General features: G+C 39.2%; 2 protein-coding genes across 4 annotated transcripts; one reads left to right on the top strand and one right to left on the bottom strand.

Annotated features, from left to right (window-relative positions):
• Positions 1–151,274: 151,274 nt before the first annotated feature.
• On the top strand, positions 151,275–274,805 carry DIPK1A (divergent protein kinase domain 1A; the record flags this gene model as incomplete). 3 transcript variants are annotated; one of them, XM_079696631.1, is made up of 5 exons in its annotated part: positions 151,275–151,328; positions 238,786–238,920; positions 266,294–266,401; positions 272,748–272,924; positions 273,993–274,805. In XM_079696631.1, 5 exons carry the CDS (start codon positions 151,275–151,277, stop codon positions 274,803–274,805), a joined length of 1,287 nt encoding a protein of 428 aa, XP_079552757.1. The 3 variants fall into 3 exon arrangements, with proteins under 3 accessions (XP_079552757.1, XP_079552758.1, XP_079552759.1); XM_079696632.1 differs by lacking the exon at positions 238,786–238,920; XM_079696633.1 differs by lacking the exon at positions 272,748–272,924.
• Positions 274,806–276,471: 1,666 nt separating this feature from the next.
• RPL5 (ribosomal protein L5) lies at positions 276,472–285,469 on the bottom strand. Its single transcript, XM_079696427.1, has 8 exons — positions 285,452–285,469; positions 284,201–284,270; positions 284,000–284,115; positions 282,483–282,617; positions 280,748–280,950; positions 279,437–279,614; positions 277,041–277,129; positions 276,472–276,638 (listed from the first exon to the last, which is right to left on the bottom strand). Exons 1-8 carry the CDS (start codon positions 285,452–285,454, stop codon positions 276,539–276,541), a joined length of 894 nt encoding a protein of 297 aa, XP_079552553.1. The 5' UTR covers positions 285,455–285,469; the 3' UTR covers positions 276,472–276,538.
• Positions 285,470–288,358: the final 2,889 nt, after the last annotated feature.

The raw sequence follows: 288,358 nt of genomic DNA, 5'->3' as shown, positions 1-288,358 counted from the left end.
GAGCCTTCCAATTCTAGAGTGGAAGATTTACAAAACTCAAAACTGCAAACATTCCCAGATAGTTTCATATGCTCTGCTATTGCTTCAACAAATTCCCTCCCTTTTTCACCTTTGATGGCAAGGTCTGTCCCCATCTTACTCTCCATTACATTACTCCCACTACACAAGGACATGTATGACCTTAGATCTTAAGAAATGAACCATTAAAAATTTTTTTTCCATCTCCTAGTGTTTCCACCTTGCTTCTGCTAATATTTCTGGTGTATCGTGTATCAACGGTACCTAATCTAATAACAGTTGCCCTTGATTCCTTATGCCCCCCTCCCACTACCACCTCCTTATTTTTTCCCTTCCATTCACAGCCAAACTTCTGGGGAAAAGTTACTTGAGTGATTACTATGTGCTCAACCACACATTAAGCTTTCTGCATATTTATTCTTTCACAGATCATTTGTTAAGCCCCCATTATGAGCCATTTACTGTGCCAGAGGAACAGAGATAATACTCAGAACAATGTTATGGAGACATTTTTACAGATAACGATTTCACAGATCCCTTTTTACATATGAAAAAACTGTAACTCTAAGAAGACAGATTAAATAACTTGACCAAGGTTATAGAATTACAGACCAGAGCCAGCATTCAATAAATCTTTCTACTGGCACCTCCCAGTAGCATTCAACTATTCTTAAAAACTTGCAAGGATCGAGGCAGGAAAAGAGGAGAACTAAAATTCCCTTGATTCCTTCTGCCCCTCCAGCCACTTCCTATTATTTCTTCCCTCCCATTCACAGCCAAACCTTTGGGAGAAAATTATACATATTTAACTGTCTCTGCTCTTACAGTCATCCCCATTTAGTCTGAAACCCACTGCAACACACACCACCACTCTCCCACCCAAACATTCCACCAAAACCAGGGAATGTGTGTGTTACTCTTATTCACAGTTGTATCCTCAATGCTCTATATAGGGCAGCGTACATAAAAGTCAGAAAGGTTATATGGAATTTATAAAGTTCAAATTCAATTCAAAAACATCTACATTTAAAGTAACATTTTTTTCTAAAAATGAATCTATGCACAAATAATCTCAGTTTGCTCTGAGTAAACAAAAGAGTCTAATTCACATTCTAAGGCAAATGCACACCAATCTTTTGTCCATATAAACATGGAGAACATAAATCATGTATTATATAAAACTGCTTTAATAAACAGATATTCTGTAAAATTATTACCCTCTTTTAAAATTCCTCTGCCCCTAAATTTGACATTATGGTAATAATAAAGCTATTCCTTGTGTGGATTGTAAAAAAATAAAAGAAAAAAAGAAAATTCCTCTGCCCAAAGAAATTTTAGAGAAAACAAAGTAAGAAAGGGTAAATGACCCAATGACCCATAATACCACAACTCAAACATAACCAGGATAAACAATGTACATCTTCCCCTCTAAGGAACTTCCCCCCATTTTTTAACATATTTCTTGGAGTATAATTGCTTTACAGTGGTGTGTTAGTTTCTGCTGTATAACAAAGTGAATCAGCTATACATATACATATATCCTCGTATCTCCTCCCTTTTGCATCTCCCTCCCATACCCCCATCCCACCCCTCTAGGTGGTCACAAAGCACTGAGCTGATCTCCCTATGCTATCCCCCCCTTACTGTCACTGATTACTTCCCTCCTCTCTAGAATGTATCCTTTACTAGAAATTAAACTCATTTTTAGAATTTCAGAATTTATTATTTCCTTTCTGATTACAAAGGTAAACATGCAGCTGTTTAAATAAATAATATAGAAATCAAAACTGAAAATTCCCATGCTACTTCCTGAAAAGAAGTAATGATGAAAAGAAAACTGTTCGTCTCCTGATTTTTCTTACATATATAATCCATATGTAGATATAATTTACATATGTTTTAAAAGAAGTGGATTATTACATGTACTGCTCTACAAGCTTTCTCACATAACAATGTATCTTAGCTTATGTAATGTCCATCTGTATAATAAAAGTATGTAAGATAATCTTTCCATCAGCTGTTAAGCTACTTTCCAACTATTACCCAACTGAGGGACATTGAGGATTTTCTAGTGTTTTACTATTACAGGCAATAATACAAAGTTCATCCTTTTACATTTTATTTTTAAAGTATTCCAAATACTATATAAGATAAATTCATAAAGAATAATTACTATATCAAAGAATATACATTTTCCCTTTTATTGTAGAAAATTATAAATATATACAAAAGTAGACAAGTATAATGAACCATCATTCACCACCCAGTTTCAATTATCATCTCATGACGAGTACTGTTTCATTTAAACATCCCATTTCCTCCAAACCCATATTATGTATATATTTAATGTGATACATATTGTCAAATGAATCTCAAAAATGGTACCAATAACACTCTGACACTGGACTTCCCTGGTGGTGCAGTGGTTAAGAATCCGCCTGCCAATGCAAGGGACACAGATTTGAGCCCTGGTCAGGGAATATCCCACATGCTGTGGAGCAACTAAGCCCGGGCGCCACAACTACTGAGCCTGAGCTCTAGAGCCCACATGCCACAACTACTGAAACCCACACACCTAGAGCCCGTTTTCCGCAACAAGACAGGCCACCACAACGAGAAGTCTGAGCACCGCAATGAGAGTAGCCCTACTCGCTGCAACTAGAAAAAGCCTGGGCGCAGCAACAAAGACCCAACACAGCCAAAGATAAAATATAAACTAACTAATTAATTAATTAATTTTTAAAAACCAACACTCTGACACTATCAAAGTAGTACTTGATGGCCCACACCCCCACCAAAATGGAGTGACCATTATCCTTTCGCTATTTGACAACACACACAAGCACAAATTTCCATCTACATTTCTATTATTGAGAAGCTTTTTTTCCTCATAAATTTGTTAACAATTTGTATGTCTTCTGGGAACTTCAGTTGATGTTCTTTGCCTGTTTTTAAAACTGAAATGTTAATCCTTTCCATAATGATTTTCAAGAGCATCTTATATACTTTGAACTTCATTATTACACAAGTTGGAAATATTTTTCCCAGTTCACATACTGTAAAAGTTCCTTCATAAATAGACTTTTTGATTGGGAGAATAGTGCTTCTGGGTGCTCAGTTGACTCTGGTCTATGGCTACAAAGCTGTATCTCTCATCTTGCATCAAGGCTACGCTGCCTCTCATGTATAAGTCAAACCTGAGAAATTTACACAGAAAACCAAAACAAATAAAGGAGTTGAATGAACCACCTGCCCTTTCCTTAAGCTCTGTACTCCCTACCTTTGCTGTTGGGTTATGAATGCTCTTCTCAACACCCATTAGACCTCCAGTCCGTACCTTTTCTTTTTACAGGATGTTAAGAGTGTCTAGAATACTCCTGCTTCTCCCAAATGGAGTTGATGCAAGCTAAATTTCACAGTATTGGGCAGATAATCTTTAGCATATAAATTCAATGAAATTCCAACGAAAACCCCAGCAGAATTTTTTGAAGTCAAACACTTCAGAAAATTAATATGAAAAAGTAAAAGTCCTAGAATAACTAAGTCAACTTTTAAAAGGAAGAAAAAAGAGGTGAAGTCTTGCCCTACCAGATACTGTGACACATTCCAGAGAAAACTGTTCTGTACTGGTAAGAAACAATCTACAACACCAGTTGAACAAAACAGGTATTTCCAAAACAGATCTATTTATGGGAAATTGTTAATGATAAAAATGATAGTACAAGTCTGTACAGACAGGATGTACTATTTACTAAACAGTGTTGGAGAAAATGGCTCACTTAAAGGGAGAAACAGTTGTATCCCTAGTTCACAATACACAAAAAGGTGAACTCCAAATGGACCAAAGACATAAAGGTAAACTGTAAAACTTGAAATCTAACTGGAAAATGTAGAATATTGTTTTGATCTTGGAAGTGGAGCATACATTCAAAAACATGGAAAGATTCTGCAAAAGTGTTGATAAAAACAGAAACAGAACAAAATATATAGCACAATTATCATTTAAGCAAACTGAAAAAATGCATACATAACACCACCAAATATTTTATAAGGACACATACATATACAGGATGCATATTAAATATATTCAAGTGGGTATGTTAAGACAATTGGTAAATGAGAGCAGGGATGTGACTGAGGATTGGAGAAACTGGACAAATCCTGACCACAGACTTGGGATGACGTAGCACACTCATATGATACAGGTAACTGAGCAGCAGGAGTCGAATCATATTTCAACAATACTCACTACTACTACTACTATTTGCTTTTGAAATTTGATGACACACAAAGACTATTTCTATCTATAATGCTATTATTATTAGAGTAGCATTTTTTTTTCATCCCTACTACTGATATCCATCTTGAAGGAGACTTCCTGGACCAAAAAGTTTCTTCCCTTGAAATCAAGTGGAGACCAAGGGTTCAAGCCACTCCTTCCTTCTTGTTTTACTACTCATACAGTAAATAAGACCCTGACTCAAGAACTTGAGAACTGGATGTATAATTCAAATAGTGTGGCTTTTTTTCTCCCCCAGGCATTCCCCAACTTATTCCCCCAGCTAACTAGAAAACTTTCTGATTGTTACTTGTGAGACCACAGACAGTTTATTTCACCTGTCTGAGATAATCTGTGGAGACTACTACAAGACTAATATTAAAATACATGAGGGGGCCAGACAGCCCAGGTGCTGAGGGAGCAGAGACTGCCTTGTTCCCGGGTGCTGCATCTCTTGTCCAAGGGGGTCCTAGGGGCGCCAAGCAAGAGTGATCCAGGAGACACTGGGTGCCACCAGCGCATCCTTCCAGCCATGAGCACCCAGCAGGATAAACCGCCCAGCAAAGAAACATCCAAGACACCAGTCAGATTTTTCCCACAGTTCTCTACGGGTCTTGGTGCTCCAGCTGTGTGTCAGGCCTGAGCCTCTGAGGTGGGAGAGCCGAGTTCAGGACACTGAACCACCAGAGATCTCCTGGCCCCACATAATATCAATCGGCGACAGCTCTCCCAGAGATCTCCGTCTCAATGCTAAGACCCAGCTCCACTCAATGATCAACAAGCACCAGTGCTGCACACCCTGTGCCAAACAACTAGCAAAACAGGAACATAACCCCATTCACTATCAGAGAGGCTGCCTAAAATCATACTAAGTTCACAGACACCCAAAAACACACCCCCGGAAGCGGTCCTGCCCACCAGAAAGACAACATCCAGCCTCATCCACCAGAACACAGGCACCAGTCCCCTCCACCAGGAAGCCTACACAAGCCACTGAACCAACCTTACCCACTGGGGGCAGACACCAAAAACAATGGGAACTACAAACCTGTAGCCAGAGAAAAGGAGAACCCAAACACACTAAGTTAAGCAAAATAGGAAGACAGAGAAATACGCAGCAGATGAAGGAGCAAGGTAAAAACCCTCCAGACCAAACAAATGAAGAGGAAATAGGCAGTCTACCTGAAAAAGAATTCAGAGTAATGATAGTAAAGATGATCCAAAATCTTGCAAATAGAATAGGGAAAATACAAGAAACATTTAACAAGGACATTAAAGAATTAAAGAGCAAACAAACAAAGATGAACAACACAATAAATGAAATTAAAAATTCTCTAGAAGGAATCAACAGCAGAATAACTGAGGCAGAAGAACGGATAAGTGACCTGGAAGATAAAATAGTGAAAATAACTACTGCAGAGCAGAATAAAGAAGAAAGAATGAAAAAAATTGAGGACAGTCTCAGAGACCTCTGGGACAACATTAAATGCACCAACATTCGAATTATAGGGGTCCCAGAAGAAGAAGAGAAAAACAAAGAGACTGAGAAAATATTTGAAGAGATTATAGTTGCAAACTTCCCTAATATGGGAAAGGAATAAATTCAAGGAGAAACACATCAAGACACATATTAATCAAACTATCAAAAATTAAATACAAAGAAAAAAATATTAAAAGCAGAAAGGGAAAAGCAACAAATAACATACAAGGTAATCCCCATAAGGTTAACAGCTGATCTTTCAGCAGAAACTCTGCAAGCCAGAAGGGAGTGGCAGGACATATTTAAAGTGATGACACGGAAAAACCTACAACCAAGATTACTCTACCCAGCAAGGATCTCACTCAGATTCAACGGAGAAATTAAAAACTTTACAGACAAGCAAAAGCTAAGAGAATTCAGCACCACCAAACCATTTTTACAACAAACGCTAAAGGAACTTCTCTAGGCAGGAAACACAAGAGAAGGAAAAGACCAACAATAATAAACCCAAAACAATTAAGAAAATGGTCATAGGAACATACATCTAGATAATTACCTTAAATGTAAATGGATTAAATGTTCCAACTAAAAGACACAGACTGGCTGAATGGATACAAAAACAAGCCCTGTATATATGCTGTCTACAAGAGACCCACTTCAGACCTAGGGACACATAGACTGAAAGTGAGGGGATGGAAAAAGATATTCCATGCAAATGGGAATCAAAAGAAAGCTGGAGGGCTTCCCTGGTGGCGCGGTGGTTGGGAGTCCACCTGCCAATGCAGGGGACATAGGTTTGTGTCCCGGTCCGGGAAGATCCCACATCCTGCAGGGCGGCTGGGCTCGTGAGCCATGGCTGCTGAGCCTGCGCGTCCAGAGCCTGTGCTCCACAACAGGAGAGGCCACAACAGTGAGAGGCCCGCGTACCACAAAAAAAAAAAAAAAAAAAGAAAAAAAAGCTGGAGTAGCAATTCTCATATCAGACAAAATAGATTTTAAAATAAAGACTATTACAAGAGACAAAGAAAGACACTACATAATGATCAAGGGATCAATCCAAGAAGAAGATATAACAATTGTAAATATTTATGCACCCAACATAGGAGCACCACAATACATAAGGCAAATGTTAACAGCCATAAAAGGAGAAATCGACAGTAACACAATCATAGTAGGGGATTTAACACCCCACTTTCACCAATGGACAGATCATCCAAAATGAAAATAAATAAGGAAACACAAGCTTTAAATGATACATTAAACAAGATGGACTTAACTGATATTTTTAGGACATTCCATCCAAAACAACAGAATACACTTTCTTCTCAAGTGCTCATGGAACATTCTCCAGGATAGATCATATCTTGGGTCACAAATCAAGCCTTGGTAAATTTAAGAAAGCTGAAATCGTATCAAGTATCTTTTCCAACCACAGTACTATGAGACTAGATATCAATTACAGGAAAAAATCTGTAAAAAATACAAATACATGGAGGCTAAACACTACACTACTTAATAACCAAGAGATCACTGAAGAAATCGAAGAGAAAATCAAAAAATACTTAGAAACAAATGACAATGAAAACATGACTCAAAACCTATGGGATGTAGCAAAAGCAGTTCTAAGAGGGAAGTTCATAGCAATACATTCCTACCTCAAGAAACAAGAAACATCTAAAATAAACAATCTAACCTGACGCCTAAAGCAATTAGAGAAAGAAGAATAAAAAAACCCCAAAGTTAACAGAAAGAAACAAATCATAAAGATCAGATCAGAAGTAAATGAAAAAGAAATGAAGGAAACAATAGCAAAGATCAATAAAACTAGAAACTGGTTCTTTGAGAAGATAAAATTGATAAAGCATTAACCAGACTATAAAGAAAAAAAGAGAGAAGACTCAAATCAATAAGATTAGAAATGAAAAAGGAGAAGTAACAACTGACACTGCAGAAATACAAAGGATCATGAGAGATTACTACAAGCAACTACATGCCAAAATGAACCAGAAGAAACAGAAAATATAAACAGACCAATCACAAGCACTGAAATTGAGACTGTGATTTAAAATCTTCCATCAAACAAAAGCCCAGGACCAGATGGCTTCACAGGCAAATTCTATCAAACATTTAGAGAAAAGCTACCACCTATCCTTCTCAAACTCTTCCAAAATATAGCAGAGGGAGGAACACTCCCTAACTCATTCCATGAGGTCACCATCACCCTGATTCCAAAACCAGACAAAGATGTCACAAAGAAAGAAAACTACAGGCCAATATCACTGATGAACACAGATGCAAAAATCCTTAACAAAATACTAGCAAACAGAATCCAACAGCACATTAAAAGGATCATACACCATGATCAAGTGGGGTTTATTCCAGGAATGCAAGGATTCTTCAATATACGCAAATCAATCAATGTGATACACCATATTAACAAGTTGAAGGAGAAAAACCATATGATCATCTCAATAGATGCAGAAAAAGCTTTTGACAAAATTCAACACCCATTTATGATAAAAACCCTCCAGAAAGTAGGCATAGATGGAACTTACCTCAGCATAATAAAGGTCATATATGACAAACCCATATCCAACATCATTCTCAATGGTGAAAAACTGAAACCATTTCCACTAAGATCAGGAACAAGTCAAGGTTGCCCACTCTCACCACTATTATTCAACATAGTTTTGGAAGTTTTAGCCACAGCAATCAAAGAAAAAGAAATAAAAAGAATCCAAATCGTAAAACAAGAAGTAAAGCTGTCACTGTTTGCAGATGACATGATACTATACACAAAGAATCCTAAAGACACTACCAGAAAACTAGAGCTAATCATTGAATTTGGTAAAGTAGCAGGATACAAAATTAATGTACAGAAATCTCTTGCATTCCTATACACTAATGATGAAAAATCTGAAAGAGAAATTAAGGAAACACTCCCATTTACCATTGCAACAAAAAGAATAAAACACCTAAGAATAAACCTACCTAAGGAGACAAAAGACCTGTATGCAGAAAACTATAAGACACTGATAAAAGAAATTAAAGATGATACAAACAGATGGAGAGATATACCATGTTCTTGGATTGGAAGAATCAACATTGTGAAAATGACTATACTACCCAAAGCAATCTACAGATTCAATGCAATCCCTATCAAACTACCAATGACATTTTTCACAGAACTAGAACAAAAAAATTCACAATTTGTATGGAAACACAAATACCCTGAACAACCAGAGCAATCTTGAGGGAGAAAAACGGAGCTGGAGGAATCAGGCTCCCGGACTTCAGACTACACTACAAAGTTACAGTAATCAAGACACTATGGTACTGGCACAAAAGCAGAAATATAGATCAATGGAACAGGATAGAAAATCCAGAGATAAACCCATGCACATATGGTCACCTTATCTTTGATAAAGGAGGCAAGAATATACAATGGAGCAAAGACAGCCTTTTCAATAAGTGGTGCTGGGAAAACTGGACAGCTACATGTAAAAGGATGAAATTAGAACACTCCCTAACACCATACACAAAAATAAACTCAAAATGGATTAAAGACCTAAATGTAAGGCCAGACACTATTAAACTCTTAGAGGAGAACATAGGCAGAACACTCTGACATAAATCACAACAAGATCCTTTTTGACCCACCTCCTAGAGAAATGGAAATAAAAACAAAAATAAACACATGGGACCTAATGAAACGTAAAAGCTTTTGCACAGCAAAGGAGACCATAAACAAGACGAAAAGACAACCCTCATAAAATGGGAGAAAATATTTGCAAATGAAGCAACCATCAAAGGATTAATCTCCAAAATATACAAGCAGCTCATGCAGCTCAATATCCAAAAAACAAACAACCCAATCCAAAAATGGGCAGAAGGCCTAAAGAGACATTTCTCCAAAGAAAATATACAGAGTGCCAACAAACACATGAAAGGATGCTCAACATCACTAATTATTAGAGAAATGCAAATCAAAACTACAATGAGGTATCACTCCACACCAGTCAGAAAGGCCATCATCAAAAAATCTACAAACAGTAAATGCTGGAGAGGGTGTGGAGAAAAGGGAACCCTCTTGCACTGTTGGTGGGAATGTAAATGGATACAGCCAATATGGAGACCAGTATGAAGCTTCCTTAAAAAAACTAAAAATACAACTACCATATGACCCAGCAATCCCACTACTGGGCATATACCCTGAGAAAACCATAATTCAAAAAGAGTCACGTGCCACAATGTTCACTGCAGCACTATTTACAACAGCCAGGACATGGAAGCAACCTAAGTGTCCATGGACAGATGAACGGAGAAAGAAGATGTGGCACATATATACAATGAAATATTACTCAGCCATAAAAATAAACGAAGTTGAGTTATTTGTAGTGAGGTGGATGGACCTAGAGTCTGTCATACAGAGTGAGGTAATCAGAAAGAGAAAGACGAACACCGTATGCTAACACATATATATGGAATCTAAAAAAAACAACAATGGTTCTGAAGAACCTAGGGGCAGGACAGAAATAAAGATGTAGACATAGAGAATGGACTTGAGGACATGGGGAGGGGGAACGGGAAGCTGAGACAAAGTGAGAGACTGGCACTGACATATATATACTACCCACGCCCACTGCATTGCAAGCACGGAGTCTCAACCACTGGACCACCAGGGAAGTCCCAGAATACAGCCTTATTATAAACAACTAACTCATACACTTTCATCTCCTAAGCTGCTAATAACTGAAAATTGGTATCTCAGAACAAATATACTTTTTAATTAACCAGATCATTTAAGCAACCAAAACAGGCCATTCCCCAAAAACCATTTTGAAGAAAAGGCCAAATGAAAGTTAAGGAAAACGTAATGGTTTTATTTAAACTGTACAGCTGTGGACGTTCAACAAATATTTACTGAATACCTGCTATGTGCCAAGTACTATGCTAGGTGGTAAGAGAAACAAATATGAAAGAATATGTGACATAAAACCAAGGAACCACAGCCTAAGTGGGGAAACAAAAGGGCACACAAAAACTATGTAACATAATTCCTATAATGAATACACTCAAAAAGAATTTCTAATCTATCCAGAAGCAAGAGAAAAGGTCAGTCAAGGCTTCATCAGCACTCAACTAATTAACCTGAAAGATGAGTAGTAGTTTCCCAGATGAACTTTATAGAGGGCTTTGTAAGCCTAGGGAGCATATGCAACGGCACATCCCAAGAAAACACACACTTTTCTAGGAACAAAACTTCAGAATAGTTACAGCTAAAATTATAACAGAGAGAAAGTGGCAAAAATAACATTGGCCAAATGAAAAAGACCCAAGCTAAATTAAATATCTTGCCTCTCTACTTCACTGCTATATATCCCCTGTACCTAGCACATAAATAGGTTCTCAATACTGGCTGAATGAATGAACATACAAATAAATGAATGCTATTAAAGGAGAGAAAAGATGGGAACCATAATAAATCTGTGATAATCTATGAACAAGAAAAGAATAACATGAATTAGGACCATGAAGAAATTGGAGTGAGGAAAAAAAAAAGCGCTGTGTAGTAGGGCTTTGAGTAACTTAGTTTATATACTTTAGGCTTTCCAAGGTTCTTATTTTAATAATCATAGCATGACTCATATTAAGAAATAATTTAAAAAGTGGACTGGACAGGTACTAAGAATTATCTTGTTGTGGTATTAAAAGCAAAGGAGAAATTTAGAATAACTCCCAGGTTTTCAACTTGGGGAACTGGGAGGACAGTATGAGGGAAATTAGGAGGAAAACAATAGCAACATTAAATTATCTACGTTTCATCAAAGAAGGGATGTCTATTAGACAAAATATTTATAAACACTGACCATATACTGACACAAAACAAGCCTCAATAAATTTCAAGCTATAAAATTGTATGGGGACTTCCCTGGTGGCAACCTGGTTAAGAATCCACCCATCAATACAGGGGACATGGATTCGAGCCCTAGTCCAGGAAGATCCCACATGTTGCGGAGCAACTAAGCCTGTGTGCCACAACTATTGAGCCTGCGCTCTAGAGCCCATGTGCCACAACTACTGAAGCCTGCACGCCTAGAGTCTGTGCTCCGCAACAAGAGAAGCCACCGCAATGAGAAACCCATGCACCACAAGGAAGAGTAGCCCCTGCTCGCCGCAACTAGAGAAAGCCCGCCCACAGCAACAAAGACCCAATGCAGCTAAAAATAAAAACAAAAAAATTAAATCTTTAAAAAAAAGAAAAATCACATGGCCTATGTTCTCTGACTGCAACGGTATAAAGCTAAAAAGCAATAAGAAATATAAATTAAGAGTTTAAATATCTAGACGTATACTTCTAAAATAACCCATGGGCCAAAGAAGCAATCATAATGGAAATTACCAAGCATTTTTAATTGAACAATTACAGTAACACCATATATTACAACTTTTAGGATGCAGCTAATGCAGTACTTAGATAAGTCTTAAAATATCTGTCTTAGAAAAGAATAAATTAAGTCTTCTTTTGTGGCTTAACATATAATGTATCTTGAAGAATGTTCCATGTACACTTGAAACACATGATGGAACAGAAGAAGGTATATTCTGTTCCTTTTGGATGGAATGTTCTGTATATATCTGTGAAAGTCCACTTGGATCATGTAAGGCCAATGTTTCCTTTTTGATTTTCTGTCTGGACGATCTATCCACTGATGAAAATGGAGTATTAAAGTCCCTATTATTATGGTACTGCTGTGTATTTCTCCTTTTAGGTTTGTTAACATTTGCTTGAAATATTCAGGTGCTCCTATCTGGGAGCATAAATATTTACAAATATTAAAACCTCCTGTTTTATTGACCCCTTTTTACCATTATGTAATGCCCTTCTGCGTCTCTTTATTACAGTCTTTTCCCACTGTGATGGTATGAAACTAGAAATGAATTACAAGAAAAAAAACTGGAAAATTCACAAATATGTGGAGATTAAACAACATACTACTGAACAACCAATAATAATTCAAAGAAAAATCAAAAGATAACAAAAAATATCTTGAGACAAATGAAAGTGAAAATACAACATACCAAAACTTATGAGATGCAGTAAAAGCAGTTCTAAGAGGGAAGTTCACAGTAATATAGGCCTATGTCAGGAAACCAGAAAAATCTCTAATAAACAACCTAACTTTACAACTCAAGGAACTAGAAAAAGAAGAACAAAGGCCAGAGTTAGCAGAAAGAAGAAAATAACAAAGATCAGAGCAGAAATAAATGAAATATAGACTAAAAAGACAATAAATAAGATCAATGAAACTAAGAGCTCATTCTTTGAAAAGATAAGCAAAATGGACAAACCTTTAGCTAGAGTCACCAAGAAAAAGAGAGAACTCAAATCAGTAAAATAAGAAGTGAAAAGATGTTACAACTGATACCACAGAAATACAAAGAATCATAAGACACTACTATGAACAACTGTACATCAACAAGATGGACAACCTAGAAGAAATGAGTGAATTCCTAGAAACACACAATCTACCAAGACTGAATCATGAAGAAACAGAAAATCTGAACAGACCGATTACCAGTAAGAAGATTGAATCAGTAATTTTAAAATAAACTCCTAACAAACAAAAAGTCCAGGACCAGATGGCTTCATTGGTAAATTCTACTGAACATTCAAAGAATTAATACCAATCCACCTCAAACTCTTTCAAAAAATAGAAGACGACGGAACACTTCCAAATTCATTTTATGAGACAAGCATTACCCTGATACCAAAACCAGTCAAAGATGTCACAAGAAAATTACAGACCAATATCGCTGATTAACACAGATGCAAAAAATCCTCAACAAAGTATTAGCAAGCTGAATTCAACAATATATTTAAAAGATCACACACAACAATATATTAAAATGATCAGGTGGGATCACCCAGAGATGCAAGGATGGTGTAACATCCACAAATCAATTTGATACACAACATTAACAAAATGAAGAATAAAAACCATATGATCACCTCAATAGATGCAGAAAAAGCATTTGACAAAATTCAAAATCCATTTATGATAAAAACTCTCAACAAAGTGGATGTAGAGGGAATGTACCTCAACATATTAAAGGCCATATATGACAAGCACACAGCTAACATCACAATCAGTGCTGTTGCTCTAAGATAAAGAACAAGACAAGGATGCTCGCTCTTGCAACTTTTATTCAACACACTATTAGAAGTCCTAGCCTGAGCAATTAGTCAAGAAAAAGAAATAGAAAGAAGGCATACATGGTCAAAACACATGAAAAGATGCTCAACATCACTAATTATTAGAGAAATGCAAATCAAAACTACAATGAGGTATCACCTCACACCGATGAGAAGGGCCATCATCAAAAAATCTACAAACAATAAATGGTAGAGGGGTGTGGAGAAAAGGGAACCCTCCTACATCATTGGTGGGAATGTAAATTAGTACAGCCACTATGGAGAACAGCACAGAGGTTCCTCAAAAAAAAACTAAAAATAGAGTTACCATATGACCCAGCAATCCCACTCCTGGGCATATACCCGGAGAAAACCATAATCCGAAAAGATACATGCACCCCAATGTTCACTGCAGCACTATTTATTGGGTTGGCCAAAAAGTTCATTCAGTATTTTCTATAGGACGGCTATAGTACCACTTAGCTGTCTTTAACTTCATTTGAAACAATTTTGTTATATTGTATTGTGACAGCTGTCATATCAGCGTGCATTTAAAAAAAAAAAACTATCAAAATTGGTGAATTTTTGTGAAGCCATTTTAATATATTGAAGATGGAAGAAAGAAAGCAACATTTTCAGCATATTATGCTTTATTATTTCAAGAAAGGTAAAAATGCAACTGAAACTCAAAAAAAAGATTTGTACAGTGTATGGAGAAGGTGCTGTGGCTGATCGCATGTGTCAAAAGTAGTTTGCAGAGTTTCATGCTGGTGACTTCTCACTGCACACTCCACGGTCGGGTAGACCAGCTGAAGACGACAGAGATCAAATCGAGAAATTAACCGAGAACAATCAACGTTACACCATGCAGGAGATAGCCGACATACTCAAAATACCCAAATTGAACACTGAAAATCATCTGCACCAGCTTGGTTATGTGAATCACTTTGATGTCTGGGTTCCACATAAGTTCGGTGAAAACAACCTTCTTGACCATATTTCCACATGCAATTCTCTACTTAAACATAATGAAAATGTTCTGTTTTTAAAACAAATTGTGACAGGGGATGAAAACTGGATACTGTACAATAATATGTAATGGAAGAGATCGTGGGGCAAGTGAAATGAACCATCACCAACCACACCAAAGGCCGGTCTTCATCCAGAGAAGGTGATGTTGTATATATGATGGGATTGGAAGGGAGTCCTCCATTATGAGCTCCTTCCAGAAAACCAAATGATTAATTCCAACAAGCACTACTCTCGATTAGACCAACTGAAAGCAGCACTCGACGAAAAGCATCCGGAATTAGTCAACAGAAAACGCATAATCTTCCAACAGGATAATGCAAAACCGTATGTTTCTTTGATGACCAGGCAAAAATAGTTACAGCTTGACTGGGAAGTTCTTATTCATCTGCCATATTCACCAGACACTGCACCTTTGGATTTCCATTTATTTCGGTCTTTACAAAATTCTCTTAATGGAAAAAATTTTAATTCCCTGGAAGACTGTAAAAGGCACCTAGAACAGTTCTTTGCTCAAAAAGATAGAGTTCTGGGAAGACAGAATTATGAAGTTGCCTGAAAAATGGCAGAAGGTAGTGGAAAAAAACGTTGAATGCATTGTTCAATAAACTTGGTGAAAATGAAAAATCTTTTATTTTTACTTAAATACTGAAGGAACTTTTTGGCCAACCCAATACAACAGCCAAGACACGGAAGCAACCTAAATGTCCATCAATAGAAGAATGGATAAAGACGATATGGTACATATATACAATGGATTATTACTCAGCCATAAAAAAGGAACAAAATAGTGCCATTTGCAAAGATGTGGACAGACCTAGAGACTGTCATACAGAGTGAAGTAAGTCAGAAAGAGAAAAACAAATATGGTATACTATTGATTATATGTGGAATCAAGAAAAATGGTACAGATAAACTTATTTGCAAAGCAGAAATAGACACAGATGTAGAGAACTTATGGATACCAAGGAGGGAATGGAGGGGTGGGATAAATTGGGAAATTGGGATTGACATATATACACTACTATGTATAAAACAGATAACTAATGAGAACCTACTGTATAGCACAGGGAACTCTACTCAATGCTCTGTGGTGACCTAAATGGGAAGGAAATCTAAAAAAGAGGGGATATATGTATACGTATAACTGATTAACTTTGCTGTACAGCACAAACACAACATTGTACAGCAACTATACTCTAATAAAAATTAATTTAAAAATAAAATAAAATTGATTGCAAAAAAGAAATCCAAATTGGAAAAGAAGTAAAACTGTTTCTATTTGAATATGACATGACATTATATATTAAAAACTCTACCAAAAAACTGCTAGAACTAGTAAACAAATTCTGTAAAGTTATTACAGGATATAAAACCAACAAAAAAAACCTGAGTTTCTATATACTAATAACAAATTATCAGGAAGAGAAATTAAGAAAACAATCCCACTTACAATTGATTCAAAGAGAATAAAATACTTAGGAATAAATTTAACTACGGAAGGGAAAGACCTGTACTCGGAAAACTATAAGACAGTGAAGAAAGAAACTGAAGACACAAATAAATGGAAAAATATACCATGCTCATGGATTGGAAGAATGAGTACTGTGAAAATGTCCATACTACCCAAAGCCACCTAGAGAGTCAATGCAATCCCTATCAAATTTCCAATGGCATTTTTCACTGAAATAGAACAAAAAATTTTACAATTTGTATGGAACCACAAAAGAGTCCGAACAGCCAAAGCGATCTTGAGAAAGACAAACAAAGCTGGAGGGATCACACTTCCTGATTTCAAACTATACTACAATTATCTCATAAAGCTATAGTAAACAAAACAGTATGATAAAGGCATAAAAACAAACAGATCAATAGACCAAAACAGACAGCCCAGAAATAAACCAATGTATATATGGTCAAACAGTTTACAACAAAGAAGTCAAGAACATACAATGGGGAAAGGACAGTCTCTTCAATAAACAGTTTTGGGAAAACTGGACAGCCACATGCAAAAGAATGAAACTGGATCACTATCTTACACCATACACAAAAATTAACTTAAAATGGAATAAAGACTTGAATATAAGACCTGAAACCATAAAACTAGAAGAAAACACAGGATGTAAGCTCCTTTACAACAGTCTTGGCAATGATTTTTTGAATTTCACACTAAAAGCAAAGGCAACAGAAGTAAAAATAAACAAGTCAAACTACATCAAACTGAAAAGCTTCTGCAGAGCAAAGGAAACCATCATCAAAATGAAAAGGCAACCTACAGAATGGGAGAAAATATTTTCAAATTATATATTGTGTAATGGGTTAATATGCAACATATATAAGCAACTCATACAACTCAATAGCAAAACGACAAACAATCTGATTATGAAATGGCCAGAAAATCTGTATAGACACTTTTTCCAAAGAAGACATACAGATGACCAACAGGCACATGAAAAGGAACTCAACATCACTAATCAGCAGAGAATGTAAATTAAAACCACAATAAGTTAACACTTGTTTTTTGATAACAGAATGGCTATTATCAAAAGGACAACAAATAAGTGTCGGTGAGGATGTGGAGAAAAGGGAATGCTTGTGCACTATTGGTGGAAAATGTAAATTGGGGCAGCTACTATGGAGAACGGTATGGAGAGGCCACAAAAAATTAAAAATAGGACTACCACATGATCCAACAATTCCACTTCTGGGCATTCATCTGAAGAAAACAAAAACACTGACTCAAAAATATATATGCACCCCCATGTTCACTGCAGCATTATTTACAATACACAAGACATGGAACCTGAGTTTCCATTTATGTATGAATGGATAAAGAAAACACAGGGTGGGGGACTTCCCTGGAGGTCCAGTAGTTAAGACTCCCCACTCCCAATGCAGGGGGCATGGGTTCGATCCCTGGTCAGGGAACTAAGACCCCACATGCTACACAGTGTGACCAGTCAGAAGGAAGGAAGGGGCTTCCCTGGTGGCACAGTGGTTGAGAGTCCGCCTGCCGATGCAGGGGACACGGGTTCGTGCCCCGGTCCGGGAAGATCCCACATGCCGTGGAGCAGCTGGGCCCATGAGCCATGGCCGCTGAGCCTGCACGTCCGGAGCCTGTGCTCCACAACGGGAGAGGCCACAACAGTGAGAGGCCCACGTACCGCAAAAAAAAAAAAAAAAAAAAGGAAGGAAGGAAGGAAGGGAGGGAGGAAGGAAGAGGACTTCCCTGGTGGCACAGTGGTTGAGAATCCGCCTGCCAATGCAGGGGACAAGGGGTCAATCCCTGGTCCAGGAAGATCCCACATAATGCGGAGCAACTAGGCCCGTGCGCCACAACTACTTAGCCTGAGCTCTAGAGCCCATGTGCCACAACTACTGAAACCCATGTGCCTAGAGCCCGTGCTCTGCAACAAGAGAAGCCACCACAATGAGAAGCCCACGCACCGCAACAAGAGTAGCTCCCTGCTCGCGGCAACCAGAGAAAGATGGCACCCAGCAACAAAGACCCAACTCAGCCAAATAAATAAATAAACAAATAAATAAAATTTAATTAGAAAGAAAGAAAGAAAGGAAGGAAGGAAGAAAGAAAGAAAGGAAAAGAAAACGTAGGGTGTGTGTATGTGTAAAATAGAATACTGTTCACCACAGAAAAGAATGAAATCTTGCCATTTGCAACAACATGGATGGACCTGAAGGACATTAGTCTGAATGAAATAAATCAAAGACAAATACCATATGATCTCAATTACATATGGAATCTAAAACAACATCAACAATAACAACAAATTGAGCTCATAGATACAGAAAACAGATTGGTGGCTGCCAGCTGTGGGGAGTAGGAATAGGAAGGGTGAAGAGGGTCAAAAGGTACAAACTTCCAGTTATAAAACAAGTCATAGGCATGCAATGTACAGCATAGTGACTAAAATTAATAATACTATATTTCATACTTGAAAATTGCTAAAAGAGAAAAGCCTAAAAGTTCTCATTGTAAGAAAAGTTTTATAACCATGTACGATGACAGATGTTAACTAGATTATTGTGGTAATCATTTTGCAATATATACAAATATCAAATCATTATGTTGTATGCCTGAAATATAATATGTCAATCATACATCAAAAAACAAAGAAACAAAATCCCAGTAGTGGATGCAGGGTCACACCAGGGATTGAAATGAGAAAAGTTCTAGTTGTCGTTTTTACTTTGCCAGTTGGAGTAAGTTTTCAACTAATAAAACGTGGAGCAGATCCCAGAAAACAAAAAAGCAACGATAGAAGACAGAAAGTTAGTAAGTATCCATCTCATGTTGAAGTCGGGGGGAAATAACAACAAAAGCAAGGAAACCAAATGAAAAAAAAAGAACCAAAATTAATGAAAGGAAAAAAACCCCGTAAAACAGAACCAATGGCACCAAAAATCAGTCCTTTGAAAAGACTGATAAAACTGGCAAACATCTGCAGAAGATTAATTAGGAAATCTAGGAAGCAGCTGGATATAAAGATACATGAAATCAGAAGCTCAGAACAAAAATCAGGTTTGGAACTAAAGATCTGGAAGTCTTGAAAATACTGATGGCTGTTTGGAGCCCTGGATAGAAATGAGAAGAGAAATAGGATGAGGAGGATTTTACTGTATTAAGATGGCAGAGTAAAGATTTTTCTGTCCCTTCTCTCCCTAAAACGAGAAAAGAAAAAACTAAAACAGAGTCCGTCTTCATTCATATGAGAGTACTTGTGAAACTCCAAACCACAATACAGGAAAATGGAAAGCAGATGAAAGAATAATAAACACTGCTAAAATGAGGAAGATTAAACTTAAGTGCCCAGCAGAAAGAACAATGAGAAGCAAACCCATTTGTCCCACAGAACCCCAGAAGCCTGAAGAATTGGTGGCACCAGACGGAAAAGGCAGAGGTCAGGTGGGGCCCAAAGAATGGAATAATATGCAGAAGTCTGTATAAAAGGACAGTTGGATTCCCAAGTCACATCTCCAATCCTGCATTTCGCATCAGAAGATGGAAAGTTTATTCTTTCAAGGAACTGAATCAGGGAAACACAAGACACAAGGGAGGGAAATAGGTGAAGTGTCTACTGAAAATAGGGGTAAGTTTTCTTTATAAACATATCAAGCCAATAAATAAAAAAAGGAATAAATGAGTTTTTTAAATCACCATTTTGCATTACCTAATGAATGAATGGATCCTTGCACTGAGTATCAGTAGCTTCTAATCGTGCACAACGAACACCCAGACATTATATGCTTCTTGACAGGAGAAGACATCACACCTATGAAGTAGTCTTGCCCCCACCCCAAAAAACAAACCTCAATCTGGTAAGCTTCTAGATCTAGCCACCAATTTATAGGAAATGCAGAGAAATAAATGGTCAGCTACCCAACAGGGATATAATCAGCAAGATCCAGGCTGGGAAATCTGCATGTTAAATGACCTGGTTTCTTTATCAAATAACAGGAAGGGGAGGGAGGGAGGGAAGAAAAGAGGGAGAAAGGAAGAAAGCAAGGAAGGAAAGGCTGAGATGCAAGCTGGAACCTGTAAGTGAAAAAGATTTAAAACATTTATTTTTAATTTGGCAAAACTAAACTATAATCTTTAAGAGGCACGTCTGCATAATAAGACTAGAAAGAAAAATAAGTAATCACCACAAAAGTCAGGATGTGATTACCTTTGAGGGAACAGAAGACTTGAAATTTGGGCTTCTGGTTGGCTGGCAACATTCTATTTCTTGACCCGGGGTTGATTACAAAGACCTTCATGTTATAATAATTTATTAACCTATAAATTTATTTTATGCAGTCTACATATGTGCTTTGTCTTATACTTCTGAAAAGGGTTTTGTTTAAAAAAAAAAACCTATAATATCCTCAGAAATCTGAGAAAATACTGCATCCATGAAGTAAGATACTGTGAAAGGGAGAATAATAACAAGCTCTAAGAAATGAAATTACAGCCAAAATAAAAAACTCAATAGAATAAAAACCAAAACTAACTGAAAATAGCTAAGAAAATCAGAGTATCAATCTAAGAAATCTAACATGTGACTAGTAAAAGTACAATAAACAGTAAAAGAAATAGAAAATTATCAAAAGAAAAGTAGAAAACATTCTAGAACTGAAGGATAAGAGTCACCAGATTGAAAAGGTAAATCGAATGAAAAAGATTCAGGCCAAGAAAATCAAGGACAAAGATACTATGCTTAGAAAGGCAACTTACAAAGGACTGAGAATAGGAATGACATTATCATTACAGCAACATTAGAAGCTAAAAGACAATGAAACTACTCATTTAAAATTCTGAGCGAAAAATAAATTGGGTGAAAATCAACTTTATAACCAGCCAAATTATCGATCAAGAGTGAAGGCAGGGACTTCCCTGGCAGTCCAGTGGTTAAGACTCCACCCTTCCACTGCAGTGGGCGCGGGTTAGACCCCTGGTTGGGGAACTAAGATCCCACATGCCTCATGACCCCCCCCAAAAAAAGAATGAAGGTAAAATAAGAGTATTTTCAGGGCTATGAAGTCTGTAAGACTTGTCCCCAGACACACGTTCTTTGGCCCTGACAGAAGATACCAAAGAGAGGAACTAAACCAAATAACACACAGAAATAAGATGCAAGGGAGTCAACATAGCAGACAAGCAAAGGGATGACTGTGAAGGCAAGCCCCAAGACAACATCTTTTAGAGAGCTACGAGTCCAGATTAGAGCAGAACTCCAGAAGAGCTCCAGGAGAATATCTCTAAGAAAAATAAACGCAACTGATAAATAACAGATTGACTGTGGAAAAGAACTGCAAGACACCTTACAAACAGTGGAAAGATCTGTGAAGGTTTCAATGTTCAAAGAAAACTAAGCAAATTTTCATGAGACAATTTTTAAACCTAGCTGTATGAGAAAGAAATAGAATCCTAGAGATAAGAGCTAAAAACAGCTAATAAATGCCTGACATTGTTCTAAGATCTTTGCATATATTAACTCACTAAAGCCTCACCATTACTTTGCCGTATCATATTCTATGTGGTTCATATGTGAACTATTTTCATATAATCATACAAAGGTAAACAGGCTTTGAAATTTTTTATATAACCATATTGAAAGAATGGAGGAAGAGGCTATGAGAGAAATTCCTCATCCAACATCACAGGAAGAAAATGCCTAAAATTGGTGAGTCAAGACAAAGCAATGGGGACTTCCTGGTGGTGCACTGGTTAAGAATCCGCCTGCCAATGCAGGGGACATGGGTATTGATCCCTGGTCCAGGAAGATCCCACATGCCATGGAGCAACTAAGCCCATGCGCCACAACCACTGAACCTGCGCTCTAGATCCCGTGAGCCACAACTACTGAAGCCCACATGCCCTAGAGCCCGTATGTCGCAACTACTGAGCCCACGGGCTGCAACTACTGAAGCCCGCATACCTAGAGCCTGTGCTCCGCAAAGAGAAGCCAATGCAATGAGAAGCCTGTGCACTGCAACAAAGAGTAGCCCCCGCCCGCCGCAACTAGAGAAAGCTTGCGCACAGCAAGGAAGACCCAACACAGCCAAAACTAATTAATTAATTAATTAAGACACAGCAATGGGACTTCCCTGGTGGTCCAGTAGCTAAGACGCCCTGCTCCCAATGCAGGGGGCCTGAGTTCAATTCCTCGGCAGGGAACCAGATCTCACATGCCTCAACTAAAAGATTCCGCATGCCACAACGAAGATCCCGCATGCCGCAACTAAGACCTGGCGCAGCCAAATACATAAATAAATATATATTTTTAAAAAGACACAGCAATGTTTTATTTAGAAATATAAAGAAGAAATAGCTAAAAACAGTTGCCTAGGGCTTCCCTGGTGGCGCAGTGGTTGACAGTCCGCCTGCTGATGCAGGGGACATGGGTTCGTGCCCCAGTCCGGGGAGATCCCACATGCCGCGGAGCGGCTAGGCCCGTGAGCCATGGCCGCTGAGCCTGCGTGTCCAGAGTCTGTGCTCCGCAACGGGAAAGGCCACAACAGTGAGAGGCCCGCGTACTGCAAAAAATAAAAAATAAATAGTTGCCTCTAAGAAGGGTAGAGGGAACAGATAAAGCAACTGCATCTTTTTGGTTAAAAGTTTTTAAATTTTACAACTATTTGATGTTTTATACTCTTAGTAAGTAATACTTTGATGAATATTAGAAATTAACTTTAAAAATATAGAAAATGATAAAAGTGAAGAAAAACTTGGTAACATCAACATCCACAGCAGTGTTTCCCAAAGGGTATCCTCTGGAATAACAGTTCTACATGAAAAAAGTAGAACTAAATGTAGTTCTACTTTTTTCATGCAGTTGCTACATGAAAAAAACAATACCATGTAAAGTGGGGGGCTTTTTCACAAAGGATTCCTTTGAAGCCTTTAATATGTTATGACACACTTTTACAGTTTTTCCTTAACATTAGACCACAGAACTCCCACACTCCCCTCCCCTTGAACCAGCTCAAAAAACTACTGTTTTAAGTCAGAAGTTCTCAAATGTAATTAGGTCTATAGATCAGTGTCAATCTATAACAAAGAAAAGCAAGGACAATATATTGAGCTTTAATTGAGTTAAAATTAATCACCTTAACGACCATTCTGTATTTTGAGAGCATATCCTTCTTACATTCTTAGAGCTGAAATACCTCTTCTTTTATGAAATAATGGTGGTATGTGGTAGTTTTTTAAAATATTTTTACTTCCCAAAATAAAAAGCTGGCAACCCTACGTCAGTACACTACCTTCATCCCACCAAGAAAAGCTAAAGGTTTGTGCAAGTCAAATCTGGGAATCTTCAGAAAACTGTTTTATTCAAATGATGAACAAAAGAATCCTCTGAGGCAAGGAATCACCACAGAAATAGAAAGATAATACAGAGAGAGATATCATTAAAAAAAAAAAAGACAACTAAGAAAAAGGAAAAAGTAGCGTATCAGATGTACCTAATAGGTTAGGTAAAATAAGTAATAAAAACTGCTTGGGCTTCCCTGGTGGCGCAGTGGTTGAGAGTCCGCCTGCCGATGCAGGGGACACGGTTCGTGCCCCAGCCCGGGAGGAACCCACATGCCGCGGAGTGGCTGGGCCGGTGAGCCATGGCCGCTGAGCCATGGACACTGAACCTGCGCGTCCGGAGCCTGTGCTCCGCAACGGGAGAGGCCGCGGCAGTGAGAGGCCCGCGTACCGCAAAAACAAACAAACAAATAAATAAATAAATAAAAATAAAAACTGTTTATCGAAGTTAACAATTCCAGTCACATATGATCATTGAGCTTAAATGCCAGACAACGTGGGGTTTAGAAGCAAAGACTAACAGGTTAAGTTTAGCTTACTCTTTCTAAAAGCTTAGCTCCTCAAGGAGGTAAAAAGACGTTTTGGGGTGGGAAAAATCTGAGCATTAATACAAGCTACTGGTTGCAAGAATGAAGAGGCTGTTGAAACTAGATTATTTTTTAACCATAAATATTCATATTCTAACAAACCTATTCTCTTACTTTCATACACTGATGATTAAGTCTGAATCTTCTATGTAAAACATATATTAAAAGCAGACTCAAACAATTTTCTAGAAATTTATGACCTAATAACTTCAAACAAATGGAATTTGCATTTCAAATTACAAGTGAAAGAAAATATTTCTCTTTCTAAAACTTTACACAGTGTCTGGCACCAAGCAGGTACTTAATAATTATCTCTTGAATAAATTAATGAAAGCCTATACCTGCCAGTACACATACTAGTTAAAAAAAAAAAAATCCACCTATCAGGCAAATATCACTATCCTATGAATACACATATACTACACAAAAGGCCAAAAACTCTTAAAATTGCCCTTAATTTCACCTCACTTGAAGACAAACTAAAAGCAGAGGCAAATTCTCCACCCCAACCTCAGGTTCGGCCTGTGCCCTGTAGAGTTAAAAACAGCTTAGCCAGCTAACAGGTCAGGCAATGACAGAAGTGTTTACAATTTCAGTGAGTATGGCTTTGGCTCTCTTCATGAAATTATAGAAAATATACTTAAAACCCTTAAAATTTAGGATAAAATATCAGTTTTATAGAACACTTCTGTATGCTCAAGCTTTTGCAACAAGTATATAATATTTTGTGATCATAAAAAGATTTTTATAAACTATTAAAAGAGATGGTTAACTTTTTTAAGAATTGTAAATGACACTTACGTTAACATATCAAGTGTTTTCAGAATGGCAAAGAAATACCAAACATTTAGAGAGAGTATAAGATTTCAAGAATATACTGTATTTTTTAAAATGACAGTTGGTTAAGTCTTTTCATCACAACATCCATAGTCATCTAAACTATTCGTGCAAATAGAAAACAGAATGTCTCCACAATGACATTTTATTATTAGCTAGTAATATTAGTTTGCAGATCTCTGTTGAGTGAGATGATTAGTTATCTTGCATAGAAGTTAGTTATACTGCATACAATAGATAGTAGGTAACTACAGATTTAAAACACCAAAACCAACAATACTAATAATATACATAAAAACCATAGATAACTGTGAGTTAAATATATATTCACGTTCAAGTCCAAAACTGGTAAGGTTGATTGCAATACATAAATGAAACTCCACTAAAAATTCAGCCAAAAATGAACTGAATGGAAAGTTGAGAATTTTCATTGTAATCCTGCAGAATTTGGTCCTCATGCAGAATTTGGTTCTAAGACCAAAGAGAACTGTGGTATCCTTGCTGCAAGCCAACAATGCCCTAGAGTTTAAAAGTTCCAATTCCTAAAAGAAAAATATGAACTGGATCTTGGACAGTACAACAGAACAGACAGATTTTAAAGGGCCTGAAAACATCTTCACCTTATTATACTGTTTAACTTTCTCAGGATCATTCACATCTCATTTTTTCCTAATAACAATGCCATAAGATAGGAAGGGGAGACTACTCTTCCCTTCAACAAACAAGAAACCGGTAACTCAGAAATAAAAATCACTTCCTTGACTAACACAATATTTTAAGTCAACTATACTCCAATAAAAATTTTTAAAAACAATCACTTCCTTGAAGATCAAAAGAAAGTCACATCGTCTCTGAAACAGATGAAGTTATTCTAGATATTTGTCATTTTGGATCCCAAATATGAAATGAAGGCACAAAATATAGTGGGAAGGCCAAGAACATTTTCAGACTTAACAAGTGGTGAAATCAGGTCATTCATTACCACTAACAAGCCTTCTGTCCATAGTATATTTAACCACAAGGCTTCCACAAGCCTAATTTACCAATGATGAAATGTCCTTCTGGAGATGGTTCAACTTGGATGTTAAGTTTCCTGGGTAAGAACAGCTGGCTGTCCCTGATTCTGACACAACAGAAAGTTCAAAGACAACCAACTGTCTCTATTTTACTTTTTCAAACTTCTGCATGTAAGAGCCTCATACAGATAAATACAAAAGGACTTTTATAAATAGTTCCAACACTAACAAAATGGGGACATTAAGATATTTAGAGACTTCCCTGGTGACCCAGTGGTTAAGAATCTGCCTTCCAATGCAGGGTATGGGGAACCACATGCCGTGGGGCAACTAAGCCCGCACACTCTAGAGCCCATGTGCCACAACCAGAGAGCCTGAGCACCACAACTACTGAGCCCGCGCACTCTAGAGCCCGCGTGCCACAACTAGAGAGAAGCTCGCGCACCGCAACAAAAGACCCCGCATGCTGCAAATAAGACCCAATGCAGCCAAATAAATAAATAAATAAATATTTTTTTTAAAAAGATATTTATTAGGCTAGGGAACTATATCCAATCTCCTGGGATAAACCATAATGGAAAAGAATATTTTAAAAAAGAATGTATATATGTGTATAATTGAGTCACTCTGCTATACAGCAGAAATTAGCACAACATTGTAAATCAACTATACTTTAATAAATTTTTTAAAAGATATTTATTAGGCTAAAAATGTTATAAATAAAGTGTCACATGTTACTTTTCTCCTCTCATAGGAGTATTACATCCTTGCATCTCAATATCTAGCCATACATTCCACCTTTCAGTTCTTCAAAACCAAGATCTTTCCCACCGAAGACATTCATACATATTGTACCTACTCCCAAAACTGCCCACTGCCCACTACCCACCCCAACTCCTCCAGTCTTTGAATAGCTGATTCTTCTAAGTAATCATATCAAAATAGTTGCACTCTACAATACTATCAGAGAAGTCTTATTCTTTAAAGCACTTATAACATATTTACATTTCTTTTTTCTCAATTCTTTATTTTGAAAGTTGTCAAATATAGTCAAAACATAATAATCATCAGTATACTCTTCACCTAGATTCATCAATTAATGTTTCACATTTCTCTCCCTCTCTCTCCAACACACACACACACACACACACACACACACGCTTTTTTGTGGATCCATTTGAAAGCTGCAGACACCATGACACTTCACCAGCAAATATCAGCATGTACCCCCTTAAAACAATGATCTTTCTCCTATGTAGCCACAAGACCATTATCATTTGCAGCAAATTTAACATTAATATCATCACCTAATGTACAGTCCAAATTCTCCCATTTGACACACAAAAAAAATGTTCTTCAAAGCTTTTTTCAAAATCTAGGATCTTAGTCAAGGTTCACACATTGCATTTGTCATGTCTCTTTTGCCTCCTTTAATCTCAACTTTATCCCTGTCCTTGTTTTGTTGTTTTGTATCTTTAACACTCAACATTTTTCATTTCAGCTATCTTGGTAGCATGCTACACGTTCTGGATTTGCCTTATCCTTTCCTCATGATTAAAGTTAAACAGTTTTAGCAAAAACACTACATAGGTAATACTGTGTGTTTACTTGCTTCCTGTGTGTATGTGTCTGTGTGTGTCTCCCTCCCCACTCCCTCCTCCAAAATACTGCATACTCCACAAAAGCAGTGAAAATGTCTATGCTGTTCCACAGTATATCTCTAGCACGTAAAACTATATCCCACATTATAAGGTCCTCAATGATATTTGTTGAACAAATAAGAAAATAAATTCTCCATAGCATATAGCACTAAATTATAGTACTTTCTTCAAGATGAGCACCCAACAGATATCTGTTGATGTTAGTTCATGATTAAAAGGTAATGTAAAAGATACATGTACCCCAATGTTCACAGCAGCACTATTTACAATAGACAAGACATGGAAGCAACCTAAATGTCCAACGACAGATGGATAAAGAAGGTATGTGGGGGCTTCCCTGGTGGTGCAGTGGTTAAGAATCCGCCTGCCAGTGCTGGGGACACAGGTTTGATCCCTGGCCCGGGAAGATCCCACATGCCACGGAGCAACTAAGCCCGTGTGCTACAACTACTGAGCCTGCACTCTAGAGCCCACGTGCCACAACTACTGAAGCCCGCACGCCTAGAGCCCGTGCTCCACAACAAGAGAAGCCACCACAATGAGAAGCCTGCGCACCGCAACGAAGACGCAACACAGCCAAATATAAAACAAATAAATTAATTAATTTTTTAAAAAAAGAAGATATGGGGTGTGTGTGTGTGTGTGTGTGTGTGATGGAATATTACTCAGCCGTAAAAAAGAAATAATGACATTTGCAGCAACATGGATGGACCTAGAGATTATCACGCTAAGTGAAGTAAGCAAGACAGAGAAAAACAAATATTGTATGATATCACTTGTATGTGGAATCTTTAAACAAAAAAATGATATAAATGAAGAAGAAAACAAACTTGTGGTTACCAAGGGGGAAAGGGGGGGGCTAAATTAGGAGTTTGGGATTAACATGTACACACTGCTATGTCCATAGATAACTAGCAAGGACCTAAAATAGGTAACTAGCAAGGACCTACTGTATAACACATGGAACTATACTCAATAGTTTGTAATAACCATAAGGTAAAAGAATCTGAAAAAGAAAATATATATATATATAACAATCACTTTACTGTATACCTGAAACTAATACAACATTGTAAATCAACTATACTTCAATAAAAATAAAAATTAAATTAAAAAACTCACAAATCCCTGTTTTAAAAAAAAAAGGTAATGTCATTAGGATCCAAAACTACGTTATGAGGAGAATATTTTGAAATTCAGTATAAATGTATTTTTAGTACTAGGTAAGTGTTCTTAACCAGAGCTGCATAAACTACTCTTCTGTCTAATAGAGAATTCATGAACTGCTATTAAAAAGTCCTCAATTGTCAATAGAGGGGTTCAAGTTTCCATAAAGAAACTTTAAACTGTGAGGAGGAAATGATGATCTCTCTTCTCATTGAAAACTGGTTTATTTTGTTTCTATATGTTTTAAAACATCTTAATATTATGAAACTATAATTCTTTAAAAAAACACAAAAAACTCACCTAGGAATAGTAAAGCAGTATTTGTGCCAGATAGTCCTCAAAGAGCTGAGTTCTTTTTTGGTGTGTATTAATAACTTAGCATATGTCTAGTTATAGCACCTAAGCTTTTTGAAAAATATGTGTTTACCATTTTTCTCCTATGTACACACTTTCAGAAAGAAGAACTTGGTGGAAGGTCTGCTGGGGCACTCAATTCCTTCACTCACAAGGTAGAGTCTAATCAGAGAAAACAGAAGCTACTAATATTAAATACCTCAACTTTCTCCCACCCTTTTCCCCCTAAACCTATCCACAAAAGCAAGTACCTAATAAGCTTCTCTAAGAAAGACAAGCCTCTTCTCTCCAGTATGAGAGCGAGATCTCACATTGAGAATCTCACTTTATCAATTATTGCCTTTCCTTTATTTTAAATCTCCAACTCTCCTTGGTGTAAATCTACCGTAACCAAAATCAAATTAAAAACAAACAAAAACAACAAAAGTCTTTACAAACTACATCTCCATTTTTCTCATTCTTTTCACCAATAAACTTTAAAAAGCACACTCCACTTAATCCATAGCAAATTGACAGTCCTAATTAACAGTTGCATCAAAGACCTCCAAATAACCCAATACCAGTCAATGTTCTAATTTCAGTTCTCACTGTACCCAAATCTTTACATAATAACTGATGATCATGACATACTGCTTGAAATTCACTTCTATTAGTTTCTAAAATACTCCTCACCCCTAGTGCACAACTCTTCTCCCATCTATCTGACATTTCCTGTTACTGATTCTTCCTCCTTTGCCAACCCTTTAAATGGTGGAGTTGCCTAGGGTTCCCTCCTCTTGTGCTACATGTTCTGCTTGTCCTAAGTAGTCATGTTCTCCTAACGCTTCACCTAATTTTTGTCTGTTGACAATTTCTAAATCTTTCATCTCCAGCCCCATCCTATCTCAAAAGCTTCTGACCCTCATTTGACACTGCCCACTAGACACCTCAACCTGGATTCTTCCAGCACCTTTAACTTAACAAAACTAACATTCTCTTCAAATTCCTCCCCTTTCTCCAGTATTCCCTATCTCAGCTAATACCATTACTATCTGACCATCTCTATCTAGAAATTTGTTATCCATGATTCCTCCCTAATCCTCTTTCCTAGTCCTCCAAATATTCACCAAATCCTGCTGATTCTCCCTTAAAGACCACCTCCCAAATATCGCCTATAACCACAGCCTTATTTCAGATCATTATCAGCTCTCACCTGCACTATTACCATCAACTCCTAACTGAACTTTCTGCCACCAACCCCACCACTTATTTAATGCACTTTCAATTTGCTGTAAGGAAAACCTGTTTTAGCCACTCACTCCTTTGCTTAAAGAGCTCCAATGGGCCCTATGCCTACAGAAGTCATTAACTAAAGGACATATAATTTTCACATTTTAACTCTATGAAATGCAAATCTGTCTTACAACTGCTGGTAACTCCTAATCACTAACTAGACAAGCAGCAGCAGCAAAGTACTCCTCACTGCCAGTGCATATGCGTACAATAAGAACACCAGAATCAAAACACAGAGAATGGGTATCAGAAGCCACTGGGGAGAAAATATTAGAGAAAATACTGAGGCACCTTTTATCCCTCCAGGAAGCAAATGATTATGGGTGAAGTCAGGGTACACATAGTAAATCAGACATGTTCAGCTGGTCTCCGAGAGTGAGAATCAAGAAAAGACCTGCTCTACTTCACTATAAACCTGCAATAGAGACCAGCACCAATCTTTATATAATTATTTTAATTCTTACATAGATTAGTTTAAGAAATACTATCACCAATATTCATGATGGCACCAAAATTGACACTGTGAGGGAAAGCTATGCTATAAAACTCAAGTAGTGATTCAGAATACACACACACACACACAAAAAAAAACTATCAGAACTAATAAATCAGTTCAGCAAGGCTGCAGAATACAAGATTAACATACAAAAATCAATAGTGTTTCTATATACTAGCAATGAACAATCAGAAAATGAAATTAAGAAAAAATTCCATTTGCAATAGTACCAAAAAGAACAAAATACTTAGGAATAAATTTAACAAAAAAGTGGAAGGCTTGTACAATGAAAACTACACAATAGAGAGAGGAATTAATAAATAAGACCTACATGAATGGAAAGTCATCCCATGTTCATAGATGTTAACATTGTTAAGATGGCAATATTTCCCAAATTGATGTAAACATTCAATGCAATATCTGTCAATATCCAGGTGCCTTTTTTGCAGAAACTGACAGACAGATCTTAAAATTCACATAAAGCAAGGAACACAGAATACCTAAATAACCTTGAAAAAGAATGACAAAACTAGTTTAAGCACACCCCAATTTCAGAACTGAAAGCAAAAGTAATCAAGATGTTATGATACAGGCATAAGTACACATAAGTGGAGGGAATGAAATTAAGAATCCAGAAACAAACCCTTATGTTTATGGTCAATTGAACTTTGAAAATATTGCCGAAACAATTCCATGGGGAAAGAAGAGTTTTGTAACAAATGATTCTAGGGAACTGGTATTCACATGTAAAAAGAATAAAGCTGGACACCTACCTCACACCATACACAAAAATTAACACAAAATAGATCACAGACTAAATGTAAGAGCTAAAACTATATAATTCTTAGAAAAAACGCATAGGAGTAAATCTTTGTGACCTTGTGTTAGGCAATAGTTTCTGAGATATGACATCAAAAAGCACAAGCAAAAAAAGAAAAAGGGATAAATTAAACTTCATCAAAATTATAAACTTCTGTGCTTCAAAGGACACCATCAAGTGAAAAGACAACTCACAGGAGAAAATAATTGCACATCATACATCTGATAAGGGACGTGTATCCAAAATATACAAAGAATGCTTACAACTCTCAGTAAAAAGAGAAATAATCCAATTTTTTTTTAAATAGGCAAAGGACCTGAATAGACAGTTCTTCAAAGAAGGTATACAACAGGCCAATAACTACAGGGTTTAAAACATGCTCAACAATATTAGCCATCAGGGTAATGCAATCAAAACCACAATGAGATACCACTGCACAACCACTAGGATGATTATTAATAAAAAAGACAGACAAGGGCTTCCCTGGTGGCGCAGTGGTTGAGAGTCCGCCTGCCGATGCAGGGGGCACGGGTTCGTGCCCCGGTCTGGGAGGATCCCGCGTGCCGCGGAGCGGCTGGGCCCGTGAGCCGTGGCTGCTGGGCCTGCGCGTCCGGAGCCTGTGCTCCGCAATGGGAGAGGCCACAACAGTGAGAGGCCCATGTACCGCAAAAAAAAAAAAAAAAAAAGACAGACAAGTACAAGCAAGGATATGGAGAAACTGCAACCCTTAGTTGCTGGTGAGGCTGTAAAAGGGTGCAGGGTCTTTGGAAAATGGTTTGGCAGTTCCTCAAAACGTTAAACACAGAGGTATCGTCTGACCCAGCAATTCCACTCCTAGCTACGTATCCAAGAGAAATGGAAGCATGTGTCCATACAAACCCTGTACATGTATGTTTATAGTAGCATTACTCATAACAGCTAAAAAGTGGGGGGAAAAAGCCCCAATGTCCATCAACTGATGAATAAACAAAATATATGTCCATATAATGAAATATATTTTAGCCATAAAAAGGAAATACTGATACATGCTACAACATGGATGTACTCTGAAAACATTATGCTAGGTGAAAGAAGCCAAACACAAAAGGCCACAAAATGTATGATTTTACTTATATGAAATGTCCAAGATAGGCAAAATATAAACCCACAAAGTAGATTCGTGGTTTTCAGGGGCTAGGTAGGGGGAGGCGGCGGAAATGAAGAATGAATGATAATTGGTATGGGGTTTCTTTTTGGGGTAATAAATGTTCTAAAATTAGATAATGGTGATGATTCTACACTCTATGAATTTTTTTTAAAAGACACTGAATTGTATACTTTAAAAGGATGAATTATAATGACATATGAAGTATCTCAATAAAAATGTTATTTTTTTAACTGTTTTTTTTTTTTTTTTTTTTGTGGTACGCGGGCCTCACACTGCTGTGGCCTCTCCCATTGCGGAGCACAGGCCCCGGACGCGCAGGCTCAGCGGCCATGGCTCACGGGCCCAGCTGCTCCGCGGCATGTGGGATCCTCCCGGACCGGGGCACGAACCCGTGTCCCCTGCATCGGCAGGTGGACTCTCAACCACTGCGCCACCAGGGAAGCCCCTGTTTTTTTTTAAGTAATTCAAAACAAGCAAATTTTTAACAGAAAGTCATAGAAATACCTGAACCCAATGTCCTTTATACTTTCCTTTTTATGTTTATACAAGAATGATAGGGGCTTCCCTGGTGGCACAGTGGTTAAGTGCCTGCCAATGCAGGGGACATGGGTTCAAGCTCCGGTCCGGGAAGATCCCACATGCCGCAGAACAACTAAGCTCGTGCACCACAACTACTGAGCCTGTGCTCTAGAGCCCACAAGCCACAACTACTGAGCCCACGTGCTACAACTACTGAAGCCCGTGCACCTAGAGCCCGTGCACCTAGAGCCCGTGCTCTGCAATGAGAAGCCTCCGCAATGAGAAGCCCACGCACCACAATGAAGAGTAGACCCCGCTCACCACAACTAGAGAAAGCCCACACACAACAACGAAAAACCAATGTTGCCAAAAATAAATAAATAAATAATAAACAAATTTTAAAAAAAAGAATGATAGATAATAAAAAGCTCTTTCAATTGGCATAAAATAAAAATTCTACATGATAAGCTCTGTGTTCCAGCTTAATTAATAGGGCCTTTTCTTTCTTAATGATACACCGAATAATAGCACATCCTGCAATTGTTGGCATCTCATAGTTGATGATATACAGCATTTTACAGAGTTGTAATGAGTATCTTGGCAGGAAAAAACATTTTTCATTTTGTGTAATTATTTTAGTGCGTATATATATTCATTCCTAAACTGATGGTTATTGCTTAGAATAAAGCTAAATGAGTTAAAGTTAATATAAAGAAAACCATTTATTAAATAATAATAGAGATACTCAGATATGGCAAGAAATCATTTTGGCAACAAAATTAAGTTTAAGAATCACATTGGTCAAAAGAATAAAGTTTAAATCCCTACAAAATATAAAATGCTTTCGTAAGTTAACCTCTCATACAATCCTTATTCCCACTCCCCAATATTCCAATCACAACAATAATTCATTATTTCTCATTATTCCTGTGAGACGACGTTGTCAACCAACATACCATAAAGGGCTTTATCTGTTACGTTTGGACCTTATAAACATTTACAGGCTCACTCAGTATTCACACGATACTGGTTCCAGGACCCCCACCCCCACCCCTTCTCCCCTGACCCCTCAGACACCAAAATCCAAGGATGCTCTAGTCCTTCATATAAAATGGTATAGTATTTGCATATAACCTATCTTCCCATATACTTTAAATCATCTCTTGGTTACTTATAATACCTAATACAATGTAAATGCTGTGTAAAGAGTTGCCAATGCAAGACAAATTCAATTTTTGCTTTTGGGAAATTTCTGGACTCTTTTTCCTGTATATTTTCCATCTAAGGTTGGTTGAATCCACGAATGCAGAACCCCACAGATATGAGGGCTGACTGTATTTCTCAATCTTTTTTTTTCCCACCTTGGCCCAATGTTCCTGAAAATCCCATTAATAACAGCAACTCACTACAGCAGGGGTCCCCAACCCCCCAGGGCCACGGACCGGTACCAGTCTGTGGCCTGTGAGGAACCAGGCCGCACAACAGGAGGTGAGAGGCAGGTGAGCAAGCGAAGCTTCATCTGTATTTACAGCCAGTCCCCATGGCTCACATTACCACCTGAGCTCTGCCCCTAGTCAGATCAGCTATAGGAGTACGAACCCTACTGTGAAATGCACATGCGAGGGATCTAGGTTGCGTGCTCCCTATGAGAATCTAATGCCTGATGATCTGAGGTGGAGCTGAGGTGGTGATGCTAGTGCTGGGGAGCAGCTGCAAATACAGATTTTATCATTAGCAGAGAGGTTTGACTGCACAGAGACCATAATAAATCAATTGCTTGCAGACTCATCAAAACCCTATCAGTGAGTGGCAAGTGACAATTAAGCTGCATCTGGTGGCAGGCTTTATAGTGAGTTGATGTACTTCAATTGTACAGCTGCACCTGGTGGCAGGCTTTAAGTCAGAATCCGACACTTATTTTAGTCCGCACATGGCCCGCCCATTGTTTTATTTACCACTTCCGTCCGCGCCTCTTTCCTGCACCGCGCACTTGTCTCAGTCACAGTTTTGGTAAGCCCACAGGCTAACCCTAGCCAAAATTAGTAAAAAACAAACGTTGCTGGAGAGTTTCTTTGAAAAGGGGGAAGACCCGATGATGAGGCAGCAAAAGACTTTAAGACTGCCAACAAAAAGAAAGCTGCATTTAAAAGAAAATACCAAGAACGCTACTAAAATTATGGGTTCATTGCAACAGGTGATTCACATTCTCCAAGCCCGCTTTGTATAACATGTAGCAACCAGCTATCCAACGAAGCCATGAAACCTTCAAAACTGCTTTGCCACATGCAGACCAAGCACCCTGCATTAAAAGACAAGCCTCTGGAGTTTTTCAAAAGAAAAAAACATGAACACGAAGAACAGAAGCAATTATTGAAGGCCACCACTTCATCAAATGTGTCTGCACTGTGAACATCATTCTTAGTGGCTAACCGCATTGCTAAAGCTAATGGTGAAGAGTTGATTCTGCCTGCTGCTAAGGACATTTGTTGTGAACTTTTAGGAGAGGCTGCAGTTCAAAAGGTGGCACGTGCTCCTCTTTCAGCTAGCACCATAACTAGATGAATTGACAAAACAGCAGAGAACACTGAGGCACAATTGTTAGAGGATTAACGAGTCACCATGGTACACAATCCAGGTTGATGAGTCTACCGATGTTGACAACAAGGCAATAAAGTGTGGTTTTGTTTGATATATTTTTCAGGAGGATGTGCATGAGGATACGTTAAGTACACTTTTGTTGCCAACCAACACCACAGTTGCAGAACTATTCAAGTCTTTGAACGATTACATATCAGGAAAACTGAATTGGTCATTTTGTGTCGGTATATGCACGGACAGAGCAGCTGCCACGACTGGACGGCTTTCTGGTTTCACTACTTGGGGCGAAGAGGTCACTTCTGAATGTGAGTCTACGCACTGTGTCACCCAGAGAAGTGCTGGCTAGCCGAAAAATGTCACCTGAATTTAATGTTTTACAGGATCTGATTAAAATTATCAACCACATTAAAGCACATGCCCTTAATTCAGTCTGTTCATGCAGCTCTGTGAGGAGATGGAAGCAGAGCACACACATCTTCTCTGATACACAGAAGTGAGATGGCTTTCTAAACATAGATCACTGGCCAGAGTTTCTGAGTTACGACAGCCGCTCCAGAGATTTCTTTTAGAAAAGCAGTCACCACTGGCAGCACATTTCAGTGACACACAATGGGCCACAAAATTACTTACTTGTGTGACATATTCAACCTGCTCAACGAACTCAATCTGTCATTTCAAGGCAAAAAGACAACTGTGTTCAGGTTGGCAAATAAAGTGGCTGCATTCAAAGCCAAACTGGAATTATGGGGGCAACAAGTGAACACTGGGATTTTTGACGTTTCGAGCATTAGCAGAGATTTTGAAAGAGACTGAACCAGAGCCTTCTTTCTCCCAGCTGGTGCACGATCACCTATCTCAGCTTTCAAAAGAGTCTGAGCATTACTTCCCAACCACAAAAGACCCCCAAACTGGGAAGGAATGGATCCGCGACCCATTTGTGAATAAGCCGGGTGAATCAACTTTGTCCGTGCTAAGAGGATCGACTGCTTGAGATAGCAAATGACAGTGGCCTTAAAAGTATGTTTGAGACAACTTCAAATCTCCATATGTTCAAGGCAGAATATCCTGAGACTGCCACAAAAACAATGAAAAGCCTGCTTCCATTTCCAATATCCTATCTTTGTGAAGCGGGGTTTTCTGCAGTGACAGCAACCAAAACAAGATTACAGAGTAGAATCGACAGAAGCAACACACTTCGGGTATCACTGTCTCCCATCACCCCCACAAGGGACCATCTAGTTGCAGGAAAACAAGCTCAGGGCTCCCACTCTGCATTATGGTGAGTTGTATAAATATTTCATTATATACTACAATGTAATAATAATAGAAATACAGTGCACGTTAAATGTAATGCACTTGAATCATCCCCAAACCATCCCCCCACCCACCCACCCACCCTGGTCCATGAAAAATTGTCTTCCACGAAACCGGTCCCTGGTGCCAAAAAGGTTCAAGACTGCTGCACTACAGCATTAGTTAGTTCTCTTTCATTTCTACTCCCCTTCCCCCTTTCACTGAGGGGAGGAAGGGACTATTTTTAAATATACCTCCCCATGTTCCTGAGATGTCACCATTCTTGAGCAGCATCTCAAGAATTGGCTGCCTCCTCTACATCTAACCATCACTGGTATGACCAGCTGCTGGCTTCGGGAGCAAAGGAAGGAAAAGAAAAAAAAAAGTGAGGGTTCAACTCACAAGGAGAGTGCCTGAAAAGAACTAAGAAGGGTGAATGAGTGCTGGTGTCCCAATGCCTTTCACATTCTGGAACATGGGAAGCAGAAGGGAGCTAGCTACCCACATTTCATCATGAATTAAACCCTACCGTGCCAGGTACCCAAACATGTATTGCCTCCTGATTTAATAATATTGAAAAACTACAATATAAAACACAAAGCCCAAGAAAACAGATTACAAAGGAAACAATCCAGGAACAGAGAACTTAAAAAATAAAGTCTATGGGAATTCCCTGGCAGTCCAGTAGTTAGGACTCAGCACTGTCACTGCCAGGGCCCTGGGTTCCATCCCTGGTCAGGGAACTAAGATACTATAAGCTGCAGCCAAAATAAACAAATAAAGTCTAATTAATATACATAGAAAAAAATTAAGGATATGTTGCATCCAAACATTGAAAACATGATGGTGTAAAAAAGGAACAATCAGAATCCAAGAATGAGCTCCTGAAATTAAAAATATGATTTAAAAAAATCTTTAATTGAACTGGAAAAATAAGTCAATGAAAATATCCCCAGATTATTGGGGGGCGGGGGAGGAGGGTAAATGATCAAGGAAATGGAGAAAATAAAAGAGGGCTTCCCTGGTGGCGCAGTGGTTGAGAGTCCGCCTGCCGATGCAGGGGACACGGGTTCGTGCCCTGGTCCAGGAAGATCCCACATGCCGCAGAGCAGCTAGGCCTGTGAGCCATGGCCGCTGAGCCTGCACATCCAGAGCCTGTGCTCCGCAATGGGAGAGGCCACAACAGTGAGAGGACCACGTACCACACACACACACAAAAAAAAGAGGCCTTCAATAAAGAGATAATGCACAGAACCAAAAAAAATTTTTTGATCCACATGTATATTTTCATCTCTAAAAATTAGGTCTACTTTGCATACTGCTCATAACATGCCCTTTTTTTTTTTTACAATTTCACAGTATATTTGAAACATCTTTCCATATCTAGAAATATATTTCCACAGCACCTTTTTATTTATTTTTACTAGTTAATATTTATTTTACATTGAGATACAATTGACATACACTATGTTAGTTTCCTGTATACAATATGATTTGATATTATATATATATTGTGAAATGACAACAAAAGTCTAGTTAACATCAGTTAGCAATAAGTCTAGTTAACACCAGTTACCAGTTACAATTTTTTCTCCTGTATGAGACTCTTAAGATCTACCCAACTTTCAAATACGCAACAGAGTATTACTAACTACAGTCACTATGCTGTACATCCCCATAACTTTATTTTATAACTGGAAATTTGTACCTGTTGACCCCCTTCACCCATTTTGTCCAACCCACACCCACAGCCCACAACTCTGGCAACCACCAATCTGTTCTCTGTATCTGAGCTTGGGTGTTTTGGTTGTTGTCCTTGTTTTAGATTCCACATATAAGTGAGATCATACAATATTTGTCTGTCTCTGTCTGACTTATTTTACTTAGCATAATGCCCTTAAGGTCCAGTCACCATGTTGTCACAAACTGCAAGATCTCATTCTTTTTTATGGCTGAATAATATTCCATGACACACACACATACACATCCCTACCTCATTTTCTTTATCCATTCATCCACCGATAGACACTGAGGTTGCTTCCAGGTCTTTGCTATTATAAATAATGCTGCAATGAACATGGGAGGTATATACAGTTGACCCTTGAACAAGTAGGAGGTTAGGGGCACCAACCAACCCCCCACCCCTACCCCAATGCACAGTCAAAATCTGAGTGCTGCTATCTCTGCCTCAAAAACAAAGGGACTGATAAATGACTCACCCAAGGTCAGGAAACTGAAATAGTCTTGGATAGAATCATAATCAAATCCTAGTTCTTCTGATTCCACATATTGTGATCTCTAATCAAACACAAACTTTCCCCCCACGCTTAGTTAATTTAAAGACCTGTAAAATGAAAATACAGGTACTATATTTGTGGAAAAAAATCCACATAAAGGTGAATCCGCACACTTCAAACCTGTGTCATTCTAGGTCAACTGGGTATCTTTTCAAGTTAGTGTTTCCGTTTTCTTGAAATAAATACCCAGAAATGGAACTGCTGGATCATATGGTAGTCCTATTTTTAATTTTTTGAGGAACCACCATACCGTTTTTCATAGTGGCTGCACCAATTTACATTCCTACCAACAGTGCCCAAGGACTCCTTTTCTCTACATCCTCACTAACACTTGTTATTTCTTGTCTTTTTGGTAACAGCCAATCTAACAGGTGTGAGGGAATATTATTTTTTAAATAATAATAAAAGAAAATTTCCCAAGGTTGAAAGGAGACAAAAATCTTCAAAATGATAGGACTTTCAAAGTACTGATTTTCAAAAACCCTAAATTTGCATGAGATTGCATAACACTGAAAACAGAAGACTCAATAGCTTCCGAAGAGAAAAATCAAGTTACCTACAAAAGAATGAGAATCAGAATTAGAGTTAAGATTCTAGAAGATAATGGACTGCCTCAAAATTGTGAAGAAAAATAAAGTTCAAACTAGAATCCCAATCAACCAAACTAAATTTGAAAAAAATGAAGGCATATAAAATAAATGTTAAGATCTTAAACCAAGATTTGAGGATTTGGCTCTAGTAAAGTGAGGAAATATCCCCCAAGAAAGAAAAAACATGGGATGCAGGAAACAGTGCACCCAACCGAAGAGAGCAACAGAGAGAATCCCCACAATGGCAGCCATGAAAAAAATCTAGAGCACAACCAGTCTGGACCAGAAAAAGAAAAAGAAAGAAAAAAAAAAAAAAGGTTCCAAAGAGTGGTGTTTGAGGAAAAAGGAGGATAAACAAACTAGACAGTTTAAGACACCAGAAAAATTTACAGATAAGACAAAGGCAGAGAAAACATGAAAAAGTGTTACAAGAAAGGAACTGTAATCATGGTTCTATCCAGCACAGCAGACGATAATATTTACTTGGTCAAGATCATATAAAAGCTGCTTATTGATCTTCAACCTTTAGAATCAACTATAAACAAGACAGATAATTATGGCTAAGAAGAGAATATTAAATGTTATCAAAATTTAAAACAGAAAAGCAATGTGAAAATGACAAAAATTGAGCAGTGTAAGGAGGAAGAGAAACCAAGGCAAAGGAAGGGAGTTTAATAATACTTGCCTTACGAGGTGCAGGAATAAAGTCCAAAACTGATGGGATATGAAAAAAGGTTTAAGTTTAAAGTTAAGGAACTAACCAGGAGAAAACCCAAAAATTGGAAGGGGGAAAAGAAAAGAAATGTAGGGCATAAGTGAACTGAATCTTTATCACAGCATAATCTTTATGTCTTTATACAGCAAAATGTCTAAAGTGAGTAAATCAAACAGTAGTATAAAAGTATCACTTAGGATTATGGAGACAATGAGCAGAACAAAGGAATATAACACTTAAAAATAAAATAATTCCCTCTCAAAGCAAGACTCAGGAGGCCTGAAGACTGTAGCTGTTCATTTAAATCCTTCTGTTTCTATACTCTGATATTTTTAGTCAACTACATGCATTACCCCACTAAAGGAAATTTTTAAGTGTTTAGCATAAGTGAAAAATGCTTAAAAAGAAGGCAATGAGACTAAAAAAGGCATTTTTGGTAGCTGAGTGATATAGATTACTTTTTAAAGTTTTTTAATATTTAAATTTTCTACAATGAGTGTATCATATATATATCTTTATTAATAAAAGTTTAAACGAGAGCTGAAGTTGAAACTATTTTTTCAGAGCTTGGCTACATAAAGGAGAGAGGGCTACAAACATCTGGATAAGGATACAAGGTTAAGGTGAATGGCTTTTTCTGTTTTTAAGTATGAAAAGTCTTGACCATGTTTCTAATATGAAAGGAGGATATCAAAAGATAACTGAAAACACAAGTCAGAGAAATTGAATCTTTAAGGGAAAGACTAGTCTTGAATCAAAGAAGGTACATTTCTTTTGATGTCAGTTTGGGTACATTTATAGTTAAGTTGGTAGATGTGAAGATAGGAAGTTGAAGCAGTTCATGATGGGTTTTTTTGTTGTTTTTTTTAACATCTTTATTGGAGTATAATTGCTTTACAATGTTGTGTTAGCTTCTGCTGCATAACAAAGTGCATCAGCTGTAGGTATACATACATCCCCATATCCCCTCCCTCTTGCGTCTCCCTCCCACCCTCACTATCTCACCCCTCTAGGTGGTCACAAAGCATGGAGCTGATCTCCCCGTGCTATGCAGCTGCTTCCACTAGCTATCTATTTTACACTTGGTAGTGTATACATGTCAATGCTACTCTCTCACTTTGTCCCAGCTTACCCTTCCCCCTCCCCGTGTCCTCAAGTCCATTCTCTACATCTGCGTCTTTATTCCTGTCCTGAAGCAGTTCATGTTTGAGAGCCTCAAATTTTTTCCAAAAAGAGACAAGAATCTGCTTAAGGAGAGAAGCCAGGAATGCTAAACACCCTGCAATGCATAGAACCACCCTAACTCCCTAAAGAAAGAGTAGACTGAAGAAGCAGGTCTCAAGGTATGGTACCTGGGGATCTATGAGCTCTACAAAGTCCTAGCTAGTTTCAAAATAATATTAAGACATTATGTGCCTTTTTCACTCATTCCCCCAGAACTGTAGAGTAGAATTTTCCAGGGACTAAATGATATGTGATGATTTCACTCTTAAGATTAATGGGGTGTACACATATGCATTCTCATTTTTTAATTTTCTTAGTTTTAATTTATAATCAGTAAATATTAATAGATAACCCATGTAAAAGTTCTTGGGGTCCTCAAGAATTAAGACTGTAAAGGGGTCCTAAGACCAAAAAATTTGAGAATCACTGCACTAGTGAATTCTGTAAGGATATTCTAAATTTTTAATCTTTGCAAATAACCACTTTTTGTTTGTTCCTCTCTAATGAACAGCAATAAAACTCTTGAAACAAAAAAACTGAAAAACATCATATTCTGCAGCCTGTTTTTGAAAAAGAAAAATCTAAGAGATGAATTTAGACATAAAATGGAAAAGACTGAAAAAATAGAAAAGAGGACATTCAGGAGAAACTTGACTTGGAGGATTCTATCCCCCTCGACAATTCTCATCAACCTAAAGGAAAGAGTGCCCATTGTTTACATTATAATCTAGAAACTTATTTTAGGTTTAGAAAGTTCCTAGAAGGTCATTTACTTCCTAGCTAATGAAAAAAAAAATCCCTCCTTATAATATCCCTAAATAAGATGATCATCTAGTCTCTGTTTAAATGCTTCCCTGAAAGGAGAATTCTCTATCTCACAACACCTAAATGCAATTTTATAAAACATTTAACAGGTTCACAAGGTTCCCAGACTACAAAGTTCCATTAACTACTTTATTAACCACTTATTTAAAAGATTTTAAATGAGTGTGATGGAAACACTACTAAAATATTTTTCTTTTTCATTTCAAGTATGAAAAACATGCCTATTATTAGTCTTTCCTTTGTATAGCTCTTAGTAATGTTTTAATAAGTGGTAAGTTTCTAAACTTGACCCTAGAACAAAATGTAGTACTTCTTAACCCTGGCTGCAAAACAAAATCAAGTGGGAAAAAATTTTAAACACAAACATATATAAAAGCCTGCACCAAATCTCTCAAATCAGAATCTCTAGGGTATGAGTTCTAAGAAATTGGTCTTGTTTGTTTTGGTTTGGTTTTTCGGTTTTTTATTGATAGCTCTACGGGTGCTTATCTTACATCAATTAGATCTATCAGCACTGGTCATCCCAAAACACCAAGGGCCAGTATTTTCAAATTCTAACAAAATATGGTTTTAAAAAATTCAACATCTGGTTCAGTAACACTTCTAAATATGTTATACTCAACAGTGTACATTGCAGTTTAGTTAACATGTCTCTAGTCATAATTATGAACAGGGCAAAATAATTTATTCATTATTAGACATACTCTTCATCTGGAGAGGAAAGTTGTAGAGGATGTTTTTAGTGCATAGGTTTCATTACAGGTATACCTGATTCTCTTGTTCGATACAACAACTCTTCTGGGAAAAGATTCTGGAAAATAATACTAACCAATTACACTGCTCCTAGAGTTTATAAAGTGCTTTCTCCTTTATTTTCCTTCTTGACCCTCCCAACAATCCTGTGAATAACACATGTGGGTAACGTCCCCATTTTACAGGTAAAGAAACTAAAACTGCTGCGGACCTAGCAGATTAAACAAAGACCCCAATCTTCTGAGTATACATTCAGTACTTTCCAGTAGACACCTGTGTCTTTCCACTCCACCCCCCACTACAACTCAAAAAAATTGTGGGAGCTTTTTCTGCAATGTAAACTTCACTAGTAGGGGTAGAGAAAAACAAACGCGCATCTTTAGTTTGTTTTTAGAACCTGACTGACCAAAACCAAACCAATCTGACCTGTTCTTGCTATGCCTGCTTTGGTCCACTTTTGTCCCCCCAATTTTTATTTTTTAATCAAACATTTTAGTTTGAGATAATTGTAGATATATATGCAGTTGTAAGAAATAATAAATTCCATGTAACTCTTACCAAGTGGAAGCATCTTTAATGTAGCATTTTATACTACAGAATAATACCACAATCAAAAATATTTGATACCAATATTTCCATCATCACAAGGATCCCTCACATTGTCCTGTGCCCTTAATTTTTAAATCCTCATCTTAGGCAACACTTGGAAGTAAATACTCATTACGTCCCTACTCAGTTTTATCCATTCAAAATAAGAGAACTGTCTTCATAAGCCATTAAAAAAAACCTTCATGTTACACAAAGTACTGGTTAGGATTGTCACCACATAATGTAAGATTCTTAAGCCACTACTACAATATCCTTTGCATAATGGGATTTTTCCAGCTAAGACTGCAGTTCTAGTTTCATGAAACAAAAATTTTAACAGATATGCATACTGAATGATTCCATTATATAAAGTTCTATTCAAAATTAAAGTGAACAGTAATTAGGGAGAGGGAAGACTGAGAAAGGCTACATGTGAGCTTCCTAGAGAGAAGTATTCTACACCATAATAGGCTTATGAGAAACACAGTTATATCCATTTGTCAAAACCGTACTGGAGGGCTTCCCTGGTGGCCCAGTGGTTGAGAGTCCGCCTGCCGATGAAGGGGACACTGGTTCGTGCCCCGGTCCGGGAGGATCCCACATGCGGCAGAGCGGCTGGGCCCGTGAGCCATGGCCGCTGAGCCTGTGCGTCCGGAGCCTGTGCTCCACAACGGGAGAGGCCACAACAGTGAGAGGCCCGTGTACCACAAAAAAAAAAAAAAAAAAAAAAAGTACTGGAATTAGGCAATGGTTTCTTAGATGTGACATCAAAAGCACAAGCAAAAAAAGAAAAAGGGATAAATTAAACTTCATCAAAATTAAAAACTTCTGTGCTTCAAAGGACACCACCATCAGGGCTTCCCTGGTGGCGCAGTGGTTGAGAGTCCGCCTGCCGATGCAGGGGACGCGGGTTCGTGCCCCGGTCCGGGAGGATCCCACGTGCTGCGAATTGGCTGGGCCCGTGAGCCATGGCCGCTGGGCCTGCACGTCCGGAGCCTGTGCTCCGCAACAGGAGGGGCCACAACAGTGAGAGGCCCGCGTACCGCAAAAAAAAAAAAAAAGGACACCATCAAGTGAAAAGACAACTCACAGGAGAAAATACTTGCACATCATACATCTGATAAGGGACTTGTATCCAAAATATATGAAGAATGCTTACAACTCTCAGTAAAAAGAGAAATAATCCAATTTTTTTTTAAATAGGCAAAGGACCTGAATAGATAGTTCTTCAAAGAAGGTATACAACAGGCCAATAACTACAGGGTTTAAAACATGCTCAACAACATTACCCATTGGGGTAATGCAAATCAAAACCATGATGAGATACCACTGGACACCCACTAGGATGATTATGATCAAAAAGACAGACAAGTACAAGCAAGGATGCGGAGAAACTGGAACCCTCATAGTTGCTGGTGAGGCTGTAAAAGGGTGCAGGGTCTTTGGAAAATGGCTTGGCATTTCCTCAAAACGTTAAACACAGAGGTATCACCTGACCCAGCAATTCCACTCCTAGATACATACCCAAGAGAAATGGAAGCACGTGTCCATACAAACCGTGTACATGTTATGTTTATAGTAGCATTATTCATAATAGCCAAAAAGTGGGGAAAAAACAATGTCAATCAACTGATGAATGAATAAACAAAATGTAGTATGTACATACAATGAAATATATTTTAGCCATAAAAAGGAAGTACTGATACGTGCTACAACATGGATGTACTCTGAAAACATTATGCTAGGTGAAAGAAGCCAAACACAAAAGGCCATAAAAATGTATGAGTCCATTCATACGAAATGTCCAAGACAGACAAAATAAAAACACAAAAAGTAGATTAGTGGTTGGCCCAGGTAGGGAGGAATGGAGAGTGACTACTAATGGATACAGACTTTCATTCTGGAGTAAAAAAATGCTCTGAAATTAGACAATAGTGATGGTTGCACAATTCTGAATATACTAAAAATCACTGAATTATAACTTAAAAGGGTATATACATGAGTTATGTATATATAAATATAATACATGCATTATATCTCAATTAAACTATTATTAAAAGTGTAGAGTTGGGCTTCCCTGGTGGCGCAGTGGTTGAGAGCCCGCCTGCCGATGCAGGGGACGCGGGTTCGTGCCCCAGTCCGGGAAGATCCCACATGCCGCGGAGCGGCTGGGCCCGTGAGCCATGGCCGCTGAGCCTGCGCGTCCAGAGCCTGTGCTCCGCAACGGGAGAGGCCACAACAGTGAGAGGCCCGCGTACCAAAAAAAAAAAAAAAAAGTGTAGAGTTAAGATCTTCAAGGTGTATAAATTTTCCCTCAAAAAACTTTTAAAAATAATAAAAACAAAGGAGTGGGGAGGGAGTAGAAGTACAGATGAAACAAGCATGGATACAAAACAGTTCATTATACTTCTGTTCACTTTGTATGTGTTTGAAATTTTATGTGTAAAAATAACAAAATAAATTTTTTTAAATAACAAGGTAAACTAATTTTCCTAAAATCCATTTTTGTTGTTTGACAAAGGAAAAAAAATCTTGCATCTTAAAAAGACCAGAGACATTGATACCTTCATTATTCTTTTGCAACGTTATATGAAAACAGAGAAATGACAGAAGACATGATGTGTGGAAAAAATGAAGATTACTTCATCTTAAAAATGTACAAAGAGAATCTGACTCTCCCTAGTTCAAAGATAGTTCTGAATCTCCTTAGTTCAAAGACAGTTCCTTAGTTCCTGTGGTTTCCATGGTTGATGGGTGTGACAATGCCTAATAAATGGATGCCGTACTGTGCTGTCCAATACAGCAGCCACATATGGCCATTTAAATTTTAGTTTTAATGAAATAAATTAAATTATAAATTCAATTATCAGCCTCACCAGTTACATTTCTAGTGTTCAACACCACATTGGCCTATGGCTATCATACTGGATACAGCAGATGTAGATATCTGCCATCATTGCAGAAAGTTCTATTGGACAACACTACTCGAATACATAAAAAACAGCCAAAGAGAAACTACCATATTCCAATTTAGGATTGTTATACTGTATTTTGCTCCAAGAAACAAATCTGGAAGAACAGGGGAAACAATGCATAAAAATATCAACCAAGGAGTATCATTCACTGAAGTTTCGACTAACTAAAGCTGCAGTTAAATTTTACTTTCAGAACCACCAAGCTACAGATGTTGGCCATGGCAACTGCTCAGAGGCACATTTCCCCATCTTTTAAAATAGATTATCACTATACTGCCAGTTTCCTAAAGTCTGATGTAAAGATTATGCTGAAATATAAATAAAGCAAATTATCCTTTCAGTCAAAGATCTAATGAAAAGGTATATTTATAATCCATGACATCAAAGAACTTAGGACCCACAGCAAAATACACAGGATAAAATTCCTTTCCTAACTGAGCTTTGAGGTAACAGGCATAATTAAAAGCATAATTAAATATATTTTGTTTCATCTAGAAAAAAAGTTTAACCAGATGATTTCTATACTTATAGTTCTAAAATTGTGTGTGCATTTCATGATAGGTATAGATTTCCGTTAATGACCAATGACATGAATATGCAGTTATCAGGAAACAGGTGCACTCTTAATTCAAATACTTTAGAATATTTTTAGCACTTAAAAAAAATGAAGGTGAGCAAATTTAAAATATGAATTCAAATATATTTTTATATTAGGAACCTAAAAAAACAAAAAGTTTCACCTTGTATTCCCTTTGCAAGCTATCACTACAAATGCTTGGAGTGTGAATAACATTCCAAATATCAAGAATAGAAAAGACATTTAAAATCAGCTCTTTCCTTGCCAGAATTACTGGGCACTTAAAGCTGTTTGTCAAAATGGCTCCATTTAAAGCATTTCAAACCTCTGAAAAGGTCACTCAATAATTTAAGTACATTTTATTTTACCCAAATTAAATACTTTTAAATTCACCGTCTTTGCAATCCACTGCTCAAAAAAGAAATTCTCAAGGGAGAATGAAAACATGGAAATTGAAACCAGCCTATAGGCAAAGTGTACAGAAGGGTCACCTGGAATCAATCTGAAGGAGAAAGTTACTACTACCGGAGCATCTGGAGTCAAATTAAATCAGGCACTATTTACATATTTCTAGTTCTATACTGACCTCGCCTGGTGCTTTCTTACGTTATACACAGGTCTACCTAGGTTTATATATTTGAATTAGTAAATGGGTTCTATCTTTAACCAAAGTTAAATGTTTTAAAGAATAGAATAGCATTCCATATCCCTTTACCCATTGTTCAGGAACCCTCACAGTTCGTCAAATCACCCCGATAAATCCATCTGTTCCCTCTAGCTGCTTCCAAAGAAAAATTCTAGCAACCAAGGACGCCAGACTGCAAAACACATAGTTAAGAGCTCTGGCACTACTAAAACATGTTAAGAAATCTTGGCCAATTAGTTAAAATCCCTTCAAACGTAAGTACCTCAGTTGTAAAAATGAATACAATAATACAAATCTACATCCAAGCAGGCATACGAGTTAGATTTAATTAAACAGAAAACTGTCTCAAATTTTTGGTGGGCTCCGAATATAAGGTACCTCTCCCCCATCTCACACTTTCCCTTCCACTTCTTCCCCTTAAGCTTTCAGGGTTTGCTCTCACGTTCTAGTTAGTGTTCCCCTTATCCTCCTACTCCATCCTGCCCTTCTACTCTACCCTCATACTCCAATTCCATACAATTCCACCACCCTCCCGTTTCGAGCTGCTACCTCCCTTTGCGACCCCTAAGGTCCCAGGCAACCCCTGAACTCTGGTCCCCCCCATCTCCCTCAGTCCCCATTTCCTCACGGCTCCTCCCCTCGATTCCCCACCCCCTCATCACCAGGTTCATCCTGCCCCTCCAACCGTCTCCCGCCCCCAGGTTCCTTCCTGCCCCTCCAAACACAGCTTCCCCGTCTCAACGTTTCATCTTGTTCCTCCAACCGACTTCCCCAACGCCCTGCTCGCTCCTTTAGTCCTTATTTTCTCCAACACCCAACTGACTACTCCTTTCCATCCATTCTTTTCAACATATACACATATGCAAGGCACCCCCATACGTACACTGGAGCCCCCACCCCCACGTCGAGCCTCCATCTTTCCCTTTTATACTTGCTTCCTTTCTTCCTCCTCCCCACCCCCTCCACCTCCTCCGGAAGAGCCTGGTTCCCAGGCCAAGGTCTCTCACCTCATTCGGTCACTTCAGTGGTGCCAACCGCTTCATACAGGAAAAAACAACCAATCACGACCCCGTGGGCGCTTCCCCTGCGAGTCCGAGCACTTACCGGGCACCCGCCCCACCGGGCACCCCGCACATACACACGCACAAACCGAGGTCCTGGGGACGAAGGTTGGGTGGGGGGAGAGTGAGCGTTCTTACACCGGCCTCAAACACAGCCCACTTCGCTACAACCCTTCGCCATTTTGGTTTCCCGCGGACTGCCGGTGCATTCTGGGAGCGCAGAGAGACTCCGGGGCCGAATGGCAGCTCTCCAGAGCCGCGAGGGGGCGGAGATTGAGTGGTGAGCGCGGAAGAACACCGCTCCCTGCGGCCGCAGCCGAGGCTGAACAAAGAAGGACTCTTTAACTTTGCGGCGGGGCTAAGTCCTTCCGCCGCCGGCGCTAACACAATAGTGAACGCTGAGCTTGGGAGCGTAGGCTGTCTTGCTGCTGTTTGTATTGCAGAGGGAGGATTGTGTCCAACTTTCACACTGCATGTTCTGTTCCTGAGAAATAGGACTGTGCTCGCTACGTCTTGCCTTGCCAGTATCCTTTCTGTGGAGAAAATCTCTTATCTTCACCCTGAGACCTGCTGTTCGAATTTCATTCAGCGGGGAAGAGACCCTGGATGTCAGAATTATATTTTGTTCGGCGATTATTGTCCAGCCCCAAATTCCTTCCTATCAGAAGCTGCTTATATGGAAGATTTTCGGACTTTTTTTCCCTGACGATGAAAGGTTTCTCTGTTTATTTGCCTTGCAAATCCTTACTAATTGTGATGAAATCTGAGAATAATTTCGTGCAAAGTGGTTTATTTTAGGAATACAGAACTTTTTCGTACTAGGGCAGACCCTTAGCCTGCCAGTATTCTGCTGCCGACAGAGGTTCCAAGTGACAGAGAGTGCATGCTTGTCTCTGTGACTTCTACTTAGATAAAACCCAACTCCTCTTCGTAGCCACATGAGGGACCTTTGTTTATAACTTTGTCAAAATATTTAAAAATCATTTTATATTTTGTGTCATATTACATCACAGGGATAATTAGTACCATGTTTTTCAATCTGTTTAAGAAGACAGCATCAGTCTATCTGCTACCTTTCAAGTTTCATTTTGAACTCTGTGATAACATAGTTTCTCAAAAATATATCTTCAATGCCCTTCACACTTTTTGGTTGAGTAGAGTTTAACTTTAAAAAAAGTAGATGCAGTCCAAAAATGGATAAAAATATTACACAAACAGGTGTATTTGCTGTGCATCTAAGCCTAGTCACAGAATATCAGTTTTAGAGAACATTTGGTCTAAAGTCTCCTCAACATTTCTCTCAAGTGGTCAGCAACCCTCAGCTTCAACATCTTCAGTGGTTCAGTACCTCAGAGGCAGTCATTTCAATTTCACAAACACTAATAACTAGAAAGTTATTCATTGTATAGATGTACAATCTGCCTTCCTATAATTTCCACTTACTGGTATAACTTGGCTTCTTTAGCCACACGAAAGTGTTCTAATTTCTTATACATTAGAGAAGTCAATGATGCCTGTCTTTTTGAAATTTAAAAAAAAAACTTGCTATTTCCCTATGTAAACATATAAGTACAAGAGGGCAATCATTTAATTTGAGGAAGCCAGGTGCTCAGGGAATCAAGGGCACTGAGGGAGGCACAGTAAAAAAAATTCCTGTAACTGTGGTCTTAGGAATTTCTGGGGACTTCCCTGGTGACCCAGTGGTTAAGAATCTGGCAGGCAGTTAAGAATCTGCCTGCCAGTGCAGGGGACACGGGTTCGAGCCCTAGTCAGGGAAGATCCCACATGCCGTGGAGCAACTAATCCACTGCGCCACAACTACTGAACCTGCGTTCTAGAGCCCGCGAGGCACAAGTACTGAAGCTCTTTGCCTAGAGCCCGAGCTCCGCAACAGGAGAAGCCACGGCAGTGAGGAGCCCGTGCTCCGCAACGAAGAGTAGTCCCGCTCACCACAACTAGAGAAAGCCCACACTCAGCAATGAAGACCCAAAGCACCCAAAAATAAATTTTAAAAATTTTTAATATATATTTTTTTACAGAGTGAAGTGAGTCAGAAAGAGAAAAACAAATACCGTATATTAACGCACATATGTGGAACCTAGAAAAATAGTGCAGATGAACCGGTTTGCAAGGCAGAAATAGAGACACAGATGTAGAGGCCAAACGTATGGACACCAAGGAGGGAAATTGGGGGTGGGGGGATTAATTGGGAGATGGGGATTGACATATATACACTAATATGTATAAACTAGATAACTAATAAGAACCTGCTGTATAAAAAATAAATAAATTTTTTTAAAAAAGAGAAAAACTATATATTATGATGACTATATTTTAAAAAAAGAAATTTCTGTTAACTAAGCAACATGCAGTGCACTAGAACCTTAAGAAAAAACAAATGTCAAACCCCTCAGAAGTACAAAGCAAAATAACTCCAGTCAGAGTAAACTGTACCCTTTATTGTTATGTATTTCTGTGATAGTCATAAGGGTTATTCACAAAAATTCTGGTTCTCCTTTGTTCCAAACACAGAGTAAAACTGCACTCTTTTGCACCCTTGAAGTTAGACATGGCCATGTAACTCACTTTTACCAATAGAATGGAAGAGGAAATGAATCACTTTTTGGAAAAATCTTTAAGAGGCAGTGGCACATTCCCCTCCCCCTTGCTGTGATGATCATGGAAGCGTGTGTTGAGATAGAACATCTGTCACTTTGGGTCCCTAAACGACAACAAGCAGAGACTAAAGTTGTGCAACCATCACCACAATCCAGTTTTAGGATGTTTCCATCACCCTAAAAGAATTCATTATGCCCGTTTGCAATCAATCCTTGTTCTGACTTCCAAATTCAGGCAATCTGTTATCTGTCTCTATAGAATTGCCTTTTCTGGCCATTTCATATACATGGACTCACACAGTATGTAATCTTTTGGTCTGACTTCTTTCACTCAGCACAATGTTTTTGAGGTTCATCAATGTTGTACCATGTGTTCTTTCCTTTAAAATAAAATAAAAAGTTCTTTCCTTTTTATTGCTGAATAGTACTCCATTGTATGAATGTGCCATATTTTGTTTATCCATTCACCAGTTGATGCACATTTGGATTGTTTCCAGTGTGGGGCTATTATGAATAATGATGCTATGAACATTTGTGTACAAGTCTTGTGTAGATACTTGTCTTTACTTTTCTTGGATAGATTCCTAGAAGTGGAATTGCTGCACTGTATGGTAAGTTTATGTTTAATCTTTTAAGATACTGCCAAAGTGTTTTCCAAAGTGTAAGCAATGAGAGAGGGTTCTGATTTCTCCACATCCTCACCAATACTTGTTATTGTCTATCTTTTTTATTTTACTGACTCCAGTGGGAGTGAGTGGTTTCTCTTCATGGTTTCAATCTGTATTTCCCTAATGACTAATGATGTTGAGCATCTTTTCATGTGCTTATTAGCCATTCTTATATCTTGTTTGGTGAAGCATATATTCAAATCTTTTAACCACTTTTTTTTAAACACCTTTATTGGAGTATAATTGCTTTACAATGGTGTGTTAATTTCTGCTTTATAACAGAGTGAATCAGCTATATGTATACATATATCCCCATATCTCCTTCCTCTTGATTCTCCCTCCCACCCTCCCTATCCCACCCCTCCAGGTGGTCACAAAGCACCGAGCTGATCTCCCTGTGCTATCCGGCTGCTTCCCACTAGCTATTTTACATTTGGTAGTGTATATATGTCCATGCCACTCTCTCACTTCGTCCCAGCTTACCCTTCCCTCTCCCTGTGTCCTCAAGTCCATTCTCTATGTCTGCGTCTTTATCTCTGTCCTGCCCCTAGGTTCTTCAGAACCATTTAAAAAAATTTTTTTAGATTCCATATATATGTGTTAGCATATAGTATTTGCTTTTCTCTTTCTGACATATTTCACTCTGTATGACAGACTCTAGGGACATCCACCTCACTACAGATAACTCGATTTCGTTTCTTTTTATGGCTGAGTAATATTCTAATGGTGTCTTTTGAAACACAAAAGTTTCTTAATTTTGATAAAATTTGATAAAAGTTTCTTAATTTTGATCCAATGGATCTTTTTTCAATGCCATATGCTTTTGATGTTATAGCTAAGAACTCTTTGCCTGACCCAAGATCACAAAGATTTTCTATTATGTTTTTTTATGGAAGTTTTATAGGTTTAGCTCTTACATTTAAGTCTATGATCCATTTGAGTTAATTTTTATGTATACTTTGAGGTATGGGCCTGTATTCATCTTTTTGCATGTAGATTTTTAATTAGAGAAACAAACTCTTGTTGTGTTAAGCCACTGCAATTTGGAGTTGTCTGCCACCCAGCACATTTTAATTTACTCTGACTGAAACAATCCAGATATGTTAATATGTAACAGAACTCAATAATAGCATTGAGCTCTCTACCATATTCAAAGCCAAAAATGAAAAACACAAAAATTTGAGCAGAATATTCAAAATATTAGGTAATTCTCAAAATTTATAAAAATTTATATAATTGAAAAATCACAGAGAATGTTATAAAATACTGTGTTTATAAACCTACAAGCTCAATTATTAGCTATTATTCTCTGTGGAGAAAGACTAAAAGATCTTTTACATTATTCATTGTGCAGAGATAGAAATACGAATAACTAGACAAGTCAGAGACGTCAAAGAAACACATTCTATTAAAAAAAAAAAAAAAAACCAATGGTTCTGACGAACCTAGGGGCAGGACAGGCATAAAGACGCAGACATAGAGAGTGGACTTGAGGACATGGGGAGGGGGAAGGGTAAGCTGGGACGAAGTGAGAGAGTGGCATGGACATATATACACTATCAAATGTAAAATAGATAGCTAGTGGGAAGCAGCCGATTAGCACAGGGAGATCAGCTCGTTGCTTTGTGAGCACCTAGAGGGGTGGGATAGGGAGAGTGGGAGGGAGAAGCAAGAGGGAGGAGGTATGGGTATGTATGTATATGTATAGCTGACTCACTTTGTTATACGGCAGAAACTAACACACCATTGTAAAGCAATTATACTCCAATAAAGATGTTAAAAAAAAAAAAGGAAACACATTCTGTGTCCTTATAGAGTTTGCTTTCATTGGTCTGAAAAGGGAAATGGATCTGAAATAAAAATAATAATAATAATGTTTTCATAATAATCAAATCAAAAGGATTTGTTAAAATTCCTTTCCTTTTTATCCAAAAGTGAAACGTCCGTATATAACATGAACATTGCTTGTAAACCCAGTTATTTGTTGTAAAAATATATATAGCAAATTTAGACCCCTCATATAATAGATCTTAAAATATAGCATGCCCATTATCAATTTATTACCTACCATTTCCAAATTCACCCTTCATTACTTGTTTTGTGAAAATGGATGTGTACCCTTTAAATATTTTTCCCTCACCAGCTGGCAGAATGTTAAGCTTTGTCAGAGGAGAGTGCTGGAGAGACCATGCCATGTAAAGTGGTCTTCCTACCACAGTAAAGTATCCCATCACACGGGTCAGAATGGCCATCATCAAAAAATCTACAAACAATAAATGGTGGAGAGGGTGTGGAGAAAAGGGGACCCCCTTGCACTGTTGGTGGGAATGTAAATTGATACAACCATTATGGAGAACAGTATGGAAGTTCCTTAAAAAACTGAAAATAGAACTACCATATGACCAAGCAGTCCCACTACTGGGCATATACCCTGAGAAAACCATAATTCAAAAAGACACATGGGGCTTCCCTGGTGGCGCAGTGGTTGAGAGTCCGCCTGCCGATGCAGGGGACACAGGTTCGTGCCCCGGTCTGGGAAGATCCCACATGCCGCGGAGCGGCTGGGCCCGTGAGCCATGGCCACTGGGCCTGTGCTCCGGAGCCTGTGCTCCGCAGGGGGAGAGGCCACAACAGTGAGAGGCCCGCCTACCGCAAAAAAAAAAAAAAAAAAAAAAAAGACACATGTACCACAATGTTCATTGCAGCACTATTTACAATAGCCAGGACATGGAAGCAACCTAAGTGTCCATTGACAGATGAATGGATAAAGTAGATGTGACACATATATACAATGGAATATTACTCAGCCATAAAAAATGAAATTGAGTTATTTGTAGTGAGGTGGATGGACGTAGAGTCTGTCATACAGAGTGAAGTAGGTCAGAAAGAGAAAAACAAATACTGTATGCTAACACATATATATGGAATCTAAAAACAAAAAGTGGTTCTGATGAACCTAGGGGCAGGACAGGAATAAAGATGCAGACATAGAGAATGGACTTGAGGACACGGGGAGGGGGAAGGGTAAGCTGGGACAAAGTGAGAGAGTGGCATGAACATATATACACTACCAAATGTAAAATAGATAGCTAGTGGGAAGCAGCTGCATAGCACAGGGAGATCAGCACAGGGAGATTAGCTCCATGCTTTGTGACCACCTAGAGGGGTGGGATAGTGAGGGTGGGAGGGAGACACAAGAGGGAAGAGATATGGGGATATATGTATATGTATAGCTGGTTCATTTTGTGATACAGCAGAAACACAACATTGTAAAGCAATTATGCTCCAATAAAGATATTTAAAAAATAAGAATAAAGTGGTTTTCCTTCCTGGTTCCAAAGTGTACTCCCAGCAGCCTCCCACAGTGTGCAAAGCTTCCCCAGAGCTGGGACCCTGTAGCACATGCACATTCCTCAGGCTTGTCAAATCATCTTTCCCCTACCCTAATCCCAGAAGAATTTACATGTGCTTCCATCGAATGATATTTGTGCTGTCTTGGCAGTCAAAAATTTAAGACAAGTGAAAACTGTGTGTGCAGTCAAAACAAATCACTCAGTTAAGAGTCATAAGGGAGTTCCCTGGCGGTCCAGTGGTTAAGACTCCACACCTCCATTGCAGGGGGCACAGGTTCGATCCCTGGTTGGGTAAAGTCCTGCATGTCGCACAGCATGGCCCAAAAAAAAGAGTCATAAGAACTAGGTTCCAATTCATGCTTGTGACATATCCTGCCTATGACAGAAGCTTTTGAAGATTAAATCAGCAAAAGCTAGGAGGAAGGGGATGAGAGAGAGAGAGAGAGAGAATTATCCAGTGGTAAGAAAAATAAAGCATCTTATCTGCTTTGCTCTGCTATTTTGTCCACTGAGTGTTCAAAGATGTAGACAAGATAAGACAGAAAGCATGATGTGAGAGACAGAATAACAGAAGCAGGAACGCTGGAAGACAAAGGACCTGAGTTACTGGCCAGCCTCTCTCACTTCATTAGCTGAGTGATCTTGGGCAATTTTCCTAAACTCTCACAGCCTGAGCTTCTTTGCTGAATTCAATGTGGAGAATAAGAATATCAACATTAAAGCTTCATCATTTGGATTAAACGAAATAATATGTGTAAAAGTATTTTTTTCTCTTACAGCAATTATTACATGTCCGACTCCCCTGATTCAACTGTGAGCTTCTTGAGAGTAGGAAGCCATTACTATTCTTTATATCCTATTCCTGGAAACACATCTGGACCACAGATCTGCCTTTATATAAATAAAATTTTAAATGAATATTTATTTAACAATAACAGAAAAACTGTGCTACACAGTGTTCAGGACAGGGTACAAGCACTGATAATATGTATCCACAAAGTGGGCTGGAGGGCTTAGATTGTGGAGATAGTGCCATTAATAAGTAATTGAGATACAATACAAATGTACAGAGGTGTGAAGGGTGTGATGTATGCTAGAAATAAGAAAAAATTTAGTGAAACCTAGTGTGAAAGATAGAAACAGTATTGAAAGATGGTTGGGTCTTATCGTGAGAGACCTCGTATGACAAGTGGTATCAGTCAAGACTTTTTTGATTGCTAGGGTCATGACTGTAACCAGAACAAGCTTTGGAAAGGTGAAAACCCTTGCCTTGGTGTTGCCTAGAAACAGAAACTAAAAAGATATGAGGATCCTCCGTCTCTCTCCCTCTCTCTCTCTCCCTCCCTCTCTCTCTCTCTCCCTCTCTCTCTCTCTCTCTCTCTCTCTCTCTCTCTCTCTCTCATTTCTTCTCCTCCCTGAATGGTGTTTCATCTCTTCCTCTGCAGGTGGCGTTCTCTGTTTAGTGGGAAACAGGGCTTTTAGGAAGGTTATATTTTCTAGAGGAACCAATTAAGAAAAGAGAATTTTCTACCTCTACCTCCTTCCCCCATCCCTACCCCCCACCTTTAGTGTACCAGCCAAAAAAAAAAAAAAAATCCCAGTGAAGTATTCTGCTGGGCTAGGCTCGGGTCACATGCCCATCCTGAACCAGATGTTATAGGCAAGAAGATGAGATAGTCAACAAAAATTGAACCAATGCCCATCCCTGTAGCCAAAAAAGTGGAGTCTTATTAGCTGTCACCGCAAGAGGCAGAGTACTGGCCTGGACTGGGAGATAAGATGTTTTCCCAAAGAAGGATTTGCTATTCTGGGCTATCAAAATATTTTAAATCTACTAACATGCAGTGAAGTTTGAGCTTCCATTATTATAATAATAGTAATAATAATAATATTTATTGAATGTTTACCCTCTGCTAAGATGTGTGAAAAAGTACTTTACATATGCTATTTTATTTAATATTCCCAACCACCCTATGAAGAAGATATTATCAATTCCTGTTTTATAGGTAAAGCATCTGAGGTACAGAGAAGATAAGCAAATTGTCCAGGGTCACAGAACAGTAAGTGCAGATCTGAATCCTTTTTTTTTTTTTTTTTTGGCAGCACTACGCAGCTTGCAGGATCTTAGTTGTCCGACCAGGGATTGAACCTGGGCCACCCCAGTGAAAGTGCCACGTCCTAACCATTGGACCATCAGGGAATTCCCTGAATCCAGTTTTGTTTGACTCTGGAGATGATTTTTTAATCACTATCCTATAGAGAAATAGGAGAATCATCAGAGGATTTTTAAATAAATCCATCCTTTAGAAATATCTCCCTGGTAGTAGTGTGGAAATTGGATTCAAGATGGGAAATACTGCAAATAAAGAGGCCGCTGCAACTGTCTAAGTGAGTAATGGCTGAAGGTCTGAACAGCGAGGAAAGAAGAGACATCAGAGACAGAAGGAGATGCCAACAAAACTTGGCAGTCACTGGAAGAGATAGGTGACAGAATGAATTGATTTGAGGATAATCTTTGAGGTCTGTGGTTTGAGTGAGATGAGAGATGATGACTGTATTTCTTCGTTTCTTCTTCCCTCTTTCCTTTCTTTCTTCCCTTCTTCATTTTTGCAAAGACTGGATAAGGTGGTTGTTATTAAAATTAACCAAGATAGATAATAAAAGGTATGGAACAATTTGAGGGAAAAGCTAATTAAGTTCTGAACAATTTGAGTTTAAGGTGCCCATGGGATATTAAAATAAGATGTCAAGTATGCAGCAGGAAGTTCATCTGGAGCTCGATAAAGGAGAGGGCTGGTATTAGACGGAAAGCTACACACCTAATCAAGCCTTGGTACTCCAGTCCAGTTTGCTTCACTAGTGTTCTTCCCTGTCTCTCCTATGCCAGGAACAAGGGTTTGGCAAAAATAGTAATTATAAATGAATCAGAATATATCTAATTACATAATCTTGGGTATTCAAATTTAATTTCACAAAATGTACAAATTAAACTGGAGTATTTGAAGGATTGCTGACAAAAGAAAACAGGAATGAATAAATAGGGTCAATTTGTGGATCTTGTTTCACCGCTGTCATTAATCATTATCTCTGTGGTAAGATTTTTTTTTCTTCTTTATGTTCCTCTCTATTTCCTAATTTTTCCACTCTTGTAATATTTAAAAGGATATTTAAAACTCATGCAGTACAGGGATATAGGTTTCTGGTCATGTAACCTGTGAGAAAATGTAAATGATGTCAGCTAGGAGCGTTTGAAAGCTCCCAGGCTGTCAAATCGTGGGGAGCTCTCCAGGGTACTGGACTGACTCTCTTGAAATTCTGACTGGTGAACCAGATCTTTATGTCTCTTCTGACTTATCTGTCCTTGGTCTACCCTGAATCCTGCCCTCTGATCAACTGGCTGTCTCAACTATGTCTTAACTGGCAACTTAGTTCTCTGGATGAGTTCCCAACAGGCTTTAACTGTTAATTTTATGCTGATGCCTTCCAAATCAGTAGAACCAGTAACTTTCTTCCCACCCAAACCCATCTGTTCCATTTCTGTTGACATTAACCTTCCTTAATTTATCTAACAAATACTACTGAGTATACAGATAAATGTAAAATGCAAAACTATAAAACTTCCAGAAGATAATATAGGAGAAAGTCTTTGTGATTTGGGTTTGGCCATTTGTTTTTAGATGCACCACCAAAACCATGCTCCATGAATTAAAAAATCAATAAGTTGAACTTTATGAAAATTAACTTCACTCTGCAAAAGACACCATTAAGGAAAGGAAATCAAGGATTGGGAGAAAATATTTGCAAAACACATCCAGTAAAGAACATATTCAAAAAATACAAAAAACTTTTAAAGCTCAACAATAAGAAAACAAAGAACCCAATTAAAAATGGGCAAAAAACCTGAACAGACAACTTACCAGAGAAGACATACAGATGGCAAATAAAGCATATGAAAAGATGCTCAACATCATATGTCATTAAGGAACCGCGAATTAAAACGATGAGATACTATTACACACCTATAGAATGGCTAAAATCCAAAATGCTGATAAAACCAAATGCTGGTGAAGATGTAGAGCCATAGGAACTCCTATCATTGCTGGAGAATGGTACAGACACTTTGGAAGACAGTTGGGCAGTTTCTTACACAACTAGGTACAGTCTTACCATATGATCTGGGAATCACAATCTTAGGTGTTTACTCAAATAAATATAAATATGTCCACACAAAAACTTGCACATGAATGTTTACATATGTTTGTAGCAAAACTAGAAACAACCAACATGTCCTTCAACAGTTGAATGGATAAACAAACTATGGTACATCCTTACAGTGGGATATCATTCAATGATAAAAAGAAATGAGCTATGAAGCAATGAAAGGACATGGAGGAAACAAATGCATATTGCTAAGTGAAAGATGCCAGTCTGAAAAGGCTACACACTGTATGAGTTCAACACTATGATATTCTGGAAAAGGCAAAAGTATAGAGACAGTAAAAAGATCAATAGTTGCCAGAGGTTAGGGAGGAGAGAGAGGGAGGAATAAATAGGAAGAATACAGGGGATTTTTAGTGTCATGAAACTATTATGTATTATACTATAATGGTGGATCATGACATTATGCAGTTGTCAAAACCCATAGAACTATACAACACAAAGAATGAACCTTAATGTAAACTATGGACTTCAGTTAATGTTTCAATATTGTCTCTTTAATTCTAACAAAAATACCACGCTAAAGACATAATATGGAAACCGGGGTGGGGGAGGGAACATTATATGGTAACTCTGTACTATCTGCTCAATTTTTCTGTAAACCTAAAATTTCTAAAAATTAAAATCTATTAATAAAAATATTATCTAATGTTTACTATATGTCAGCCATTGCACTAAAAACTGGGATTATTGGCCCTCTTGGCATTTCAATGTAGCATGTGGGTTGTAGGGGGGGACAGATACTAATGAAATATTGTCACAAGTGCATAATTACATGCTGCTGTGAATGAAAGTTTCACGGGACTATGAGTCCTTATACCTAGTGTGGAAGTCTAGGGAAGTCTTCCCTAAGGAAGAGATGTTAGAACTATGATCTCAAGGATGAATAAGAGTTAATTAGATGTGTGATTTTGTTTGTTTTTTGTTTGCTTATTTGTTTGTATGGGGATTCACCCCTTTTATTTATTTATTTTAATTTTTTTCAGGAAAATCCTGGTCTTAGAGCAGATCAATATACATAGTTATTTGGTCTTTTTACATATGCACTTTTTAAGGAGGATCAGGCTTCATTTTCTGTTGAAGAGTTTGTTACCATGGAGTCTGGCTTTTGAGTCGTTCTATCCAGTTCTTCCTGAACATTTGTCAACACAGTTTTTTGTCCTGACTTCTTAGCTGTGCTCTGCACCCCACCAGCACCAGGACTTCTAGGAGAGCCTGTTTTTTTACTCAACACACTATTGAAGAAGCTGGCCAACACCCCTTCACTTGCTGCATTATTTTTCATGTTTGTGTCTGGCTTCTTTACCGACGTGCCTGGGGAGGCACTAGGCAGGCTGGCTGGCCCTCCCTGGCCCTGTAACCCCTTTTATTTTTTTACTGAAAATGTCTCCCAAAAAGGAGCCACAAGGCACAGCCAAGTGTGACAATACAGACATCTCCCCTTGCTGCAAGCTGTTTTGACAATCATATTAAAGATACCAGGACCCCATCACCAAACAGGACTCAGAACATGAACCTCCCCACCAGCTGCATCATACAGCAGGTGCCACCCAGGCTCACTATAGCCAGGAGGATGCAGACAGCCACCAGCTCCACCAGCCTGGCTTCTCTCCTCTCCTGAGATAAAGTCCTCAACAACCAAGTTAAGGGTTATATTCTTCCTTTATAGGCAGCCAGGCTTATGGTTGGAAGGCCAGGTAATGTTAACAAAGATCCTGGGAGTCTCTGCTTCTGACGGGATCACTGTATTCCCATGTAGGGAGCACCAGAAGCCCGGGAGCCACCAGCACCTGAACTGCTCAGTGCACCTCTCAGGGCAGCAATGCCAGGCTCCCGCCTCACTGTTCCATTCAGCTGCACCCCTCACCACTCGGTCCCATCATGGCTTTTTAAAAAGAGTCTGTATAGGGGCTTCCCTGGTGGCGCAGTGGTTGAGAGTTTGCCTGCCGATGCAGGGGACACGAGTTCGTGCCCCGGTCTGGGAAGATCCCACATGCCACGGAGCGGCTGGGCCCGTGAAACATGGCTGCTGAGCCTGCGCATCTGGAGCCTGTGCTCCGCAAAGGGAGAGGCCACAACAGTGAGAGGCCCACGTACCGCAAAAAAAAAAAAAAAAAAAAAAAAAGACTCTGTATAATGAGGGGAGAGCAGACAGGTATATTTAGTGGCCTCACTCAGCACTCCAGAATCATCAATATGGAGCCTCTGGGTCTCTCCCAGCTGCCAGCTCCCCCCAACACCTGCACTCATTCTTCTGTTAGAGTTAGAATTAGGGTCAGCATGGGGGATGATAGAAGGGAGAGCAGCCTGACAGAGGGTGGGTAAGGTCCCATAGTGAGATGCAATATGTATAGGACTGAAGGAAGGCCCAAGTGGCTAGAGCACAGAAAGCAGAGGTGAGTGCACAAGCTGAGGCTAAAGAGCCTGGTGAGGGCTACCCTACAGAGGACCCTATGCGCCAGAACAAATGGGGTTCACATTCTTAACCTAAAATCAGTAGGAAGACCTTCAAAGATTTTTCAGCTGAGTGTTGACATGACTGCATTTGAAAAAGACCTCTGGCTACTTGGTGAAGAAAAGATTTCAGGGTTTCTCAAGCTCAGCAGTATTGACACTTTGAGATGGGTAATTCTTTGTTGTGGGACCCTGTCCTATACATTATAGGATGTTTAGCATCATCCTTGGCATCTCCATGCTAGATGTATCCACACATGGAGTTGAGACAACCAAAGTCTCCAGACATTGCCAGATGTCCCCAAGGGGCAAAATCATCCCTCATTGAGAATCACTGAATTAAGGAATAGCAAGAGAGAACGATGGAGACCATTGGTGATTTCACCATAGCCCAGGTAGCGATTATCGTAGCTTAGAATTGAGGAGGTGGAAAAGGAAGGAAGTGAACTGATTAGGGTTAGGATTAGGGATTAGGGAGATATTTAGGAAGTAAAGTCAATGATATAGGTTGCTTGCTTGAAATGGAAGGAGCAAGTGAGAGGAATTAAGGAGAATGAGTGATTCTGGCCCAAGCATACAGGCAGGTGCTTAGTACCATGAGCTAAGATTCCAGGTAGATCCTAGATTTTGAGCCAATGTAAAAGTGGAACAAGACTTTTGGAAGTATTGGGGTATGTGAATATAATTGTACATGTAGGAGGAACATAAATCATTAGAGGCCAAAAGGCAAACTGTAGTAGTCAATTACATTGGTAGCCCCCAGTGAACCATGCCTCCTGGCATTCATGCCCCCGTGTAATCCCGCCTCTTGAATCTAGGCTGGCTTTGTGACCTTTAACTAATGGAATATGGCAAGAAAAACATTCTGAGACTTCTGAGCCCAGCTATTAAGAAGGCCTGGCAGCTCCCACATTTGTGCCCTAGAGTGGCCATTTAAGAAGCTAGTGGCCATTTAAGAAATCTGAGTACAGTGAGGTCACCACGCTATGAGAGGCCCAACCTTGCTATTTGGAGAGGCCATGTGGAAGATAAGTGAAGTCCCTTGCCAGTGGTCCCAGCTAAGCTTCCAGTTTACAGCACCAACTTGCCAACCATATTTATGAGGCCACCTTGGAAGTGCATCCTTCAGCTCCAGTCAAGCCATCCATGTGAGCCGATGTGCTGGCCCCATCAAGACCTGACCATATTTCAGAAATACGAGCAAATAAGTTGTTGTTTTAGGTCGGTAACTTTGAGATGCTTTGTTACATAGCAACAGATAACTGAAAGCCTCTCTAAGGCTCAGTTTTGCCTACTGTAAGTTAGAAATAATAATAATACCTACCTCAGATTTGTTGTAAGGGTAAGTTAAATAATGCCTGGCACGAGAAGTACTCAAATATTGCTATTTTTATTCTTGTAGTCACCAAAAAAATGCTTAATAGTTGACAATTTTATTGCACAATATTGATTAATATTGTTAATGTTAACAGAGCATCTCTGGATGCCCTATATTGAACAGAAACTCTCAGTCACTCTGCTCCCTTCTTTGCTTCATAGCACTTATCACCACTTGAAAAATATATTTTTATTATCTGTCTTCAACACTAGAATATAAACTCCATGAGAGTTAAGACTTTGTTTTGTTCATTGTGATATCCCTAGTGACCTGTCACATATCTGGTCAGTAACCATTTGTTGAATGAGTAAATGAATGAATGTTGTTGCTCATACATGTCCATTTTTCACTAGGGAAATAATGGAAAATTTCCTGTATTTTACCTAAAGCTTAAAACTTATCAGTTATTCCTTCTCAACACAGCATGTTTGATTGGTTGATTAGATAGTAAAGCTACTTTTCTCTCCTATAGGGAAATCTTGGGGTGCAAACAATGTGAAAGCAGGCAGACTACAGTTGCAGACCAGCTTAAATTCAACCAGTTTAATTCATTAAGCTTTACAAGCTAATTCTTCAGCTTTTATTCCTTGGCTTAGTCACACCTGTGTCCCAGATGTATTCAGTTAGCTTTGAACTTCACCCTTTCTTTCAGCCTAAAGCTCTCTTAAACACAACCACTCAACCAACCATGGGAGCAGTGGTTTTTCTTCAGCTGAGATTTGGCCAGGACATTTATCAAGAACACTTCTTCCTGAGCACACATCACTTTATTGGGTTGGCCAAAAGGTTTGTTCGTTTTTTTCCATAAGATGGCTCTAGGAGCGCTTAGTTGTCTTTAACTTCATTCAAAACAATTTTGTTAGATTGTATTGTGACAGCTGTCATATCAGCATGCATTTTAAAAAAAGCTTATCAAAACTGGTGAATTTTTGTGTAGCCATTTTAATATTGAAGATGGAAGAAAAAAGCAACATTTTTGGCATATTATGCTTTATTATTTCAAGAAAGGTAAAAACACAACTGAAACGCAAAAAAAGTTTTGTGCAGTGTATGGAGAAGGTGCTGTGACTGATCAAATGTGTCAAAAGTGGTTTGCGAAGTTCATGCTGGAGATTTCTTGCTGGACAATGCTCCACGGTCAGGTAGACCAGTTGAAGTTGATAGAGATCAAATCCAGACATTAACTGAGAACAATCAACATTATACCATGCAGGAGATAGCCGACATACTCAAAATATCCAAATCAAGCACTGAAAATCATTTGCACCAGCTTGGTTATGTTAATCACTTTGATGTTTGGGTTCCACATAAGTTAAGTGAAGAAAACCTTCCTGACTGTATTTTCTCATTCAATTCCCTGCTGAAATGTAACAAAAACGTTCCGTTTTTAAAACAAATTGTGATGGGCGATGAAAAGTGGATACTGTACAATAATGTGGAACGGAAGAGATCATGGGGGAAGTGAAACAAACCACCACCAACCACACCAAAGGTCGGTGTTCACCCAAAGGTGATGCTGTGTATACAGTGGGATTAGAAGGGAGTCCTCTATTATGGGCTCCTTCCAGAAAACAAAATGATTAATTCCAACAAGTACTGCTCCCAATTAGACCAGCTGAAAGCAGTACTCGATGAAAAGCATCCAGAATGAGTCAACAGAAAATGCATAATCTTCCATCAGGATAATACAAGATCACATGTTGCTTTGATGACCAGGCAAAAACTGTTACAGCTTGGCTGGTAAGGTGTGATTCATCCGCCTTGTTCACCAGACATTGCACCTTCAGATTTCCATTTATTTCAGTCTTCACAAAATTCTCTTAGTGGAAAAAAATTCAATTCCCTGGAAGACTATAAGAGACACCTGTAACAGTTCTTGGCTCAAAAAGATAAAAAGTTTGGGGAAGAGGGAATTATGAAGTTGCCTGAAAAATGACAGAAGGTGATGGAACAAAAGGGTGAATACGTTGTTCAATAAAGTTCTTGGTGAAAATGAAAAATGTGTCTTCTATTTTTACTTAAAAACCGAAGGAACATTTTGGCCAACCCAATAGCTCTTAAAAATGTTGCTGCTTTCAAAACTTTCCAGAGGTTACCTCTAATATTTGATCAGCATAACCTGAAATCTAATCTAATTTCTTTAAAAGTTTTTGCATTGCTCTCCCCCACACCTGGTTTACCTGCACTGATTTATATGTCTACAGCCCTAGGGACAGGCTTGTCAGTCACCTGCCTATACCAACATTGGGGAATGGGCATCATCATCCCTTGAGCCTAAAAGACCTGTATTTGACATAGGCAGTTGCTGTAAGTCCTTATGTACTGGAAGGTGTTATACATGCAGGATCACCACAGGTCTCTGCAGACTGTATTCAGGATATTGAATGGGATGTGGCAACTTTGCTGAGAGCTTCAGTGTTTGTGTGCTGCTCTCGTACGCGGGCCTCTCATTGTTGTGGACTGTCCCGTTGCGGATCACAGGCTCCGGACGCGCAGGCTCAGCGGCCATGGCTCACGGGCCCAGCCGCTCCACGGCATGTGGGATCTTCCCGGACCGGGGCATGAACCCGTGTCCCCTGCATCGGCAGGCGGACTCTCAACCACTGCGCCACCAGGGAAGCCCTGCTCTTTCTTTTGAGTACACACAGCCAGGGGTTCTAATAGAGAATCTCTCTGTTTACTTTAAGCCTTCAGAGGATCTCACTGGATTGCTTTGTGTTTTGGTCAAGTGTTATAGTGTATAGGCTGTTGTCCATGGTGAATTGTTACTTGCACTTCAGGTACAAAAATTAGCTAAAAATTAAAGACTTTAAAAGCTAAAACTATAAAACTCTTAGAAGAAAACATACCTGTGACCTTGGATTAGATAATGGTTTCTTAGATATGATACCAATAGCACAAGCAAAGAAAAAATAGATAAATTGGACATCAAAATGAAAAAAAATGTATTTCAAAGGACACTAACAAGAAAGTAAATGGGGGGACTTCCCTGGTGGCACAGTGATTAAGAATCTGCCTGCCAATGCAGGGGACACAGGTTCAATTCCTGGTCCAGGAAGATCCCACATACCTCAGAGCAACTAAGTCCATGTGCCACAACTACTGAGCCTGCCTTCTAGAGCCCATGAGCCACAGCTACTGAGCCCACGCGCCTAGAGCCCACACTCCACAAGAGAAGCCACCGCAATGAGAAGCCCGCGCAACACAACAAAGAGTAGACCCCGCTCGCTGTAACCAGAGAAAGCCTGCACGCAGCAACAAAGACCCAACACAGCCAAAAATAAATAAATAAATTTATTAAAATAAATAAATAAATAAATTTATCTTAAAAAAAAGAAAGTAAATGTGAAAAAATATTTGGAAATCATATATCTGATAAGGACATTTAATCAGAATATATAAAGAACTCAAATCTCTTATGAAAAGACCAACAATTTAATTGAAAATGGGCAAAGGATATGAATAGAAATTTCTCCAGAAACACAGGCAGTATGCACTTTGACATTGGCTTTGGCAATATTTTTTTTGAATATGTCTCCTCAGGCAAGGGAAAAAAAGGCAAAAATAAACAAATAAAAAGCTTTTGCACAGTGAAGGAAACTATCAACAAAATGAAAAGGCTGCTTACTGAATGGGAGAAGATATTTGCAAATGATATATCCGATAAGGGGTTAATATCCAAAATATACAAAGAACTCATACAACTCAATATAAAAAATACAGCCAACTCAATTTAAGAATGGGCAGAAGACCTGAATAAACATTTTTCCGAAGAAGACATACAGGTGGCCAACAGGCACATGAAAAGATGTTCAACAACACTAATCATCAGGGAAATGCAAACAATCAAAACCACAATAAGATATCATCTGTCAGAATGGCTATTATCAAAAGGAAAACAAGTGTTGGTAAGGATGTGGAGAAAAGGGATCCCTTGTGCACTCTTGGGAATGTAAACTGGTGCAGCCACTATGGAAAATAGTATGGAGGATCCTCAAAAAATTAAAAATAGAACTACCATACAATCCAACAATTCCACACCTGGGTATATTTCTGAAGAAAACGAAAACACTATTTCAAAATGATACATGCATCCCTATGTTCATTGCAGCATTATTTGCAATAGCCGAGATATGAAGGCAACCTAAGTGGACATCAATAGATGAATGGATGAAGATGTGGTATATATACACAATGGAATATTACTGAGCCATAAAAAAGAATAAAATCTTGCCATTTGCAACTTTTGGTTCTAGAAGATATTATGTTAAGTGAAATAAATCAGACAGAGAAGACAAATACTGTATGATTTTACTTATATGTAAAATCTAAAAAACCAAACAAGTGAATAAACAAAATGAAACAGAAACCAAGTCATAGATACAAAGAACAAACAGGTAGTTGCCAGAGGGGAAGTGGGTAAGGGGGTAAAACAATTGATGAAAGAGATTAAGAGGTACAAACTTCCAGTTACAAAATGTCACGGGAATGAAATGTACAGTGTGCAGAATATAGTCATATTTTTGTATAGTATCAGATGGTAACTAGACTTATTGTGATGATCATTTAAAATGTATAGAAATATCAAATCACTGTGTTGTGTGCCAGGAACTAACATAGTGTTACACGTCAATTATACTTCAAAAACAAACAAACAAACTTATAGAAAAGAGATAAGACTTGTGGTCATCAGAGGCAGACAGTGGTGGGAGGAGGAATTGGATGAGGGTGGTCAAAGGCTACAAACTTCCAGTTATAAGGTAAATAAGTACTAGGGACACAATGTACAACATGATTAATATAAGTAACACTGCTCTATCTTATATATGGAAGTTGTTAAGAGAGTAAACCCTAAGAGTTCTCATCACAGGAGAAAAAACTGTTTTTTCTTTTATTTTGTATCTATATGAGATGATGGATGTTCACTAAACTTATTGTGGTCATCATTTCATGATGTATGTAAGTCAAATCATTATGCTGTTTACCTTAAACTTATACAGTGCTATATGTCATTATAGCTCAATAAAACTGGAAGGAAGAAATTAATTTTTTAAAGAGCCTAAAAAAACTACAATTTAGTTCTTTTAAAATTACTTATTTACTTTCTAGCATAAGGCAAATATTGTGGTAAACCAAGAAACATATTTAATCATGATAATCCCTTGTATTTCGTTTGTCATACATTATCTCATTTGATCCTTTAACAGCTTAATTTTGTTCTTTTGCTTAAAATTCACAAAGGTTGGGGACTTCCCTGGTGGCACGGTGGTTAAGAACCCACCTGCCAACGCAGGGGACACCGGTTCGAGCCCTGGTCTGGGAAGATCCCACATGCCGCGAAACAACTAAGCCGGTGTGCCTCAACTACTGAGCCCGCGTGCCTGGAGCCCGTGAGCCATAACAAGTGAAGCCACCACAATGAGAAGCCCGCACACCGCAACGGAGAGTAGCCCCCGCTCGCCACAACTAGAGAAAGCCTGCAACAAAGACCCAATGCACCCAAAAATAAATTTATTAAAAAAAAATTAATTGTGAAACCTAGTCATTTTGAGAAAGGACTCTTAAGAATCCCCTGAGAATAGTTTGCTTGAAAATATATATATGAGTTCATTTTTAATAGAATCAGACTTTTAAGTCCCTGCTTGACTTTTAAGTCTAATTCTTTAGACTCTGGAATGGATTATGCCAAGGCCTTGTGATGCTTGGTTGCGTTAATGGTCCAGGGTCATTCAAGAAAGAAGGTGGAAGGACTTCCCTGGTGGTCCAGTGGGTAGGACTCTGCGGTCCCAAGGCAGGGGGCCTGGGTTCGATCCCTGGTTGGGGAACTAGATCCTGCACGCCGCAACTAAGAAGCCCACATGCCACAACTAAGAACCTGTGCAGCCGAAATAAATATTTTTTTAAAAAGAAAGAAAGAAAGAAGGTGGGAATGAAATGCTGTGTGCCCTGCTCAGATTTTATTTGGGCAATCTTGTGAAAATAACTCTACGTTCCTTTATTTCCTCTTCTGTACAACAAATAGATTAAACAACATTACTGATTTAAAAAAGAGAGAAATTTCTCCAAAGATAATCCGCAAATGGCCAAAGAGCACAGCAAAAGATGTTCAACATTATTGGCCATCAGGCTCCTTTACTTCAGCAGGAGACAGCTCAAGGATCATCTTAACTTCAGACCTTCCCATGGAGTCAGCTAAGACCTTGTTGTGGCTACATTGCAGCCAAATTCTCCCTCTGCCCACTCTTTCTTTCTTCCCTTCCCCTATAAGTGTTGATTTTAAGAGATTCCTAAATAAACTTCCCATGTGCTACTTTCCATCTCAGGGTCTGCTTCCCAGAGAACTCAACCTGTAACAAACTGCTTTTAACAAAAGCTCATGTACCTAGTAGGGGCAGATGTATGAGAGGTATTCCGAGCCAGAAAAAATAGATTATGATAACTATATGGATAAAATGATGGCCAAACCAAGGACTTTGGCTCAGTGGATTTGTAATCTAAGCCAGTCAGAAAATGCATGGTGCTTGGGCTTTCACTCTTCTCCTGTGCCCAGTGCAGGGCTGACCTTGGGGAGGGAGGGGCCCAACCCTTTGGGATTTTCTGCTACCACTAGGCTAGCTCTAATCTCCACTTCAATTGTAGTTACTATATTTATGTCTTATTTCAAAGGTCCCTGTATTTCCCATTATGAACTTGTTAATATTAATGGAGTTTATATTCATTAAACTGACCATACTTTATCAAATAAATATTTTAGAAATTGTACTGTAGATTTATTGTCTTCATGTGCTGTCTTGTTTGTACTAAGACCTGATTAAAATATTTTACTCTACATAAATAACAAGGGCTAGGAACAATGATAGGTTTTGTCACTTTCATTTCTGCAAGGTTTTGAAGTTGACACGGGGACTTTGATCCTAGGGTTCAACACATATGAGACATCTTCCCCAATGAAGTCCAGGCCAGCTGAAGGGAGAAATTAGGACAACAAACTGTTTTTAAATATTTATTTATTTATTTGGTTGTGCCAGGTTAGTTGTGGTGGGCTGGCTCCTTAGTTGCGACATGCAAACTCTTATTTGCAGCATGCATGTGGGATCTATTTCCCTGGTCAGGGAGTGAGCCTGGGCCCACTGCATTGGGAGCACAGAGTCTTAACCACTGCCCCACCAGGGAAGTCCCTAAACTTTTTTAACTAGCCTTCCCCTAAAGGATGGGAGGATGATATAGGACCAGGGTTGGGGTAGGTCAGGGGTTGAGGAAAACCAATGCAACAGTATGGAATTGCTTTTCAGGCCCAAGGGGATAGGTAGAGCCTGGCACAGATCTGTGTTTATATCCCAGGTGACAGTAAAATGGCAGGGATGTCTAGACAGAAGGTGACTAAAAGATACCATTGTCGGGCTTCCCTGGTGGTGCAGTGGTTGAGAGTCTGCCTGCCGATGCAGGGGACACGGGTTCCTGCCCCGGTCTGGGAAGATCCCACATGCCGCGGAGAGGCTGGGCCCGTGAGCCATGGCTGCTGAGCCTGCGCGTCCGGAGCCTGTGCTCCACAACGGGAGAGGCCACAACAATGAGAGGCCTGCATTCCACAAAAAAAACAAACAAACAAACAAAAAAGATACCATTGTCATTTTGATTTCTAGCATCTGCACAGTATCTGATGTTTGTCACATGAGTTACTGGAAAAGAGACGAGTGAGCATGTTCATCCTTCTTACCATCATACTCCAGAGTCTAGACCAACATTTCACATAAAGTGCTCTGAGGATGGAAGAATCTATATATATATATATATTTTTTGTGGTACGCGGGCCTCTCACTGTTGTGGCCTCTCCCATTGCAGAGCACAGGCTCTGGACGCTCCGCGGCATGTGGGATCTTCCCGGACGGGGGTACGAACTCGTGTCCCCTGCATCGGCAGGCGGACTCTCAACCACTGCGCTACCAGGGAAGCCCAAGAATCTATATTTTTAACCTAAAAAACTTCGTTTCATTTTCTCTTAAATAAGTCAGTCAATTTCATCCAGGCCTTTTTTTATTCCATTATTTATTTCTAGAGATGAAGTAGGCAGAATAGAATAGAATGGATCCGGATATATTGTAGCAGAAGGGTAGACAGTGTTTTCAATTTAGTTTTACATTTAGTGTTTGGTGACACTCAATCCTTTATTGGTGTGTTGCCTATAACAGCTTGGATTAGTATCTTATTAACTACAGGAGTAGTTAATAATGACTTACCCTTATTCTCTGAATATATTTTAAAGAAATGTCACCTTGCATTTGTTCATGCTGAAACCTATCTGACATGTTTTTTTGCCCAGCCTCACTGTCTTACAACAGCTTCCTCTAATTTATCCTCATGCGTTTGGGTTTTCATCACAAAGAAGAACTAAGTGTCACCTACATATCATTTTCTCCCTTTGAGTCTTATTTTTCTTCATCTGTGAAGTAGGATAATACTACAATATATCACTCATAGGATTGTTGGAAATATTAAGTAAGTAACCCATGTAAAGTGCCTAGCATGATGTCTGATATATAGTGACATTCTAGGAATGTAAATTTCTCTTCCCTCTCTTATTGGGTTCCTTGACAGTTGAACACTCCCATTGATTCCTTTTTTGCTGTGGTTGTTAGAACAGGTCAAAATTCCTCAATGAATTACAAACATATTCAAAGGTTATTAGAGCCAACCATATGTGTATGAACTTTCAGAATTAGACAATTACAGTAATATTGACCTAATAGTTTCAGATTATATTAGTCAGGTCAGTATGCATTACAACTCAGGTTAGGAATTAATCAATACAGCAATCTCTCAGGATATTTTCTCTCTCCAACTTTAGACAAATTTTGATTAAATGACTCAACATAAAACTTCAATTATTCTGATCTTTAGAAATACATACTTGTAAATAAATAACATCAATTATGTCTAACAATAATCCTCTTGTCTAATCCATGTGCTTTCCCACCCTCCTTTTTTGAATTGGTGGAAAGTGTTATGGTTATGAGAAGCTGCTTATAAAACTTTTAAAATGAGTCTTAAAAAATCCTTTGTAGCTGGAATTTGATTGTTTGGTACCTATTATGCCTTGGCCACTATTAAAATGTCTAAAAGGCTATAAACTATAAAGATTTCCCATATCCTATGCTTCTATTTTTTAGATTGCATCTATAATCCCAAGAAGTTTTGCTTTCAAATTGTTTAGTTTTGTGTCTGAACCTTCAGTGCTTGAAAAACTTTTAGACAAGTTATACTGTACCATGATTAAAAAGAAACAGTAGAATACAAATGGAAAGGGAGGTGATAAATATCAGCCAACAGCCATACTTAATAAATTTTGGGAATTCTAGGTCTATGTAACTTTCTTAAATTGAACTCTGGGGTCTCAATTGATTTCATTTAGGATTTTTGTCAAGTAGGTGATGATAATGTCTACATAGATCTCATTCTTACTTTCCCAAACTTTGACTATGTAGTGAACTAAGTGTGGGTGATGAGTATATTAGATTTCACAATAATGTGGAAATTATTGGGCTGAATTTTGTTTTGGAGTACCAGCTGTTGTGGTATTTACTTCTGTTTAGATCAATTATAGTGTATAATGTCAAAACAATACTTTGGAACCAATAGTTCATAGGGTAAAAATTATCCATGTACAGATGGTAATGAGTGATCACTTAAACTCTAGATGTATAAATACCATAAGTACGTATTCAGAGTTGTGAATGGAATAAGGATTCCCACAGTTTTAACCCACCTTCAATAAGCCATGCAAGCTGTTTCACTCATAAAAAGCGTGAAACACAATCTGTTCTATACACTTTTCACAACCTCAATTGCTGTAACATGAGAAATCTTTTCTTAAGGGTAGAAACTCTCAACTGCTTTTAGACCACAAAAGTCCATCAGCTTACAGCTCGAGTCTTCTATCCATCCAGAATATTTGGTACTCTTATGGACAGAAGTCCCACTGTTTAAATTAATAGATTTTGTATCTTTGGGAGTAAAGCGCTCTTAAGTCATGACATGAATTTTGCTTTGGGCTTAATTTTCCTTTTATTTCTAGGGGTTTCTGTAAAAAAGGGTTCTTTTGTTAACATATAACATATTTTCATTGTAAAATAATATTAGATTTTTCCTCTGTATTTTCACAAAAGCAAAAAAAAAGTTTTTTATCTGTGTCAGATATCCTGCAAACCGATTGCCACAAACTTCTGTGGAACAAACTACCTCACATGCAACAACATGAATGAACCTTGAGGGCATTATGCTAAGTGAAATAAGTCAGTCACAGAAAGAAAAATATTGCATGATTACACATATGTGAGGTATCTAAAATACTCAAATTCATGGAATCAAAGAATAACAAGCATAAAGTTTCAATTAAACAATATGAATAAGCTCTAGAGATCTACTGTACAACATTGGACCTATGTCAACTATAATATATTATATACTTAAAAATTTCTTAAGAGGGTAGGTCTCATGTTAAGTGTTGTTACCACAATAAAATAAAAAACAAACAAAAAATTTTTTGTACAAACCAATAGTTGTCTCTAACACATATTTTTCCAATTATAAAGTATTGATGTTATTTCTGGAAAAATATAGAAAAAGTTTAAAGCATAAAATAAAAATTACTCATAATCTATATGGAAATAAACATTATTAACATTTGTTCTCCATAGTCCCATATAAAATATTTCTTTGAAAAGGAAGAAAAGAATTGTGACACCTATGGTTCATTTAAACTGGAAGTAGAAAATACTAGAAGTGTGATTACAAATATTTATGAATATTTCCTTTTCTGATACCTACTTTGGACTATGGATAAATAGCTCCATGAAACCAGAAGTAAAGACAGAGGAGATAGATCTGTAATTCCCATTCTCAAGAAAAGATCTATTAATTTTGAAAAAAACTTTAAAACATGACTAATTATAAAATACCATAAGGAAGAATAAGAGATGAATAAACTCATTATCAAGATGTATCTTTAAAGTGAAAAAGAACATTGAGAAGTACAATAAAAAAAAGCATAGACTAGTACAACACAAAGACTGAACCCTAATATAAACTATGGACTTTAGTAAATATTAATGTGTCAATATTGGTTCATCAATTTTAACCAATGTACTGCACCAATGCAAGATGCTAGTAACAGGAGAAACTGAAGGATTAGGGAAGGGAGTATATGGAAACTTTGTACTTTCTTCTCAACTTTTCTGTAAACCTAAAATTGCTCTAAAAAATAAAGTCCAGTAATTTTTTAATATTAAAAAAATAAGTAAAGGAAAATAATATGAATCTTCAAACCTCAATACTTTTCTGATGGATTTTCTACCTGCATGTTTGCTAATTCTTCTTCCTCTGCTTAGCCCTTAAATAATAACTACAACACCCCTTCCTCGGTCCTTTTCCTTTTTATTCTATAGTCTACTTTTCGTAAATTAGTTCATCCATTTCCATACCTTCAACTGTTACTTATCACCTAACATTTATTTCCTCCCTTCTTCCACTAAAAACACCCACTATCCCTGTGTTCCTATCTTGGCTATACACCTACCATTTTCTATCCCACTTCCCCCTGTGCTACGTTTTCCCTTACTTCTCTGCCTTTTTTCATGCTGTGCCCTCTGCCTGGAATGCTCTTGCCCTGCATCTCATCTTTCCATATCTTAATCGTCCTTTAATGTTACTAGTTTTGTGAAGCTACTCCTGACTCAACCCTTGTATTCATTTAGCAATTGCTTATAACCACAATTGGGGCTTTAAAAATGGGGAAAAACACCACACAGTCTGGTTTATATTGTCATTAGTTGTATGTTTTGCTTATTTCCTTCACTAATCTTTGACGTCCTGGGAGGTAGAAAATATGTATTACTCAACTTTGCATTACCCAAATATGGTACTATAAGCATAGAAGATAATAAATACTTCAATTCATGATAATCAGGCTTTGAACAAAACTCTAACGTACTATTCTACTTTCATAAGATAACTTTTTTTTTTTTTTTTTTGCAGTACGCGGGCCTCTCACTGTTGTGGCCTCTCCCGTTGCGGAGCACAGGCTCCAGGCGTGCAGGCTCAGTGGCCATGGCTCACGGGCCCAGCCGCTCCACGGCATGTGGGATCTTCCCAGACCGGGGCAGGAAGCCGTGTCCCCATCATCGGCAGGCGGACTCTCAACCACTGCGCCACCAGGGAAGCCCCATAAGATAACTTGTGAACCAAGTGGAAATTTTGATGGGGTTGGTTGTCTGCAAGAAACATTCCTGAAATATTAAATTCTACAGCTTAGAGTTAGTAGGCGTTTAGTGTTGAGAGTCATATATTTCTTGCTAAGTTATCAACAAACATTCAATTTAAAATATAATCAGGGGACTTCCCTGGTGGCACAGTGTTTGGGAATCTGCCTGTCAGTGCAGGGGACACGGGTTTGATCCCCGGTCCGGGAAGATCGCACACGCTGCGGAGCAACTAAGTCCATGAGCCACAACTACTGAGCCTGTGTGCTGCAACTACTGAAGCCCGCCTGCCTAGAGCCCGTGCACTGCAACAAGAGAAGCCACTGCAATGAGAAGCCTGTGCACCGCAACAAAGAGTAGACCCCGCTCACTGCAGGTAGAGAAGGCCCGTGCACAGCAACAAAGACCTAATGCAACCAAAAAATAAATGAATAAAATTAATTTTAAAAAATAAATAAAATAAAATATAATCAGCATAATTTATAGAATAATTATAAAAGCCTATTGAAGACTTTTATATTACTAGCCTTGAAGAAAGGCTGGTAATATAATTTTTAAAATACCACCAAAAGAAATTGAGTCTCAAATAATCCAGAAAAAGTAAAGTTGGTAACTATAATTTCATTAATATTTCTCTAGAACTTTTCAACTGAAGGATGTCTGTATAACTCAATATGAGTATTTTACTTGACATGAGAGCTATAGTCTTACATGAAACATCAAATATTCACAAAAAGCATGAAAGAGGGATATCATAGCATGGGTGTATTTTCTGTTTTTGTTGTTTCCAAGAGCAGGACTTTCATCATACTCTGAGTTTCTGGTCACTTACATACACACAAATAAGACTGAATATGCTGCAATGATTGTCAGCCAATTGTATTTATTAATTTAGACTAGAAGAAGATAATCATATGGTAAAACACATAATTGGACTCAATTCTCATACCATATACAAGGTATACCAGCTAAATTCTAAGGGGATTAGAGTTTTACTGTAAAAAGAGGAAAATAATGAATTTCTCTGTGGGAGTGGAGAAAACTTTCCTATCAAGAAACAATAAGGAGGGCTTCCCTGGTGGTGCAGTGGTTGAGAGTTCGCCTGCCGATGCAGGGGACACGGGTTCGTGCCCCGGTCCGGGAAAATCCCACATGCCGCGGAGCAGCTGGGCCCGTGAGCCATGGCTGCTGAGCCTGTGCGTCCGGAGCCTGTGCTCCGCAACGGGAGAGGCCACAGCAGTGAGAGGCCCGCATACCGCAAAAAAAAAAAAAAAAAAAAAAAGAAACAATAAGGAAAAGATTAATACATTTTATTTCATAAAATAATTTAAAATTATGTGATAAAAATCACAATGAGCAAAATAGAAAAATCTTAAATTGGGAAAAATTTTGCAATATTTATCATAGAAAAGGGATTAATATCTCTATCATATAAAAGGCTTCTAAAATATAAAAGACCAAAAATCCCATAGAAAAAGTGGATTAGAGATGTCACAAAAAAGAAATGCTAATGACTCCCAACCATATGAAAAGATGTTCAATCTCATTCATAAGAGAAACAATGCAAATCAATACTGCAGTGAGATATCATTTCTCACCTATAAGATTGGCAAAAATCCCAAAGTTTGACAACACTCTTTCAGTGAGGCTCTTTGGGGCATGGGCACTTTCCTATATGGCTTATGGGAATGCAAAACACTACAACCGCGAATGGCAGGGAATTTGGCAGTATCTTGCAAAAATTACATGTGTATTTGACCCATAAATCCTACTTCCAGGAATCTATCTTGAACATTTACTGGCACAAATGAGAACAAATTTTGCATGGGGCTGTTCATAACTACATTCTTTGTATTATGGAAAGACTGGAAACAACCCAATAGTCCATTAATATGGGAAAAGTTGAAAAAGTTGTGATACATTTACACACTGTAGAATTATAAAACTGTAAAAAGAAATGAGAAACATCTTTATATATTAAAATGACATGATCATCAGGATGTATTAAGTGCAAAAAGCAAGGTGGACAAAAGTGTTTTGATATGCTACCATTTATCCATGCATTAGTAGAGAAAAATGGATGTACACATACATTTGCCTATATATTTTTTTAAGTGAAATGATAAATCACACAATTTTTAAAATAGTTACCTGTGGGAGCAAGAAGGATAGGGCTGTGGGAACAGGGATAGAAGATAGATGTGTTTAATTATACCTTGCTTTTAGTTTAGACTCTGGAACAAGGTAAATATTTAATATAGTTATAAAACAAAATGAAATTTTAAAAAATCTTGAAAAATTTAAGGCAAAAAACCAATTCAACTTAACCACATATCCAGTTGGTGGCATAACCACACAGAGAGGAACTATTCCAAATGACTTTAAAACACAGTATCTGACTGTAGGTTCCTATTGGGATATACCTTAAGGAAAAAGAAAAAGAAAAAGAAAATTGCAAAAACAAAAGAAAACAAACAAACAAAACCCTTAAACTGTTTTCAATTTCAGTATTCATATAGTTGATGGAGGTGTTGGTATTATCATGGGATAATTGTGTTCTGTGGCATAAAGCAAATTAGCAATTATACTGGCATCACTGAGAACTGGGATTTTTGCCATGGGACAAATGAGATATAAATGTAAAAGAGAAGAGGAAAAAAACCCTGAATTTGAATTGAAAATATCAGTATGATCTCATAATGTCTTTTATCTTTAAATATATAGATATATACATTTCCTATCTCTGCCCACCAAAATGGTCTAGAAACAATGACAAACCAGAAGTAATGAGCAACCCCAGTGCCCAGTTTGAGGGCTGTATGTAGCATTTTGCACTAAAAGAAATCAAGGATCCTAGGAGAAATGGCTGATTCTGTCTAGGGCAGAAAATATAAAAGAAAAGCTTGGAATATTTTGTAATACCACAAAGCAAGAAGGCAAATCAAAGACCACTGGCAAATCAAAGAACTCAGAAGCCAACTGACCAAAGATGGGATAATTTAAGTATTAAGTTATTAAAAAAGAAAATAATTGCAGTGTATTGAAAAACATAAACTTTAAATCCATGAGTTCATAATGATTAGAAGAAACTAATTGGTCACATTTAGAAGGTTCTAGGGAACCAACACTGTATTTTGAAAACCAGTAAAAAAAAAAAAAAAAAAAGGAAAGAATCAAACCCTTATTCTACCTTTCCTATATGAACTCCACCAAATAGTTCATGAGGGAAAATTTCTCATTCATAGAAGTGTTCTACCTAAAAATGCAGAAGGACTTATAGAACTAGAATATCACCATTTTACAACTTCTAATGACTTAATAGATGTATTAATTACATCTGCTAACATTAAAAAAGAGAAATAACCAGACACTGTGTGCCTTTTGTAAGTGTCTGATACCACATATGAAGTAGTCCTGCCCAAAAAAAAAAAAAAATCCAAAATCTAGGCAAACCTAGCTTAGATCTAAACTATCAATTTACAGGAAATACAAGGGACAGAGGAATATACTAAACAATATCATTGGGGATAACTCAGCAAATCTGGACTATGGAAACACTATAGGACAAAAAACATGGTTTTTTCAACAAATAAATGTCAAGTTAAGGGGGGCAGAGTGCAGGGGAATCTATAGATTAAAAAAGGTAAAAGACATAGCAACCAGTTGCAATGTATGGACATTATTTGGGCCCTGATTGAAATAAATACTGTAAAAAACAAACTTTGTGAGACAATCAAGGATATTTGAACGCTGAATATTAGATGATATTAAGAAACTGTTCGTTTTTAGATGTGACAATAGTTTTGTGATTATGTTTTTTAAAGAGTCCATATCTTTTGGAAATATACACTGAAATATTTCTCTATGAAGCCATTTGAAGTCTGGGATTTGCTCATAAGAAATGATGAGGGCAATAGGGGGCTAACAGGTTGAACAAAATTGCCCATGAGTTGGTAATTATTTAATCTGGTGACAGGAATTCTTTATTCTGTTCTACTTTTGTAACTATTTTCAATTTTTCACAATAAAAGGTTAAAAATTGTCACCACCTGGCATCAAAACTCCTCTCTGTTTGGAAAAACCTTTGATCACTTTGGAAAGGTGAAACCCTGTGGGCTTGAAGAGGAGATAGGCAGGTCACCAGAGAAGTAAGAGAGAACATTATTAGTACTAGCGATATTTGAGCACAGTTATTGATTAGAGAAAGTTGCCATTTGAGAGAGAGAACTTGAAAATACTAGGAAGTGAGGATAGCTGACGGAGCAAGGCCTTATTTTATTGATTAGCTGAGCTCACCTATTTCTCAAAAAAGTTTTAAAAATAAGTTTTTTCCTAGCAAACGTTTGTTTCAATATTCTGTCCTTCAAAGATCTCAGGCAATATTGAAATATCAACGCTTTTAACAAATGTCTTCCAAGTCAGTACCTTCAACTCTGTTCCTTCTCTCCCTTTTGAGTATTTCCACTCGAATATCCTGTCATTTCCTCTAACTCAACATGAACACAAACTAACACCTGTAACTGGACACCCTTCTGACTGTCCTGCTTATGTCAATGGGGCTACAATTCCCAAAGTCACCAGCTGGTTAATCCTCTAAATCCTCTTAACTCCTTCCTTACCCTTGACACTCCAGTTCCAATCAACAAATTCTTTTTTTCTAGGCCTCTTTCTTGTCATTTTCTTTCCATTCCCATTCCCATATCCTTATAGCACAGTTTGCAGATTATCCATTCATTCCAACAGCTATTTATTGAGCCAACTATGCACCAAGCACTATTCTAGATTCTGGAGATACATTAATGAACAAAAACACCAGAGACACTGTCTTTATGGATTTTTGCATTCTCATGCAACTCACTGTCTAGAAATTCTATTGTCAAGGAGTGTAGGTCCTTAGCTGCAATAACCCAGAAACTGGAAGAGTCCTAAATCATTAATCTTTGGTGATTATCCCATCTTTATAGTTCAAGTAAAATGGAAGTTTGACTCTTGCCCAGATAAGAGAGAAAATTCTGTCTCTACCCTCCATCTGTGGTGGTTTCTTGCATGACACTGTAGAGGGGGCTATTGTCCAAGTCCCTTCCTCTGAAAACTCGATCCAATAGACAGCTGTCTGAATCTCACACTCAGGCAACAGAAAACAAAATTCAAATGGCCCTGGGAATTCCCTGGAGGTCCAGTGGTTAGGACTCAATGCTTTCACTGCTAGGACCCAGGTTCAATCCCTGGTCGGGGAACTAAGATCCCGTAAGCTGCATGGTGCAGCCAAAACAAACAAACACACAAATGGCCCTTAAACATATAAAAATATGTTATCATAAGATAATTGCAAAATAAAACTAGCTGAAGTAACATCTTGAATCATTCAGATTGTTAAAAAGCAAAAGTGTGACTACACACTCTGCTGACAAGACTATGGAAATAAATAAAATGCTGTTGGGAGTATAAAATCCATAGTCCCTTGGAGGACATTTGGAAGGCATTTCAATTGCATTTATTCTTTGACCCAGCAATCTCACTTCTGGCAATTTATCCTAAAAATATATTTGCATTTATATAAAACAACAAATTTACAAAGTTATGTGTTGAATAATTGTTTGTACTAGCCAAGACTGGAAAGAGCCAAAGTGCCCATCTATAGCATGGTTTCTCAATCTCAGTACTAATTGATATTTTGTACCAGATAAATTCTTTGTTGTGGGGTTGTCCTCTGCACTGTAGGATGGTTAGCAGCATCCCTGGCCTCTACTCACTAGATGACAGTAGCATTCTTCCCTCCAAACCAAAATGACTGCAGACATTCCCACATGTCTCCTGGGGTAAGGCTGGGGGACAAGATCTTTCCCAGTCCCCTGATGAAGACCACTGATCTATAGAGAACTGGTTAAATAAACAACGGTACATCCATAAATGGAATACTATGCAGCTGTAAAAATAATGAGGAGAGGGCTTCCCTGGTGGCGCAGTGGTTGGGAGTCCAACTGCCGATGCAGGGGACACGGGTTCGTGCCCAAGTCCGGGGGGATCCCACGTGCCGTGGAGCGGCTGGGCCTGTGGGCCATGGCCGCTGGGCCTGTGCGTCCAGAGCCTGTGCTCCACAGCGGGAGAGGCCACAGCAGTGAGAGGCCCACGTACTGCAATAAATAAATAAATAAATAAATAAATAAATAAATAAATAAATAAATAACGAGAAGAGCTCAATGTACTGATAGAGAAAATTGATTGGATAATAAAAAAATGGAAACAAGAGAAGAAAGGAGGTTGCTGTTCTGATTACTACAGGGTGCTGAGGAGAGACAGAGGGGAGCATGTATCTCCATTATCTATAATACTTTTTTAAAGTATATTTTAGATAACTTAAATTTTATTTCCATGAAAAGTAAGGCTATGATTTTAATCAAGACTATGTTCAAGTCAGTGAAGATACAGAGAGAGAAAAAGATCATTTTATAAGTTATAACAATATTTCTCATATAAAGTTATTTATAGAAAGTGTTTATTTTTTTAATAAATTTATTTATTTATTTATTTATTTATGTATTTTTGGCTGCGCTGGGTCTTCATTGCTGTGCATGGGCTTTCTCTTGTTGCCACGAGCAGGGGCTACTCTTCATTGCGGTGCACAGGCTTCTCATTGCAGTGGCTTCTCTTGTTACAGAGCATGGGCTCTAGGCATGCAGGCTTCAGTAGCTGTGGCACATGGGCTCAGTAGTTGTGGCTTGCAGGTTCTAGAGCGCAAGCTCAGTAGTTGTGGCACACGGGCTTAGATGCTCCGTGGCATGTGGGATCTTCCTGGGCTCAAACCCGTGTCCCCTGCATTGGCAGATGGATTCTTAACCACTGTGCTACCAGGGAAGTCCCTAGAAAGTGTTTTTAAAAAGATTTTAAAAGAAAGTGTTAGAAGGTTGATTGCACTTGCTTTTAACTTAGGATATTGTGCTACTATAAGGAATTGCTTCAAGATCTGTTCTAGAATCTATTAATAACTAGTGATGGAAGCAATCAAGTTATACCTTTCCGATGGATTTTAACTTCTTTTTTTAAAAATGTATTTATTTTTTAATTTATTTTGGCTGCGTTGGGTCTTCATTGCTGCGCGCAGGCTTTCTCTAGCTGCGGCACGCAGGCAAGCTGGGGCTACTCTTTGTTGTGGTGCACGGGCTTCTCTTGTTGCGGAGCATGGGCTCTAGGCACATGGGCTTCAGTAGTTGTGGCATGCGGGCTCAGGAGTTGTGGCACACGGGCTTAGTTTCTCCGCAGCATGTGGTATCTTCCCTGATCAGGGTTCAAACCTGTGTCCCCTGCACTGGCTGCGGATTCTTAACAACTGCACCCCCAGGTAAGTCCCTTAACTTCCTTTTAAAGATACTTCATTCTTTAAAGTCCTAAGCCAGAAAAGAAGCAAGCTGCTGCCTTTATGTTGCCAAGGATGTAAAACCATCCTCCAGTTGTGACTTGAATAAAAATAGCTATGGCATGGGAGAAAAAAACATACCCTGCTGATAAGCTGCATATCGGTGACATTGTCCCACAAAATCTATCCCTGATTAATCTTGCAGCTCCATGAAGATCTGTTTATTTCTCCACTCGTTGAACATCATGTCTGAGTGCCTACTGTGCACCAGGCATTACGTTAGGTACTGAGAATACAGTGACAGTCATAAATGATACATTTCTTGCTTTCAAGGAATGAGGGAATCAGACCCTAAAAACCCCATGTGTACAGAATGGGAATATGGAGAAGAAGCACAGAGGAACTCGTTTATGATTTTGCCTTGTTTTATTCTTTATAATGCTCATATCATTCCTCATGACTGTAGCAAATGCCTTGCTCTCTCATTGCTTATATAAAATCCACCCTTTCTATAGAATTCAGTTTAGGGTCTACAAAGTTTCACCTCCTTGGAGAAGTCTTCCTGGACCATCTCCGAGACATCACAAATATAATATTTATCATTTATTGATCATATACAATGTACTAGGCTCTATACAGGCAATACATTTTTTATCTTCACATCAACGCTTTGAGGGTGTGATTATTATGCCTACTTTACAAATGCGAAAATGAAGCTCAGAAAGATTAAATAACTTGCCCAAGTTCTCCCTGCTGCTAAGTGGTTGTATGGAAATTTGATAAAAGGCCTGATTCCAAAGCCTGTACTCATAAATATTGTGCCTAATGGTCTACTACTGTGCTCCTCTGCCTGTCATAGCATTTGTCAACTATACTACTTGCTCATTCATTCCAAATGACTCTTGTCGTTTGCCGCTTAAGCTATTGTTTGTTTGCTGGGTTGTGGATACGTGTGTGTGCGCTAGTGTCCATGTAATTGTCTTGCCTTCTCAACTTGATTGTAAACTTCTTATGGGTGAGGACTTATGGTCAGGCTCTACAATAGAGTTTTCAGCTTGAGTTTGACTTACATTCAGCTGATGCCTAAATCTTTTTGATTCTTCCTTGAAATGCCCCTCAGATCTTTCTTTCTTTTCCTTCCCATTGCTAGTGCCCTACCACACTCGCATCATTTCTTCCCTTTGTCTCCTAACCAGTCTCTGAGCCTCCATTTTCTTCTCCCTTCGAAGATTTTTCCTCTCTTGCAGCCCAGATTTGTCAGCCTAAAATATGTATCTTAGCATATCATTCCTGTTCTTAAAGTACCCCTGATTCCACAGGACAAAGGCAACATTCCCTAGCCCTTAGCCTGAGGTCAGAATCTGCATCTGCATCTCCCTGATACACACCCCACTCTCCAGCCCACTAGTACAGTCGCATTCCCCAGACAGAATATGCTCTCTCATAGCGCTGGGTCTTCTGCCATGCTGGAGTGAACTTCTTTTTTTACATAGTGAGCGCCTCGTCGTCCTTCAAAGACCGGTTCAGATGTTCTAGATATTAGTCCCATTACTGCCAGAATTGAAAGCTCCTTCTGTGTTCTCCTCTTTTCATATTTCTATGTTTCAGTTGTTCACAGTATAATTTACTTAGATATGGACTAGTTTCTTTTTTTTTAGTCTGGGCTCCTTGAAAAGAAAGAACCATGTATTTTCCCTATATATTCTACCATAGAGCAGGATCACAATATAAATAGGTGATGAATCAACAATTAAGTGAATAGCATTCCTTTTTTTTCCTCTTCCTTTTTTAACAGCATTTTTTTTTTTGCCTATGCTTTTTCATTAGAGTTAGTCTATGTATACCCATGAAAGAGTAAAAAAAAAAAAAAACCCATTGCGGATTGTTTTACATGTTTGCATTATGTGTCTCTTTCTCATAAGATTTTTTTTTTCCTTTCCCACTTCTGTAATGACAGGAAACCCAGGAATCTTATTCAGGGTGTCCTGGAGACCATCCTTCCTCAGTCCCCACCCACTTTTATCAATTCTGAAGTATTAAAGGCACCTTCAGTCTTGTCCTTACTCTTAAGTCATGGAGGTACTTTTTGATTCAGACTGATGTCCTAGCCTTCTTTTCATTTGAACTATTCACCAGTCAACTGAGATATATTTTAATGGCAAACATTAGTCACAACAGAAAGATGAAGTCAAATAAAGTTACTATACTGGCTTTTATCAAATATTAAATCTTTTCTCTCCTGTCTTCAATGGCAGAGACACCTGGCAGCTTCAGAGGCTGGGTTTCCCTCGTCCTTATCAGCATGTCTGCTTTTGCCTGCTTTATTTAGGGAAAAGGCTCTCTGTTTATCAGCCCTCAGAGAGTCAGTATTTTCATGAAATTGACCAATGCTGATCCCAGAAGTTGGAGCACACTTCCATAGAGAAGTCCCTGTCCAGGTCTAACTGTACTCTGTGTATTGAAGTGTTTTAGTGCTAAGTACATTTTTAAGTATTATAATTTATTTGAAAGTAATGATCCAAGTATGACATGGATTTGATTTATACTTGCTTACCACACTGTAGACCACTGAAAGGCAGCACTGTCAACTCTAATACCTTGGACGGAGTAGACACCTAACAAATACTTCTTAAATTAAATGAATCGGAACCAGGGATGGCTACATAATTTGCAGAGCCCAGAGAAAAAAAAATAAAATACAGGTCCCCTTGCTCAAAAAGGAGGGAAAAAGTGACATAAAAAGTACTAAAATGTAATGTTTATAACAGCATTATTCATTTTGCCAAAAAATGGAAACAACCCAAAAGATCATCAACTGATAAATGGATAAACAAAAGTGGTATATCCATACTATGCAATAGTATTTGGTTATAAAAAGGAATGATGTATTATACATGCTACAACATGAATAAACTTTGAAAGCAATATGCTAAGTAAAAGGAGCCAATCACAAAAAGACCACATATTGTATGATTCCACACATAATGAAATATCCAGAACAGAAAATTCTGTAGGGATGGAAAGTAAGTTATTCATTGCCTAGGGATAGGTGAGGGAGAGGGACCTGCAAGGGTAAGGAGAGGGGTTTTCTTTTTGAGGTGATGAAGATGTTCTAAAATTGACTGTGGTGATGGTTGCACCTGTCTGTGAATATTGAATTCTATACTTCTAAATTGTAATGTAAATTGTAGAGTATGTGAACTATATCATTTTTGTGTGTTCATCTTTTTTTATTGAAATAGTTGACATACGATATTATGTTAGTTTCAAGTATACTATGTAGTGATTTGACATTTTCATTCATTATGAAATGATCACCTTGATAAATGTAGTAACCATCTGTCCCCATACAAAGTTATTGTGATATTATTGACCATATTCCTTGTGCTGTGTATTACATCCCCGTGGCTTATTTATTCTACAACTAGAGGTTTGTATCTCCTTGTTCTGTTTTTTAGATTCCACATGTAAGTGAAATCATACAGTATTTATCTTTCTCTGTCTTACTTATTTCACTTAGCATAATACCCTTCAGATCCATCCATGTTGTCACAAATGGCAAGATTTCATTTTTGTGAACTGTATCTTAATAAAGCTGTTTTTTTTTTAAAAAGGTACTAAAATATAAAGTTTTTTTTCTTTCTTTTGAAGTCTTTTTCTGATTTGCAATGATTTTTTTATTTGATATTTTTGTCATTCTAAATAAAGAAAAAGTAAAATTTTTAATTATTAACATGAATTTTAATGTTCATCTTTGTATCGTGCAATGCCAGTTTTAAATGCAAATATAAGAGCATGTAATTCATGCAGAATTACCAAAATTACAGATTTCATATATTGTAGCTCATATATGCACATATATTTCATCCTTACCAGAACAGTGGAAACACAGCACAAAAATAACTCAACTGTTTTTATTTCACTTCTTGATATGCACACATCCTACAAGTACTATCTTCAGTTTACTGATGAGTAAAGAAGAACTGAAAGTAAAAGAACTATAGGTCGCTATCTTTCCCTTTCCTTCTATGTCATCTTCAGTGTAAATGGTTGGCTACTATAGGGGAGCAACACAAGTAAGAAAGGGTATGATAGTGTTTTTCAGTCATCTGTGTTTCTTAGGAAACCAGAAAGCAAGTTCTGCTTTGAACAGAAAGTACAAGCCTCTTGGGGCTGTCAAGGCCCCACTTAATTTTGGACATAACATGCTTACCTTGTACTTGTTTTGAATCTTCTGAACACTCAGGCATTGTGGATCTTCTCCAGAATTCTGCATTCATGGGGCAAATCTAGAAAGTTACATGAAAATTCAGCAGCAAAGAATGGAGAACACTTTTATCTCTTCTGTTCATGCACAGGCCACATTGTCCCATCAGACTTCACTTACAATATATAAGTTCAAAGTTTAAATTATTAAGAATTTCAAGATGAAGACAGTAGAGCATTAAGTCAAGTGTGGGGCACTTTTGAGTGTAGATCCTGTGTGAACTGCACAGGTTGCACGGCCATGAAACCAGCTCAATGGAAGTATTTGATTTCTAAATGATTTTAGATACAGCTTTGGATAAGCAATGCATCTGAGGGCATAACGTTTCCTTAGTTTAATTTTTTTTCTAACTGAGTGACTTTGAGCAAATGATGTTTTACTCTGAAGGCTCTTAAAATTTAATTGGTTGATTTCATCTCTCCCTTATACTGTCCTAACCTAAAAAAGCTAGAAGAGTGAATTACTGAGTCATTTTTCTTAACTCTTCTAGATTCAGTTGAAAGAAAAGTTGAGTGAAAATATATGCCGTGATCACCTGGATATCTAGGCATGAGTCTAAGTGGGGAACAGGTTGCCCTGCATAAAAGGTTTTAATCCCCAGGAGGGTCTGTGGTTGACTGAGGGAACAGGGAGGGGATGAGCAGTTGGATGATGAGGGGAGCATGGCTGTGGTTAGTTGGGGCATGCATCTGGTCTGGATGTGCATCAGATAAACCAGGAGAGGTATGAGAAAAAGCTCATCAGCCTCCCAACCCTCTCCAGAGCAAATGAGTAGAAAGGTAGTTTGTGAATTAAAATTGTAGATGCTCAATAATAACTTTTAGTAGCTTTTTATCTGTAGCTAATTTATGGCCTTAATAATTAAAGGGGGGCTTCCCTGGTGGCACAGTGGTTGAGAGTCTGCCTGCCGATGCAGGGGACATGGGGTCGTGCCCCGGTCCGGGAGGATCCCACATGTCGTGGAGCGGCTGGGCCCGTGAGCCATGGCCGCTGAGCCTGCGCGTCCAGAGCCTGTGCTCAGCAACGGGAGAGGCCACAGCAGTGAGAGGCCCGCATACTGCAAAAAAATAAAAATAAAAAAAAAAATAATTAAAGGTCATCTAAACAGATTGCTTAAGAGAAATATTCAATCAGGGTTCATGTAGCCAAAGCACAGAACCCTTCTAAATTATTTTATAATTATTACAACATTAGGAGCTCAAAAATGCTTACAGATTGTAGATTTAGATGAAAGAATATAGTTTTGAAGAAAAAATGTTTAAGCTGCGGTGATGGGCCACTAGATGCTATCGAATGCAGAAATTCTATTATCTTTTATTCTATTAGTGAGAAATGCCTGTTAGCTGACGCTTCCCTTGTTAACCCAGTACTACATAATGCTTATGGGGTTTCACGTATGACCCTGGAACTCATGTAGTAATTCAAAAATTTTAAATGATGGCATTACATTCAATTTTATTTTAATAACATCGTATTTCAGGTCTTTGAAGATTTAATTCCCAGAACATTACGTTTATAGTGTGCATGTGGTGTTTGATTATCAATATATCCTATCCTCTGACCAAATATACTCTACTTTACTTAAAGATTTTATTTACTTAGTTTTTAGACTAAGATTTACAATCCTCTCTCTATATCAACAAAAACATCTTTCTGCTTTTTTAAAAAATGTATTTTCATTATTGTCAAATAAATGTAATGAATTTATTTATTTTTCCAGACCCTTGCCCTTTAACGTTGTAAAATTCACTTTTGTTGCCTTCTTGTGTCATAGCCCTGCTATGAAAACAACATATTCTTTTAAAAACTGCATGATGTAAATTTTATCCCTGTGCAGATGGTTGATATGCTACCTTTTGGTAAATGGAGGTGGAGGCATGGTAAATACAATCCCAGACTAATTTTCGAAGGCTTGTTCAAGTATAGAACAATCAGAGAGACCACCTGGGATCTTCTTCTACATTAAGAATACTTAGTGCATGAAAAGATGTATCAACTTAACCTTTTAAAATGATGATGCATCTAGCTTTGTTATTTTTTAAAGAAAACTATTTAACTATATAACTAATGCCAGAAAGGGATTTTTAAAACTTCTCTCTCAATCGAACTTCCTTGGCATGAAATTATAGAAATCAAAGCTTTTCCTATGTCTACTCTCCCATTCCCTTTATTTAACTTATATGAATTCCCATGGTATTGAGCTCTGTATGGAGGGAACAGATTTATTGAAGAACCTGTAAATGATTATTGCCAGCATGTGAAGCTGCACTGGAAACAATGAAACCAAAGAGAAACAGGCTTTTTCTATCAACCAGACTGATAGATTGAGGTAATGCTGTGCCTGCAATGTTTCCAGATTAGAGCAAGGCAGTTAGCAAAAATTTTTGTGTCTCCTTTAAGATATTAAAGTGTAGGCAGGATGATGGCATTACAAGTGTCTTCATAGTTGAAGGGACATTGTATTCATGGGGTATTGTATACCAAAGGGTAATCCCTAGTAGTCTGGAGAGAATTTTCTAGTAAAGTGTCCTGGGTAAGTTGTAGGACTTGCCCAATTCAAGATTTATATCGGTGATTTAGATCATGGTTTCTAAGGGTATTCTAAAAGCAAAACTTCACTCAAGTAAATCTTCACAGAAGACATAAAATAGATAAAAGAGGAATGGCTTTGGTGAAGGTGGGGAGTAAACAAAGACATGTCCACACACCTCTCGGTCTTTCTAGAGCTCAGAGCACTATTGACCCAGGTTAATAAAACTAGCTAACTTTTATTAGGACTCATTATGTGCCAGACATTGTGTTAAGAACTCTATAATCTGTTATCTCATATAATCATCACCACACCTTTCTATGAGGAAGAATCCCTTATTGGCTCCATTTTACAGATAAAGAAACTAAAAGTCAGAGCTGTTAATTGTTGAGTTAATTACTGATTACACAGTGGTAAATAATGGAGCTGGGCCTTGACACCAGATTTCCTGACTTCAAAGCCCAGGCTCTTAATTGCCATGATATTTGGTCTTCTATGAAAGTGTACATGTTACAGGTGTCAAATGCTGGGCAGTGCAGGGAGGTGAGAGGAATGATTGTAGCACTGAGCTCACTCAAAGTACTCCAAACCCCAAAACACACCAAAGTACACTGGATTGAGCTACATCTGCTTTCCCATGTCTTATCTCCAGCTCTTTTCTCCTTCTGCCTCTTCCTTTCCCAGCTGCTCATCTGTGGCTTCTCTTTGGCAGTGGCAACCCCAATCAAATTTGGCATCTTGTGGTTAAACACAGCCTTCACCTATAATGTTCCCATTGCTTCTCTGATTCAATCTGACACGTACTTCTGCTTTCTAGGAGCCCACACATCTGTTTTCAGTTTTGTGATGACCCAGGTGTGGCCACCAGAATGCCAGATGGGGGGCAACTGTTGGTACTATGAAAATTAAGAGAGTAAACATCAAATGCATTCTGTCTCTTTTACACAAAAACCCAAGACACTTATATTCTGAGGTGAAATTAAGTGCTCTAGTTCCCACACTTATATGTGAACTTCTTCCTTCCTGATAATTCACTAGCTTGAGCAAAAGTATTTTAACATTGCTTTGAAAAGAAAAAGTTGCTTATTCCATATGGGCATGTAGTCATTAAAGAAATACTTGTAAGAAACGTGAGAATCTCAACTGCTTATTTTTTTCTCTCACATCATATATATATATATATATGAATATATAAAATAGCAAACACCTCAAGTGCAGTAGGAAATTAATATTTGTATAGAGTTGAATGTATAGAAAGACTCTGTAATGAACAACAAAAATGCATATAAAGAAAAACATTTAGTCTTTCAAAGAAAATAAGAAAAAGTATTTTCACTCTGATCCTTCCAAAGTTCTCTCCGTGATGTGGTCTAAATGAACTATGAGTTCAAAGAATTTGGGTTGCTGCAGGAGCCTGGTCTTGCCTCTCATCACAACAGCTTCCTAGAAAGGAGCCCTGCAGAGAGCCAAGGAGATGAAGCAACAAGACTGCACCTACCTCTGTGTCCTTCAGACCCCATTGTCACCTATAACTTTCTGTCAAGGGATAATGTTCTTTCGAGCTGCTTCAGCTCCTGGGTCCATCATGACTTCAAAAGTTCCTATAATTCCCTAGGCCCAGAGAAGTGCCTGCCTCTCTGGAGAAGTTTTAGAGTACGGAAGCACTGTCCTTTCTACTGGAGTTTCAGCTGCATAATCAGTAATATTTCCAGAGCTAGGAACTAATCCAGAGAAAGATGCAGGAGTCAGGCAGCTGGAGATCAAAGTATCACCTTAATTGCTGATAAAGGTTAGTTTGGAGGAGGCAGTTTAGCAGCAGAATTGGACAAATTGACCCACACACTCACAGGCAGCACTGGGCAATGCTAAGCCTATCTCTGTAAAATTCACAGCATAGAGGAGCAACCCAGGATGTGTGTTTTTTTTAGGAAGGAAGATTCCAAAGAGAAACAGGAAGGAGCATGTTCATCTTCAAAATTCACCAATCAGGGGGCTTCTCTGGTGGCACAGTGATTGAGAGTCCGCCTGCTGATGTGGGGGACACAGGTTCATGCCCCGGTCTGGGAAGATCCCACATGCCGCGGAGCGGCTAGGCCTGTGAGCCATGGCCGCTGAGCCTGCGCGTCCGGAGCCTGTGCTCCTCAACGGGAGAGGCCACAACAGTGAGAGGCCCGCATACCGCAAAAAAAAAAAAAAAAAAAAAATTCACCAATCAGGTAATTAACACTGCCTGCCATGGGATGGTGTGAAAGGAGAAATGGTCTGAGGAACGAATATGTAGAGACTCCTGACAGTGGCCAATGGCATGACCATCTGGTCAGGGGGTGGAAAGAAAAGGACTGGAAGATTGGAGATAAGGAGCACAGGCTTGTTGAAGGACACAGAGAGTAGGCACCAAGTATGAAGATTTTTGTATCAAGTATTAATGCCTGCCAGAAGCATCCACCACAGAAGTGCTGAACAAAGCAGACAAAATTTCTCAGCTAGTTGATGTCAGCCGGTCATTGCCATTGTCAAGTCTGGATCAGGCATGATGGGCACATGAACAGACTGACTATAGTGAAAGAGAGGGAGGCTATGTATTGGCCACAAAACATGAACTTCTACTTCCCAGGGCCAGTCTATTTATTGCTGCCTCTGAATGTCCAAACTGTCAGCAACATGGACGAACACTGGGGTCCTCCTATGGAACTATTCCTCAAAGAGACTGACTTAAATGTCCCTTCCATCCTGGAAGAGCCAGTGGTTCATCCTCACAGAGCTAAATACTTATTATTCCAGGTATGTGTTTTCCTTTCCTGCTCACAGATCCACAGCCAGCACCATTTTCTGGGATTTATGGTATGCTTGATCCACAGGCACGAAATCCCACTTAATGTAATCTCTGACCACAGGATCCATTTCATAGAGAAGATGTGGGAATGGGTCCACAACTCCATGTCTTGTTTGAATGCTGTGGTCAGAAAATAACTTAAAATTTTCATTTTTCATTTGGCATTACCTGAGTTGATATTGTAGAGTTTTTACATTTTGTTTTTATTATGTGCTGTTATGGGCTAAATTGTGTCACCTGCAAAATTCATGTGTTGAAGCCCTAACCCCCAGTAACTCAGAATGTGATTGCATTTGGAGATAGGGCCTTTAAAGAGGTAATTAAGGGACTTCCCTGCTGGCACAGTCGTTAAGAATCCGCCTGCCAATGCAGAGGGCACGGGTTCGAGCCCTGGTCCGGGAAGATCCCACATGCCGTGGAGCAACTAAGCCACTGCGCCACAACTACTGAGCCCACGTGCCACAACTACTGAAGCCCACGTGCCTAGAGCCCGTGCTCCGCAACAAGAGAAGCCACTTCAGTGAGAAGCCCGTGCACCACAACAAAGAGTAGCTCCCCTCGCTGCAACTAGAGAAAGCCTGCACGCAGCAATGAAGACCCAATGCAGCCAAAAAAAAAAAAAAAAAAGAGGTAATTAAGGTAAAATGCCAATTTAAAAAAAAGGTAAAATGTAAGATAAGGTAAAATGAGGTTATTAGGGTGGCCCTAACCCAGTGTGACTGGTGTCCTTATGCAAAGAGATTAGGACACAGACATGCACAGAGAAAAGACCACATGAAGGCACAGGGAGAAGATGGCCATCTACAAGCCAAGGAGAGAGGTCTCAGAATGAAATCAACCCTGCCAGCTCCTTGATCTGGGACTTCTAGCCTCCAAAACTGTGAGAAAATACATTTCTGTTTGTTTATTTTAACTTATTTTGGCTGCGCCAGATCTTAGTTGCGGCATGCAGGATCTTCCTTGCGGCATGCAGGCTCTTAGTTGCAGCATGTATGTGGGATCTAGTTCCCCGACCAGGGATCGAAACCAGGCCCCGTGCACTGGGAGTCTTATCCACTAGACCACCAGGGAAGTCCCATAAATTTCTGTTCTTTAAGCCACCCAGTCTGTGATATTTGTTATGGCAGACCTAGCAAACTAAAACATATGCGAAGTTAATAATAGGTTAACATTTATAGTGGCTAGCTTTTCAGTTTACAAAGCGCTTTCAGTTACATATCTTAATTGACTCTCATTAAGGGTTGGTAGGGTGTTATAATTTTCAGTTAGGAAACTGAAAACATGGGAATCCCTAAGGTCCAGTAGTGAGGGACAAAATTAGGTCCCGAATCCAAGTATTCTGACTTCAGCGCCTCTCTATCAAGTGGGACCTTCTCTATTTAAAAACCATCAGTGGCCAAATTCTTTACTTAGAATGGCATACAAGGTCCCTCTCATGCTGATGTGCCCCAGCTTTCCTTTTCCACCTACTATCACTCAACCCCTTTCAGCCTATACTTTATCAATATGGAATTACCCACCGCTCTTTATAACTCAAATATATGTTGCTCTCTCATGGCATTGTGTGAACTGTTTCTCTACTAGGGTGCTTTTGCTACTTTCTCAACTTGACAAATTATTACACATTCTTCAAAACCCAGCTCAAATATTACCTTCTCTGTGAACCCTACTGAGTTTCTCTCCTCTGTGCTCCCATATTTTGTATATATCTCTACAATTGCACTTATTTTATGAGATCAGGAAGCAGATTAACAGAGTGAAGAGGGGCCAGGGCTTTGGAGCTAAGCAGACATAGGGTCAAATCCTGACTCTGCCATGTTTCATTCAATCAAATAGCTTTTTACAGTATGAATTACATGAAACATGCTGAGCCATGTTCCAGGAATACAAAGATGACAAACCTGTGCTCACACTGAAAGAAACTAGTCCTAATGCAGTCTGGTTGCGGATTCAAAAAGTAAATTAAAATTTAGAGAGACAAGTGCACTGCTAGAGATACATACAGGGAGCATTAGGCAAGGCATTGACACTTTCCAGGGTCAAGGAAGGCTTTCTTGAAGGACAAACAGGAATTAAATGAAGGTGGGTAGTGGGAATTCCCTGGCGGTCCAGTGGTTAGGGCTCAGTGCTTGCACTGCTGGGGCCCGGGGTAGATTCCTGGCTGGGGAACTAAGTTCCCACAAGCCACGTGGTGAGGACAAAAAAAATAATATTAATAATAATTAATAATAATAAATAAATAAATAAAAATAATAAATAAATAAGGTGGGTAGAAAGTTTCAGGCAGAGGAATTAAATGTACAGAGGAGACTGAGAGAATGGCCAAGGTAACTCTCTATAAGCCTCAGTCTCCTCATCTGCAAATAGGGAGATGTACCCCTATCTCTTAGGGTTGGTGGTAGGATTAAACAACATATCATATGTAAATCATCTAATAAAGTGTCTGACATTGAGTGCTCAAAGTATTGAGGTATTATTACTCTGTTGTGGTTATATCTATGTTTCTATCTCTACTACTTCACCAGGGGAGTTCCTTGAGGGCCAGGAACAGCCTTATTCACTTTTGTATCATTAACTTCTGACACTGTGCCTGGCATTTAGAGACCACTCAATATGCATTTGTTGAATAAGCTCATGAATGCATGAAGTACTGAGCATGTGTTTCAGGATCTCATCCGTTCTAAGACAAAAGTAAGAAGGAACCAAAAAAACTACAGCAACACTAAAAGACCCTTCAAGCTTTTCAGAAGTTTCCCTTTTCCAATTTATAAAACAAGTATGGCTTCCTTCTGTGATTTATGTCTCCTGATTTATTAGAAATTACCAAACCTGCCACCTTAAAAAAACTCAGAGATCCACAGATCTAGGATGAGTTGATTTTGATGTGAAAAAGAGGAGTACTAAGTGCAGGTCAGACCAAGTATAAATTCAAATCCCATGACCTTTTTCCCTTCAACAATTATCAATACTTTATTACAGAGGATTTAAAACATACTTAATTGAGAAGTTGGTCAAGGATAGAAAGCTAGAAGACCAATGTCTCAGGAACTCCCTTTCCTTCCCTTTGGCAAGTCCTAAGGAAGGATCCTGGGATCATGGTGAGAACCATTGTTTCAATAAATTTTATAAATACCATGTGTGTAAATAGAAATATCTAGGTCTTCATTAGAACCATTCTTTTTAACACCAAAAAATGGTTATAAGACAAATAGACATCAGTCTTCAAGGTCAGATTCTCTTGAAACGATTCCAAGCTATTAACTATGAGAATAATTAAACTGTAATTTAAGCACATTTTAAAGAGCCTAACAGATCTTTGCCCAGGCAAGCATTCCTAGAGGAGATGCTGTACTTCCAGATTAATTTTAAAGCTACTCCAGCAATATATGTAATCTGAATTTATTCTCCAAATTACCAAATCCAGATTCTACTCTCCACTGTTCAATTTAGTTTCTTCAGTTTGTGTGCAGATTATGCCAAGCAGGAGGTCTGTCGCTTACAATTGACAACACTTACCAGCTGTTAATTTTACACATTGCTCTAATTTAAATGCTTAATTGCTCTCAGTGCACTCAATTTACAGCTCATAAACCCCTCCCAGTGGCCCCCAAATCTCTTTGCCTGTGATAGGTTCAAAGTTAAATGAACCATAGTGTCCCTTGGTAGAAAAAAATGAAATATCTGAATAATCCTATACTCTTTAAATGTTTATAATTATTTGTTAGAAAAAAATAACATCTGAGCATTTTCTCTAAATTAGTTTTGGAGAGAAGAGGTTAGGTTCAATGACTGCCAGGTCTCCTACTAGTTCCTTAACAATCTTGCTCTTTGAAACTGGAGCACAAGGATGATACCTGCCTTTTCATGTGTATAGTATCAAGGATGATCAGGGAGGATCAAAGAAATATTAAAAACATTGTGGAGAATGACTATAGAATTACAAACTGTTCCATGTCGATGGCATCCAACTAAGGTAAAGATAAGGTGCTGTAAGTATCATAGCCTGATGGGAGAGTTTGAAGGCTTTTCTGTCTACCCATCCCATTAGCTGGGAAATTGAATGCTGACTTTGAAAGAGCTCATCTCATTCAACATCATCATTTTATGGATGAGGACACAGAGCCCCAGAAAATTCAAGTGGTTTGCCCAGCGAAATGAGTGATGGAGAACAGGACCAGAATTTCAGGTTCTTGTCTCTTCGGGCAACATTTTGACCACTTGACCACCCAGCCTATCTTGCCCCCCAGTTTGTTGCGGTCAACTGCAGCAAGGGGAAAGGGAGTAAACCTTTATTAAACCTTGCACAAGATACAGAAATGGATTTTCTTCAACAATTATACTGAGGTACTCTCTATTTTAAGCCAAACCACGTATGAAAATAGAGATGTACACTAGGCATCACAGAGTGCTTCTTGACTTAATTTACAAGGATTCACTATTGGATTTTTGTAAACATTTAGCTCCCCTACTGAATTTTAAAGTTGGCTTATGCTAGCCTCAAGAACACATCTATTATGTAAATTAAGGTATTTATGCATTCAAACCAATTAGCAAGTGTTTATAAAGTACAGTCATCCCTTAGTATCCACTGAGAATACCAAAATCAAGTCCCTTATATAAAATGACGTAGTATTTGCATATAACCTATGCACATCCTCCTGTATACTTTAAATCATCTTTAGATTGCTTATAATACCTAATACAAAGTAAAAGCTATGTAAATAGTTGTACATACAATGTAAATGATATGTAAATATTTGCCTTTGCACGAATTCAAGTTTTGCTTTTTGGGACTTTTTGGAATTTTTTTCCAAATATTTTCAATTTGGTTGGTGGTTGGTTGATTCCCTGGATGTGGAACCCGAGGATATGGAGTGTCAACTGTACCTAACACTGAGTCAGGTGCTATGCAATTTTTTAAAATAATAAGTATAATATAAGCCATGTTCCCCATTGACAAGGAGCTTGCATCTTAATTGTGGGCACAAGACAAACAAATTGAACAACTTGAAAACAAAACAGTATATAATGAAGCATTAAATGGTACAGCAAGGAAAATTTGTAGGATATGGATGATAAAGAAGAAAAGACAAGTGAAAAACTTTGAGACTTAAACATCTCTGTACTAATTTTATTTGTGTGATTTTCTGTTTATTCATGGGCTAGCAAATTAAAACAGGTTAAAAACAATGCAAACAAGAGACCATGTCCTCTACTGCTCTCAAAATAATTTGGCAGGTTTGTAAGAGTTTTGACGCCCCCTAGTGGCCAGTTATAATAGCATTGTCTGCCTGCACTTACAGGTCTGAGGTAACTTGTTTTTTTGTTGTTTTTAAAATTTAATTTTATTTATTCATTTTTTATACAGCAGGTTCTTATTAGTTATCTATTATATATATATTTGTGTATATATGTCAATCCCTATCTCCCAATTCATCACACCACCACCGCCCCGCCCACTTTTCCCCCCCTTGGTGTCCATATGTTTGTTCTCTACATCTGTGTCTCTATTTCTGCCTTGCAAACTGGTTCATCTGTACCACTTTTCTAGATTCCACATATGTGTGTTAATATACAATTTTTTTTCTTTTTCTGACTTACTTCACTCCGTATGACAACTCTGGGTCCATCCATGTCTCTACAAATGACCCAATTTTGTTCCTTTCTATGGCTAATATTCCATTGTATATATGTACCACATCTTCTTTATCTATTCGTCTGTCGATGGGCATCTAGGTTGCTTCCATGACCTGGCTATTGTAAATAATGCTGCAATGAACACTGGGGTGCATTTGTCTTTTTGAATTATGGTTTTCTCTTTTGGCTTCTGTTTTGAAACCAAAAACCATGGGGAAGACTTTGATTTAAAACTATCAATACTTTTCAAAGTTTTCTTTGACTAATAGAGGCTGCGTAGTGTAGTGGTTAACACATAATCTACAGAGCTAGCCTGCCTCAGTCCAAACACCAACTTTGCCACTGACTAGCTGTTTGAGCCTGGGCAAATGTTGCTTAATCATTCCATGTCTCAGTTCCCTCTCTGTAAAATGGGAATAACAGTAGTACCCTCTTCATGATGTTTTTACAAGAATTAACTGAGTTAATATTTTTAAAGAACTTAGAACCGTGCCTATCACATAGTAAGCATAATATAAATATATGCTAAATAAATTAGAGCAAATCACAGTAAAGCTCATTCTTCTATTTACATTATACTGACAATAATTTATAATTTTTCTAAACTTGGGAAAATTAACTTCTCTGTGCTTAAGCTTCTTTAATAATAAATAATCATGGGTGAGGAAATTTTTAAAAATAGACTTTCATTTATTTATTTTATTAAGAATTCTCTTTTAGAGGAGTTCTAGGTTCACAGAAAAATTGAGAGGAAGGTACAGAGCTTTCCCATATACCTGCTGCCGCTACACATTCATAGCTTCTCCCATTATCAACATCCTCCACCAGATAGAACATTTGTTAAAACTGCTGAAACTATTGATACACCATTATCACCCAAAGTCCATAGTTTTCAATACGGTTCACTCTTGGTGTTGTATATTCTGTGAGTTTGGACGACTGGTAATGACACATATCCATCATTATGGTATCATAGAGAGTATTTTCACTGCCCTAAAAATCCTCTGTGGTCCACCTATTCATCTCTCCCTCCCCCCAAACCCCTGGCAACCCCTGACCTTTTTCTTGCCTCCCTAGTTTGCCTTGTCCAGAATGTCATATTTGGAGTTACACAGAACGTAGCCTCTTTAGATTGGCTTCTTTCGCTTAGTAATATGCATTTAAGGTTGTTGCATGTATTTTCATGGCTTGAAAGCTCATTTTTTTAGCACCGAATAATATCCATTGTCTGGATGTACCACTATTTATTCACCTACTGAAAGACATCTTGATTGCTTCCACATGAATTATGAATAAAGCAGCTATAAACATCCACGTGCATGCTTTTGTGTGGACATATGTTTTTAACTCCTCTAAGTAAATACCAAGGACTGTGATTGCTGGATCATATAAGAGTATGTTCAGTTTTGCAAGAAGCCACCAAACTGTTTTCCCTTTTGCATTCCCACCAGCAATGAAGGAGAGTTCCTGTTGTTCCGCATCCTTGCCAGCATTTGTTGTTGTCAGTGGTCTGACTTTTGGCCATTCTAATAGGCGTGTAGTGGTATCTATTGTTTTAATTTGCATTTCTCTGATGACATATAATGTGAAGCATCTTTTCATATGTTTATTTGCCATCTGTATATCTTCCTTGTTCAGGTATGACTTTATTTTTTAGAAAAGTTTTATATTTACAGAAAAATTGAGAAGATAGTATGCAGAATTCCCGTATACCCACACCCAGTTTTTCCTACTATTACCACCTTAAAGTAGTATGGTATATTTGTTACAATCTATAAACCAATATTGACACTTTATTATTAACTGAAGTTCACAGTTTATTCAGATTCCCTTAATATTTACCTAATGTTCTTTTACTATTCTAGGATCCCATCCAGGATACCACATTCCATTTAGTTTTCATAATCTCCTCAGGCTCCCCTTGACTATGACAGTTTTTCAGACTTTCCTTGTTTTTGATGACCTTGACAGTTTTGAGGAGTACTGGTCAAGTATTTCGTAGAATGTCCTTCAATTGGGATTTGATATTTTTCCCATGATTAGATTGGGGTTATGGGAGTTGGGGAGGAAGATCACAGAGGCAAAGAGCCATTTTCATCACGTCATATATACTATCATCATGATTTATGACTGTTGATGTTGACCTTGATCACTTGGCTGATGTAGTTTTTGTCCACAATAAGTTTTTGTAGGTCTCTCCAGAGTACAGTTACCCTATTTCCTCCCTTTCCATAGTCTTCAGAAGAAAGTCACTACATGCAGCCCACACTTAGGGAGTAGGGATTTATGCTCCCTCTCCTTGAGGACAGAGTATCCATATAAATTATTTGAAATTCTTCTGCATAGGCTATTTGTCTCTTCTCCTCCATTTATTTTTATTCAATGATTTATTTACACCAGTATTGGCTCAGATAATTATTTTATGCCAAATTTGGGTTACTATCCAATTTTACTTTTATTTATTTTTTCCAAATTTTTCCACCTTTGGCTATTGGGAACTCTTTCAGTTGTCTTCTCTGTCCCTTTGTCATATCCCTATCAATATGGTTTTTAAAGAAATCACCTCCTAAAAAAAAAAAGAATGAAATCTCATTCCTTACTTTCTGTCACTTCAACATGCTCCTAGCTTATCTTGTATATTTCCTGCCCTAGTCCTAGAATCAACCATTTCTCCCAAAAGCCCTAGTTCCTTTTACCGGAGAATAATGTTAGAAACCAAGATCTGAGTGTTATGTGTATTTGTGCTAGGGGATGTCATTTCTTTTATGATCCCTCTCAGTTAACAGATCAAATAAATATATGCATGTATACTAATCAGTGTATACATACATATCTATTAATATTTCTATTTGTAACCATATACGTCTATAGTAAGCTAAACATGAGTTCTTCCTGATATCTCCAACTCTAACCCATCACTACACAGATGGTTCTAGCCTCCTCCCTTTGCTTGTCTGTAAATTCTTACTCCAGCAATGAGCTACACCTGCCGCCCATTCACTCAGTTGTTCAGTTCCAGTATACACATGTAGCAGTATCAGAATTGTTAACACATACCCACAAGTGAAACAACTTTATCAACGAAAGTAGAATTCTATGCAATTTCTTTTGCCTTCAGTCTTCCAGATTCCATTCATTTCCAATTTTACTTAAGGTCAGCACCTTTCCCCACCCTGTCCTTCAGTGGCATTGTTTCATATATATACATATGTGTATATATATATATATATATATATATATATATATATATATATATATTTATTTATTTATTTTTGGCTGTGTTGGGTCTTTGTTGCTGCGTGTGGGCTTTCTCTAGTTGCGGCGACCGGGGGCCACTCTTCATTGCGGTGCACAGGCTTCTCATTGTGGTGGCTTCTCTTGTGGAGCATGGGCTCTAGGCGTAGGCTTCAGTAGTTGTTGTTTGCGGGTTCTAGAGCTCAGGCTCAGTAGTTGTGGTGCATGGGCTTAGTTGCTCCACGGCATGTGGGATCTTCCCGGACCAGGGCACAAACCTGTGTCTCCCGCATTGGCAGGCGGATTCTTAACCACTGCGCCACCAGGGAAGCCCTCATATATTTTTAATACAGTTAGATTCTCTTATCATGATCTGCTTTCCTTCCTGGAATTTTCTGACCTCCTAAATGATTTTATTTTAATTTTCATACATTAAAGTTCACTCTTTGTGTTTTACAGTTCTATAGCTTTTGATAATTGTAGAATGTCATGTATCCATGATTAAAGTGTTATACAGAATAATTTCACCTCCCCAAATGTCACCTGTGTTTCAGCTCCCCATCCCTCCACCCTGAAACTCTGGCAACCACTGTTTTTATTGTCTCTATAGTTTTGCCTTCTCCAGAATGTCATATAATTGGAGTCATACAGTATGTAATCATTTCAGGCTGTCTTAGTTCACTGAGCAATATGCATTTGCAATTCCTCCATGTCTTTTTGTGGCTTGATAGCTTGTTTCTTTTTATCTATGAATAATATCCCATTGAATGGATGTACAATTTATCCAGTCAGGCAATGATTTAATAATTGAAAATGCAGAGGTGAAAAAGTCATCCTTACCCTGGAGAAATTCCCTACCACTGGAGTTGGTGGCACATAAATAAACTACAGCATGATAAGAGCTATATTACATGTATAAGCAAGGCGTTGCGGGCACCCATAGGAGAAAGTGGACATCTACGTAAGAATGTGATGAAGCATAATACAGAGAAAAGCTGACATTTACCTTGGGCCTTGAAGAAAAACTAGGCATTTGAGGGTGAGAAGGGAGCAGTAAGATGACTGATGAAAATGAGCCTGCCAACAAGTATTGCAAGAAGGTGAGAGAGACTGCCTCAGGTCCCAGATAACAAGTGCACTTTTCTAAGGTTGGGAGGAAGGGGCTCTGCATTTCCCCTTCTGGTGTCACTTGGATAATAGCAATAACAATGACTCTCACTTGTCGAGCACCTACTACCTCGTGCCAGGCACAGTGCTGGGCATTGTATGCATATTTTTCCCTCACAGGACTGTCCTTGTGTGTGTGTAACACACACATATGCAAAGATATGGGAAAAACTCCATCATGCTTCCTGTTGGAAGTTGATACTACTGAAGGTGAGTGCTATTCAAGTGTGGGGGGTAACTGAAGAGACATTGTCTGATACATGTGTAGAAAGCCTGCCCTTTGCTGTTTGGCTGCAGCTGCCACTTTCAGGCCTTCCTTACCCCAGCTCCTCGTCTCTAGGCCCCAAAGCTTTAAAGTAATCACTGCATTACCAGTTGCTGCATTCCATGGGATTGGCCACCTCCTCTGTCTTATCCAGGGATCAGGTCTCGAGATCACCTCATTTTCTTCTACCTCTGAGATTCTATATTTACCTAAACAATTCCAGAAATGAAAGATGATAAGAACTTGGATCAGAATTAGAAGACACCAAGCTTTTCTTTTATGAAAATAGCAAAATGAGGTCAACCTTCTCTTGACTCTGACCCATGTAAGTTTCCTAAAGAAAGTCAAAGCAAATTTGTTGATCTATATTTAGGCTGCCTGCTTCCTACTCCAGAGCTAGAACTGAACTCTTCTCCCTCGTGTTGACTCTGTAATATGTGACAAGGCCTTGATATTGGCCCAGCACCCCATGGAGGCCATTAGAACAGCACTGTCCTGGAATAGAGTTCTCTAGGGGAAAGAGCTATAAACATGTGGAAACTGAGAGAGTAAGTAATATTCCCAGAATATTAAATAGCTCCAACTCTGATAATCTTGACTTTTGGCACTGGAAGATAACAGGCCAATTTGTACCAAGAGACAAATTACCAGTTTGTGATAGTCTTTAACAAAGACTTGGCACCCCTATTGATACTACAAATCATTTTCATATTTCAGCCAATGAGGTCCTCCAGGGAATGTGTACTGAGTGACACATCACATAGCTAAATATAAAGCAGCAGTTAATTTGACACCCACTACAAGATGACAGAAGTGGAACCTACCAAGTGGCTCATAATTATTATTTCCAACATTTAAAATACTGGTAATTAAGTTTCCTGTATTTACTTCCTAAGATGCAAGCTTTTCCAAAAATTAAACTCAAATTTGTTGTAGAATAAAATTTCAGGATCTAAGGAATTATAGAAAGTCACAGTTGCATAAATACAAACATGTGTTCTTATCCACATTTGGCTAATTAGTATTTAGCTTACAGTTCTTAAAATGTTATCAGTATTGTAATCATACCTTTCCCTTTAGGCAAAAAGTTATTTTAGTCAAGTTAGACTAGAGGTAATTGTGTAAACAACCAATTCTGCTACTAGACTGAAACATCCTTAGGGTATGTGTGTGTTTCAAATGTCCTTGTACCCTTCACACAGCAAAGGCTTCAGTTGTCCTTTAGTATTCATGGTACTACAGCCCCCAGTTTTTTAAGTGGGTTACATGGTCACTCAGAATAAAGACCACATTTCCTCAGGCTGACTTAACAGTAGGTGTGGCCTGGTAACTAAGTTCAGAAAATGATATGTAAGCGTAAGTGTCAACAGTCTCCAGGAGCCTTCCTTAATTTAGCTTTCTTTTCCATTTTTTCTTCTTCCTGCTGGCTGGATTGTGGATCTAATGGCTAGAGGTGAGCAACTATCCAAGAGGTGAGCAGCTTTGACCATGAAATGATCTTAGAAGAGAGGCCAGGCCTGGCAGAGCAACTTCATGGAACAAAACCACACACCACTCTGGCCTGCCTCCATCTGGACTTTTATGTGGGATAAACTCTTCTATCTTATTCAAGCTACTGTCACTAGCAACAGAGCATAATTCTAACTGTTAAACCTTAAAATCTCTAGCATATGTTAATGTTACCAGTGCAAAATATATAGTAATGAAAGTTTATTGAATAAATGTTGCAAATTTGGGGGTGTACATTATTTTTGTTGGTCCAGAAGTTCATTGGCTGAAACAGGAAAACAGTGAGGTCATCCTAAGATCAGAGGGAAATCAGATCAAGGAGCTTAAGCATTCAGGAGACCAGCAATTATCAGGCAAATAAGGAAGAAACAGTCAAAGGTAAGGCTCAGTGAAAGACATGGAGATAAGAGGAGTTTGCGATCATCTGTCTCTGGCCCGGAGGATAGGAAGCAAGTAGCTCAAGGTCTGTGTCAGAGGTTCTCGTCTGGGGGTAGTTTTGCTCCTGAGGGTACATTGGCAATACCTGGAGGCTTTTTTGGTTGTCACAACTGATTGGGGGAGGAGTGATGCTGTGGGTATCTAGTGCATAGAGGCCAGGGGTGTTGCTAAACATCCTACTATGCACAGGGCAGCCCCCATAACAAAGAATTATCTGGCCCAAAATGTCAATAGTGCTGAGGTGAAGAAACCTAGGTTTAGCTGACGATAGCTGTACAGATTGGACCCCGAACTCCAGCTGCTCTTGGAATTCAAGCCAGTGTTAAAATGGATCATTTAGCCAGCCTGGATAGCATCTTGGAAATAGACAATCCATACTTTCGTGTTCAGCATCGTTAAGCAGATTTCGTGACTAAGCTGAGTACCTGCAAATTGCTTCCAGAATATTAAATAGCTTATACCTCAGAGTTCCTCCCTCAGCACAAAGATAATTGTGCTTAAGTATAAGGCTGAGGCTGTGACATGCTCACAAGCCCTTAAGGAGAGTATGGGATATAAAACAGGCATATATTGGGGCCCTAAGATCTCAGGTAGAGAAGCCCCCTTCTGTTCTCTGAATGTAGGGAGAGGAATTAACTTGACAAGCAGCTTCTCCTTTGATGTGTGTCATCAGCTTCCTAAATGTGGGAATTGTCCACACATTCCCAGGGCCAGAGCTTGTGCAGAAGATCTATGCCAGAGCAGCTGAGAAGACAGACCTGTCCTTAATGCTGCAGTTGACTTGCTGTTTGAACTGAAGTAACCCTCTGACTTCCAGGTGCCAGTTTTCCTTACAGTGTGAAAGTCAAAATTATCATTAGCTGGAGGGGAGGCCTGAGGGAAAGAGAGAGGAAGAGCAAGTTGATTGAGCTGCTCTGGCTGTTAAGCACTGTGTGCATATATCAACTCACTTAAACCGCAGAATATCCCCCTTGGTTCTAGGATGACAGTACTGTGGAAATGAAGTCCTATTTATATTCTTATTATATTCCTGCAACATACATTTGTTTCACATATTAATTAGAATGGCAATAATTACTTTTGTTTCTCAAAAAATTATTGCCCAGCTGCCTTCAATATTAATTGAATACTTATACACAAAGCACTATGTTTGGACTTCCCTGGTGGCGCAGTGGTTAAGAATCCGCCTGCCAAAGCAGGGGACAGAGGTTCGAGCCCTGGTCCAGGAAGATCCCACATGCCGTGGAGCAACTAAGCCCGTGCACCACAACTACTGAGCCTGTGCTCTAGAGCCCACAAGCCACAACTACTGAGCCTGTGAGCCACAACTACTGAAGCCCGTGTGCCTAGAGCCTGTGCTCTGCAACAAGAGAAGCCACCGCAGTGAGAAGCCTGCACACCGCAACGAAGAGTAGGCCCTGCTCTCTGCAACTAGAGAAAGCCCACGCGCAGCAACAAAGACCCAACGCAGCCAAAAATAAAATAAATAAATTTATTTTTAAAAAAAGCACTATTCTTGGTGTTATGTGGTTCCTGCAGGAAAGCAGACATTCACACAAATAAATTGTAATACAAGGGAGAAAGTCATAATGTCACCCGAAAACTGGGTTTGCCTCTTGGCGACTGTTGAGCCAAAAAGACGCAACCAAGGCAAAGAGTTGGGGACGGAAGGACTTATTATCACTCTCAGCAAGTAAGAAGAGCACCAGGGATCTTTCCCAAAGCAGTGTCTCCTCAACTGCAAAACTGGGGAAATTTTAAGCTAGGGGTACATGCATAGTCATGAAGGGGCTTGGGTGGTCAACAGAGTGCAAGCTTTAGTGGATTGAAGTCATGAGGGTCAGAAAAGGTCAACATCATCAGCCCTTAGGTTCCAGTTGATCTGGTGGTTGAGCGCTCTAGGCAAATCTTTACCATTGGAACAGAACGGGAGTCTTCACAACAGATGTATTATCTTTGCTCTTGTTACTTCTCTGGCCTGTTAACAGTCACTTGTTTCTGCATTCTTTTGTTCCCTTAAGATCATCAATTACTGAGAACTGTTCAAGGGCAAGCACTGCAGCCAGGCTTAGGCTTAGACCACAAAATGGCTTAGGCCAAAAATGGCTTCTCTTATGTCAAGAAAGCCATCCCTGGTTCTCTTACTCCAGGGACTCCTACCTTATCTGCTTACCGTAATGCCATAGAAGAGACATAAAATGTTATGGGTCCATTGGGAATGGAATAATCAATTTTGTTGGAAGAAATAGGTTCAGTCATTAGTTATTTTGTTGAAAAAATATTTACTGCACTTTTGCTATATGCCAGGCAGTCTGTTAAATGATGGAGATTCAGAATGAATGAGACCAAAGAGCCCTAAGTTGAGTGGGTAAGAGATGTATATTGAGAAGTGGCATTTGAGCTATGAGAATGGGAGGAGGTGTGGGTTATTCCAGGCAAAGTGAAAACTTCAAATTAAGTTTCTCTTTTGTCTTGGTTTCTTTCTAATGCCTTCAAATAGTTGTTTAAGAATACACACACACACACACACACACACACACTGGAATATTATTCAGCCATAAAAAAGAATGAAATTTTGACATTTGCAACAACAGGGATGGACTTTGAGGATATTATGCTTAGTGAAATAAGTCAGACAGAAAGAGACAAATGCTTTTTTTTTTACTCATATGTGGAATCTAAAAAATAAGACAAACAAATGAATATAACAAAACAGAAACAAACAGAGAACAAACTAACGGTCACCAGTGGGGAGAGGGTTGGGTGAGCGACAAGATAAGGGAAGGGGATTAAGAGGTACAAACTACTAGGTTAAAATAAATAATATACAAGGATGTAATGTACAGCACAGGGAATGTAGCCAATATTTTATAACTTTAAATGGAGTATAATCTATAGAAATATCGAATCACTATGTTGTACACCTGAAACTAATACTGTATTTCAATTATACTTCAATTTTAAAAAAAAAGATTCAGGGCTTCCCTGGTGGCGCAGTGGTTGGGAGTCCGCCTGCCAATGCAGGGGACACAGGTTCGAGCCCTGGTCCAGGAAGATCCCACATGCCACGGAACAACTAAGCCCGTGAGCCACAACTACTGAGCCCATGTGCCACAACTACTGAAACCCACGCCCCTAGAGCCCTGCTCTGCAGGGAGAGAGGCTGCCACGATGAGAAGCCTGTGCACCACAGCAAGGAGTGGCCCCCGCTTGCCGCAGCTAGGGAGAGCCCGCACGCAGCGATGAAGACAAAAAATAAAAAATTTAAAAATTAAAAAAAAAAGATTCAATCTTAAGGCCAAGCCTCCAGGGAAGCTTTTTAAAAAATGACTTTATTTTTTTAGAGCAGTCTTAGGTTCGCAGTAAAATTCAGAAGGTATAGGTTTCTCATATATTCCCTGCTCCCACATAGGCATAGCTTCCCCCCATTATCAACATGGGAAAGCTTTTAAATTGTTCATGTCTCAGTGTGAATTTCTTCCAATACCCAATCAGATTACTTTAAATTGTCCATGTCTCAGTGTGAATTTCTTCCAATACCCAATCAGATTACTTTAAATTGTCCATGTCTCAGTGTGAATTTCTTCCAATACCCAATCAGATTACTTTCTCCTAGCACCTTGGAGAGGAATTTTATTTAGGAAGCAGAAGCTGGGATGAGCATAACTGTAGAATGCAGGGCAATTTGGGGGAAGACATTTATATTAGAACACTTCTTATCATAACAGAAATTGACCACAACTGGTCAGGCAAACGGGGGAATTTATTAGCAGCCTATCATGACTACAGACAAGACGTTGCCAGAATTCAAAGAAGTCTGGAACCAGGGGATCCAACACCACTATCTTTCTCATTTCTTTGCTTCTCTCAGCATGGGGCTTCATTCTCTCAGTATAGCTTCCTCCACAGCCGGGAGAGGACTGTTAGGTCCCTATCCTGGGCTCTCACAGCTTTGACTCTAGATGACTGACTTTTTTCCCCTGAGCTCCAAGCCAAAAAAATCCCGAGGATGGATGCTAACTAACTTGGCTTGTGATTTGACCTAGCTTTGACCAGGTTATGAAATACTCTGGTTGGCTCAGTTTGGGTCATGTTTGCACCCACAGACCCATCAACTGTGAACAAAGGGCAGGATTTGTAACAACTTGGCAGTTCCTTTTGAATCACATGATAGTAATAGGAATAATATACCCCAGAAGAAAAGGGGTGCCATTCTGAGGAAGGAAAGCATGTGGACCAACACGCATGCTAGGTGTCCACTAGATTGGCAAGACCTTGGGCAGAAGGTTCAGAAAGAGGTTTAAGTGTAACAACAGGGACTTCCCTGGTGGCGCAGTGGTTAAGACTCCACGCTCCCAATGCAGGGGACTGGGTTCAATCCCTGCTCCGGGAACTAGATCCCACAAGCATGCTGCAACTAAGAGTTCACATGCCACAACTAAGAAGACCATGTGCCGCAACTAAGGAGCCAGTGAACCACAGCTAAGGAGCCCACCAGCTGCAACTAAGGAGCCCGCCTGCCACAACTAAGACCCGGCGCAACCAAATAAATAAATAAATAAATATTGGGGGGAGAAAAAGCAAGAATGACTTGACTGTCATTAAAAAAAAAAAAGTGTAACAACAAATTCCTATTACTTGCAAATTTTTTCAAGGCCCTAGAAGTCCTAACAGTCCTACATAGCCCTCAAGTCATCTCTGGCTTATGCTTCTGATAATCTAACAAACCCAGTAATAATGAGCTGGATTCCTCAGAGACCTCTTATCTTCTGCTATTTAGGCAACTGGGGAAGGAAATGTACCCAGTTCTGTCCACTAGCATTTCTTCCCTTGAGGATTAGGTTGTAACATAAACCACAGGGTCCTAAAGTGACAAATCATATCAAATATCATATCACACTGATTTGCTCTGAATCCTTGATATTTTCTGGCTCCTTACCTCATTGTATTCACATCAAGGTCACCTCTTCAGAGAGACCTCCCTGACCCACCCACCCAGATATTTTCATTTCTATTCTCCTACCTGATTCTACTTTTCTAATCACATTTATCATTACCTGATGTCTGTTGGTCTCTTTGTTTACTGTGTACCTCTCAATAGAATTTAGTCTCCATGAGGGCAAGGATTTTGTTTACTGCTGAACCCCTGCACCTGGAGCAGCACCTGTCACATGATAAACATTTAATGAATAATTTTTGCACCGTGACAACCCTTTCATAGAGCAGTGATCTTCACATTTATTCAAGGTGAAATACTGGGAAATCATGATATAATGCTGGGAAAATAATGTATTTAATTTCATCTTATGGAATAGAAACAATTTTCTTACAGAAAAATGGCTGTATGCATATAATTTTGGTGAGACTTTCAGCTGGGCCTGAACTATAATTCATACATTGATCTAGGCATGTGCATTCTACAACCAACTCACCAGGATCCTAGATTGGCATTGGATAAGTGGCCTGAGGATCCATTTTATTGATAGATAGATAGATAGACAGATAGATAGATACATATTCATCAAATTCAAAATAGTGGTTACCTCTGGGAACCAAGAGGGATAACATTCAAAAGGGACTTTAGCATTAGTTTAATGCTCTAATATTTTAAGATATTTTGAATAGAGAGAGAGACAGAAAGAGAGAGATGGACAGAGAGACAGAGAGACAAAGACAGACACAGAGACAGGGACAGAGAGATAGAAAGAAACATTTTTTAAAAATACTATAGGGCTTCCCTGGTGGCGCAGTGGTTGAGAGTCCGCCTGCCGATGCAGGGGAAGCGGGTTTGTGCCCCGGTCTGGGAAGATCCCACATGCCGCGGAGCAGCTGGGCCCGTGAGCCATGGCCGCTGAGCCTGCGCGTCCGGAGCCTGTGCTCCGCAATGGGAGAGGCCACAACAGTGAGAGGCCCGCGTACCACAAAAAAAAAAAAAAAAAAAAATACTATATAAACAGGGCATCCCTGGTGGCGCAGTGGTTGAGAGTCCGCCTGCCGATGCAGAGGACGTGGGTTCGTGCCCTAGTCCAGGAAGATCCCACATGCCGCGGAGTGGCTGGGTCCGTGAGCCATGGCCGCTGAGCCTCCGCATCCGGAGCCTGTGCTCTGCAACAGCAGAGGCCACAACAGTGAGAGGCCTGAGTACCTCAAAAAAAAAAAAAAAAATACTATAAACATGGGCTTCCCTGGTGGCACAGTGGTTGAGAGTCTGCCTGCCGATTCAGGGGACACGTGTTCGTGCCCCAGTCTGGGAAGATCCCACATGCCGCGGAGCGGCTGGGCCCGTGAGCCATGGCCGCTGGGCCTGCGCATCCAGAGTCTGTGCTCCGCAACGGGAGAGGCCACAACAGTGAGAGGCCCACGTACCGCAAAAAAAAAAACACAAAAACTATAAACATGATAAAAGACTGGAAGCAAATATGCCAAAATATTAAGAGGAGTTGATTTTGAATGGTAGGAATATGGCTGATTGTTTTCCTCTTTATTCTCTTATTTATTTTTCAACTCACCCTCACTAAATAAAACATGATATAAAAACAGAATTAATCATAAAAATTGAAGAATTGAACTACTGCTACGAAGGTTTTTACTGAAATAAACTGATGGAGTAGCTTGGCCGTTTTTTTCTGCAAAGCCAAACTCATATTCTTGCACTTTCACTTCTTAGGCCTAGGATTTATCTTTATTTTTTCAATATAAATTTATTTATTTATTTGTTTATTTATTTATGGCTGCATTGGGCTTTCGTTGCAGTGTGAGGGCTTCTCATTGCAGTGGCTTCTCTTGTTGCAGAGCATGGGCTCTAGGCACACGGGCTTTAGTAGTTGTGGCACATGGGCTCAGTAGTTGTGGCTTGCGGGCTCTAGAGCACAGGCTCAGGAGTTGCAGCGCTCAGGCTTAGTTGCTCCAAGGCATGTGGGATTTTCCAGGACCAGAGCTCAAACCCATGTCACCTGCACTGGCAGGGGAATTCTTAACCACTGCGCCACCAGGGAAGCCCCGGATTTACCTCTTTTTAAAAACCATTTTCTTGGGCTTCCCTGGTGGCGCAGTGGTTGAGAGTCCACCTGCCGATGCAGGGGACGCGGGTTCGTGCCCCAGTCCGGGAAGATCCCACATGCCGCGGAGCGGCTGGGCCCGTGAGTCATGGCCGCTGAGCCTGTGTGTCCGGAGCCTGTGCTCCACAACGGGAGAGGCCACAACAGTGAGAGGGCCGCCAATGCAGAAAAAACAAAACAAAACCATTTTCTTTTTAATACTGTGGTGATGTTCTGAAAATATGTGGAGAGGGAAGATGTGAGTGTGACCTTGTGTTGAGTCTCTACTTCCCAGAAACATTTTAGATTCAGAACTGGTTACATATTAGCTCTAACCAGCAGAGTGATTCAGTTCTTTGAAAGAATAGATTTTTTTTTTTTTTTTTTTTTTGCAGTATGCGGGCCTCTCACTATTGTGGCCTCTCCCATTGCGGAGCACAGGCTCCGGACGCACAGGCTCAGCGGCCTTGGCTCACGGGCCCAGCCGCTCCGCGGCATGTGGGATCTTCCCGGACCGGGGCACGAACCCGTGTCCCCTGCATCGGCAAGTGGACTCTCAACCACTGCGCCACCAGGGAAGCCCAAGAGAACAGAATTTTAATGTCTCTTTCTACTGATATCTTGCATTTTTAATATGCTTTGTAGAGTAGTTTAGTTTTAGAATCCACAAAATCTATGGTAAAACTTATTTGATCATAAAGGTCTTTGCTGGATCCAGTAAATGCCCTACATCCCTTTTTAGCACTTGGAATTTTAGCAATTACATGGCCGATGTTGTCCGAGTTACAGCATTATCCAGGGCAGGGATTTATGTCTGCTTTGTTCATTGTTATATATTTCCCCAGTTCCTAGCACAATAGGTAAGTAGCATAGAAAGTGCTCAATGAATGTTTGTTGATAAATGGATTTGAAGCATTTGAGAAATTCCTACTTGTGTTTTGCTTAATTTAAGATTTGGTCTACTTACTTTTTAAAAAATATTTATTTATTTATTTGGTTGCGTCAGGTCTTAGTTGCAGCATGCGGGCTCTTCGTTGCAGGGGCTTCTCTCCAGCTGTGGTGCACAGGTTCCAGAGCACACGGGCTCAGTAGTTGTGGTGCAACGGCTCCAGAGTGCGTGGGCTCAGTAGTTGTGACACATGGGTTTTCTAGTTGTGGTGCATGGGCTCTACAGCATGCAGGCTTAGTTGCCCCACGGCATGTGGGATCTTAGTTCCCTGACCAGGGATTGGACCCATGCCCCCTGCATTGGAAGGTGGATTCTTAACCACTGGACCACCATGGAAGTCCCCAGATTTGGTCTACTTTCTCTCCAGGTGAGAGTCTCTAACAATTTACATAATAAATCACCAGGAAATGGGAGACTGGACTGATCAGACTAGGGTCCCACACAGCTGGGGGAGTGGAGGGACAGAATTAGGACTGGGGTGGGAGAGGTTCAGCAAAGGAAAGGAGGAGATAGGGTGTTGGGAAACAAAACCAATAGCTGTCCACATGGTAGCCCACGAACTCATCATAAACTATTCCATCACATTAGAAATTTCAGAAAGAAAACTTAAAATGAGAAAGAAGGAGAAAATGCTAGGTGTTATGGTGAGTGGCAGAAAAGGGTTGGAGGAAGAGAAGGGAGGCCAGAATGAGTGAGGCAGAGAGCGCTTGGACATGAAGACAGAGAGGGAGGCACAGCAGGCCAGGGTGCAAATCTAGGATTTTATTTTCAGTGTGTGGAAGTGACATGACCCATTTATGGATCATTCTGGTAACCATGTGGAGAATGAACATTGAGAGGAGGTAAGAGTAGAAGTTTAGAAACAAGCTAGGAGCTTCTTTCAGCCATTCAGGCAAGTGATGCTGATGGCCAGGACCAGGGTAGCAGTGGGCAAAGGTAGCAACCAGATATCAAGTGACTATTTAAACAAATAATTAATTATAATTGAGATATGTGCCACAAAAGAGGTGAATGAGGCAACTCAACTCGGTCTGGTCTGGTGGGTAGAAGAGCAGTCAGGTAAAGTTTCTTTGAGCAAATGGCATTCAAGCAGGGACTGGAAGGATGAGTGAAGTGGGAAAGGAGAAGAAAAATTTCTAGAACAGGGGTTGCAGGTGGGAAAGCTTTGGGGCCAGGAAGAGCACAGCTAAATCCGGGAGCTAAAAAGTGGTCTGTGTGGCTCAAGCAGAGAACAAGAGGAGCCACTGTGTGGCATGAAGCTGGTGGGGTCAGCAGGAGTCAGATATCATAAGGTCTTCGAAGCCTTAAATGCCTTATAAGACTGTTGAGTTTTAGCCTAAACGCACTAGGAAGCCACAGAGAGACTTTAAGCCTGAGGGGAATGTTACTTGTTTCCTCATTTAACATATATTTATTAAACATCATCTATTGTACATGACCGTCATCTATGTGATCAGATTCATAGTTTAGAAAGAGTACTCTGATTGTAATATAGGAAATGAATCAGAGGGAGCAAGAACAAGTGCAAAGGACTAGTGGGTGAGCTTCTGAAGTAGACAGTAGGAGACAGTGGTGGTTTGCCCTACAGAGGTGGCAGTGGGCATAGAAGGATATGGATGATGTAATGATTGGCAGCTTGGGGGAACAGGGGTATGGAAGAGGCTCGGAGACTGAGCACTGCACAATAGGCAGATGGGGTTTAGCAAAGAGTTGGGACATTGTATTAGATTCCAAGGAGCACCTAGTCAGTCTCCTGCTTCTTGTCCTAGAGTATCCTAGAATGTCCTTACAGGACTATGATAAACCTTGCAGAACGACTACCCAAAAATAGATGGTATACTTAGAAAACCTGTGAGTGAGCTTCTTTACAAAGGGTTGCTTATAAAGATGTGGGCAGGGTGTAAGGGAACCACATAGGATAACCCTAGGCCCCGACTAGATGTGACAAGGGGAGAGGGCAGTTACCGAACCCAGAAGGAGAAAGTCATATGGAGAAGGTCACTTTGACCTATACTCTTTGGTCAAGGAATTTACAGGGAAGAAGCCAGGGGAGTAGAAATTCTCCCTGACTCACTTTCCTCCCTTTCATCAGTCCACTGCCTGGGATCCCCATTGGTAAACCCCAACTAGAAGGACTTGGAGACTCTGTGGTATATTCAAGTCAGCCTCCAGGTGTGAATGCAGGTGAGGGTGGAGAGTAGACCCAGAGAGGCAAACAGAAGTCCATGCTGGAGCTCTGCCAATCAAGTGAACAATTCAAATTATCACCTCTTAGTCTGCATTGGAATAGGATTTCAGACATTTTAATTGAGAAACAAAAATGAAACAAGGAAAATTGTTCTCAACTGTTGGAGGAAGTCCCTCTATCTATTCTTACTTGTTACTCAGGTTATTTAGTTGTAAAATCTGATGAAAATAACCTTTGGGAATCTGCAGTTTTTGCCAATCTTGTAGCAAGATCTTCTAAAATACAGTTTGAGAAGTAAAGACTTTTACAGTGAAGTTCAAAGGAATTTGCATCCTGCACAAGTGTGGTTTGTTTCCTGCAACCTAGGCAACTCCTTGGAGCTTAAATGCATCAGAACCAGAAAACCTGGCCAGATAACAAAATTATTTCCCGCATCATGCATCTGAGCTACCTAGGCTTTCTGCCTTTGGTTTCCCTATTACCCAAGTTACAGCAAATTTGTTTTTCTAAGCACATTGTCTTTTTAAAATCCTTGACAAATCAAGGAAAAGTCATTATTCTTGCTTAAAATTCATCTGGTCAACACATTTTCCGTATATGACCTAGTAAAACAGGTTAGTCAGGTATCTTATTTCTTTGCTCTCTAAAATGTTATTATCCTGGAACAAGCTTTCAATATTTTTCTTAATGGCTCTGGTTTCCACTGCAAGTTAACAATGATTATTTGTGGTCTGACAGTTCCCTTGGCATTACACCAAAAACAGGAGCAAGATAGCACATTCTTAGGGAGGTTTAACATCTAAGCCAGACATTCAGCTGTGAATCCAAATTTTCTCTTCTGTACTCCTTCTCTCCCTCGAGTGAAAATGCCATCTGACAGTTTCTTTGGTTTCCTAGCTTCAGAAAGTTATTCAAGCCCATCAATTCCCAAAAATATCACAGCATTTTCAAGTCAGTATAAATGTCGATCTGTTTTCTTAAGCAGGATATTTGTCTCCAAGTTAAAAGAAATGAAGTATTTTTTTCTCTACGTTAGAAAGTTGTTTATCAAATACTGCCTTGGGGCAAAACTTCAGCCTGAGATTAGTAATGTAGACAAGTCAACGGCAGGTTGTGAGGTGCGTACAAAGAAAGTGGACAGCTCTCCTTTCTCTCCCTTCTCTTTCTGCTCTGTCCCTGCCACCCATGCCCCACCTAAAACAGTCCTCCCCTTGAGAAAGAAGAGAACAGTGAGAGGATGGGGCAGGGAAGGCTGTATGAAGAACCTGGGAAATTTCTTGGTTTCTGAACACTTTAACTATCAACGTTCAATAACAACAGAAAAGTTTCAATTAAAGACCTTAGGCACTAAAGGCAACTTAATTTTGCCTTTTTGTTTTGAAAGTGAAGACTAGAGAACTGAAAATTCTAGTTAATAAAAATAAAATTTGGATTTCAAGAGATGTAGCTTCGGCTCCAGGTCGTCAAAGGTGCTGAAGATGGGCAGGCCAGCATTGAGATAGACCAGTAAACCAGTTTATTTTGCAACTGATTTAGCAGCTATAGGAAGCAAACAGCCACAATCACTACTGTCAGCTACCCAGTCATAAGAAGAGGAGCTTAGGCTGAAGCCCATATGGGGAATGTCACAGAAGAGAGATGAGAATAATATGACATTACTCACTGATATCACTAAAGTACTCGATAAACCAACCCTGAAGGCAACCTTCCATCTCTGGACTTTATGCCTAATAAGCAAATACATTTTTACATGATGTTAACAGATTTGATTTAGGTTGTTTGTTCTTCACAGCTGAAAGCATCTTTAACTGATGCTGGGATCTGTCACATCTCCAGCATCCACATGACTGTGTACTCATCATTCACATTTTGCATGATGGTCGAGAGACCCCATAGAACCCTCAATCAACAAACAAAAGCCAGGCTTTGGATATGGCAAGTTTTGTGTGGTACCTTAAAGATGGAACAAATTTTTTGTCATTGGGCAGCCACTGAAAGATGAAGTCAGTTTTCCCTTCTGTTGAGTCTGGGCTGGCCATATGGCCTCTTCTGACTAACACAATGCAGTGAAAGTAACATTGGATGACTTCTGAGGCTGGGCCTTAAGAGACTTGCAACTTTCATCATGCCACTTGGAACTCTCCCTCTGAGAACCCAGCGACCCTGTAAAATATCCACCTATCCTGTGACCGTCTTGCCATGAAGAAGCCCAAGCTAGCCGTAAGAGAGAAAGAGACAGACAGGCAGACAGACCCTGTGGAGTAGCACTGAGGCACCAGACATGATAAAACCTTCTTGAATGCAGCCAAGTGAACCCCAGCAGACTCCATAGAGAGCTAAGAACCACTCAGCTGAGCCCTATCCAAATTCATGACTCACAAATAAAAGTAAATAAAGATTGTTATTTTAAGCCACGAAATAAATAAATAAATAAATAAAATTTAACTTAAAAAGTCCAGTTCTAAAGTATAATCAGAGAGATGATAGAGAAAAGCAGGAGAATGAAGAGGTGGAGGGAGAAATAGAGAAATGACCTCAGTGAGTGTCAGATTCCTGAGAAACACAGATTTAATGTGTTCATATTAGTGCTTATATATTAATACCATTCTTTTTTCCATTAAAAATTTTAATTTATAACTTGTTAAATATAACTTCATTTTTAACAACTTTGAGCATTTTTGAAATAATTTTGAGTTTTTTATTTTTAATAAAAATGCATGTATTTAAGGTATAACATGATGAGTTGCTCTATATTTATGCAGTGAAATGATAACTACAGTCAAGCTAGTTAACATGTAATCTCCTCACATAGTTACCAGTTTTTTGGTGCGATGAGTACCTGAAATCTATGCTCTTAGCCTATTTCTAGTGTTCAATAGAGCATTATTAAGAAGAGCCATCATGGAACTTCCCTGGTGGTCCAGTGGTTGAGAATCCACCTTCCAATGCAGGGGACATGGGTTCCATCCCTGGTTGGGGAACTAAGATCCTACATGCTGCGTGGCAACTAAACCCACACCACAACTAGAGAAGCCTGCACGCCACAGAGAAGAGCCCGTGCACCACACAAAAGATCCCACATGCAGCAACTAAGACCCAACACAGCCAAATAATAAAATTTCTTTTAAAAGTTGATTTAAAAAAATAGCCATCATGCCTGTACATAATATCTCTAGACTTATTCACGCTACACAACTGAACATTTGCATCCTTTCACCAGCATCTCTCCCTTCCACCTCCCTACTCCCTGGCCCCTGGTAACCACAACTCTATTCTCTGCTTCTGTGAGTTCAATTTTTTTTTCTTTTTTTTAGATTCCACATATAAGTGAGATAATACAGTATTTGTTTTTCTTTGTCTGGCTTATTTCACTTTGCATAATGTCTCCTGGTTTATCCTGATAGGACCTCATTCTCTCCTCACACACTCCTCTCTAGCCAAACCCATCTCCACGCTCCCAGAGCCTGCCCAGTCTCTAACCTGACCTCTGACATCTACATCTCCCTAACTTCTCTAAGCCTGGTTTATAATTTATAATTCCTTGCTTTGCACTGGCCTTTAATTTTTGTGGGCATCTGGATAAAACATTTATTGCTCACTCATTGCCTAGTTTATGAAGTGATCCTTGTCTTTTTCTGAGCAATGGGTCTAGTAGAATAACCCAGGCCTTAAAATTAAGTAGATCTGAGTTTGGATCCCACACTGCCAACTTACCAGATGTTTGATTTTGGTTAAGTTAACCAACTACTTTGAGCTTAAATTTTCGCGTTTGTCAAATATGGGCAATGAGGTCATTGTGAGGATTATTTGAGACTTCATATGTAAAACAAATAGCATAATAGGTGACAGATACTTTTCATTTTCTTTTCTTTCCAACCCATCCAGTGGGGTAAAAGTGAGGGAAGAAGCAATGGTTTATGGGTGTCTAAAGTTCTTTTTTTTTTTTTTAAATTGAAGTATAGTTGATTTACAATGTTGTGTTAATTACTGCTGTACAGAAAAGTGACTCAGTTATACATATATATACTTTTCATATTCTTTCATTTCCATTATGGTTTATCACAGAATATTGAATATAGATCCCTGTGCTATACAGTAGGACATTGTTGCTTAAAGTTCTTTTTATATCTCACCAAGAAGAGAAATGGGATTCTCTGGGCTTATGAGCAATATAGTTCTTAGTGACAGCTGAGTCTCCTAATGTCTCAATCTCAAGATTAAGAATCATAAGAAAAATGGTGTCTGTAGTATCAATGGCAGTATTCAACACCCTTGGAATATTTCAGTCAAATCTCAGTAGTGATGGTTTTTGCAGTAGACCTTTTTTAAATTTCCCTTGGCAAACTACCCTGGCCTAATTTTTAGAAAGGAACCTGGATAGGAAAAGGAAAACTCTGAATATTAATCACCTCCCATACCTATAAATAGTAAACAGAATTAAAACTTCCTGATGAAATCAATTCATTAAAAATCCTCTTTAATAACAGCAAAAAGAATTCTAAAAAGGCCAAAAGAAAAAGTTTGGCATAATGTGCCTCTAAAGAAATAATTTTTTTTTCAAGCAATAAAGGTGATGGCAGAAAAACCATGGCTAATTAACCAGAATAAATGTGGTTAAGAAAAGCTGTTTCATCAAGTAAAAACCAGGCAGTGTGAGAAATTCAGGCAAAGATTTAGTAATAAATAATAAAAATGATTAAGGGGAGCTTCCCTGGTGGCGCAGTGGTTGAGAGTCTGCTTGCCGATGCAGGGGATGCGTGTTCGTGCCCCGGTGCGGGAAGATCCCACATGCCGCGGAGCAGCTGGGCCCGTGAGCCATGGCCGCTGAGCCTGTGCGTCCGGAGCCTGTGCTCCGCAACAGGAGAGGCCACAAAAGAGAGAGGTCCGCGTACCGCAAAAAAAAAAAAAAAAGATGAAGGGACCAACAGTAAAGAAAATAAATGGCCACCATAAATGAGTCCTGACTCAGGAAAAACACTCAATGATTTAAACCATGGAGATAATCCCATGATATATAGGTAGATCTCCTGGATAATGGGCACCTGGGGAGAGCAGGGAAGTATGTGTTGTAAAGTAGGCACCTTGACAGCCTGCCATCCCTCTAGCTCTCCTATACAAAGATCTTACTCCAGGCACAGACTCTAAGAGTCACTGGGCTAAGCTTGCTAATATCCTTGTGCTCCTCCAGACCCTTCCAAAGTGTCTGGGACTTGGAATAACTAGGCCAAGATGTACCTCCCGCCTCCCACAGCAATCCTAGAGCTCTTCTTCACCCCCTACCCTGCCCCAGTTCTGGAACATATGAAGTGGCTGACCAAGTGAAAAACACAATAGTCTAGCCAGTTCCTGAAACAGCGGAGTCAAGAAATATGCAAGGTCTGTGTCTATCTATGGTCACGTCATACAGGGTCATGGATTTTGGTTTGCCTCAGGCTTCTATACTACCTGAACTGATTTTAGCCCGCAGTGTAATTCTCTAGGCAGCCAGGCTAACCTCCCTGTCTACCGCAAGGCTAAGGAAGAAGTAAGAACTGGTCTGTTCCACATGATGGCAGAGGACACAGACCTGCCCAGTTTGAGCCTGTGCCCTTAGGACTGGCCTAAAACCAAATCCTGGGTTTGGGCACCATCCACCAAAGTATTTGCTTTGTCATGATACTGAAGACCAAAGGCTGGGAAGATTACATTATCACGGCAGTAAAAATAAAGCTTACTTTCATGCCTGTTCTGTGATTTGTTTGCCTAGTAATCTTACTTCCTTATTGGGCAGTATTAATGGTGAGGCAGAGAGTGGAGGTATAGAGATTCTAAAGGGAGCAGCACAGCGGTAGGCAGTTGAGAAGAGAGATGCTATAACCATTAAGTCCCTTGCTGCTTACCTCTCTCCTCTAAAAACATCTCCATTCCTCCTGAAAAATTAAGGTCCTGTTTTCATGAATGTCTAGGTTTCATAGGTTGTGTCATTCTTTCTCAGGGAACCATCAAGTTTTAAAAAGAGCTTAGGTGTTTGCCCACTGAGAACAACCCTAAATGCTACAATGTTAATCTGAACATGAGCCCCCTGAAACCCCTGCTGAAAAGAAGCCAGATACCCTTCTGCATCTCTTCTTCCTGGGTCTTATGGCTTTTGCATCCTTATACTGTCACTGCAGGAGAGATCTATACTCTGAGCCCCAGTCAAAAACCAAAGTCCTGCTTTCCCACTTCATTTCTGCTATCCCATTTCCCAGGAGCTGGGTCCTGTTTAGTCCTCATTAGCTTTGAATAGATTACTTTGAATGACACTACTCTGCTTAGAATTTCTGAGGATGGGATAAATGCTAAGACAAGTGAATCCCATAATCACAGCCTTACTTTTTTTTTTTTTTTTTTTTTACTGTAAAATAAGTTCCTTGATCAGAAGCAGTGTTGTATAGTATACCATTCTGGTGAATGAGGCATTAAGTAAGTACATGGAAATATTACTGGAGGACATACAGTGGGCAAGAAAGATTATCCAGAATAAATTTCCATTACAATCAGGACAAATGACTAAATTACTATCCCTTAATAGTACTAATAAAAGGGGGGGCAATATAATCACTATGCCACCAGGTGGCAGTGTTTTCCTGCTGAGTATAGCACTGTATTGCGGGCTCAAGGTAGGTGGAATTGAGGGCTCAAGGTCAGGTTGACATTAAACAGTGGTAGTAGCCAGACCAGCTTTGCTGAAGAGAATCCCATATTATATCCATGAATAATCTCTATCCCTGACACCATTAGTCTTTCCATGAACCTATCGTGCAAGTGCTGAAGTGTTTGGGGAAAGAAGCTTGAGTCACAAAATGGGTAATTTTGTCCACCTGACTATGCAGAGCTCTTCTACTGCAAAGGCTGTTTGATGGGCATTCTCAAAGGACACAAATATTCTCACATTCGGGATCATTCCAAGATATTCATTAACATATATCTTCCCTAAACCTGCAGCAACTGATCCCCTGGTGTTCTGTTCTTCCTTCCAAGTTTCTGAACATGTGACCAAATCTTTAGCCCCTGTCCTTGAATTTATATAGATCTATACTTCAGTCCATCTCTCTTTCTTGGCAAATGGACCATAAAATATACTGGTCAAAGTTATGCCCACTGGGAGGATTTCCATTCCTCCACTGTCTTTTCAGGACATACCTAAGTTGAACTGCCATGGCAGTTCAGTTTTGGCTAATAACATCAGATCATGGAGTCATCTGTAATCCAGGCTTAAATTTATTTTTTCTCTGTCAATTGATCATAGTTAATTTCCCATAAGGATATAGGTGTGGAGTGAGTGTGAAAAGAGTAGTCATACTGTGAGTGAGACTACTGTGAGTAGTCATACTGTGAGTCATACTGTGAGTGAGACACTTGCTCATGCAACTTACTTGGGTCCTCAGAAGTTACTTAAATCTGATCTTATACATGCCATTCCCCCCGATGATAGAATGCTTAGCTCACCAAATTCATGGTTTTGTGGCTCAGACAACTGCCAGTTAAGAAGGGCAAGTCACTGCATATTGGGTGTTCTGTGGTCAGGTAGAGGTGGCTGGATACCTTGGTAAGACACATACATTCCAGAATTGGGAGAGAAACTCCATCAAGATTCAGAGACCAGCCAATTCAGTATGGTTTTTAGGAGCCCAGTGGTCAGAGGCTTGCCAGAATAATCTCTTCAAAGTAAAATACAAATTGTAACATCTTTCACCCTCACCATGAAGAGAGAAACAAAGAAACTGGAAGTGTCTTTGGGTTCTGGAGACAACATATTCCACACTTAAGAATATTGCTCCTGCTCTTATACTGGGTGACATGGAGGGATGTCAGCTTTGAGGGGGCTCAAAGCAGGAAAAGATACTCTAGCAGGTCCAAAATGTGGAGCAGTCAGCCCTGCCACTTGGGCCATATGATCCAGCAGGTCCTTTGGTGTTAGAGGTATCAGTGGTGGCAAAAAATACAGTAAGAGCCTATGGAGAACTCCATAAGGTTGGCCCCTGAGATTTTGGAGAAAGGTCATACCATCCACATCAGAGAATTACCTATTAGTATTATTATTTTTTTTTTTTTACATATGATTTGAAAAACAGGTCTTGGCAAGTTTCAGAGGGGTAAAGGCAGAATGCTTGATGATGGAACATCAAATGACCCATGCATTCAGAATTTCCTCTTATAAGCTGTGTTCTGTCAATTACACCAAGTCAAAAAGTTGGAGGGGCTCAGTAAAAATCCTTTATAAGATGGAAATAGGATATCCAGGATCAAGTTCAAACAGGGCCAGAGGGCACAAGTAAGCTGTATGAGCAAATATCTCAGACTCTCATGTCACCCATCATAGTTGTGCTAGTTCTCCTCCCATGGTTTGTACCCATGGCCTAGTGAAGGGCCCCATATGACCAGGTAAAGCAGTGAGAAAAGCTGAAGACTGGTTTATAGATGGGTCAGCTCTAAGTACCTACAGGATAAAAATGGATGACTGCCTCATAGCCACATTCAGAGTTGGTCTTGGAAGACAGTGGAGAGGGCAAATTTTCCCAAATGACAGAGTTAGCAGAGAACCTGTTCATCTGCTTTGGTGGAAGGAGAAATGGCCTGAGGTAAGAATACATATAGATTCCTGAGTTGTGGGCAATGGCTTGGCTGTTTGTTTGGAGGCCTGGAAAAAAAAATTGGAGGAGCACGGACAAAGGGGTCTGGGTAGAGGAATGTGTATGAAAATGTGAGAGGAGGTACAAGTGTGAAGATATTTGTATCACATGTTAACACCCACCAGGAAACATGCACCAGACACTAAACAACCAAGTAGACAAAATAGCTCAGCTAATTGATATTAACAAGACATCATCAGCAGCAGTCCCAGAGCTGACATGATTGACATATAAATGGCATGATCATGTGGCAGAGATGGAGGCTACATGTGGTCCCAACAGCATGGACTCATAGTTAACAATACTGCTGCCTCTGAATGTCTAACGTGTCAGCAACAGAGACCAACGTTAAGCTCCCAATATAACATTATTCCTCAAAGAAATCATCCTGGACATTGGAGCTCTCCTATTCTAAAAGAGCTAGTGACTCCCTCTTACAAAGATAATACTTATTCCAGGCATGAGTTTTCCTTTCCTACCCACAGAGCCTCAGCCAGGACTACTATCCAGGGGCTTTTGAAATGCTTGAGCCATGGGCATAGCATCCCACACAGTATAATATCTGATCAGGTGACCTGATTTAGAGCAAAGGTGCAGGTATGGACCTATATATCCTATGGTCCTATGTATGAACCTATGTATTCTATGGATCTATGTATTCTATGGTCCATTCCATGGACCTATGACCATGTAGTCTACTCATCATATCACATGCCACATCATCCAGATGCAGCCAGGCTCATAGAATGCCAAAATGACCTTCTAAAGGGCCAGTTGAAGTATAATCTGTCTGTCTGTCTGCTTTGTCTGTATTTATTTATTTGTTAGAGTAACACACCAAAAATGCTAACAGTGGTTTTTTCTATATGGTGATTTATATTTTCTTCTTTTTGCTTATCTATATTTTCTACAGATTCTGAATGTGATAGTGTTAAATTAAAAAGGGGGAAAGTAAAAGAAGCTCCTCTTTTTTCATTGCACCAGAAAATAGTTCTTTACCTTCTGAGCTCCAGAATCTTTGCCTTTTATCTCTTGAACTCTTTAAAATCTGTGTGGCTCTTTTTTCACTCTATAAAACCTCCAGCACTTTCCTAGAACCAGAGAATCACTTTCCACAGAAATCTGCATTGCTGATGCATTTGTCGCCCATTTCCCCTGGACCCTCTGAACCCATCATTGTTATTTTTCCATCAATGTTCTGAGAGCTCCTTACAGCATGCAGCAAAAAAATTTACCTTGGTACCTTCTGAGTTCTAGAAACCCACTATTATTTACCTCAAGTCTCAGAAACTATTTCACAGTGAATCTGTATTAGTTATCTATTGCTGCATGATAAATCGCCCCAAATTTGCAGTTAAAGCAACATTTATTATTTTACACAGTTTCCAAAGGTCAGAATCCAGGAACAGCTTAGCAGGGTGGATCTGGCTTAGCATCTCTTATGATGTTGTAGTAAAGATGTTGTTTGAAGCCTTATGGAGCTGAAGATCTGCTTCCAAGATGGCTCACTCACATGGCTGTTGGTTCAGTTTCTTGTAGAACAGTGCTTTCCACACAACATGGTAGCTGGTTTCCCCTAGAATGAGTGATCCAAGAGATACTAACTTAGAAGCTGCAATTGCATTGTCTTTTATGGTCTAGTCTTGGAATTGACACGTCAATTATGTCATATTCAATATGTTAAGAAGTAATTCATTAAGTCCAGGCAACACTTAAGAGAAAGAAAGACTCTTGTAGGGGAGAGTATCACAGAATCTGTGGACATATTTTAAAACCACCACAGAGTCAAACTTTAGAAAAACTTCCAGATGTAGCAAGATCCATCAATCCCATTAGTTTCCTCTGAATCCTAAGGCTGTCCATAGGGAATGTTGCCAACTTGCACAGTTCAGCCAAAACTGGGTATTCAGAACCCTAGATACCATCATTTATTATCTCACTGAACCATGGAAGTCATCACTTACTCCTCTTGAGCACACATGGATAAACCCTGGGGTATCATTAGATCCTTGAAATTTAAAAAAGCATAATTTATTCACTTAGACTGCCAAGCATGCTGTTATTTTCCTCAAACCCCAGAAATATGCTAACACCTAAGATCACAAAATACAAAGAAAGGCCATAGAACATAAAAAGGAGCACTTTTTCACTCAGAAAGAACCATTAATTCTAATTTTGTTCAGAGAAGCAAATGAAAAACAAATAAAAAAAAACCATTTATAGGAGTCTGATGCCTATTCAGCAGTACTGGTATCAAATGACAGATCTGGAATCAGTAGATCTAAAAAGTATATAGAAGGAAAATCTGGGTTCTATGATCAATAAATTTTGATGAAGAGCTAATTCCTATTAATTAACTCTAACTTCTGTTTCCAGGCATGATGGGATACAGGAACTAGATTTCTTATCCTGCCAGAAACAACAACAACAACAACAACAAAATAGACAAACTACCTTTTTTTTTTTGGCGGTACGCGGGCCTCTCAACACTGTGGCCCCTCCCCCTTTTTGGAGCACAGGCTCCGGACGCTCAGGCTCAGGGGCCATGGCTCACAGGCTCAGTTGCTCGGTGCCATGTGGGATCCTCCCGGACGGGGGCACGAACCCATGTCCCCAGCATCAGCAGGCAGACTCTCAACCACTGTGCCACCAGGGAAGCCCAGACAAACTACCTTTGAAATTTAAGAAACTGTCTTAAGAAGAGCAAATTATAACACAATATTGTAAATCAACTATACTCTAAAAAATATATAAAATAAAATAAATCCAATGATAGCACAGGAAAAAAAAAAGAACAAATTAAACCCAGAGTAAACAGAAAGGAAAAAATAGAGATAAAAATATGTTTAAATTAAATAGAAAAAAATAAAGAAAAAATCAATAAAACCAAAAGCTAATTGAGGAGATCAATAAAATTGATAAATTAATAAATCTATAGCCAGATTTGTCAGAGAAAAACAGAGAATATACAAATTACCAATATCAAGAATGAGAATGGTGACATCACTAAAGATGCTACAGCTATTAAAAAGATACTAAGATAATATTATCAATAACTTTGTACCTATAAATTCAACAGCATAGATAAACTATCAAATTCTTTGAAAGACACAAGCTATTAAAATTTACTCAAGAAGAAATAAGGAACTTGAATAGCTCTATATCAATTAAAGAATTAAATCTGTGGTTGAAAACCTTCCTACAAAGAAAACTCCACAAGTCCTCATGGTCCATTCATAGGAGGATATAAGCAGTTGAGTTTCTAAGATGCTAAACACATCCAAATAAGGTACTGAATGTGGCAGTCTGCCTTTCTTTTAAAATTTTTAAAAATGAATGAATGATTTTTTGGAAAAGGAAGAAAACTCCAGGCCCAGATTGTTTCACTGTTAAATTCTAAACAACATTGAAGGAAGAAACAATACCAATTCTGCACAAACTCTCTCAGAAAATTGAAAAGTAGGGGTTTCCCCCTAACTTAATCTATAAGACCCATATTATCCTGATACCAAAATCAGACACAGACATTACAAGGAAACTATATATAGACCAATATGCCACATGAACATAGTGCAAAAATTCTAAAAATATTTTAACAAGTCAAATTCAACAATATATAAAAGAAATAATACATCATAGCCAAATAGGGTTTATCCCAGGAATGCAAGGTCAGTTTAACATTTGAAAGTCAATCAGTGTAACACACCATATTAACAAACTGGAAAAAAAGTCACATGACCATCTCAATAGATGGAGAGAAAACACTCAACAAAATCCAGCATCCTTTGCCAATAAAAACTCTCAACGAACTAAGATTAGAAAGGAACTTCATCAGCTTGATAATGGCATACATCAAAAACCTATAGGTAGGGCTTCCCTGGTGGCACAGTGGTTGAGAGTCCGCCTGCCGATGCAGGGGATATGGGTTCGTGCCCCGGTCTGGGAAGATCCCACATGCCGCGGAGCGGCTGGGCCCGTGAGCCGTGGCCACTGGGCCTGCGCGTCCGGAGCCTGTGCTCCGCAACGGGAGAGGCCACAACAGTGAGAGGCCCGCGTACCGCAAAAAAAAAAACAAAAAACAAACCTATAGGTAACATCATACTTAATAGTGAAAGATAGGATTCTTTCCACCTAAGATTAGAAACAAGCCAATGATATTCATTCTCACCACTTCTATTCAGCTTCATCCTAGAGGGTCTAAGCAGAGAAGTAAGTCAAGGGGGAAAAACCCAGATCTGAAAGAAAGAGTAAAATTATCTTTATTCACAGATAAAATAATTATGTATGTACAAAATCTAGCAGACTCTCCAAAAATCTACTAGGACTAATAAATGAGTTTAGCAAGGTCTCAGGATACAAGATTAACATACAAAAATTGACTATATGCCTATATATTTGCAACAAACAATTAGACATTAAAAATTTTAAATATCATTTACAATTGAAAATATGTCAAAAAATATGAAATACTTAGGGATAAATCTGACATAAGATGTGAAAGACCTGTACACTGAAAACTATAAAACACTGTTGAGAGAAATGAAAAAATAACTAAATAAATGGAAAGCTATACCTTGTACATGGGTCAGAAGACAAAATATTGTTAAAATGTCAGTTCTTCCCAATTTTTTCTATAGATTCAATGCAATTCCAAACAAAATCTCAGTAGGCTTTTTCATAGGAATTGACAAGCTAACTCTGAAATTTATGTGGATTTGCAGAAGTCAAAAAAAAAAGTCAAAAGTAAAAAAAAAAAAGTAAAAAAGATAGGCAAAATATTTTGAAAGAGAAAAAAAGAACAAAGTTGGAAGGCAAACACTATCTGATTTCAAGACTTATTATAAAGCTATACTATTCAAGATAGTGTGGTATTAGTGTAAAGGTAGACATATAGATCAAAACAATAGATAGAGAGTGAGGAAAAGACTCAACAAATGTACAAAGTAGACTCAGTGGAACAGGAGTAGTTTTTTTCAACAAATGGAATTGGAACAATTGTATATTCTAATGCAAAACAATGAACTTCAATCCACAACTCATACCATCTGCAAAAATTAACTTAGATGGATCATAACTTAAGTGTAAAACCTAAAACTGTAACACTTCTGGAAAAAAAAGGATAACATCTTTGTGATCTTAGGTTAGGTAAAGATTTCTTAGACAAAACGCACAATCCATGAAAGAAAAATGATAAATTTGATTTCATCAAAATTTAAAACTTCCGCTTTTCAAAGGATATTGCTAAGAGAATGAAAAGGCAAGTCACTGACTAGGAGAAAACATTTTCAAAGCATGTATCTTATAAATGACTTTTATTCAGAATATATAAAGAACTTTTACAACTCAATAAGACAAACAATCCAATAAAATAAATAATGGGCAAAAAGTTTGTATTTCTTCACCAAAGAAGATATATAGATGGCAAATAAACACATGAAAAGATGCTCATCATTAGTCCCTAGGGAAATGCAAATTTAAACCACAATGAGACACCACCATGCAGGCACCATAATAAAAAAAGACAGACAATATAAAGTGTTGGCAAGGATATGGAAAAACTGAAACTTTGTACATTGCTGGTGGGAATTTAAAATTATACCAACGAGTTTGGAAGTCTTTTAAAATGTTAAATATACATCTATCCCATGATCCAACCAACTTCTAGTATTTACTCAGGAGGAAAGTAAGCATATGTTTATACAAATACCTGTACATGAACGTTCATAGCAGATTTAATTGTAATAGTCCCAAACTGGAAGCAACCCAAATGTCTATTGAGCGGGGAATGGATAAACAAATTGTCGTATAACCATGCAATGGCCTGCTACTCAGAATAAAAAACAATGAACTTTTTTTTTCTTTTTCTGTCTGCATAAGTACATCAAGCATTTGTGGAAATCTTTATTTCTTCAAGTCGTCAAATCTCAATTTTTGTAAATTACCCCAGCAGTAATTAACAAATAGTCCTGGGGTGGCTTAGAGTCATAGGTGACCTTTTTAATGTGCAAGCCACTGCATCCTTTGGGGGCAACTTGGAATCCAGAGAGGCTTCTTGCCAGGCTGGAGCATTCTGATCTGCTTCAGGAATGCTAAGTGCTGAGGGTGAGTATGATGGTATTTTTTTAAATTTCCTGTCCTATTCCTAAATTTCCTATTCCTATTCCTAAGAATAGTTGATGAACAATATTGTATGAGTTACGGGTGTACAATACAGTGATTCACAATTTTTAAAAGTTATGCTCCATTTATAATTATTATAAAATAATGGCTATATTCCCTGTGTTGTACAATATATCCTTATAGCTTATTTTATACATGATAATTTATACCTCTTAACCTCCTACCCCTACATTCCCTCTCCCCTTTTTCCTCTCCCCACTGGAAACCACTAATTTGTTCTTTATATCTGTGAGTCTGTTTCTTTTTAAACAATGAACTATCGATACACACAACAGCATGAATAAATCTCAACATAATTATGCTGAGTGGAAGAATTCAGATCCCCTAAAAAAAGTACATACTGTATTATTCCATTTATATAAAACTCTAGAAAATCAAACAAATCCATAGTGACAGAAAATAGATCAGGGTTTACCTGGGTAGGGAGTGCCTAGGGAGGGTGTACAGGTGTACATGAAAACTTGTGAGGGTGATAAATACATTCCCTACCTTGATCATGGTGATTGCTTCACAGGTGTATGTATAAATATATCAAAACTTACCAAATTGTACACTTCAAATATATGCAGTTTACTGTATACTATTATACTTGAATAAAAATGTTTAAAATTTTTAATAAAAGTGATAATTCAGCAAGGACTTGAGGGAAGTGAGGAAGTTAGCCTTGTGGATAACTAATGGGAGATTTAGAAAAACATATTAACCAAATATTTGCAGTAAACATTCTTTTTCCTTTTAACCCAGCAACTTTTCATTTTAGTATAATATTACCTTTTGCATCAGTTAATATTATTTTTGGCTGCAAGTGACAGCAAATTTTAAAAGCTAGGAGCTAAAAATTCTAGGGGTTTATTCTTCTCTTTCATAAATCTAGGCAGTTCAGGACTGGTATGACTCCATGATGATCAGGGACCCAGATTCCTTCTAATTTGTTGCTACAGTTTCCATTTTGTGATCCTGGCTACTCTGGGTCCAGCCAGAACATTTCCCTTCCAGGAAGCAGGAAGGAGAAAAGAAGTATGCCCCTCCTATTAGGATACTTAGAAATTGTGTATACACTCTTCTGCTTACATCCCGTTGGCTAGAACTTATGGCTAGTCATATGACCACACGCAGGCCACGAGAACTAGGAGACGCTCTTTCATTCTGAGCTGCCATGTGTACAGATGTAAGAGGAAAAGGGAGAATAAGGATATTAAGAGACATCTAATCAGTCTTTTCCATATCCTTTTCTTTTTTGAAGACAACTCCTTTTCTCTTACAAAGTGTGTGGTTCTAGTAAAGGCTGTAAATCATCTTAACAGCTCATTGGTCACAGAGATGGATGCATGACCTAAGCTGGACCAATGGGAGTGACAAAGATGGGAGATGGAAACTTGGGAGCGCTTGGAAGTCATGGGATCATCCTCAGGAAAGCCAATGTGCGGAAGGCAGCGAAGACTGAAAGAAGGGTCCTAAAGATTTTCAATCCCTGCTCCAGTTACACTTGAGGCTCGCTTGGCTACATTACTCACCACTCATTTATGTTACCTGAGACAATATACCTTCTAAGCTCAATTGTTAACCAAAGATAATGCTAAGGGACCAGTTTTGGCCCTTGGGCAGCCTCCAAAGGGGCCAGTTTCACTAAAGAATTAACACTACCTTTGAAGCAATTCACATAAGAAGAAATATAAATGGCTGGTAAACATATAAAACAATGCACAATATCACTTCTAATTAGGGAAATTATTATTAAAGCAAAAGGAGGATACATTTTTGTTTGCTTAGAAGATTGACAAAGTTTCAAAAACTGGATAATATTCAATTCCTCTTAATGAGGAAACAGACGTTTTAATATACTATTATGAGAATGTAAATTGGTACCACATTTGTGGAAAAAAATTTCCAATACTGTTCACAATTTAAAATGAATGTATCTTTTGACCAGCTATTTACTTTCAGGAAACTTCACTCCAGAAAACCATGCATAATGATATTCATCAGATCATTATTTAAACAAGTGAAAGTTGGAGACAAAGTAAAACATTTATTAATACAAACAGTTTCAATAAATTATGGTACATTCATATGATGGTACTTTTTTTTTTTCGGCTGCGTTGTGTCTTCGTTGCTGCGTGCGGTCTTTCTCTGGTTGCAGTGAGCAGGGGCTACTCTTCTTTGCAGTGCATGGGCTTCTCATTGTGGTGGCTTCTCTTGTTGCGAAGCATGGGCTCTAGGCACGCAGGCTTCAGTAGTTGTGGCACGAGGGCTCAGTAGTTGTGGCTCACGGGCTCTAGAGCGCAGGCTCAGTCGTTGTGGCGCATGGGCTTAGTTGCTCCGTGGCATGTGGGATCTTCCCAGACCAGGGCTCAAACCCATGTCCCCTGCCTTGGCAGGCGGGTTCTTAACCACTGCGCCACCAGGGAAGCCCTGATGGTAAATTTTAAAACAATTTTATAACAAGGTTTTTTATAACTATGGCCCTATGGTATATACATAAAACTATTGTAGAAAGTAGGATGAATTTAGGTGTTGGCGTGTAGGTGATATAGTTAAATGGAAAGAGCAAATTACACAACAGTATATAAAATATAATCTCATTTATTTTAAAAATACATGTATAGAGACCTTGTCAAAATTTGGGATTCCTTATCTCTCTAGGACCCTATTTTCATTTTTTTAAAGAATAGCAATGAGATAAAAATCAAAGAATAGCAAGAGAGAGAGAGTTGTAAAATAGGTTTGTTTTGTTTTATTGTGGGAGAGGGGGGTGTGTGTGTGTGTGTGTGTGTGTGTGTGTTGTTTTGCTGTCCGACCAGGCGTTGTCCTGATACCAATCATACTACCCCTGCGCTTCTGCCTGAAGGTGAGCTTGCTCAATGATCTGAGTGGGATTGGCTCTGCTCACTAGGCAATGAGCATCAACAGCAAGAGGGATGTCCTCTCTCTCTGCCAAACCTTTTCCAAACCAAGCGAGCAAATATTCCAAAGCAGGAAGATGTTCAGGTGCCTTCTACTAATTTCCTCAGAGCATAAATTGTGAGCCCATGGTTATGGCCAACCTTGACCCCTTTCTTGAGGCCCTGAGAGACAGACAGATTTCTCCTCAGTCTTTTGTAGAAACACAAAAAGCAAGCAATGCTTTCTGTACTAAGAAGTGTAAAGCAGGGTACTTATGGATGCTCCATAAATTCTCCTTTATTGCAGATATGAGTCTTATCTTCTTGGAAGGATCACACAGTCTTGGTGTACCTTGCTTAAGAATAATGGACAGTAGTTACAGCCTATTCATCTCATCTGCTCTCCATGAAAAAAAGAGAATCATAATATATAGTGTTAGGGGTATCAAGTCACCCCATCCTTCGGGATTTCCTTAACGTTGTGCATAGATAAATGTCTGGAAGGAGACACAAGAAACCATCCATAGTGGGTACACAGAGGCAGTGAGAACAGAGAGGATGGGGGTAGGAAGGCTTTCTGTGTGGTGTGAATATCTTACAAGTGTTTATTACTTTGTAATTAAACTCTTTTCTTTCCTGCTAAGAATTCATTCTGTACGCCTATTGTGTGTGTGAAAATGGATGCCCTAAGGGACTTCCCTCGTGGTCCAGGGGTTAAGACTCTGTGGCCAAAAAAAAAAGGACTCCCCAAAAGTATGATCTGAGGAAAAGTGTGGCCCTGCATTTTCCTGTCTACCTCCATGAAAAAGTTGAATCACTCTCCATTTAGGTATGCATACTTGTTAGTTGCTTTCCTTTCATAAAGGGTACCAATTCTAGGTTGGTTATGCTTAATTATACCATAGAACTTCTACACTTCAGGTTCTTATCAGAAAATACAACCTTGAATTTTCTGGTTTTGAATTATTAACAAAAGTTTAGTTGTAAAAATCATGTTCAGGGAGAACAGCCTGATGGGAACGGACCCATTCTCTAGCCAGTCTAAATGTTGTTAGGTCTGGGGACAGATCCTTGGAGAGATTTCTTGGGCCACATTGTCCCAACACCCCTCTCCCTCATGACATGGCCCTTTTCTGACCTACATTTGGCATTTTGCCTTGAGTCTACACTGAGAGGTATTTTAAGAAACAGTCAAATTATAGTCACCATGGTATAATACTGTAGAACTGTTATTAAGAACTTTTTCTGGACATCACAACAATATAGGAAAAGCAACCTTTTTTCCTGAGCATCTTGTCCTCTTTTATCTTATGGATACTGTGAATCTTGTAGTAGCTTTGCTTTCCCTTGGGCATTAGGAAACTCTGAGCCAAATTTGTGTTTTTCTCTGTATCTATGTAGAAGTTCATGGATGAATTTTTAGTGCCTGTGTATTCTATTCCATTCTATTCTATTCTATTCTATTCTACTCTATTCTATTTTCAACCCTAGGTGTTATATTTTTCTACCTTTTTACTTTCCCTTTGCTCCCTTTTCTCATTTATATTAGTAGATTTTTATTGTTATATTTTATGTATTTCTATAAATGACTCCAAATCCTTTTTTTTAAAAAATAAAGTGTACTAAGGGATTCACTTTACCTTCGGACCATATAATTTGCTAAACATTACATGATTCCCAAAGTCTTGTGCAATGGTTCTGATTATACCATATTAATACCAGTGTCCTTAATATTAACATCAAACCCTATTGTCACAACTCTAGAGTGACCATGAGAGTCACAGAACCTTATAAAGTCAATACTGTCTACAGCAAGCTATTGTGTTTTGGGTTAGTGAAAAATGTCATAAGACTTGAACTCTAGACCCAGTTAGTTTGTTCATTCATTTAAATATTTATCACTATTTTACTATGTACTGGGTACACAGGTTCTGTGGATACAATGGTAAACAAAAAACAGACATGGCCTGTGCCCTCATAGAGTTTATAATCTAGAAGTGAAGACAGGCACTAGTCAAATAATCCCACAAATGTAATTACAGGCCATAAGTAGGCTTTGGGAGCATATGATGTGCAATCAGAACTTGTCTTGGGAGGTAGGGAAGACTTCTTTGCACAGATCTGCAGGATATCTAGAAGTTTGGGGAGAGGATAGGAAGAAGCAAGAAGCATTTTGGGAAGGAGGAAAAGTGTGTGCAAAAGCCATGTGGCAGGAGGGAGCACAGTACAATGGGGGAACTGAAAGAGGAGCCGTGTGGTGAAATGCAGACATCTGAGGGACAGTGGTGCTAGCTGAGGCTATGCCAGCAGACAGGTGGAGTGCACTGAAGCATTTTAAATAATGACTATCTGTGAGCTATAGTAAATGATCCAACCTTTCTAACCCTGTTTTCTTGGGTGTAAAACTGATCCTTAAGTGCATGGTAAATGCTGAGCTACCAATCCAGCTACTGGTATTGGGGATTTAAGCTAAACTTTCTCTAGGGACCAGCACACTGGAAATTTCCATCTACTCAAGAGGAAAGCCATCTATAGAAAAAGAGCCCTTGGGGAGTTCTGTTGTTTTTTTTTTTTAATGAAATTATTCATTGTGAAAGAATAGTCTCAAATGTAAATAGGTCTGGATGGATAACCTACAGGGATCAGTGTCTGCCCCACCCCCTTCAGGTACAAAGGCTTTAACTTAGTGCTATGTTAATCTCCACAGAAAACTTGCAATATGCAAAACACTTTCAGATATATTATTTTGTTTAATTCACACAAATCTGTGACTTAAGTATCATTTTTTTATCTTTCAGTGATGATAAAACTAGGCACCAGAGAAATAATTTACCCAAGGTCATATCGCTAGAAAATAATAGAGCTGGGATTCAAACTCAGGTAGTCTGATCCAAATCCATATAAACAACAGTCATCACTGGGGTCTCTACGAGACTGAATGTGGCTGGAATTCCCTGTCAGACCTTGTAGTGACTGTGAAGATGAGGGGGAAAGGGAAAACTGGATCCATCAGTCCTCATTCCGTGAACCCAATGTAATGGCAATCTTATCTTCTAAGGAAATGCCCTCAACTTCTCCTATCAACCTAGTCAGGTAAGGCAGGAGCAGAGTCATTTATCAATGTATAGTAGACCTTGGTATCTGCCAGAGATTAGTTCCAGAACCCCTGAGGATACCAACATTCACAGATGCTCATGTCCCTAATATAAAATGGTGTAGTATTTGCATATAACCTACACACATCCTCCTATATACTTTAAATCATCTCTAGATTCCTTAAAATACATAATACAATGCAAGTGCTATGTAAATAGTTGTCTGCACAGTATAATTTCAAGGTTTGCTTTTTGGAACTTTCTGAAATTTTTTTCAAATATTTTTGATCTGCTGTTGGTTCAGTCTTTGGATGTGGAAACCACGGGTATGGAGGGCCAGCTGTATGTAACTACATGAGATGGTCCCCAGCTTAAAAGAAGGAAGTGAAACTGATAAACCCTCTGCCTACAGAGATAAGAGATTCTGTTTCCCCAGATGGCCTCGACAGGGTGTGGGTTCTGTGAGACTTATGCTTTATAAAGAGAAGGGAAACGTCACCAGACTCATATCTGTAGAACTTTATTAGCATTCTGTAAAGAGGGAGAAAATAACATGGTACTAGCTGTTAATACTTCTGTTTTAATAAGAAAACAACCTTTGGAACAAAATCAGACCCACACTGGGATAGAATAGGATGTCTTAGACACAAGTACTGACTTGGTGTGGGATTATTAAGAAGCAAGCTCTCCAGTCATGCTGAGTCTATGGGCAGGATCTATTTTCAGTTTTCAACTTGTCCTGAGACCTTGTAAGCCTCTTGCCAAGTTGAATTAGAACAGCATCTGTGGAAACCGATTAAGAATGTCACATTACCTAGGAAGAGAGCAACAGAGTGCTGTAAACTCTTATCTGGATTAAAGTATCCAAAAGTGGAAAAAAAAAAAAAAGGCTAGCTAGTTGTTGAGTCAAATCTTTTGTTAACAAGGAAAAGGAAAGACCTCCTCTGGATGGACCAACTCTGTATTCCCCGGGCAACTAGGTGTCCATTTTTCTACTTCTCCTGACAGTCCCAAGCTGGACACGGTTTGGCCTGAGCAAGTTTCCTTTGTAGACTTCTTTGCCTGGGTGCTTGACTTCTGCTCTCCAGGCCTCTTACAGAGGCAGTGCTCTTACCTCTTTTTTGCTCACTGGGTTCCTAACTGTCTGCCTGGCTTTGGGTATTGCTGGTCTCCTAAAGCATTCCTTTGGGATTTCTGGTCAACTTGGTTGCTGTCTACTTGTCTGGTCTCTGGCACACTCTGAATTTTGCCTGCCTTTGGCTTCTGGATCACTGATTTTTTTTTTTTTTTTTTTTGGTTCTTGTGTATTTCTAAACTGCTTTTTCATGCTTGCTGGCCCACTGCCTAGCAGGCATCCACTTCCAACTTTCCTTACCTGTTTGATTTGTTTTTTAACCTGTCTTTGCAAAGTGCTATCATTATTCACAACCCCAAAACTGACATTTTTAGAGCCTGAGATGGAGCAATCACAAGGAAATACCTTTTTGGAAAGAGGAAATGCAAGATTAGAGTGGAAGGTTGTTTAGCCTTCTTTAGATCTGAATCTCAAAAGGCAATAATAAAGACTATAAAGTTAAAAAAAATCTGAATTCTAAGAGAAAGCCATTTATTGTTGGTAATACTTATAATAGAACAATAATTATCTAAGAATAATTTAAAGAACCAGACAGAGCATTGATTCTTAATAATATTCTATTTTTCATATCAAGAAAATTTTGTTCCTTTGAACTATATGCTTTTAGCTTATTATGAAATTTTGAATATGTGAATTTATTTTAAATGGGTAAAATTGAATCGTGCTATTTTCATAGGGATACACTGGCTCCTTTTGAAAGATTTACTTTTAGATTGTAGGAATTTATGAGAGTTAATTTTTTTTTTTTTTTTTTGCGATACGCGGGCCTCTCACTGTTGTGGCTTCTCCCGTTGCGGAGCACAGGCTCTGGACGCGCAGGCTCAGCGGCCATGGCTCACGGGCCCAGCCTCTCCGCGGCATGTGGGATCTTCCCAGACCGGGGCAGGAACCCGTGTCCCCTGCATCGGCAGGTGGACTCTCAACCACTGCGCCACCAGGGAAGCCCTATGAAAGTTAATTTTTAAGGTACATATATAGAAAGCTATTCCTTACCAACAGTGTACTTTTCTTATGGACATATTTTTCTTGTCCCTTCAACATTTATAAATGATGTGACTCTAGAACTGTACAATTGTAGTTCTCCTTGGAATCAGAAAAACAAATCCAGTTATTTTTGTATTTTCCAGAGTAGTATAATCTTTATTTTATTTTAAAGTGAATAGAGCACCACAAAATAAATAAATAAACAAACAAACAAATAAATAAATAAATAAAAATAAAGTGAATAGAGCAAAACAGCAGAAATATGTAGGGAATCAGACAGCCTGTGCTAAAATTCCAGGTGTGCAGCCTCACAGTACAACCTGGGGGAAATTACTCAATGTCTCTTTACCTGAGAAAGATTTTTAACGAACTCCACCTCCACAGTCTGTGACATGGGGTCAAGTCATCCTTGCCACTGGTTTAATCTAGATAAGATTCTAAACTTTACCTCTCTCCGTGTGTCCCTATTCTAATAGTTAGACCTTTGCCTTGACCCCTATTCCAAAATTTGTGTTCCAGTTGCCTGTCCAGCACAGTTGATCACCTCTAGGTTTAGAAACCTGCTCTTCACACAGATGACAATTTTTAGACAGATCTTCCAGTTACCACTTCCAACCTGCTAGTCTGAATCCCAGAATACTATCTCCCCCCGAACTGCCTGATTTTCTGTCAACTTGACTCAGTGATCAACTGCTGCCTTGGACCTCTCATTGACAACCGCTTACTGAACTATGGCCTGATACCTAGAAATACTTTGAACACTTGCTGGCATGTCAGTATTCCCAAGTTCTAATCTTATCCCAGTGGATATGTTCAAGACTGGTTCTCTTCCCCTGTCTGGTATTAGAGGGCCATACTCAGCCTACTTCCAAGATGCCAGATGTGTGATTCTGTATTGTATGATCCTACAGCACTAAGAAATTGTTAAATTGTGTTCATTATAATCTGTTTAATAAGATAGGGACTTGGGTGATATAGTTCAAAATGATCTCTATTAATGTAACAGTGGTCTAAAGTTTTATGAGTTGGTACTTAAGGGACGAGTTTTGTTTTCTAAGAAAATTAATTTGTGTAGAAAAGCTCATTCCCCTAAAACTCAAAAATGGTTTTTTTTTTTTGTTTTTTTTTTTGCAGTACGCGGGCCTCTCACTGTTGTGGCCTCTCCCGTTGCGGAGCACAGGCTCCGGACGCGCAGGCTCAGCGGCCATGGCTCACGGGCCCAGCCGCTCCGCGGCACGTGGGATCCTCCCGGACCGGGGCACGAACCCGTGTCCCCTGCATCGACAGATGGACTCTCAACCACTGCGCCACCAGGGAAGCCCCTAAAAATGGGTTTTTACCTAAAGCTTTTTGGGAAAGTTTCTTGAAGATGCTGACTCTCCATGAAGTTGTTCAATAATAAATTTCAAGAATGGTCGTAAACAAACCTACTTATTCAGTATACCTTTGAACTTAAAAAAAAACTCCTTTTATTCTTTTCATCAAAAAAAGTAATCTTACATGGCCTTCCAGCATTTTATTTTATTTTATTTTATTATTTTATTGGCTGCACTGTGTGGCTTGCAGGGATCTGACCAGGGATTGAACCTGCAATGAAAATGCCAAGTCCTAACCACTGGACCGCCAGGGAATTCCTGGCAACATGGCATTTTAGACATCTCTGTGTGTAGTGCTTACTCTGTGCTAGGTATTATGCTAAGAGCTTTATAATATATAACCTCATTTAATCCTCACACAAGTTCATTAACCTATTACTAAAGATGAAACTGAAGCATAGAGATTTTAAGTAACTTGCCTGAGGTCACACAGCTAGAAAGTGGCAGAACCAGACAGTTTATCTGTCTCTAGATAGCTCCTAATCATTACATGGAAATAAGAAACACTGAAAAAAAGAAAAAAAAGAAAGGGGGTAAAAAAACCTCAGGAAAAGATAAAGAGTATATGCCACATGAAGTCTGGAATCCTTATGACATTTTCTGGATTGGTTGGTTATAACTGGATTTTACTCGGGGTAATCAGCAAGGAAACAGATGGGTCCTCTAAGAGCTCTGCTATCATCTGAGTGAATCGGCTGTTTCCTGGATTAGGGTGGTTATTCTTGTGTTCAAGAGAATTGGGAAATATTTAGGACTGGTCTTCAGAAGGAAAGAAACACTACAAATCACCCAATGAACTGTGTTCTGGCAGTGCTACCAGGTCATCTCTTGCTGCATTATGTCTCTATGCAATTTTCCCCTTTAGAGAGCATGGCATATCCCATAAACCAAATTAAGGGGGTAGTCAAACCATATTGTGGAATGCGTTTGAATACTATGACATTAATAGTTTGTCTGTATGAAACCCTGAGACTACTGCCAGATGCTGAAAATATTCTGTCTCAGGACAAGTTCATATCCTGCTGAAGACCATAATTCACCCTAATAAGGTAATCCCTTCAATAACTCCCATGTGACAGGTTTTATATAATCATTTTTGACACACTTGCTACAGTCATTGTAAATTCTCAATACAGGCCTTTTATTGCAACCTTTTCATTAGGGGGGATTTCGATTTCCAGAATTTTAGTATTATGTGTCAAGTAAGACAAAATCCTAGCACCAAATTATTATAGGCTATTCTTTTTTTTTAAGTCCATTCTACTCCCATCCTCCACTCATATCAGTTTCCTCTGCACTTTTTTAAAAAATTAATTAATTAATTATTTTTTGGATGCGTTGGGTCTTCGTTGCTGCATGCGGGCTTTCTCTAGTTGTGGCGAGTGGGGGCTACTTTTCCTTGCGGTGAGCAGGCTTCTCATTGCAGTGGCTTCTCTTGTTGTGGAGCACGGGCTCTAGGTGCGTGGGCTTCAGTATTTGTGGCACCTGAGCTCAATAGTTGTGGCTCACGGGCTCTAGAGCGCAGGCTCAGTAGTATGGCACACGGGCTTAGTTGCTCCGTGGCATGTGGGATCTTCCCAGACCAGGGTTCAAACCCGTGTTCCCTGCATTGGCAGGCAGATTCTTAACCAGTGAGCCACCAGGGAAGCCCTTATAGGCTATTCTTTTTCCTGAGGAACTATTCCCCCAAAATGTCTCAGTGAATGTACAGATAAGAATAAGGAATGGAATAAATGATTCTGTTTCAGATTCTGAATGTTGCTTTCAAGTTGAAAACTTCTTTAAAATCTATTCTATTCTTATACCTTATATTCTCCCATTTATTCATTCTTTCAACAAATATTTATGAATTACCTTCTATATGCCAGGTACTGTGCTAGGTATTAGAGACATAACAACGAACTAGAATTCTGCTTATTCCCTTTTTTCTTTTCTGAAGCATTCCATATAAAAACCAGATACACAAAATACTTGCTCTATTTTATCTTAAGCTTCTGTGTTCCAGAGCTTCCCTGGCAGTGCAGTGATTAAGAATCCACCTGCCAATGCAGGGGACACGGGTTTGAGCCCTGGTCTGAGAAGATTCCACATGCTGTGGAGCAACTAAGCCCATGCGCCACAACTACTGAGCCTGCACTCTACAGCCTGTGAGCCACAACTACTGAAGCCTGTGTGCCCTAGAGCCCGTGCTCCGCAACAAGAGAAGGCACTGCAATGAGAAGCCCGCGCGCCACAAGGAGGAGTAGCCCCTGCCCACCGCCACTAGAGAAACCTTGTGTGCAGCAACAAAGACCCAACGCAGCCAAAAATAAATTAAAAAAAAAAAAGTTTCTGCGTTCCATACTCTTAACATCATTTCATAACATTTTGGACATAAAAGGTTCATAATACTTGGTGGTGGTAGTGGAAAATAAGAGAACCATTGTATTTTTTTATTCCAATATCCAATTTGCCTTTTCATAGAAGGTAAAACAGAGCCCTGTCTCTCATTTTCGTCTATGTTCTCATGCCTAAAACACAACAGACTTAATTTTTCCTGGAGTACAAGTTCAGTCTCCACCTTTCCTAACCTCTACCCTAAGCCATCTAGTGGATACAGGCTAAACAGTGTGAGTAAGTAATTCATTTGTCTATTCTTTTCTCTAGGGAAGTTCCGGTGAAACATGTGTTCTTTTTTAATTGCATTATTAATCCAGAGCCTAATCTCTTATACTCTTCACTAGTTCCTCTCTTGTTTCCCATTTTGAAGCTTCAAAGATGCTCCTGATTGGGTCTACTTTCCCAAATCACTCTGTGGTTAACTCAGAGGTCATAAAGTCAAATGCCTACAGGGACGAGACTGGAAAAATAAATAAGTTCTGGGGGCTGGAAAATTGAGGAGTGAGGGGGACCGTGGCAAACTGCAGCACCTGGGCCCCCTCAAGGAGGAGGATGTGGTACTCAGTGCCAGCTCATTGTTGCTGAGTGAATGAAAGGCTTGGTTAGATGATCATGTGATTTTCAAAAGAGTCAAAAATCTGGAGCTTTATGTAAAATGTTCCTATCTGTAAATGTTGGACCAGGCAAACAAAATGTGTCTGCCCAGGGCTGCCATTTGCAACCTCTGCTCTCATTGGAGTTGAATTCAAAGAACTAAAAGCATCTAGGTTTCCAAAATGTCCTTGAAGAATGTAAGTTGAGTTCTGTGATCCAACCCCACTATCCAGATAGAAGGGAAAGAAAGACTTCTTATTAGAAGTGTGATTTGATATTGGTCTAATCAGTATATTTTCAGTAATACTAATTAGTAGAGGGACTTTCCCGGTGGTCCAGTGGTTGAGACTCCACGCTCCCAATGCAGGGGGCCCGGGTTCAATCCCTGGTCAGGGAACTAGATCCCGCATGCCACAACTAAAACTCCCGCATGCCAGAACTTAAAAAAACCTGGCACAGCCAAAATAAATAAATAAATAAATAAATAAATAGTAGATTGTCATTCTGCAGTTAAAAAAAATATAAAATAAAGTAATCCATCTTTTATATAATAAAAGGGGGATGAAATATATATTCAATTTTTAAAATACATTTAATTTTGCTTCTATTTATAAAGGAACACTGACACTGGAAGAATACAATAAAAATTAATAAAAGTGATTATCGGGCTTCCCTGGTGGCACAGTGGTTGAGAGTCCACCTGCCGATGCAGGGGACACGGGTTCGTGCCCCGGTCCGGAAAGATCTCACATGCCGCGGAGCGGCTGGGTCCGTGAGCCATGGCCACTGAGCCTGCGCGTCCGGAGCCTGTGCTCCGCAATGGGAGAGGCCACAACAGTGAGAGGCCCGCGTACTGCAAAAAAAAAAAAAAAAAAAGTGATTATCTATGTGGGTAGGGACAAGGTAGAAAGGCAAGAGTGTGGGAATAAGACTTCTCAATGTATGTTTTTGTTTAGGTTTTATTTTTGAACTAGGTGAAAGTATTACATGTTCAAAAATTAAAATAAATTAAAAAATGAAAGTAAAAGGCATTAAAATGTCTTTTTTATTGCAGAGAAATGTGGTCGGTTGAAAAATAGATTAGAATGAATAAAGTATATAATAGGAAAAATGCTATAAGGGAAGTGGAATTATTAAAGTTCAAGAAGAAGAAAAGGGAACAATTGTTACATTTCTGATAGCTAAAGAAACAATGTTTCATTTACTCTTCAAATGGGTGATACTCTTTCAATTATATTAAATCAAGATGGTATTTATATTCAACTGGACATACTTAAGAATTGTGTAACTAATTTATTTTTAAATGCCAATATTTAGAACATAATGCTGGAAATAACTTCCTTTACAATTGTTTAATTTTATGAGAAAAAATTCGTATGCTGACATAAAAATGAGGAAGATATGCATGTATTTTTCAAAATTCTTTTGGGAATATGTAAACGAAAAAGTCCAAAGACCATTGATCTTGATTTTTCCTATATTTGAAATCACTGGAGCTGCTCCTTTGTCTCTGTAAGACCAAAGTTATGTTATACATGAGGACTAAGAGGCCACAAATTAGCACCTCTGAACACAACCATATGGATCAGCTATACAACAATTAGTTTTAGATTAGCTAGCTTTTATTTAGAAAAACAAACTTTTAAGTTCCATAAGAATGGGTGCTAGGTAAACAGGTAAATTTAAATGTTTGTAAGGTAGGTCCAGCATAGGACATCAAGAATTCATAGGGCCACTGTAATGAGTGTGGGAAGGAGAGCAAGGTCAAGAGGTAGAAGGTTTCTTATCCAAATTTGCTACAGGTCAACCTGCTTGGACCCATCTTGGGACTTACATAGATGGATTTAAAGCCAAAAGTGCAAGTCCAGTGGTATGAGAGCCCATCAAACCCATCTACAAGTTTCCCAGGATGGACCCTGGGGTAGCTGCTCTTCTACATGGGATGACAAGATAAACTACCCAAGTGAGAAATGAAAATGATCTAAACTAATTTTCCCCTTTCAAATAAGAAAATGTTAACTACACTTAATCTTTGTTGACTCTATATGGAAAATGAACAATCATTTCATTTGGTTGAAACTTTGTCCTTGTTATCCGTGTTTATATCCTTTTCCATAAGTAATCCCAGACTCTTGGGTCACTCTTTGTCTCCCACCCCCTAACTCACTCAAAGCTCTTCACATCACCTATTTTGTGGTTTTTTTGTTTTTGTTTGTTTTTGTTTTTGTTTTTGTTTTTTTTCAGTACGCGGGCCTCTCACTGTTACGGCCTCTCCCGTTGTGGAGCACAGGCTCCAGACACGCAGGCTCAGCGGCCATGGCTCACGGGCCTAGCCGCTCCACAGTATGTGGGATCCTCCCGGACCGGGGAATGAACCCGTGTCCCCTGCATCGGCAGGTGGACTCTCAACCTGTGCCACCAGGGAAGCCCCACATCACCTATTTTGAATCCCTTTACCACACTCCCCAATTTCTGAGACTCTTCCACTGTGTCCTCTGGAATTCACAGTCCATCTTCATCAAAAACCTTTGTATCCTCAGTCTCTTCTCTGAATATTTCCTTCACCTTCCTGTTCTAAAGCAAACCTGGTTCACCCCTGGTGGATGCTGTTATCCCTGCAGCCTTCCCAGAGCCCTTGTACCACTGGACTTGGAGGTGGGAGAGGGATCCTCTTTGCTCTTCATTGCTTCTCTCAGGTTATTCTCCCCACCTCCTATTTAATTCCTCCCCCCACCCAGTATTTGTTTTTTTAACTCATGTCCTCTGATGTTATCACTCTCCTCATTGTGGTAGTCCCCTACTCGCTCATAGATCACTCTGCCTTATTTCTCAAGGACTTTAGCTTTTGACTATTGGCATCCTATCCAGCATCTCTCTTGTCCTAAATCTTGTTGTTTTCAATATATACATAGATAATCTTCATGATACTCTCCCTTTGACTCTCTTCTAGTGACACTGTATTCCACACTCCTCAGCTATTCACTGCCATTTTCAGATTCCACCCTAGACTTCATCACTTCTTCATAATCTTAATTTCATGCATCCCACTCTAACTACCACATTGTTGTGGTCACTCTGCAGAAGCGAGATAGATTCCTCCACTTAAATTTTGTTTTGGATGTCAAGATTGATGACGCTACACATGTACCAACTTTTTCAGAGTATGAAAAAGTTTGTTACATACATGAAGAAGCTTTCTGGGGAGAGCAGGGCAGGCTCCAAACTGGTCTGAATATGGCTTGAGGGAGCAGAGAAAGGAGACTTTCTTAGGGTTTATGGTGGTTGGGGGTGGATGGGGCCAGGGTGAATGGTCCCTCACATGGACTGGGTCTTGCATAGTTTGAACTTCCCACTGACACCAAAGGAGCAAGCATCTGGGCTTTCTTATCAGTTTTCCCAGATGTGGGGCACAGGGAAAAGAGAAGTGGTGGGGCTTGAAAGCTATCATTGAGTATCAAAAATGGAGCCAGACCCTTTATGTTATACCTATCTTTTCAGATCATTCCCCCTTGTTCTCTGACTCCTACAGTCCCTCAACCCCACGAGGACTGGCAATTCACTGATCCTACCACCTTTTTCTGTCCTTAATCTCTCCATATCTACTCTTCCCTCATTTTAAACTCCATGGTGAATCATAATCACTCCCTTACTTACATCCTTGACTTCCTTGGTCCTCTCTCCTTGCTCTTATTTCCTTGGTAAAACCTGATTACATAGAATTCTAAGCCTACTCTGAGCCTGCCTCCTGGCAGTCAATTATTGCTGGAGGAAGAAAAGCACAATCACACTGACTTATCCCACTTAAATTTATGACCATGAACTCAAGTGGGCCCTTAATGACACTCAGCAAGCATATGATATTTTTTTCCTAGTCTATTCATCTTTCCATTCTCCTGGATGACTATTTCACACCTTTGCTTCTCTCCTCACCTTCCCTTGCTCTTCTGAATGTCCTCCCCGCTGATGACCTGACTTCCTATGTCTCTGAGAAAACTGAAACAATCAGAAGAGAACTTCCACAGATTCCCACCGCCACTTCTACCACCTGCCTGCCAGTTTCCATAGATGAACAGACTGTGCTCCTGTCTATAGATAATGCTTTCATTTGTGTGCTAGATTCTAAACTCTTTCCTTCTCAAGGACACTGCTCCAGCAATTCTCTCTTCTTGCCCCTTCGTAAAATTTTCCTTCTCTTCTAGATCATTCTCATCAAAAACAAATATTTCTCCCAATTTTTTGGCCAACCCACATTTGGCTCCACTTCCACAACCAGTTACTGTGGTAATGGGCTCCCCACCACCACTTTGGGGCCCCCCTTTGCAGGAAAACTTCTCAAAAGAATTACCTATAATATTAGCTATCTCCAATTCCTCTCCTCCCATTTTTTTCTTAAACCCATTCCAATCAAGTTTTTCCCCTTTTGCTCCACTGAAATATTACCAGTGGCTCCATGGCACCAAATCCAAGAGTCAATTCTCAGTCCTCACTCACATATTGAGCACTCACACTTTCTTGATAACATTATATTCCCTTGGCTTCCAGGCACCTCCCTCTTGGCTCACCTACTTCACTGGCTGCTCCTTCTCAGCCTCCTTTGCTGGCTCATCCACTCTCCTGCCTTGAAGTTGCAAGGTTTCCTCCTTGCTTCTCTTCTATTTATACTCACTCCCTTGGTGATCTTGTCTAGTTTTGTGGCTTTAAATATCATTTAAATGCTGACACCTCTCTACTTTTTGACAAATATAAGTTTCTGATAACTTTTAGATCATACTACTGAACTGGCAAAAACTTCTATATATATGGGTTCCTCCCTTACCTCTTTGGTACAATTCCTCAGAGCTATCTGTCTCCTGGGCGGCAGTCCTCAGTAAGGGAACCGAATAAAACATAACTCTCATCTTTAAAAAAATGCTGCTATCTCTCATATATCCCTAGCTTGGACCACCCTTCTTAACCCTGGACTCATATGTACAACTGCTTACTCAAGATCTCCACTTGAATTTCTAATAGATATCTAAAATGTAACAAGGTCCAAAACTGAATTCCCGATCTTTCTCCCCAAAGCAACTCTACCTTTAGTCTCCCTCATCTCCATTGATTTGTTTTCTTTTTTACATATCCCCTATCAGCTTTATTATCCTATTTGATTTGTTTATTACATTTATTACTTATTATTTATTACTTATACTTATGTTAATATCCACAAGCCCTGGGGTTTTTGTATTTTGCTCAAGTATATAACCAATCAACTAGAACAATGTCTGGGTGCTCAATTAATATTTATTTATTGAATGAATGAAAGAACAAATTAAACCAGTACTTATCATACTTAGAAATTACCTTAGTCTCTTAACCCAAACTGAAAATCAATGAAAAACGGGTTTATTTGCCAGCAATAAAATACTACACAGGTTTTTATAAAATTTAATTTGTTATTTTTTATACAGCAGGTTCTTATTAGTTACTTATTTTATACACATCATTGTATACACGTCAATCCCAATCGCCCAATTCATCACACCACCAGCACGCCCCCTGCCGCTTTCCCCCCTTGGTGTCCATACGTTTGTTCTCTACATCTGTGTCTCTATATCTGCCTTGCAAACTGGTTCATCTGTACCATTTTTCTAGATTCCTCATATATGCACTAACAGATGATATTTGTTTTTCTCTTTCTGACTTACTTCACTCTGTATGAGTCTCTAGGTCCATCCACGTCTCTACAAATGACCCAATTTTGTTCCTTTTTATGGCTGTGTAATATTCCACTGTATATATGTACCACATCTTCTTTAACCATTCACCTGTCGATGGGCATTTAGGTTGCTTCCATGATTTGGCTATTTTAAATAGTGCTGCAATGAGCACTGGGGTGCATGTGACTTTCTGAATTATGGTTTTCTCTGGGTATATGCCCAGTAGTGGGATTGCTGGATCATATGGTAATTCTAGTTTTAGTTTTTTAAGGAACCTCCATACTGTTCTCCATAGTGGCTATATCAATTTACATTCCCACCAACAGTGCAGGAAGGCTCCCTTTTCTCCACACCCTCTCTAGCATTTGTTGTTTGTAGATTTTCTGATGATACCCATTCTAACTGGTGTGAGGTAATACCTCATTGTAGTTTTGATTTGCGTTTCTCTAATAATTAGTGATGCTGAGCAGCTTTTCATGTGCTTCTTGGCCATCTGTATGTCTTCTTTGGAGAAATGTCTGTTTAGGTCTTCTGCTCATTTTTGGATTGGGTTGTTTGTTTTTTGAATATTGAGCTGCATGAGCTGTTTATATATTTTGGAGATTAATCCTTTGTCCATTGATTCGTTTGCAAATATTTTCTCCCATTCTGAGGGTTGTCTTTTCATCTTCTTTATGGTTTCCTTTGCTGTGCAAAAGCTTTTAAGTTTCATTAAGTCCCATTTATTTTTGTTTTCATTTCCACTACTCTAGGAGGTGGATCAAAAAGATCTTGCTGTGATTTATGTCAGAGTGTTCTTCCTATGTTTTCCTCTGAGTTTTACACGTAGTAATAAAATACCACACAGGTTTTAAACCTGTGTCTGTGCTTGGACTGGGGGAGGGGCGGACAAGAAAGCATCTCTTCATAAACGGAAAGCACTAGAACAAAACTTAGGTAAAAACCACAGTAATAGTGAGTAAAGGTTTGCTTCTGGGGAAACCTCTTGTCAGAGCAACAGGCCCGAATGAGTTCTAAGTGGCCACCTAAACTTTGTTGGCGTCACGTGAAAAGGTGGTATACCGGGTAAAAAGAAGCAAAGACATATCTTCCTCCATTACAAGCTACTAGGATCAACAGCTGTTCTCCCGCTAGGGTGGCTGTTTTTTCCCTTATTTGGACTTCACTGTCAAAAGAAAGACACCACACCCTGTGTTATGTAGCCTTAACTGAGTAGCAATGCCACGTCCCAGGTCTCCTGTCTTCAGTACTGTATTTAATTCAGTAATATTTTCTTTTTTTCTTTTGACTCAGGGTTCCTGGGTGGGGCCAGGAAAACTCTGAAGCTGTCTGAAAACAATACAGACCCAAAAGGTCAGACTTTCTAAAAAGTACTCAGGAAAAAAGTTGAAGGCCGTTAGAGAACTGTGTTTGGAGGGCATGTTGACTTCAGCAGAGGGGGAGCGCCGTCTGCGTTCGTTCAGGGGATGCGCCTCCCGCGGCCAAACGGACCACCGTGCTCCAAGGAGAAAAAGCCGGTCCCCCGGGAAGGAGCCCCAAGCTTCCCTTGAATTTCCACGCAACCCGCCCAGACACGTCCGGCCTGAAGGAGCAGAGTCCAAAGGGAGCGTCAGACCCTCCGGGCGGGGTGGCGGGACGCGCAGCGCTGGGAGCGGGAAGCTGGCAGTAGGCACTTAGGTCGGCGCCGTCTGAGCGCTGGGTTCTCCTGTCCGCGGGGCGCAAGCCCTCACCCGCCCGACCAGTCCCTCCCGGCGCCGAGCGTGCGACACCCCCGCTTCCGCGGCGCCCCACCCCTCCTCCGCACGCCTCCCCTTTAAGCGCGAGGCGCAGTTGGATTTGTGTCGGCCGAGGCGAGGCGCGACTCCCCTTTATGCCGGAGACGGCGGCGGCTCTGACAGCCGCGGCAGCCCGGCGAGCAGAGCAGGAGGCCGGGCCTCGGGCCGCCGGCTGCAGTCACCGCAGCAGGGCCGGGGGAAGCGCGGCGCCCGCCGCCGCGGGGGCGGAGGAGTGGGCGGGCCCGGCCGAGCTTGGGGCGGGGGAAGGCGGGGAGCCGGGTCGCCAGCGCTCGGGTCCGCCTCTGACTGCGGCGCGGCGGGGCGATGTGTGATTACCATGGCGAGGAGTCTCTGTCCGGGGGCCTGGCTAAGGAAACCCTGTTACCTCCAGGTAGGCCGGCGGCGAGCCCGCCGCGCGCCCTCTCTCTGCGCGGGACTCGCCCGCCTCCCTCCTCCCTCCCTGGGTCCGGCGCCCGCCCGAACCCCGCTGCCCCCTGCCGTCCGGCACCTGGCGGCGCGCCCTCCCCCGCCGCCCGGGCGCCGCAGCCCCAGCCGCTGTCCCGCCGCCCCCAGCATGTCGCTCGGCCCAGGCTCGCCCTCGCGCCCCTCGCATCCCGAGTGACCCGGGACGTGACCCGGGTGAGACCCTACGCCCCTCGCGTTCGGGGCTCCGCAGTCTGGGCTCGGGACGTGCCGCCGTCTTCTCCCTGGTCCGGTGCTCTCCTCCCCCCTCTGTGGTGGGCCCCTGAGGGCGGCTGTTCTCGACTCTATCCTGAGTCTTCAGTAGGTGGTAGGAAAGGTGGTGTGTCATTCCTCCATATTTTAGAAAATTATGGTAATTTGTCACGTCAGTGTTTTCCCCAAACCCTGGAGAAGCGGCATGTGCCTCGGGCTGAACCCCTTGGTTTGGTCTCTCCGTCACACCCGTGATTTAAATGGGAGGTAGGGCTCCGAAGCCCAAGCGAGGCGGATGGATGTTTGCGTTTTAAAAGGAAGGGGACAGTGTCTTGGCCGATCTCAGATACCCCAACAATGCAAACGTAATTTTCAGTCATGTCATGTGTACTGTTGGCGTGTTAATTTTTCATGATTTCCCGTTCCACCCTCTGTTCTGCTGCCAGTCTGTGTCTTCGAACCCTACTACTGTCTTCATGTACTGTTGGTCACCAGGGGGACCTAGTAGACACCGTGAGTAGCTGAGCGCAAATCCATCACCCCAGTGGAAAAACATCTACAAATCAATGCCTCGCGTGGGTCTGCAGTGTTGTCTGCATTCAGAGGACAGTATTCCTTTACCGCTTACCTTAAAAGGCTTAAAGCTATTGATAGGTTATTTTAGAATGGGAATTCATGCTCAGCTGGTGCTTTTATCAATTATTTTAAAAGTTGAGAAGAAAGCGTCATGGGGCAAGTAAATCTTACATTTTTGTTTGGAAATTGCATGTGTGAATCATTACTCTGAGTGATGTACTGCAAGTTGGAAGCATGATTGACAGCCCATGATATGAAGAGTATAGGAGTAAAACGGAACGTTCTGAGTCTTTGTAGCAGCTCCACCAGTAGTAACTGTGCCTTGAGTGACAGGAGAGCAACCCAGTCTAGAATTCAACCCAGGCCAGATACCTCTTTGTAACCCTTTATGTAAGAGGAAAAAAAAATCTTTCCAGACTCTATACTCAAAATAAATTTATTGAGATATTTTAAATGTTTTTTCTTAACTAAAACTGTGTAGCTATTTATTTTTTCGATTTCGTGGCAGACTTTTAGACTTTGACTCATTTGGTTCTCACTGTTCTCCGCAGGTGTGGTTGTGACTTTTTTTTGGCACCATAGTACAAGAGCTTTCAGATTGGCTGAGTTAAGATTAGTTTTACAAATAGTTATGCATCTGTTAATGGGAAACATTTGGTATTTCTGCCTTCCTGAATGTGTGCATCATTATCTATTACCAAATGAAGGTAAACTCAGGTTTTAAGCATTTCAAAAGCATTTGGGGGCATAGTGGTATTTTAGTAGGCTGTTTCTATATAAAATAATGATTAAGTAGAAATCTTTAGTGATTATAGTATTATATTTGAGATAAATAAATTTAAAACTTGGGAACCGGGTACGCTGGTGTTTTAAACATTGTCTTGGTATTAGTATTTATTCTCTTTATGAATTTCTTTATGAATTTTCTTGTTAGTTGTCCCTCACCATACTGTTTCAATTTAACCAGCTTTTTAAAAAAGGCCTTCAAATTACTCGTGTCATGCCTTCTTCTGTTCTCTATTGCCTAAATGCCTCACCTTATGTTTTTAATACTTCCTCTACCATTAGGTGCTTCAACCTTGAAATTGTTTTAGGTGAAGTCAAAATAAAATATTTTCATCTAAGACTGTTATACAGCTAGCTATTCAGTTTCTCAGCCACTGAAAGTTGAATTAACTTATACAGTGCTCCTATTTTTATATTTTTATTGTTTTCTTTTTCTTGAGAATAAAATCATGTTCCTTTGGGAACAGCATGAGGCATGAGGCATAAGGACAGAGCTGAGTTTTGTTCATCTGTGCATCTGGTTCATTATGCCCTTGAAAAAATTTCACAACTTTTCAGTTCCATAGTTTCTCTATCATGAAGTGGAGAGTGTAGTTCTTAGCTGAGTAATCACATGAACGTAGTGAGGATTAGCTAGAGGAAGTTAAATCTATTTTGTGACACCTTTACTACATTTTTTAATAGAAAAGCATATGAACTTAAATAGTAAATACATATAGGTAAATATGTTAAATTCCTTCAACCAAAGGTCCCTGACTTTCTCCCATCCCCCTTTTTATTTATTGAGTATTTATTTATCTGGGGGCATGATATGACTTAATTTTATTGACTCCATTATTTACTTAATAAATATTTGTTGGATGCTTCTCACATGCCAGAAACTCTGTGAGGTGGTAGGGATTCTAAAGGAGCTAAACAGAACACCTTTGTGGTTCTCATGCAGCTTAAAGTCTAGTCAGGGAGACAAACATTAATAAAATCTTAGAAATATATAGTGACATGAGGTATCACCTCACACCGGTCAGAATAGCCGTCATCAAAAAATCCACAAACAATAAATGCTGGAGGGGGTATGGAGAAAAGGGAACCCACTTTCAGTGTTGGTGGGAATGTAAATTGATACAGCCACTATGGAGAACAGTATGAAAGTTCCTTAAAAAGCTAAAAATAAAACTACCATATGACCCAGAAATTCCACTACTGGGCATATGCCAAGAGAAAACCATAATTCAAAAAGACACATGCACCCCAATGTTCATTGCAGCACTATTTACAATAGCCAGGACATGGAAACAACCTAAAGGCCCATCAACAGAGGAATGGATAAAGAAGATGTGGTACATATATACAGTGGAATATTACTCAGCCATAAAAAGGAACGAAATTGGGTCATTTGTAGAGATGTGGCTGGGCCTAGAGAGTGTCATACAAAGTGAAGTAAGTCAGAAAGAGAAAAATAAATATCGTATTTTAACACATATATGTGGAATCTAGGAAAATGGTATAGATGACCTTATTTGCAAAGCAGAAATAGGGACACAGACGTAGATAACAAATGTCTGGATACCAAGGGGGAAAGGGGTGGGGTGGGAGGAATTGGGAGGCAGGGATGACATATATACATTATTGATACTATGTATAAAATAGATAACTGAGCAGAACATACTGTATAGCACAGGGAACTCTACTTAATGCACTGTGGTGTACTAAATGGGAGAGAAATCCAAAAGGGAGGGGATATATGTATATGTATGGCTAGTTCACTTTGCTGTGCAGTAGAAGCTAAGACAACATTGTAAAGCAACTAGATGCCAATAAAACATTAATTTAAAAAATTAATTTAGGGCTTCCCTGGTGGCTCAGTGGTTGAGAATCTGCCTGCCAATGCTGGGGACATGGGTTCGAGCCCTGGTCCGGGAAGATCCCACATGCTGCGGAGCAACTAAGCCTGTGCACCACAACTACTGAGCCGGCGCTCTAGAGCCCGCAAACCACAACTAGTGAGCCCGTGTGCCAAACTACTGAAGCCCGCACGCCTAGAGCCCGTGCTCCACAACAAGAGAAGCCACCGCAATGAGAAGCCTGCACACCTCAACAAAGAGTAGCCCCCGCTCACTGCAACTAGAGAAAGCCCACGTGCAGCAACGAAGATCCAACACAGCCAAAAATAAATAAATAAATAAGTTAAAAAAAATTAACTTAAAAAAAGAAATACATAGTGACAACAGTAAGTGTTATGTAGGAAAAGTGAAGGAACGAAAGACTGCCTGAGAGGAACAGAACAGTTTCTCTCTTTTTAAAAGTATTTTACTATGGAAATTTTTATACATACATAAAGCAGAAAAGAATAATGAACTCTCATGTACCTTATCGCTTACCCTCAACAATTATCAGTATTTTGTTTCATCTCCCCTCCCCCATGTCCTCTTTCCAACTAAAGTATTTTGAAGCAAATTTCAGGTATCACATCATCCAAATACCTCAGTATGAATTTCTAACAGATAAGGATACCTTTAGACATAATACCATTATCACGCCTAACAAAATTAATAACAGTTCCTTATTTTCTCTCACTCTCCTCCTAGATATGCATTACCCTGAGAGGACTGACTAAATTCAATTTGTCATGGGGTGGGTTTACTATGATTTGAGAGGGTCTCTTGGTAAAAACAAAACAAAAAACTCTCCGCTTACCAACTTGTTCCTACCGGAAGTTCTTTGCAGGGAAACTAATTCTCATTTCAGGTTTTGGGAGAATGTCTTAGAAAATGTCTGGTTTAATTAACATTTTCATGTAAATGTAATATTTTAATTTAAGGTGAGGCTGTAATTAGTCAACAGATATAAAAGGTCTTGTTTTCTTTGGAGCTAGGAGGAGGGGTGAAGAGTATTGAATGTCAAAGATAGGGGGAAGAGATGAAGGGCCCAGCAAGAAGAGAGGGAAGTTGCAGACACCAGCTTTGTATACTTGCCGTTTTGCTGTTCATCTTCAAGTGGGTGGAGTCAAAAAGTAGTTTTGTCCTGAGGTGTTCGGGCCTTAAGGGCTTGCAAGTTCCTCTTCCTACTGCAATTTACAGGGAAAAAATTTTAAGCAATTGACTTAATTATAAAAGAGCTTCGTTCTCAATATTTCTTTAATCCAGATATTACTGTGATGATTGATAATGTTTCTAGAAACCGTAGTATTATGCAATTATGATGTTTTCAGCTATAACATGGCTTAAATAGGCATTTATGGACTAATGTGGGGACCTAAGTGCTTTTTGTAGTTTTGTTTATATAGCAAAAGAGATTCTACTTCTTGTGAAGAAAAGAACTGATGTGGTGTGTCCATGTAGTAGAATATTATTCAATAATAAAGAAGAATGAAGAATTGATACGTGCTATAATATGGATGAACCTTGAAAACACTGTATGAAAGAAGCCACTCACGAAAGATCACATATTCTATGGTTCCATTTATATGAAGTGTCCAGAAAAGGCATATCTATAAAGACAGAAAGTAGATTAGTTGTTGCCTAGGGCTGGGAGGGTTGGGGGGAAATGGATATGAGGTTTCTTTTTGTGGTAATGGAAGTGTTCTAAAATTGATGCTTTGCACAACTCTGTGAATACACTAAGAACCATTGAACTGTATAATTTAAATGAATAAACTGTACGGTTGTGAATTATATCTCAATAAAGCTGTAAAAAAAAAAAAAAGAAAAGAAACTGAGTTTATCCCATTCATGTGGTCCTTCTTTCTGCCTCTTGTTGTAGATTCCACCAACGCCAGCTTTTTGGTGCAGGGAGTACTTCATCCAGAGGACTGGTGCAGGCACACTGTTTGCCTTTGCGGCCTCTCTGTGAGCCAGGAGGGATTGTGATAACCCACAAGCATTTACCTGAGCAACAAGCAGCTCATGGCCAGGCAGTATTCTCAGAGCACACTAACTTGCGGTTCTGTCCTTCCTAGCTATTTTGTTGAAAACTTACCTGGGAAATAGTACTTCCTGGACTAGCTAAATGTTGTGGCACATTGAAAGGAGTAGAATCCTGCCAATGAGAACAGAATCTGTAGGTGTGTTAACCAGTTTGGACAATTTTTAGGCAGTGTTTTTCTTCCACACACCATTGTGATGATACTCCTTGTGGCCTGCATCGTGACCCAGAATGACACCTGCGTTTGTCTGTTTTTAACATCATGTTTTCTACAAATTAGGATCCACTTTGTTTGGCGTTTACTCAGTCTGAGTGGGACTGATAACACAGAAGCCCTATAATTCATTGGTTTTACTTTTTAATACCTTCTTCCTCTCACTATCATTAAGTCCTGGAAGAATGAAAGTTAAGACAATTTAAGCTAATTCTCTATACTTAGATTAGACACATTTTCCATTCCAGTTATTCTGCCTGCATGCCCTGTTACATACAAAAAGCTGGTGCAACTCTAATGGAATTTGAAGTCTGAGATACTTGGGTACTTCTGAAGGTTTTTCAAGTCCTTTAAATTGCAAAAGTTTTAGATTTCTTAAGGCATCCTCTTAAAAATGACTAACACTTTCAATATGTGTTCAGTAGGGCTGTCATGAATGGATGGATAGATGGCATGTTCTAATCAGGGTGTTGGCACTTGTTTAACATTTCTGATACTTGCCTGGCTCTTTGACTTACATTAGCACTAGTCTTCAAATATGACTACTGTAGATAGTTTGGTTCTTTATGAGTTCATGTGGATATTTTGCAGGTTTAGTGCCAGATAGGGTTACTGATACAGATTAGCTGGTAATAGTGACAATGTTGACAAATATGGTAGTAAGACTAATATGGCTTTTTGCTCATTTTCAGCTCACAGGATTATTCTAAATCTAAGGATAGTAAGAGCAAGTAGTTGTTTCCTGTTCTCCAAAGGGAGAAGGACTATAGGAAGCATGGTTTAATAATATAGGTTTATTATACCTGCTGTTCAGAGCTACACTTTTGCCTTTGCCTGAAACTAAATCTCCAGAATGATGATTAGCTTTCTGAGACTTGTGAATACACAGGGAGCATCTGTATCCCATAATGTCTTAAATTCAAGCATAGAATTATAATGCAGGCTTTTGATATTACCATAAGTTGCTTTTCTACCCCTGTTAGAAACTCAGAAGAAATGGTGAATTCTCAGGCAGATTTCATCTTCACACACTTTCAGGCTGTAGCATATAGTAAAAAGGTTTCTTCATTGTCATCTTCCCAGTGCCTCAGTTTTTCATCTTAATGTTGTTTTGTATTCTTTATAGAAGCTTTCTTTTTTTAGAGGTTTTCATCTTAATGTTTTCATTTTTTAAAGTTACTTTGAAAAACAATACTATACTATTCTGTTAAATATCATCTTTTTACATTGATTGAAAAGATAAATGTCTCACATTCTTAACATATCTATTTCTAGACTTTCAAATATTTTGTGAGTAATTTTCCTTTAAAACCCTTTAATCTAGAAAGTATATGAGTTTAGAAAAACCAGGATACTGTAAAATGAACATGTTTTAAAAACCCAAAATATTAGTGGAAGAATTTTTCTTTAGAAATAGTAAGGGATTTTTTTGATGACTATTTAATGAAATTAAATAATTATCTTTTTATGTATGAACATGATGTTGTGGGAATGTTTTTTCTTTTGTTTTTTATTGTGGCCAAAACACACAGTATAAAGTTTACCATCTTAACCATTTTTAAGTGTACAGTACAGGACTGTTAATATATGTACATTTTTGGCAACAGATCTGTAGAACTTTTTCATCTTGCAGAACTGAAACTCTGTACCCATTGCACAACAACTCCTCATTTTCCCCTCCTCACCAGCCTGGTGGCCACATTCTATTATACTTTCTGTTTTCCATGTGTTTGACTTCTTTAGACAACTCATGTAACTAGAATCATGCAGTATTTTTTTTAAATTTTATTATTGTTTATTTTATTTATTTATTTTTGGCTGAGTTGGGTCTTTGTTGCTGTGCACGGGCTTTCTCTAGTTGTGGTGAGTGGGCTACTCTTCGTTGCGGTGTGTGGGCTTCTGATTGCGGTGGCTTCTCTTGTTGCAGAGCGCGTGGGCTTCAGTAGTTGTGGCTCGTGGGCTCTAGAGCACAGGCTCAGTAGTTGTGGCGCACGGGCTTAGTTGCTCCGCAGCATGTGGGATCTTCCCAGACCAGGCTTGAACCCGTGTCCCCTGCATTGGCAGGCAGATTCTTAACCACTGTGCCACCAGGGAAGCCCTGAAGTCAGTGATTAAAGAAAGCATTGTTAGTTTCCCAGTGGTCCTATAACAAATTGCCATAGATTTAGCAGCTTAAGAAAACACACATTTATTTGTACCCGTATCTCACACTTCTGAAGGTTAGAAGTCCTAGGACGGTATGGCCCAGCTGGTTCTCTGCTCCAGGTTTCACAAGGTTGAAAATCAAGGCATCAGTAGGGTTGAGTTTCTTTCTGGAGCTCTGGGAATGAATTGATTTCCAGGCTCTTTCAGATTGTTTTCAGAATTCAGTTCCATGCTGTAGTAGGACTGAAGGCTCCATTTCCTTGCCGGCTGTTGGCTGGGGGTTGTTCTCAGCTTCTAGAGGCTGCCTCCATTTCTGGGTTCATGGCTTCTTTTCTCCATCTTCAAAGCCAGTAACAGTGGGTGGAGTCCTTCAAATGTTTCCAGTGTCTCTGACTTCCTCTTCTGCCTCCGCCTTTTACTACCTTTCTCTGCCTCATCTCTCTGACCCCTTCCTCTTCTGCTTTTAAGGGTTCATATGATTACATTGGGTCCACCTGCATAATCCAAGATAATATCTCTATTTTAAGTCTCTTCACAGCAGCATCTAGATTAGTGTTTGATTAAATAACCGGGGAGTGGGAATGTTGAGAGACAGCTTTAGAATTCTGTCTACCCCCAGAAAGAATACAACTGAAAATTCTGACAGTTTAACAAAGTCAATCATTTCCTAAAATATTTTGGTTTTCCCCTCATTACTATTAGGTTTTTAAGATATTGCCAAAGAAGAGATTTTATAAGAGAGTTATTATTGTATTTATGATTCCAGCAGTTACTATGAGAGGAATCTTGCATACTTATTAAAGGAAGGAAAATACAAATAAATAGCTGCTGAACAACCACATGTGGTGATACTTGTTTTTACAATAGATACTATTCTTAAATCTTTTGTATCGTTGTACCAACTGAAGTAAAAGTGGAAAAGTATCACTTTATGAACTCTAAGAAAAGGTTCTTTAAAATGTAACCTATTTCTTTCTGTTTATTACTGTAATTAACTAACATTGTTGTTCTTTACCCCTTAAAGAAGACAATGCTTGGTTTTGTTTTAATGTGCCAGCTTGTAAGATTTTTCAGTCACACCTGATCCAGTAGAACTAAATTCATATCCAGTGAAGGCAGAGCCTGTTTATTACCCTGGTCTTGTCCTTTATCCTGAGCATAGTACTCAGGATGTGCTAAATGATATAGTACAGTACATATATTTTTACATATATTCAAAAATATTCTGTAATGACTCTGAGATATTGAACTCCAATAGTTCACGCTAAGCACACACTGCTGTCTCTTTTACGTTCTTACTCTTTACTGTTACCACCAGCACCATCATATCATCCTCATAATTGTCATTATAATTGAGGCTCTTGCCACCCGCATTTCTTCCAATCTGCCAACCTCCTCTGGCTTCCCTCTTTTCCCTATTTAGTCAGGATCACATGTTCTGTCATTTCTGCTACTCTTCTTTGCTCACTCACTACTTCTTTGTTCCTCTGACCTTCCTTTATTCTTATTCTATCCTTTATTCCACACTTTCCTTTCAATCTCATCTTCCTTTGCCCCCTGCTTTCCTCAGGACTCCAAGCTTCTCTACTTCTCACTTTGTAGTCTCCTTGGGTAATTGCATCTCTTCACATGGCTTACACTACAACCCAAATACTAATGGGTCTCAACTCTGTATCACCAGCCCAAACCTCCCCACCCGTAACTTCAGATTTGCATCTAGTTGCTTATTTGATATCTACCTCTAGATAGCACTTCGTATTCAACATGTCCAAAGCTAAAGTCCTGCCCCCAAATTGCTTCTTTCCCTATTTCAGTTAATGATACTCTCCAGTTACTCAAGAGATAAATATACCTAAGTCCTTCTAGACTCTCTCTGTTTCCTTACCCTCATGTTTAATCCCTCAGCAATTCCACTAGTGCATCTCCTAAATAACTTTTGATTGCATCATCTTTAAAAAAAACCCCACAGTGTTATCAACTATAGTCACCATGTTTTACATTAGATCCTCAGACCTTATTCATTGTGCAGCTGTAAGGTTTTACTGGCCTTTTATTGGCCTTTCCCTATTTTCCCCACCTCCCAGCCTCTGGTAGCCATTTTTCTACTCTAAGACTTCGACTTTCTAAAAAATTTTTAGATTCTGCATATAACTGATATACCATGTAATATTTTTCTTTCTGTCTGGCTTATTTCACTTAGCATAATGCCTTCAAGGTCCATCTATTCTGTTGCAAGTGGTAGTATTTCCTCCTTCCTCATGGCTGAGTAGTATTCCATGGTGTATGTATATGCCACATTTTCTTTATCCATTCATCTTCCAGTGGACACTTTGGACTCTTAGGTTGTTTCCATGTCTTGGCTATTGTGAATAATGCTGCAGTGACCATGGGAATGCAGCTATCTCTTTGAGATCCTATTTTCATTTCCTTTGGTTATATACCCAGAAGTAGGAATGCTGGATCATATGGTAGTTCTATTCTTTGCAGAATCTCCATACTGTTTTCCATAGTGGCTGAACCAACTTAAATTCCTACCAGTAGTGCACAAGGGTTCCCTTTTCTCCACATCCTGGCCAACATAGTTGTCTCTTGTCTTTTTGATATAGCCATTCTAACAGGTGTGAAGTGATAGCTCATTGTGATTTTGATTTGCATTTCTCTGATGATTAGTGATAGTGATCACCTTTTCATGTACCTGTTGGCGTTTGTCTCCTGCTGGTACCGTGATTCTCTCCTTTTGTCTCATTAGGCCCACTGTAATAGCCTCCAGAAGGCCCTTCCTCATTTACCCCTTTCAGATCCACCTTCCACATTACTTCCAGAGCAGTCTTTCCCAAAATGCCAGTCTGATCTAATCTCCCTCCCTACCAGTGAAATCCTTCAGTGGCTTACCATTGCCTTCAGTAGACTAAGCAGAGTTCTGAGCATGGCTCTTTGTTTCTGGTCCCTTCCTATCTTGCTGTTTCATTCCTGCCTCTACCATCTCATGCACTGTTTGCTCTAGCAATTCTGAAAACCTTCCAGTTTCCCAACACACTGTGCTTCTCTCTCACATGTCAACCTGTCTACCCCACCATTTCCTCTTTGCCCTAGAATGCCCTTCCCCCATTTCCCTGCATCCCTCTTTACCTGGTTTATTCTCAGTTTTCTACTTGTCCTTTAGGTTTCAACTCAGAGAGGAAGTGACCTTTCAGCAATTCCTCCCTAACATCCCACATGGTATTAGTGTACCTCTTTTGTGCCCCACCCTGTAGGTACATGATATCTGACACACACTTCTCTTACAGCACTTATGATATTGAATTGTCATCAGTGATTTTCATATCTCTCTTCTGAGCCCCAGACTGTGGTCTCCCTGACAGCCAGGATGTCAATTTCCTCTCTTTATCCCCTGTGCCTAGCCCAAAGCAGATGTTCAATAAATGTTTGTTGAATGACTGAATCCAGACATAGAGTTTTATGGAGTTGATCAGATTAACTAATTACTTATATGAAAGAAAATGTATATACAATAAGTAAAATAGTATAGGTGAGCTTATGATGCAAATCATAAGTCTCCCTTTCCACTTCTCCTTACCCCCAGCTTTGCTCCCAAAAGGTAGCCTCTTTGAATCACTTATCTTATTGGATTTCCCGGTGGCTAAACCTCTAACTTCTAGAGCTGTGTGTCTAAAGGGAACTGCACACACCCTGGGAGGTGCATATCATGCTGAATTTGGGTACTGGAAGAAATTATTTGAAATTGTATTTATTCTCATATACTTTTTATATCTTAAAATATTTTTGTCAGAATAGCTGATGATTTTTTGTTTTCGGTTTATTATAATAAGCATCCCCCCCACAATAAAAATCTATTCAAAATTATTCTTATATACTTTTAATTTCTATTACTGTGTGAGTCACAGTATACAAATAATAAGTTAATATAATCATGATTTTATATTGAGTATAAATATGTAAATATACAAATGTTAGGGATTTGTGCTCTAAAATATTTTCCCTGAGAGGATTGTACAATAAAAAATGATTTGGGGCTGCTGCTCTAAATAATAGACTTTTACCTCTGTTTCTTGATTTATCAACTTTAGATGTATCTATTGACTTTCTACTTTTAAGGAGTACTTAGCTTGCTTACACTACGGTCATCTCATTCTCTTCCAGTGTTTGTTTTAAATTTTACTTCTTCTGTTGCTTAACTTAGTAACTTCAGATAATGACAGCTCTATCTCATTTCATCCACTTTTGTCAGTCTGTCTACTCCCCCCCTTTTTAAGAAGGGACATTAGAACATGTTCTGTTTTTCATCTGGTTTTCCCAGTTTCTGTCAGCAACACTTTTTTTTTTTTTTTTGGCTGTGTTGGGTCTTCATTGCTGCGTGCGGGTTTTCTCTAGTTGCAGAGGGCAGGGCCTACTCTTCGTTGTGGTGCGTGGGCTTCACATTGAGGTGGCGTCTCTTGTTGCGGAGCACGGGCTCTAGGTGCGCGGGCTCAGTAGTCGTGGCTTGCGGGCTCTAGAGCGCAGGCTTGGTAGTTGTGGCGCACGGGCTTAGTTGCTCCACAGCACGTGGGATCTTCCCGGAGCAGGGATCAAACCTGTGTCGCCTGCATTGGCAGGCGGATTCTTTTTTTTTTTTTTTGCGGTACGCGGGCCTCTCACTGCTGTGGCCTCTCCCGTTGTGGAGCACGGGCTCCGGACGCGCAGGCTCAGCGACCATGGCTCACGGGCCCAGCCGCTCCGGGGCATGTGGGATCTTCCCGGACCGGGGCACGAACCCGTGTCCCCTGCATCGGCAGGCGGACTCTCAACCACTGCGCCACCAGGGAAGCCCGCAGGCGGATTCTTAACCACTGCGCCACCAGGGAAGTCCAGCAACACTTTTACATTGTCAAAGTTGATAACTTTTATATTTTGTCCTGTGACAATAACCAAATCTCCAAATAAGTTGACTCTAAAAGGTGAAAACTGTAAACAGTATTATATTATTATGACTTGTTAATTCTTCCATAAAGGAAAAATCTCCCTTGTAAACCTGAGATCCATTGACTGCAGCATGAAATTATTTTCTCCATGTCAGGAAAGTGGGTAGAATTACTGGGACAAATGCCTTTTGTTATTAAGCAAATTACTGCAAGGATTTGTCCCTTTCCAGAAGCTAAACCATATTTTTGCCAATAGGGAAGAGAACATGTGATATTTGCACATTCCCTATAGAAAGTTTCTTTTTGCTTAGAAATAATGCTTGCTTGCCTTTTAATATTCCTACTAAAGAATCATAATTTAAAGCCTAGCCTTTGGGATCTGTAGTGAAGTAACAGAGTTATGATTTGAGATCACTCTGAGCCACAGTTTCTCCCCTGAGCAGTCAATATACGTCTTTTTTGGAATGATTACCTGGTTATGCTCAGCTCTAGGAAGCAGACATTTATTATGTTATCTGCCCCTCAAATCCAAGTGAACTGAGCTAGTTTTGGAGTCCTAGACCATTTGAATAATGAAAACAACTTTCATCTTCGGGGAAAGCACTGCAGGTAGGAACTGGCTAACATTTGATGCCACAATTATAGAAAATAAAACAAGAGGAAAGCAGTTTTGGCCAGTCTTTCTCTTAGGGTCCTGAAATTTATGTCTTGAGACCAACCACATCAAAGTTAATTCTGGCCTAAGATGAAGGGCCTCTCTATTTTTAGTACCCCCTAAAATATCATTCTATATTTAGTGCAGAGCCAATTTGTGTGCTGGGATTACATTTTCTCCAGGGCCAGGGTCATGACCCCTTGGCTCTCAAGACTGTAAGATCAATAACAACTACATCCCCTTTTCTCATATTCCAGTTCCTTATAATTAGGATATGTAAGCGTGTTTCTTACTTGAAATACAGCTTTTTTGTGACATTTGTCTTTTTCTTTCTTCTTAATTTTCAGGGAGTTTCTAATTGTATTTTGTTTTTTGGGGTTTTTTTGGCATAATATGCCTTTACCATAGCCTCACTTTTTCCATATTCTCAGTTGTATTTTTTATTCTGTGGAATCCCCCTTCATGACCAAATGCTTCTCTAGGCTACTGCACAGCTGTCTTCCAAGGGTTTTCCTCTATACTTCTATGTTGGAATCACTGTTGTTAGGATCCTGGGTCTTCCACTATTCTGATTTATGCCATAATTTTACTGGGGTATATCCTGAAATAAGTTCTTTAGAAAGGACGTGTGGGAAGTAAACTTTCTGAGTCACGTCTAAAACTGTCTTTATTGAACCTTTGTTTGTAGTTAGGTTGGGTGCAGAATTCTGGGCTGAAAATAATTTTCTTTAAAACCATGAAGACATTGTCTTCTCACATCCTCTGTTGCTGACAAGAAGCCAGTTTGATTGTCAATCCTTGGTGGGTGACCTGTTTTTCCTGTTCAGTGTCTCCTTTTTTTTTTTTTTTGCTGTACGCGGACCTCTCACCATTGTGGCCCCTCCCGTTGCGGAGCACAGGCTCCAGACGCACAGGCCCAGCGGCCACGGCCCACGGGCCCAGCCGCTCTGCGGCATGTGGGATCCTCCCGGACCGGGGCACGAACCCGTGTCCCCTGCATCGGCAGGCGGACTCCCAACCACTTGCGCCACTGGGGAAGCCCCAGTGTCTCCTTTTTATATTTGTTTTGGAATTCCATGAGGAAATGTATAAATGTGGGTCTTTTATCAGTTGATTGTATTGAGCACTCAGCCCTTTCAATCTTTTTTTAAAATTTTTATTTATTTATTTATTTATTTATTATCTTCAGCTGCGTTGGGTCTTTGTTGCTGCACATGGGGTTTCTCTAGTTGCGGCGAGCAGGGGCTACTCTGTTGTGGTGCATGGACTTCTCATTGTGGCAGCTTCTCTCGTTGTGGAGCACGGGCTCTAGGTGCATGGGCTTCATTAGCTGCGGCACGCGGGCTCAGTAGTTGTGGCTCATGGGCTCTAGAGCGCAGGCTCAGTAGTTGTGGCGCACGGGCTTAGTTGCTCTGCAGCATGTGGGATCTTCCTGGACCAGGGCTCAAACCCGTGTCCCCTGCACTGGCAGGTGGATTCTTAACCACTGTGCCACCAGGGAAGCCCCCAGCCCTTTCAATATTAAGACTTGGGTGTTTCTTCAACTCTGGGGAATTCTATTAATTAATAGCTTCTCCATTCTCTTTTTTCTGTTTCCTCTTTTGGGGGGCTCTTATTAGTCAAATGTTGTACCTCTTGGATTGGCTCTTTGTATCTCTCACAGTTTCTCTATTATTTTCCATCTTTTTATCCATACACTCTCATTCTGAGTTTCTCAGTTTTATTTTCCAGCTCATCTGTTGATTTTTTTCCTTTTCTAATCACTGTTCAAATTCTGACTTTTAAATTTAATTTAAAAGACTTATGTCAAGTTCTTTGTTCCTTTTCTGTGTGTGTGGTTTCCTATTCCTAGTTTATATGCATGTAATACCCTCTGGAATCTTTTGATTATAGTAGGTTTTTTTTAATATTTTTTATTTTCTTATGTCCCTTAATTATATTTGTTCCCCTCAGGATTTCTTTTTCTATATGTTTTTCTTAGCTCTTCTTTTTCATGCTGCTGGATTTTTCCATGTGCCTTGGTCATCTATTCATATTTTAGAGAGCAGGGCTGAGAAACTGGTGTGGATTTCCTCTGCTATTTGAAAAGTGGGTCTCTTTTCCCCCTAGACCTATCACCTGAGTGGATGGCTGACTGTGCCCTCTGTGTAGGTGGGGTGCGTTGGCTGGCCTTCTTGCTCTGGGGTGAGCCTGTGTTCAGGCCCTGGGGGCCCTGTGTCAGAGGAGTGCTTTATCCCGGGCGGACTGTACTACCATTAGAAGCCTTGGCTTTCCCCAGGTTGTTTGTTCCTTCAGCTATCTGGTTTTTCAACTGTGGGTTAATGCCAGGCTGCCTGTGATCTGCATGGGGGTGGGGGAAGCAGATGGAGGTGCCAACCAGCGCAGTTCCAGGTACAGACCTTCAATTATCCCCACTGTCTTCAGCCCCACTTCTCACTCCTGCCCTCCCTCATACTCTGGCCCAGAGCCCAGAGCCATCAGGTGTTCCAGGGCAGATTGGCTCTCTAGATTCCTTCTAGCATTCCAACAAGCAGTTTGGCTTCCAGCTTCTTTAGGTTGCTTTGTGGAGTATTCTGGGCTGTGGCTTTCTTTGCCCATCTCATCCGTCAACACAATTCAATCTGCTTTTTGAATTCTAGAAATTTGTTGGATCTTTCATCCACTGGTGAACCCCCCTACTTCCCCTTCCTTTTTTTTTTTTTTTTTTTTTTGCGGTATGTGGGCCTCGCGCTGTTGTGGCCTCTCCCGTTGCGGAGCACAGGCTCCGGACGCGCAGGCTCAACGGCCATGGCTCACGGGCCCAGCCGCTCCGCGGCATGTGGGATCCTCCCGGACCGGGGCACAAACCCGTGTCCCCTGCATCGGTAGGCGGACTCTCAACCACTGCGCCACCAGGGAAGCCCCCCCTTCCTTTTGATATTAAACTTTCATTGCTTCTTTTGTCTCCCTTCTTTCAGTGTGGTTTTGCAAGCTTTAAGTAGTAAACCTATATCCTCAATCTACCATCTTGAACTAAAAGTCCTGATATGAATTTTAACTATCTATCATTTGAATATTTACCCTGTTTATCTTCATGGCTGCAATATCTGTTTAAGCACTGCATAATTAATAAGTTATTTCAGTAAAATAAGGCAAGAGAATTGGCATAAATAACTTCAGAGGGATAAAGATATAATGGCACATTTTTTTCCAGAAAATCTTGTATAATAGCAACCGTTTATTTTAGTAAAAAAAAAAAAAAACACAAGAAAAAACTACTTAATTAAAGATTAGAGTCTTAAAATTAGCATCAATTTTGTTCCTGATTTCTATAGGTTATAGTCAACAAGGGTATTACCTGCTATGTATCAGGTAAGCACTGGGTTTGTAGCAGTGACTCTGATAGCTCTCTGCTGTCATAGAATTTGCATGTTGTTTGGGGGAGGGGCACTGATGGATAGAGAATAAATGAAGTTAAAAAATAACCACACAACAAAAACATCAGGTAGCTATGTGCACAATGCAAATAATTAAAATAGGTGAAGTGATAGTGAGTGTCAAGACATCTGTGTTAGCCGGCTGGCTGGAGAACCTGAGATCTGACTAACAAGCAGATGCCAGTCTGACTAACAAGCAGAAGCCAGCCAGGCAAGAACGGGAAACTTGGTATTACCCTGAGAGAGCATATCCTTTTCTCTTTAGTCAGTGCTACCCACCCCCCTTTTGGTTTTGATCATTCTTCTGTCCTGCAAAAGATTTTCATGTTAAGGTAATGAATTGCCTAAACATTTCATCACCTTTGAAAGAGCACTTTGGTGAAATAGAAAGACTCATGAGATAATTTACTCCCCTAGGACAGAGAAAGGATAAACAAGCCTTTTCAGTCTGTGATAGCTGAATGCTTTGGTGAATTTAAAGGACTTAATTATTATGCTTTAAGCAACAACTTAATTTGCTTCAGTCTGATTCTTAGCTTTCAAGTGGAGTCTTCCTTTGATATATTGTGTTGCTATTTTGGTGCTTGTCATTTTGCTGTTGCACTTTTCCTCATCAAAAAGCATTTACTGGGCTTCCCTGGGGGCACAGTGGTTAAGAATCCGCCTGCCAATGCTGGGGACACGGGTTCGAGCCCTGGTCCAGGAAGATCCCACATGCCGTGGAGCAACTAAGCCCATGTGCCACAACTATTGAGCCTGCACTCTAGAGCCTGCGAACCACACCTACTGAAGCCTGCGCACCTAGAGAAAGCCCTCACGCAGCAATGAAGACCCAACGCAGCCAAAAATAAACAAATAAAATGAATAAATTTATATTAAAAAAAGAAGTGTGCAGTAAATGCTTTTTTTTAAAAATAAACGTATTTATTTATTTTTGGCTGCGTTGGGTCTTCATTGCTGCGCGCGGGCTTTCTCTAGGTGCGGCAAGTGGGGGCTACTCTTCGTTGTGGTGCGCGGGCTTCTCATTGCAGTGTCTTCTCTTGTTGCGGAGCGTGGGCTCTAGGCACATGGGCTTCACTAGTTGCAACATGCAGGCTCAGTAGTTGTGACTCGCGGGCAGCGCAGACTCAGTAGTTGTGGCGCATGGGCTTCGTTGCTCCACGGCATGTGGGATCCTGGACCAGGGCTCGAACCCGTGTCCCCTGCATTGGCAGGTAGTTTCTTAACCGTTGTGCCACCAGGGAAGCCCTACTGCTCACTTATATAGCCCCGGTGCTTGTATTGATACCATGGGCTGCAGATGCACATTCACTTTTATCTTTAAATTGGGTACACTTTTCAAGGAGTATGGGGGGGCATGGATAGTTTAAGGAGACCAGTTTGTAGATCCTTAAATTCCCCATGTACTCTTTCCTAACATTGTTCTGCCTGAGAATGTGCCTTTGATGGAGGTGCAGGGGCTGCTTTCCCACCTTCTCTTTCACAGTTGCCCTTCTTCCACTATTACAGAAGAAAGGCACACTGCTCAACCATCTCAGATCTTACAAAGGTCCCTAGGTGTAAAAGCCACCAGGGTACCAAACAAAGGACAGTTGAAAATATTGGTGTCTGTGTTGAGATAGTGAATGACTAAGTAACACTATCTCAAGGAATGACTGGATAACAGTTTCTTTTGCAATTCAAATAGTTTCCCATTTTTTGCCTTCACAAAACTAAAAGACCTAATTGAGTTGTTTGCCAGTTAACTAGTAGATCATTAAGTATACACATATATATAGATATTTAAAATGCTTAATATTTGTATATAACTGGTACTTTTTAATTTTTATTTTATATTGGAGTATAGTTGATTTACAGTGTTGTGTTAGTTTCAAGTGCACAGCAAAGTGATTATATATGTGTGTGTGTGTGTGTGTTTGTGTGTGTGTGTATTTTTATGGCTGTGCCATTGGCATGCAGGATCTTAGTTCCCCAACCAGGGATCGAACCCATGCCCCTTGCAGTGAAAGCACGGGGTCTTAACCACTGGACCACCACAGAAATCCCTGATTAAGTATAATTTTGATGGTAGATCACTTTTTTGTCACGTAAGTCAAAAGATTTCAAAGAATTGAGAAATAATTGCTCTAACAAAACTTCCATTCTCATCTTCTCATTTATGTGGAAAAGGTTTCTCTTGACCTAAAGTTATGAAAACAAAAAGTAGGGATAGAATTGATACTGAGTCCTGTTTCATTCTGACAATAAATAATAGTCACTGCAAGGAAATGTGAACTAACTGAAGAAGAAAAATCTCACCCATCTCTTTTAAAAAGTTTTCTTTCTTATATTTAAATTTCTTAAATCAAGAATTTGCAGTATATTTATGTTTAATTGATTGGGTGGTTTTCTTTAATTATAAAGAAAACTCAAATCAGAAAAAAAATTGTTTTAACACTTGAAGTCTTTTATTACAGAAAATAAAGAGAAATTTATTTTCAATTTACAGGTGATTTTTGTTAAGGAAAAATACAATAGAGTGGCAATAAAAGATTTTCAAATATGAAATGTATTACATTAAAAAAACTGTGTGGGGCCTCCCTGGTGGCGCAGTGGTTGAGAGTCCGCCTGCCGATGCAGGGGATACGGGTTCGTGCCCCGGTCTGGGAGGATCCCATATGCCGCGGAGCGGCTGGGCCCGTGAGCCATGGCTGCTGAGCCTGCGCATCCGGAGCCTGTGCTCCGCAACGGGAGAGGCCACAACAGTGAGAGGCCCGCGTACCACAAAAAAAAAAAAAAAAAAAAAACTGTGTGGGAAGAATCACCTTTCCTGATGTTAATGCTTACTATACAGCTTTATTAATCAAGATGGTGTGGTACTGACAGAGGGGTACACAAGGATCAATGGAATAGAATAGGAAACCTAGAAATAGAGCCACATTAATATACCTGATTAATTTTTTACAAGGGATCTAAAAGTAATTTAAATGGAGGAGGGATATCCATTTTTTTTCTGAATTTTTGAATTTTATTTATTTTTTTATACAGCAGGTTCTTATTAGTCATCAATTTTATACATGTCAATCACAATCACCCAATTCATCACACCACCATCCCCACCCCCCCACGGCTTTCCCCGCTTGGTGTCCATACGTTTGTTCTCTACATCTGTGTCTCAACTTCTGCCCTGCAAACCGGTTCATCTGTACCATTTTTCTAGGTTCCACATACATGCGTTAATATACGATATTTGTTTTTCTCTTTCTGACTTACTTCACTCTGTATGGCGGTCTCTAGATCCATCCACGTCTCAACAAATGACCTAATTTCGTTCCTTTTTATGGCTGAGTAATATTCCATTGTATATATGTACCACAACTTCTTTATCCATTCGTCTGTTGATGGGCATTTAGGTTACTTCCATGACCAGGCTATTGTAAATAGTGCTGCAATGAACACTGGGGTGCATGTGTCTTTTTGAATTATGGTTTTCTCTGGGCATATGCCCAGTAGTGGGATTGCTGGGTCATATGGTAATTCTATTTTTAGTTTTTTAAGGAACCTCCATACTGTTCTCCATAGTGGCTGTATCAATTTACATTCCCACCAACAGTGCAGGAGGGTTCCCTTTTCTCCACACCCTCTCCAGCATTTGTTGTTTGTAGATTTTCTGATGATGCCCATTCTAACCAGTGTGAGGTGATACCTCATTGTAGTTTTGATTTGCATTTCTCTAATAATTAGTGATGCTGAGCAGCTTTTCATGTGCTTCTTGGCCATCTGTATGTCTTCTTTGGAGAAGTGTCTGTTTAGGTCTTCTGCCCATTTTGGATTGGGTTGTTTGTTTCTTTAATATTGAGCTGCATGAGCTGTTTATATATTTTGGAGATTAATCCTTTGTCTGTTGATTCATTTGCAAATATTTTCTCCCATTCTGAGGGATGTCTTTTCATCTTGTTTGTAGTTTCCTTTGCTGTGCAAAAGCTTTTAAGTTTCATTAGGTCCCATTTGTTTATTTTTGTTGTTATTTCCATTACTCTAGGAGGTGGGTCAAAAAAGATCTTGCTGTGATTTATGTCAAAGAATGTTCTTCCTATGTTTTCCTCTAAGAGTTTTATAGTGTCCGGTCTTACATTTAGGTCTCTAATCCATTTTGAGTTTATTTTTGTGTATGGTGTTAGGGAGTGTTCTAATTTCATTCTTTTACATGTAGCTGTCCAGTTTTCCCAGCACCACTTGTTGAAGAGACTGTCTTTTCTCCATTGTATATCCTTGCCTCCTTTGTCATAGATTAGTTGACCACAGGTGCGTGGGTTTATCTCTGGGCTTTCTATCTTGTTCCATTGATCTGTGTTTCTGTTTTTGTGCCAGTACCATATTTTCTTGATTACTGTAGCTTTGTAGTATAGTCTGAAGTCAGGGAGTCTGATTCCTCCAGCTCCGTTTTTTTCTGAGGGATAGCTTTTTTAATAAAGCTATCCAAGTGCTGAAGCAATTGGATATCCATTGGCCAAAAAAAAAAAAAAGAACAAAAACAAAAACCTTGACCTAAATCTTATACAAAAATTAACTCAGAATGGATCATGGATATAAATGGAAAATGTAAAACTATAACACTTTTAGGAAAAAAAAAGTAGAAAAGCTTTGGGGCTTAGGACTAGGCAAAAAGTTCTTAGACTTGACACCAAAAGCATGTTCCATAAAAGGAAAATTTGATAAATTTTAACTCACCAAAATTAAAATCTTTGCTCTGCAAAAAAACCTTGTTAAGGGGATAAAAAGGCAAGCTACAGAATAGGAGAAGATTTTTTGGAGGGAGGGAGGGGGAGAAGATATTTTCAAGCCACATATCTGACAAAAGACTAGTAACTATAATACATAAAGAACTCTTAAAACTCAAGTGTTAAAAAAAACCAGTCCAATTAGAAAATAGGAAAAAGACATGCACAGACATTGCACTGAAGAGGATATACAGATGGCAAATAAGCACACGAAAAGATGTTCAACTTGGGACTTCCCTGGTAGCCCAATGGGTAAGACTCTGCACTCCCAATGCAGGGGGCCCGGGTTCAATCCCTGGTCAGGGAACTAGATCCCACATGCATGCTGCAACTAAGAGCCAGCATGCCTCAACTAAAAAAAAACATGCTGCAAGGAAGATCCTGTGTGCCACAACTAAGACCCAGCACAGCCAAAATAAATTAATTACTTAAAAAAAAGAGTTCAATTCATTAGCCATTAGGGAAATGCAAATTAAAAACACAGTGAGATATCATTGGAATGGTGAAAATAAGAAATATGGCAATAACAAATGCTGACAAGGATTCAGAAAAACTGAATCATTCATACATTAATGGTGGAATGTAAAATGATCCAGCCACCCTGGAAAACAGATGGGCAATTTCTTAAAAAACTAAACATACAACTACTGTATGATTCAGCAATTAAACTCCTGGGCATTTACTCCAGAGAAATTAAAACTTATTGCTATGGACTAAATTGTACACATACCCCCCATTCATATGTTGAAGACCTAACCCCCAGTGTGTGGTATTTGAAGATAAGGCAGAGCCCTTGTGTTGGTATTGTGCCCCTACAAGAATAAACACAGAGAGCTTGTTCTCTCTCTCTGCCATGTGAAGACACGGTGAGAAGGTAATTATCTGCAAGCTAGGAAGAGATCTCTCACTAGAACCTGACCATGATGGTATCTTGATCTTGGATCTCCAACCTCCAGAACTGTGAGAAAATAAATTTCTGTTGTTTAAGCCATCCAGTCTATAGTATTTTGTTATGGCATCCTGAGATGACTAATATACTTACGTTTACACATACCTATATATGAATGTTTATAGCCACTTTATTTGTGATACCCCAAAACTGGAAACAACCCAGATGTCCTTCAGTGGATGAATGGTTAAAGAAACTGTGTTAAGTCCAAACCGTAGAGTATTACTCAGCAATAAAAAAGAATGAATTATTGATGCATGCAACTACTTGGATGAACCTTGAGGATATTATGCTGAGTAAAAGGCAATCTCAAAAGGATACATACTGCATGATTCCATTTACATAACATTTTTGAAATAATATAATTGCAGGGATGGAGAATAGATTAGTGGTGTCCAGGGGATAGGAAAGGGATGGGAGAGAGGAAGACTATAGCTATAAAAGGGTAGTAAAAGGAGTCTTGTGGTGATACAGTTAGGTATCTTGACTTTGGTTACACAAAGTTACACATGTGATAAAATTGCATAGCACTACACACATGTGCACGCATATGCAATGAGTGCATACATACTGGTGAAATGTGAATAAGCTCCGGGTTGTACAAATGTCAATTCCTTCATTTTGATGTTTTGCCATTTTTAGTTATGCAAGATGTTAGTGTTGGGGATGCTGGGTGAAGAGTACGTGGAACTCATTGCACGTCTTAGCACCTTCCTGTGAATCTATAAATATTTCAAATTAAAAGTTAAAAATAATTTGTGGTGAAAGTAGAAAGGGAAATAAGTTCAAGAAGGAAAATAAGATACAGAAAATTTCTGACCATTCTGGGCCAGTAGTTTATCAGTTTTTTGAAGTGGATACTGGCGCTATCAAATTGCTATAGGGTTTAAATTTCATTTGATACATTTAAGGTAACATAATAGCCTTATTTTAAAGTATCAATACTTACAATATGTTAGCAATTACTCCTTTGTAACTATATAAACTTATGGTGAAAAATTTTAGATGTCAATTTTAAAATGTGCCAGGGGTGGGGGACAGTGTATAGTTTTCAAAATTCTCTTGGGTGTCTACAAACAAAAAAGCTAGATTTCAGTAGCATAATACCCCCATTGATGAAGGGGCTAAATTCCAAAAGTGTACTTTTATTTTTTATTTGTTTTTAATAAATTTTATTTATTTATGGCTGCATTGAGTCTTCATTGCTGCGCACGGGCTTTCTCTAGTTACGGCCAGCAAGGGCTACTCTTCATTGCGGTGCACAGGGTTCTCATTGTGGTGGCTTCTCTTGTTATGGAGCACGGGCTTTAGGCGCGCGGGCTTCAGTAGTTGTGGCACGAAGGCTCAGTAGTTGTGGCTCTCAGGCCCTAGAGCGCAAGCTCAGTAGTTGTGGTGCCATGGGCTTAGTTGCTCTGTGGCATGTGGGATCTTCCTGGACCAGGGATTGAACCCTTGTCCCCTGCATGGCAGGCAGATTCTTAACCACTGCGCCACCAGGGAAGTCCCCAAAGGTATACTTTTAAAAAATCAAAATCTTGGGCTTCCCTGGTGGTGCAGTGGTTGAGAGTCTGCCTGCCGATGCAGGGGACACGGGTTCGTGCCCAGGTCCGGGAAGATCCCACATGCCGCGGAGTGGCTGGGCCCATGAGCCATGGCTGCTGAGCCTGCGTGTCCGGAACCTGTGCTCCGCAACAGAAGAGGCCACAACAGTGAGAGGCCCGTGTACCGCAAAGAAAAAAAAAATCAAAATCTTAATTTCCAGACATAGTTGATTTTTGTTTGTTTTTTTTTTTGCCACACCACGTAGCATGTGGGATCTTAGTGCCACAACCAGGGGTGGAACCCATGCCCCCTGCAGTGGAAGCCTGGAGTCTTAACCACTGGACTGCCAGGGAAGTCCCTAGTTGAAATATTAAAGAACTTGGGAGCTGTCGGTTAAGGGTAGGATTATAGTATCAAAAAGCCATTAAATAAGTAAGAATACAAATATGGCTCAAAAGAGAGTAAGAAAAGGAAGAAGTGTTGTACTGTGTTCAATGTTATTGGCCTCTAATGGCCTATTTTTTGAATCAATACAGGTATGTTTAGTTGCTGTGTTTTAAAATAGGCAAGAGAAGAAAAGGAAAGAGAGGCAGAAGAGGGTTGGGTTTTTAGCAGTCTATGTTAGTGGGGGGCAGAATGACAAGGGATGTTCACCTCCACCTCCAGTAGTTACCCTGAAAGGACTACATCATGTTAACCTTTAAGATAATGCATGATTTCAGACTTCCTGTTTTTGCCTCCCAGAAAGAAAATCTCTCTATATGATTGATGGTGTCTCAGTCTTAAATAGAGGGTTAAACCTTTCATTTCACCATTAGCTGACTTAATATGCAAGTATAGTTATAGTATAAATGAATTTCAGTCATTTGATACATGTAAATTATATCTAATCATTTTCTAGTTGATAGAGGAGTGGAATGTGAAGGTATATTTATCATTCGATAAAAAGGGGGCATTTGGGAAGGTGGGGAAGCAGGGAGTTAAGCTTTGAAAGCTACAGATAGGAGCAGAAGGTGAGGTATTTTGGTCTTGCTAATGCATTGTTTAACATGATTTATGAATGTTTTGGTTAATATTTTAAAATACTGCTGACTGCTTTATTAAGGAATTTATATCTCTGAGGATTAATTAACCTAAAATAGATCCCATTAAATCAGATTAATATAAAAATGGCCCATAGCTAGAGCTACCAAGTAAACGTAAAAGTCATTACGTTATGTAGACTTCCCTCCCCAAAGGTGATAGAAATTAATCATACAAAATGATACTCTTAGGATATAAATATCTTATGTAGCAAGTATTTTTAATGAAGTGATTTTGAATTTAAATAAAAGTGAAAGAATTCTAATGTTGTATGCTTTTAAGATGAGTAATATGCTTTAGCATGAGATTTCAGGCATGTGATTTGACTTGTATCCAGCCCCTTTGTTTCTCTTAGCCTTATTTTTTTCATTTACTAGTGAGATGATGATGATGGTCGATAAGACAGTTTTTTCTTACCTCCCTAACAATATTTTCAATATTGAAAGAAGAGGGATCCTGTGGAAACTCAGAGGAAGGGGTGGATTCACAGTAATGGCTGGAATGTGAGTCTTCAGGTTCCTGTAACATATTGGTGGAGACAGGTTTAATCCTGGACAGGTGAACCCAGCTGGTGACCCCCTGGAGTTTAACTGCCGTAGGAGTGCTCAGCAAGACATGAATTTGCCCAGAGACAAGATGGCAGAGGACGACTTGAGCTCATACCCTCTCACGAAAACACCAAAATCACAACTAACTGCTGAAAAACCATCGACACAAAAGGCTCAAGCCTAGCAAAAAAGATATTCTACACCCAAAGACAAAGAAGAAGCCACAACGAGATGAGCTTTTTGTGCCTTTTAATCAAGTTTTCTGAGGACTGTGGAAAGAAGGAAACACAAGAAGTAATCAATAGCCTCAAAAATAGGAGTATATGAGAAATGACAAAAGACGTCAATAAAATACCAGAGGAATGGACAGAGGCATGAAAACTAATGCAATGGAGAAATCTGAAAACGAATTGCCAATAGGCAGGTAGGGGTAGTGAATCAGAGACATACAAAATGAGTTCATTAAAAAATAAGAAATTGGGGCCTCCCTGGTGGCGCAGTGGTTGAGAGTCCGCCTGCCGATGCAGGGGATACGGGTTCGTGTCCCGGTCTGGGAGGATCCCATATGCCGCGGAGCGGCTGGGCCCGTGAGCCATGGCCGCTGAGCCTGCGCGTCCGGAGCCTGTGCTCCGCAACGGGAGAGGCCACAACAGTGAGAGGCCCGCGTACCGCAAAAAAAAAAAAAAAAAAAAAAATAAGAAATTGCTGGCTCCCACATCTCAGAAAGTCAAAGTTCAGGTGGGACTGTCAAAAGGAAGAACTACATAAGGGTTGAAGGACTATGTAAGGGGCCTTTAGACCCATATACCCTTCTCCTGATTTAAGCAGCCAGATGACTAATTTTTCCCACACCAACAGAAGATAAGATAATTACACTCTGGAGGAGTAAAATGGGAAAAGCTCTGGAGTCAGAAATACCAGTCGCAGATTAATGACAAGCAAAAATGGGGTATAAGTGTAAGTCTACATAACAACTGATAAGACCCACACCTACTAGAAACCTAGTATGCCAACTAGAAATATATTCTGCAGGCAGGGGATTGAAGGAGGGCTTCCCTGCTGGCACAGTGGTTGAGAGTCCGCCTGCCGATGCAGGGGACACGGGTTCGTGCTCTGGTCCGCGAAGATCCCACGTGCCGCGGAGCAGCTGGGCCCGTGAGCCATGGCCGCTGAGCCTGCGCATCCGGAGCCTGTGCTGTGCAACAGGAGAGGCCACAACAGTGAGAGGCCCGCGTACTGCAAAAAAAAAAAAAAAAAAAAGAGATTGAAGGAATCCTCTGGCGTGAGTGACCTGCCCCAGATGAAGATCTAGAGGGACTGACTTTGGAGGAACTCAAAAATTGTCCACCCTGTAATGAAGGTCACCATGGACAAATGTCTTCCACACATATAGAGCTTCCAGTCATCTTTTTGAAATTTCCTTTAAATATAAAAGAAAGTCTAAGATGACTGACTATAAGGTAACTGGAAATTCAAGGAAAGTCTCTTATATGAAAGAAAGAGATAAGACAAAACTCTTATTTTTACAGAAAAAAGGAATAAGAGAGGAACAGAATACAGAGAACAGAAGAAACTTTGAAACAAAAATCTAATTAATATCTTCTGAGTTATGAGCAATGGTATTGCATCCATGAAATAAAAACAGAAAACAAAACAAAAATCTCAGAATTCTCAGAATTTAAAAATATGATAGCTAAGTTGAAAATTTCATAGAAGAATTAAAAGATAACATTGAAAAAAATCTTCCAGAAAATAGAACAAATACAAGATTTTGGAAAATAGAAAAGACAAATTGAAAAGCTAGAGAATTAATCAGTGAGGTCCAACATCCCATAATAAGAGGTCCAGAAGAAAAAATTGGTAAAATAAAGATGATGAATTTTTTAAATAGTTAAAGGAAATTGCTCATATCATGTGTTGAAAAGTCCCACAAAGTACCCTAAACAATGAATGTAAAAGACATACCAAGTTACTTCAATGTGAAATTTTAGAACACTGGGAACAAATATAGGATCCTAAACCTTCCAGAGAGGGAAAAACAAAAACAAACCACATACAGTAGAATAGAAATCAGAATGGTGTCAGGCAAAATAAAAATGGAAATTGAAAAGAATGTAACAATGACTTTAAAATTCTTAGTGAAATGATATCCAAACTAAACTTTTGTACCTAACCCAACAATCAATCATGTCTGATCACAGAATGAAGACATCTTCAGACATGCAGAATCTCAAAAATTTCACCTCCTGGGCACCAGGAAGCAGAGAATCTAATATACAAGATTTCTAGAATAATAGCGAAGACAGGCATTATGTTTTCAGTAGGATAGCAGTTTTCATGAACAACTAGTTCAAATTAGAACTGATAACAGATTAATAGATGATGGATATTTGAAACTAAAGATCATTTGGTGCTTTGAATATTTTTTTTGATGTTTTGAATATTAAGGACACACTTTTGGTGGAGAAATTAGGAATGTACTGTGAGTGGTAAGTACAGTTAAGTAAATGCCAAAAACAATAATTATTAATTCCTTTAAAAAAGGTAAAACAAAGCATATTGTTCATAGATGGAAATGTAATCATGTCATACATCTTACATGGCTCAGCTGAAATTAACATTCCTTAGGCCTTATTAAGCCAGGAGGGAAGGGGGCAGGGCCCAACGGTTAAAAGAATGACATAACCCAAGGTCACGACATAAACTGATTAGAACAAAATAGGTCCAAGATGGTGGGATGAGTCGACTTCCACTAGACCGTAAGCTTCAGGATACGCTCATGTAACACATCAGCAAGCTAAACGACACAACCACAGGCACCATGACACTTCCAAGACTGACCATAAAGGTCAAAAAGTAGGTGGTGGCCCAATTTCTAGAAATCGCCACCCCTTCCCCAAAATAGCTGGAATACTCCTCCCACTCATTAGCCTATGAAATTACCCACCCCTATAAAAACTGACAATCCCATACCCTGGGGCTGCTTTCGCCTTCTGAGATGGCCCACACTGTGCCTGTGGAGTGCGTTTCTCTATAAATAAATCCACTTCTTACCTATCAAAAAAAAATTGAAAGATGAATGCTTTAGCTTCTTCATAAAATGCTGTGATATACAAAAATTATACATTTTTAAATGACTTTCAGAAAATACATTATAGCCTTCTATGTTGTACTCTTGTGTATTTCAAGGATTTTTTTGAAGTCAGATTAGTGAAATGCCCACTTTCTTCCTTCAAATTGTCTATTTATCTCGGTATGTGTTTATGATTACCTTGGAGAAATCAACATATTTTTTCATATTGAGAGCTGTTATTATATCCATTACATAAAGATTTCTAGAAATTCATATACCAGTTATTTTTACAGTTAATCATATTGAATATAGAAAATTTTATTATTATGTATGATAATAAATAAATGCTTTAACAAACTACAAAGTTCCACAGAATTTTTTTTCACTTTCAGTAAATAAATAGGGACATATTTATGTTACCTAATATGAAAAAGATCCTTCTAATCTTTTTGAAGTAAAAAGAAGTAAACAGTTTACATTTTTACTTGGGAAAGGGCCTAGATAGAATAACACAATGGAGGTACAGGTTGATGCTATCTATATTTACTAAATAGAGCCACATGTGGTTTCTCCCCACCCTGTATATATAAACACTTTCAAGGGTCTGGATGCTGTGTCCTTCATCTAAGCGAATGGGTGTGGCTTAGATTCACACACTGGGCCACCTCCACAGAGAAGTTGTGAGGATCATAGTGTCATCAGGAGGCTGCTTTACCTATAGGTGTTGGGAGAGGTTGGAATGGGGAGTATCCTAGCTCATAATTGAAGATTATGACTTTGTATGAAATACTTTAACATACTCATTAAGTATATAACTCTGTAATTAGCAAGTATGTTTTCCCTCTGTTATAAAAAATGGCATTTAAGATTTTGTTTTGTTGTTTAATTTTTATTGGAGTATAGTTGCTTTACAATGTTGTGTTATACAGTAGGTTCTCATTAGTTATCTATTTTATACATAGTATCAATAGTGTATATATGTCAATCCCAATCTCCCAATTCATCCCACACCCCCGCCTTGGTACCAATACATTTGTTCTCTATGTCTGTGTCTCTATTTCTGCTTTGTAAGTAAGATCATCTATACCAATTTTTTCAGATTCCACATATATGCATTATATACGATATTTATTTTTCTCTTTGTGACTTACTTCACTCTGTATGACAGTCTCTAGGTCCATCCATGTCTCTACAAATGACCCAATTTTGTTCCTTGTTATGGCTGAGTAATATTCCATTGTATATATGTGCCACATCTTCTTTATCCATTCCTCTGTTGATGGACATTTAGGTTGTTTCCATGTCCTGGCTATTGTAAATTGTGCTGCAGTGAACATTGGGGTGCATGTGTCTTTTTGAATTATGTTTTTTTCTGGGTATATGCCCAGTAGCGGGATTGCTGGGTCACATGGTAGTTCTATTTTTAGTTTTTTTTGGGGGGGGGTTTAATAAATTTATTTATTTATTTATTTTTGGCTGCGTTGGGTCTTGGTTGCTGTGTGCGGGCTTTCTCTAGTTGTGGTGAGCAGGGGCTACTCTTTGTCTCAGTATGCAGGCTTCTTATTGTGGTGGCTTCTCTTGTTGCAGAGCGTGGGCTCTAGGTGTACAGGCTTCAGTAGTTGTGGCATGAGGGATCAGTAGTTGTGGCTTGTGGGCTCTAGAGCACAGGCTCAGTAGTTGTGGTGCATGGGCTTAGTTGCTCCGCGGCATGTGGGATCTTCCCAGACAAGGGCTCAAACTTGTGTCCCCTGTATTGGCAGTCAGATTCTTAACTGCTGTGCCACCAGGGAAGCCCTATTTTTAGTTTTTTAAGGAACCTCCATACTGCTCTCCATAGTGGCTGTATCAATTTACATTCCCACCAACAATGCAAGAGGGCTCCTTTTCTCCACACCCTCTCCAGCATTTATTGTTTGTATATTTTGTGATGACAGCCATTCTACTGGTGTGAGGTGATATCTCATTGTAGTTATGATTTGCATTTCTCTAATAATTAGTGATGTTGAGCATCTTTTCATGTGTTTGTTGGCCATCTGTATGTCTTCTTTGGAGAAATGTCTATTTAGGTCTTCTGCCCATTTTTTGACTGGGTTTTTTTGTTTTTGATATTGAGCTGCATGAGCTGCTTTTGTATTTTGGAGATTCTTTGTCAGTTGCTTCGTCTGCAAATATTTTCTCCCATTCTGAGGGTTGTCTTTTCGTCTTGTTTATGGTTTCATTTGCTAAGCTTTTAAGCTTAATTAGCTCCCATTTGTTTATTTTTTTTTTATTCTTATTACTCTAAGAGGTGGGTCAAAAAAAATCTTGCAATTTATGTCAAAGAGTGTTCTACTTATGTTTTCCTCTAAGAGTTTTATAGTGTCTGGCCTTACATTTAGGTCTTTAATCCATTTTGAGTTTATTTTCGTGTATTGTCTTAGGGAGTTTTCTAATTTGATTCTTTTACATGTAGCTGTCCAGTTTTCCCAGCACCACTTATTGAAGAGGCTGTCTTTGCTCCATTGATATTCTTGCCTCGTTTGGCATAGATTAGGTGATCATAGGTGTGTGGGTTTATCTCTGGGCTTTCTATCCTGTTCCATTGATCTATATTTCTGTTTTTGTGCCAGTACCATACTGTCTTGATTACTGTGGCTTTGTGTATAGTCTGAAGTCAGGGAGCCTGATTCCTCCAGCTCCATTTTTTTTTTTTTTTCCTCAAGACTGCTTTTGCTATTCGAGGTCTTTTGTGTTTCCATACAAATTGTAAACTTTTTTGTTCTAGTTCTGTGAAAAATGCCATTGGTAATTGGGTAGGGGTTGCACTGAATCTGTAGATTGCTTTGGGTAGTGTAGTCATTTTCACAATACTGGTTCTTCCAATCCAAGAACATGGTATATATCTCCATCTGTTTGTGTCATCTTTGATTTCTTTCATCATTATCTTATAGTTTTCTGCATACAGGTCTTTTGCCTCCTTAGGTAGATTTATTCCTAAGTATGGCACTTAAGGCTTAAATAACCTTCAAGTTGGATGGTTCAAAAATAAACTTTGAAATTTCTTATAAATGAAGGGTGAGAGAAGCAACCTTAGGTCAAGATGTGATTTTTTTTTTTTTTTTTTTTTTGCTGCATGCGGGCCTCTCACTGTTGTGGCCTCTCCCACTGCGGAGCACAGGCTCCAGACGCGCAGGTTCAGCGGCCATGGCTCACGGGCCTAGCCGCTCCGCAGCATGTGGGATCTTCCCGGACCGGGGCATGAACCCGGGTCCCCTGCATCGGCAGGCGGACTCTCAACCACTGCGCCACCAGGGAAGCCCTCAAGGTGTGATTTTTAACTTTGCAATGGACCTTTGACACAAATTGACAGTTACTTTTTAAGTTTAGGATTTATCTACGTAGAATGAGTAAAAGTGCTTATTTTCTCTTAGGCAACTTGGGAAAGTATCTACTAAGTGATATTTTTTCTGACCAGAGAAGTACCTGATTAAAGATCAGAAGCTGAGTAAAGATCAATAGTCTAAACCTTCAGAATGGGAGAAAATATTTACAAACGAAGCAACTGACAAAAGATTAATCTCCAAAATATACAAACAGCTCATGCAGCTCAATATCAAAAAAACAAACAACCCAATCCAAAAATGGGCAGAAGACCTAAATAGACATTTCTCCAAAGAAGATACACAGATTGCCAACAAACACGTGAAAGGATGCTCAACATCACTAATCATTTAGAGAAATGCAAATCAAAACTACAATGAGGTATCACCTTACACTGGTCAGAATGGCCATCATCAAAAAATCTACAAATAATAAATGATGGGGAGGGTGTGGAGAAAAGGGAACCCTCTTACACTGTTGGTGGGAATGTAAATTGATACAGCCACTATGGAGAACAGTATTGAGGTTCCTTAAAAAACTAAAAATAGAACTACCATATGACCCAGCAATCCCACTACTGGGCATATACCCTGAGAAAACCATAATTCAAAAAGAGTCATATACCACAATGTTCATTGCAGCACTATTTACAATAGCCAGGACATGGAAGCAACCTAAGTGTCCATCAACAGATGAATGGATAAAGAAGATGTGGCATATATATACAATGGAATATTATTCAGCCATAAAAAGAAACGAAATGGAGTTATTTGTAATGAGGTGGATGGACCTAGAGTCTGTCATACAGAGTGAAGTAAGTCAGAAAGAGAAAAACAAATACCGTATGCTAACACATATATATGGAATCTAAAAAAAAAAAAAAAAGGTTCTGAAGAACCTAGGGGCAAGACAGGAATAAAGACACAGACGTAGAGAATGGACTTGAGGACACAGGGAGGGGGAAGGGTAAGCTGGGGCGAATTGAGAGAGTGGCATGTACATATATACACTACCAAATGTAAAATAGATAGCTAGTGGGAAGCAGCCACATAGCACAGGGAGATCAGCTCATTGCTTTGTGAGCACCTAGAGGGGTGGGATAGGGAGGGTGGGAGGGACACGCAAGAGGGAGGAGATATGGGGATATATGTATACATATAGCTGATTCACTTTGATATAAAGCAGAAACTAACACACCATTGTAGAACAATTATACTCCAATAAAGATGTTAAAAAAAAAGTTACAAACTACTATGTATAAAATAGAGAAGCAGCAAGGATATATTGTACAACACAGGGAAGTATACCCATTGTTTTGTAATAACTTTAAATGAAGTATAATCTATAAAAATACTGAATCACAATGTTGTACACCTGAAACTAATATAATATTGTAAATCAACTATACTTCAATTAAAAAAAAAGGAGTTGTTAAAAAAAAAGATCAATAGTCTAGTCAATCATATATTTTCTTCTACCCTAAACTTTATTAATGCCTTACTAGCATTCATATTAAATAATCAATACCTGTCAACATAACTTTGGAAAATAACATTATCTAGAGGAAGACTTAAAGAAATGCAGACACCCATGCACACACATGAACCTTCTCATTGATCTTCATTTTTGACAAAATTGCTTTGTTTATCCCTGCTTCTAACATTATGGCCTAAGTAGAAGCATTCACCCTGAATTGGTCTAATTTGAGACCAGTGTGCTGAGACTTCTACGCAGTTTCCCATTTAGGCAGTTGTTAAAAGCTGTCAGACATTTTTATGGTAGGTGTACTGATGGCAGGGGCTTTCTGTCTTTATTCAACACCCAGCTTTTACTCCTTAACAGTGCAGTCCCTCTATGGGTCTTTATAAAATCACTTTAACCTTCTAAAGTGATTAGGCAAAAGCCAAAGAAGACTATAATCACCATATGCTCTAAAGCCCCCAGTATGACAATGAGGTGATATGAAATGGTGATTAAGAGCATCAGCTTGGGAGTCAGACACACTAGGATTCAGATTCTGGCTGTACCATGTAGGTACTGTCTGCCTTTAGACAACATACTCAGCCTAAATCTCCTTAACATAAAATCAGGAAGATAACGAAAGTATTATATCATGGAGTTATGAGAATTAGATGAAATAATATACATAGTGCACTTTGCTCTGTGTATAGCTCATAATAAAGACAATGATAAGGGGAGGGGGAAGAAAATCACTCTTTTCTAATGCCTTTAAATTTTTTTTAAATCAGGAAATAGCAAATTCCTTCCACTAGACTGTTACTAGATCTCTAATTCTGTGAAGCTATGAGTTTGGTAAAGGTTACTCTGCAATTAGCTTAAAATCAGTTTCATTATTAGCCTTTATAGCAACTTTGACATTTATCCAAGAGGGGCTGAGTTTTTTTTATGTGAAAGGCCAAAACCCTAACACAAAATAGCAAGAAAAATACTACTCTTAACTTTGTATTTAAGTGTAACGTGCACATGGAAAAGTACATATATGATTAAGGACCATACCACACTCCAGAAGCCCTCTTCATGTTCTCTTCCTATTACCACCATCCCCAGTGATGGTAACCACTGTCTTGACTTTTAATGGAATAGATAATAGATCATATTTTGTCTGTTTTTGTTTTTTATATAAATAGACTCATGTCTTTTGGGTCTGGCTTCTTTTGCTTAGCATTATATTTGTGAGATTGATCCATATTGTCATGTGTAGTTATTACCGAGTCCAAGCTCATAGTGCTTGCCACACAACAGTCCAATAAATCGAGAGACAAGGTCTTGGGGCAAGGAGTAGTGACTTTATTCAGAAAGCCAGCAGACCGAGAAGATGGTGGACTAGCATCCCAAAGAACCGTCTTCTCTGAATTAAAATTCAGGCTTCTTTCATACTAAGAGGGGAGGGGGTGTGATTGGTTTTTGCACACTTCTTGGTGCCAGAATCCTGTAGGTCCAGTCATGAAATTCCTACAAACCTCCAACAAGACAAATGCTATTCTCTGTTCTGCAACTTTTTATCTCTATATGAATGGGAAAGTGTTATACCTTGAAAGGCAGAACCTTGAGAATGGGTTATCCTGTATATTTCAGGCTATTGGCAACATGCTTTTAGTAATTAACTTATAGCGAAAGCAGTAGAATACAAAGGTTAAAGTAAAAGAAATAGATCCAGTATGGAGTCATATTTGTTCTCCTCTATTACATAGTTATATATATTCATTTTCATTGCTGTATAGTATTCTGTTGTGTGAGCACACCCCAATTTATTTATCTGTTCTACTGTTATTGGATACTTGGGTTATTTCTAGTTTTTAGCAGTTACAAATATTAAAGCTGTGGAGATTTTGGTACCTGTCTTTTGGTGAATATATTTAGGCATTTCTGTTGGACTGGAATTGATGGGTCATGGGTATGCCTACGTGCAGTTTAAATAAATAATTATACTCAATTTTCCAAAAGATTGTGCCAGTTTATACCACCAGCAATATATGATAGTTCCAGTTTCAGCTCCATGTCCTCACCAATGCATTTTCTTCATTTTAGACATTCTGATGTGTGTAGAATATCACATTGTGGTTTTAATTTGCATTTTCCTGGTGACTAATGAAGTTGGACATCTTTTTAGGTTAATTTTCCATTTGGATGGCCTTTTATGTGAAGTCACACAAGTTCAAGTCTTTTGTTCCTATTTCTGTTGTGTGGTCTCTATTTTTCTTATTGATTCATAGAAATTCTTTATGTAAAATCTATATGTCATTTTTCATATATATATATATATATATTGTGTGTGTGTGTGTGTGTGTGTGTGTGTGTGTGTGTGTGGTATGCGGGCCTCTCACTGTTGTGGCCTCTCCTGTTGTGGAGCACAGGCTCTGGACGTGCAGGCTCAGCGACCATGGCTCACGGGCCCAGCCACTCTGTGGCATGTGGGATCCTCCCGGACTGGGGCACGAACCCGTGTCCTCTGCATCAGCAGGTGGACTCTCAACCACTGCGCCACCAGGGAAGCCCCCAGATATTTTATTGTTATACCTTCTTCCACTTTTGTGGGTTGTCATTTTGTTCACGTTGTCTCTTGATGAACAGAAATGATAAATGTAATCAAATTTATCATTCTTTTTCTTTCATGGTCAGAGTTTTTATATCCTGTTTAAGAGGATACAAATAGTTAAAATACTTTAAGGTCACAAAGATATTTTAGGGTTTTCTCTGAAGTTTTATTATCTTTCATATTTAGAATTGTAGTCCATCAGGAACTGATTTTTGTCTATGGTGTAATTAGAGGTTAAGGTACTTTTCTTTCCCAACTGGATACTCAGATGACCTTTGCTGAGATTTTTTGAAAAGCAGCATGAATACTTTGGTAATAATGGGTCATTCACCACAAGAATGAGTTCCAACCCTAGCTCAAAATGAGACTAAAAGAGCGTTTTAAGACCTCTTTTTCTTTCCTGCTTTGCCATTTGTTCTCCAGCACAGTAAAGCAGGTAGGGTTTTCTGTTGATTCCTATAAGCTAAAAGTCATGTCTGCTAGAGTTAGGTAAAGTATAACATGCAGTAACTGTGCAGTAACTACTTGCAAACTATTCGTGATGGGTTAGTCACCAGTTAATGTGCTATAACGCGGTCCCCAACCTCCGAGTACCGGTCCATGGCCTGTTAGGAACCAGGCCAAACAGCAGGAGGTGACCTGCGGGTAAGCGAGTGAAGCTTCATCTGTATTTAAAGCCACTCCCCATCACTTGCTTTACCACCTGAGCTCCCCCTCCTGTCAGATCAGCAGCAGCATTAGATTCTCTTAGGAGCGCAAACCCTACTGTGAACTGCGCATGTGAGGGATCTAGGTTGCACACTCCTTATGGGAATCTAATGCCTGATGATCTGAGGGGGAGCTGAGGCGGTGATGCTAGTGCTGGGGAGCGGCTGCAAATACGGATTATCATTAGCAGAGAGGTTTGACTGCACAGAGACCATAATAAATCAATTGCTTGCAGACTCATATCAAAACCCTATCAGTGGGACTTCCCTGGTGGTCCAGTGGTTAAGAATCCACCTTCCAGTGCAGGGGACATGGGTTTGATCCCTGGTCGGGGAACTAAGATCCCACATGCCAACGGGCAGCTAAGCCCATGTGCCACAACTAGAGAGAAGCCCATGCACTGCAAGGAAGAGCCCGTATACCTCAACGAAAGATCCTGCATGCCGCAACAAAGATCCTGCGTGCTGCAACTAAGACCTGGTATAGCCAAATAAATAAATAATTAAATAAAATTTTTTAAAAATCAGTGAGTGGCAAGTGACAGTTAAGCTGCATCTTACGGAGCAGACTGGACATAAGCAACATACTTCGGGTGTCACTGTCTCCCATCACCCCCAGATAGGACCATCTAATTGCAGGAAAACAGGCTCAGGGCTCCCACTGATTCTGCTTTATGGTGAGTTGTATAATTATTTCATTATATATTACAATGTAATAATAATAGAAATAAAGTGCACATTAAATGTAATCATGGCCTGAATCATCCCCAAACCACCCCCCCCCCCCGACCCCAGTTCGTGGAAAAATTGTCTTCCACGAAAACGGTCCCTGGTGCCAAAAAGGTTGGGGACTGCTGTGCTATAAGGAAGTTGGAGTGGTTGGAGAAAGATGTAGATCTGATGGTATCTAGTTTTGGATTTTATATAAAAGTTTTAAAAAAAGTAAAAAGCTCCATAATAATAATATTGCCTTACATTTTTAGAACAGTTTACAAAGTACTTTCATTTACACTATTTCATTTTGATCATTATAGTAACTAGCATTGCAAGGTTTTCAAAACAGATATTAGTGTCCCCGTTTAACAGAAAAAACCCTAAAATTCAGATCAGTTAATCAGCTTGATAAGTAATTTGATAAAACTGATAACCCAGTAGTCTTCTTCCTTTGATCCAACCATCTTTACAAGATTTCTCTAGGCAAAATGAACCAGAGATGCAGAGAGCCCCAAAATATGATTTATTCTCTCAAAGGGATATAAATCTTCAGTGTTTAATCAAAACAAAATATTTTAGGTCTGACAAATGAGCTGGAGCTTGAAGGGGTTCAGGTCATAGAGTCTGATAATCTCATATTTTCCTATTGTATTCTTACAATCGTCAATTGAATTAGCTCTTTATGATGCCTTAATCCCTTTTTCTAGCACTTTATAAATAAACTTTGTGTTTGATATCTGTTAGCAAACAGACACAGAACCCAAATGCAACTAAACTGGACATGAAAACTGGTAAGAATTTAATTTTAAAAGTATAACTCAGAGGTCATCAAATTTGCATGATCCTACTCAATTGTAAGCCCTAGGCAGCTGGTGGGTACAGGGACTATGTTTATAGGTTCTGGTTTTCCCAGAGTAACCAATTGTGAACCACATGTAATGAACATCTATAGTCGGTATGAACTAACAATTGTCTCAAGTAGAGAAGTGAAGGTAAAAGTTATTTCTACTAGTGGTAGTTAAAAAAAAAAAAAAGATCTAAATGACCTATTCATTAAAAGGCTCAAACATAAATTATCCAGGGCCATATATAAAGCATTCAATAAAGCAATAGATCAAGGTTCTTCATATCTGGTAGAGGTGCATTGTACTTGCTATGGTGGTTCTGGCAGAACTAGACTAAAACAGTGACTCTGAGCATTTACGTTCGTTCTTCTCTGTTCCCCCTTCAGAAAAAATAGACTTCGGTTTTCAAAACTATCTACTTAGATAAATGAATGCAGAAAGATATGATCTAAATCACCATAATTTCAACTGTGTACTACCACAATTTTCTGATAATAGTGTTCTCTCTGACTCTATGCAGAGCCAAATCAAATGCAGAGCCTTTTTTTATAGTGGAGATGATATTTCCTGTGTTTTAACTTGTTTAGTTAATCAAATATGGATTGATGTGTTTATTTCTTTGCTTTACTATTTGAATAAGTTCTACGATAATCAGGATAAGGACTTCCCTGGTGGCACAGTGGTTAAGAATCCGCCTGCCAATGCAGGGGACACAGGTTCGATCCCTGGTCTGGGAAGATCCCACATGGTGCAGAGCAACTGAGCCTGTGCACCACAACTACTGAGCCTGCGCTTTAGAGCCCATGAGCCACAACTAATGAGCCTGCGTGCCACAACTACTGAAGCCCACGTGCCTAGAGCCCATGCTCCACAACAATAGAAGCCATGGCAATGAGAAGCCCACGCACGGCAACAAGGAGTAGCCCCCGCTCACCGCAACCAGAGAAAGCCCGCACGAAGCAACGAAGACCCAACGCAGCCAAAAATAAATTAATGAAATAAATTAAATTTTAAAAAAGATAATGAGGATAAGCTGAAGATCTTGTTCTTGAGTTATCTGAAATTGCATGGTAAATGGTAGAATTAATTTTAGTGATGCTGAACCAACCTGTTTGTTTATAGATGAGGAGGAAACAGGCTCGGAGTCACACAGCTAGTCAGTAGCAGAACTAAGGTTTAATTCCTGGTCTTATAATCCTGATTCCAGTGCCCTGCCACCTTTAAATAAATTGGGGCATAATTTTTAAAATTTATTTTATTAAAGTATAGTTGATTTATAATGTGTTAATTTCTGCTGTACAGCAAAGTGATTCAGATATATATAGATATATAGATATGAATATATATATTTTTTCTTTTTCATATTCTTTTCCATTATGGTTTATTACAGATATTGAATATAGTTCCAGGGCATAGTTTTTAAAGAATCTTCCCAAGTTTAAAGATACAGAATTTCTTAATTATGTTTTCATAGTTTTCAGTCCAGTTCTAACCTCAGATACTTTGGTGACTCTGGGACTTAAGATGTACAGTTCTTTTTTTTTTCGTTTTGCTGTACGCGGGCCTCTCACTGCTGTGCCCTCTCCCGTTGCGGAGCACAGGCTCCGGACGCGCAGGCTCAACGGCCATGGCTCACCGGCCCCGCCGCTCCGTGGCATGTGGGATCTTCCCAGACCGGGGCACAAACCCGTGTCCCCTGCATCAGCAGACGGACTCTTAACCACTGCGCCACCAGGCAAGCCCAAAATGTTCAGTTCTTTAAAAAAGCTATTATGTGTGGGGTCATAAAATAACAATATATTCCTATTTCTAGCCAAATATTGATTGAGAAAGAGCCTATGACTTTCAAGTTTTTGAAATGACTTAGATTAAAAGTTTAAGATACAGGCAACATGGTCATTTTAATATTATTTAGAAAGGTAGTACTGTTCAACAGAGAAGTTGAAAGGTTATTGAACTGAGAGTCTTGAGACCCACATTTTCTACTGGCACCAACTAGCTGTGTGATTTTGGGCAAATGTCCTACCTTATTTGGGCTCAGTTTGCTTGTCTGTGAAATAAGGAAGTAAGGCTAGAATTATAACTGTCTCTTTAGTAAATAACTCTCATTACTGCAAAATATGAGAAGTTAGGCAGAGCAAGTTTGTTGTCAGAAGTCTTTGGACATGAAAATGATGTGTGCATTACATTCTTTATCTCGACACTACTAAGCACAGACTAGCCAACCAGCAATCAATCTCCATCTGTAGAACAGCCACTGTTGTCCATGTATAGAAGTCTGGAGAAGGGCCAGATTTTATTTTTGCCAGAAATATTCTTGGCAAATCTGTATCCCTAGAGATGACTGCTTAATTCTGTGGTGCAGTGCATAGTTTAGTGAAAAAGAAAAGGAATGCTGAGCTATTTCATTCTAAATGCTCTCAGAGATAGCTTTTGTTCATTTGTTTCCGCACTGTTTCAAGATGTGTTGAATGGAGGTGAGCCAAAATGAAATAAAAAGAGGAAGGTGAAAAACCATCCACAGTATATGCTGACTCTGGAAATGAATTTGAACTGTGTGAGTTATGTGTGTTTACATATTGGTTGACTAAAAAGGTCGTTCGGGTTTTCCCATAACGTCTTCCAGAAAAACCCGAACGAACTTTTTGGCCAACCCAATATATTGGAAACTTCAGATATATGTATATAGTATTAACTGTCTTGCCAGGTTTGTCATTTTAGACATTCTTGTGCTGATTTTTTTCATTTTGAACTAGTCTCCTAGCTGTAAATTTTTTTTAACATCTTTATTGGAGTGTAAATTGTTTAAAAAGAACTTTATTATTGGAAAAATTTGTACTTTTTACAGATATTCCAAAACTGTCCCATTATTTTGCCTTCTGGAAATAAAGATAAAAGTATTTGAATAAATTTGCCACCACTTTCTATTTATTTGTAAAGATCCCAATTAACGACTGGATTTAAAATTAATTTGTTTGAGAAAGTTTATTTTGTGACTGAAAGTTAAATGCTGAAAATTAAATATCTGAATTTCATAAGCTATAAGAATAAATCCTGTTGAAGCTGTATTTATCTAAAATGTCACTGTATGTCACTACTGATCTTCATCCTTCATATCTTAATTCTTTCAGTCCTTCAGATACGTTTAAAATTCTTTTCTCCTAATCTCCATATCTATTTATTAACAGATCCTAATAACTTTACTTTCATAACATCTCAGATTTCACCTTCTGTCCTTATTGCGTTGCCCCATCCTAATCCAGGCTGGGCCTAGGTTGCTGCAACAGCCTTCTAAGTAGTCCCCCTGACCTTGGTATTCCCTTTCAAACTGTTCAACTAAAATCCAGATTAATCTTTTTTTTAAATTTTATTTATTTAATTTGTTTATTTTTGGCTGTGTTGGGTCTTCGTTGCTGCGCTCAGGCTTTCTCTAGTTGCAGTGAGAGGGGGCTACTCTTCGTTGCCGTGTGCAGGCTTCTCATTGCGGTGGCTTCTCTTGTTGCAGAGCACAGGCTCTAGGCACGCGGGCTTCAGTAGTTGCAGCATGTGGGCTCAGTAGTTGTGGCTCATGGGCTCTAGTAGTTGTGGCACACAGGCTTAGTTGCTCCGCGGCATGTGGGATGTTCCCAGACCAGGGCTCGAACCCGTGTCCCCTGCATTTGGCAGGCGGATTCTTAACCACTGTGCCACCAGGGAAGCCCCAGATTATTCTTTAAACATCAATTTAACCAGGCTATATATCTGTTTAAAAATCTTAAAACCTCTTAATTCAGTTCTTAATGCTATCAAACCTTTAAAACCATCTGTATGTGGTCCTTTCTTTTCCATCCAACTGAATTAATTCAGCAAATATTGTTTTGAGCAACTGTGTGCAAGACACTGTGCAAAGGTAAAAATAAATAAAATCTAGCTTCTTGTAGATGTATAATATCAGCATTAATGTTAACACATCCAGGTTTTTTTTCTGTTTAGAAACTTGTTCTACTTCACTCCACTGCACTTAGACTGTTCTTGCTAAGGTTATCAGTGATCTCCTTATTGCCAGATTCATCAGGCATTTTTCAGTCCTAATTGTGCTTTACATGGCATTGGGTGCTGTCAATCTTGCCTTCTTTGTTGACACATTTTCCTTCCTCAGTTTCTAGGTATAGAAACTATTCACATTTTTAATTACTTCTTGGAATTTTTTTTTAACAAGCAGAGTTTTTATTTTGTTGATCTTTATTTTGGGTTATTTTCTATTTTATTAGTTTCTGTATTTATTCCTCCTTTCCTTCTACTTCCTTGGGTTTGTTTTTTTCTTTCAGTTTGTTTTCCTGTTCTTTTCCAACTTCTTGAGATGTATGTTTAGCTTTTTAATTTTTATTGAAGTATAGTTGATTTACAATGTTGTGTTAGTTTCTGGTGTACAGCAAAGTGATTCAGTTATATATATATATATATATATATATATATATATATATATATATATATATATATATATATATTCTCCTTCATATTCTTTCCCATTATGGTTTATTACAGGATATTGAATATAGTTCCCTGTGCTATACAGTAGGACCTTGTTTATCCATTCTATGTATAATAGTTTACATTTATTATTTATTTATTTATTTATTATTTATTTGCTAGTCCCAAATTCCCAATTCATCCCTCCCTCATGCCCCTTCCCCTTGGGAACCACAAGTCTGTTCCCTATGTCTGTGAGTCTGTTTCTGTTTTGTAGATAAGTTCATTTCTGTCATATTTTAGATTCCACATATAAGTGATATCATATGGTATTTGTCTTTCTCTTTCTGACTTATTTCACTTAGTATGATAATTTCTAAGTCCATCCGTGTTGCTGCAAATGGCATTATTTCATTCTTTTTTATGACTGAGTAATTTTCCATTGTGTGTATGTACGTATGTGTATATGTGTGTGTGTGTATATATATATACCACATCTTTTTTATCCATTCATCTGTTGATAGACATTTAGGTTGCTTCCATGTCTTGGCTATTTTAAATAGTGCTGCTATGAACATTGGGGTGCATGTATCTTTTCTAATTATAATTTTGTCTGGATATGTGCCCAAAAGTGGGATTGCTGGATCATATGGCAACTCCATTTTTAGTTTTTTAAGGAATCGCCATACTGTTCTCCATAGTGGCTGCACCAATTTACATTCCCACCAACAGTGTAGGAGGGTTCCCTTTTCTCCACACCCTCTCTAGCATTTGTTATTTGTAGACTTTTTAATGATAGCCACTCTGACTAGTATAAGGTGATACCTCATTGTAGTTTTGACTTGTATTTCTCTAATAATTAGCGACGTTGAGCATCTTTTCATGTGCCTGTTGGCCATCTGTATGTTTTCTTTGGAGAAATGTCTACTTAGGTCTTCTGTCCATTTTTTTATTGGGTTGTTTGTTTTTTTGTTATTGAGTTGTATGAGCTGTTTGTATATTTTGGAAATTAAGCCCTTGTCGGTCACATCATTTGCAAATATTTTGTCCCATTCTATAGGTTGTCTTTTCATTTTGTTTATGGTTTCCTTTGCTGTGGAAAAGCTTATAAGGTTGATTAGGTCCCATTTGTTAAAAATAGACTATTTATTTATTTATTTGGCCATCCCATGTGGCTTGTGGGATTTCAGTTCTCTGATCAGGGATCGAACCCGGGCCCTCGGCAGTGAAAGTGCAGAGTCATAACCACTGGACTGCCAGGGAATTCCCCAAAATAGACTATTTTTTAATAGCAGTTTTAGATTCACAGCAAAATTGATCAGAAAGTACAGAGTTCCAATATATTCCCCACACATACAGCCTCCCCCACTATCAACATCCCCCACCAGAGTGGTATATTTGTTACAATTGATGAACCTACATTGACACCTCATTATTACCCAAAGTCTGTAGTTTACATTAGCATTCATTCTTTGTGTTGTACATTCTATGGGTTTGGACAAATATATAATGATAAGTATCCACCACCATTATAGTATCATATAGAGTAGTTTCACTGCCCTAAAGTCCAATGCGTTCTACCTGTTCATCTCTCCCTCTACCCTAATCCTTGGCAACCACTGTTCTTTTTTACTGTCTCCATGGTTCTGCCTTTTCTAGAATGTCATATAGGTGAAATCATACAGTATGTAGCCTTTTCAGATTGCCTTCTTTCACTCAGTGATAGGCATTTGAGGTTCCTCCATGGCTTTTCATGTCCTCATGAAAATGATAGCTCATTTCTTTTTAAGACTGAATAATATTCCCTTGTCTGGATGTACCACAGTGTAGTTATTCATTCACCTACTGAAGGATATCTTGGTTGCTTCCACATTTTGGCAACTATGAATAAAGCTGCTATAAACATCTGTATGCAGGTTTTTCTGTGGACTTTTTTTCAGTTAATTTGAGTAAATACCAAGGAGCATGATTGCTGGATTGTATGGTAAGAATATGTTTTATTTTATAAGAAACTGCCAAACTGCCTTCCAAGGTAGCTGTACCATTTTGCATTCCCACCAGCAATAGGAGAATTTTTGTTGCTTCACATCCTTGTCAGTATTTGGTATTATCAGTGTTTGAATTTTAGCCATTCTAATAAGTGCATAGTGGTACCTCACTGCTGTTTTTTGTTTTTGTTTTTTTTTTTTTTTGCGGTACGCAGGCCTCTCACTGCTGTGGCCTCTCCCGTTGCGGAGCACAGGCTCCAGACGCGCAGGCTCAGCAGCCATGGCTCACGGGCCCAGCCGCTCCATGGCATGTGGGATCCTCCCAGACCGGGGCACGAACCCGTGTCCCCTGCATCGGCAGGCGGACTCTCAACCACTGCGCCACCAGGGAAGCCCCTCATTGCTGTTCTAATTTGCAATTTTCTAATGGCATATGATAGAGAGTGTCTTTTCATATGCTTATTTTCCATTTGTATATCTTTTTTGGTGAGGTATCTTTAGATCTTCTGACTATAATTTTCAAACTTCTTTTCTGACCTGTGCCTTTAAGGCTGTGTATTTCCCTGTTAGTGCTTTAGTTACTTATCTGTTTGTATGATTTGAACCCTTCGAGTTTTATTTAGACTTTCTTTATACCTCAGCACTAAAAAAATAGTTCCATGTGTGCTTGAAAATAATATGTAGTTAGCAGTGTTGGGTGAAATGTTCTGTATTAGGTCAAATTTCCAGATCATGTTATATTGTTCAAATCTTTTCCAACCTCACTGATTTGTTTTTTTGGTCTACTTATCCTATCAGTTATTGAGAGAGGTGTTAAACTCTCCCAAGACTATTGTGCATTTGTCTATTTCTCCTTGTAGTTCTGTCATTTTTGCTTTATGTATCTTGAGGTTGTATGATTAGGAGCCTATTAATCTAAAAATGCTGATCTTCCTGATGATTTCACATTGTTTCATTAGGAAGTGTCCCTTGAAGTCTCTTTTGGCTGATACTAATATAGCTATATTATCAGCTATGGTCCAGCTACAGCTATACCAGCTTTCAGTTTGTATTTGCTCAGTGTAACTTTTTCTACTCTTTTACTTTCACCCTTTTTGTATTTTTAAATTACACATGAGTCTTAATGAATTTTTTTGTTTCATTTTTATCTAGTCTGAAAATCTTTGTCTTGTTTGTTTGTTTGTTTTGTTTTGATTTTTTTTTTTTTTTTTTGGCTGTACCACATAGCATGTGGGATCTTAGTTCCCTGACCAGGGACTGAACCTGTGCCCCCTACATTGGAAGTGCAGAGTCTTAATCGCTGGACCACCAGGGAAATCCCAAGAAAATCGTTTTCTTTTAACAGCCTGATAATCTTTGTTTTTAACAGGAGCATTTCATTCATTCATATTTCAAGTTGTTACTGATCTGTTTAAGTATATTATTTTGTTTTGTCTCCCTTAGTTTATGTAATGTTACTGTCTTGGTTCTCTTCATACCTGAGGTTTTTTTTTTTAGTTTTTGTGTGTGTGTGTGGGGGGGGGTGTCACTCTCTGTTCACCATTTAAATGCTCATGTTCCGGGACTTCCCTGGTGGCGCAGTGGTTGAGAGTCCGCCTGCCGATGCGGGGGACACGGGTTCGTGCCCCGGTCTGGGAGGATCCCACATGCCGCAGAGCGGCTAGGCCCGTGAGCCATGGCCACTGAGCCTGTGCTCCGGAGCCTGTGCTCTGCAAGGGGAGAGGCCACAACAGTGAGAGGCCCGCCTACCGCAAAAAAATAAATAAATAAATAAATGCTCATGTTCCCCAGGATCTCATTTTTTGCCTTTTGTTTTTCTTACTCTGTGTACTTGTCCTTGGTGACTTTGTTCATACTTATAATTTCAACTACTACTTACTTGTTGAGCTCCAAGCCTGTCTATTCTATTGCCTCCTGGACCTCACCACTTGGAGATCCTATCACTTCCCCAGATTCACCATATCCAAAGCCATACCTTCTTTTACTCTAAAACTGGTCTACTACCTATATTCTCTGGACTATCACTACCATTCCTTTCTCATTATATCCTCATCTATGCTCCCTGCATATTCAGTCTCCAGGTCATAGAGCCATCTCCTTTCTAGTCCCAGAGCCACTGCCTTATTTCAGATCTTTATCATAATTTGCCCACTTTGTTACAACAGTCTTCTAAATGGTCTTGCTGAATTTGTTCTTACATCACTACATTTTACTTTACATTGCTTGCAGAATGCTGAAGGGTTTTATGCAGAACAATGATATCAAATTTGCATTTTAGATATATAACTCTGAAAACTTCTGGTGAATATGGCAGTTATTAAAGATGTCTAATGGCTGTGTCCTGTTATCTCTAGTAGATTCTCTAGACAATGACTTTCTAACTTTTTCAACCATAACCTGTAATAAGCAATGCGTTTTGTATGACGAATAAACACACACAAGTAACTGAAGCAAAAGTTTCAGTAATAATACTTAACTTTTCTACTTCCTTTACTGCATTCTGATATTCTCTAGTCTAGGCCATTTCATTTTTTAAAATGCTGGTTATGGTCCACTAAGTTGATTTAACTGCCTCTAGTTTGAAAAACTATGTTCAAGAGTTTGTCTCTTTCAACACATTCTATACAAAGGAACAAAGGCAATGTGATGGAGAAAGGATAGTCTTTTCAACAAATGATGCTAGAACAACTGGATGTCCACGTGCAATAAAGTAAATTTAGACGCTGACCTGAAACCTTCCACAAAAGTGAACTCAAAATGGGTCATAGACCTGAATGTAAAACACAAAATTGTAAAACTTCTAAAGGATGACATAGGTGAAGAATCTAGGTGAGTTTGGGTTTGGCAATGTGTTTTTAGATTCAACACCAAAAGCACGATCCACGAAAGAAAAAAGTGATTAGTTGGACTTCATTAAAATTAAAATTTTCTGCTCTGCAAAAGATACTGTTAAGAAAATGAGAAGACAAGCCACAGATTGAGAGAAGATAATTATTAAACATATATCTGGTAAAGGATTAGTATCCAAAATATACAAAGAACTCTTAAACTCAACAATAAAAAAGAAAAATACCCAATTAAAAGTGGACAAAAGGGCTTCCCTGGTGGTGCAGTGGTTGAGAGTCCACCTGCCAATGCAGGGAACACGGGTTCATGCCCCGATCTGGGAAGATCCCACATGCCACGGAGGGGCTACTCTTCGTTGCTGTGCACGGGCTTCTCATTACAGTGGCTTCTCATTGCAGAGCACAGGCTCCAAGCGTGTGGGCTTCAGTAGTTGTGGCATGCGGGCTCAGTAGTTGTGGCTTGCAGGATCTAGAGGGAAGGCTCAGTAGTTGCAGCGCATGGGCTTAGTTGCTTGGCAGCATGTGGGATCTGTCTGGACCAGAGCTCAAACCCGTGTCCCTTGCATTGGAAGGTGGATTCTTAACCACTGCACCACCGGGGAAGCCCTGGCTTTGTTAATTTTCTCTGTTGTCTGTTTTCTATTTAATTGATACTTGCTATTTTCTTAATTTTCTTCTTGGTTTTACTTTGCTTATGTTTTTCTAGCTTCTGTAAATATACAAAATAAATTTAAACCATTCCTTCTTTCTAACGTAGGCATATCTTGTTTTACTGCACTTCACGGATACTGCATTTTTTACAGATTGAAGGTTTGTGGCAACCCTGTGTCAAGCAAGTCTATTAGCACCATTTTTCCAACAGCATTTGCTTACTTTGTATCTCTGTGTCACATTTTGGTAATTCTCACAATATATAAAACTTTTTCATTATTATTATATTTGTTATGGTGATCAGTGACAACTCACTGAAGGCAAGATGATTAGCAATTTTTGTCAATAAAGTCTTTTAAAGATAAGGTATGTATGTATTTTTTAGACATAATGATCATAGTGATCTTTGATTCATCTTGCTCTATGTGTGTTTTAACTTCAGTTTTACTTGATCAGATTTCAGAGTAATCTTAGTGTTCAAATGGGAGGACCCTGAGGTGAGGGGTGGTAGGGAGGGAAAAGCCTGCTGCAGGTGCTGGGAGGGGTGGGCGTGAAGAAAGGGAGAAGGGGGGAAGAGGGTTGCGGTTAGGTGTGGGTTGTAGAGGGTGGGAGTGGTAGGGAATGTGGGTTGAAGGGAATTCTCTGGAGAAAAGATCAGTAGGCAGAGCTCTGGGGAATTATATAGAGCTCATGGGCGAAGAAAATACTAGTTAATAGTAAATTATTAATGCTAGTTAAATTATCGCTCTGAAGCACAAAAAAACAGTTGCTTGGAAACTTTCTAAAATGCTTAGAACTCTGCTAAGTGCTGGGGAAAAAGCAAAATTGTTTTGCTTTGCTGCAAGATGGGGAAGACTGAAAAGGTAACTGAAGACCTGGTTATCGGTGGCTTGAAAGATTGGTGTCAGAAACTTGCATCAGCAGGTTAACATCCTTCACTGCTTTCAAGCTTCTTACGTGGTTTATCTGGAGATGTGTGGTATTTGGGAGAGGTCTTCGAAAAGACTTTAAATACCCATATTGTGGGCTTTTAAAGTAAGCTTGAGATTTTGGAGTGCACTTAAGATGGTGAGATGTAGTCTTCTGGGTTTGCAACATTTTTTTTCACTGAGGTTTTGCAGTTGAAAACTTCAGCCAAGTGAAAATGCAATGATTTCTAAAGGAATTTTGTGTTACTTCCTGCCTTATAAGCACATCTCTTCTTTGTGATGAGTATTAGAAACAGCAAGAGTTTTTACTTTTCGTCGTCATTGTAACAAGGAGAACCTAATGACTTTTTGTGATCGCTGTAAAATTACTGTAATATTTGGTAACAAACGATCCATGGAGGCGCACTAAGGTTACAGCTAGTAATCCACTGTATCTTCAGTTTGAATGTTTGTGTTTTTTAAGTGATAACCGTACTGGAGGGGAAACTATCAGCCAAAATCAGTTTGGGAAATAAGCAAAACTGGGGATGGGGAGGTGCTTTATTGCTAGATTATGGTCTGTTTGTAAAAATTCAGGGAAAGATCTAAATCCTTTGTGATAAAGTAATACCAGTGGCTTCTTTATCATGTCCCTCTTCCCATTGAATTTCACTTTGAAAATTTTAAATCCCCCAATATTTATACACTTGGGATCTTTCTAGGTTCTCTTTTTAATGTTTAAAAATATGTTGACATGATAGTTCAGTTCTTAACCCGTGATTTGGGCATGATACAGTAACTGTCATTGGAATTTAAAGAATACTAGTCATGCATGTATGGGGAAACGTGTTCCGGTAAGCTGTTGTGAAATTGAAACTGTAAAAGTAGGAGGAAAAAGCACTTTTATGTTGCTCTGTATGGGAAGAACCAGTCTTGTTATACCATGTATGTGACTACTAATCATTTTTCTTCCCCTTTACAGCATGAATAAAGGTTTGAGTTCTAAACTCATTAAAAAATAATAATAATAAAAATAAATAAAAATGGTCCACATCAAAAAAAAAAGTGAATTTAGCTTAGCATTTTCTTAAGGTACAAGGCCAATAAAAATATTAATTGTATTTTTACATATATATGAGATTTAAAAACCAATTATATTTTAATAGTATCAAAAATAAAATACTTAAGAATAAATTTAACACTCACAGCTCTACACTGAAAAGTACAAAATACTGCTCAAGAAATTAAAGATGTAACTACATGAAGATACATAATTTTCATGGATTGGAAGCCTTGAAATTGTTGACATATCACTTCTTCTAAACGAATCTATAGGTGCAATGCAATGCCAATCATAATCCCAGCTGATTTGTTTTGTAAGTAAAAACAGATCAGCTAATTCTAAAATTTATATGGAAATGCTAAGGACCTAGTATAGCCAAAACAATGTTGAAAAAGAAGAACAAAGCTGGAGGATTTATTCTCATCAAGGCTTAGTTATAAAGTGACAGTGATCGATATACTGTGGTATTGGTATAAGGGTAGACACATAAAGAAATAGAAATAGGGTTCCAGAAATATACACACATATGTAAAGTCAATTGATTTTTGATGAAAGCACCAAAGCAATTTAATGGAAAAAAGAAACTTCAAGAAATGGTGTTGGAACAACTGGCTATCTAAAAAAAATAATTAACCTCAGTCCCTACATTACACCATGCACAAAAATTAATTCAAGGTGGATCAGAGACCCAAGTGTAAAAATTAAAACTATAAAGGCTTTAGGGAGTTTCCTGGTGGCCTAGTGGTTAGGATTTTGGGGTGTCACTGCAGAGGGCCCAGGTTCAGTCCCTGGTCAGGGAACTAAGATCCCACAAGCCATGCATGGCCAAAAGAAAAAAAAAACAAACAAACAAAAAACAAACAAAAAAAACCCCAAAAAAACTATAAAGCCTTTAGAAGAAAATATAGGAGAATTGTTTTTTTTTTTTTGCAACCTGAAAGTCAGGCAAAATTTTCTAAGGCATAGAAAGCAAAAACATTAAAACAAACATCAATACATTAAACTTCATCAAAATTAAAAACTTCTGCCTATCAAAACATGCAGTTAAGGAAATGAACGTGGAACCCACAGGCAGAGTTCAGAACTGGAGAGGAGTCTCAAAACATGTATCTGACAGAAAACTTGTACCAAGAATATGAAATAAATTACTTCCAAAACTCAATAAATGACACCCACCCCCAAAGACTTAAAAGACCTAAACAAACACTTCACAAAAGAAGATACTATATGAATGGCTAATAAAAATACAAAACACCATTAATCATCAAGGAAATGCAAATTAAAACACAATGAGATACTTCCTATTCCCTAGAATACCTAAAATAGTGAGGCTGAAAATACCAAATGTTGGCAAGAATGTGGAACAACTGGAATATTCATACACTGTGGCTGGAAATTTTTTTGGCAATTTCTTAGAAAGTTAAACATATACCTACCCTTTAAATCAGTAATTCTACTTCTGTATATTTATACAGGAGCAATGGAAACATACTCCACAAAAAGACTTGTACAAGAGTGTTCATAGCACCTTTATTCAATGTACAAAACTAATAACCCATGTGTCCATAAATGGGAGAATAAACATTGTGGTTATATGCATACAATAGCATACTGCTCACCAAAAAAAGGAGTGTACTATTGATCTATGCAACAAATGGATGAATCTCGTACACATAATGCTGTGTGAAAGAAACCAGACATTGAAAAGCATATGCTGAATGATTTCATTTATATAAGATTGTAGAAGAGGCAAAACTAATCTCCACTGGAAAAAAAAATTGGAACAGAGGTAGCCTGGGGCTAGCAGTGGGGAGCTATGGGTTGACTGGGAAGAAACACGAGAGGACTTTTTGGGGAAACAGTAGTGTTCCATGCTTAAATTCGATGTGAGTTATAAATGTGTGGCCATTTGGTAAAACTTTACAGTAAAGATTTGTGCACTTCCATTTATGTAAATGTTACCTGAGACCTTCCATTACAAAAATAACAATCAAGTAGGGGTAGGGAGAAGGTGGAGGCATCCATGATACAAGAATGGCAGAATCTTAAAGTGTTGAAGCTGGGTGCTGAGTACATAGGGGTTCATTGTACCATTCTGTTTACTTTGTACAGATTTGAAATTTTCCATAATAAAAAGTTTTGCTTTTTTTTTAAACTGGATGCCCAACACACTACAGAACTTTCAAGTTATTTGAGCCCATAAATTTTATTTCTGTCAAAACCAATTAGAGATGGGTTTTCTATTACTCACAGTCAAAAGCATCTCAAATAATACACTGAAGATTGTAGTGATCGTTTTTTTTTAATGTTCTATCATTTCTGCATAACAATAAGCCTAGTAGTTGGATCTTATCTCAATTTAGCAGATGGAGACCTGTTAGACACCGGGAATTAGATAAGAAGTTGTACTCATCAACTGTACGGTTGTTGATTGGAGCAGGGGAATCCACTAGCACATACATTGACAGAATGGGGCCAGTGGCAGTCCACGCATTCTGTTTGTTCTCAAACAGCAGGTCTAGATGTCTTTCTCATCCTCAAATGAGAGGTCACATAACAATATGGGACTTACAAAACTTTTAGAACAAGGGAAAGGGAACATCATCACAGAGATTTAAAGGAAGAGCAACTCTGAAAATTATATTTTATAAGAATTATAAGAAATTTTAAAACTTTTCTGTATCCTTTGTTGATGCAAGAGGAAAAGGCTTCTATGGAACTGAAGCATAAAAACAAAAGGAACAAATAGGCTGAGATGAAAACAGGGCAAAAAGGATGGATAGATGTAGGTAAACAACATGCAGTAGCAGAATTAAAATACAAATTGGAGACGGTAAAAAGTAGGATTCACACTGAGGTGTACTGAGGTAGTGATGTGGAAAACACATTTGAGAAATGTCCTGGGAAATCAGAGGGATAAATAAAAGAGATTGAAAACTGTGGGAGAGATGGTAGCTGTTGATGACATCAAACATCAGAAGGTGAGCCAAAGTTTTCAAGGGAAAAGGCTGTGACTAGGCAGTCTTGTATCCAGCTGCATTTTGTTTTGTTCATGAGGGTAACAGACATTCATGTGTGCCAGGGTTCAAAACTATGCCAACAGTTCACATAACCTTTTTGAAAAACAAAACATTGAGTTGACTGAAAAACAAATCAAAATGAAGAACTTAAGGGCAGAATATATGTTGCGAAAGTGGCAGACTTCCTAAAGGACTACCAGTAAGCAGAAGGCAGTCACAAGCTCTTAGTGGAATCGTCATCCTACCAAACCACTCTGATGGAACTGAGCACACTGATAAATCTGCAGGAATGTGTGTCGTGTGCTATCTGGACTAAATTTAAAAGCAAACAGTTTCCTTATGAGTTGTTATTCCCCCTGGACAAAATTGTGTAATTGGGCACAAAAAACTCATCTGGAAATCATCTCCCTCAGGCACTGTTTACTACAAGATTCAGAAGCTCAAATAAGAGCAAAGTACAATAATGTTAAAAAAGAAGAAAGGAACAACTTCTCAGAAAAAAAGACTGAAAGGAAATACTTCAAAATGTTAAATAAATTAACACAACATTGTAAATCAACTATACTTCAGTTTTAAAAAGCTAAATAAATTAAATGATTACTACAAACCTATATGATTTTTAATCTTTGACTTTCTTGTATTTTTTAGCTTTTGAAATGAGCACGTATTATTTTTCAGTTAAAAAAAGAAAGAAAAATTGATGAAAATGCTGTTACTAGCAAAAAAAGCATACAAAATAGTGGAACAAGAAAGAGCCAAAAACAATTAAGACTTCATTAAACAGTTAAACCGGAGAATACATGTATTATTCAAAGTATAGTGTTAGCTAAAACAATGTAAAAGGGAACACTGAAACATTCACCTTTTTTAATTTCAAAATTCTTAAATTTTATTTTTATTTAAATAATGACTTATTTTAATAGTGGCTTTACAGTTTTTCAGATATATCAGTTTATGAAACATCATAACAAATAAACAAAAGGAAACAACAAACCAAAAAAAAACAGATTGGGATTGACATATATACACTAACATGTATAAAATAGAAAACTAATGAGAACCTGCTGTATCACCAGCCCAAACCTCCCCACCCAGAACTTCAGATTTGCATCTAGTTGCTTATTTGGTATCTACCTCTAGATAGCACTTCGTATTCAACATGTCCAAAGCTAAAGTCCTGCCCGCAAATTGCTTCTTTCCCTATTTCAGTTAGTGATACTCTCCAGTTACTCAAGAGATAAATATACCCAAGTCCTTCTAGACTCTCCCTGTTTCCTTACCCTCATGTTTAATCCCTCAGCAATTCCACTAGTGCATCTCCTAAATAACTTTTGATTGCATCATCTTTAAAAAAAAAAAAAACAGTGTTATCAACTATAGTCACCATGTTTTACATTAGATCCTCAGACCTTATTCACTGTGCAGCTGTAAGGTTTTACTGGGCTTTTATTGGCCTCTCCCTGTTTTCCCCACCTCCCAGCCTCTGGTAGCCATTTTTCTACTCTCTAAGAGTTTGACTTTTAAAAAAAATTTTAGAATCTGCATATAAATGATATACCATGTAGTAGTTTTCTTTCTGTCTGGCTTATTTCACTTAGCATAATGCCCTCAAGGTCCATCTATTTATAAACCTGATTCCCCATCAAAACTATGAGCCCTTTCAGGCATATCTCATGCATCGGAGTGTCTAGCTTAGTTCTTGGCACTAGGATTCTGTAGAATCTCAAGCTGGGCCCCTAATGTGCTTGTGTGCACCACAATTGATTTGGCTCAAATAATACACTGTTTTGATTAATGGCAGTTCTCCCTTTGATAAGAATTTCATGCCAAGGTGGTTCATTGCTTTTTCCTTTAAGATATATGTCAAATCAATTTATCAAACATTGAATGAAGCCCTATGTGTACTAAGTACTGACCAGTCCCATGGAGATATGGAGATGAATAAGACATGGTTCCTGCACAGTGGAGGTCACAGAAACTTTTTTGGGTCTCCCTCCCTCCATTTCTCCATTCTTTCCTCCCATTCCTTTTCTGGATAAATTTTTCCTGAGTCTGGAATTGTGTCCTATCGGGTAAATACATGTAAAGAGGTTTTTTAATTTTCTTTTTGCAAAACAGTCTACTCAGTGCAACAATAGAAGTTTATTCCAGATATAGAGGTAGCACAGAAGAAAGCATCATAGAATTCTTAAGGTAGACATGGGGGATCCTGGAGGTGGTGACTTCTAAGTGAGTTATAAAGAATAAAAAGACACTCCAAATGCTCAGGTAGGTGAAAGGTACTTTCAAGCAAAGAAAGAGCATATGCAAAGGCCTAGAGATGTGAAGTAGCATCATGTGTTCCAAAAACAATTCTACTTCGGTATCTCTGCAGCATAAAGTTTAGTAGAATGGGGATGGTGTGGGGTGGGAGGTGAAGCTAGGGTAATAGGCAATATTTTAAGTGCTAAGGTCTTTTATGTTCGGCAAACTTTTTAGTTAAGAGAAGGGTAGTCTCCAGTATAGCTGGTGGTATTAATAATCCAAGTGTGAGCCATTATATTACAAATTTCCATCCGTTTCCATCGTAGAATTAAGCAAGATTCTGTGATCATCTAGCTGTAGTTTAGTGTTCATTGTATGGGTGAATAAGAATGAAAAGAATATGCTCCCTGGAGTTGATGATCCTATTGAGGATAAAGAATTTACCCACACAAACAGTTCAGAGCCCTTACCAAGCAATCTACAAACTAGGGCAAACTAAAATTATAAAGATAGGGCTTCCCTGGTGGCGCAGTGGTTGAGAGTCCGCCTGCCGATGCAGGGGACACAGGTTCATGCCCCGGTCCGAGAAGATCCCACATGCCGCGGAGCGGCTAGGCCCGTGAGCCGTGGCCACTGAGCCTGCACGTCCGGAGCCTGTGCTCCGCAACGGGAGAAGCCACAACAGTGAGAGGCCCGCGTACCGCAAAAAAAAGAAAAAAAAAAAAATTGTAAAGATAGTATATACGTACAATCTTTTGTTTTAATTGAAGTATAGTTGATTTACAGCGCTGTGTTAGCTTCTGGTGTACCGCAAAGTGATTCAGTTATATATTCTTGTCCATTATGGTTTATTACAAGATATTGAATATAGTTCCCTGTGCTATACAGTAGGACCTTGTTGTTTATCTGTTTTATATATAATAGTGTATGTCTGCTAATCTCAAACTCCTAATTAATCCCTCCCCCACCCCCCTTCCCCCTTGGTTAACCATAAGTTTGTTTTCTATGTCTGAATAAGCACAGCTGGATGAGTTATAGGAGTGATTTAGGAAAACATGGGTTATAAAGAGACAACCTGATCTGGGGCTTAAAAACAATTTCCATCAGAGCTAGCTGAGCATAGAAAATACAGAACTGAGTAATGTACTTGTAAATTAGAAACCTTTGAATGTTCTTTAGTCTATAGTCAAGAAATGACCTTCTAGTTAGATCAACACATAATCATCTCTGAGCTTTATAGTATAAGCAGGAGACAAAATTACTTTTTCTTTATAATAAATTTATTTGTTTTTTTATTCTCTACTGGTGACAGAGGCTGTGTCAAGTATTTAGTGGAAAATAACAGTTATTTTCCACTAATTTTAGTTTTAAGGCACTTTAAGGTATTCAATTTGCCTTAGAGATTGTTTATATGAAATGAGTCCCTGTGTCTCTGCCAAGTCACCCTCAGTCCAGGGTACACTAGGGCCACCTTAGATTCTCCTTTCATCTCACTACTCTAAAAAATACACCACAGCATCTGCCTTTTTCCTTGTGGAATGCATTAACTCTTCTTGTTCACTAGGGCTCACATGCCCACAGCCCTCTACTTGTATATTCTTTCCTCTCATGGAGCTCGGGTGGACCTTTGTCAGCTCATAGGGTTTGTATGTGGACCATCCTAGAGCCTTTGATCCTTAAATCACATTTCCCACTTAGGCAAACTCAAATTTACGAGATGGTGTGTTGTAATCAATCTTCCAAAAGAAGGATGGGGGAACCTTTCACTTTCTATTTGTATGCCTCATAAATTATTTCAGTTTGACAGTGAGCATTTGCTATTTTCATAATAAAAAGTAAAGTTGACCCACTTTTGAAAAATGAAATTCAACAGTAGAGCCTTTAGCACCATTTTCAGGTCTGTTAAATTAATCTATATCTACACACACACACACACACACACACACCCCATAGTGCAAAATAATGTTGAAAAATTCATACTAGTTTAGAAAGCAAGAACCATAAAAATGTTCCTACTGTATGACCCAGAAGCTCTACTGCTGAGAAACAACCTAAGGAAATAATTCAGAAGAAGGAAAATATAAAAATCTTTACAAAGCTTGTATACACACAGAAAAATTGGAGAAAGAAGACTTTAAAGTCAACATAAGGGGAAAAGTTAGGAAAATACTGATATATCAACTGGATGGCATATTATTGCAACACTGAAAATGAATGTCATAAAACTATGTTAACAACACAGCATGTTTACAGTATAATGAGAAAAAGAATACAAAATTATATATACACTGATTATAGATGTGTATAAAATGAATTACATGTGGACAACTAGAAGGAAATGGATAATGAAAACAGCTGTTGTTCTAGTTCAGTGGAATTATGGGTGAATTTTAAAATTTTATTGAATGTCTTTTCAGTAAATGAAATTGGAAAAATTAGAGTTTCAAATTGTCAGTTAATTCAGATTATCTTTGTTCTGGGACTTTTGCAGCAAAAAGAAGGAAAGACCTCAGAATCTCAGCCCCTTTCCTCTTTATTTCACTGGCCAAAAGAATTACTCCTTAGGAAAGAAGGAAACATCTACTTTCTTAGAAAGTTATAAAAAGGAACATTCTCAGGGCGTATGACACTGGAATGACCTCCTGCAGAAGACTGTAGGCTCCATTCTTAGAAATTATTAAGAAAGTAGTTGTGGTTGATTTATCTGTTCATATTACTAAACATGGATTAAATCCAATAATTTTTAAATAACCTCTTTATTGAGATAAAATTAACATACTATAAAACTCACCCTTGGGACTTCCCTGGTGGCGCAGTGGTTAAGAATCCGCCTGCCAATGCAGGGGACACGGGTTTGAGCCCTGGTCCAGGAAGATCCCACCTGCCGCGGGGCAACTAAGCCCGTGCGCCACAACTACTGAGCCTGCGCACCTAGAGCCCGTGCTCCGCAACAGGAGAAGCCACCGCAGTGAGAAGCCCGCACACCGCAACGAAGAGTAGACCCCACTCCCCACAACTAGAGAAAGCCTGCGTGGGGCAACAAGGACCCAACGCAGCCAAAAATAAATAAGTAAAATACTAAATAAATTTTTTTTTAAAAAAGCTGGACTCTGACCATTAGATTTTCATGATCACTTGGGTTTTGGAGAAAATTTGAAGGTATTGGACTATAAGTTCTAGAGCTTTGGACTCATCAAGCCTTGGAGAAGGGGGTATTGGGGCTTGAAGTTTCAAGCAGGTGAAACATTTTTACAGGTATCTAATACCCTATAATATTTTGAAAATTACATCTATATTTTCATAGAAAACTTTTGTTCTCTGCCTTTTTCCCTTTAGAACAAAAGGAATTCTAAGCTATAATGAGAGGTATATTATTTTCAAAATTCCATGAATGTTTGACATATATATAAATATATGTTTTATATATATACATATATGTGATATATATATCCCATTTGTAAGTTTTGAATCATGATTTAAAAAACTAACATCCATGAACCTATCACAACTTAAGAGTTTTAAGTTAAAGTTTGTCCATGTAACTGCTGGGAATGGGGCAGGAACCTAAACATTTTCATCCTAAATCCATTGCTCTTTCTAATAAGTATCTTTATGTTGATACATATCATTCCTCATTATTAAACTGTGCAATGGGGGCTTCCCTGGTGGCGCAGTGGTTGAGAGTCCGCCTGCCGATGCAGGGACATGGGTTCGTGCCCTGGTCCGGGAAGATCCCACATGCCGCAGAGCGGCTGGGCCCATGAGCCATGGCCGCTGAGCCTGCGCGTCCGGAGCCTGTGCTCTGCAAAGGGAGAGGCCAAAACAGTGAGAGGCCCGTGTACAGCAAAAAAAAAAAAAAAAAAAAAAATGCAATGGTGTCATGAAAACAAATTGAAATCAGTGACAACACCAAATGTTGGTGAGAATGCAGAGAAAATGGATCCTCATACATTGCCGGTGGGAATATAAAATGGTGTAGCCGTTCTGGAAAATAGGTTGGCAGTTTCGTTAAAAATTAAACATGTAGACCCGGAGGAAGATGGCGGAAGAGTAAGACGCGGAGATCACCTTCCTCCCCACAGATACATCAGAAATTCATCTACACGTGGAACAACTCCTACAGAACACCTACTGAACGCTGACAGAAGACCTCAGACCCCCCAAAAGGCAAGAAACTCCCCACATACCTGGGTAGGGCAAAAGAAAAAAAGAATAAACAGAGACAATAGGATAGGGACGGGACCTGCACCAGTGGGAGGGAGCCGTGAAGGAGGGAAGGTTTCTACACACTACAAGCCCCTTCGCGGGCGGAGACTGCAGGTGGCGGAGGGGGAAAGCTTCGGAGTAGCGGAGAAGAGCACAGCAACAGGGGTGCGGAGGGCAAAGCGGAGAGATTCTGGCACAGAGGATCGGTGCCCTCAGGCACACACCAGCCCGAGAGGCTTGTCTGCTCGGCCGCCGGGGCGGGCGGGGCTGGGAGCTGAGGCTCGGGTATCAGCTTTCAGTCGGAGCGCAGGGAGAGGACTGGTGGGGCTGGCGGCAGGAAGAGAGCCTGAAGGGGTTAGTGCACCACGGCTAGCCCGGAGGGAGTCCGGGGAAAGGGTCTGGAGCTACCGAAGAGGCAAGAGACTTTTTTCCCTTTTGTTTCCTGGTGCGCGAGGAGAGGGCATTAAGAGGGCTGCTTGGGGAAGCGCCGGAGACAGGCGCGAGCCGTGGGTAAGGCGCGGACCTCGGAGATGGGCGCGGGACGCTGGGGCTGCCGCCGCCGCCGCCGCCGCCGCCGCCGCCGCCGCCGCGGGGCCTGTGTGCGAGTGCGGGTCACTGTCCGCCCCGCCTTCCGGGGGGCCTGTGCACCCCGCCACTGCCGGGGTCCCGGGACCCGGGGACGGCTTTCCCGGGAAAGCGCACGGAGCGCCTCGGGCTGCTGCAACGTCACGCCGGTCTCTGCCGCCGCAGGCCCGCCCCACACTGCGCGCCCCTCCCTCCCCTATGCCTGAGTGAGCCAGAGCCCCCGAATCAGCGGCTCCTTTAAACCCGTCCTGTCTGAGCGAAGAACGGACGCCCTCCGGCGACCTACGCGCAGAGGCGGGGCCAAGTCCAAGGCTGAGACCCGGGAGTTGTGAGAGCAGAGACAGGGAAATCACTCTGTGCAGCCTCGGAGGCAGCGGATTAAAGCTCCACGATCCATTTGATGTGCCCTGCGTCTGTGGAGTGCATGAATGGACAGCGAATCATCCCAAATTGAGGAAGTGGACTTAGCAAGATTTCAGACATGTCGCCCTTTTCCTCTTTTTACAACGAATTATCCCAAATTGAGGAGGTGGACTTGGAGAGCAAGATTTTTGCTTTTTCCCCCTGCTCTCTTTTTGTGAATGTGTATGTGTAATCTTCTGTGTAAGATTCTCTCTGTATAGCTTTGCTTCCACCATATGTCCCAGGGTTCTATCGGTCCGTGTTTTTTTTCAATAATTACTTTTTAATTTTAATAACGCTACTATATTTCATACTTTATTTTATTTTTACTTTACCTGCTCTTTCTTTTTTTCCTACCTTCCCTTCCTCCCTCCCTCACTCTGCTTCTCCTTTCCTTCTTTCTTTTTCTTTCCTCCCTCCCTCCCTCCCTCCTGTCTTTCTTTCTTTCTTTCCTTCCTCCCTCCCTCCCTCCCTTCTTCCATTCACTCTTCCTTTTGCTTTCATTCCTCCCTCCCTCCCTCCTTTCTTTCCTTCTTTCTTTCCATCCTTCCTCCCTCCCTCCCTCCTTTCTTTCTTTCTTTCTTTCTTCCTTCCTTCCTTCCTTTCTTCCCTTCTTCCTTTCTTTCCCTCTCTCTTTCTTTCTTCTACTAATTCTTTCTTTCTACTTTTTCTCCCTGTTATTCTGAGCCGGGTGGATGAAAGGCTCTTGGTGCTGCAGCCAGGAGTCAGTGCTGTGCCTCTGAAGTGGGAGAGCCAACTTCAGGACACGGGTCCACAAGAGACCTCCCAGCTCCACATAATATCAAGCAGCGAAAATCTCCCAGAGATCTCCATCTCAACACCAGCACCCAGCTTCAGTCAACGACCAGCAAGCTACAGTGCTGGTCACCCTATGCCAAGCAACTAGCAAGACAGGAACACAACCCCACCCATTAGCAGAGAGGCTACCTAAAAACATAATAAGGCCATAGGCACCCCCAAACACACCACCAGACGTGGACCTGTCCACCAGAAAGACAAGCTCGAGCCTCAACCACCAGAACACAGGCATTAGTCCCCCCCACCAGGAAGCCTACACAACCTACTGAAACAACCTTAGCCACTGGGGACAGACACCAAAAACAACGGGAACTACGAATCTGCAGCCTGCAAAAAGGAGACCCCAAACACAGTAACATAAGCAAAATGAGAAGACAGAAAAACACACAGCAGGTGAAGGAGCAAGATAAAAACCTACCAGACCTAACAAATGAAGAGGTAATAGGCAGTCTACCTGAAAAAGAATTCAGAATAATGATAGTAAAGCTGATCCAAGATTCTGTTTCCAAGATCCATAATCTTGGAAATAGAATAGACAAAATGCAAGAAACAGTTAACAAGGACCTAAAGGAACTAAAGATGAATCAAGCATCGATTAAAAACACAATAAATGAAATGAAAAATACGGTAGATGGGATCAATAGCAGAATAACTGAGGCAGAAGAACGGATAAGTGAGGTGGAAGATAAAATAGTGGAAATAACTGATGCAGAGCAAAATAAAGAAAAAAGAATGAAAAGAACAGAGGACAGTCTCAGAGACCTCTGGGACAACATTAAACGCACCAACATTCGAATTATAGGGGTTCCAGAAGAAGAAGAAAAAAAGAAAGGGACTGAGAAAATATTTGAAGAGATTATAGTTGAAAACTTCCCTAATATGGGAAAGGAAATAGTTAATCAAGTCCAGGAGGCACAGAGAGTCCCATACAGAATAAATCCAAGGAGAAATACACCGAGACACATATTAATCAAACTGTCAAAAATTAAACACAAAGAAATCATATTAAAAGCAGCAAGGGAAAAACAACAAATAACACACAAGGGAATCCCCATCAGGTTAACAGCTGATCTCTCAGCAGAAACTCTACAAGCCAGAAGGGAGTGGCAGGACATAATTAAAGTGATGAAGGAGAGAAACCTGCAACCAAGATTACTCTACCCAGCAAGAATCTCATTCAGATTTGATGGAGAAATTAAAACGTTTACAGACAAGCAAAAGCTGAGAGAGTTCAGCACCACCAAACCAGCTTTACAACAAATGCTAAAGGAACTTCTCTAGGCAAGAAACACAACAGAAGGAATATACCTACAATAACGAACCCAAAGCAATTAAGGAAATGGGAATAGGAACATACATATCAATAATTACCTTAAATGTAAATGAACTAAATGCTCCCACCAAAAGACACAGAGTGGCTGAATGGATACAAAAACAAGACCCATATATATGCTGTCTACAAGAGACCCACTTCAGACCTAGAGACACATACAGATTGAAAGTAAGGGGATGGAAAAAGATATTCCATGCAAATGGAAATCAAAAGAAAGCTGGAGTAGCAATTCTCATATCAGACAAAATAGACTTTAAAATAAAGACTATTAGAAGAGACAAAGAAGGACACTACATAACGATAAAGGGATCGATCCAAGAAGAAGATATAACAATTGTAAATATTTATGCACCCAACATAGGAGCACCTCAATACATAAGGCAAATACTAACAGCCATAAAAGGGGAAATCGACAGTAACACACTCATAGTAGGGGACTTTAACACCCCACTTTCACCAATGGACAGATCATCCACAATGAAAATAAATAAGGAAACACAAGCTTTAAATGATACATTAAACAAGATGGACTTAGTTGATATTTATAGGACATTCCATCCAAAAACAACAGAATACACATTTTTCTCAAGTGCTCATGGAACATTCTCCAGGATAGATCATATCTTGGGTCACAAATCAAGCCTTGGTAAATTTAAGAAAATTGAAATTGTATCAAGTATCTTTTCCGACCACAATGCTATGAGACTAGACATCAATTACAGGAAAAGATCTGTAAAAAATACAAACACATGGAGGCTAAACAATACACTACTCAATAACGAAGTGATCACTGAAGAAATCAAAGAGGAAATTAAAAAATACCTAGAAACAAATGACACTGGAGACACGACGACCCAAAACCTATGGGACGCAGCAAAAGCAGTTCTAAGGGGGAAGTTTATAGCAATACAATCCCACCTTAAGAAACAGGAAACATTTCGAGTAAACAACCTGACCCTGCACCTAAAGCAATTAGAGAAAGAAGAACAAAAAACCCCCAAAGTTAGCAGAAGGAAAGAAATCATAAAGATCAGATCAGAAATAAATGAAAAAGAAATGAAGGAAACGATAGCAAAGATCAACCAAACTAAAAGCTGGTTCTTTGAGAAGATAAACAAAATTGACAAACCATTAACCAGACTCATCAAGAAAAGAAGGGAGAAGACTCAAATCAATAGAATTAGAAATGAAAAAGGAGAAGTAACAACTGACACTGCAGAAATACAAAAGATCATGAGAGATTACTACAAGCAACTCTATGCCAATAAAATGGACAACCTGGAAGAAATGCACAAATTCTTAGAAATGCACAACCTGCCAAGACTGACTCAGGAAGAAATAGAAAATATGAATAGACCAATCACAAGCACTGAAATTGAAACTGTGATTAAAAATCTTCCATCAAACAAATGCCCAGGACCAGATGGCTTCACAGGCGAATTCTATCGCACATTTAGAGAAGAGCTAACACCCATCCTTCTCAAACTCTTCCAAACAATATCAGAGGAAGGAGCACTCCCAAACTCATTCTACGAGGCCACCATCACCTTGATACCAAAACCAGGCAAGGATGTCACAAAGAAAGAAAACTACAGGCCAATATCACTGATGAACATAGATGCAAAAATCCTCAACAAAATACTAGCAAACAGAATCCAACAGCACATTAAAAGGATCATACACCATGATCAAGTGGGGTTTATTCCAGGAATGCAAGGATTCTTCAATATACGCAAATCAATCAATGTGATACACCATATTAACAAGTTGAAGGAGAAAAACCATATGATCATCTCAATAGATGCAGAGAAAGCTTTCGACAAAATTCAACACCCATTTATGATAAAAACCCTGCAGAAAGTAGGCATAGAGGGAACTTTCCTAAACATAATAAAGGCCATATATGACAAACCCACAGCCAACATTGTCCTCAATGGTGAAAAACTGAAACCATTTCCACTAAGATCAGGAACAAGACAAGGCTGCCCACTCTCACCACTCTTATTCAACCTAGTTTTGGAAGTTTTAGCCACAGCAATCAGAGAAGAAAAGGAAATAAAAGGAATCCAAATTGGAAAAGAAGAAGTAAAGCTGTCACTGTTTGCAGATGACATGATACTATACATAGAGAATCCTAAAGATGCTACCAGAAAACTACTAGAGCTAATCAATGAATTTGGTAAAGTAGCAGGATACAAAATTAATGTACAGAAATCTCTGGCATTCCTGTACACTAATGATGAAAAATCTGAAAATGAAATCAAGAAAACACTCCCATTTACCATTGCAACAAAAAGAATAAAATATCTAGGAATAAACCTACCTAAGGAGACAAAAGACCTGTATGCAGAAAATTATAAGACACTGATGAAAGAAATTAAAGATGATACAAATAGATGGAGAGATATACCATGCTCCTGGATTGGAAGAAGCAACATTGTGAAAATGACTCTACTACCCAAAGCAATCTACAGATTCAATGCAATCCCTATCAAACTACCACTGGCATTTTTCACAGAAGTAGAACAAAAAATTTCAAAATTTGTTTGGAAAAACAAAAGACCCCGAATAGCCAAAGCAATCTTGAGAACGAAAAACGGAGCTGGAGGAATCAGGCTCCCTGACTTCAGACTATACTACAAAGCTACAGTAATTAAGACAGTGTGGTACTGGCATAAAAACAGAAAGATAGATCAGTGGATCAGGATAGAAAGCCCAGAGATAAACCCACGCACATATGGCCAACTTATCTTTGATAAAGGAGGCAGGAATGTACAGTGGAGAAAGGACAGCCTCTTCCATAAGTGGTGCTGGGAAAACTGGACAGGGACATGTAAAAGTTTGAGATTAGATCATTCCCTAACACCATACACAAAAATAAGCTCAAAATGGATTAAAGACCTAAATGTAAGGCCAGAAACTATCAAACTCTTAGAGGAAAACATAGGTAGAACACTCTATGACATAAATCACAGCAAGATCCTTTTGGACCCACCTCCTAGAGAAATGGAAATAAAAACAAAGATAAACAAATGGGACCTAATGAAACTTAAAAGCTTTTGCACAGCAAAGGAAACCATAAACAAGACCAAAAGACAACCCTCAGAATGGGAGAAAATATTTGCAAATGCAGCAACTGACAAAAGATTAATCTCCAAAATTTATAAACAGCTCATGCAGCTCAATAGCAAAAAAACAAACAACCCAATCCAAAAATGGGCAGAAGACTTAAATAGGCATTTCTCCAAAGAAGATATACAGACTGCCAACAAACACATGAAAGAATGCTCAACATCATTAATCATTAGAGAAATACAAATCAAAACTACAATGAGATATCATCTCACACCAGTCAGAATGGCCATCATCAAGAAATCTAGAAACAATAAATGCTGGAGAGGGTGTGGAGAAAAGGGAACTCTCTTGCACTGCTGGTGGGAATGTGAATTGGTACAGCCACTATGGAGAACGGTATGGAGGTTCCTTAAAAAACTAAAAATAGAACTACCATATGACCCAGCAATCCTACTACTAGGCATATACCCTGAGAAAACCATAATTCAAAAAAAGACATGAACGAAAATGTTCATTGCAGCTCTATTCGCAATAGCCCGGAGCTGGAAACAACCTAAGTGTCCATCATCGGATGAATGGATAAAGAAGATGTGGCACATACATACAATGGAATATTACTCAGCCATAAAAAGAAACGAAACTGAGCTATTTGTAATGAGGTGGATAGACCTAGAGTCTGTCATACAGAGTGAAGTAAGTCAGAAAGAGAAAGACAAATACCGTATGCTAACACATATATATGGAATTAAAAAAAAAAAATGTCATGAAGAACCTAGGGGTAAAACGGGAATAAAGACACAGAACTACTTGAGAATCGACTTGAGGATATGGGGAGAGGGAAGGGTAAGCTGTGACAAAGCGAAAGAGAGGCATGGACATATATACACTACCAAACGTAAGGTAGATAGATAGTGGGAAGCAGCCGCAGAGCACAGGGAGATCAGCTCGGTGCTTTGTGACCGCCTGGAGGGGTGGGATGGGGAGGGTGGGAGGGAGGGAGATGCATGAGGGAAGGGATGTGGGAACAGATGTATATGTATGACTCATTCACTTTGTTATAAAGCAGAAACTAATAAAAAAAAATTAAACATGTATAACTGCCATAAAATCCATCAATTACATTTTGGAGCATTTATCCCAGAGAAATGAAAACTTATTTTCAAACAAAACCTGTAAATGAATGCTACAGCAGCTTTATTTATAATACTCTAAAGCTGGAATCAATCCAGGTATCCTTCATTAGTTGAATGATTAAAGAAACAGTGATACGTACTTACTATGTGGCTGCCAAGGAATCAGAGGAGGGGATGGAGATAGATGTGGTTATAAAAGGGCAACATGGAGATCTTTGTAGGGATGAAATTGGTGTGTACTTGACTGTAGTAGTAGATACACAAAGCTACCACATAAAACTGTATAGAACTAAATACATTCACACACAAAAATGAGTACAAGTAAAACAGCAAATCTAAATAAAATCAGTAGATTATATCATTATCATGGTTGTGATATTGGAATTTTGTAAAATGTTACCACTGGGAAAACTGGGCAAAAGGATCTCCGTATTATTTCTTCTTTTTTTTTTTTTTTTTAAGACTTTTTTGATATGGACCATTTTTTTTTTTAAGTCTTTTTTTCTTTTTTTGGCTGCGTTGGGTCTTCATTGCTTCGCCTGGGCTTTCTCTAGTTGCAGCGAGCGGGGGCTACTCTGTTGTGGTGTGTGGGCTCAGTAGTAGTGGTGCACGGGCTTAGTTGCTCCGCAGCATGTGGGATCTTCCCGGACCAGGCTCGAACCTGTGCCCCCTGCATGGCAGGCAGATTCTTAACCACTGCACCACCAGGGAAGTCCCTTTTTTAAAGTCTTTATTGAATTTGTTAATTGCTTCTGTTTTATGTTTTTTTTTTTTTGGCTGCGAGGTGTGTGGGATCTTAGCTCCCTGACTGGGGATCAAACCCGCACCCCCTGCATTGGAAGGCGAAGTCTTAACCGCTGGTCTGCCAGGGAGGTCCCTCCTGTATTATTTCTTACAAATTCATATGATTCCACAGTTATCTCAGAATAAAAAGCAAAAAAAAAAAAAGGAAATTCAATTTTAAATAACTAAATTATTGGTTCAAATTTTAAGAGCTATAGCATATTTCTTTTATTAACAATAACTATTATTACTTATAATAAGTCATTTATTGTTTATTGAAATCTTGGAATGGAAGGAATCTTGAATGGTGCATTCTCCTTCTGGCAGTATTGCCAGTTAAGTAGTTGTTCAATATAATCTCGTTTTAGTAAACTAGACGGGGGTTTCCTGAGAGGTTTTTAATTTATTTAGCTTGTGTCTATAACTCTTTCCCCCCAGATTTAATATGAATAATCTGGGGAACTTTTAAAATGCATGTTCCCAAGCTTCATCTGTAAGGATTCTGATTCAGTAGATCTGGGGGTAGGTCCTGACAACCTGCATTTTAAAAAATTGTATCAGCAGATTTTGATTCAAAAGAACAATGGGGGCTTCCCTGGTGGCGCAGTGGTTGAGAGTCCGCCTGCCGATGCAGGGGACACGGGTTCGTGCCCTGGTCCGGGAAGATCCCACATGCCACGGAGCGGCTAGGCCCGTGAGCCATGGCCACTGAGCCTGCGCATCCAGAGCCTGTGCTCCGCAACGGGAGAGGCCACAACAGTGAGAGGCCCGCATACCGCAAAAAAAAAAAAAAAAAGAACAATGGATTGTACTTTGAGAAACATCGAATTATAATTTTTATGATGAATAAATAAGAACACTTTAAATTTCTTTGTGGCATGGAGGATTTGTGGTTAGGTGAGAATTTTAAGAGCAAAGTACTGATAAAAATTTTCAAACACCCACGTGTTGAAAAAAGAACGTTTGATTAAACTGAGTATGTACTTACTCTGAATCAACAAGGACTCTGAACAAAAAGGAGCTTGCCTTTGGTTCTTATTCATGTTGAAGGAGTCCTGCCCATCTCTTAACTGTTTGGCCTGCCTGACCACTCATGATTTACTTGGTACAAAGAAGGCAAAGACTCCTGTTTTAGTTACATAGACTGTATAAAGGGAATGCGCTGCTAAGGTGAATGATTTATAAGCCTTGAAAATAACGTACTCATTAATTCTTATATTTTGTAAATGAAGTTCCACCTAAAGTAATTGACCCATCCTTATTTTTTTCCCTAAACTCTAGTAGTCAAGTCATTTTAAATGAATGTTGTTGTTGAAAAGCAGATGTAAAGAGATTGTCCTGTTCTACCTTTTGGGGTGCTCAGTTTGCTTGTTGAAAGCTGATGGGTCTCTCTCTGCACTGCCTCCTCAGACAAATAATGGGAACATTTTCATTTGGGAATACTTCAGGCTTACAGTGGAGTCCAGTCCAACTCCTGGGTATATGCTTTGAGCTAGTGAGTTGTCCTGTGGAAGCCCCTCTCTCTAGGCTTGGGGCGAGGAAGGATCAACCCTACCCTTCCTTTCAAGAGTATTTATAGGATAACAACACATCTCTCCAAGGAAACCTCTTGCAAGTCCTCTCTCTCTAATATCCCCATCTGACTGGGGGTGTAGTCAAGGAACCAGCCCTGGCCCTTTTGACTTTTAATGTGTGTGTTTTCTTGGGCACCTCACTTTGGTATGCAGCTTTTATTGTATCTTTGTGCTTCACAGCACAAAGCATATAGCACCATGTATTGTATATAACTTGGTAATTTATGTAGTAAAAATACAAAAATATACATGGGAAAGATAGACACCAATATCCAGATAATGATTTCCTCTGAGGATGAAAGGAAAGATGAGGAATATAAGGGGAGAGGGTTGAGATCTGGTTGTAACATTGTATTTCTTCTTAGAAAAGAGTTTTAAATTAATATGGCAAACTGTTGACATCTATTTACATTTAGTGGTGGGTACAGAGCTACCTTTTATGTTATTTTCTCTATTTGTCTTTTTTTTAAATTTCTTATTAGAGTATAGTTGATTTACAATGTTGTGTTAGTTTCAGGTGTACAACAAAGTGAGTCAGTTAAACATATATCTACTCTTTTTTAGATTCTTTTCCCATATAGGTCATTATAGAGTATTGAGTAGAGTTCCCTGTGCTATTCAGTAGGTCCTTATTAGTTATCTATTTTATATATAATACTGTGTATATGTCAATCCCAATCTCCCAATTTATCCCTCCCCCCTTATATTTTTCTATACAGACATTTTATCTGTTTGAAATGTTTTATAACTTCAAATTAGTTGGAAAAATGAATCTAGGTTACAGTCATTTTTCTGTTTTAGGTTTCTCTCTCCCTTTATTCTCAAAGACAGAGAAAACAGAAGTCATCTGATGGAAACTACGCAACCTCCCCACTCTGATACACACGCACAGGTGCACCCTCCTTTCCCTCTTGCCTCTGGGCACAGTGGAGTCTCTTCATCTCTGCTCTGGGTCCCCTCCCTTCTGACCTCTCAGAAACCTTGTGCTGTTAATCTGCCAACACCCTACTCTCTTTAGACTCTTTCTGCTGACTTCCTGTCAACATTTTAATATTACTCTCAGCTTAAAAAAAAAAACCAAAACAACCCGTGCCTCAAGTAAGTGCAGTACTATTTACAATGAAGGCAGAAACATTTTCATTTAGAAACCTGTCTCAGTACGTTTTCTTTATAAGTGAGCTCCTTTTCTTCTGTTGTAAAAATTGCTGTGATCAAAATAGCTGTCGTCTGTCTCTGAAGCATTTTCTGTGGGTTTCATTTTGTTTTGTTTTTTGCTTTCTTTGGAATTTAGGAGAGAAATGGGAAGGCAATTTAGATTAACACTTGTCTGAGAAATTCCAAAATTAGAGATGGCCATCTGGTTTGCATGATTTGTAATATTTTTGAAGTAAGATTATCATTCCAAACAGATTTTTAGTCTATTCTAAAATAATACTTAATTTTAAACTGCTACAACTATCAACTATTTTTCTATTGAACTGAAAAGAGGATCGTTAGGTGTTGGTGATGTTCACTCCAAGAAAGAATGCTTCTGTGACCTCTCTGTTCTCTGAGAGACTGATTTGAGCAGTGGAAGGCCATATTTCTCATTCCTTGGACTGATATAACCTGAAGGCCCATCTTAGATTTCTCTGTGTTTCTAGTAATTCTTTAGGATAATGTACTTAGGTCAGGCCTGAAGTAGTCAACCACAGTAGCTCTATTCAGTGCCCCACTGGTTCTTGTATACCTGGGCTTTTGTCAAATTTAGTGCTAAAGATTCAGAGAGTATCAACTATTCAATTTTTTAAAAAAAAATTAAAAAGAAAAAGATTCAGCATATTAAAAAAATTCAAGGCCACTGTCTTAAAACTGTAACTGTAAATGAAACTAAAAATGTAATTGCCTATAGAATTGGATGCTGGTGAAGGTGAAAAAAGTGCATTTGAAAAACCAGTGAATGTTAATTGTTGCAAGCTTTTTGGAAAGTATGTAACAATATGTATCATTAACCTTTTAAAACTATATACCCTTTGACCTAGAAATTTTCTTGCTGAAATCTCTCCTGAAGAAATAATCAAATACTCAAGCAAATATTTATGTATTTAATACAGTAGGCAATAGAGTAGAGCAAATACAGACTCTGAAGCCATGTTGCCTCAATTCAAATCCTGGTTCTCCTATTTACTACTAGTATAGCCTTGCTTTAACCTGCATATATTTCTCAGTTTCTCCATCTGTAAAATGAAGAATAGTCCCCACTCACAGAGTTCTTATAAGGAGATTTAAGCGTAAGGAGGGGTCCAGTATCACTTAGCTACAACAACAATGCTGCATAACAAATTGTCCCCAAAACTCGGTGACACACAATGACCATTAATTTCTCACTCATACATCAACAGGTCAGCTGGAGTTCAACTTTTCTAGGCTGGGATTGGCTCCCAGCTCTGGGTTTGGTTCAGGTGGGCTACAGTATCACTTACTGTCCTGGGATGAATGGACTACCAGGGACCTGTTCTTCTCCTGGCAGTGCCTGAAGTGTAAGAAGGCAAGTCCAATTGTACACGTTTCTTTGCATCACATCTACTAACAAACATTGGCCAAAGCAAGTCACATGGCCAAGCCCAACATCAAAGAGGCCGGGAAAGCGGGGAAGGGGGAAGGAATGAATATTTACAATCCAAGCATTGACAAACTATTTCTATAAAGAGCCAGATAATAAATATTTGGGGCTTTGCTGGCCATGCGGTCTCTGTTGCAACCACTCAACTCTGCCATTATAGCATTAAGGCAGCCTTAGACAGTAAATCAGTGAATGGGGTGGATGTGTTCCAATAAAATTACAAAACCATGTAGCAGACTGGATTTGGCTCATGGACAACAGTTTTCTTACCCCTGACCAACTTACCACCCCAGAGCAGACTTTTTATGAAGATAACAGTTCCTGGTACAGGGTAACACTAATAAATATTGGCTCTCATTAATAATATTGTTGTTGTTACTATTAATAGACCACAATATTGGAAATAATAAAAATGTCCAACAATAGAAATAGGATTAAATAAATTATGGTATACCCTTACTGCAAAATGTTATGCATTCATTTAAATATCAAGACTATGTAATGGCCTAAGAATGTGTTTAATAGTATGCTAAGTGGAAAAAAGTGATAAATGACATTTATCATAAGATCCTAATTTTATTTTTCTTAATGTATGTTATATATATACATTATATAACAGCTATGAAAGAAATACACCAAAACTCGATCATTTACCTTCTTTTTTACATAATTATTATTTTTTTTATTGAGATATAATTAACATATAACATTGTATTAGCTTTAGGTATACAACAGAGTGATTTGATATGTGTGTATATACTGCAAAATGATCACCACAATTAGTTTAGTTAACATCCATCTCCTCACATAGTTACAATTTTTTTTCTTGTGATGAGAACATTTAAGATCTACTCTCTTTAGCAACTTTCAAATACACAATACAGTATTGTTAACTACAGTCACCATGCTGTACGTTACACCCCAGGACTTATTTCTCTTATAACTGGAATTACATAATTCTTTATTGTCCATTTTTTCTATACTGGGCATGTACTGTTTTCTGGTATAAAAGTACTTTGATGAGAAAAAAACTAATAGAGTCTGGGTCCTCTGAGGACTCTTCTAACTCTGATGTAGTTACCATTTAACATGTCACTTCTGTTTTAATTGCTTTACAGATGAGTTTACCTTCAGAGATGTCTGATTAGAATGGACTAGATAGGCACTGTTCAACCTGTTATATATATATATTTCTTAATTTATTTATTTTATTTATGGCTGCGTTGGGTCTTCGTTGCTGCACGCGGGCTTTCTCCAGTTGCGGTGAGCGGGGGCTACTCTTCGTTACGAAGCACGGGCTCTCGGCGCACGGGCTTCAGTAATTGTGGCTCGCAGGCTCTAGAGCGCAGGCTCAGTAGCTGTGGCGCACCGGCTGAGTTCCTCCGCGGCATGTGGGATCTTCCTGGACTAGGGCTTGAACCCGTGGTCCCTGCATTGGCAGGCGGATTCTTAACCCCGTGGATTCTTAACCCCTGCGCCACCACGGAAGCCCCAATCTGTTATGTTTTTAAATTAAAGTTGTTCCGCTCTAGGGCTTCTGCAAATCTGTGCAGGATACCAACCAACGGGAATACAACCTACACACGCCTCTCGGGTCAGAGGAACCGTAGCTCCTTTCTGACCGCATTCCCTGAGCAGCCACGGATCTTTCAGTGATACAAAGGCAGAATGCTGTCGCACAGAGGTGAACCACCTCCCGCAGCCCTGCTCTGGCCACCCCAGTATTTGAACACACACATCTGCTTTTCTCATGTATCAGAGAGAGGTGAGGTTTCAGTATTTAATTGCTACTGTGTCTAGAAGTCACATAAATGAATCCTGGGAAAGGAAGCTTCAGAACCCAGCTTCCTTCTTCATCAATCTCACAGAATATTAACTAACATTAATTTCCTTTTAAAAACCCTTTACAATAATCAAGTTTCATCTAAATTATAATCAGCCTCTGGATACTCCAAGATTCCAAACTCTGTTGAAAATTGTTAAATCAATCAGGTCGTACAACCGTAGAGGTAACTATTCCAAATAAATTTTGCCCTAAAATGTACTTCAGAATCTGGAGTTTAAAGGGACCATGCTGTTCAATCTCCGAGCTTAGGTAAAACATAGCTAAACTTTATTTTTAGTAAGTGAATTGTTAGTGAATTTAAGTGCCCACTAGGATTCCCATTTGAGATTTGCATGTGGATATTGTATGTGTACTAAGTTCTAGACCCAGTATGGTGCCTCAGGCGTACTAAAAAGGGAAAATGGACACGTGATTTGCCCATTCTGGGTGCCTGAATCTTAACTGAAATACTAAGGTAACGTGAATTCTATTTGGAAACTTATGTATAACCATATCTTAAGTAGTTCTTTAACTTGGGACTTTGTGTACATAAGCTAAAGATTTGTTGATAGTTACTGAGTTCATGATATGGAATGAAAACTGTATTCAGTAACTTAAACACAAATACATACAACTACAAATACTATTAATGGATTTTAATTGCAATTTCCAGTTCTGCCCCACTAAGGAGGAAGGGAGAACCCTTAATCTGAACGGCCAAGAAAATTGTCTCTGTTCTGGGTAGGACCTCCACATTGTTTTTCTCCTCTCCCTTAGACCCTGCTTTGTTGATCCTATCTGGGAGTGGTAGCTACTCTCCAAAGATGACCCCTCAGTAGCCATGCTTCCTGGTATGCATGCCCTTATGGAGTACCCCCTCCATTCCATCTGATCTGGCCCTGTGTAACCAAGAGAGTGGGGCAGAAATGATGCAGCTTTTCTGCCTTGGTCTCTGGGAACACTTGCCCTGGAGTAAGTCAGCCATCATGTAAGAAGCCTGACTACCCTGAGCACCATACTCAGAAGAAGGCCAGCTAGGCCACATGGAGCTAGCTGGACATGTGAGTGAAACAGCCAACCCCTGTCCAGTCCATCCCCTGGACTGACAGTCCAGCCCAGTCAGTCCTTTGTCATATGTCTTCAGCCCTAATCACGAATGCATGAAAAACTTGAGAGAAGTGACCAGCTGAGTCCAATCAACTCGGAACCATGAGAGACATAAATTATTTTTGTAAGCCACTGAGTTTTGGGATAGTTTATTATAAAACAATAGAAAATTGGAACACTTAGCTTTCTTAACCTCTGTCTTTCTGCACTGGGATGTTGAAGAACTCCGTGACTGAGTTCATTTGCTCTTGCAAATGCTAATATTCCTTTTATGTAGAGTGCTGATGGGGGCTGCACCTCCCTCCCATGTGCTCTATGAAATGCCGGCTGTCTACTTGTTCATTAAAAGCCCTCTGTGTGCCTGCTTTTTTAATCCTGGGAATGGCTTTGCTCTGTTTTCCTGGCCTTGCAGCTCTTTTAAACATGAAGCCGGCTTGTGGTCTCTAAAGCAGCAGCAGCAAAACAAAGGATTATAGTCTTCAACTTTTAGGGACAAAAAGTCGTTTCCTCATCGACTGATAACTAAAGTCGCACCCACACCCAGGCAGTTCTGTGACACTCCCCATGTAATGCCTTTAGACTTCCTCCTGGCACAGCTGACTTAGGACAAAACTGTTCACATCAGCCTCATACCACATCAGTGTATGGTTGAACTATTCGTTTTCGTTGTCTCTCCCAAACCTTCTGAATCCATGATTTCTAGGAACATTGGATGAAATATATGAGACCCACAGAGTGCATGGAGCCAAGCATAGAATGCATCTCCATACTATGTGTTTTTTTTCCCAACGGAGCTTGAAGAGAAATGTATACATTTAAAAATTTATGTATTGATTGTGATAAGACAAAGTAAATTTCTCACTTAAAAAAAATAAACAGTGGAATACTCTGCAGCAAAGAAAATGAACAAATTATGGCTGTTTGCATCAGAGAAAGGTGCAAGTCACAATAGAATATATGGCATATGCTTCTATTTCTGTAAAGTTCAAGAGCAATGAACATCAAATTCTGTGTTTTAGGTATATATGATCAATGGTTAAATTACATAGGAAAGCACATATATGATCATCATTGAAGTCAGGAGCATGTTAATTAACCCTTACTGGAGAGGTCACATGGGGGTCAGTGAAGGCACTAGAGAAACTGTTTCTTAACCCAGGTGGGAGTTATATGGGTATTTACTTTATAATTTAAGTTATACTTATGTATTTTAAACAATTCTATATGAATGATGTATTTTCCAGTTTTTTTTTAAAAAGTTTTTGAAAAGCAGTCAGGAGACTTCTAGATCCTAGAGGTCTGTTTTTAAATAGATATGCTAAGCACCTATATACAAATATGTAGTTTTTTCAGATTAAAAAGTAATACGTATTCATTATAGAAAATCTATGTGATAGAGAGAAAAATAAAAATCATCCATAGGGCTTCCCTGGTGGTGCAGTGGTTGAGAGTCCGCCTGCCGATGCAGGGGACACGGATTCGTGCCCCAGTCCGGGAAGATCCCACATGCCGCAGAGCGGCTGGGCCCGTGAGCCATGGCCGCTGGGCCTGCGTGTCCGGAGCCTGTGCTCCGCAACGGGAGAGGCCACAACAGTGAGAGGCCCACATACCGCAAAAAAAAAAAAAAAAAAATCATCCATAATCCCACTACTTTTGACATTTTGAGATAACCACCCTTGACATTTTGGTTAATTTCCTTGCAGTTTCTACAGTCTGTTGGTAACTTTCTCTCTCTTTCTTTTTTTTTTTTAAAGCAAAATTGAGAACATACCATACATGTTGTTTTGAAAGCTGATTTTTTTCTCTAACCATATCATGAGCATTTTCCCACACTTCGACACTTCTTTGGAATAGTAATTTGCTATTGCAACTAGCCACAGGCTTAAGGATCACCCCATGCAGTTAGTTCCCCAGTGAAAAGTGTTCTGCATTTTTGATGTTGTCAGTGCCTAAGCTATAAAAAATATGAACCGGCATTCAGAGAAAATGTGAAAATTATCTGCTCCCTGTTAGAATTTTATTTCTAGAGTTCTAATAAAATCAAAACAGAGAATATGCTCATGCAAATAAAACCTTTAGAACTTAGATCAGAGAACAATGACAAATCTTCCTATAAAAGTGAAAATTCAGCTCTTAGAAAGATGAAGAATGCTAAAACTCTGATCAATAGACTAATAATGCCCTTTGACAAGGAATTCTTCTCTAAAGTTTTGTCATAAAAAAAGCATTTTCATGCTCAGGACAAGTTGGGGACGATAGATATTTTTAGAACCTTTATTTTCACTATTTTTAACATAAAAACTCAAGATTTTCCTTGTGTGGAATGACATGAAAGTAATTTTTTGTGTGATTCTTTGGTTGAGTATCATAGCTGTTTTTTGATGTTTATGAAAATTAGCACTAGGATAGTTTAGATACATGTAGATAATTTTCTTAATGGTTTTCCCATAGCCTTCCAACTAAGCAGTGAAACACCCTTTTTTTTTTTGCGGTACGCAGGCCTCTCACTGTTGTGGCCTCTCCCGTTGCGGAGCATAGGCTCCGGACGCGCAGGCTCAGCGGCCATGGCTCACGAGCCTAGCCGCTCCGTGGCATGTAGGATCTTCCCGGACCGGGGCACGAACCCGTGTCCCCTGCATCGGCAGGCGGACTTTCAACCACTGTGCCACCAGGGAAGCCCGAAACACCCTTTAATAAAGGTACAGGAGGGACTTCCTGGTGGCACAGTGGTTAAGAATCTGCCTGCCGGGACTTCCCTGGTGATGCAGTGGTTGGGAATTTGCCTGCCAATGCAGGGGACACGGGTTCAATCCCTGGTCCGGGAAGATCCCATGTGCCGCGGAGCAACTAAGCCCATGCACCACAACTACTGAGCCCGTGAGCCACAACTACTGAAGCCTGTGCGCCATTTATTAAAAAAAAAAAGAATCTGCCTGCCAGTTCAGGGGACATGGGTTTGTTCCCTGGTCCGGGAAGATCCCACATGCTGCGGAGCATCTAAGTCCATGCACCACAACTACTGAGCCCGTGAGCCACAACTACTGAAGCCTGCATGCCTAAGGCCCATGCTCCGCAACAAGAGAAGCCACTGCAATGAAAAGCCTGCTCGCCACAACTAGAGAAAGCTCAGGTGCAGCAACAGGGACCCAACGCAGCCAAAGAATAAACGAAATTGAGTTATTTGTAGTGAGGTGGATGGACCTAGGGTCTGTCATACAGAGTGGAGTAAGTCAGAAAGAGAAAAACAAATACCGTGTGCTAACACATATTTATGGAATCTTAAAAAAAAAAAAAAAGGTTTTGAAGAACCTAGGGGCAGGACAGGAATAAAGACACAGACGTAGAGAATTGACTTGAGGACACGGGGAAGGGGAAGGGAAAGCTGAGATGAAGTGAGAGAGTGGCATGGACATATATACACTACCAAATGTAAAATAGCTAGCTAGTGGGAAGCAGCCACATAGCACAGGGAGATCAGCTCGGTGCTTTGTGAGCACCTAGAGAGGTGGGATAGGGAGGGTGGGAGGGTGATGCAAGAGGGAGGAGATATAGGGATATATGTATATGTCTGGCAGATACACTTTGTTATATAGCAGAAACTAACACACCATTGTAGAGCAATTATACTCCAATAAAGATGTTAAAAAAAAAAAAGTACAAGATCCATTCCAAACAGTTTATCTGTATGTGTTGTGGTGTAACGTATTTACCTTATTAAATGCTTTCTTTATATTTCTGTTTTTTTTACAGCTAGCATATTTTTCAAAAGTATTATTACTATAAATATCTAGGGTTTATTTAAAGAAAAGGGTAAAAGTTATATTTGGGGATATGTGTCAATAATTTTAACTCTAGTTTTTTTCAGCCAGATTACTCCTAAATATTTAGCAGTAAAAGCTAGCTACAATGTTGTCAATATAACAGTAAGGAAAAAAAAGATTTTTGAAGTTTATTTCAGAGTAACTGGTAATTGAAAAACTTGAATGAAAATATGCTGTACACATGAAACTTACATAAATGTTATAACCCAGTGTTATCACAAAAGAAAAAGGACAAACATGTCTCTCAGCTTTTTCTATGAAATGATGAAATCATTGTATTTGAGTTTTTGCAAGCAATAGCCTTATCAATTTGTTAGATTTTCTGAGTGTTCAAGTCCACTAAACATATTAAGTAAGACATGATACCTATTTTTCTTCCTTACTTTTCAAAATTAAGAACATCTGTATAGGAAGTATTTAGAGGTAGAACAGATGGGACTTTGTGCTTTATATGTTTGTAAAAGATGTTGAATGTGAAAAATTGATAAGTAACATAGAAGTAGTCTTACATGGCTAAATTTTGAGGTGTTGCTTCTTTATGCCTATTTTTAAAACTTAATGTAAAATCATTTGAATAAGATCATAGATTTTCAGATTTGTTTTGAAATAAAGTTATCACAGTGAGATCAATCAATATAAAAAAAGAAGAGGGGCTTCCCTGGTGGCGCACTGGTTGAGAGTCCGCCTGCCGATGCAGGGGACACGGGTTCGTGCCCCGGTCTGGGAAGATCCCACATGCCGCGGAGCGGCTAGGCCCGTGAGCCATGGCTGCTGGGCCTGCATGTCCAGAGCCTGTGCTCCGCAACGGGAGAGGCCACAGCAGTGAGAAGCCCACGTAATGCAAAAAAAAAAAAAAAAAAAAAAAAAAAGAAGAAAAAGTATCACTATTCTTTACAGTAGAATTGGTAGGAAAGTTTATTTCATCATTTATATATTTTCCATCTCCAGTGATTTTTCTTTATTTATAATAAGATATTGCCAATCATTTAGTCATAAAGAATTACTTCTGTTACTTCCAGACAGATGTTATATTTTTCTAATTAGTAGTAGTTTATGCCTTAAAGACTAAAATAAAATGATAGTGTCATACAAATTTGATTCTTTCAACTGCTTAATTTTTATTTTCATTTTACTGGGTAACCATAATACAAGTTTTCTCAGCCTTAGCACTATTGACATTTGGGCAGATAATTCTTAGTTGTGAAGGGCACTTCTGTGCATTGAAGAATGTTTGACAGCATCTCTGGCCTCTACCCACAAGGCTCCAGTAATACTCCCCAGTTCCAGACATTGCCAGGTATCCCCTGGGGACAAAATTGACTCCAGTTGAGAATCACTGCTGTAGTGTATTTACTAAAATTCTTATCATGACTTTCAGGAGCATAATTTGGAATAAAGCAATGTACCACTAGTAGCTAGGCACAAAATCAGCAGAACAGAAAGTCTGCTGGGCTATATTTTGGATAGTTCAGCAAAATTAAAAAGGTCAGAAACAGTAACTACATTTCTTAATCAAAGTCTAGATTGTCTAGGTAATTGGTATGGAACAGACCACTGGGAACATTTTAGTGAGTGCCACACAGGGAAATAAAATAAGTTAATAGCTACAGATGTCATTTATGGCTGTTTTTTTAAATCTTTATTTTAAAATGTGAAGCAGCAGGATCTGCAGAAATTAAAGAACACATGAATATATACGCAAATCAGTCAATGTGATACACCATATTAACAAATTGAAGGATAAAAACCATATGATAATCTCAGTAGATGCAGAAAAGGCTTTTGACAAAATTCAACACCCATGTATGATAAAAACTCTGCAGAAAGCAGGCATAGAGGGAACCTACCTCAACCTAATAAAGGCCATATATGACAAACCCACAGCCAACATCATTCTCAATGGTGAAAAACTGAAACCATTTCCTCTAAGATCAGGAACAAGACAAGGTTGCCCACTCTCACCACTATTAGTCAGCATAGTTTTGGAAGTTTTAGCCACAGCAATCAGAGAAGAAAAAGAAATAAAAGGAATCCAAATCAGAAAAGAAGAAGTAAAACTGTCACTGTTTGCAAATGACATGATACTATACATAGAGAATCCTAAGGATGCTACCAGAAAACTAGAGCTAATCAATGAATTTGGTAGAGTAGCAGGATACAAAATTAATGTACAGAAATCTCTTGCATTCCTCTACACTAATGATGAAAGATCTGAAAGAGAAATTAAGGAATCACTCCCATTTACCAGTGCAACAAAAAGAATAAAATACCTAGGAATAAACCTACCTAAGGAGACAAAAGACCTGTATGCAGAAAACTGTAAGACACTGATGAAAGAAATTAAAGATGATGCAAAATGATGGAGAGATACACCATGTTCCTGGATTGGAAGAATCAACATGGTGAAAATGACTACCCAAAGCAATCTACAGATTCAATGCAATCCCTATCAAACTACCAATGCATTTTTCACAAAACTGGAACAAAAAATTTCACAATTTGTCTGGAAACACAAAAGATCCCGAATAGTGAAAGCAATCTTGAGAAAGAAAAATGGAGCTGGAGGAATCAGGCTCCCTGACTTCACTCTATACTACAAAGCTACAGTAATCAAGACAGTATGGTACTGGCACAAAAACAGAAATATAGATCAATGGAACAGGATAGAAAGCCAGAGATAAACCCATGCACATATGTTCACCTTATCTTTGATAAAGAAGACAAGAATATATAATGGAGAAAAGACAGCATCTTCAATAAGTGGTGCTGGGAAAACTGGACAGGGACATGTAAAAGAATGAAATTAGAACACTTCCTAACACCATACACAAAAATAAACTCAAAATGGATTAAAGACCTAAATGTAAGGCCAGACACTATAAAACTCTTAGAGGAAAACACAGGCAGAACACTATGACATAAATCACAGCAAGATCCTTTTTGACCCAACTCCTAGAGAAATGGAAATAAAAACAAAGATAAACAAATGGGACCTAATGAAACTTAAAAGCTTTTGCACAGCAAAGGAAACCATAAACAAGACAAAAAGACAACGTTCAGAATGGGAGAAAATATTTGCAAATGAAGCAACTGACAAAGGATTAACCTCCAAAATATACAAGCAGCTCATGCAACTCAATGTCAAAAAAACAAATAACCCAATCCAAAAATGGGCAGAAGACCTAAATAGACATTTCTCCAAAGAAGATATACAGATTGCCAACAAACACATGAAAGGATGCTCAGTATCACTAATCATTAGAGAAATGCAAATCAAAACTACAATGAGGTATCACCTCATAATGGCCATCATCAAAAAATCTACAAACAATAAATGCTGGAGAGGGTGTGGAGAAAAGAGAACCCTCTTGCACTGTTGGTGAATGTAAATTGATACAGCCACTATGGAGAACAGTATGGAGGTTCCTTAAAAAACTAAAAATAGAACTACCATATGACCCAGCAATCCCACTACTGGGCATATACCCTGAGAAAACCATAATTCAAAAAGAGTCATGTACCACAATGTTCATTGCAGCACTATTTACAATAGCCAGGACATGGAAGCAACCTAAGTGTCCATCAACAGATGAATGGATACAGAAGATGTGGCACAAACATGCAATGGAATATTCAGCCATAAAAAGAAATGAAATTGAGTTATTTGTAGTGAGGTGGATGGACCTAGAGTCTGTCATACAGAGTGAAGTAAGTCAGAAAGAGAAAAACAAATACCGTATGCTAACACATATATATGGAATCTAAAAAAAAAAAAAAGGCTCTGATGAACCTAGGGGCAGGCAGGAATAAAGACACAGACATAGAGAATGGACTTGAGGACACAGGGAGGGGGAAGGGTAAGCTGGGACAAAGTGAGAGAGTAGCATTGACATAAACACACTACCAAATGTAAAATAGCTAGGTAGTGTGAAGCAGCTGCATAGCGCCTGGAGATCAGCTCCTTGCTTTGTGAGCACCTAGAGGGGTGGGATAGGGAGGTTGGGAGGGAGATGCAAAAGGGAGGGGATATGGGGATATATGTATACGTATAGCAGATTCACTTTGTTATACAGCAGAAACTAACACAACATTGTAAAGCAATTATACTCCAATAAAGATGTTAAAAAAAAAAAAAAAGAAAAGAACACATGAAGGTCCTTATACTATTTTGTGTTACTCTCAAATCACAGTAAGTTCCATGGCATGCTGGAATAAAAACGTGTTTCACTCCTTTTGTCATTATATGTACAACAGGTGATGCCCAGTGCCCTGCTGGGAACATCATTAATCCAACTTCCTCTCTAAAATTTTTGACATTCTGTATCATGATGAACACTCAGCGGGCAAGCCAGTTTACAGGGTGTTTTTCCATTTAAACATATGCCAGGGAAAAAATTTAACGTAGCTATTTGAGAGAAAAGCAAAATGATTCCAAGTTTTATTAAACTGCCTCTGCAGGAGGGAGAAATACACAAGTCTTAGCTGCCGGCATCTATTAAGCTCAATATGCATTTGAAAGCTAATAGAAATCATTGATGGAGAGTCCAGAGGGTAGTTGACATTACTAGGCTTCTTGAGGTAGGTGTCAAGAAGAAGGTAAGACAGGACCAAATTCTGAACACTAAGAGAGAACCCTACTCACCAAGTCTGTGTTGCTTCATTTGCTCTGTGACTTCTACCTGCTGTGGAGCAAGGCAGGAAGGAAAAAAGAAAATATTCTTTTACATTGTACTGCATTGTAAGGTCTTTCTTGACTTTTTACTAAATGAATTGAGATTAATCTTCTTTTAAAACCCATCTCAGTGTTAATATAAGATTGGACTTGTCACGCAGGTGGGTGATTGTAACTTTATTGCCATTAAAAGATTTCAAATTGCATTCATGCTTCTTTGTGCACATAATGAAAAATGGGCAAAATAATGCAGATTGATATTTCCTTAAGTCTGCTCTGTTTAATTCTGATGTCTGCTCTTCTATAATGCTGTGTTTCTAATTGTACACAATTTAGTGATATCTAGGAGTATATAGTTGTTGCCCATAAGTAAAAATGCCAAATATAAAAAAAAAAACAAAGTTGGTTTTAAAAAAGAAAAAAGGGCTTCCCTGGGGGCGCAGTGGTTGAGAATCTGCCTGCTAATGCAGGGGACACGGGTTCGAGCCCTGGTCTGGGAAGATCCCATGTGCCGCAGAGCAACTAGGCCCGTGAGCCACAACTACTGAGCCTGCGCATCTGGAGCCTGTGCTCCACAATAAGAGAGGCCGCGACAGTGAGAGGCCCACTCACCGCGATGAAGAGTGACCCCCGCTTGCCACAACTAGAGAAAGCCCTTGCACAGAAACGAAGACCCAACACAGCAAAAATTAATTAATTAATTAATAAACTCCTACTCCTAACATTAAAAAAAAAAAAAAAGAAAAAAGATTGGCTTTTCTTTTAGCTTTCCTAAAATAAAATGGTTTCAATAATTTTATTCAGTAACTTCTTGATTCCTACATTTGTATTATTTCAGATTTTACATGTCCATCAGTTTCATGTGGAATTTATTATTTTTTTAAATAAATTTATTTATTTGTTTGTTTGTTGGCTGCGTTGGGTCTTCATTGCTGTGCATAGGTTTTCTCTAGTTGCGGCGAGCGGGGGCTACTCTGTTGCAGTGTGCGGGCTTCTCGTTGTGGTGGCTTCTCTTTGTTGTGGAGCACGGCTCTAGGCACGCGGGTTGCAGTAGTTGCGGTGCATGGGCTCAGTAGTTGTGGCTCGCAGTCTCTAGAGCGCAGGCTCAGTATTTGTGGCACACGGGCTTAGTTGCTCCGCGGCATGTAGGATCTTCCCATACCAGGGCTCGAACCCATGTCCCCTGCATTGGCAGGCGGATTCTTAACCACTGCGCCACCAGGGAAGTCCCTCATGTGGAATTTATTTTGATATAAGATATGTTTTAGGTATTTAAATATGCTGTTTCCAAATGATTAACAGTTGTCTCCTCATCTTTTATTAAGTAATCTTTCTCTAGTGGCCAAAAAAAAAAAAAAAGATTGGACTTCTAAAAGTAAAATCATGCCATGCTACAGTTGTTCAAAGAATCCTCTTAACTGTGTTAAGTGTACTTTTATGGTAGATTTATAACTCGTTTGTCCCTTTAACTGGAGATGTTCTAAAAGTGCCTAAGGCAGCACCTGGTACTTAGTAGACAATAAATAGTTGCTGAATTAATGTGTGGGAAGGGGGTGTCTTGGTGTGGAAGTATTCCTTATCACACAATATAAAAAATGTTAAAAAAGTAGAGAAAAACATGTACAAAAGAAGGCATGTAACTATCACCCAGCTTGAACAGTTACCAACTCATGGCCAATTTTGTTTTAATCATACCCCACCTACTTTTCCCTTCCCATATTATTTTGAGGCAAATCCCAGATATTATTTCACTCATAAATATTTCAATGTCTATCTCTAAAAGATAAGGTCTCTTTTCTTTAAACATTACATTATTACACCAGAAAAATTAAAATAATTCCTTAACGACGTCAGGTATCCTGTCAGTCTTCAAGTTTTCAATTGTCTCATAAATGTCATTTTCTTTTACAGTTTTACATTTGAATCAGGACTCAGAAAAGAACCACAGATTGTGATTATTTAATATACAGTATTTCTTATGTATTTTTTGATCTTTGGTTTTCCCATCTTCTCTCTATTTTCTCCCTTGTATTTTATTTGTTGAAGAACTGAGTTGTTTGTATTGCAGCACTTCCCACAGCCTAGGGCTTGCTGATTGTATCCTAATAGTGTCACTTACTTAACTGTCACTTGTATTCCTCTGTCTCCTGTATTTCCTGTAAACTGGTAAGGCTTAATCAGATTCAGATTCAGTTTTCTTTTTGGCAAGCCCAAAAAGAAGGTGGTGGCCAAACCATAATGACAGCATTATTGGCTTTTTGTTCAGTGCCTTGCAAATTGATTTTGCTATTTGTTGAGTATTTTCTATGTGCCTAGCAATGTGCTTATGTTCTATAGGCATTATGTCATTTAATCATATTTAAGCTTCATAATACTAATACATAACAATTTCTCTCTGATGACTAGACCTCTTATCAGGGCCAAGTAACCTTAAATGTCTTTCAAACAAACCCCTTGATGTAAACCCCATTGTCATTTATGTGATTTAATTTGGAATTCTATATGAACTTTCTTTTTACTGAATTCATTTAGAGCTATACAAAAATAACTTGCATTAAAGGCATTTAAAAAATATTTTAATAATAAAGCTCAAAGACCTATCATATAATTGTGAATTCGTTGTACTCAAGCCTTTTGGTACTGGGATTCACCATCTGTTAACCTCACAGAGACCGATGCCTAAACCGCAAATAAAGCCAACAGAATTCAGTATTTCCTGAGTTTCTTTTTCCTCTGCACTCATTGTCTTCTGCAGATGCATTTACGTCTCTTTCATCCCTTTCTGCTTTCTTTGCATGCTCACAGTATCCTACTGTTGCCCAGTGTGAGAAACTGACTTGTGATTGTAAAAGCAAAACTAGCCTTTCGTTGTTTGTTTACATATCTTTATTTTGCTCAATTCTCCCCATAGTTCTAAATTCAGTTGTTTATAAAACCAGACCACTGGTGTTCCAGACTCAAAAAATAAATATCAAATTATCTTGACTAGCTGACATTTTGAAGATTAAACTGTTGGATATGTGGTTGATGGAGAAAAAACACTAACTGACCCGAGTCGCAATTAGATACCAGAGCACTGAGAGCAAAACAGTGCAGAGAGGATCCTGTTGTGCAGCTTTACAAACTGACATGCAGGGCGTATTTTATTCTTTATATATCTTAACCTTTCTTCTCCTTTAATAGTTGTAACTTTCTCCTTAAGTTTCCAGAATATCTATTAGGTGAAGCATTTGATTAGTTGAATAGAAGGAACATAAAGCATTGGCGAATACAGCAGGGAAATAGGAATGAATGTGAATAATTTCTTACTCTGGTTGTACCTCACTGTGAGACATTAGACAAGTAGCCAAATTCTCTGTTCTTATTTCTTAAAACACAATTATTTTACCATGCTTATTCATGAAGAACTTTAAGATTCTTATTTGAAACGCTCTTCTGTAAGCTTGTAGTAAGTGGGAATTGTGTCTTTCTTTACCTGATCTCACTGGGTGCCCAGGGTAGCATGGTGCACGTGCTTGTGCTTAATGAGTAGGTTTGGATGCTGGTGGTATTTGAAAGGTTATACATTTTAAAGGGTATTTTGTTCCCTTTTCCTTGGCAAGACCAAGGAGCTTCCTTTTCTAAGACCAGTGCTGTTTGGACTAAGTGAAAGTACACTTTGTTCTAGGAGAATTGCCATATGAAAGCCTAGAATATATATTGAGTTCTTCCAAGAAAGGGGGAAAAGTCATGTTCTAAGACAGTGAATGCTGACTTGGTGCTGAATGAATGATTGTTATGTGCTCTTTTACTTACAGGCTCGCTTCTCATATGTGCGAATGAAATATCTTTTCTTTTCCTGGTTGGTGGTTTTTGTTGGAAGCTGGATTATATATGTGCAATACTCTACCTATACAGAACTATGCAGAGGAAAGGACTGTAAGAAAATAATAGTAAGTATTTTTTATTTTCTAGTATATGGAAAAACCTATTTTTAATTGAAGTACAGTTGATTTACAATGTCATGCCAATCTCTGCTGTACAGCACAGTGACTCAGTTATACACATAGAGACATTCTTTTTTTTATATTCTTTTCCATTATGGCTTATCCTGGGAGACTGGATATAGTTCCCTGTGCTATACAGTAGGACCTTGTTGTGTATCCATTTTAAATTTAATAACACATTAAAAAACCTATATTAATAACACATTATATTTACTACTATATACATGCTAAAAATTTTTTTCAAAAAGTAAAAGTTAATTTGATTTTGAGTTGTGCTGAACTTCTTAGCATTTTTTTTTTTTTTTTTTTTTTTTTTTTTTTTTTTTTTTTTGCGGTAGGCGGGCCTCTCACTGTTGTGGCCTCTCCCCTTGCGGAGCACAGGCTCCGGAGCACAGGCTCAGCGGCCACGGCTCACGGGCCCAGCCGCTCCGCGGCATGTGGGATCCTCCCAGACCGGGGCACGAACCCGCGTCCCCTGCATCGGCAGGCGGACTCTCAACCACTGCGCCACCAGGGAAGCCCTGAACTTCTTAGCATTTTGATATGACCAAGTTAGTAGGACTGTTCCCCACTTTGAAAAATCCAGTATTCAGAAATCTGAATATGTGATACAGACTAGTGTGAAAGCATTCTTATTACAAAGAGGGATTTTTGTTTTTCAAATATACTTGAATTTTAGTTTACTGTAATCAGATGGGTTTTTAAAAAAATAAATTTATTGATTTATTTTTGGCTGTGTTGGGTCTTCGTTGCTGCGCACGGGCTTTCTCTAGTTGTGGTGAGCGGGGGCTACTCTTCCTTGCCGTGCGTGGGCTTCTCATTGTGGTGGCTTCTCTTTGTTGCACAACCCGGGCTCTAGGCACACGGGCTTCAATAGTTGTGGCACACGGGCTTAGTTGCTCTGCAGCATGTAAGATCCTCCCGGACCAGGGATTGAACCCGTGTCCCCTGCATCGGCAGGCGGATTCTCAACCACTGCACCACCAAGGAAGCCCAGTCAGATGGGTTTTTAAATATTTATAGTATGAAAGTGTTATTTGCAGGCAACCTTTCTGGAACACATCTTTTGAATAAATGGAGTCATTCTCGAATACTGAAAGTTTACCTAAAAAGAATGTGTATTTATTATTTAATTTCTATCCTAATTATTGGGTGTATCTCAGGAAAATCGCTCTATCAGTCTAAGATTTCTAGAAAATCCAGGATAAGTAAATTTAACTCCTTGTTTTCTGCTGATATCTTCTATATAAATAATATTAAAACATTTCATCTGAGAATTATATTTTTGATATAATAGTGGTTGGGATCCCAATTATTATAACTTGTTAACAATTCTATAATTATTGAGTGGTTACTCTTTAACTAGGCCAGTGGTGCTAGGGGTGTGCATTTAGCAAGGAAGAAGATATCCTGACCTTACGAACTTAGAGTCTAGCAGGGAAGAAAATGAAAAATTACAGTAAGGTAAAATAAATATTACAGCAGCAAATGTCTCCCCATAAGACAGGGAGAGCTGAACCTTTCCAAAGTTCTAAGAAAATAAAAATCAATTTAATTCCGGCTACTCAGTCAGGATAAAAAATTTTTAAAAACAAAAAACCGTTATTCCCCAGGAGTATTACAGCCTCTTAACTAGGCAGGGGAGAAATTACTAATATAAGAAGCAAGGGAATTAATTAACAAAGAAGAGTCCCAAATCAAGGAGGGTTGAAAGATGTCAATCTTATGTTCATTCCAATGGGCCATTCCAGATCCTTGAGGAGTTTTACTAGGAGGAACCTGTCTGGAGCCAGACAATACACTGGGTACTTTACATGGTCATCAGTACTTAAAATAATACTGTGAAAGCCCCACAAGCCCACTTTACAAATAAAGAAATATGGCTAGCAGAGAGAAGAATTTGCTCGTGATGGTGGAGCCAGAATTTGATCCTAATTCTGTCTCTATAGAAAGCTCATGCTCTTTCTGCTACCCAATGTCAGAAAAGACTGATAAAGGAAGTTATAGATTAATGAAGCTAACAAAATCCCCCACAAAACTCACCAGCTCACCTTCAATGAAGAAGAAAGAAGTTATATAATCAACTATAACATATAAATAACCAAAACTATTTGAAATGTTTATTTCCTTTTTTTTAGGTCACCTTTCTCACACATTAGAGTGTACACATTAAAGTGTATTCCATGATCAGATATATTTGAAAACAGAGGGTTAAACAAATATAAATAACTGACTTTACTGGGGACTTCTCAGGATCTTTCATATACTAGTGTGCATTCTGCATCTCCAGAGAAAGCAAATATACTTGATTAGGAAAAAAATACATCTCCACTGCAGCCCTCCCAGGAAGACCTATTAACATCATCTGGTTATGTTAGAAGTACTGTTCTAGAGATTAAGCCCAAATGAAATAGACATGGTTTTATCTGTTTTAATACAATAGCCTTTAAAATGTTAGGCATATGTTGGTACATATTCTGTTATGGGTGAATTATAGTTGAAGTACCATATTATTTTCCTTTAAGTTCACTTTAATTGATAAGGAATGGAAGCAGAATATAATTCTAGCATAATTTAATGGTTATCTTTCTAAAACTTGAAAATAATGAAAATGTTTTCTGAGCCTAAAAGATATCCTTTTTCCTAAGACTGGCTTTAAAAAAAATTGTAATTTCTCTGCATTTGGGAATTATGTTCTTAAAACTTACCACAACTAGTAGTACTAAGACCAGTAGTACTAAGATAGTACTGATATGGCATAGGAATTGTGTGATTAGAACTAAAAAGCAGGGAGAGAAAATATTTTTAAAGTATATGTTAAAGCTTCAAAGAGCTAACAAGATAGTGAGGAATTACTTGATCAAGATCTGGGAGAGGATAAGATTTAAGAGAGGTGGGCCTAGATTTTGTGGCTGTGTTTGCCTGGAAATGTATGACCTGAAATACAGTCTTATGGGGCTAGGAAGATAAAAATATAGTCCATTTTCTACCAAGAGTGGGACCTTGGTACACCATGCTTTGGGCTGAGATTCCAAAGGGCTGAACACCAAGAGTGAAGGTGAGCTAAAAGAACCTCAGAGAGGCGAGTTGACTTTGTAGCTTCTTTTTCACTTGAGGAATTTGCTGATGCTGGGCATGAGCAGGGGTCTGAGAACCACGACTGTATACTGGGAGAGTGCTGCTGCTGGGGATAAGAAACCAGCAAGCTTTTATAGAAAGCTAAGGGAGCCTCAAGCATAAAGCCAGTTATCCTGTTGGGATATTTGCCAAATCCTGGGGCTTTACAGAGTGGGAGGCTAAAAAAATCTCATTGGAAAGCCTTTGAAAAGTAGACGTTTTGGCAGTCTCACAAGCTACAGACTAGAGTTATGAACCTTCCAGGGGGAGAAACCTCAATGAATTCCCAGGCTGTCAGTTAAAAATCCTGGAGGGCTATGCTCTTGGAATAGAGATGAGTCAAAAATAGATTGACCGGGCTTCCCTGGTGGCGCAGTGGTTGAGAGTCCGCCTGCCGATGCAGGGGACACGGGTTCGTGCCCCGGTCCGGGAAGATCCCACATGCCGCGGAGCGGCTGGGCCCGTGAGCCATGGCCGCTGAGCCTGCGCGTCTGGAGCCTGTGCTCCGCAACGGGAGAGGCCACAGCAGTGAGAGGCCCGCGTACCGCAAAAAAAAAAACAAAAAAAAACAAAAAAAAACAAAAAAAAAAAAAAAAAATAGATTGACCTTTACCAGAGGTACAATTCAGCCTGCACTCAGCACAGCCCCTCATTGGATTAAGGCGATCAGCTACCATTATATCTGCCTACTAGAGGGAAGGGAAATCCTCTCTGGAGGCATTATGTAGACAATTACAGAGCATGACAAAAGACAAGATGATATGACTGAAAACCAAGAAATAAACACGGGCAATAGAAGCAGATCCATAGATGACCTAGGTATTGGTGTCATCCTAAAAGGATTTTAAAATAACTATGTTCATGTTCAAGTAAGTAGGAAAATAGGTAGAGAATATAAATAAAACAATGGATAATTTCAACAGGGAATTGAAATGTATTTAAGAGAATCAGGAAGATAATATGGAAGTTCCTCAAAAAGTTGAATATAGAATTACCAGTAATTCCACTTCTAGGTATATACTCAAAAGAAATGAAAGCAGGGACTTAAACAGATACTTGTACACCAATGTTCATAGCAGCATTATTCACAGTAGCCAAAAGGTGGAAACTCTCTAATGTCCATTAACAGATGAATGCATAAACAAAATGTGATACATACATACAATGGAATATTATTCAACCTTTAAAAAGAATGAAATTCTGATGCATACCACAATATGGAGGAACCTCGAAAATACTATGCTAAATGATATAAGCTAGATGCAAAAGGACAAATGTTGTATGTGTCCACTTACATGAGGTACCTAGAATAACAATTACATATAAATTGGGGAAAGGGTAAAAGGAGCTAAAGTGTTTAAAATCCTTATCATATTGCAGAGTAGGGGAAAAGTATTAATCAATTAACTTTAGACTTGCTAATTCAACTATGTATTTGTTATTTCTAGGATAGCCTCTGGAATAGAAAAAGAGTGTATCATTTCCAAACTAATATAGGAAAAATGGAATAAATAATAAAAGAACACTCAGTCCTAAAGAAGGCAATAAAGAAAAAGAAACATAACAGGCAGAAGAAGTAGCAAACACATAATAAGGTGATAGATGTCACAAATTGAATTCCCTGGGAAACAGACTCAGAGACTGAGATTTGCCTGAAGGAAGTTTATTGGGATGGGCTTTTGAGGTTAACATCTGTGGGGCAGTGAAGAAGGAAGATAGATCAGAAAGAGAAGTTTAAACTGCAGTGCAGTAGTAATAAAAGCATCAGTTGATTCTACAGGGAACCTGGGGATGGGATGGCCTTGCAAAGGTCGAGGGCTTTGTACCCCCCTCACTGACCAGTCATTGTATATAGTTTTCCATCCTCTCCCACCCTCCCTAAAGGGGATATGACTTTGGGTAAGGCTGATTCCAGCTGAGGCCAAGTCCCAAAGAAAGATTCAGCTGAGAGCTGTTGACTGCCTATGTGCTCAGCAGCTGAGGGAATGAGTGTTCCATTTCTAGAGGAAATATGGGTGGCTTACCACAGCACTAACTGTAGTATATCTAAACCCAAATATGTTGGTAATTACATTAAATGTAAAGGGACCAAATGCTTCAGTTAAAAGACAAAGATTGTCAGACTGTGTTAAAATTTAAAAACAACTATATGATATTTATAAGATACACATCTAAAATATAAAGATGCAGATAGATTGAAAGTAAAAGAATAGGAAAACATTCATGCAAATTCTAAAAGCAGGGATGTTTAGAGGAAAAACCATGGCTATAATATATTTATGTAGTTTTATATTACACAGGCTATACCTCTTTTTTAAAGTCTGAATCAGCCCTTACTGGCTTGAAATGCAGTTCCTTGTAAATTTGCTTGTCCCAGATTGCAGTTTTACAATAGCTGCTAAGTACTTTTCTGGCCTTTTCATAAATTATGGCAATATCCATGCATACTTGTCCTGATCCTAGTCATTCCTGGTTTGAAATGTGGAGCCTAAACTGATTGTCTCTCTCTCTGTGTATTACTGCATAGATTGTTCTCTTAAGTGGAATGAACTGAACAGAGCATATAATAAGATGGCTGTTTTCAGTTTGGGATATAAATATATAAAACTGCATTATCTCAAAACCATTTAGCAAAAACATGCTTGCCAAAGGATTATAGTATCTTGTGTATAAACTCTGAACAGATTTCCTTCAAAATCCTCAATTTCATCTTAGTGAACTAAGGAAGATTATAAAGAGACACAGAAGATCCAAAAGTAGCCCTACAAATATTGTTTGCTAAAGATTAACAGTGAGGGTTCTTTTCTTCCTTTGAAAGTTGGCAGCTTAGCTTTTAACTTTTATCAAGTTTTTTTTCTCATTTTTAATAATTTAATATTTATTTTCAAGGTAATTACTATCACATAGGAATCATATTAAAAGTATAGTCCATTTTAGAAGAGACATCGATCAACAAATATTTCTTGAACACTTACTACATGTTAGTCATTATTCTAGGTGCTGTTGATACAGTAGTAAGCAGAATCCAAGTCTGGAGGAGCTTATATTCTGCTAGCAGAATATGAATAATAAAGACAAAAACAAATAAATGACTTCAGGTACTGAGAAGTGCAGTGAGAAAGGATATAATAGTAGTATTTAGTAAAGAATGGCAAAGGCATCTTATCTTGACCAGAGTGGTTGGGACAGGCTTCCCTGTGAAGAGGGCATTTTGAATTGAAACCTGGTGAGGAGGAAACAGTTGTGTATCTGGGCAAAAAGCATGTAAGGAGAAAGGACAGTGAGTGCAAATGCCCAAAGAACAGAGCAAGTTTGGGAAATACAACCGGTTTCATGTGTGACTTATGAAAATCTGTCTCATTACTTTAGTCATATCAGTACATTATAAAACCTTGTATATTAATGGTACGGTACACCAAGTATGAGGAACTTCTTGATTACGAGTACTCAACTATATCATGTTAGTCTACTGGAAAAAATACTAGCCTGGAGTCAAAGAACCAGCCTTACCCTTTCTTGTGGTCTATTGTATGGTTTTGAATAAGTGACTTCATTTCATTGATTTGCTATTAATTCCATTGTACAGGTGAGAAAAGTATTTCTGCCCTACCTGCATCACAGATTTTATGAGGATAAAGTGGAAGTGAATCAATTAAGCTGAATGATACTCTGACATATCTACTTCTTTTGTTTTAAAATAAATGTTTATTTTATCCCACAATATGAAAAACCAAGAAGTTTCTTGGGCAGCTAAAGTATCTGACATATCTGTTGAATACAGAGAAGGTTCACAAGTCCTTGACTTGATTTCATTTGGCTTGGGGCAGCTACCCTAGTATTTGTTGCCCCTGTAACCATAGCATTGTACTTCAGAAGTTTCCCCAGAAGATTGCTGTGGCTCTCCCATTTAAAGCATCGCCTCCAAGGTGAGAACATTGTTTAGGTTAGGAATGACAGGTGATCAACAGAGTGTGATAATCAGTTTACTTATGTTTAAGAATAATGGTCTGTCTCAGCTTACATAGCTTTCTTCTTTCTGTATATCTCTGTCTCTGTCTTTTCACCTTTCCCTCTGTTTGTGTGTGATGGGTCATGTCTATTGCAGTAGTTAAGTGCATAAGCACTGGAATAAATGAGGTTCAGGTTTGAGTTCTGGCTTTGCCATTCCTTAGCTGTATAGGTTAGGCAAATTATTTAGCCTCTATAAAATGGGGATTAAAATGAGGATTTTAATATTCTCAGGTGGTTGTGAGTTCACGTATTCAAAGGCTTAATACAGCACTTAACTCTTGACACGTAGTAAGTGCTCAATAAATTATCATTTCAAGTTTATGCCTTTGAATCTGACTGGGACGATAAGACATATACATACACACATACATACATGACATTATATGATCAGTTGTATCAGTCAAGTTTCAAGCAGAGAAGCAGAGCCAATAAAAATATATATTAAGAGATTGATTATTATTTTAAATTTTATTTATTAGTACAAATTTATTAATATTATTTATTAACAACATGTGTGGACCCTGAGGGCATTATGCTAGGTGATATAAGTCAGCCAGAGAAAGACAAATACCACATGATCTCATTTATATGTGGAGTCTAAAACACAACAGCAACAACAAATCCAGCTCATAGATACAGAGAACATATCGGTGGTTGCCAGAGGAGGGGGTGTAGGGTGGGCAAAATGGGTGGATGGAGTCAAAAGAACCAAACTTCCAGTTATAAAACAAATAAGTCATGCGGACACAATGTACAAGATGGTGACCATAGTTCATACCACTGTATTGTATATTTGAAAGTTGCTAAGAGAGTAGATCTTAAATGTTCTCATAAGAAAAAAATTCTGTAACTATGTATGGTGATGGATGTTAACTAGACTTCTTGTGGTGATTATTACACTGTATATACAAATATTGAATCATTATGTTCTATACCCGAAAGTAATATAATGTTATATGTCAATTATATCTCAATTTTTTTAAAAGTGAGAGATTTCTTGCAAGAAATTGGCCTACCCAATTGTGGCAAGTCCGAAATGACAGGCTAGAACTCTTGGGCCTAGGCTAAAGCTTCTATGCACAAACAGAATTTCTTCTTCGCCAGGGAAGCCTCAGCAATGCTCTTAAGGCCCTTCAACTAATTGAATCAGGCCCACCCAGATTATCTGGGATAATCTCTCTTAAAGTCAGTTGATTATGGACACATCTCTAAAATACAGCAACACCTAGATTATTGTTTGCTTCATTAGCTGGGAACTGCAGTTTAGCCAAGCCAACACATCCGAAGATTATCACATCCAGTTAAAATGATTTAGTTTGTGCTACAAATAGTTGTATTACAAAAATTTAAGGAAAGAAGGTTTCAATGAATAGATAAATCACTATGGGTAGCATAGTAGAGAAAGGCTTCATAGAGGAGGTAGATCTTCTGTAGGGCCTTACAGAATAGGAAGAATTTGGAAAGGCACTGAGGAGCACCTTTCTCCTTCTCATTACAACCAAGCTTGCCTTAGCACTTTTATCCCTCAGAGCAAGATGCTGATTAACATTAGATCTGAGAATTCCCAGAACCATGCATCAGTAGCCAGTGAACCACAGCCTTGGTCATTGGGCCTTTTGGCTACCTGCAAGTTCATATCTTTTCCTCTTTTGTCTTTTTACAGTAAATTTTAAAAACAAACTTAGAATGTTGAACAAATCAAGTATGTATTTCATATGCATTATGTACTGTGTGTGAATTAGTCTAATTTAGTAATCAAGTACATTTCTTATAACTTCAACATAGGAGGTCGCTACAGAATATTAGTATTACTGCCCTGAGATGTTTTTCTCTAACCAATGGATCATTTTTGTTAAAAGATGTTATAAAGTTAATGGGATTCTTAACTTCTAGCCAAAACTGAGATTAATTTTGCACCTTGTACATTGACTTGCAATTTCAGTTCAAGTTTCTTGTTTTCAGTTTTTAATAAAAGTTTGAAACCTTCCACTGTTATATCCATTATTTAGAGCTGGATTCTAGTGAAATGCGTAATAGGCTTTTAAAACTCCAAGAGGGGAAATGGAGTGGGGGTGGTGTTCCTGGGAAGCCAAGGTTAACTTGTGGAAGCGTAAGGAATAAGAACTGTGTTCTGCTCATCTTTGTTTAAAGGCAGCTCTCTCTGAAACTAAGGGCAAAAGTAACTAAGCCTAATTAGATGTGCTTAGAAGGATCCATTTTTTTTCCATTTGTGCTTTTTTTTTTCCCACCAAGCTAGTTACAATATGTTGTATAATTCACTGTACATTTTCTCTGATCATAGCAATCACTAATTGACTCATTATTTCATCAAAGTTCTATTTTGTGCCTAACCATAAAGAAATTTTGTACAGTTTGACTCTGTGGTTTGCTGGGTTCTTTAAAAAAGAAAAAAAAAGAATGGTGGGGGAGGGAGAGAAATTTTCCTTCTGTACGTTTTTCAGGACAACTTTGTTTAATATTGAAATTTCTGGTAAGTTTCTCCATGATAGAGAGTGTTTGTTCTGAGGTCTACCTGGGTAATAGAGGAATCACTCTCTGTGATATTCTGGTGAACCTTTGTGACTATTATGTGAGCACATGCTTTAAAATGGAAGCATTAAAAGATGAGAGAGCCTCTAGATTTTATTACAGTCTCTTAAGATTTAATTTCTAGAGATAATGATTTGTTGCTTAAAACAACTAGCTTAACATATACTAAATTCGGGGACTTCCCTGGTGGTGCAGTGGTTAAGAATCCATCTGCCAACGCAGGGGACACGGGTTTGATCCCTAGTCTGGGAAGATCCCACATGCCGCAGAGCAACTAAGCCCGTGCGCCACAACTACTGAGCCTGCGCTCCAGAGCCTGCAAGCCACAACTATGGAGCCCAGGTGCCACAACTACTGAAGCCTGCACACCTAGAGCCCATGCTGTGCAACAAGAGAAGCCACCGCAATGAGAAGCCCGCACACCACAAGGAAGAGTAGCCCCTGCTCGCCGCAACTAGAGAAAACCCGCACACAGCAACGAAGACCCAATGCAGCCAAAAATAAAAATAAATAAATAAAATAAAATTTATTTAAAAATATATATACTAAATTTAAGATATTTAGAACAATGTTTCCAATTAGATAGCAGTACATAACTAATGGTTTCATTTAACTTTTATTTGCTCAGGATCAATTATTACTTGACTCTAGAGGTTCATTTTGTGCTGTTATCCTATATTTTTAAAATACATGGAACCAATTCACTTGGAACATACTGCTTTTAAAGTGCAAGCTTAACTTTTTCCTTTTAAAAATATGGTCTTCCTTTATGCCAACTTGAGTTAGGTTACCAATTTCTCCTTTGCAAACTTACAGAAAAATATTTACTGAACACATTTATTTCAAATCTTAACAGATATAAGCCCTATTCCAAGGATAATCTTACTGGTTAAATTATAGTAGCATTCCTGGTGGCCTTCACGTGCTGGGCTGCACTGTCTCATGTCACGTTCACCATGATGCTGAGGCAGGTGGCATCACTGTTATCATGAACATCATTCCTGAGAAGCAGTAAAGAGACTAGGAGTTAAAGCCAACTTAGAAGAAACAAGCCAGCAGTAAAACACCATGTGATTTTAGTTATGTGCTTACTAGCACTGTGCTGGAACCTGGAGTTACAGAGATAAGGCATGTTCCCGCCCTGAAGACGCTTACAGACTAGGAGAGGACATGAAAAAATAAACAAGAAGTACATAATTGAGACTGGGAGTAGTGTTGCTAGATTTAGGGGGGAAAAAACCAAACAGAATACCCAGTTAAATTTGAATTTAAAATAATGAGTGTTTTTTAGTATATGTCCCAAATATTACCAATAAACAACTAATAATTTTTAGTATATGTCCCATGCAATGTATTTTTTTATTGAGCCATCCTAACTGAGAAGGTTCCAGAAGACTTTCTGGAGGAGGTTGTATCTGGACTGAATTTTGAGCAGTGCAGGCAGAAAGAGGCATGTGCAAAGCTACAAAGATATGAAAGAATGCTACATTCCAGAAACAGCGTGGCTAGAGCAGAGCGCATGAGGGGCAGTTTATAGAGGTCAAGTTAGCAGAGTCAAATTCAAAAAACCATGTTGTGTCAAGGGTAGTAGAGAATCAATAGAAGGTTTTTTTTGTGTGTGTGTGTGGTACGCGGGCCTCTCACTGTTGTGGCCTCTCCTGTTGCGGAGCACAGGCTCCGGACGTGCGGGCTTAGCAGCCATGGCTCACGGGCCCAGCCGCTCCACGGCATGTGGGATCTCCCCGGATCAGGGCACGAACCCGTGTCCCCTGCATCGGCAGGCAGACTCTCAACCACTGTGCCATCAAGGAAGCCCATCAATAGTTTTTAAACAGGGAAGTGAGTGATCAGATTTATGTTTCAGACGAATTTCACTGGTTGTAGTAGAGGGTAAATTGGATAGAAGACTATCACATGCAGGGAGACCAGTTTTATGGTTGTTGTTGTAATCCAGGCATAAAGCAGTGAGAGCTTAAACCACGGCATTGGCAGAGGGAATAAAGGAAGAAATAGCTTCAAAGGATATTAAGGAAATGATTTGATTGCCAGCACATGGTGACCAGCTGAATGTGGGAGGATGAGGAGGAAGGAGGCGGTTAAGACAACTCACTGTTCCCTCCCTTGGATGCCTGAGTGGATGATGGCACCTTTCAATGAGGTAGGGAATAAAGGAGAACAACTCTTGGGTGAGAGGAAGGCTGAAGATGGTGAGTTCAGTTTGGGGAAGGTTGAGTGTGAAGTACTTGTAAGTTATCCAAATGGAGACAGGAGATGTCCAGGAAGCACTTAGATATTTAACTCAGGAGAAAGGCCTGTGTAAGGACAGAGGTTTGTTAGAGGCATGGGAATAAATGTTACCCATGATGACATACAGAAAACCCAAAGAAAGTAGAACAAAACCCTGGAAAACAATATTTATGATTATGAGAAAGGAAGAGAATGACTCCACACAAAGACTCAGAACAAGTGGCCAGAGAAGTAGGAGAAAAACATGGGGACAGAAGCCATTAGAAAAGTGGTCAACAAGGACGAATGCTGAAGAGAGGTTAAATAATGTAAGAACTGAAATTTGCATTCACGGTTCATTGTCAAAAGTGTTATAAGCACTACCAAATGTAAAATAGACAGCTAGTGGGAAGCAGCCACATAGCACAGGGAGATCAGCTTGGTGCTTTGTGAGCACCTAGAGGGGTGGGATAGGGAGAGTGAGAGGGAGGGAGATGCAAGAGGGAAGAGATATGGGGATATATGTATATGTATAACTGATTCACTTTGTTATAAAGCAGAAACTAACACACCATTGTAAAGCAATTATACTCCAATAAAGATGTTTTTAAAAAAAAAGTGTTATAAGTATTTTCAAAGTATAAAATGGTCCAAAGCCAAAATATGTTGGATTAAGTTTGAATGGCAGGAAATAAGTGTTGACAGTGAGTTTAGACTACTGTTTCTAGAAACTGTGCTGGGAAATCTGTTGGTTTGGGTTTGGTTTGGTTTGGTTTGAATTTTTTTTAATTGTGATAACATCCACATAACACTTACCCTCTTAACCATATTTGTTTCTCAGTTTGTTATTACTTTTAGTCCCCACTTTACTGAGATATAATCAACAAATAAAATTGTAAGATATTTAAAGTATGTGGTGATTTGACATACATATACACTGTGAAAGGATCACTCCCATGAGTTAATTAACACATCCACTACCTAACATGCTTCCTTTTTTGATGTGTGAGAACAATTAAGTCCTACTCTCTTAGCAAATTTCAATTATACAATACAGTGTTATCAGCTATAGTCACCATGTTATGATACGTTAGAGCCTTAGACCTTATTCATTTTATAAATGAAAGTTTGTACCCTTTACTATCCTCTCCTTATTTCCCCCACCCTCTCAGCCCCTGGCAACTACTTTCCTACTCTCTGTTTCTCTGATCTTTTTTTTTTTCAAATGCCACTTATGAGTGATACCGTGCAGTATTTGTCTTTCTCTCTCTGGCTTACTTCACTTAGCATAATACCCTCCAGGTTCATTCATGTCATTGCAAATGACAGACTGAATAATATTTCATTGTGTCTATATACCACATTTTCTTTATCCATTCATCTGTCCACAAACACTTAAGTTGTTTCTATAACTTTGGCTATTGTGAATAATACTGCAATGAACAAGGAAGTACAACTATCTCTTTGAAATAATGATTTTGTTTCCTTTGGATATATACCCAGACGTGAGGTTGCTTCATCGCATAATAGTACTATTTTTTTAATATATAAATGTACTTATTAGAGACTGCACTGGGTCTTCGTTGCTGCGCACGGGCTTTCTCTAGTTGCCGCAAGCAGGGGCTACTCTTTATTGCGGTGCGCGGGCTTCTCATTGTGGTGGCTTCTCTTGTTGCAGAGCATGGCCTCTAGGCATGCGGGCTTCAGTAGTTGGGGCTTGTGGACTCTAGAGCGCAGGCTCAGTAGTCGTGGCACACAGGCTTAGTTGCTTCACGGCATGTGGGATCTTCCCAGACCAGGGATCACACCCGTGTCCCCTGTATTGGCAGGTGGATTCTTAACCACTGTGCCACCAGGGAAGTCCCAGTAGTACTATTTTTAATTTCTTGAGGAACAGCAATACTATTTTCCATAGATCATCTTAACCATCTTTAATTGTACAGTTCAGTAGTGTTAGGTATATTCACATTGTTTTGCAGCCAGTCTCCATAACTTTTTCATCTTGCAAAACTGAAACTCTGTACCCCTTAAACAACTTCCGATTTTCCCTTCCCCCAAGCCCCTAGCAACCACCTTCTATTTCTGTGAGTCTGACTACTTTAAAGATCTCACATAAGTGGAACCACACAGTATAGTTACACTTGAACAACATGGATTTGAACTGCATGGGTCGATTTATGGTGGATTTTTTTCATTAAATATGTACTACAGTATTACACGTACCACAGTAGGTTGAATCTGCGGATGCAGAACCATGGATACAGAGGGCTGAATATAAAGTTATACACAGATTTTCTGCTGGGGAGGAGATTGGTGCCCCTAACCCCCATGTTGTTCAGGGGTCAACTGTGTTTTTCTTTTCGTTGACAGGCTTATTTCACTTAGCATAATATCCTGAAGGTTCATCCATATTGTAGCATGTGTCAGAATTTTCTTCCTTTTTAAAGCTGAATAATATTCCATTGTATGTATATAACCACATTTTGTTTATCCATCCATCCATCCACGGATTCTTGGGCTGCCTCCACCTTTTGGCTGGGAAATTGTTTTAAACTGACCTAATCCAGTTTGGTCATGCACACTTCCTTAGATTCTATTTTGAAAGATAATGGTAGCCACAGTAAATGTTTGATATAGGTGAGTATTAACTACTCCCTCACAACCTTTTTACTAGGTTATAATGAAAATGATTTCTACTATACACATAGGCATTTATTCAGCACATATTTACTTATAAGCAGTCACAAAACATTTCATACAATCAGTCTGTAAACTCATTAAAGTTCTAACTCTGGCCTTTTAGGTGTTCTGTCAACATTCATGAAAGATTTCAGAGGCAGCTCCTGTTACCCTTATAATTAGCATCAGGCAACTAGAAATTCTGAACCAGTGATTCTCAAAATGTGGTCTCTTAGGGGCTTCCCTGGTGGTGCAGTGGTTGAGAATCTGCCTGCCAATGCAGGGGACACAGATCCTCCTGGTCTGGGAGGATCCCACATGCCACGGAGCAACTAGGCCCGTGAGCCACAACTACTGAGCCTGCGCGTCTGGAGCCTGTGCTCCGCAACAAGAGAGGCTGCGATAGTGAGAGGCCCGCTCACCGCGATGAAGAGTGGCCCCCGCTTGCCACAACTAGAGAAAGCCCTCACACAGAAACGAAGACCCAACACAGCAAAAATAAATTAATTAATTAATAAACTCCTACCCCCAACATCTTCTTTAAAAAAAAAAAAAAATGTGGTCTCTTGGACCAGCAGCACAGCACTGTGCGCGGATCTGTGCTGAAGCTCCCTGAAGTTGAGAACCTCTGCTGTAAAACGATTAGCTCTGGATACCTCCCTAAAGATAAAGGTATGGCTTCAACTGGTTCTTATACCCTCTTTGTGAAAGAGTAGGAATGACTCTTATTTTAGCCAATCCATATCTCTTAATTTCACCAATGATAGTTCATTTCTAACTTAGCCGTGCTATTTAACTAGCCACAAATTTCACCAGTTAAAATTCTAATTTTCTAATTAACAAAATCTCAGAGATGGATCAATCCTTATCAAGATATGGATAATATTGTAGAAACCCTTACAGCAGCTACCTCTGGAGCATGGGCTTCCTGACTACCTTATTAGAATGCTAGCCAAGCACCTGTGCATTCCTGATTGGGACATTAGAGGCACCTGGACTATAAACAAGCACACAAGTAGCACACTGTATATGCTGAAAATAAAATACAGACATTATAACAGAAGGGAACAAAAGAGTGGAGAGGGTTCGTGTGTGCGTGTGTGTATGTGTGAAGAGAGAGAGGAAAAGAGACTGAGTGTGATGAGTACCGTTAATGGCTGAGAGAAAGAAGTTAGGAGAGAAGGGAAGAATGAGAGGTTGAAGATACAGTGAGAGTGCAGAGAATGGTGAAGTTGATTTAAAATAGATGATGTAGAGAATGGGTGAGGGTGCTGACTAGAGACTTGGAGAATTTTCAGGAATTAAGAACCCAACTATTGTGTTTCCTCCTAAATAAGGAGAAATTGATAAGATTGTCTGAAATACACTTTTAGAACATGGATCTTAGAAAATTATTTAAAACCTGGTACTATACATCTGTTCATTGTTATCACCCCTTGTGGTACAGTTCCCATAGTTGATGAAATTATTCCTTCAGCGTAAATGGGTTTTGTAAAATGTAGCTGAAGAGTGCCATCTTCTGGTACTATGAGGTATGTACAAGCAAAGGGGGTTGTGTGGTAGAATCATAGAAAAATAAAGCCTTTGATGTTTTGCGCTGAGTATTGTAAAGTTGAACATTCTTTATAGTTTCTGTGTGTTTTTAGTTAGAAGATCAGATTACTGACAGTGATTATAGTTTGTGTGTATGGCCGAGCCTAAAAACAAGACAAAACAAAAACCAAAACAGTATGTGGCCAGCCATCCTTTTCATAAAAGCATGTGGGAAATTTGCTTTTGGTTTGTGATGGAAGCCACAACTTGAAGAGCCTGTTCTTTGTGACTACCTCTTTGATGCAGGCTTGGCTTGGCGCCTTTGCTCAAAACAAGAATCTGATTCTTGTAACTGAATACCAGACTTGTCTTCACTGTTTCACAGCTTGCTAATAAGATACTGGTTTGTCCCTTTTTTTTTTTAATGTTTTAAATATTATAGGAAAGCATTCATTTTATCCTCAATGAGGTTTTAAAATCAAAACCTCTATGTTCTTTATGGTGGTTATTTAATAAACATTTATTAGACACTTAAATATCAACCTCTGTGCTGTGTGCTAAAGGGAAGCAGAAATTCAGAGATGACTAAGACCATGTCTGTGCCTTCAAATCATCTTACTTTGTATTAGGGAAGATAATGTGAACGTAAATGATGTTAGATTTGGGAATACAAGAAAAGAAGGGAGGAGAATATTGGCTCAGGAAGGAAATAATACAGCTTCAGGATTTTTCACTGGAAGACAGGTGTGGTGGAAAGGGCCATGTTTAAATCTTGACCTTGGGCGGAGTTAGAGATAGAATGTGCTTCAGGATGCAGGAGCCAAAGATCAGGACAGTTAAAGTGGATAGCTCTATTAGTCCTATTCCAGGACTTGTTCATAATAGAATGCCCTATTTCTGGATAAAAACCCAGACTACACTTCATTTATTCATCCATCCAGCAAGTGCTTTTTATATGATTTGAGTATATGCAAAATCCCAAGGAAACAAATATGAAAGTCCTGACCCCACTTTGAGTTGCTTGTACAAAGGGAATGAGTGTGATCAGGGCCTCTAAGCAGGAGCACTGGGGACAGGCATCCGACCCCACCACTATTAAACCTGCTCTGCATGTTGCTCTCCAAGATAAGTAATCCTGGTTCTTTTACTTCAGTGGTTAAAAGCACAGGCTCTGGTGGCAGACTATCTGGGTTCAGCCAGCACCACCACTAACCTGCTCTGCAAGTTTCTTAACCTCATGACCTCTCTTGCCTCAGTTTCTTTAACAATAAAATGAAATAATGATAATACCTATTTCATAGGGAGGTTGTGAGGATCAAAGAGAAATACATGAAAAGTTCTTAGAACAATGTTGACATATAGAAAACAATGTAACAAACACCTGTGTACCTACTATCTTCATAACAGACCTTAACCTTTTGCCATATTTGCTTCATTTTTTTTTTATTTTATTTTTTATTTTTATTTATTTATTTTTTTTGCGGTACGCGGGCCTCAGCGTCGCGGCCTCTCCCGTTGCGGAGCACAGGCTCCGGACGCGCAGGCCCAGCGGCCATGGCCCACGGGCCCAGCCGCTCCACGGCATGTGGGATCCTCCCGGACCGGTGCACAAACCCGTGTCCCCTGCATCGGCAGGCGGACTCTCAACCACCGGACTCTCAACAGGGAAGCCCTGCTTCATTTTTTTTTTTTAATTTATTTATTTTTGGCTGAGTTGGGTCTTCATTGCTGTGCGCGGGCTTTCTCTAGTTGCCGCGAGCAGGGGCTACTCTTCATTGCGGTGCGTGGGCTTCTGATTGCGGTGGCTTCTCTTGTGGCAGAGCACGGGCTCTAGGCACACAGGCTTCAGTAGTTGCGGCACTCAGGCTCAGCAGTTGTGGCTCGCGGGCTCTAGAGCGCAGGCTCAGTAGTTGTGGCACACGGGCTTAGTTGCTCTGCGGCACGTGGGATCTTCCCCGACCAGGGCTCGAACCCGTGTCCCCTGCATTGGCAGGAGGATTCTTAACCAGTGTGCCACCAGGGAAGCCCCTACTTAATTTTTAAAAAGAAAAAACACGGCAGTGCAGTTAAGCTATCTTTACCCTCCCTGGTATTCTCCTTCCTCCTCCCCAGCAGTAGACACCATCTTGAATTTGGTGTGAGTTCTTGCCATCATGTTTTCATACTTTCACTAATTGTTTATGGGTACATAAACAATATATAGTATTGCTTTGCATGTTTCTAAACTTTAATAAATGACACTAAACTGCACATACCAATCTGCAACTTTTTCCACTTGATACTATGTTTTCAACATTTTTCTGTGTTGATATGCATAGGCTGAGTTCTTTCATTTTAATTACTGTATAGTATTGCATTGTACGAATATACCACAATTTACTCAGCCATTCTCCTGGTGATGGACATTTATGTTATTAATGATTTTCCACTCTTACAAACAGCACTGCATCCTGGATGGCACCTTGAAGTCCTTCTAGACTATACCTTGACCTGATATTTTTAGAGGGAAAGATTTTTTGTTACTGATTAATTTTTTTAATGTTTATTAGTCTTAGATTTTCTATTCTGGTATCACTTTTTATTATTGTTTTAGACATATTGCTCATTTTAAATGCATTGCCAGAGTTGTTTACATTATTCACTATCACTACCCTTTCTATCCTGATAATCTTTATTTGTGCATCCTCTGTTTCTCAGTGATCAGTCTTGCTAAAGGTTTATCTCTTTTGTTAAAGTTTTCAAAGAACTAGCTTTTGGCATTGCTGATCTATTTTTTCCCATTAATTTCTTTTTAAAAAAAAATTATTTATTTATTTAATTATTTTTGGCTGCGTTGGTTTTTGTTGCTGCCTGTGGGCTTTCTCTAGTTGCGGTGAGCGGGGGCTACTCTTTGTTGCGGTGCACGGGCTTCTCATTGTGGTGGCTTCTCTTGTTGCAAAGCACGGGCTCTAGGCACACAGGCTTCAGTAGTTGTGGTGCACAGGCTTAGCTGTGGCATGTGGGATCTTCCGAACCAGGGATTGAACCCGTGTCCCCTGCATTGGCAGGCGGATTCTTAACCACTGTGCCACCAGGGAAGTCCCTCCCATTAATTTCTGCTGTTTCCTCTCTTCCTCCTCCTCCCCTCTCCCACTCCCTCTCCCCCTCCTCCTCTTTCTTCTTCTGGGAGTTGGTTTATTCTCTTATTGTTATTATTTTTAAAATATGATTTTTATATGATTTATATGATTTTTATATGATTTTTAAAAACATCTTTTGTTGAATGTTTACTATTTATTTCAGTCTCTTATTTTTTCATCATTGCATTTAAAGCTGTAAATTTTCCTCTAAGAACTGCTTTAGCTGTATCCCACAAGTTTTCATATGTATACCTTTGTTGTTGTTCAGTTCTAAATATTCTGCATTTCCCTTGTGACTTCTCTTTTAACCCATAAATTATTTAGAGATGTGCTTTTTTTGTTTCCAAACATGTCTGTGTCTATTTTTACGTTATTTTTTTTGTTGATTTCTTATTTATTTGTTGTCAGCAAATTGGTCTATGTTATCTAAAATCCTTAGAAACCCTAAACTATACCTGCAGGAGGTTTCACTTCTGAGTGAGGCCCGAGAAGTCCCACCACCTTTGCCTCAGTGAAGAAACATGCCAATGAAATTGCTAGCCATCTGATACGAAACAGATGGTTCTGCATTTCCTAAAAATCCCCAGAGGATGACCTGGGCAAGAAAGTATTGAGCATCTCCCCGTGTAGTTCCTTACAAACTTGAGTCCAGGAACTAGATTGCTCTGCTCCTCCTATGAAGATGAAACCTAATATTCTTGGTTACAACCCAGTCTAAAGGAGAAAGGAGGCATGGTCAAGGGCTCACCCAGGAGCTTCTGCTAGTGATAGCTGAAGGGCAACAGATCCTAGGTATTGGTATTTAACTCTACACGTGAGCAGGACTCTCGATCTTATCTGGGCTATCCTTATCCTCAGAGCAAACTGTGGCAAGTGTTGGAAGGGGAACCCGGTGGGCAGGTCTGAGGAGCCTGTGATGGCCTTTTCAAGTATTGAATAATTACCAGAGCCCACTGTGCTTTGGCTATTTGCTTGGGATCATGAAAAATTTATGCCCCCAAAGTGAAGGCTCAAGAAATTATCCTCAGCCCCTATCCCACACAAGAGGAAGCCCAATCATTGGAAGCCCAGTCATTGCAACCCTCTAATAGGTTGCATTGTCCCAAAAGCCAGAAGTGGGCAAGATTGATCTATGAGCAGCATAATGTCATCAGACTAAGAGAACCAGACAGACAGGGAAAATTCTGGGAAAGAGCAAACAAAAGGTAATTGCAGAAACCAGAAAAGAACAAGAAGATCTAAAGCAGAGAATAGGAGATGAAGATTAGAGGAATTCTCTCAGTTACAGAAACATAGCCATAGCCTTTTCTTTTCACTTTGTATTGGTTAATTCCTTCTTTCTGCTTTCTTAGATTTTTTTTCTAATTTCTTGATTTTTTTAATTCGTTTGTCTTGTTCTGTGTTATTTATTAATGTAATTAAGACTTTGCATTCTTCTCTAGTTTTCTTTTTTTTTGCGGTACGCAGGCCTCTCTCGTTGCAGAGCACAGGCTCTGGACGCGGAGGCTCAGCGGCCATGGCTCACGGGCCCAGCTGCTCCGCGGCATGTGGGATCTTCCCGGACCAGGGCACGAACCCATGTCCCCTGTATTGGCAGGCGGACTCTCAACCACTGCGCCACCAGGAAAACACTCTAGTTTTTAAATTTTATCATTAGTTTTAGCTTTAGTTTCTGATATTTAAAAAAAGTTTTTTTTTTAATAAATGTATTTATTTTTGGCTGCATGGGTCTTTGTTGCTAAGAGCGGGCTTTCTCTACTTGCAGCAATGGGACCTACTCTTTGTTGCAGTGTGCGGGCTTCTCACTGCAGTGGCTTCTCTTGTTGCAGAGTATGGGCTCTAGGTGCATGGGCTTCACTAGTTGTGGCACGTGGGCTCAGTAGTTGTGGCACACGGGCTTAGTTGCTCCGCAGCATGTGGGATCTTCCTGGACCAGGGATCGAACCCGTGTCCCCTGCTTTGGCAGGCGGATTCTTAACCACTGTGCCACCAGGGAAGTCCCTAAAATTTTTTTATTATTATTTTTTATTTCCCAGTTGCTTAACATTTCAATTTAGGCTCTCTCTTTGACTCAAGAATTAAAAGAACATTTAAAATTTTCCAGATAGATTTTTTGTTAATTTCAAATTTTATCATATTGTGATTGGAGCATACTGCTTCTGCCATGTCTACTTAGTGGAATGTATGGAGGTTTTGGTGTAATTTTGTAAGTGTTCCATGGGATTTTGAAAAGGTCTGTTTGTTCTCAGGGCAATTAGATCTACCTTATTAGATTATTGAGTTCTTCTGTATCTTTTTTGGTAAACTTTTTTATCTGTCATAGACTAAGAAAAGCGAATTAGGGTCTCCTACTTCTAATGCCTTTCTGTTTATTTCTTTTTCTATTTCTTATAGATTTCACTGAATCAATTTTGATGTTACTTTATTTACTTTATAGAAATTCATGACTGTAGTATTGTAATATCTTCATTGTGGATTATATGTTTTAGCATTATAAAGAGCTTTCCTTTTTTGTCTTTTTAATGCTCCCCCCACCACCTCCCAAAATTCAACCTCATCTGGTATAAGATTGTGGCTTAACTTTTCTCTTTGCATTTGGCTGGTATACCTGTACCATCTTTATTTTCAACTTTTTTGACATTGTTTTCTAAAGCTATTTTTCTTATAATAGGTAAGCTTATCCCATTGACATTTATAGATATGTCTTAGTTCTGTATCACATTTTATAACCTACTTTGTTTTTAAGGATTCATTTGGTTTGTATCTTTCTCTAGAGGGTGTATATTTCTATGTTTTACATGTGTTCCTTTTGATAATTAGGAAGGTTTGTATTCAGATTTTAGCTCTTCTAGTGGTTAGCCTTATACTATAACTTTTAAAAGTATACTTTACCCTTTATTGCTTTAGACCATATCTGTTTATTCCCCACTACAAGCAATAACAAAATTATTATACTTCCGTCCATCCCATCTCCTTTACTCCACCTAATTTTAATTAATATATTATTATTATTAGTTCTTCAACTAGTCATCTCTATACTTTTGAATATACTTCTGTCTCTGTTATTTGATTTATAAGATATAAATATTATCTTTTTTTAAAATTTATTTACTTATTTTTGGCTGCGGTGGGTCTTTGTTGCTGCGCGTGGGCTTTCTCTAGTTGTGGCGAGTGGGGGCTACTCTTCGTTGCGGTGCATGGGCTTCTCATTGCGATGGCTTCTCTTGTTGTGGAGCATGGGCTCTAGGTGTGCAGGCTTCACTAGTTTTGGCTCCTGGGCTTCAGTAGCTGTGGCTCGTGGGCTCTAGAGCACAGGCTCAGTAGTTGTGGCACACGAGCTTATTAGTTGCTCCGCAGCATGTGGGATCCTCCCAGACCAGGATTCAAACCCGTGTCCCGTGCATTGGCAGGCGGATTCTTAACCACTGTGCCACCAGGGAAGCCCAATATTATCTTTTGACCTTGGATATTAAAGATAAGGAAATCAGGGACTTCCCTGGTGGTACAGTGGTAAATAATCCACCTTCCAGTGCAGTGGACGCAGGTTCAATCCCTGGTCGAGGAACTAAGATCCCACATGCCACAGGCAACTAAGCCCGCATGCCACAACTACTGAGCTCGTGTGCCTCAATGAGAGAGACTGCGTGCCACAGACTACCGAGCCCATGTGCTCTGGAACCCACGTGCCACAACTAGAGAGAAGCCGGACACCACAACTAGAAAGAAACCCGAGCACACCACGTGCCGTGATGAAAAGATCCTGCATGCCTCAACAAAGATTCCATGTACCTCAACTAAGACCTGACTCAACCAAAAAAAAGGGGGTGGGGGGATAAATAAATAAAATAAACATTTAAAAAATAATAAAGATAAGGAAATCAACATCCTTTTGCCATCTCTCATCTTCCATCTCTCCTTCTTGGTTCTTGTTAATTTTATTACTTTTACTGGTATAATTTATAATATTAACATTCTGAACAATATACAGTGATTAAGAGAAGGAGCTCTGGAACCAGACTGCCTAGGTTGGAATCTTGGCTTTATCATTTTGTTGCTTGAACAAGTTACTTAATAGCTATTTCTGTTTCCTTATTTTTACAATGGCTGTAACAATAGGTTCTACCTCACAGGGCTGTTGTCATAATAAAAGTACAGCACTGGAACAGTGCCTGACACATGGTAAGTATCTAGTAACTACCATATACTATATTAACAATTATTATGAAATAGATTTCCACAGTTGTTTTCATCCCAGTCCTACATTTCAACTGGCTCACATGTTCAGTTTCTCTGTTCATCTCTTGGTTGCCTAAAATTCATTCTCTAATAGTTCTTCAAGAGTTGCTAATGGGAATTCTATCTTCTGATCCTTACATGTTCAAAAACATTTAACACCTTTTACTTGAAAGAAAGTTTGGCTATGGAGAATAAGAAGAGCTATTTTGAGCACTTATTGACATCACAGGTGATCTATCCTCATTAAACCATTATAGCTCATAATAATGCTATAAATCAAGTAGGAGGTACATCCCCTTTTACAAATGAGAAAATTAGGACACAGGCAGGTCACACTTCCTTTCTCAGACTTTGCTGGCATTGCACCACTGTTATCTACCTTTGTATGTGGCTATGGAGAAATGTGAGGCCAATCTGATTTATTTCCCCTTAAAAGTGTCTTGATCTTTTTGCCTGGATGTTCAAAGAATTATTTATTTTTGAAGTCCAGTAAAATTCAATGGGATATGTCACAGGGGTCATTCTGTGTCAGTTTCCTTGGGACAGTATGTGTCCTTTCAATCTGTAGATTAAAGACTTCTCTCACTTACATGAAGTTCTCTTGAATTCTACTTTGATTATTTTTTCTTTTCTACGTGTTCTATTCTCCCTCCTATGGACATGCTGGATACCCTTTGTCTTCTGTATCTATAATTTTATCTCAAATTCTTTTTAGTTCTTTTTAAATTTCCATTTCATTTTGCTCACTTTTTCAACCTAGCCCTCATAAGTCTTACTATGTTGTTATTTTTGTCTGCCCCCCACTTTTTCCCCATTCATAATGTGACTTTAATTTCTTCGATTTTTTTCTTTTTCGTAATTTTTGAGTTCTGCTTGCTTATTTTACATTTACTCTTCTTTTGTCACTCATTATGTCTTTCTGCTTTGAGACCTTATTTTAAACTTTCATTAAGTGCTTTGAATTCATAACAGTATGTTTGGTGTGCTTCATGGTAGTATTTTTCTGGAAAATTTCTTTATTTGACATGTCCTTTTCCTATTCCTTTCCTCCTTTTCCTTGTACATTTGCTGTATAGGTCTCCTGCTTGTTCTCTTTTTTTTTTTTTTTTTTTTGCGGTACGCGGGCCTCTCACTGTTGTGGCCTCTCCCGTTGTGGAGCACAGGCTCCGGACGCGCAGGCTCAGCGGCCATGGCTCACGGGCCCAGCCGCTCCGCGGCATGTGGGATCTTCCCAGACCGGGGCACGAACCCGTGTCCCCTGCATCGGCAGGTGGACCCTCAACCACTGCGCCACCAGGGAAGCCCTTGTTTTCTTTTGAATATTACTCATTACTGAATGAAAGGAGTTCTTCAACCACTATTTGCAAGAAGCAACTGGGACAGTGAAATGAGCAAGTGGTGAAACTTCTGTGGCCCAGAGTTTGTGTGTGTGGGGGGGGGGGTGAAAGAGAAAAAAAGATGAGATGGAGACACTCACACAGATTGGTTTAGCCTGTCTATCTCCCCAGCAACTACAGAGATGCTCATAATATAGTCTCTCCCAACCCTTATTTATTTACAGACTGCCTCCAACATAGATAACATTTTTAAGGATTTTATCAATCAGCACTGCCTTGCCCCACTACTTTACAATGCCAAATAGAGTCCTTGGAAGTTCCCACAGCTTGTGCCCCTTAAACTTTCATTGCAAACCAGAGTGATGGTTCTGTTCCTCTGGTGTACCACCTATTCAGTGCTCCGCCAACTTTGTCTGAGAAGTGAGGTCACAGCAGGTATTTAATCTCAGCATCCTTCTGTACTCTGGTGTAATTTTCACTGTATTTTGCAGGCCACCCTCATTTATTGTGCCTTAGGGTTACACTGGTACCTTATTTTGTCAAAGCTTTTGGTTTCTTTTTTTTTTTTTTCAGCTGTGCCACACGGCTTGTAGGATTGTAGTTCCTTGACCAGGGATTGAACCCAGGCCCTCGGCAGTGAGAGCTAAGAGTCCTAACTGCTGGACTGCCAGGGAATTCCCATCTTTTTCTTTTTTTCTTGTTTTGGGGCAATATCAAAGATGACAAGATGACAGAGGTGACTTAATTTTGTTATTGTAAAATATTTTGGTATTTTAAACTTTATTTTTTATTTTAAAATAGAGCTGTTTTTAAAAATTGAGTGCCTACCTTCTCACAGAGAGTAGGTACCATACCACCTCAGGCCACGCTAAGTGGGAAAAATGGTTTCAAAATTCTATGCACACCCTAGTCACAACAAGATCTCTCATCATTATATAGCTAGTAAGGAGCAGAGCTTGTATTCAAATCCAAGTCTGTCCCGATCCAAAGCCTGAATTCTTTTCATCATAGGACTTTCTCCTAAAAAATATAGATATCTCTTTATGGTGTCTTTAATATGTTTCTTCTTTTTAAAATTTTAATTTTCTTGGTGTATAGTTGATTTACAATGTGTTAGTTTCAGGTGTACAGCAAAGTGATTCAGTTATACATATACATATATTCATTCTTTTTTAGATTCTTTTCTCTTAAAGGTTATCACAGAATATTGAGTAGAGTTCCCTGTGCTATATACAGTATGTCCTTCTTGGTTATCTATCTTATATATAATAGTGTGTGTGTGTTCATCCCAAGCTCCTGATTTATCCCTCCCCCCTCTGTCCCCTTTGGTAACCATAAGTTTGGGGTTTTTTTTAATTTTTTTATTTATTTTTATTATTTATTAATTAATTAATTATTTGTGCTGTGTTGGGTCTTCATTTCTGTGCGAGGGCTTTCTCTAGTTGCGGCAAGTGGGGGCCACTCCTCATAACGGTGCGCGGGCCTCTCACTGTCGCGGCCTCTCTTGTTGCAGAGCACAGGCTCCAGACGCGCAGGCTCAGTAATTGTGGCTCACAGGGCTAGTTGCTCCGCGGCATGTGGGATCTTCCCAGACCAGGGCTCGAACCCGTGTGCCCTGCATTGGCAGGCAGTTTCTCAACCACTGCACCACCAGGGAAGCCTCCATAAGTTTGTTTTTGATATCTGTAAGACTGTTTCTGTTTTATAAATAAGTTCATTTGTATCTTTTTTTTGGATTCTACATGTAAGTGATATCATATGATATTTGTCTTTCTCTTTCTGACTTACTTCACTTAGTATGATAATCTCTAGGTCCATCCATGTTGCTGCAAATGGCATTATTTCATTATTTTTTATGGCTGAGTAATATTCCATTATATATAGCCACATCTTCTTTATTCATTCCTCTGTCGATGGACATTTAGGTTGCTTCCATGTCTTGGATATTGTAAATAGTGCTGCAGTGAACACTGGGGTGCGTGTATCTTTTCAGATTATGGTTTTCTCCGGATATGTGCCCAGGAGTGGGATTGCTGGATCGTATTACCATACGATCATACCATTCTATTTTTAGTTTTTTAAGGACCCTCCATACTGTTCTCCATAGTGACTGTATCAATTTACATTCCCACCAACAGTGCCAGAGGGTTCCCTTTTCTCCACACCCTCTCCAGCAGTTATTGTTTGTAGATTTTTTGATGTTGGCCATTCTGACTGGTGTGAGGTGACATCTCATTGTAGTTTTGATTTGCATTTCTCTAATGATTAGTGATGTTGAGCATTCTTTCATGTATTTGTTGGCAATCTGTATATCTTCTTTGGAGAAATGTCTATTTAGATCCTCTGCCTATTTTTTGATTGGGTTGTTGTTTTTTTTGACATAGAGCTGCATGAGCTGTTTGTATATTTTGGAGATTAATCCTTTGTCAATTGCTTAGTTTGCAAATTTTTAATATGTTTTTTCTTATGAACATTTTTCTATTAACTACTTTTCTATTTCCTGGTTTTTAGTGTGACAAGTACAAGACTGGAGTTATTGATGGGCCCGCATGTAATAGCCTTTGTGTTACAGAAACTCTTTACTTTGGAAAATGCTTATCGACCAAGCCCAACAATCAGGTATGGACATTATGAATAAACAGTCCAGATTTATGGTGCTCTCTGATTTTACCTTAAACTAAATTAAAGCATTGTTAAGAGCATTCTTGAACTAGAACTTTCGGACATTTTAAATACTTCAGTTGTGTATGCGTTGATTCACTCATCCAACAGATGTTTATAAATCCCCTATTCCCAGCATGTTCCAGACACTGTTTTCGTTATTAGGAAAATAGTGGTGATTAAGATAGATACGATTACTTCCCTGTGAGTCACGTTATTCCAGAGGGATGGGGAACATAAACAGTTGATAGATAAATAAATAAGCAAGGAAATTACAGAACGTGGTGTGTTTTATATAGGTTGTACACAGGGTGGGTTGATGAAAAATGCAGGGGACGATGAGGGTAAAAATAGGCTTTAGAAGAGGTGAACAGGGAGGACCTTTCTAAGATAAAATTTGAGCTCATACCTGAATGAAGAATTAAACGAGAGGCATGAGCAGAGGACAGGATGAGCTAAATCACAAAAGAAGAAATATAAATAGCTGATAAGCATAATGAAAAAAATATTCTACCTCACCTATCATCAAAGAAATATAAATTAAAACAATAGGACACCATTGTGCTAGAAGAAAATACAACAAAACATCAAAATCAGGACTTCCCTGGTGGCGCAGCGGTTAAGAATCCACCTGCCAATGCAGAGGACACAGGTTCGGTCCCTGGTCCAGTAAGATCCCGCATGCCGCAGAGCAACTAAGCCTGTGCGCCATGACTACTGAGCCTGCGCCCTAGAGCCCATGAGCCACAACTACTGAGCCCGCATGCCGCAACTACTGAAGCCCATGTGCCTAGAGCCTGTGCTCCGCAACAAGAGAAGCCACAACAATGAGAAGCCCGCGCACCACAACGAAGGGTAGCCCCCGCCTGCCATAACTAAAGAAAGCCTGTGTGCAGCAATGAAGACCCAATGCAGCCAAAATAAATAAATAAATAAAATTTATTTTTAAAAAAGTTAAAATCCATTGGGGGGGCTTCCCTGGTGGTGCAGTGGTTGAGAGCCCGCCTGCCGATGCAGGGGACACAGGTTCGTGCCCCGGACCAGGAAGATCCCACTTGCCGCGGAGCCGCTGGGCCCGTGAGTCATGGCTGCTGAGCCTGCGCGTCCAGAGCCTGTGCTCCGCAACGGGAGAGGCCACAACAGTGAGAGGCCCGCGTACCGCAAAAAAAAAAAAAAAAAAAAAAAAAAAGTTAAAATCCATTGGAAAGATATAACTTGATAGCTTCAATCACTAGTTATTAATAGATTCTAGAACAGATCTCTAAGCAATTCCTTAAGTAGCACAATATCCTAAGTTAAAAGCAAGTGCAATCAACCTTCTAACACTTTCTTTTTAAATCTTTTTAAAAACACTTCCTAGGGACTTCCCTAGTGGCACAGTGGTTAAGAATCCGCCTGCCAATGCAGGGGACACGGGTTTGAGCCCTGGTCTGGGAAGATCCCGCATGCCGCGGAGCAACTAAGCCCATGTGCCACAACTACTGAAGCCTGCATGTCTAGAGCCCATGCTCCGCAACAAGAGAAGCCACTGCAATGAGAAGCCTACGCACCACAATGAAGAGTAGCCCCTGCTCGCTGCAACTAGAGAAAGCCCGCGTGCAGCAATGAAGACCCGACACAGCCAAAAATAAATAAAATATATATTTTTTTTAAATGAAGCAGGGCTTCCCTGGTGGCGCAGTGGTTGAGAGTCCGCCTGCCAATGCAGGGGACATGGGTTGGTGCCCCGGTCTGGGAAGATCCCACATGCCGCAGAGCGGCTAGGCCCGTGAGCCTGCGCGTCCGGAGCCTGTGCTCTGCAACGGGAGAGGCCACAACAGTGAGAGGCCCGCGTACCGCAAAAAAATTAAAAAAATAAAAAATAAATAAAAATAAAAAATAAAGCAAATATGGCAAAAGCTTAAGGTCTGTTATGAAGATAGTAGGTACACAGGTGTTTGTTATATTGTTATCTATATGTCAACATTGTTCTAAGAACTTTTCATGTATTTCTCTTTGATCCCCTACGAAAGAGGTATTGTGATTATTTCCATTTTATTGTTAAAGAAACTGAGGCAAGAGAGGTCACAAGGTTAAGAAAGTTGCAGGGCAGGTTTGTACCGCAACAAAGAGCTGCCCCCACTTGCTGCAATTAGAGAAAACCTGCATGCAGCAACGAAGACCCAATGCAGCCAAAAATAAATAAATTTATAAAGAAAAAAAAAATCAACACTGGTTATACTTGAGCAGTGGAATATTGCATGATTTTTATGTTCATCTTTTTTCTTTGAATTATTTCTAAATTTCCAATATAAATACTCATTCATCTTATAGAAGTTTAAAATAGATTTTAAGTCTACACTACTAGCCATGTTTAAGAGGATTTCTGAAGTAAAGTCCAATATTTGAGTATCTACTATGTGCTAGGTACTGCTTAAGGCATTGGGAGAGACCATGGGGAATAAGACAGACAAAGCCTCTGGCCTCATATGCCTTATGTTTCATGTGAAAGAGGACAGATGATAAAAGAGTCAATAAAGAAATAAGATCATTTCAGGGACTTCCTCGTGGTGCAGTGGTTAGGAATCTGCCTGCCAATGCAGGGGACACGGGTTTGATCCCTGGTCCGGGAAGATCCCACATGCTGCGGAGCAGCTAAGCCCGTGCACCACAGCTACTGAGCCTGCGCTCTAGAGCCCACGAGCCACAACTACTGAAGCCCGCATGCCACAACTACTGAAGCCCACGCACCTAGAGCCCATGCTCTGCAACAAGAGAAGCCACTGCAATGAGAAGCCCGTGCACCGCAACAAAGAGTAGCCCTCGCTCGCTGCAACTAGAGAAAGCCCGCGCATAGCAACAAAGACCCAACGCAGCCAATAGATAAATAAATAAATAAATAAGTAAAAATTTTAAAAAGAAATAAGATCATTTCAGACATTGGTAAGGGCTGTGAAGAAAATAAAATAGGGTCATGGGTTAGAGAGTGACCTGTGATGGAAGAGGGATCTATTCTAGGTAGGGGGTTGGGGAAGCCCTCCCTAAAGTGACATCTGGGCTGAGACTTGAATGATGTGAAGGAACCAGCCATATGAAGATCGGTGAGAGTGCATTCCTGGCAAAACCAACAGCAAGTGAAGGAGGTCATGAAACAGGAATAATGCTGATAGGTTCAAGGAACATAGAGAAGACACATGTAGATGGGATATAGAGACCCAGGGAGTAAGCCTGTGCTCCACAACGGGAGAGGCCACAACAGTGAGAGGCCCACGTACCGCAAAAAAAAAAAAAAAAAAATTAATTAAAAAAAAATCAGTTGTATTTCTATACACTAACAATGAACAATCCAGAAAAGAAATTAAGAAAACCATTACATTCATAATTGCATCAAAAAGAATACTTAGGAATTAACTTAACCAAGGAGGTGAAAGACTTGTACAGTGAAAACTTCAAAACATTGCTGAAAGAAATTAAAGACATAAACAAATGTAACCACATCCCATGTTCATAGATTGGAAGACAATATTTTTAAGATGTTAATATTACCCAGCATTATCAAGATTCAGTGCAATCCCGAGCAAAATCCCAAAGACAATTTTTTGCAGAAATAGAAAAAGTCCTAAAATTCATATGGGATCTCAAGGGACCCTAAATAGCCAAAACAATCCTGAAAAAAATACCAGAAAGCTGGAGGACTCACTTCCTGATTTCAAATCTTACTATAAAGCTGCAGTAATCGGCCTTCCCTGGTGGCGCAGTGGTTGCAAGTCTGCCTGCCTATGCAGGGGACACGGGTTTGTGCCCCAGTTCGGGAAGATCCCACATGCCGCGGAGCGGCTGGGCCCGTGAGCCATGGCCGCTGAGCCTGCGCGTCCGGAGCCTGTGCTCCGCAACGGGAGAGGCCGCAACGGGAGAGGCCACAACCATGAGAGGCCCGCGTACCAGAAAAAAAAAAAAAAAAAAAAGCTGCAGTAATCAAACAATGTGGTAGTGGAATAAGGACAGATATATAGACTAATGGAATAGAATATAGAGAGCCCAGAAATAAGCCCTCACCTATATGGTCAAATGATTCTTTTTTTTTTTTTTTTTTTTTTTTTTTGGCTGCATTGGGTCTTTGTTGCTGCACATGGGCTTTTTCTAGTTGTGGTGAATAGGGGCTACTCTTCATTGCGGTGCATGAGCTTCTCATTGCAGTGGCTTCTCTTGTTGCAGAGCTCGGGCTGTAGGCATGCGAGCTTCAGTAGTTGCAGCACACGGGCTCAGTAGTTGTGGCTCATGGGCTTAGTTGCTCCATGGCATGTGGGATCTTCCCGGACCAGGGGTCGAACCTGTGTCCCCTGCATTGGCAGGCAGATTCTTAACCACTGAGCCACCAGGGAAGTCCCTCAAATGATTTTTGACAAGGGTGCTAAGACCATTCAATAGGAAAAGGACTGTCTTTTCAACAGATGGTACTGGGAAAGCTGGATATACACATGCAAAAGAATGAAGGTGGACCCTTACCTAACACCATTCTCAAAATTTAAGTCAAAATGGATCAAAGATCTAATGGTAAGAACTAAAACTATGAAACTCTTAGGGACTCCCCTGGTGGCGCAGTGGTTAAGACTCTGTGCTCCCAATGCAGGGGGCCCGGGGTTTGATCCCTGGTCAGGGAACTAGATCCCACATGCATGCTGCAACTAAGGAGCCCTCCTGCCGCAACTAAGACCCAGCACAACCAGATAAATAAATAAATAAATATTTTGAAAAATAAAAAATAAATAAAACTCTTAGATGAAAACATAGGGCAAAAGCTTCGTGACATTGGGTTTGGCAATGATTTCTTGCATATGACTCCAAAGCCACAGGCAACAAAAGAAAAAATAGACAAATTGTACTTCATGAAAATTTTTAAATATTGTGCATCAAAAGACAATATCAGTAGAGTAAAACAGAAGCTCACAAAATGGGAGGAAATATTTGCAAATCATATATCTGATAAGGGATTAATATACAGAATATATAGAGGGCTCCTAAAGCTCAACAACAAAAAAACAAACAGCCAGATTCATTCTTGAAAAAAGATATACAAATGTGCAATAAGTGCCTGAAAAGATGCTCAGCATCACTGGTTATTAGGGAAATGCAAATCAAAGCCACAATTAGGGAATTTTTTGGCAGTACAGTGATTAGGACTTGGCGCTTTCACTGCCGACACCCGGGTTCGATCCATGGTTGGGGAACTAAGGGAAAAAAAAGCACCCGGTGAGATACCACCTCACACCCATCAGGATGGCTACTATCAAAAAAACCAGGAAAGAAGGATTGCTACGTGTCCTTGGAATCATTTTCTGGTTGTCTAGAGAGTGTGAAATATTGACAAGTGGTAAAACAACTCAGGACAAGCATTTCTCCTCTGTGAGTTTATTCTGGAAAAAAAAAAAAGAAAATAACAAGTGTTGGCAATAAGGCAGAAAAACTGGAACCCACTGTTGGTGGGAATGTAAAATGGTGTAGCCGCTGAGAAAAACAGGTTGGCAGCTCCTCAAAAAATTAAAAGTTGCATGGCCCTATGATTCAGAAATTCCACTTCTGGGTATGTATGTAAAAGAATTGAAATCAGGATCTCGAAGAGATATTTGTACATCCATGTTCATAATATTCACAATAGCTAAAACATGGAAGCAACCCAAGTGTCAATCAGTGGATGAAAGGAAATGTAAAATGTGGGATATTCCTACAATGTAATAGTATTCAGCTTTAAAAAGGAAGGGAATTGTGACACATGATACAATGTGGACATTATGAAATAAGCCAGTCACAAAAGGACAGATTCTGTATGATTCCACTTATATGAGATACTTAAGAGTGAGTATAAAGACAGAAAGTAGACCGGTGATGGGCTGGGGGCTGGGGGAAGGAGAACAGGGAGTTACTGTGTAATGGTAGAGAGTTTCAATTTTACAAAATGAAAAGAGTTCTGGAGACAGATGGTGGTGATGGTATCACAACCTCATGAATCTAATACCACTGAATTGTATGTTAAAAATAGTTAAGATGGTAAGTTTTCTATTTTTGATATTTTACAATTTAAAAAATGGAAAATAATAAAACTGATGACCATGGTCAAAAATATATATATATTTAGGTATGCAATACGTTTATAATTTTAAAAAATTAAGGAAAGAAAGCTTTGAAGTATGATTTCAAATTTGCAATTCAGAAAGTCAGCTCAATCTCGGTTTTGTTGCTTGTGTGTTTTTTTAAGAGGAAACTAAAAATATCGTGGTAGATTAGTTTTCTACTCTGCCTAAAGCATAACTTGTCATTCTTTTCACAGATGTATTTAGGGATTTGGGATAATCTACCAGGTGTTGTGAAATGTCAAATGGAACAAGCACTTCATCTTGATTTTGGAACTGAATTGGAACCAAGAAAAGAAATAGTGCTATTTGATAAGCCAACTAGGGGAACTACTGTACAGAAATTCAAAGAAATGGTCTACAGTCTCTTTAAAGTAAGTATATGCATTCACATGTTGCTAGTGTGAAGTGGTACTCTTCTGGAAGCTGGCAGGACCTCATTCTAAGCCATAAAAATGTTGGTATTCTTTGACCTATATCAGGGACTCCATCTTGAGGAAATAATTCAAAGAAAAGAAAAAAATGTATGGAGGGTGTTTAACATTACTTACTATCGCTAAAAATGTCCAGATGTGAGAGTTCATTAAGTAGATGGGCCGCTCTATAGCTTGACATTAAAACTGATACACTTTAAAAAGGTGAAATAAAATTAGTAGACTGATTGCAAATTTTTTTTTTTTTTTTCCGGTACGCGGGCCTCTCACTGTTGTGGCCTCTTCCGTTGCGGAGCACAGGCTCCGGACGCGCAGGCTCAGCGGCCACGGCTCACGGGCCCAGCCGCTCCGCGGCATGTGGGATCTTCCCGGACAGGGGCACGAACCCGTGTCCCCTGCATTGGCAGGCAGACTCCCAACCACTGCACCACCAGGGAAGCCCTTTTCTCATTTTTATTGCTCTTATATTTTAACTCAAAATCTTTCTTTTCTTTGAACAGTTTACACTTTTAGACTGTTTTATGCCAGAGAGTCTCCACAGGGAAATACTTGTAGCATTCATTATTGGAACACCTTGAATAAAATAATTAGTATAGTAACAATTACAAAATAGGAGAAAATAATTTGTAGTTGACCCTTTAACTTTGGATATAGGCAAATTACACTGCAATTTTGCAAATAAGTGTATGAATAAGATAAAGATTAATTAATGGCTTGGTTAACTGTATTTATCTACAAGGTCTAAGGAGGCTATGGGCGTTAAGGTGGCTATTTCTTAACAAATATACTTAGCAAAGTGGGTTTCACCTCAAGTACATAAAACATAGTTCTGACTCACTTAGCAAACATTATAAATATTTGGAAAGGTATTAAGTCTCCTATGGGTATTCAGTAGCAAGGTTATTACTTAGCATGGTAATTATCCCTGTAAAGGAAGTTAGTATGTTACGTATGAGATTCTTGTTTTTCATTGCTTCTGTATAATTAGCCAAATTCTTATCTTTACAGGCAAAGTTGGGTGACCAAGGCAACCTCTCTGAACTGGTTAATCTCATCTTGACAGTGGCTGATGGAGACAAAGATGGCCAGGTTTCCTTGGGAGAAGCAAAGTCAGCATGGGCACTTCTTCAATTAAATGAATTTCTTCTCATGGTAATACTTCAAGATAAAGAACATACCCCCAAATTAATGGGATTCTGTGGTGATCTCTATGTGATGGAAAGTGTTGAATATACCTCTCTTTATGGAATAAGCCTTCCATGGGTCATTGAACTTTTTATTCCATCTGGGTTCAGAAGAAGCATGGATCAGTTGTTCACACCATCATGGCCTAGAAAGGCTAAAATAGCCATAGGACTTCTAGAATTTGTGGAAGATGTTTTCCATGGCCCCTATGGAAACTTCCTCATGTGCGATACTAGTGCCAAAAACCTAGGATATAATGATAAGTATGATTTGAAAATGGTGGACATGAGAAAAATTGTGCCAGAGACAAACCTGAAAGAACTTATAAAGGATCGTCACTGTGAGTCTGATTTGGACTGTGTCTACGGCACGGATTGTCGAACTAGCTGTGATCAGAGTACAATGAAGTGTACCTCAGAAGTGATACAACCAAACTTGGCAAAAGCCTGCCAGTTACTCAAAGACTACCTATTGCGTGGTGCTCCAGTTGAAATTCGTGAAGAATTAGAAAAGCAGCTGTATTCCTGTATTGCTCTCAAAGTCACAGCAAATCAAATGGAAATGGAACATTCTTTGATACTAAATAACCTAAAAACATTACTGTGGAAGAAAATTTCCTACACAAACGACTCTTAGTTCATTTGGACATTGTGACCATTTTAAGAAACTTAGCACTTCAAAAGAAAAATCTTGAACATTTTTTCTAAATGGCTTGATTCAAATCCTTGCCAGTTATCCCAAAACTCCTTTCCCCTGATCCTAAGGAAGCCATCATCTTAAAATACATGTTGATTGCTAAGTAATGGCAGGAGGTATAGGATCAAAAGGTCCCGAAGTATTAATTCCTGCCCTTTTAGAAACGCTGGTACATTTCCTAGTACATTCACTGTGTAACTATTTTGACTAATGACTTAAAATAATGCTGTGAAAAGCCTCATTCCATAAACATCAACGGTCAGAGTATTTTGTAGATTTGTTAGCCAAAATATCAGTGCTGGAAATTGTGTTTGCATTGAAGCTGCTGTTTAAAAAAGAAAATTTATAAATTTACTAATGTCTCAGCATGGTAAAGTTTGCACATTAACAGAAATTAAGACTGCAAAGCAGGTAAATTAAAATTACTCCTTTATAAACAGATGTTGGGTTAATAGCATGGTTTCTTATAAATACACTTAATTCATTTAGACATCACATTTTATGTGGCTTCAGAAAGTTCTGAGTGGCTCTTACCCACCAAAAACCCATCAGGAAGCATTCTACTTGGCAATATATAATTGCCAATTTTAGAGGCTGAATATGGATGAGTTCATCATCCTAGATTTAAAGGGTCTGTATCTTAGTATCAGCCAGCCAACTGGTCTTCAAAACTCATATCTTTAGGCCACAGACCTAACGCATACATACATATCTTGAATCTGAGCTATGGGAAAGTGGGACATTAAGAGCAGGACATTAGGGCTTCCCTGGTGGCACAGTGGTTGAGAGTCCGCCTGCGGATGCAGGGGACGCGGGTTCGTGCCCCGGTCTGGGAAGATCCCACATGCCGCAGAGCGGCTAGGCCCGTGAGCCATGGCCACTGAGCCTGCACGTCCGGAGCCTGTGCTCCGCAATGGCAGAGGCCACAGCAGTGAGAGGCCCTCATACCGCAAAAAAAAAAAAAAAAAAAAAAAAAAGAGGACATAAACTTCCTATTAATAATTTTCCATTTTCAAACAGTATTCCCTATTGGCCAAAGGACTGTTTCTCAAGAGGCATGTAAATATATCCATCTAACACTTTTTCTCATGTAAACTTGATATACAAGGGTTAGTATTTGCTCCTCTTTTGTTTATTCAGATCTGGCCTTTCAACTCCATAAAATGAAACACCTCTTCTTAAAGAACCAGTATTTTCTGCTCAAAGGTTTCACCTGGATAAATGTGTTAAAATTATATGACCTTCATTGGACAGCTACCTCTCAAGAACTAAGGCCATGGAGTAGCATCAGTTGCACTTACTTTAAAATTGTAAACTTTGAAGGTACTTTTTCTTCCAACTCATTATGTGGTTACAATAAATGAATGGAAGAAATATTTCTAGGGGAAAGGTTTGTCTGTTGCTTGCCAGACTTTTTAAGGACAGCTGCACATCATACAATTCAAGGGATAACTCCTGTCAGGAAGAACAGATGCCCAAGGTATGAACTTTGAGGCAATATTTAAGATTTTCTGGAAAAAGCTACACTTGGTTTCTGGAAGGAAAATACTGTCAATTTCAGGTACTTCCCACAGTTTCATTAACAAGAGCTTAACACAGAAACAGCTACATGTTCAATAAGTTTATTACTGTCTTTATCTGAAAAATCTTCATAGAAATTGTGGTTTGGTTTATTAACTCTCAGCAGCCCGTTCCTGAGCTCTAAGGAAGCTTGCCTTCTTCTGAGCTACCCGATCTTTCTTCTGGGCAAGTGACATTTTGGGACGGTTCCACCTATAGAACAAGGTAAAAAGAAGAGAAAGGGACATAAATTTTTAAAACCATAGCTAAAGAGAATAGAGAATATTTAAGTTTGAAAAAGACACACTTTGTAATAAAATGGAGGTCAAATAATCCAAGTCCAATAACTGTTCTCTTCCTTAGTTAGCCTATTAAAAAAGGCAGTAATTGACAGTTACATTGTACTGGGACAGAATGGGCCACCTTGGTAGTATCCAAGGCTAATACATTTCTATCACCACGATTACTTTAGCAAACCTGGTTCCCCTCACCTCTGCAACATCATGCAGAGCTAGTGATCGAGTTTGCACAACTTCACTCAGAGTCTGAGCGAGATGAAACAAGGCAGGAACCCCTCCCAACCTCTTTCTCTTCAAAAAACAGTAAAACACATACCTCTTCTTTTTAACTTCTTTCTTAGGCTTCTTCTCATACACTGGATTCTCTCGTATTGCAGCATGAGCTTTCTTATACATCTCCTCCATCTGAAACAAAGCAAAGCAAACAGTACTTGGTTTCATTTCATATGCCCTAAACAGTAATAAAACACACTATTCTACTGCTTGCTCTATTTTGTCCTTCTAAGCCAGATTCTCAAAAGGAGCTAAACTAGCTCAATATTGGTATCTTTTTGTAACCCATCTTTTCCTAAGAAAGTCCCAGTTTTTACCGTAAGCAACATGAATTGACACTATTCACAAAACATAACTTAATCTTCCTCAAGAAAAATTCGCATGTATTTCTGAATAATTCAGCTATATTTCATGAGTCACTCAAGTTTAAAGCAAACTGTTTTCTGCAGAAACACATTTTATGCTCATTTAAAACCATGTGACCTGGGGCTTCCCTGGTGGCGCAGTGGTTGAGAGTCCGCCTGCCGATGCAGGGGACACGGGTTCGTGCCCCGATCCCGGAAGATCCCACATGCCGCGGAGCGGCTGGGCCCGCGAGCCATGGCCGCGGAGCCTGTGTGTGTCCGGAGCCTGTGCTCCGCAACGGGAGAGGCCACAGCAGTGAGAGGCCCACGTACAGAAAAAAAAAAAAAAAAAAAAAAAAAAAAAAAACCATGTGACCTAAATTCTTTCATTCAAGTTTGGATACATGCCAGTATTTAAGATGTTAAGATGAAAAATATATGGACTAATAAGCAACTGCCAAATACATCTCTGTCCTCCCACGTTCCCCATATTTCTATTTTCCATTGATTTCTGATAGGTCTTTTCAAAAGTTATTCCCAGGATCCCATACCAGGAACCTCTTGATCTACTACCACAAATCACCAGTATCTGGCAGCAGTATCACGCCTCTGTGGAATCAGAAAGAGGCCTGAATTTCCCTAGAAAACCGCCATCCAATTAGAAACATTAATGAGAATTTTGTTCTAAAATTCAACAAAAAACAATGCTGCAACTCTCTGAAGTGTTTCAATACCCACCCCCCCAAATGACTATTGATCACATGGAAGATCAAGGCATGAAGAGAAACTGTAAAATGTGTGAAATTCAGTAACAATTACAGCCTTCCTGAAGAATGAGTCAAGGTAATCCAGGTCTCTAAAACTACTCATTCCATATGAGTAAAATGCAATTACTGGGCTTCCCTGGTGGCTCAGTGGTTAAGAATCCGCCTGCCAATGCAGGGGACACGGGTTCAAGCCCTGGTCTGGGAAGATCCCACATCCCGCAGAGCAACTAAGCCTGTGTGCCCCAACTAAGGAGCCTGTGCTCTAGAGCCCACGAGCCACAACTACTGAAGCCCACACACCTAGAGCCCGTGCTCCGCAACGAGAAGCCACCACAGTGAGAAGCATGCACACCACAAGGAAGAGTAGCCCCCGCTCTCTGCAACTAGAGAAAGCCCGTGTGCAGCTACGAAGACCCAACGCAGCCAAAAATAAATTAATTTTTTAAATGCAATTACTACATGCATTTGTACAAAGCTCATTAGCAAAGGAAAATGTAAAAACAGAAAGTGATCTTTCCCTCAATTATAACTCTATTTTAAAAATAATTTTCAGACATAGGTATGCCAAATACAAACTATGCAGCAATAGAAAAGAACCTAATAAAAACAATTACTTGACATGTATCAATTTACATATAATTCTATATTTGTAATAGGTTTATAATAATCTGTCATTTTTGTGTTCTATGCCTTCACTATTGAAACTGGCACTGTCATCATCAATTACCTCAATGTATTAACAGAGAGAGCCCTGAGACTCAACTTTAGGGGTGATAAACTTTGCAACATTAAACTGACTTTTGAAAACACGGGTCCCTTCACTTTTGCAACATCACACAGAACTAGTGATAGAATCTGTATATCTCCCTTTTTGTGTGCATGCCTGAGACATTCAGAAAGTCCAGAACATAGCACTTATCTGCTAAGATGAAGAAAGGACCTTTTTCCCCCATGACCTCAAAATGAGTGAAGTTTGGTAACTAGCACCTTGTATTGGATTATGACCACATGAATGAAATTTATAAATACAGAACAGCCAAATGCATAAAAGCCACCAAAGTCTTTAGATTTGGATGCCTGAAGCCTGCCATCCTTCAGCATCTAAAAGATTCCTAAAAGCACGTTGACAAGTCCAGCTCCTCATAACAGTATCCTGTCTGACTTTTAACCTACCCTAGGTCCAACATCCCAATTTCATTTTAACATGCCCATATTCAACTTTTAACTGTTAACCTGAAATAAAACTGTATTAACATACCCACTCAAAACAGGTAGGAAACCTGGTTGTATAAATTTACCAATACAGGTATTTTTAGTTAAATTTTTACCATGTCTGGAGTTACGTTGTTCTTTATGTATTGAGAGAATTGTTTTTTGTAAGCATCTTCATCTTCTTCAATCAGGTAACGCATATAATCTGCAACATTCTGCCCCATGATGTGCTTTCGGTGTACCTCAGCATTGAATTCTTTGCTTTCTGAATCATAACCAGGGAACCGTTTGGTACTGAAATAAAGTTTTCCATGTTTTAGTATATATTGGTTGAAATCAGTTCACTAGAAGGAATTCAGTTCAGTAGCTGCCATCAGTCCCGTCTTGAAACAATTAATTGCATCATATGCAACCAAAGGACCAACTACTGACTGCTCAGTTAGTGGGATATCATCATTCAGCAGCTAATTTTTGAATTCCAGGATAGAAAATCATGCCACAAGCACCTTTAAATAACATTAAATGAACCAAGGCCACTATAAAGTTAGTTCTCCTTATTTCATAGCAAAAGGTTTCCAAATTACTCTCCCTAAATCCTACAGTTTCTCAGTGGTGCCTCAGGGTACATGGTAATAAGTGATTTGTTCCAGATCACATTTAACAGGTGCCTTGAATGAGAATTGCCAAGACCACCCCGGCCAAAAAACCCCACCCTACATTATAAAAGTAAGTTCCAGTTAGGTTACATTTTATCGCTTACCCCACCAACCACCCGCCACCCCCCACCAAAAAAGGCAAGCCAGAAAAAGAAAGTTTTTGGTTGTTAAATCACCAATCACTAAAATATTCCTAAGCTAATAAATCACCTTAAGATGTATCTACTCAACAATAACAATCATTAACTCAAACCAAGGGAACAACCAAATTGAAACAACCCACTTATTAGCTCCTAAGAACAGCATACATACACTCTTATCTCCAGTTGAAAGTTTAAAAATTTATGTCTTTTTCTCAAACTTTCTTTCCCCCCTAGAGTCCATATTTCCCCATAACTCAGTAAACAAATTTTCATTCTGAATTAAACAAACAAAAAAAAAATAGGGGGAGTACTGGTGGAATCAAGTTGCTCATTTCTAACCAAAACTTAGCTACACACAAAAGGTAGTGGTTTCAACACTGGCTCTTCCGTTTACTGACTAAAACCTTGGACAAATCATTTTACCCCGAACCCCAGTCTCTTCATTTATAAACCATGTTACAGTTCCTTCCCACCCTGCCAGGTTCCCTTTGCACAGTACCCAGCACATGGCAGGTACACGATGATAGCTACTATTACTCTAATTGGTTCAGTTATCTCCACAGCCCAACCAGTTAGAAACAGTGCAGTACTGGAGTCCAGGCAACGAGGCCTTGAATACTATTATTACCTGTGAGGGATAGACAAGCCTCCATCGACAGCTCCCTTCAGGGCCCCAAAAACTTTATTCCCAGTAGTAGTCCTGGCAAGCCCTGCATCCAAGTAACAGGTGAAGGCACCAGGTTGACCATCAATGCTTTCAACATTGTATTCATCTCCAGTCACCTCGACTTGGCCTTCATAAATTCTGTCCATACCAAACCTATTAAGAAGCTATTAACAAAGAAGCCAATCTAAATGCTTGTTAGAATATATTCAAACAATATCTCAAAATTCACAACTTTAATGACCTGACAAAAAATTTCTTTCCAAATCACTTTTTCCCTTTATCCCAATCTGCTTTTAAATATCAATTTTTAAATGCCACAAAAAGAAATTTCAGACACCCAATTTTACCAACAAGTGTAACTGTTTAACAGTTTCTGAATCTGCTACATTGTCCATACTTGATTTTTGTAGCAATCAATTAGGACATGATACTTAAATTTGATTCTTATATTTACTCAAGGGAAGTAATCTCCACCTTTCCTCAGTAATATTTAGCTATAACTCAACAACCAAATATTAAATATTATCATATGCAGTTTTGTTTAATTTGATTACAATATTATGAGTAGGATCCTGTGCTGAAGAGAACACCTTTTGTGGCTCTACCCTGCCCTATATTATGTTAATATGTGCCACTACTCTACTAGTTATCTATACTGCCTTTGCACCAAGATGCTCATATAAAAGACAATGTCCCAACCCAAACATGTTTATAACCAGTGAAGATGTGGGTCCCCAACAATGATGCATGCTTAACAATTCCACTGCAAAACAAGGTCAGAAAACAAAAACAAGGTGAAGATCACATTTTCGTTTCCTTTTATAGGAAATGTTGCCACCCAAAGGCAAAGATTATTAAAACAAAAATGAATCCCCCCACCAATGCCTACCCCCGCCTCAAAAGCTTAAGGGACTGCTTCTCAAAATTTAGCACGCAGGGCTTCCCTGGTGGCACAGTGGTTGAGAGTCCGCCTGCCGATGCAGGGCACACAGGTTTGTGCCCCAGTCTGGGAAGATCCCACATGCCGCGGAGCGGCTGGGCCCGTGAGCCGTGGCCGCTGAGCCTGCGCGTCCGGAGCCTGTGCTCCGCAACGGGAGAGGCCACAACAGTGAGAGGCCCGCGTACCGCAAAAAAAAAAAAAAAAATTAGCATGCATATAAATCACCTGGATATCCTATCAGACTATAAATTCTGAAGGTGTGGGGTATAGTCTGCATTTTTAATGTACCCTGATGGTAAGATCTACACTTCTGACTAGATCTGTCCAACAAGAGAGTCACCAACTAGCCACAACCGGCTATTCATATTTAAGTTAAAAACTCAGTTATCAGTAGCACTAGACACATTTCAAGTGCTAAATAGCTACATGTGGCTAGCGGCTACCTTATCAGACAGCACAGATTACAGATATCCATCAATGCAAAAAAATTCTATTTTGGTCTAGATATACCCAACGAACGGGAGAAAACAGAAAAAAAGGCTTCCCCAGATTATAAAGTACACCTGTCTTAAACAATCTATTTATATAAAATTATCTTCCCTGGTGACGCCCTTATAAGCCACAGGGCAACAGGAGGCACTCCTCTCTCCCCACAGCTGGCTGAAGGTATCTTATCCGTGTGTGAACCATCTATGTTGCAGACAACTCCAGTGAGCTAATTCCAAAATACATCACTTAAAGTAATCTTGTACATACCCTGCGTGCCAGCAGCAGGCCAGTACAATATGCTGCAGCATAATTTGTCAGGCCAACCTTCACACCATACTTCGGGAGTTCATGAGCATAAGCTGCACAAACTATCATATCTCCTTCTATACGGGCATAAGCAATCTACAATAAGAGAAAAACCAGGTTAGTAATCTGTTTTCACTCTTTTGTGGATTACTTGTCCTAAGTGCCTTCTTTTTCAAAAGATTTAACAGAAAGACACAGATCTGGGCTCCCCTGGTGGCGCAGTGGTTGAGAGTCCGCCTGCCGATGCAGGGGACGCGGGTTCGTGCCCTGGTCCGGGAAGATCCCACATGCCGCGGAGCGGCTGGGCCTGTGAGCCGTGGCCGCTGAGCCTGCGCGTCTGGAGCCTGTGCCCCGCAACGGGAGAGGCCACAACAGTGAGAGGCCCGCATACCGCAAAAAAAAAAAAAAAAAAAAAAAAAAAAGACATAGATCTGCATCACTTAAGATCTGTCTTAGTTAAACCCACTCACCTTCAACAACGATTATGGCTTGGTCAACTACAGAAGGTAGGTTTATGAGTTTTTAAGTATGTTTGACTAATTTCACAGTACGTTAAGTCTCAAATTACCACAGACATTGAATATTAAAATACCTTTGGAATAAGTTATACTGTAGTTCCTTACTTCTGAGAAATACTGAAAAGACCTTGAGCTGGGAAAGCTGGTGAATTGAGGCACTTTGAAAAATCAAAAAGGAATCCCTGATTATTTCAAACACCTTTTAAACTAAGCATACCTAAGTCCAACAATGTTTCAGAAAACCTAATATTTTAGTTATCTGAACTTAGGTATGGAGGAAGAGATTGCCTTCACAACCAACAAATTAGTTTGCCCAGAAAACAGATGTGCCTGTCTCCTCCAAATCTCAAGTACGAAGTTTTCCTAATTGTAAAAGCCCAGAAAACCACCTTCTAGGAGCAAATTGCCACTTTCTCTAAGTCTTTTACATGGGAGACACCTTCATAAGTATTTACTAAAACCTATTTCGAACAGTAAGCAGGAATAAAAATAATCTTTAGAGTCTAATTTAACACTCACAACTACCTACCTCTTCAAAGTATTGGACAAGTGAACTTAGTCCACAATAAATTCTATTATCTTACTGGAATTGGAATGGGCAAGAACCTTACTGGGTCTCAAATTTACCCTCCCACCCACACAAAAATAGCACAGTACCATGAACTTCTCTAATCCCGCCCCGCCCCCGCCAATTAGAAAGTGAATGGAATTAAACTGGGTCAGGATTGCCAAACAGCTGATCCTCAGAGTATTTTTTACAGTACCAATTTCCCAGGCTCCAACTTCAGACCTACTAAAAGAATTACTCACTTAATGTTCCTTGGAGTGCCAGGCACTAGACTAGATGGACCTAATGCATACACTGTGTTTTGCTCCCCAAGTACAACTTTTCTACCACAGTGAGGGAAGAAGGGGGAGTGGAGGTTACCACCCATTACTTGAGTCTAGAATACAACTTACCTGACAAATGATATCTCTGTTAGTTACACGAACTATCATTCTGTATTTGGGTGTGTTGTACTTATTTTTATCTTGAATTACCAATCTTTTCCGAGCATAGTAGTCAGTTTTGCCCTCTGAAAGAAAAAAGTAATTTAAAAAAGTCTATTCCACTACAAAGCAGATTCTTTTCATGTCGTGAACATGAAAACCTGACCATACCTCGCCGTCTTCTAAATTTCACTTGGTATCTCTTGAAGTAGGCCTTATTCTTGACAACTTTAACAAACCCCTTTAAGATAAAAGAATGTTATTAAAACTTTGATAAATGTTTTAGCTTCTGACACTTTTGACATTTGTGTTAACTATGTAACAAAATAACACTTAAACTTCAAAAGTGAATCCGGACAACCATCACTTTCTCAAATCTGAGGTCAAGAATCACTTTTTCTTCTACTTTCCATCTGTCAAGACTGACAGTTTTATAAAGCAAAATAAAAATAAATCAGCAGGAAAAATGGAATGAAAAAACAAAATGCAGGCCAATTTATTATATTCACCAGATATAAAACTGTCACATTGATTTTAAATTCTTAAACTTACTCTCAACTTTTGTTCCCTACTGGACCAGCAATAATCTTAGTGCCCAACTTTTGCAAAACACTGTTCAAGACAGCAATCTTGCAAACGTCAATCTGTTCTTAACACCGTCCCATTTCGAAAACCTAATACTTCTCTTTCCACAAACGTTTTTCAAAAGCCTAAATTACTTGCCACAAAACATAACTGGCCAAGGATATATTCAGCAATTACTCCCGAATAAAACAACACTGTCCCCCACCAACTAAAGCAACACCCCACCCGAAGAATCATTAAAAAGCGGAGCCAGCGACGATATAGAGAAAGAGGCAGAAGACGCATACCAAACTAAATGAGCTTCTTTTCGGGGCCCAAAGACCCCACAGCCTCCAGATTCTACTGACGGTTGTGGCTTAAAAGCCACTTCTTCGGCCCCAAAACACAGGTTTTCCGAACAACTTGCCATCCCCGACGCTCTCCCGGAAAACCCACCAAGCAGTCATGGGTGGAGCTGGGTCCGAGGAGCCGCAGCCCGTCTCCACTCAGGCATCCCCCAGCTAGTCTGAGACTGACTCCACGCAATCTCTTCGTCCCGGCCGCCTGCCGGTGCCCCCTCTGCCGGGCCAGCGCTACCCCTGCCGTTTGTCTACTATACTCACCCCATCCCCAATCCTCTGCCCCAACTCCCCCTCTTCTTCAACCCCTCCCCCCGCCCGCTTGTGCGCCGTGGCAGCCATTAAGGCCACGCTGGGAGCTGCAGCCCGACCACGGCAGAGCCGGCAATCTAACGGCATCCGATCCCTGCGCCGCGCGAGACGGAACCTAGGCGGCCTTTAGGACAAGGAGAGGGAACCCCCGTGCATCTGTAGCCCCGACACCGGGATACACACTTACCATCCTGTAGAACAGAAGCTCTAGCCTCCACCGAGCTGCGGAACCAGCACGGCTACGGGGGGGGAAAAAGGCCGCGGCGCGTGCGCAGGCGCAGTATGTAGCGCCGACGCTCACGCCAGCGACGTGTGGAAGAGAGACCCGCCGGCCGCCTGGCTTGCAGTACTCCACCCCCTGCTGGTGGGAGGATCGATGCTGGACTTCGCCTTCCCGGAACAAATTCTCAAAGTCGCGGGGTCCCAATCTCCTGACTGGTGATCCGACAGGGAAGGGCGGTGAGCAGTAGCAGGGAGGATTGTAAAAGGCTTTTACTTTCCTATGCTAGGAAGTTGTTTCATAACAAACATTATTACTTTTGTAAGCAAGAAAAAAAAGTTTAAAAATTAAATAGAATGAATTAGCTCTAGAGCCCCTTTGCCCCCTCCTTGACTACTCCTCCGGGTCCAGAGCATGCAGATTCCCCCTCAGGAAGCCAAGCCTGGGTTAGGGGCCTTCCCACAGTACCTTTGTACCTGTCTCAGCCTACCCTAGACTGTAAACTCCCTGAGGGTGGGCCCTGCTGTCAAGTTCACCTTTGAATCTCCAGCATTTAGCACAGTACTCACATTCAGTAAGTATTCGGTATTTGTTAAATGGTAAAAAAAAAAAAAAAAAACCTACTACTGTCTCCCTCCATCGTCTTCCCTGATCCCTGACTGCCTTATTCCTTTTCCCTCCCTCCATCACTCTCATCTAGTCAACATAACTTTTTTCTAAGTCCTTTTTTTTCATTCTTTTAAAACTAATTGCAACTTAAGAATTCCCTATTCTCCACACAGAGACTGAGAAGAACCAATCAACCAACCCACCAAACAAAAAAGCACCTCAAGAAACAGTATTCCCTCACCCAACAGTATTTCAAAGGTGGTCTTTGGGCTATTGCATGGGAATTGTTTGGGTACTAGTTAAAATGCAAATATCTGAATATTCACCACCTCTAGTAAATCAGACTGGCTGGCTTGGGGACTGGGAGTCTACATTTTATATTTGGCCTCAATCAAGCCAAGCCAAAAGGTCTCAGGAACGTAGAAAACAAATTCTATTTTCCCAATAGTGGAATTTACTGACTCCACTAGGAAAAAAAGACAAATTACATACTGGCACAGCAACTTAAAATTTACCCATCCTTAGAATGAATTTTAACTCTGTACCCCCATCCTCCAATGTTTTAAGCCTGCTCTTGGGACATGAGTGTGTATAAGTTTAATCTAGCAGGAAAGAATCAGCATGTAAACTGCTCAGTATCAGAGCTGGGAGAAGGGTCTGCTGAACAGAATGACCAGGTTAAGTGATTCCAAAAAACTGCCACTTGAAAAAAATCAGAATCCTGAGGCCAGTTTCCTCTGGTTTCAATTTGTAACTCCTTTTATAACCAGAAAAATTTACATTGAGTCCATTCTGGCCAAGGTCTACAAAGCCCTCAAGGAGAAATGCTAAAACATTCCTCACAGGCAAGTGTGATTCCATCTTTGTCGAGTGGATTTTGGTAATGTAAAGAAAGAGGCATACAATTTGTGTTTATAGAAAGTACATAAGACCTTCATTTTGGTAGTCCATCAAGTTATTAGCCTATGAAACATGCCACGTGTCTTGGTCAGGCCCTGCTTACATTGCAGATGGAATCATCAAGAAGGAAAGTCTACCTGGAAATAGGTCCAGCCCTAACTTTTGCACGTTGTAGGGCAAGGGTACATATGAAGGCCCACATACCATTAACCTGAATATTTGGAAGTTATGAAGCAAGCTAACACACAATTAAATGTTTTATTCTTCTTACCTTGCTTCTTCTTACCTTATAAACCTTTATAAGAACAAAATTAAAATATGTGAACCTATTCCCTTTGGTTGCAGCTGGGGGGTTGTGGCTAGCGTGGCTGGCTCACCCATTGCAGTTGGTGACACCAGGAACCAGGGGGAACTTGTCCAGCACCCTCGACCAACATAGTCTTGTTCAAGTAGTAAGACTTAAAAATCACAGTAATGGGACAAGTCAGTTTTGTGTGCCTCCTGATATCATGCACTGAGAACACAGTCTAATTTAATTGTCTGATACATGATGAAACTGCAAACAAACCCAGATTGAGGGATATTCTACAAAGTAACTGTCTGCATTCTTCAAAAGTGACAAAATCGTGATGGATAAGGAAAGACTAAAGAACTATTCCAGATTAAAAGAGACCAAAGTGACATTACAAACTTCATGCAATGTGTGATCCTAGACTTCATCCTGGACAAGAAAGGAAAAAAAGAAAAAGGAAGGTTTTTTATTTCTTTTGTACAAAGGACATTCTCAGAACAATCAGTGAAATTTGAATGGAATCTGTGAATTAGATGGTAGTAATAGATCAATGTTAATTTTATTTTGATAAGCACACTATGGTTATATATGAGAGTGTTCTTATTTTTTAGGAAATATACTCTGAACTATTTTGGAGTAATAGATACTATTTCAGCAACTTACTCTCAACAAATGACTCAGAAAATAATTACATTTGTGTGTATGTACACATATACATATACGTAAAGAGAAAGAAAATGATAAGGCAAACGCGTTAAAATGTTAACGACAGGGAATCTGGAAGAAGGGTAGACGAAAATTCTTTGTACTGTTCTTACAACCAATCTGTGATCTTGAAATTATTTCAAGATAAAAAATAAAACATTGGGAATTCCCTGGTGGTCCAGTGGTTATGACTCCGTGCTTTCACTGACCGTGAAATACCTGGTCGGGGAACTAAGATCCCGAAAGCAGCATGGTGTGGCCAAAGGAAAAAAAAAAAATAGGGAAATTATTAAAAATAAAACATTGATTCCTGTTAGAATAGGAAATATTTCTTTTATTATTTGAAATGAAAGCAAACTCAGTTTTAT

The sequence above is a fragment of the Hyperoodon ampullatus genome (genome assembly GCF_949752795.1).
Source record: "Hyperoodon ampullatus genome assembly, chromosome: 2".
Taxonomy (NCBI): domain Eukaryota; kingdom Metazoa; phylum Chordata; class Mammalia; order Artiodactyla; family Ziphiidae; genus Hyperoodon; species Hyperoodon ampullatus.
This window is presented reverse-complemented; position numbering and strand designations above follow the sequence as displayed.

Excerpts from the sequence above, each read along its gene's own strand:
- RPL5 (XM_079696427.1), bottom strand. Across the intron at positions 284,116-284,200 it reads GAAATTTAGAAGACGGCGAG|AGGGCAAAACTGACTACTAT; the intron begins GTATGGTCAGGT and ends TTTTTCTTTCAG. Across the intron at positions 282,618-283,999 it reads ACAGAGATATCATTTGTCAG|ATTGCTTATGCCCGTATAGA; the intron begins GTAAGTTGTATT and ends CTCTTATTGTAG.